General features: G+C 38.5%; 1 protein-coding gene across 3 annotated transcripts; it reads left to right on the forward strand.

Moving 5' to 3' along the window:
* The first annotated feature begins 104,084 nt into the window (after nucleotides 1–104,084).
* On the forward strand, nucleotides 104,085–231,573 carry RAPGEF2 (Rap guanine nucleotide exchange factor 2). 3 transcript variants are annotated; one of them, XM_041427894.1, is made up of 28 exons: nucleotides 104,085–104,168; nucleotides 107,706–107,762; nucleotides 122,446–122,529; nucleotides 142,285–142,360; nucleotides 144,518–144,685; nucleotides 185,469–185,600; nucleotides 194,140–194,317; nucleotides 196,014–196,150; nucleotides 196,702–196,860; nucleotides 198,451–198,603; nucleotides 198,977–199,141; nucleotides 202,128–202,235; nucleotides 202,328–202,531; nucleotides 202,641–202,749; nucleotides 204,962–205,208; nucleotides 209,640–209,797; nucleotides 213,606–213,846; nucleotides 214,097–214,480; nucleotides 216,042–216,253; nucleotides 216,334–216,457; nucleotides 217,072–217,095; nucleotides 218,118–218,341; nucleotides 219,181–219,360; nucleotides 221,117–221,269; nucleotides 223,307–223,532; nucleotides 225,147–225,706; nucleotides 228,265–228,570; nucleotides 229,699–231,573. In XM_041427894.1, the coding sequence occupies exons 1-28, from the start codon at nucleotides 104,131–104,133 to the stop codon at nucleotides 229,722–229,724; spliced, it is 4,833 nt and encodes a 1,610-aa protein (XP_041283828.1). In that variant the 5' UTR covers nucleotides 104,085–104,130; the 3' UTR covers nucleotides 229,725–231,573. The 3 variants fall into 3 exon arrangements, with proteins under 3 accessions (XP_041283828.1, XP_041283829.1, XP_041283830.1); XM_041427895.1 differs by having other exon boundaries at nucleotides 225,213–225,706; XM_041427896.1 differs by lacking the exon at nucleotides 185,469–185,600.
* Nucleotides 231,574–288,358: the final 56,785 nt, after the last annotated feature.

A 288,358-nucleotide genomic window follows, 5' to 3' on the forward strand; every position in this document is an offset into this window, starting at 1 on the left:
AGCATCTGATCTTCTGAGTCCTCAAATAATGACTTCATCATCAAACAGTCCTACTGGCCAAGCTGGGCTGGGGGCATGCACACACCTCCCTTTTCCCTTCCTGGCAATTGCTTTAAAGAGTCAGAGACACCGTGTCTGGCATTTAGACATATCTTTTGTGAAATTTAAAAAGAGAAAATGTGTGCTTGTTCTTATACACTGTGTACAATTACAATTCTGCCTGTAATGCTAGTTTAGCTAAAGTAGCTGCCACGTGGATGCTGCCAAGTAAATGTATTTTGCTTTTCTGAACACCTGCTTCTTTGCTGTTATGCATCTTTATTTTTTGCTTTAGATGCATGACTAATGTGGGAAAAAGTAACTCATGACAAGCAGCTGAGCAACACTTAAGGAGACATAGCAGGAGTCAGTAATCACCCAAGGGAAGCGCTAGTTTTCAGAAAAATAAAAGCAGAAGTGAAAGATCAAAGTATCTGAGTGAATTCCTTGTTTGAGGCAGTGGGAAGGTGTTACAGGCAAGCCTGTGGCTCATACAAGATTTTAACTTAGTGTTTCACAGAAACAGCTAGTTTTTACACATTGGCATGAAGGTATCTGTGATGATGCTGTGCTGTGGCAATGCAGCGTGTTTATGTCTGCCCATTTTAATATAGAGAACAGTGATAAAATGCAGTTTTTCATGGAATTAGGCATATGGGCTGAAATACTGCAGCCAGTGTTATGGCTTTAAACTGTGTGAAAGGATAGGGGCAGGAGGCAGTATAAAAATAAGCAAAAATGTAAAAATATGGGTCATAAATGCCATTTGACTCTGTACCACTGTCTGAGTTCCTGATTCAGTCTTGGTGCTGCTTGTTTTAACCCATGTGGTGGGAATCCAAAGATAAAAAGCAACCGTGATCAGACAAGATGTGACTGTCATTCTCTAAGGGGATAAATTGCCATGGCAATCCTGGCTGTTGCTGCTGGGAAGATGGCTGATTTTGGCCAGCTGCTGGGTAGCTGGAGATGGTGAATCCCCTTGGGGATAAGGTGCCTTTTGGATAATTAGACAAGCACACAAACTGTCTCAAAACAAAGGCCATTAAATTATTTCTTCCTGCTGCTTGAGATGAAGTAATGGCTCTTGAAAAAAGTGAATGCCTGAGAGGCACCACCAGTTTCTGAAGGATAGCAAATGTCAAATCCAGTTGAAGCCTCAATTTTTCCCCCATGTCAAGGGGAAGGAATGCAAGAGAAAGAGAAGGCTGGGTGCCGGCTATAGGAATAGTATTTATAGAATCCCAGAATAGTTTGGGTTGGAAGGGCCAGTAAAAGGTCTTGTAGTTCAACCCTTTCCTGCCATGGTCAGAGATATCTTCAGCTAGATCAGGTTGCTCAGAGCCTCGCCCAGCCAATAAACAGTATTTGATCTTTGTGCTCATGATGGGGATGGGGTTGGAGCACTCAGCTCTCACCCAGAGCAGGTGCTCCTGCCAGCGCAAGGAAGTGGCTGCAGCAGGTAAGGCAACAACTGGGCTGCCCCTTTCACTGAAGTCTGCTTAAAGCAGTGGTGAAATGGGAATCTGGGGCAGTGAGTTTCACCTTAGTTAAGGCAGTCTGCCGCTGATCCCTTGTGTTTGCTGGTGGAAATATGCCCTTACCCACCTGCTTGCAGTAGGGGTCAGATGAGAGCTGCTGCTGTGATGCCTTGAGAATCCATAGCCAGGTGTAAGGATGAGAAGGAGGAGCAGGACTCTCCTTTCCAGCACGGCCTCCCCATTTCAGCGTAGCTGTAACAGGAAAATTGCCCCTGAAGGGCTGGTGAAGTACCGGAGCTACAGCTGGCTGCAATACCAAAACGTGTGTTTTGTGGGACCACTGCCAATCGCGCTCCTTTTCCCCAGCTGCAGTTAGTGTAAAAGCTGGTTTCAGGTTGCTTGCCTAGCTCTAGATTGGCATCAAATAGCTCAGCTTTGCAAACCGTATTTGCTGTTCATGATGTGTTTATTGGACCCGATTGTTATTCTGCCAGAGACTAAGGTAACCTATGGAAATATATCCTAATTTCTCCCTTCCACACCACAGAAGCACCCTGTGAGGGTAGCTGTCATTATTTCTGACCTTAATACTATGCTAGGAAGAGGAGTAACTCCTGGAAAATGGCAGGATGTATTCGTTCTGTTTCCATTATTTTCACTCTGCTCCCTGGCCATTACAGATCATCGTCAGGGATGTGGGGCTGGCAGTGGCCGTCAGCAGGAGCAGGAACCACTTCATCCAAGTATCTCCCACAGCTGTGAAAGCTGCAGAAGGGCATTGTGTAGCTCTTGTTTCAGTCCAGAGTGGAGTCCCTGTTCTATGTGAATTATGAGCACAATTGTCAGTGCTCCGAGCACCGGCAAGGGAAGCTGCTGATAAATGAGGTGCAGTAGCAGCAGCTGCAAAATCGCTGTCCTGCTGGCTGGGGAAAGGCAAAGTCATCAGAGAATTAAGATGAACTGCTAAGCATATTTTGCACTCAGAAGGCAGTTCCATAGGAATTAAAAGGAAAACACTGCCATATAGAAGTTTTTCCAACTTCTGCTGGAGCTACAGCTGTTGCTCTTCAGACCTAGTATTCCTTCATGCAATGAACTGCCCCCACACAGCTTCTTCAAATAGGATCAAAAGGGTCAGCTGGAAAAATCTATAAAGAGGTGGAACAATTCAAAGAAGAATGCAGAGGCATAGAGCAATGACTGCTTGGAAATCAAGGTCAAATCGTGCCTTAATAGCTGAGTACACCCAGGAGTTCAGATGTCTTAAATCAGCCCCTAATGATCATGGCTGGGTAGAAGACAAGAAGCCTTTTTAAACTGCTGTCTTGTGCATGGAAATGTGGCTGTGTGCCACCAAAAGAGAGTAAGAAAATGCTGTCTTCCTCTTTCAAAGCTTTTTTTTTTTGCTCTCATGAGATTGAGATTTTACACTAGCCATCCTATAAAAAAGAAGTCAGTAGGGAACACTAAAGTAGTAGTAACCACTTGAGCTGTGCTGTGTTGGCACATTGGAGTGCCACTGGTACTTGGTCATCTTGTCAATGTAGAAAAAAATTTTATTAATGAGATCAACCTCAACTTTGTTTTTCAAACTTCTTCAGTGTGACTTGTTCTCAGTTATTTTGGTCACATTTCTGCAGTTGAAGACTTGTGACTGTTTATATCTTTTGCAGTGTATTATTTCAGTTATACGTGAAGTGTAGCAAATCTTTAGTTTCTGTGATTTACTTTGCAGCTAGCTTCCCTCACCCAAGGGAACTGGAAGCTACTAAAACCGTGCCTTTTAACCAGCAGAAGGAATAGAGCTGCCTTCTGTCTTTCGCTTCTGCTGGCATCCAATGCTTTCTGGTGCAGTAAAAATGCAATTTAAAATTACCTGTAGACCAGCTACACAGATGAACTTTGAAACACTACAGCTTTGAAATGAAAGCAGTTTATACCATAGGTCTTGGCACTGCCATCCTCAGAAATGGCACAAAGAACCTGGCAGAAGTCTGTTTTGCTGAGCAGCTGACTTCTTTCTGGTCAACATAAAGTAGACCTAAGTAGAGCTTTAAGACTAATTCTCTGTGCATTTCTCACTTGAGGTCATGAGCAGAACGTGAACCCTCAGGCTCTGAAATCAAGAGATGGATCTCTTCTAAACCAGCTCTTCTGAGGAGCCAGCCACAGCCTCTGTGCAGGTAGGATACGGTTTTCTCCCGTGAGTTGTGTCGTTGTCTGCAGGGCTGCAGCAGAGCTCTAAGCTTAGGCTTGGCCTTTCTGCCTCAGATCTAGTACCTGGCCTGCAGCATTTTCTTTTTCCCCCAGATAAATCCCCCTCTCTCTCATGGGCAGCAGTGCTCTCTGGGCGCAGGGAAAGGCAGACAAGTGCAGGCCAGCGGGTGGTGGCTGCCAGGGACACGTGAGCAGAGCAAAGATTTACTCCTTTAACTTGACAGGTCTAGGCTCTTTCACCATCTCTGTCTGCCCAGGGATTGTGAAAGCTCTTAGCACACTGCAAAATGCCTCAACCATAGTAATTTCTCTTCCCCAAAGGTATAATGAGGTGAAAAGCTGGCCCCTCAGCCAGTGGTTCAGTACAGCCTCCGTGAGGCTACAGGGCAGAGTACGTGGCTGATTCATTTCTCTTTCACAAGACTGCCCATGCTGTGGTACAAAACAGTGTTATTCCCAGGGGCTGGCTCGCTGAGGTTAAATATGTGCCTTCCTTTATCAAACTGTTTTCTGCAATTTCTGCACGTTTCACAAGGGGGTTGAGTTACTGGTGAGTAAAATTTACAACCAGAAACCTCAGGCCCTTTAGAAAACCAAAGAAGAGTTGGAAGGAATTACGTGTGTTTAAAAAATTATTTTTTAGGTGTTCTGACATGCAAGTGTAACCAATGATGATGACAATGACTCTTTGCAGCTGAAAAATATGATCATTCCAACAAAACAAGACAGCTTAACCTGCAGAAAAGCTTAACCTGCAGCCAGCAGTTTGGCTGTTCCATAAACTCCCTAGGCTAACAGGCTGTATTTGTGCTGTCTGTGACAAATGTGCTTGGTGCCACAGTGATGTCACAAGCCCGAGCCAATGGTGCTTATGGCTTCCAGCTGGGCTGCTGAGTGCTGGGAATGCCACAAGCCAAGCAGATCTTGGGTTTGGTGGAAGCAGCGTCCAAAATCTACCTCATTTCTAATGCCTCCTGTCCCAAATCCATTATTAGTCAGGGAGATGTTGACCTTGTCTGCTCAAGCACAGCAGCCTTCTGGTCATTTTTCTGAGCTGACTGCTGCAGTTGGCTCACCTCAGGTAGACTTTCTGTAGGGACTCAGATAATAGTTGGTGTTCACTATTGCAGTAGAGGTCTGTGTTACTGGAGAAGGTCTGATGTGACACTGGCTAGGAGGTAGGGGCCAAATTCTGGAAGAATTCTGATGAGAGGAGAAACCCCAGGGAGATGTTTAATCGCTGCAGATTGAGTGATACTAATAGTGAAGTTTTTTATCCTTTGTGTTAACAGTGACCTGTTGTGCTGTGCAAAGTGCGCTGATCAAGTTACTCTGTTGCCTGACTGGCCAGAATTCTCTCTTTGCTAACCCTACTCTGTCTATGCTGGTTTTTTTTCCCTCATGTTCATTTTGGCATATCTGATATTACATGGCCAGCTTTCCCAGGCAGGTACCTGGCCATGCTTGTCAAGTTTTTGGAAGGCCACAAACAGATTAGTTACCTCTTTCCATTTACCCTCTCAGAAGGGAAACTGCTGAGACAAGATCTTTCAGGAATGTAAATGACTCCCTTTGTCTATGCTACAAATGAAAAAACAGAGATAAATGTCACCCATGGGAGGCTCCCTTGGAGACTTTTCATGTCCAGCACTATCGCTTTGGTTCACGTATTCCAAGCCAACAATGTTTTCATACCTGAATTAGGAAATTATGGATTTAACTGATGAATGTATGCGTGTATTTTCAATAAATCCACATGTGTGTTAGAGGTTCATCTGCAGTGCAAGGTTTGGGGATCACAGGAGTGCTTCTTCCTGATCTGGAGACTGGACTGGAAGGCAGCAGAGGACTGACAGTAAAACCTCATTTTTCAGGCTGCTTGGTATGAAGAGGGCAGAGTGCCCCGTGACCTGGCTGTGACAGGGTATGCAGGGGAGCAGAGCTCAGCGTGGGTGTTTGCACGTACGAGTTTTCAAGAATTCTGGCTCTTCCCTTGGGGAGAATGCTCTTTGCTCACCTTTTTCACCTCAGAGGGAATAATTACCAGTGTTTGTGGGTTTTCTTTGTTTGAGGTACGTAACATGCAGACTATGGTGGCACATCCAGGCTGCAGTTTCAGAAAAATTTGCTTGAATTTAATGTTGATGAAAATCTAATGTTCCAACTTCGAGTCAATGCATCATGTGTCAGGCTTTCAGCAGCATTAAGTTGCCAATACCTATAATAAAATCCTTATCCATCTGGCTACCCTTAGCCATAAAAAAACAACAGAAAAATCTCAGCTACCATCCAACTCTAAACCTGTTTTCTTACTGAACCAATCTGGTTGTATCATATGCCATTTAAAAGCTCGTATCAGTAACAGAGGCATAATCACTGCTTTTGTTTGAATATTTTTCCACTTAGTGCTTTTCTCTCAAAATTTGTCTTGAGAGAGAGAGAGCATCTATTATGATTTTTTCCCAAGTTGCATGGATAATTGATGTTTAAGATGTTCATAAGCAAAAAAAAAAAAAAAAAAAAAAAAAAAAAAAAAAAAAAAAAAAAAAAAGCCTGTATGTAACTTATAGGACAAAGATTTTATATCCACACAGCAGTTGTTCTGTAAGGGGACCAGAGTTTCTAGGTTGTCAACTCTGTTGATTGTTTGCTCTCCTCTTGTACTTTTTCTACCACTTAAATCTGATTGTCTTTTAATGCTGCTACACTAGAGATTTTTTATTACATTGAAAACAAAATTAAATTAAAAATAAGGTTGAGAAAACAGCATTTAAAGGCAGAATATGAGGGGAATGAGACAAAATATTTTTCCTTGTTGGGTTTTGTAGCTGTTAGCTACACAGAAGAGGCCTGTTGAGGCTCCAAAGATGTCTTTTCATTGCCAAATTCTGAAACAAAGTGTGAGAGAGGACTGATTAGAAACCTCTTAAGTTCTCATTTCTACCTCTCCAGCTTCTGCCTTGCAGCCTTCTTCCCCATCCTCTGCTCCTGCTTTTGGTTTTGGGCTCTTCTACTCTCATCTTTTTCCATGATGGTCACTTTTTCTCACTCAGTATTGTTTTCACACCTTCTTATCCTTAGACCTGTTCTGTCTTTTGCCTGTTCAAAGGACGCGGAACACGTACAGAACTGGGGATATTCACTGAACTTGGGTGACACATTCTTCTAGATTGCTTCTGAGCGTGATGAACCACGTGTCCCAAGCTGTAGGGCTTGGTTGGGTGGAAACTCCAAAAGCACAACCACCTCATGATGGCACACTCAAGGAATTTCAGGTGTCCTTGATGGAGTTACTAGGTGTGACAGCTAGTAAAACCCTTTCCTTCTACTTGTTTTTTGTAATACAGAGAAGGAAGCATACTTTTTCATGCCTCAGTTTCTGAGATAAAAATGATCCATTAAAGGTGAATATTTAAAAAATGAGACTACCCATGCATCAAATTTAATGGAGGCGTTTCTTTGAAAAATATATACATTTTTTAAAAATAGTTCCTTAAGAAGTAATCATAATTACAGGTGCTTCTTAGTAGTAATATTGAAATACAGAAACCTGGTTTCTTTTAAATATCAAGCAGAACAAAAAACCCAGAAGAATTAATATCACAGGCAGTACTGTATCTCCCCATCTACCTGGACTGATGAGAATTCTTTTTTTTTTTTTTTTGCTTGGACAACATTTTAAAAAGACAAAAAATTCAGCCAATACAATCAGCAAAATTCTTCCCCTTCATTATCTAAGTGCCCAAGAGACAAATGGACGAAAATGTGTGTTCCTGTATTCAAGGGGAGGTAGCAGATTAAATGATGCAATAAATTTACCCCTGAGCTAAAAGCAAATTTTATTCTAGCACAGAAGTCACCCTTCAGATACACTGGAATCTTTACAGAGTACAGGCTAAAATGATGGGGAATAGCTCTTTAGAGCTATGGGCGAGATCATGCAGAACTGGTGTATAACTACGGTGATGTTCTTCTCTCTGTCACTAGACTGCAGTCATTCAGGTGGGGAGGAGAAACTCCCTGAAATGCTGGGGTGTGTTTAAGTATTTGAAGTTTAGTATGGACTAGCTGGCTTCCAACTAAATGCTGTGGAATGTTGTGCACAATTAGGTAAACTGGTAAAAGTCATAATTGCGATGATTATTCTTTTTCCCAGGGAGACTCCTAACAGTACATTTCCCATATGTTATCCACTCTATGGGACTGTATGTCTTATTTCACATGTGCCTCATTTTATATATTCAGTACTATGTATTTTTAATTTATAGCCAAATATTTCAGCATCTGAGAAGGTAGGTAAATACTGTTTGCCTCATTTTTGTAGCCAAGGCAGCTAGGGAATGGAGAAGTCAAAGGTTTGTTATATGATATATTGGCATTTAAGCAAATGACTAGCAGTCTCCTCAAAACTGAAAGCATGACCTTTTGTGAAATGGCATCCTTTTATTGAACAAATGTGTTTTTAATGTATTCTGTTATAGCTGCTTGCTGTTGTGATTATACAAAACTGAATTGCCTTTTGCAACAGTGAAAACTACAGTAAGAACAAAGGGACTGACCTGGTTTTGACTCTTTATTCTCTTCTGCAAATCTGCAAATGCATTTGTTGTAGCCTGTGCAAATCAGTTGCTGCAAATATATATTAAATTTCAACTTCTATGATTTTGCTATGGGGCAGCCTCTAAGTCATGAGTTGGTGACAGGAGAAATGAAACTTCAGCTGCAATGTTTTTAATGTTTTTTGGGGTTTTTTTTTAAGTAGAAAGCTTTAGTTAAGCCAAGTAAATCCCATTTAAGGGATTTACTACCATTTACTTGCAATTTTAACTCAAATGACAAACCTGCAGTTGCTGAGAACAGGTTATGTGGGTTCCTTGCGAAACTCCTTCATCAGAAAGACAACATCCTCTTTCCCTCAGCTGAAGGCTGAGAAAACAGCAGGTCAAATTTCTGCTTGTACCAAAGCCCAATTCTTGGTAGTCCTGCAGCAAGCACAGTGTCAGCAATTGTAATTCTTGACATTTCTAACTTGGAGGAGGGGACTGAGAAGGGTAGATGAAATCTGTCTACTTTAGACAAAAATGGAATGTATGTTCTTTGCTGAGAATGTATCTGCAGAGGGCACAGGCAAGAAGATAATTTTGGTAGTTCATTGCTTGAAACACAAATATTTTCTGTTCATGTCTTGAACAGAAAACCTTAAAGCTTTGAACGAGTGTGCAGCTGAGAGTGTGGAGATAGGAAAACTTAACTTCCTTGGCCACAACACTGTGTACAATGAGACATGACAGCTGTGAGCTGGAACTGCCACCTTCATCTCTGAAGGTGTCCTTGTTCTGAGCCATTTTGCTGCTGCTGTCTTGAATAGATAAAGCTGAGTACACAGGCAGAGCTCAGAAGAATATCCCCCTAACCTTATCAATAGCCTTGCTTACATCTGTGGAGAGAGAATTTGCTGAGAAAGTACATGGCCTCTTCATTACAAAGAACCGTGAGATGTTAATTATTGAGAAATTCATTATTCGTTTTTGTCTTAAAGAAAAATGCCAGGGAAAAAATGCATTCAAATTGGAAAGGGAAAGGCTGTCATTAGTAACTTCTGGATTAAGAATTTGGGATAGGCTATTCTATTAATACATATGGAGGGAAATAGGCAGCCAGATAGACTGAGCAAGTCTTTGACCTTGAGATCTACTTAGCACATGCTTGGGTTGGTGGTTCCTGGGTCTGTTTATGAGGATGTTTCTTCAGAACATGTCTGGCTTTGACAGATCCTTCCTCTTCCAGAATAACTCAACCCATCCAGGGAGTATCTCTGTTGTATGCAACTGTAAATGACCTCTGCATAGGGAGGTAACAGGGGTGCAGTTTGGCAGCTTTGTGTGTCTGATCCATGGTGATTCTGAAACTGAACCTCACTTGTTTTGTTGCCTTCTTATGTTTATGTCTAAATTAAACACTAGGGAGTGATGAAGGCGGGTGGTCTAGTGGTTAAATGTGTTCAAGTGTCAATGTAGAGCAAGGAACTTCTGTCTCCACCACATATATGGCCAAGGACAAATTATTTGAAATGTCTGTGTCTCAAGAGTTTTCCCAACCATAAGATCAGGATGAAATGCTTCTCTGGGTTACTGAATCACTTGAATGCTTCGATACCCAACAGAAAGAATAGAGAAAAATGTAAAAAGTATTTCCAAATTGATTCTAAAAATAAATAGCCCCTAATTATTCTCCCACTGGCTCTTCTCTTCTTTGTCAGAGCAGTTCTGGTTCTCAGTGGAAAGAGGAAGCCCTGCACATCACACAAGATACACAGAGTCGAACAAGAGTCAATCTCCACCTTTCTCTGACTACTCCAGTGAGCATTACAGTGTTAATGGTGAACAGCAGAGAAATGGCATATTTACTCATTCTGATTTCACTTGCTGTAATGGGAAATAATTCTCCTGAAGTCAATGGGATTGCAGCGGTGTAAGAGCTGTATGGATTTCTCTGCCCTCAGGCTAATGACAAAAATTGTTTATGGCCATACCATAGCAAACACATATAGGAAAGGCCTCAGAGCAGGGTAAAATTCTGTAAATGAAATAAAAGCAATGAATTTAGCAGATGAACATTTTAGAAGTAAGAGCCTGAGGAAGTCTTGCTGTTTGGCTGGTATACAGAGCTCTCTCCAATATTTTGCCTTTCCACCCCAGCACAGAGCTTCAGCTCTTCTAGAGTCAAGCTTCCCTCACCAGCCACTATCTGCTGGCCCAAAAGGTTCACAATAAAGCAGAAATGTTCAAAAAAAAGATAGATGCATAGGAGAGGTAGTTGGAAAAGGGCAGCTGTTGTCTTTCTGGCTGCTCCAAGTTCACCCTTAGTGTTGGAAAGCAGAACAAAAGGAAAAAGGATGAAGGAGGCTGAGGAATTGAGGGGACACAACCTGTTGCTGTAGCAGAGGGTAACACATTTGTATGGCAAACTCCAAGCATGAGGTCCAGCCATGGCCTGTGACATTCCCCTCCCTGCAGCCACAGCCCTGCGTGGTGACATCCCACCGTGCATCCTCGCTCTGATGCTGGCCCTGGTGCCACAGAGGCTGCAGGTCATAGAGCAGTGGGTAGAGAACCTAAAAGGAAGGGTGAATGGGAGGTAGGAGACCAAAGAGCAGTTCAGCAACACAGGAGTTCATATTAAGAATTAAATCGGGAAAATAGTGCTGCTTTTCGGCTTCAAGAAAGTGATATTGACTATTATTCCTTAAGAAAGAAAAAAGGCAATTAATCTGGCCCTGGGACAATGTCAAGGCAGTTATTCAGGGAAAGTGGGGTGGGACGGTGCAGAAGCCACAGGTCCCTGGGGGAAGCCGGGACAGTGCTGGTGTCAGGCAAGTGGTGAAGGACAGGGAGGGTAGAGGAGCAGAGACCAGTAAGGAGATCATGAAGAACTGTACGTGGCAGGTGCAGGACAAACCAGGAGATCAGGCCCAGACAGCAGGGATCCATGGAATGCAGGTCCTAATTGACCAGCCTGATCTTCTTCTGAGGCCAGGTAACCCATCTGGTGGATAAGGGGAAGGCTGTGGATGTAGTCTACCTGGACTTTGACACAGTTTTCACAGCATTTTACTGGAGAAACTGGCTGCTCACGGCTTGGATGGGTGCACTCTTCATTAGATGAGAAGCTGGATGTCCATCTGGATGGCTGGGCCCAGAAAGAGGTGGTGGATGGAGTTCCATCCAGCTGGCAATGGGTTACAGGTGGTGTTCCCCAGGCTCAGTACTGGGGCCAGCCCTGTGTAGTGTCTTTATTGATGACCTGGACAAGGCATTGAGAGCACCCTCAGTGAGTTCACAGATGACAACAAGTTGGGTAGGAGTGTTCATCTGCTGGAGGATGGGAATGCTCTGTAAAGGGATCGGGACAGGCTGGATTGATGGGCCAAGGCCAATTGTACGAGGTTCAACAAGGTGAAGGGCTGGGTCTTGCCCTTGGGTCACAACAACCCTGTGCAAGGCTACAGACTGGGGGAAGAGCAGCTGGAAATCTGCATGGCAAGAAAAGGACCTGTGGATGCTGGCTGACAGCAGCTGAACATGAGCCAGTGTGTGCCCAGGTGGCCAAGAAGGCCAATGGCATCCTGGCCTGGATCAGCACTGGTGTGGCCAGCAGGAGCAGGGCAGTGACTGTCCCCCTGTACTCAGCACTGGTGAGGCTGCACCTCAAATCCTGTGTTCAGTTGTGGGTCCCTCTGCTCCCAGGCAACAAGTGACAGGAGAAGAGGAAATGGCCTTGACTTGCACCAGGTGAGGTTTAGATTGGATATTAGGAAACATTTCTTCACAGAAAGGATTCTTAAACACTGGAACAGGCTGTCCAGGGAAATTATTGAGTCACCAAAATTGAGGTATTTAAAAGACATGTAGATGTGGCACTTGAGGACATGTTTTACTGCTGGGCTGGGCAGTGCTGGATTAATGGTTGCACTTGGTGATCTTAAATGTCTTTTCCAGCTTAAAAAATTCTATGATTCTTCAGTTCTGTCCCTACTTCAGAGCAATAGGATCTGCTTTGGGTCTGAAGGTAGGGGAGGCTCAAAAGAGAAAGGAAGGCAGAGTTCACACCTCCCTTTCTTTGCAGCTGTTTGATCTCTTTTCATCTTACAATAGAGGATTTGGGTACATTCTACATACAACTCACCTGATTAGCTGAAAGGGATTATATTAATGCAACTTGGAGTGTAGGAAGTCTTAAATCAGCTTTAATTTTAGAGGAGCATATTAACTGCAGTGCTTTTTATTTTTTTATTTTTAATGACTACAAGTCCTTGGAGAAGGTCAGAGCAGTCTTACTGCAACAGATGAAACTTTTGTGAGCTTTGTAAAGGAAACCTCCATTTGTGGGTTTCACACCCTTGTCATAAAAATCCCTTTTCACTTCTTAAGTCAAGCCCAGAGATATCCACCCAGTAAACTACAGCAGGAAACAGGTTATTCCTTGGGAGGAGCAGACAGGTTGCTCCAGGGAGTTGAGGCTGGAAGTTCCTCATTGGAAAGCTACCAGGAAAAGTACCAGTGCTGGGCTGGGAGAGGGTGACTGGGATGGGGGAAGCATTTTAAGGTATGCAGAGAATAAGCAGAGCAAGCCCAGGGAAGTGGTTGGACTTGGGGGATAGTCTTGTTGATGGATACTTAAACAGCTACATCACCAGTCCAAAATATCTCAGTTACTAAAGGCTGCCTACAACTTAGTTATTTTCTTTTTCTGACAAGGAAAATATTATGTCTTGTGGGAAGTCATGAGGATGACATACCCAAGAACATTGCATATTTGATCACTAATCATATAAAGTAAACATCTTCTAAATATTTCCAGCAACATGTGTCCTAGTTTAACTACTGGTTTATGTTGCATTCCTTTATGGAATAATATCCCATAAAGCAGAGTGAGTGTCACTGCCATCCATTACAGGAATTAAATTTGTGGGATTTTCCTGCTTATTGAAGCTGAATGCCCTTCATCCTTTAGAAAATGCTTTCTTCTCATTTTGTGCCATTGCATAATCCTGATTGTCCAAAAATTTCAGTGTTTGCCTATGATCTTACATACTTAATATTTGGCTTAGATAAAAAGGGAGCACAGTGAGATAGTGATTTCACTCACAATGAGGGGGAGAATGCAGGGAAAAAATTCCAAACCTTCATCAATTTAATAGGAACACAACCTTAATTTTTTGGGGGTAAAAAAATAAAACCCAGTACCAACATACAAAAAAACCTGACCACCCATCTTTGAGCCAGTAGAAGAGACTAGCCTCATAGTCCAAAGGAGAAAAAAAAAAAATCAATAAATGACTTAAAACTGTAAAGAACAAACAATAGCAAAGAAAAATGTGGACAGAACTCCCCCTATAGCTGAGGCCACTGAGACAAGGCACATTCATCCTGTACTAGGATATATAGATTATATGTGCTATAATAGGAGTTACGTATTAAGCAGGTATATGTGTTGACATTTTAGAGGAAAATATTTCGTTTTTACTGACAGGCACTGCCTTCTTGGTAGATTTGCCAAAAGACTTTTACAGCAGAATTTACAATGCATCGCAATTCTGAGCAGAAGTGTGGGTATATGTCACAACTGAAATAATTCCTTTCTGTCATTGAAGAGACAACTTTTTTTTTAGAATAAGAAAAACAAAGAGAAACCTTTGGTGTTACTAGACTAGTAGAATTTCAGCTGTTCTAAAAACTTCTGGATGTGAATTCTCTGTGAGGTTGAATTGCCCAGAAGATTTTTTTGAAACCATGAAATGCCAACATATATTGGTCTTTGAACTACCTCTGAAAAAGCCAAATTTTTCACTCCCAAGAAAGGGCGACCCCAAGAAATACAAGCACCTTACAGCTCTGTCAGTTCTACAAAGAAAGTGAGGTGTGTCAGATCCCAGTTTTCCTATAGGGATGTTTACCCCTCCTGTATCATGCCAGAAATGTCTCTGATCCAAGTTTGGATATACTCTAAGATGAGAGTAGCTGAAGTTGGGCAGAAGAAGAAAGGTTGTGAGGGTGAGAAAAACTCCATAATTTCATAATAAGGCAGAAGTTCCAACATAAGATGAGGCCAGTCTGTTTACTGAGTTCTTGCCAGCTCAGTCACCCCATGGCAGAAGTTTTTCTTGTCCATGCAAGTGGCAAATCCTCCCACTATTGATCTAAGAATTGGAAAAGGGTTGTTTAGCATTTCAGATCATCAGTGAGTATTTTGGCTCACTCACCAAGCAAGAGAGAAACAAGGAGAGGACAGCTGTATGAGGCTGTTTTCTTTATGGGGATTTTTACCCCTGGACGAGGTTGACCTGTTTGCTGATGGTCCTGTGTTGATTGTATTATCAGTGCAAATCCTCTCACTTCTCATCAACGTGGAAACCAGTAACCTAGCATTGCATTGCTAATATCACAATTTCTCTTTCCTGTGAAGACTGTTGGACTCAGGAGTGAGACAAAGGGTAATGGGCAGTGGGATTGAAACAGCAAATACAACGTTTTGTTTTATTTTAAAAAAGCTGAGATGTGGACTCTGCTGATCAGAGATAGCAAGACTCACCTAAAGATACAGAGTTAGTTTCCATAGCAATGAAACCTATGAGTTCTCAAAATAGTCGAGTCTCTATTAGGCTAGAAGCAGATAAAAATAATTTGCTTACATAAGGGCATGCCAGATCTCATGCAGCAAAGAGATCAATTTTAAAACATGGAGATAATGGGTCTCCATATGTACCTGAGTCTTTTATTTGCCTGGGAAAGAAACACTCTTGGTGTGAAAAAGAAAAGTGCCTTTATGTCCCTAGCTGACTCTTTTTCAACCTTGACCCCCTTGCCCAGGAGCTTTGCCTGCGCTTTCTGCTGGTGTGCTAACTTTAATGAAGGCTTTGGGTTTTCCCCTGGGACAGATGGGCTCCATTTCACCGAGAACAGGAGGCAGCACTGAGCACTGCTTCTTCCAGCAGACTCTCCTCTAGCTTGGCTGGGGGTGCTTAGGACCCTTCACCTCATGGTTTGGGTGAGATCACACACACTGCCAGAGAGGAAGGAGAGAGGAAGGAGCACACTCTGAAAATAGGTGAGCTTAATTAGGTAGGTACTTGCAGGAAATATCCTCATCCCTTCTTCCTGTCTCTCCAGCAGGGTCTAGATGGAGTTACAGAGATGTGACCAATCATGCACTGCATTTCCTAACCACAGACCCTGCAGCATTCCAGCTGGAATGACGTGCAGGGAATGAGAGGTCTGCCACCCCACCACGCCGAGCACTGGTGTGCTGTACCTACGAGGTGTGTCTGGCCACTCTGGTGCTGTCCCACCAATGCCACGCTGGTGTTAATTAGCCTAATGTAAGCTGGATGTAGTTCACTTGGAATGACATTTCGAGGGGAGGACTGCAAATTTAAAATGCTTCTATACCCTATTTTCTGTTGTTTTGCTGTAAAAAAGCATAGGAAGCCACCAGTAAACATACTTGAGCTGAGTCCTTTTGTAACCAGTGTTACTAAATCATATAATAGCCTGGGAAGCTGATCTCTGAGGACATCATGTTCCTTTAGAAAAATCTGAAATATGTTCCATGTACTCAGGAATTGCACCAAAGTATTTAACTTAGAAAGGCTTTTCACAAATTAGCACTGTTTCCAAGACTGAAGGGAATCAAGACTGAAAGGTATGTCAGGGAAAGCAAAAATCCAATGATGAAAAATAATCCCCTGAATATTTCAGCCAGTTTCTAAAAAAAAAAAAAAAAAAAAAAAAAAAGTGTTAATGACTCTCAGCATATTGGGAAGACCTAATTTAATTTTCTAATAGTGCAACCTTTAGTGAGACACTCCATTAACTAATTGAATGCATTTCATTTATTTGTTTCCAACTTGGGTGACTTTGTTTTCCTATCCACCTTCCTGTGGTGAAAAGCAAATAAAATATTCCCCAACAGCAAATTGCTGTTCCTTTGTTCATCCATCAATTTAAACTAGGATTACTTTCCAAGCATTTAATAAGGTGCATGTCTTATGAGTGCTTTGTAAAAATGACAGAGCTGCAACACTGCCTGGTGGTGCTGGCTGCCTTCCAGTGATGGACCAAAGACACCATGGAATCACATCCTTTATGGAAGGAATTTTTATGTTGTAACTTGTCACCAGGCTACAAGAGTCTCAGCAACACACTACCATAATAACCAAAATAAGCAGTAAGTTGGCAACGGCCTTCTGCTCCCAGCACATGAGGATGCATACCCATGTCACAGCTTAGAGAGCAATTACAGCTTTTGGAGACCAGCTGGCCCATCTGCTCCTGGTGTTGCTGCAGCACCAGCAAGGTGGAGTTCAGCTTGGAGGAGCTGCTCAGGCTTTTTCTTGGGCCTGTCTCTCCTGCCCAGCTGAGCTTCTGGCACCACCTCTGCAGTTCCAGGGTGTCCAGGGTGTACAAACAGGCAGTGAGGGAAAAAGAAACTGCATAATAACACTGTGAGAGCTCCTCGTGCTGTGGATCACTGAAGGGAATCACCGTCCTGAGCAGCAGCTCCTGTCTGCAGCATACAGAGGTGAGTGCAAAGGGGAGGGAGAAAGAGGCTGAGCAGAGCTGTGTCTGTGTGTCTGTCTGCATGGCCTTGCCCCCTCCTGCAGCACGTCTGAGGCAATGCAGAGATGTGGTCACATCTGCTGAGCAAAAACTGGACCTTTCCACAGTCCTGGGAGCAGCTGGGCATGCTTGGACACCTGCTGTGGCTGTGGAGGTAATTCAGTCATCACCTCCTGCTTCCCAGGAAAGTTCTAGGAAATCTGGGCCTTTCTCATGTTCTACTGGAGGTCACTGCCTTGCATACATTAACACACTGTATTTCCCAGTGGTTATTTTGGGGGGAGGTGAGAAGATGCAATGAAACTCCTTGGGCAGTCCTTCTTTATAAATGCCCCTAGTTCGTTTCACAGCTCTGTGTTTTACCTGGATTATGAATGCCTCAGCAGTCAAAGCTTCTGGTTTTGGTAGACCTCTTACACTCATGTACTGCTGGCATGGTGTAAGTTCTTTGCACATGCATGGTTTGGTGGAAGAGCTCTGCCATTCTCATAAGGTCTTTTTCTACTGCCACTCTCCAATTTCTGTAGTGCATTCCTAGCTGTAGATGATTATTAGTTTATAAACATGAGATTTCTTTCAAGATGTGTTAATCAAAATAACTGGCAAAATTAATTCTCATTGCAAAAGGAAATGGAGTTGTGTAAAAGAGTGCTCTCTCATCAAAAGGGATTAAATATTCTCTAGAGAGCTCTTCTAGCTGTTTAAAGTGTATTGTAGTTTAACTCTGGAATATTTCTATGGATTTATGACAAAATAGCAGCTCAATTCTTTATTCTCAGCAGTTTTCTGCAGCAGTGGGTGCCAGTGGTAGGATTTCATTAAATCTGTTGAACTTCAAAGTCAAGTATGCCAATAATTTGCTTATTCCTGGGATTGTCAGAGTAGCTCTTTGTAGGGCACTAATCAGAGCAAATGTTAAAAAATTAATGAGTGGTTACCATGGACTTTGGTACCAATGTGTTGCTTCATCTTCAGCAGCCTGTCAGAGCAGGCCAAAGAGAAACAGAAATGTGGTACAAGGTTAACCTTAAAACATCCATGACACCCTCAGATAGCACCAGGAAAGAAGACTAGGTCCGTTTCCACCTGGGAGATTCAGACAGAGATGTGGCTATGAAAGCAGAGAATGTGGAAAATGACAATCATTTGTTGCTTCTACATTGTGCAAGTGCTGCAGAGGCAGTGGGCTTGGCAGTGGATTACTCCTTTAAAATTTCCCAAAAAAAGTATCCAAAGAGGTAATAAAGTGTCAGTAAGAGAAATGCCTCCCTGCTGAGTTTTTAAGCAGAGGAAGGCTAGCTGAAAAAGTAAGGGATTATTTGAAATGCATCTAAAGGTCACAACTGGAAAACAGAAAAGGGATAAGATCCAAAGTCCATGACAGACTGTACCTCTGAGGTCATGGGACACAAATACAGCCAGGATAGCAAATATCACTGTAAATAAGTCAAGGTTTAATTTTCAGTAATAAGCTGCATTTTAAACTTAACTTGCTTGAGTGAGATAACCACATGTATTACATTTATCTTGGGGAGAGAAGCAGAGTGTAATGTATGTGTTTGTCAGCAACACTTCAAGTAGTCTTTATTTGAATTCCTGTCATGCTTATCTGCAGGCAGGACTTGGACCATATGCTGGTAAAAGAATAGCTACAAATAGCTGAATCAGAGGCTCCACAGAACAGGGTGACTTAATTGTTCTCCCTGAGTTCTCTGCTTTTCGTCTTACTTGCTCAGTGTAATTGTTCAGGTCCTGCGCAATCAAACAGCACATCAGACATAGATTAAGCAGTGACAATTGCTCAGGCAATTTCCTTTTCCTTCTCCCTCAGAACTCAAGTTGCTACTGATTTGCCCAAGCTGTACATAAAGCAGTATCTGGACAAAGCCTTCAAACTGACCCATGCCCTCCAGTTTGTCTGTCCATTCACAGCTGTCCTTCCCTTCATCCCCACTACTCCTCCTTCTCTACATTTTCTTTAGGATGGTACTAAAACAATTGTATGTGTCTGGTGGCTTATTTCAACTGCTGGAGAATTTAGACATGCACTTATAAAAAATAAGCATCTCTGTTCCCAGCTAAAATCTAAAACAGGATCCATTTGTGTATCACCGCAGCAAGTCTGAGCATCAGGGGTGCTTCTGCTGCAAGGGAAAATTGGATTTCTCTCCTGCAGGTGTCATAGCCCAATTAGAAACGTTGTGAGACAGCTGGGTAGACATTGATGCTTGGATTCAGGCACACAGATGGAGATGCTCATTCAAATGGAGAAGGCCTTGCCAACACTCCTGTGGCTGTCACAGAAACCCACAGCACAGAAGGGGACCCAGCGCCTTTTTCCTGTGCTGGGCACTGAAGGCTGGGTCCCCCACAGCTGCCCCCTGAGCTGGCTCAGCTGACAAAGCAAGGCAGCCTGCCCTGGGATGCTGTCAGTAGCAAGCAGTAGGGCTTATGGTTTTTGGTGGGTGGTTTTTTCTGGGCTTTTTTTTTAACAACTCTGATAAAGCATTTTGAGAGACAAGAGGAGCTTATAGCAGGATATATGTCTGCTTCTCAGATATGTCAGAGGAAATAAACCAAGGGTTTTTTTTGTGTTCTTTTTCTCTGTCAGACATGAACAGTTCACTGTACAACTCTAGTAAAAGGAACAACAGCAAATTACTCTTAAAATTTTCATTGGGTTTCATTCCACTGTGCCATTTGCACTAAAGGGAGATGATTTCTGATTGAGGGAGAGGGGTGGTTTAAGCTCCCAGGGCACTTCTGCCTATGCAGCTGAAAATACAGCTTCAGTGATCTTGCCTACCCACTCTGGGCCAGCTGTGTGAGTTCAGGCTCAAGTTCACAGAGTCAAGTGCCTCAAATCAGTTGAATCCATATTGCCTTCAGGGTTAAAAGCTCAAGTCCCTGACACCACCTACCTCACACTTGCCTTTCCTTGTCTGGACATGCAGCCTGACTATTTCTAGAAAATGCCATCCACACCCAGGGCTGGGGGCTTTGGGCTGAGCGTGAGGTCAAAGCTGACATGACAGAGCAATTAGATAATCAGCTTCTGGAATCAGTGGCTATTAAACATCTGCAGCCCAGACAGCATGGTGAGTGGCATGGAGCAGTGTTGAGGCTGAGGGTCTATTAGCTGAGCCAGCATCTCCTTCCTCCAAAGGCAGGCAGTATTTGGGAAAAGCAGATTATCATCTGCCTTCAACTCCTCTGCCCCTCACGGCCATCAGGTGTGACAGGGCAGGCAGGCTGTCCTCTGGGATTGGATTTGGACCATGGGTCACAGTGCAGAGCTTTCTGTGTCAGGACAGGGCTTATCTCTGTGAATGCATTTAGATTGTAATAATTTGAAAAAAGTTTAATCAAGTTGGCATTTTAAGGGGTTTTGGTTTTATGGCCCTAGCTGTCATGGAAACAAGCTCATTCAAGAAAGAATAAACTAGAGTAAAAGCCAGAAAACGAGGCAAAAGACCTGTTTTAATCAGTAACTTAAGGAACTCTGCTCCTTGGGTCCAGTGCTGGGTTTGTGAGGAGCCAGGCTGGGGAAGACAACTGCAGTTGCACAGAGCAGATTAACTCCACATGCACTGCTGACCAGTCTCACTGTGCAACCTGTTCAGGCTTAGCTATGCTCAGTCTGGACACCAAATTTTGTGTTGAAGTCTGTTATTGTTTTAAAATTAAAATAAAGTGTGACTTTTGCTACCATCTATCGTTTTCTTTGCTCTCAGTAAGCACTTGTGCAGCCCTACGAATGTGGATGGCACTTCACTGAGCAGGGAAATTGCTTCCCTGCAACAATGGCTCAGTGTGGGGGTGGTGGAGAGTGAGGGCAAGGGGTCCTTGTGGTGGGATTGCAAGGCAGGAAAGCTTTGGAGGTGGGAGTTCATAGCCCTTTTGCACTGCATTGATTTCCACTCTGGCTATTTCAGAATCGGGCTGGGTGATTCTGTTTTGTATTTTTTTTTTAGTTTACTGGAAAACAGCTCATGCTATTTATGAATTTGAGTTGAATGTTGCAGAACTTACAAATGGGAGAAAAGAAATGTGTTGTAAAAACAGTTTTAAAATGTCTTTTTTCTGTTTTTTTTTTTTCCTGTTTTGAAGGAAACATGAGTGGTTTTGGTTTTCCAGTCCTAGAAAAATATTTTTGGTTTAGTTTATGCAAAATATTTTCTCTCCTGTGTTTTCAAATTGACTGGCCAAATACAAATAACAGGTTCTTTGATCCTTGTTTGTGCAAAGAGACTGTCCTGTCTCTCTGTGTTTTAACAAAGGAAATTTCTTTGCATTTATTCAAACTGATTCTTGTCTGTCTTCTATCAGAAGAGCTACTGTATTCTTTGTTGTGTAAATTTCACCGCACTACAAAATAATATTTATGTCTCTACAAAGACATTATTTAAAGAATCATCTAGAGAAATGATACTCAAGAAACCAAAAGCATTTGTCTACAGAGAGAGTGCATTTGTTTGGTGCAATCAAGGAGACAAATAAGGGTTGCAAAGTGTCATCTCTATGGTGACAACATTAAGGCCCGTGTTCAGCATGCAGTCTGCTTTCACTTTCAAAAATTTGGGGGTGTTAACACTGGCAGAAGCCCTGTGAGCCAAGAATTACCACTTTGCACAATATGTTTGAAAGCATTATTCTAATAAGTGGGTGTCTAGGTGCCTTAAACACAACTTAGTTAGAATATCTCAACAGTGTATCTGTGTTGTAAATATAAGCACTGTGTTTTATCTTAAAATTCATTAAAGATCATATGGTAAATCATGAGCTAGAAATTTTATTTTCCTAATAAATTGTTCTAAAAGCTATTTAACTTCACTAAGCAGCTTAAATTGTTTTTATTTTAATTTCTGTTGGGAGCAATAGCTGCAGATCAAAAATGAGAGTAGTGAAATTTGTTGATGCTTAGATATTTAAGAGAGAGACCTGGAATCTATGTCTGGTATTGATTTTACATGAAGAAAATTGTTCAGATCCATTTTAGTACTGGGAAAAGCCCACTTGGAAGTACAAAGTAGGCCATAAAATCCATAGACTGTAAAAAAGAAAGACCATTGAATACTGAGGGTTCATTTATGAGTAGATAGCTGATAATGGAAAAATCTTTGTATTAGTATGCTAAATTGAACTTCTGTTGCTGCACAGGGGGCAGGGGGCAAGGCAGGAGGGCTTCTGGTCACCTATGCAGAGCTCAGCTTTTGCTGGCCTCTCTCAGGCCAGAGCTGCAGCATGTCAGGCACGTTTTATGCAGCAGCTTCTCCTATAATTGAGAGACACCTTACATCCCCCTCCTCTGCTACCGAAATCCAGGCTGTGTGCTGGCACCCGACAGTGCCCCGGGATGTACCTACTCACATTGGACAAGTCTTTCCCAAAAGACTGCTGCCTCCCAAGTAAGCACACACAGCTCTGCACAAGGGTACAAATTGCCCCTTAGTATTCTGTATTGCTGCTGTTTTGCTAAGAACAAAAAAGATTTGGGCACATGCCGTTAAATTCCAAGAAGCAATATCACAAGTGGAGTGTATATCACACACACACCTCCTCATGGAGGTTATTCACACATGCAAGACATACATGTGAGCACTTATTTGTGTCTTCCTAACTTGGACTCACACCAGATTCATTTCAGCAGGAAATATTTTTTGAGTAATGGCAGGAGATGTTGGTCAATACAGCATGGACAGTGTGCATCTTCCCTGTACAGAGTTTGCAGGGCAATTGTCAATGAAGATCCAGAGTTGACCTACAAAGGTGGTGTACAGCAGGAATGCAAAATGGATATACTGAGGGATCAAAGGAGGCTTCAGAGGGTCTGAAAGCTGCTGACTTTTGTTTCCCTGCATCACTTTAAGTCACAAAGGATCAACCCCTAGAAATTAATTATTTATCAGTTTTATGCCAGATATCAGTTCCTTTCAGAGAGGTCTGGTGCAGTAAGGTTTCTTATTTTCAGTGGGTAGTTAGCTCAGTCAATTAGCTCCATCAACTTATTGCACTTCTACCTGCAGCTCTTTCCTATACTGTGACCCAACATATTCCTTTGCTTGGGAGTAGTTGTGAGTAGGAGGAAGGCAAACAGGGAGAGTTTCTTCTCTTTCTCTTCTCTGTGTCCAGTGGAAGGATCAAATAGGAAAGTCTACCCCTCTTTCTTGCTTTTCTTCCCCCTGGAAAAGGTAGGGGGAGGAGACAATCTCTTGTGTGTTTGAAAAGAGAACCAGAACCAGATGCCCATGAGGACCAAAAAGGGCAGCTGTTTAGAGCTGATCACCCTGTGGCTGTGGTCTTTTCTATTTGAGAGGACTCCTGGTCAGCAACAAATTCAAATTATCCCTACAACTTTCCTTCAGAGGTCTTCAGGAAGCATGAAAAACCCCTTAAGCTCAAAAAGCTGAGTTTTGTATGAGCAGATATAAATCAAGGCAAATTTTATAACTGCAGAAAACTGAGGCTGAAACCAGACTCTGAAAGGTTTGTACACACACTTAACCCTGCTTACTTGGTCCATGGGGCATGAATCCTCACTTCCAAATTCACTCCTGCTCTTCCACCAACGTCCTGGGTTACAGCAAATGTTGTACAATGTCCTTTAGCTCCCCAAAATAATTTTTCTTTACTTCAGGAACCTGTGCATCTGCTGTTCCATTCATTTTTCTAATCCCAATTATACCACAGTTTTCCAGTTCCCGAGATGTCTTATTTCTTCTTGCTTTTCCTAGCAGTCTTGCTTTGTCCTTGGGAAGCCTCCTCCCTGCCAAGCAGGGTCATTTGCTCCCAAGAGAGACCAATTTCCCTTCCTCTCAATGTGTCCACTTAATGAATTATGTCTGTTTTCAACATGGTGTATAACAGGCAAAACCCATGAATAACTTATATACCTCCTCTATTTTTGGTGCTTTAAGAAGGGTATGCTTGGAAGGATATAGAGTGTTCAGTGTAGACATGCTGCTGCATGTTGTAAGAGCACCTTAACAACTGAAAAAGCTTGTTTAAGAAAAAGAAATTGTAGCATATTTTAGCCCTAAATAAATAAAAATTCTAGCCTATTCTGGGCTTGTAAAACTACTATGCTGTAAAGATTACAATGTTAAATATAGCCATATCAACACATGTGAATTTGCATGCATATGTCTAAGAAAAAATGTGGTGTATGTCATATCTGCATATATACATTTAAATTATTTCAGAAATCAAGCCGTAGGACTTTTTATTATAACCTATTGCAAATATGACTTCAGCTGTAACTAGATGTGTAAGAGGTTCAAAATAAAGACTAGGACAAGTAGAATGGGGAAAAATGTAGGGTGTTTAAAGCCTGTTATCTGCTTCTGCACCCCATGTTCTGCACAAGGCTGACTAACATGCAGGTTTGCATAATTACCAGGGTCTGTAAGCATCTGTGAGCACACAAACCCTGTGGGATTCTGGTCACACAGAGGCTGCAAACCTGATGCTTTGTGTGTCTCTGCAGTGTCTGGGAATCATCCAGGCGGGATCACTTCATGGCTCATATCACATTAGAGCTCACTTCCTCAAACAGCTCCTGCTGCACCTCTGTCTGCTCTAGTCGAGTGGGAAAATGCAGCCCACAGCCACTCAGCCCCTTGAAAGCAGACCTTGCATGATGCCATGTAGCTTGCTTCAGTTTCTAATCTGTCCTCTGTATTCTCTCTTCTTCCTTCCTTAGTCCATAATTAATCCTGGCCATAAGAATGATTCAGAATGAAGCTGCAAAGCAGAGCAAAACCTTTTTTCTGCCTTCTGAAACTCAGGTAATTTCATAGACAAAGTCTTTCTCACCTTCATCTGTGCCCCACTCTACAAATGCTTGCTGGGGAAGTCGCTGAGTTTCCTCACACACCACCCAATTTTGTCAGGGTAGTGATGTTTGTGAGGTGACACATACGAAGGATGGGGGCTGGGCACCACAAACAGTTGGCATTGCTGGTGCTGCCTGTCATTGGAGGTGCCTTTCCTGTGGAGGGAGTATGTTCAGGCTTCCTTGTTCTGTAATAATGTATAGCATCTGGGCCTAAAGGCAGAGAACTCAGAGAAACTCACTATTTAAGTTATTTTTGCTATTAGCCTGCTTTAGCAACAATGCTTTGTTTTCATTTATCTTACTTATAAAGCAACAATTTTATATAGCTGTTCCACTTTTCAAGGACATTGTACTTGTTACACCTTTTGTTAGAGTGCATCTCTAGCAGTGGGGGGGTCGCATAATCCTTTTTCCTGCTCTAAAAATCTGGCCATTGAAAAAGCTGTGTGCCATGAATAAAAGTTAGTTTCCTGGTAAAAAACACCTTTTTGTCATTTTTGATTGGGTGCCTACCTATTAAAATGGTGCTTTCAGTTTTATTTATATAAACATGTTCAGGAAATGAATATGTATTGGCCAAACTTATTAATTTAGAGTTGCTTTGGTTTACTAAGTTAGATTCCATTATTTTATTCTCATCCACAATTCAAGTGGCTTGAATTCAATTTAATTTATCTCAATGTCAATTTAAAATATAGAACACAGAGTCATTTTGAATAACAAAACCCTGCAATTTTAAAATACTTTTCATGTCATCCATAGATGCAGCTACAAGGAATTTCAGTGCAGAGTTATGAAGAGGTCTGGATTTCTGGAATGAGATGCTGCTCGGGCTGATCAGGTGCACAGCCAGAAGGCACAGTGTAGGAAAAGCAAAATGAAGCTGTACTCTCCATTGCTGGTAGGACATCTGGCTGGAAAACTCACAAATCCCACCCAGCCTGAGCATCTGAGTTCTCTTTGGTAGCAAAAGAGGAGGCTGGAGGGTAAGGCACAGAGCTGATCTCAGAGCATCACTCCTGCTCATGTTCACCAGCAGCCTCTGCAGCTCTGCTTCATGGCCAGTGGAGCACAGGCAACGATATCTTTGCAAGGAGCTCTGTGCTCATAAGGGTCTGGATCAACTAAATATAAATAAATAAAGGTCTTTTTTTAGCTTTTAGAGAGCTTAACCTGAGGGCTGCTGATTGTGAGCTGTGTCTCTGCACTGCACTGACAGGACGAGAGTCTTATGGGAACTCATAAATCACCAAAGTCTCTGTAGCATCAATTTACAGCCTGAGATTAGTATTGATATTTTTACTGCCAAAACTATGGGCTGTTAGAGCTTGACAGCACACAAAGGCAGATTTTTGCCTTAATGGTTATTACAAAGCACTTGGATAATAGCTTCAAAAGAGTTATCCCAAATTTAGTGTGACCAAGCTGTTGAGATCATGATTCTCTGAGAGGCACATTCTAGTTGCCATTCCCATCATCACTTCTACAACTGGGAATATATAATGATTCAGCCTTTGAATCTAATTTAGCCAGACAAACCCCACACAGGTTTCCAGCTGAGGAGGAAATATTTGTGACAAAAATGTAAAGTTCTAGAAATATTGCATCGTTATAGCAGAGCACAGATCTTTCTTTGGACAGCAACCAGAGTTCCTTATGCACTGCCCTAAAGCTTTGTCACACAGAGAGAATGTAAAGCGTAGTGTGGATTCAGGCCTCTGAAAAAGCCACAAGCCACATTTTTAGCTAAAAGGAAAAACATTAGAAGTGTGCTGAAAAAGTCTCCTACCGGAGCAGCAGCTGATGATGCCAGATGACTTCATTGCTGCAATAGATTTAAATCAATTCCCTGCTGGTTTACTGATATTTATACTATTGCTTTAGGTAGCAGAACTGTATTGATCCAGAGGCTGGGGAAAAAAAAATAAAAATCATACCCCAAACGATCGTAGTTTTCACAAAATTAAAAAAAAAGTGCAAAACAGGAGGGTGAGGTTTCACATGGAGCTGCTCTTGAATATGGGTGAAGCAAAACAGGAACAGATAGGAACTTTTCTTGTGAAGCATTTTAGAACCAGAATAGTTTCTAAGTTTCTCAGTTAATCATACTGGATAGTACTTGACTCCTATTCTTAGGCAAGGGCTTAATTTCCAAGCCATGTGTTTTTTCATGATGCATATTAACTGAAAATATATCACTGTGTGCATAGGCAATTAAGAAAAATATCACTCCAATACAGTTCAGAGTCAGACCAGCCTCTTAGTAAAGGTCAAAAATTTTGCTTTGACTGTGTTGCATTAACAGGGAAGGACACCTTTTAAAACTGGATTCAGTCCTATTCAGCATGGGGTTGAAATTTAAGTAGGGGTAGTCCATGCAATGCTTCCTTTAACACCATATCCATATTTCCAGCATCCTGTATTCAGCAGCTGAGCTCTGAAGAGCAGGTACTACCTGAGTGCACTTCTCTGAGTTAATAGCTGATGTACAGCATGGTCCCATGGCCTCTTCATTAAAGGGTCTTGCTAATGTATAGCATTTTTCAGTGTTATTTAGAGATTGTGGGGAAATCTTCCTAAAAATGTTTCATTAATGTAGTTTACAGCACAGCCTCAAAACAGTCACATTAGCACAAGTGCAGAGGCAGTGAACTGCGCCATAGGTGCAATAATAGAGAGCAGGAACTTCTAAAACCTACTTTGCTGCCAGAGAAAATACAGCTTGGATTTGTGTCCTGGTTTTTCGATCAGATTTATTATTTTCCAGCTCTGTAGTGTGAGCTGTCCTGTAACTGTACATTCACCTTTTCAGAGAAGAACCCATGCTAATTACATGTTATTTTTCTGTCTGGGCTTCAGAAAAAACAATGTATTTCAATAATTGGTAGAAATTGAATTGTAATTTAATAGAAAGCCATGCAGTCTCTCAGTGTGATTAACATTCCGTAAGGAATTCCCTCATGTTTGTCATACAGAAAGCAAAGTTTAGACTTTTGTTCTTCCTTGCAAAAGGAAGGGAAAGGGTAAACAAAGGAAATCAATTATAAATGTTCCATTAATAAGGATGAAGATGGAATATATCTGTCACTGGGAAAAACCCTGGCTTGATTCCCAAGGGACTGACTGCCTCTCAACAGTTTTGGCTTAGCAAAGGCGTTTGAGCGGGCTATTCTTGGTCAGATAAAGAGAGGCAGAGTTGGCAGCTCACACACTGTGCAGACTTGAAATCTCTGCAGTGTGCTCCCTAGCTGGGTCCAGATGCACTGATTCTCCAAGCACAGAGTAGGACATATTTGTTTGATTAAGATTTTGGAGAAAGCTGTGGGTATATTCCCAGAATGATGAATGGAAGAGATGATAGCAAGAATGACAATTATTTCAATGACACTGAGACTGGTTTTCCTTTTGTTTCACTGTTACTCCTGAAATATTAATTATAAACTAGGACATTAAATTGTATTTATACTATATGTAAATAAATAAACATATGAATCTAAGCAGTCTTATTCCCCAGTAAGCACATATGCTAGGAGGGCATATTTAAAAGCATGGAACCAAATCATTGCTAAATACAGAGCCACTGCTCAAATTTACAACACCCTTTAGGGAATCTCCTACTCCCTGAACAACAAAAATAGTCCATTTTACTGGCCAAACAGTAACTTCCAGATGGCATTAATGTGACCAGCTGAAACTGGTAGTAGGGATTGCTGCTGGTGGTGAATATAGTTGTGCATATTTTGTGTAAGTTTCAGAGAATAAAGGCCAAAATTGGCCTTGTCACCCTGAGCTGAACATCTTTTAACCTAAGTTAAACCATATAAATATATAGCAAATACCTTGGGTTGCACTTGGTATTTCTCTGATTAGCTCTTTTCAAATTAATTCCATGTGTGGATTTTTCTTTTTCTGTAGTTCCTGGTTCCAGTTTAACTGAAACATCCCAATTGCTTTCCAGGATAAAATGGCCACAGCTGGTGTTATCTAGCAATAGCTATTTCATGATGGCTTAATGAAAAGCATAAGCAGGCCCTAGACATTTGTTTACAAGAGAACCTATTAATTTCCACACAAGCTGAAGGTACTCTGTGATTTTGCAGGAAGAGTGAGCTGCTCAGAAAACAGAGCCCCAGGACTTGTGATTCTAAATCACTGATGAGAAGGTTTTATATTATGTTTTAAAATTGCTAAGTCAAGCCAGACGAAGTGCTATATATTAGTTTTTGAACAAAACATAAAGAAATAATGAGAAGCTGTTCTTTGACAGACTATAATTTCATTGCTCCAAACACAAATATGTCTCTCCACTCAGCAGGGACAGCATAGCATCAACAGTTCCTGCATCTCTCTGCTGTTTTTTTCCCTCTGTTTGTTTCCTATCTTTAGAGAAAAAGATACCTAGGGTATCCCAGCCTCCTGAATACCCCCCTGCAGTCACGGTGTCCAGCTGCTTGGTGTAGGAACCCACCCTCTGAGAGCTACCCTGAGGCCATCATCCAACAGGAGGCTGGATGGGGTGCCATGTGCCATTTCCTGCAACAGTGCCACTTCCAGCCCCTCCACCTGCCCACCTGGGGTGCCAAGGGCACTGAAACAGCTGCTTCTCAACCACCTGGTAAAATAGTTTTGGGGTTTTTTCCTAGTTTATTTTTAATACAGATCAGTTCACTGATCTCGTTTTCCACGTGGCCTCAGGGGGTGCTTTGGGAAGAGGCAGTTGTGCCAAAGCAAACAGTGTGAGATGAGAACGAGCGGCTGAAGGTCAGGAGTGCTGAGCTGGCATTGTCCCGAGGAGCACTGCAGCCAGAGCACTGCTCCCACCTGGCATGCAGGGAGCTGGATGCCTTTGGCTCCCCGGGGGCCCTGTGTGCAAACCAGGGGCTACAGCACTCAGCAGATGAAGGCTGCTGCAGAAGGATGATTTCATCTTACAATACAACCCTTCTGGAGGCTCTGACATCACAAATAATGCATCAGTTGTGGCACTTGGGTAGAACAGGGTAGCTCATACTCGTGTATAGTCATGGTTCTTCTTTAGCTCTTTTCTTTTTTACATATATGTTATGAAGACAGAAATAATGGGACCCTTAAAACACCAGAAGTGTTCTTGTAATACCCCAGTTAGATATCTTCAAAAGGTAATGAACTGCACTGTATCACCTGCACTGTACTTCAAGCACTATTTAACTCTGCTTTTTTTAGCTTATCAATATTTTCCTAAATTCCATTAAGAGTCTGAGGCTGGAAATGTGCGCAAGAAATAAAAACAAACTCTACCTTCCTGTCAGCTGCTAACAGTCTTTCAAGCAGTTAATCAGAATGCTCTGTGAGAATAACAGAAATGATATAGTGAATAAGTCCAGCTTGGTCAGGTTTATTACTTAGTTTACCATCTTTGCTTCCTTGAGAAGATGGTTTCTGAGGTTGTATGAGAAGGTCAAGCCCCTTTTGACCTCAGGGTTGTGAGCTGGATCAGGAGATCAGTAGAAATTCTAGGACACAGCTGTAGAGGTATGTGAGTGCATTATTTTTTAAAAAATTGGATCATGGAAAGAAAGTACTATATTTTGTTGAAATCAGAATGAAGAAACTTACAGATACTATTGCGTAAATAAATCCCATTTTATTTTTAAGGAATTATTTAAGGGATTTTAAAAAATAATCTTCTTATCTTTAAACCACTGGAAATGGAACAGTAAGCATAAACCTATCTGGATATTAAGAACTTTGAGCATAGATATTTGGTTCTTTATCTAAAGAGTCCTACGCTGCATATGAATAATATGCTAATTATGAACCGCTTGCTAACTTGTAAATCTGCAATAACACACTTGCTTCACTACATGCAACAGAACTCTATAAATAATCAGGTGAATTTTACTTTTCCTTGTACAAGGTATCAGTGTCACTAATAGCAAGCTGTGCATTCTTGATTAGCGATTATGTTGCCAAGATTAAGTTACTTCTGGTGCTTTAAAAATAACCTTGACTGTTCCTCTTGTCTCAGAATTGCCTGGCACAAATCTTTCACAGGAGTGATGCCCGTGTCACACAATACTGTAGTGACATTATTGGATTAAAGACAGTCAGCAAGAAGAGTCCAAAGCACTTCCGAAGATAAGTTTCTCAGGAAAAGTGCTTTCTACAGAAAACCTATGCCCCTAAGAGAGTGTAATCCACCATCTACTGAGAATAACAGCAGCCTTACCATGATATTAGATAGAAAGCAGGGTAGAAAAGCTCTTTGGCAGCAAAACCTCTTAGGACAGCATGGTAGCACAGTAGCTGGATTGAAATAAGGTTATCCAACTTGACATTTTTTTTCTGAAACTTGCTCAGTTTTTTTAATGGTATTAACAATGCTGCAGAAGAGTTGAGTAGGTAAACTGACAAGCTGTTTTCGTCTCTGGGTGCTATTTGCACAACTTTGCAATTTCACCACTGTGTGCTCCTTCTGACAAGGAGTGGGGACAGTACCATGTTGGCTTTTAGTGAGCAGACAGTTCAGCATAACCTCCAGATATTATAGCACTGAATATATTGGTGCTGTACCTATACCTTGAATATCTTGTGCAATTCTGATTCCCCACTCTTCTCGATCTCATTAAATGATCTGCTAAAAGGAGAAAAGATACAGAAGGGTGTTGGTGTGGATGTACTTATCTACCTGTGCTATTCTGTTAATCTTAAAAACTGAAAACTAATGGTAGAATCTAGAATCAAAGTCAATGTATTTGACTTAATTTCTCTTCAGGATGTTGACAGAAATGTCCTGTTCTCCCTCAGAAATGACTGAAAAGGGTGTGGTAGAGAACTCTGAAATAATGACCTTTCTGAAGATGAATAAGAAGCTGTAGCAACACTTCATAAGCCAAAACTTAGAATTAAATTCCTAGAAACATATTTAAATATCAAAGGGAATTATTTTTTTCACACAACTCATAGCTAAATCGAGTCACCTTTTGGCTCAAGGGAAATGCAAGGTAAAAACCTGTGAATGAGACTTAAGAGCAATTTTGGCAAGGATACTATATTATATTATATGAATTCTTAATCTGACCCCAAACTACTGATTTTTTGCTCCTGTGATTTGTACCTCAATAGTAGAAGCTTCAGCTGTGTATAGCTAGAAGAGCACATACTCATATTCTCAGTGCTACTGGAGCACATATACTGTATTACAACTCAATTTGTACTATCCAGATATTGGTTGTATTATTTTGGTATTTAAGAAAGTAATAGAATATTGACACACAATTTGTCCAATTCTTGTTTAATTATTACAAGTCATAAGTACACTGAAATGCATGAGTCTCTAAAGAAAATCATTATTAAGCATGAGTCTATACACAGACCATTACTATAATGTAAAAGCAGTTTCCAAAACACATACAAATTCTTTTAATGAAGATACATATTTCTGTTAGCCCATCAGTTATATTCTGGGTTCTGCTTGTTTACACTTGTACATTTGAAATTCAAATGGAGCTGTAGTAGGATAACACCTCTGAAGCTGCTTTTAACTAGAAGCCCTGAGAAATCCTTGCTGATGCCCAGCAGGAGGTTTTCATTCAGCCCCTGGAGCAGAACGTCATTTTCTCCTTGAATACTGCCAGAGCTTTTTCTTGAATATGGAGGTGCAGGGCACGCTTCTAAGTAATGAATGAGAACTGCTGGGCGAGGCATAAAAGCTTCCACATTGAAAAAACATCCAGTTCATGTTACTGTCCCTAGGTGTGCATGCCTTTATGTGCCTAGCACACAATAAATAATCCCTTGTGGTTGAAAAGTACCCAGATACTTGATACGAAAAATGCGAACATCAAAATTATGTTTTTTCTTTTTAGGCATCAGACTGTCATGAAACAAAGACTATGGTGCTATTTAACATATATTTCATGTCACTGCTTAATCTTCCTTTGCTGTGCTGCCTGTGCTTTAATCACCACTCTGTCCTTCTTACCCCACTGCACAGACGCCGGCAGTGCAGGTACACAATCACGCTGCCCCTGCCCTGTGTCCCTGTGTCCCTGGCACCTGCAGTCCTGCTCCAGGCTGAAGCAGCATCCCTGCTGTGCAGGGGGCTCTGGACCCCAGCACCATCCCCTACTCGCTGTGTGTGTCTCCGTGATGCTCTGTGGTGGCAGGGTGGCCGGTGTGGCCTCTCCTTGCCTGGGAGGGTCCAGCCCCTGCTGCACGGTGGCAGTGGGGTGTGTGTCCATCACCACAGAGCCTGCCTGCTCTTTCCCTGGTGCACTGTGACATATCAATCCCTTGCCTGTGCCAGTGTCCCTGGTGCTGACCTAGCCTGGTCCCCGCACTGTGGCAGGGTGGCAGCTCAGGGGAAGCAGCCCCTGCAGGTGTCCTTGGAGAGCTGGCTCCAGGTGAGGCCCACATCTGCTTCTCTGCATTTAATAAGTGTGCTGGAGACTGCCCACTGACAATTGAATTATTTGTCTTCAGGAAACTGGAGTTGTAGAGAGCCTGACTTCCTGGGTTTCAGCTGCTATTTGCTGCTTCAGGGGGTTTGTGTCTGAAAAGGTGGATCAGGGGCAGTACCTGTGGTTCTTCAGGGTCTTCCAGTGTATGAAACTGATCTGAGTGAGGACACTAGGGTCTTTTTCTAGAGTTGCTTTTTCTATGATTCACCGAGTAATTTTGTTGAGATTTGGTTTTCTGGGTGTTGGCAAAAGATATGGAACAAAGGAGCCCCAAACAAAGTCTGGCATGCCTGTCAGAGATGCCTTGATGTCTGCCAATCCTCCAGCTGCTGGTTCCATCTGTTGTCTCCTGATTTTTTTTCACATGTAACCACCTTAGGGCACAAGCCACTTCTGTGTGTGTGAATCTAGAGGGAGTGGTATGACACAATATAACTCCTCAATGCTTTGGCAATACTGCATATAATATTAAAAATGCTCAGCAAGAGATTTCCAGTATATTTCCAACCACATCTGAAATAAACTTCTAATTAATGAATAATCAAGAATATCAGTGTTCCTTACACTCTAGTTAAGCATATGTGGCAGCTCTGACTTTTGTACTGAAGCATCTTTATTGTCACTTTAATAGTTTTCTTTTCCCCAAAGATCCCTACAGGGCACTTCCAGAGTATTTGACTGGCAGTGCCTGCCTGTGCATGCCCACAGGCACACTCTGATCTTCTGAGTAAGAGCTGAGCTGGTGGACACTGGCTTTGAATCACCAAGGGTTACTTGTTCATCAACATTTTGCTGCTGTCCTCTCTTGACCGTTCGGCTTCTCCTCCCAGTGTGACTTGCCTCAGTCTCTCTTCCTCTTCCCAAATGGGAAGTCTCTCTTCCTCTTCCTCTCAAATGGGAGTCTGGTCTCCCATTTTCACTCCTCCTCCCTTTACTTTCCCACAAGCCCCATTTTTTGTCGGCTAGGAGCACACTCAGCCTCTGCCAGGCACATCCAGGGCCTGGTCACAGCCTCCTGTTGTCACCTGCAGTGCTGGGCTGGGCTGCCTTGCAGACACAGCCAGGCTCGAGGACTGGCTTCATTCTCAAGCCCTTGTGTTCATGAAAAAGTGTAGCCACTGAAAACAGTGCACTTGAAGAGGTGTTATACTTACACAAGTGATGCCATTCTTGTTAGGTGTGCTTATGTTGCTGCTATTTACACACAAGAAGGGGGGTAACCTTTATTTTTGTTTTTTAATTTTTAACTTTTTATTTTTGTTGTCTGAATTTATGCTGTGCAAACTTCTTCCACAGCTGATGGTGGTCCACAATTGTCAAAGTAAAGAATCATCCTTCTGCTTGGCATGCTTGTAATTTGTGTAGAAAAAGCCTAATAAATCACAGAAAGAGAGAAGATGAGAAAATACAGCTACTGTGTCATTGTACTGCAGATTAAATCACATGATTTCAAAAATTTCAGCAGCAGCAAGAACAGCAAAGTCAGTAAAACACATTGCAGAAGTACTTGCAGTTTTGAGGCAGCCACATGGTGGACATGAGGGCTTCCTCAGGCCTAACAAAAATCTGTCTGGTTGGAGAGGTCTGTTTCAGAGATGGATGGAGATATGAGGCAGCCCATGGTCTGCTTTTTCTATCTGTGTAGGCTTGGTTGCTCATTTTATTTTAAAAGAGCTTCAGAATGAACACCATATATCCCCCACATAGGTGAACAATTTTTTTTCAGTCCACAGTATGGCATCTCAATTTCAGCTGCAAAGACTTTGGCTCAGGATGCCAGGCCCTGTACTAGAGCAGCTGAGATGTGGACATGTGCTCCTCTGCCATTCCTGCTGTGGAGAGGGGAAGGTCAGGAAATCAAATGCTGGGATTAGTAACACAATACACCACAGTAGGAAAATTCACCAGGGCTCATCTGCTGGATCCTGAACACTTCTGAGAGCATATTTAAAGTCTTTTGCTTTGGTGTGAGTTTGGGGTTTTTTTTTTTTAATTGGTTTTGTTCCTTGGGATTTTTATTTCTCTTTTCAGTGGACTGAGCTCCTCTATGGATTTCACTCCAGGGAGCCGTGGAAGAGCTGGCCCGTTCTCCACGGGCTCATGGAGCAACCTGCAGGAAGACATAACAAAGACTAACAGAACTCTGAAGTAGATGACCTGTAGCCACGTTAATTATTGATCATATTAGCAGTTGATGAGTTGTGCTAAATTGATCTGTGGCAAGATAATGTGAATTAAAAGCTGCTTAAATATTTAGTTTTGGGTTCTTTCTAAATGGCAGGAATTTGAATTAAAGGCTGCACAGGAGTCATGACTGGAATCAACTTTTCAGTAAAGGCTAGCTGTCAGAATAAAAGGTACTATCTAAATGTAAATAATGATTTATTAGAGGAGGAATCTCTTGCAGGTAAACATTTTAATGGAGGACTAGAAATCTTTCCTCACAAAATTCTCTAAAGGTAGGATGATAGATTAAGATTTTCTTGTTATTAGTTTAATTCCCCCATATTTTACTTTAATTAAATGCTGCTGCATCTGATGTAGTGCACAAAGCATTGCAGGGAAAAAGAGAGACTAAAAGCCTGTAGGAAGTGAAGGAGGACTATTGGCTGAAACTCCATATGTTTGTTGCAGCACTGCAATGCTGTACAGCTGGAGCACAGCTTGAGTGAAATGAATCTGTAGATGACTGGTGAGAGGAAGTAAGGGGGCTAATTCTGACATTGGATACATATATATGTGTGTGTGTGTATATATCAGGCAAAAGAATTTGCTGATGCCTCTGCAGAGGGGCTTGTAACAGAAGGGAGCCTGTGTCCTGAGCTAAAGTGCCTTTGTCAGTGAGATAAGTCTCACTGAAGAAAAATCACTCCCACTGAAGAAGAGCTGCTCAGATCCCCTCAGCATGCTTGGATCCTACTGCATTGCCTCACAAACTATTTTGAAAGACTTTATGATGTCATTAATAGAGTTTTGAAGGCTGACATGCATTCTTGGTTGGTTTAGGTGCTGCAGTTCCAAATAAATCCTTTCCTGGCTTCTCCCAGCTTCTCTCCAAAGGAACATCCTTAATGTAAAGCAGCCTTGGTCCTTAAGTGGAAATGTGTTTTATCTCACCAGTTTAGTGCAAACAGCCTTGAGTTATCTTTAGCGAGAAGAGAAGGCTCCTACCTACTGTAGTTTCTTCCTTACAGTTTGTCTCACTTCATTCCTTCATGTACCAGAGAGCACTTTGGTATTCAGGGTTATTTGTCTTGTTTTTTCTCACCCTTCACAAAAGCTGTCCTCTGCTTAAAATGCACATTTTTCCCTTCGGAGCCATTTTCCTCTGTAGGCTCTCTGAGCTGGCCAGCTGCCAAACAGTAGGGTGAGCTGCATGAAAAAGCCTTGATCATTGACAGGCTGTCTTACAATTTCTTTCTTGTATTCAAGATGCAGATGGATGTTATTAGAAAGGTTTTTACTTCGAATGTGCGCGGCTTGTCCACATGGCTGAGATTAGTGCTCAATACTCATATAAAGCTTTTCATCCTCAAAAGGACTTTACAAGCTGCAGCCCTCAAAACACCCCCACAAGGTAGGTGCCCGAGTTTTGTTATGTGTGTTATAACAAGGAGGGACACGTGTTAGTAACTTGTTCAAAGATGTAGAGCACAGTGAGCATTATAAAGGAAGGAATTATTTACACTTTCCTAATGTTCTTCTGTGATGTGTTCCTATGAAAATAATAAGTTAAAAGACTTCACCATGGCAACATGCCTTTCCCCATGGAAGAAGCGATTATGACATCAAAAATTAAAACGTATCTCAGGTTATAGTACTACTAGATAAAAATGCAGCATTTCTAAAATTTATGAGGCCAAATATGCTACTGCACTAAGTTTCAATTAATACAGCAGAACTGGAGCCTGCAGGGATCGTCAAAGAGAGTCGAATTTGATAGAAGATTTGGAGCAATTGCCTCAAACCATACTTCAAAACAGAGGGAAATGATTATAGGAAGAATGATGAAAAATGTCTTCTCAATTGAAAGGACAGTGCAGGATTATTTTTTTCCTCTGCTTTGACTGCATGATTATAATTAAAACAGCTCCAGTAATCTGAACAGTCCCGGTATGAACTCCCTTCCACTGAAAGTTCTTGTAATATTGTACCTCATCTTAGTGAGGAGGGTGAAATAAGCTGTAGCAGTAAAAGATATCTTTATAATTATGCATTTGCACTGAGCTTCTACTGGCAAGACCAAGCTACATGCTCTACCTTGCACAGACAAGCCAGTGGAAGTTTCCAGCGTTGACCAGCACATGTAACCTGGCCAGGGCCCCTCTGGGATGCGGTTGCTAAACTAGGTGTGCAAGACCTCGAAGGCTGTCTGATAATCATCATTTAAGGTCTTTGTAACCTCACTGGGCCTTAGGGCCTGCATTGGTAGCTGGAAAAATTGGCTTGGAAAACAGCAGCCAGCTTGGTCCCATGAGGAATAGTTGAAAAGGCTGTGAAATGGTGAGGCTCTTCTGAATAAACCAGCCAGGGCTAGCTGGGGGACTCTGCAGGCACAAGGGTTTGCTCCACAGACACTCTTTGTGCTTTCTGGGTAAACAGACTGCAAATAGCATGTCTAGCCCAAGCCCTGAGGAGGGTAAAGCTTGATAGGCTAAAGCAAGTGTATCTTTTAATTCTGTTCTGTCTTCCCTATTTTTGATGCAGCTTTGTTTTCTTTCAAATTATTGGGGTTTTTTTCACATAGTGAATACTGGCATAGTTATGTCAATAGAATGAAGGACTCTGCAGCATCTCAGGAAAGATCTTGAGTGTAATTGAACTCTCTGGTGTGTCACGTAGGACTGTATGGTTGGTGCTGCCTACAGTAGGGTGAAGGATTGGAATGGTATAAACTAGTCATGCTTTTTTAACCCCAAAAACTTTCTTCTTTTCCCCCCCCCCCCCCCCCCCCCCGCAATTCCCCCCCCCCCCCCCAAATACTTTGACATTCCATCTTATCTCCCTCTTGTTTCCTTGAGAAAGATATCTGGCCCCACAAAGTACTCTGGAGAAAAGGGAAAAGCACGTAATTTTCTGGTTTTATGACTACTCCACAATGTTTCAGGTAAATTCAGGGAAATGATGGGCACATAAATTAGTGAGATTTTTCTTAAGGGAAATTACAAGTTGAACAAGTTATCACATTTTTATGGTTCCTACATCCTTAGCCTTTAATGCCAGCTACCTGATTTCACTTTATAATTGTGCAAGTGAGTGCATCTAGTCCAATTAAGTATTTTCAGTTGCTTTCAAAAGAGATGCAAATGCCTGCTAGAAGATGGAGATACCATATGATTTAACCTTAATCATTTGGGTTAAGGTTAAGAGATGCTTTCTCAGGGCCATGACTTACCTGTATAGTTTTGAGGAAAAGACATACATGTACTCATACTGTGAGATATTTTAGTGAATAGCAAAGCTATACATTGCTTTGGATAGCTTCAGTACTTTTATTTCTTTTTAAAATTTACCGAAACAGAGATTTGCAAGCACTGCAGAATGGGTTCAGGCCACTGTAGTCCAATTTTTCTCAAATGCCATCACATGTTCATCCACCTACAAATTCTTTTCTTATTTTCCACAAGATTAGCCTTGGAACCTTCAGGTTTGAGGTTCCCACAAAGTGGGAACTTAATTCCCACATGCACAGTTCTTTTAAGATGTAACCACAGTAGGAAAATACTTCCCCTAACTTCAGTATTGGTCTCCAAATTCAAATGAACTGAATAGCTGTAGCACTATTGATGGTTTTAATTTTTCTTTTTTCTTGAAAGGCCTCTCTTTGCACTTTGAAGGTCTGCTATATGTGGTTTTAGTCAATTGTATTTATATTGACCAGCAGTATCAACCTACTGTCTGGGTCAGAGATTTACATATAAGGTGAGAGGGACCCTCACTGGGAGTATATTAGTGATGAGTGTGGGTTAAGGATTACAGGTACTTCAGAAAGTCTATTTGAAAATAAACAAAGTATCCTTGTAAATACTTGACTTCTGCAGTATTGAGAATATTTTTGTAACACAAGGGACGGAGACAGATTAATTAAAATTTTCCTCTGTGCTTCAACTCCTCAGCTCCATAGCAAGAGGAATCTAAGCTCATACCTGAATGCAGTAGTAATGCCAAGGCTCGAGGCAACATTGTTAGCTACTCACATCAACGGAATGAAGTTATACAGCTCACTTCCACCTGAGAGAAGAACTATTGTAACAGTTCCTGCATCGCTAACGAGACACAGATGTCGCCATTGGGCAAACAGGGACAAGATTGTTTTGTGGTTCGTCATGCAGCTCTCCCTGGCACAGCTCAGTGCACCTTAGAGAGGTGTCTCTCTCTGGGGGCTTCAAGCAGTGCATTTTTTTTTAGCTGGAGACCATCCTCTGCTGCAGCAATGTGAGAACTCCCTAAGAGGATCCCTCCAGCAGGGATCAGAGACAGGGAGAGAGTGCTTAGCTGTTTTAAACAAGCAGAATTTTGTTGGTCTCACTAAAAGACAGGGGCTTTAATCAGATGAGGACCTGGGCTGTAAAACAAAGCTACACCGAGGCAGAAGAATGATCTGGAACTCTTCTCAGGAACTCTTCTCCCACCAAAGAATCTGCTTCCTCATGTGAATGCTGCTTGCGCACAAACAAGAGCATGTGGATGCCAATCTCCACCCTCCAGTTTATTTGCAGGAGGGTACTTGTGAAGTATTTCAAGACTTCCTTAATCCCAAAGACTAAATACACAGGGCTGTCTCCATTCCAGCTAGCTTGAGCTGAGGGAAGAGAGATAAAATTTAAATATGGATAGAAGGAGTGTGGTTACAGTGGCAGTACACAGGGCTCTTGTCATGCCAGCCAGGTGCCAGCATATGTCAGTAGTCTTGTAAATGACCAATTAAAAAAAAAAAAAAAGAAAAAAAAAAAGAAAAAAAAAGGAAAATTCTTGGCAAATAGCTTCCTCCAACAAAATCTTTGAGAGTTCTGTATTTTTCAACAGTTACATTTTCCAGAGAGTCATCTATTTGCCACGAAGCGTTAATCTCAACTACCTCTTTCTGTCCAATTACTTCCCACAAGTCAGTTTCTCTTCCTGACCTAGAAAACTTATTTACAAGATATACTTGGTTGGCTACAGATCTTCATCTGCAACTTCCCTCTGCTACTTGCTCTGCTAAGCACAGCAACAAAGACAGAGGCTTTATCTTCTTTTTAAATTTTTTTTCTAGGAAGGAAAAGCGAAACAGGCAGTGTGTTCCCATGTTCTTCCACCAGCGGCACAGGAAGGCAATGGTGCATGTTCCCAGCACAAATCAATTGTTGCAGGAGCAGGAAGATAGTGTTTGTCACAGCTAGCTGCTGAATGTTTAAGGAGTATTATGAGTATCTGTTACATAAATGAAACAAATAACAAAATTAACATAAAAACCCTGAGGGAAAGTGATAAGTTGTTGCTGTCTGTTTTAGATCCAAGAAACACAGAGAATACATTGTGTAAACTTCTACCTCAAGCTAGTAGTGCTTAAGAGTGCAGTACAGCTTTTTTTTTGTCTGGTCCTTCACGTCTCTGTTTTTGTGTTGCTGGAGGATTTCTTGCTCCAACTGAATTTTAGCCTTGAATTTATCATTATGCATTTGTACAGAAGCTGAAGGTTACAGTGGAAATAGGGATCTCTTTGTATTAAGTTTATTGCAAAAGGAAAGGAATACAAAGTCTTAATTTTCACTGCTGACATTAACAGAGACTGTAGAATCTATGAAACACCTTTGCTCATAATAGTGTTTTGAACCTGAAGTAATTTTTTTATGGTCTGTCTATTAAGAATATTCTTTGAGTGCATGTTCAGTGAGGAGCTGTGCACAAACAAGGTCAGGCATATTGTCATTAAATTGTCCAGAATGATCAAAATAATTTCACAATAAGCTTAGATCACCTTGGTAGCTTAACTCAGTGTCCATTACCTGGAATATGCTTTCTTTGGACAGAGTAAAACTGGATACTAAAACTCTGTTATTCCAGTTACTGGATGGTTTCTTCCTGGAAGAATAGATGGAACACAAACCAATGGAGTCTGGTATCACTAATTTGTAAGTAACAAAAATACCAACTTTTATAGAATCCACTGAACTTGAAGCTGATTCTATCTATTTAAATTGGTACCTAGTACTTGTCACATTATGATATAGGTGTGAATATGCTTGGCCAGGATATGTATGCACAGCAGAGAAACATTCACTTAAGTGCACACCCACACATCCCCATATGCTTTGAACAGATCTAAATGGTGACTGAAGGATGAAGAAGGCTGAGCCACATAAACATTATCCACAATGACTATTAATTTCAAGGCAAAGCAATAATTTATAAAGGCTGTTAGGAAGCAATGTAAATGCAAATGCTCTTCTAATAAGTGCTGGGAGTATTACGTTGGGACGTGTTTGTGATTCACCACAGTGTGTTCAGCAGGGAGGAGCGTGGATGATTTCTGTGGAAGATGGTGACAGGAGTAAAGAGGTGAAAACTGACAGGAATGTGGCGTTTGGGGACTCAGTCCAAGGAGCAGCTCTAGCATGGGCTGACTTAGCAGTGCAGTGCAGTAAGCAGTGCTTGGTGCTGGAGCGACGACGGGCAATAGCTGGAATAATTAATCAATAATTCATTATGGAAAAATGCTACCAGCTGTAAAATCAATTTGTAGAATAATGCCCTCCAGTAATGCCAGAAGTTATAAATATATTCATATTTTTTGAAATAGATAGTACAAGCTGGAGACAAATGCTTATATAATATATAATATATAATATAGCTGACTTTTTAAAAATGAAAAGGCTTCTTCTGATGGCAGCCAGTGAAAATTAGGCAACTAGTATAGAATCCTAGTACTGAAAATAGCATGCTTAGAGCAAAAGGTCTTAATAACAATGTTAACAACATTTTTTTCTCATATAAATATTTTATATCCTGGTGCAGGAATAAAGTTCCTATCTCCTATGTTTTTCATTTTCCTAGCAGAGCTTTACATATTTTATTTATCATTCTGCATGATCTATTAGGTAACTTTATCAGCAAGTGTTTTATGAAAAGCAGTATTGTTGGATAATAATGATCATCTGGCTACCTATCATTAATATGTATGAATTAAATTATTTTAAAGACTTGGCCAGCTTTGAATAAATAGTAATCCCATCTATATTTGACTTTTACACAATTTCTACTTTTGATACTTTGGCCCAATGATGTAATATTTGGGTTGTAGAAACTTCAAAAGATTGTTTTAAATACTGCCATTGTAGTTATTTCAGAAAGAGTAAGCTTGTATTTTCTTTTAGAAAATATATTGCCTTAAGCATAAAAAAATGAAATGTAAGTTTGGGGTTTAATTTGTTCAGTAATTTAAATTTCAAAGGCAATGAGTAAGATTGAAATATTTTTTCCTTCTTTGGGATGTCGTTTACTGAAATATATTATTAGAAATATATGTGACACCAAATATATAGATCATGAACCTGTTATGATGTACATTCAACAGCTGAAATTTATACTAATACAGTATATCCTGCCTATATTAGTTCATGGATGACTATTTGGAAAGGAGCGGATTGCGTTTTTTAACTCATACATAATTCAGAAAGTGTCATTATCTAAAACAACACTGGCTTCAGTCTCTCTGATACCTTTGCCACTGTGTAGCAGGTGCAATTTGAGACCCACACCGAGCACCTCTCCACGCTGGCAGCCTGTTCCAGAGCACACCGGGACCAAGCACTGACTTACTGCTGTGTGCTTTGTACCATCCCACCAAACCAACCTCTTCCACCACACATCCTGATAACGGCACAAGATACAATTTCACTGTTTTTCTCTGGTTCATTTTCTGTTAAAAAAAAAACAAAAAACCTCAAAATGCTGCTGCTACTGTTACTAGAAACAGAACTTTGCTGTGGTTCTTTATATCTCAGAATACCTAAGTTTAGTTGCTAGTTTTGTGTCTCTTTTCACAGAAGGGGAAGCTGGGGCAGATGTTGACCTGAGATCTGGAGCACACCTTCCCAGTGGGGGTGCCAGGATAGAAGACCTCCCAACACCACTTTTGCTCGTGAGGGATGAGGGGCAGACCCGTACCATGGTCACAAGCACAGAGGAAGTTTGTGTAGATGTTCCAGAGCTTCAGAAACACATGCTTGACCTTCAAGAGGTGCTGCTGATTTGTTCAGCGCTCACACAGTGTGCAGCACAGGCCTCCTGCTATGCCTCCTGGGTGCTGCTGCAGTGCAGCCACCTTTCCTTTTGGTTGGGCACCTTTATCTGTACAGCTAAAGGGAGCAGAATTCCTCTGCAAGATCATGTAAATACTTGGACAGTACATGCTGTTTCTCTAATATTAATCTAACTAGCTAAAACTGGTTTGCATACATCTGCAGCTACAACAGAAATTTAATGATAAATATTCCCAAATGTAGCTATGCAAATAGTGGCAAATTCTGAATAAATATGTGAAATGCATTATAGTTGTCAAAAATTCTTCCATTTTTCCTTCACGAAAAAAAACAAAGGATGACTTTTCCTTTATGGCACAGGCCAGGTTCTCATGGCACAGGCCAGGTTCTCTTTTGTAATGTTTAGAATTTCATACATCTTATGAGTATAAAAGGATCATAAAACCTGGAGTAAACATTCAAGGATTATTTTACTGTTGTCTGTGTTAGCCTTCTTTCTATCAGAGGTGTAGAGTGGTTGTGCCCATACATAAGTGATTACTGGATGACAAATATCTACAATAACAGAGGCTGTTATGTAAAAAATTAACAGACAAAACCACCCACATAAACAAACAAACAAACAAACTCATATACCCTTCATCATAGTGCAAAAGATACTAAAAACTGGAATTGCACATGGTAGTAGTCCCAGCTGCGTATAAATCTCAAAAGGTGAGAGTCATTCTTGTAAATGGTGCCACCCCTAAAGAGAGAGCATAGAGGCTAATCTTATTTGAAGGATGAGATCATCTCCTCTTGATGGTGGCCTTACTTGTAGCTAAAATAATTCATCTTTGACTTAAAATCCTACAAAATTGCCTTCTGCCCAGACCAAATAGGATAGCTACTGTTCTCAAGGTCAGCTCTGGAGGGGTTCACCAGGCCAACACCTCTGTTCCCCTATAACTGTCTACCTCCATGAATGGTTATGGAAGTATCTTTTTATCGTTGCCAAGAAGGTGCCAGGAAAGATCTGGGAAGGAGAGGGGCAGTTCTGAGGGCTGGAGTTTAACTGCATGAATCTGCTGCAGCTGCCATTGCCACCTCCAGGAGATAGATAGAAAAAAGTACCTACCCAAGAAATGGGAGAGAGAAGCATCCCTGGGCTTACAACCATACAGACTGTACATAACTTACTGAACTCCCACAAAGTGGCAACGTTTTATTTCTTACCAAGGCAAACTGGTGCATCCCAAGCAAAACAAGCATTTAACTGTGGGTGACTAACTACAGGTGTAATGAATTGAAAGCCACGTGGCTAAGCCAAGTATAAGCTTTTCAAAGCATATATTCTTAAAAATGAGGTTTAGCAAATGAACAAAATGCTCCCAGAACTGCTGAATTTGTTTTCTTAGCATTTTAGTAATTGTTTGACCTGACCATTTCAAATTATCTCTTAAAAGAAATGAACATATTCAGGAGAGGAGATACCCTGTATTTCTAACGCAAAATACTTCTATAAAATAACATAGCTATTACTTATAGCTATCCAAAATAGTATTATGCTGAGCTGTCATATTTTGTCTTGCAGCCTTTTCATACTGTTGAAATATCAACATTATATGTACTGCTTGTGTATAGTTAACTCTTGGTTTCCTGGTGTAAGATGGATAGGAAACATTTGTAATGTATTAACATGAACAGAAAAACACCCCCCCCCCCAAAAAAAAAAAAAAAAAACCAATCCCTAGTAAATTAGGGTAAGACTAGATAATACCTGAAGAGTATTATCTAGCCTGAAGAGTTACCAATTAACAAAATGAACGGCATATCCTGGTATATATGTGTATTTTAAATCATACTGATTTTTTGTTGAAGCTGGAAAACAGGAAGACAGTGAAACTAAGAGAAAATGTAAGTTGCAAAAACATTTGATGCCGTAAATTATGTTTTGTTGACTACTTGTAGTGAAAAATGGGGGTTTCTGGAGATAATTGCATGTTTTCTCTAGTAATAACTGTCCTTACTCTGAATCTTGATGATTATTTACTGATTTATTATTTTTTTTTTCTATTCATAAATAACTAGACTGATTTCAGCAAGAGAAAAAGCCCAGCATAAAGGACATGCTAGTATCCACCATGGAGGATATGAATAATCAGAAGTATTTGCGTTATACAAATATGTTGCTTACAGACACTAAAAAAGGTGTTAACACAACACATCCTTAAATATTGTTGAGATGTTCTTGAGTGTATTTGTGCATATTTCTCTATGTACAATTCTCTTCTTTCATTCATTCCCATTTATGACAATTCACGTAGTGTGTGATGGGCCTTCGACACAGATCTATAACCACTGAGATTTGTGACACTGATCAGAATACAATGAGAGCCCTGAAATCCCATTCTCTGAAGTGAAACATCCCTATGAATCACAGGTATTGTGTTACCAGACAGCGCAGCAAAAAATTAACCAGAGCAAAACACTCGACTTGGTGCTGTTACAGCTAATAGGTCTGAAATGAAAGATAATTGCATATTAAAATAGAGTGGGTAGCTCTGTTTTGATGTAGAGATATAAAGATGTCAGGCAAGCTAGGCTCCAGCAGCAGGGAATGGGTGCCCTGAAGTGATTGAGGAGTGAAGCCCAAGAGAGCATTCCTCACATTCCTGTGGCACTCCTCCTATACATATGCCCCAAAAAAAGGGAATTCCAGCACTCCGGATTGGTAAACTGAGCTTCAGAAAAGCTGGCACTATTCTATAGCTGCAGGCTTGATTAATTTGAAGGAATTATTATCATCTCTGGATGATGAACACGAGGCATATTTAAACTGTTATTTTTTAGGGCAAAGGACATGACATTTCCAATCTGTTACTACAAAAAAAAAAAAAAAAAAAAAAAAAATTAAAAATCTCCCATAAGGACTTCTAGTAAGCACCAATAAGCAAGATGTAGAGAATGTGGAGCACTCCCTAGTATTTTCCCATGATCTGCCCAGAATAATTGGTATTACTGCAAAAATATTTTGCTGACATATATGAGTGGGATTAGCCCAAAGAGCTATCTTTATTAATGAGCCATATCTAGAAATTGAGTAGGTTTAGTAGATTACTGTCTGAAGACACAGCATTTTTGAGAGCCACTTATGTCTAAAAAGTGTAGCATATTTTCTCCTGGGACTAGCAGTGTATGTTTTGTAAGGACAAGATGGTTATCCCTGGGAAATTTCACAAAAAAAATCAAATAAAGATGACACTACCTTACTTGGAATTGAAATGTGACTGCTAGTGACTGGGAATTAAACAGATTTATTAGTGTTGACATTATTTACATTGCGTGATCCGTATCAGCGAAGGGTACACATCACTTGTGAAAGCAAATACATTAATAGTATTACCCCGCCGCTGATGGCACGCTAATAATACTTCCATGCTCCGCGTTTGTCAGGCTGCTGCTGAGACGTGCTCGGTGTCGTGGTAAACAAAGAAAATCAGCCATGTTGTGAGACCCTTTATTCTTTAAAACTTAAGTTCACGTGAGAAGAATCCGCCGCTAGATAACCCCCAGCATAGTGATAAATTAACGATTTCACACCCCTCCCTTCCTCGTTTTTACCCCATATAGCAAAGACAGAGGGGACAGCCGGCTGATACGGATTACTTTGGAGAAGCGTGACAACAGGTGGCCTCCCCGAAGTCACTAGATTCGGCAGATCAAGTCTTTATCTTTTTTTTATTTTTTTTTTTTTTTGGCGTCCAGCTTGCCCATCACCAGTATCCGTGCACAGGGAGCACCACCGAAGCTGAGACGATGCGCGTCCCTCGGGACCATGGCGGCGGCCGCTCAGACTTCTTTTTTGGTGGTTAAAGCCGGCAAGGACGTGTTCCCAGGGGGAGGATGCTGAGGCACCGCCGCCGAGGGGACCCCGCCGGCCGCGACCCCCGCCGACCCGCCCTCCCTCCCGCCTGCGTCCCGCCTCGGCCCGCCCCCCGCCGCTCCGCCTCCCCGAGCCGGCAACTTCCCCGCCGCCGAGGCGGGCGCGGAGCCCCCCATCAGCCCGGATGGGAGGAGGAGGAAGAGGAGGGAGGAGGCGACGACGACGGTGGTGCCCGAGGGGATGCGGCGGAGCGGGCCGGCGGGAGGCGTAGAGCCGGCTCGAGAGGGAGAGCCGAGCCCTTGTCTCCGCCGCTGCCACCGGCGGGGCTCGGCCGCCGCCTGCAGCTCCGGGCGGCGGCGCTCGGCCCCGCTCCGGGGCAGCGCCGGCAGGGCTGACCCCCTCCCAGCCCCCGCCAAACTCCCCGGCGCTGAATTCCCGGTCGGCAGCTCCCGGGAAGGGAAGGCGCGCATTAACGCGACAACTTTCCTCCTACTCCCTGATTTTGGGGGAAGGAGAGGGAGAAGCGCCAGCTGGGTTTGTTTTGAAGGTTGCTTCCGGTAAAAAGAAAACGAACTTGGAGTATAATTTTTCCGTGGTGTGGTTTTTCTTTTTTCCCTTCTTTTCTTTTTCCTTTTTTTCCCTCCCCCTCTGTGTGTGTGTTTTGTTATTGCCCCGGAGTACGGGTGGCTCAGGATTTGAATTCAATCCCTACTTTTACATAGCTGGCTGGAGCTGGCAGCGCTGTTTCATAATGTAGGGGCTGAGGTCAGTGGTATTCTTGGTAAGTCCTTGCTCTCCAAAGTAGGGTGAAATCCTTACACAATGGCACCAGGCAGGAATTTTTTAGATACCTGCGCCGTGCTTCTGGAGCCCTCTTGATCAGAGGAGTGTGTGAGTCGAAGCTGTTAGTAAGCGTAGTTGCGCTTAGAGAGGCTGAGAAAGGTTAAGCTGGGGACTGGAGTGCACGCAGCAACATTTTGACTTAACATGACCTGAAAAACAACTAAACTGAATGAGTTCCTTCTGCTCCCGAACGGTTGCTGCAGTGGCTGCTGCTGCCAACTGTCTAAAGACTAATAAGCTTTACACTGATCCCCACATCAAGCCGCGGTTCAATAGCTAATGATACAAGGAGTTACTTTGCTTGGAGTTGTAATGCCATCTGTCCTATTTTCTAAAGGCTTGCCCTGCTCTCTGAGCAGTCCCTGTATTCGGGTTTTGGGGAAGAGATGCTGTTACTGATTGTTTTGGCAGGCGTCTGACTGGCTGGTGATGATTTTAAATTGGGGCAAAGAGGAAACCTTGACTTTTGCTCAGCACCCATAAGTCATTCCTCCTACTATAGATACGTCATTGTGGTAATGTTATTTTTATCCCCGTACTCATGGAATATGTGTGAGAAAATAAAACTTCTCATGGAAAAACATACTGACTGCATAGGCATCGTATGTGGCATGCCTTTTTGGCAGCTCTGTTTTTTTTTTTCTTTTATATAAAAAAGGGAGCTGCTTCTGGAACATGTTTTTGTGGTGCTAAACTTGTTTCTCTGTCCTTGTTTGACCTTTTCCAAGTGTCTGTTTGCCTTCACTGCTGGACCCAGCCCTTCAGTGTGTTGTGAAAGCTGAAGGAGGCTGAGTGCTCTCTCCTGGAGAAGACACTCTCTGCAAACTTGCAGCGAGGTCACTTGAACTGGTGGAGGTGTAGATTCCAGCTGGGGGGAGCCTGCCAGCAGTGTCCAGCCTCAGGACATGGTTATGGAAGCATGGTGGGGTGCTCAGGAGGAGAGATGCAGGCAGATGCTCAGAAACCACTAGGTCAGGCTGTGGGGCCACCAGGCTGGGCTTGGGGGATGATGCTTTCCCGTGGTACGATCTGTGCCATGTGAGCTCTTAAACTTTCTCGTGTCCTTGCTAGTTGGCCTTGCTGTCTAGAAGGGATAATAAGGAAACACAAAAAGGCAGAAAGTAAGAAATGACGCAGTAAAGAATGCAGCCTGAATGCAGGGACAAAGCCCAGTGAAGGGCACAGAGCAGAGAGCTAAATTGGGAACACCAGGGCTGCATTAGTGCTGTAAAACTTCCCGAATCAGCACGCTGGCAGCCTGCTGTGGCAATCACCACAGGAAAAGAAACCCACCCTTAAATCCATGAAACTGACACTGGTCCAAAATAATCCACAGACAAGACCAAGTATGTGGGAAATCTAATGTGTTGTTAGCACTGGAAATACTTGAAACTGGTGGTGCCCTCCTGTTGCTGCTGGGGAGACTGGGCTTGCAGCAGAAAACTTGGTTGGTGTTTTTGTAAATGGCCCGTGTTGAATTGTGTGTGTTAGTTTTCTACTGTTGGGTGTCTGTTCAGGAAGTTTGATTTTATTTTACAACAGTATTGGAATTGGAAAGAAATATGCTTATGCACATCATCTTTCATCATTACGTAAAAAGGAAAAAAAACATATAGGAGGGTACAAAGACCTTGTTCTTCCTTCTTCCCTTAAAGTAACTTATTGTCTCTTTACTTGTATTTTCCTGTCCTTGCTCTGCTATCTCTAAAAGATAGCTACTTAATTTTGGCTTTTGGGAAGTCAAGAGAGGGTTGAAAAGAGAAAATATATTTATCATATTCGTGTCAGTGCAGGAAATAGCAAGAGAAGTATGTTAGTAGCATATTTGCTTCTTACTTATGTTAACAAACTCCTTGGGGCTCAGCTTCTCTCAAATCATGAAGAGGTAAATATCTGTTTGGCATTACTATTCACCCTGGACTGTCAGGGTGTAAATTTGGCACCATGCCTTCACTGCAGGCTCAGAGGACAGGAGTGACAGAATGATAGCCAGTATGTACAACTTCGAGAAGTAGGTCTAATAAACATTGTTGGGGGAAGCAAACTTAACTCAGCATGAACTTTTGTAGTGCAATGATCTCTTGGTAATATTGGATTTGAACTGATTTTTTTTTTCTTTGAGGTAAACAGTGTATTCTGCAATTCTGCAATTTTAAATTCATTACTTTATATCTCTTTGGTATATCCTCCTTTACAGAGTGTTCCTGACTTTTGTGAATCTCAACTCAATATTCTGTTGGCTAAAGAAAATGAGAAATAAAAGAAAAGGATATACATGTGGCCTGTACTTTAACATGCCTGTTGTGTTACTCTTCTCTTTAATTGATGTATTAAACTATTCATTTTCTCTTTGAAGACATGAACTAGGAAGTTAATTTGACTACTTTGGGGAATCTAACTTTTAAATGTTCATAAATTGCAAATGGATTTATGCCCTTAAGCTGTGAGTAATAGCGATCTAGTTTTTTTTCTCTCCTAACGTCCTCTTGCATGGACTGTTACAGCTTTAAGTCTTTAGAAAACAAATTCTTTTTGGCATCATAGGCCATTTTAGAAAGCATGCGGTTTTATACTGGTGTAGCTTGGTTGAAAGAATAGCGCTGCTTTTGTTTTCAAACAAGAGAAGCTGAACCCTAATCTTTCTTTATCCTAAGAACTCATTTGCATGGCATGGTATGTGAATAGCTGGTTGCTTCAGAAACTCTGCATACTGTTCACTGTTTTCATGCCATGTGGTGATGTCTGCAGGAAGAAATTTTTTGAATGTGTGCCTTATATATGTTAGATGGCTAAGGTTTGCTTCTGGAAACTGCAGGTATGGTGCATGAGGGCAGTTCAGCACAGCAGTAGCGAAGAGCAGAGATGTAACAGCACCGCACCAGATCTTCAGGGTGGAGGGGAGAACTGTACAGTAGCTCTTAGTTTGATACTAATGCGTCATTTAATGTCAGAAGACATCTAAACAGGATGCTGTTGTAAAGCAGATACTCCCTTCTTGAACACTTGGGAGGAAAAATGGTTTAATTATAGGATGTACCTATGCTTTTTCCAAATAAACTTTCAGCTTGTTCCCTAGTTTTGTTATTTTTATACTTGTAACCAGTGATAGCATGATTGTGTGCAATCTTCAGATAAGCCAGAAATGAACATTTCCTTCTTGCTACAGTGATCTCATACAAAATAAATACAGGCTGTGTATTTTAATGGGATCAGAGGAACTAAGCATTTTATATGCGAGTCTAGCAAAAGAATATTTAGTCTTTAAATTCAGGCTGATCATGTGTCTGTATATCAAATACATTAGAAGACTAAAATGATATTTTTCAAAAGAGCTTATTTGGGATTTCTTTCCTTTGAAAAACAAAAATATTTTGGAGCTTGAGTTGTGCTTTCAGATTTTCTTCACTGTCAGTATGCTACTGTGTTGCCATCTTTTTGAGGTGAGCATTTACAAAGGAGGATAACCCCTGTTATCAGGCTGCTAACAGCAGTATAATGCTGAGAACTGATTGTTTTGCTAAACTCTCCTGCTGGCTTTTGGTAGCCCTGAGAAATGAAGGACTGTGGCAGCTGATGCTTGGTATTTGGCTGTATTGCATTGATGTAGTGGTGTTTCCATAATGCATCTCAGGGCTTTGTTATGTGGTTATTCAGGAGCAGCCTTACTTTGCAAGGTTGGACATTCTGTTTCTTTCTGGGGAGCCCATTTGGCCAACAAAATTAGATTCCTAACTGCTTCCCATGGTGGTGGTCAGGCTTTCTGCTGACTGCAGTGACTAATTCTGAAGTGGGGTCATGAGTCTGTTATGTTTTGTGTTAACATTGGGACCATCGTTAGTAATGCAGCTTAATAAAGAAAGGTTGTTGCTGGTTCTTGATCTGGGCTCCTTTCTTGCTCAGCAGTGAGCTTCAAGTAGAATTGACATCATAAAGTCAGCTGTAAGGGTAGTTGGTCTGAACTAAAAAAAACCAACAAACCTCTAGATGCTGTAGGGTTTTGGAAACTTGTTCAAAATAGCTAACATACCCTGAATGTGTCTGAAAAACTCTAGGTTAAGTGATATCTTGTGGTGGTTCTTGGGCTGTAGGTAGGGGAGGTGAATACAGATGAAACAAGTTACTATAGGCTTGTGTATGTAGAGACCTTTAACCACAGGGATTTTTCCTGCTGTGTTTCAGCACTTAACTGGCAGTATAAAAACCAAAGCAACTATTGGGAAAAAGTGAGACCTTTACCTGACAAAGCAAACAATGTATTTGTTTAGTAGACGTAATGTATTTTGGAAGTGTACATTTTTTTTCTCTTAATGTTTTTCTCAAGCTAGTATTACTATGCAGCATTATTTCATGCCCAACAAACTTGTATGAATATATCTTTTTATAGCTGATAAGTAAAGCTGAAAATCCTTGCATAGCTGAGATTTTCTTGTGAACTCTTTAATCTCAGTCTGTTGAAACAGCCCTGGAATGTTTGATTCTGAACTTGCAGTGTCAATTTTCATGTCATTTTCAAAACTAAGGCTGCAATGGGCTGTTTAGTATCCTGTTTGTTTTGAAAGAGTATGCTTATTTCCCAGTCTTTCTAATGGGGGTGTGTGTGTGTATATTTTCCCATAGCCATTCATACCTTCATGGCCAAGAGCTTTGAGAATGGCAAGAGTATTGACTTTTTAATTTCTTTTGCAGTAGTTCTCCCCTGTCATAGGGCTAGCACTTTGTGCATTAATAGATTTCTGTATCTTTTAGTGATACAAGTTTTGCCAACACTTGGAATGACCTCTATATGATCAGGAAGCCTTCAGCTATAGCATAGAAATAGCTGAGTGGAATCCTTATCCTAAACACTTGTGTGTTTTCTCATTGCATCAGAAGGGCGCAGCTCGGTGAGCTGCATGTATCCGAGCCGGTTTGAAACTGGGAAAGTGAGGGTTTAACTGCAGCGCCGATAAGCTCTGTGTAATTTCCTACTTGATTAATTATCTGTTTGGTAGAGTTTGCTTTTGATTTCTGCCCTGCAGTGGCTGAAGAAGTGTTTGCGCTGGGTTTGGGCTGAGTATCTTCCTGTGAGCATGTTTTTTTCAGCCTTTGTGAACGCAGTCTCTTTCCTGCGCTTAAAAACTGGGAGCCTTTCCGTGGCATTCTTGCCTAGGAAATGTACTGAAATGAGCAGTGCTGGGCCAAAAGCCCAGGAGTCTTCTACTCAGTCCAAGCTTGTTTTGTCCACTTGCTTCCTGAGGTGCTGTTCAGACATCAGAGTGTGTGTCTGTACCCTCTGTGATGCCCACCCATCCTCACCCCACCCCACTGGGGTGTAGCCAGTGGTGCTGCAGGAAAAGCTTTGGTGGAGGAGGATTATTGTAAAGCAAGACTGCTTGCTGTGGATAGGCTTGCTCTTCTGCCAAAACTAGTAACAAGCAAAATCATCTGCTGTGCTCCTGAGACCAAAAGGACTGAAAGCTCTTTCATGTCTTGGGTGTAAAAGTGTAGGTCAGCAAAAGTAAAGGACATACAAGCATTTTCCCAAGATTGTGTTTTTCTTTAGTAGGAGGTTGGAGTCTCCTGTGGGTTATCTGTTTATTCATGGAGAACCCAGGAGTACCTGAGGAAAAAAAAAAGAAAGAAGATGATTTAAGTGTAACCTCTAAAGATGATTCATTTATTTTACACTTATTACAATATCCCTTAGCTAAGGTGTTTTTGATAAGTTATTGTTTCTTGACATCCATTGTTTTAAAAAGCCTGTATGTGCAAAAGTTTTTCAAAGTCTATGCTTATGCAAATTGCAGAGTAGTAACTACTAGCAGCAGCTATTCATTGTGTTGAACTACTGATCTGATTTTAATATTTTTTTTCTCTAAATCAGAATGTTACTACTTAATCCGTTAGCATGTTTCAAGAATGACTATATACACTGAACAGTCATTGTAAGAACTTTGACTTCCTCATTGAGGGTTTTTTGTATCCTCATGAGAAAATATATTTTGGCTTGTGTTTTGGGAACTTTCCCACAGTAGGAGATCTAATTTTTGCGAGGTATTGTTTGGGAATTCAAAAGGAGCACTGGCAGAAAGATAGCTCTACAAAGATGCTTTGTGAAGGGCAGCTGAGCCTGCGCGCCTTGTTTGCTGCAGCCAGTGTTGCAGATTTAATTTGCTGGGTATATTTTGCGTGAAGGGGTGTATTTGAATAAGTCTCAAAATGGAAGTGGTGCTCTGCTTCCCTTTTTCTGAAGTTGGTGAAGTTGACCACTTGTCTTGAAAAGGGAGAGAGAGGAGCCCTACTGCAGTGCTTTTCTCGCAGCTTTGTTTGCAGTTAAAATTAGCTATTTGTTCTCTCTGGGTATCTCTGTTACGCCCATAGAGCTGTAGATGTGTTTCTTTGTGTGTGTCTGTCTTGTCTGACCTGTGTAAGAGTGATTAAATATTTGATTTAGAGCAGTTCTAAGGAATTCTAGTCAACAGTAAAGGTCAGCATGTATATGATTACCTGAGCAAAACACTGAAGGAATAAAAAACATTAAAATATTTAAATGCTTTTAGAGGGGGGAAAAAAAGGTCATGAGTTTGCTTTTCAGCACTGATAAAAATTAAAGGAATATTCTGATATTATTTCTGCCGACATGATTTTTCTATTTTTCTCTTATTTGTGTGTATTCGGATAAACATGAACAACACAATGAAACAGCATCTGGTTTCAGTGTAAATTACCTGGGAACGGGCATTAAGTTTCGTGGAAGACACATTTGTGGAGCATGCCTGTTGTTGACTGTCTTTAATGGGCTGTTTGTTTCTGTTTGCTTGCTTTTTGTATGTCTTAAAGTTAAAATAAACTTTGCTTAATAAAAATATTTATTATGTAGTAGTTTTGGGTTTCTAAAAGGGAGGGTGGTTCCTGTTACCTGTGGATTGTTTGCTTAGTAGTTTGTTGTTTTGTTTTTTAGTTTATGTTTGGAGTTCTGTATTGTTAGGGATACTGGTCTCCCATCTTTATTTTGCTTTTACTGTAGTTGGGAAAAAATATTGATATAGCCTATTCTATCTGAAATTAGTCATTCACACTTTTTGCCCTGTTATGCAAAAAATAACTCACAACTTAGACGGGTGAGAAAGAATGTTACACAAATGTGGTTTGTAAGTAGTTGATGTGGGAAAACAAGGCTGTACCACCAATATCTGCTTGAGGTTTGACTTGCTGAAACCAAAGGCTGACTCTTTTGTGGTACATTATATTTCTCTAGCAGCAAAGCTAGTTGTAGTGGGTTGATGCTGGCTGTATGCCAGGCACCCACCAAAGCTGCTCACTCACTTTGTTTTCCATGCTGATGTTCTCTGCTGCCTCATTGCTGCCCTTCCAACTGTTTGTGAGGCTACAAAAAACACAGGTTCAGTGATACAATCTTGTTAGCTGAACAGAAGAAAAGGACCTTGCCTTTGAGAGATTGTGTAGTAGGGTTTTTGAATTCTAAGATTTAAGTGACTCGGTCTGGTTTAGATCGTGGCTTCAAATGTTTGTGCTGGTGCAACTGAAGGTGTGAAGACCTATGATACAAGAGATTGAAAAGAAATGCTTATGGTTGTCTGTAGGAGCCTCTGAAATACCTTAACCTCTCCCAGAGGTTAAGGTATGGTGCTCCATTTTCAAACACTGTCTAGAAGTATAAAAAAAAGTAAACTAGATGTAATGCTATGACATTATTTATTCTTGATGAATTTCCTAAAATGAGAATTCTTTTTAACTTAAGGGGCACCTTTGCATTCACTGAATTTGGTGGGGAAGATGCTAAGGCCCAGGCTTCAGGGTTTTTTTGTATTGTTATACTGAATATTGTTGATATTTGGTTTGTTGTATAGTAGCTGAAAATTGGATGCTGGTGGGCTCTCTTCCTGGGGGCAAAAAAAAGAAGAGATACTTAATTTTATTGGCATGTAAGTTAAAAGACTTACATGTTTTTCCATTTGGTGTGTGAAATCTATTGGGACGTACCTAAAATATGTACCCTCCATTGTTTTTGTTTTGACTTTGAGGTAAGTACTTCATCTTGTCAGGAAACCATTCCCTTGCCCGCCCAGAACATTTCCTCAAAATACATGACCTTGCAGAAATCAGTTACACTGCATTATGTGAGTAGCCAGCACTCATTTGAATGGTTCTGCAGAGTTTTGCTGTTTGTTAGAAGACATGTCTGAATAGACATCATGCATAGTAGTAAATATTTAGATACATTTTGAACTGAGAGAGAGGCATGTCTGTGCAGTATTACAGACTTCTTTTGTCCCTTGCCAGTGGTGCTGTGGGTGTTCAAAGTGAATTCCCTCGCCAGTGCAGTAGGACAGACAGGCACTGCCAGAACACAGCATCCCATTGCTGACTCCTGCTTGGGTGCAATAGCTCAGGCAGTTTGTGAAGGTGCCATAGCTATAGTAACAAAAAAAGATGGACTTTGGTTTACATAGTTACATCAATATTTCAAAGTTGTGGCATTTTATTGTGTTCATGTATGATGGTGCTTTATGTTGAAGTAGCTTTGAACTTTAGCTATCAACTGCAAAATGAAGATGTAGTTGTTCTTATATCTGGATATCAACCCGAGGTCTTTACCTTTTGTGCCTCCAATTCCCCTTTGCATCCTGCTGCAGGGAAAGGGAGAGTGAGTAAGCACCCTGTGCTTTGGAATGTTTCCCTAAGAACACTAAATTGGGGAATACTATTCCTAAACCACAGCGGGAGTTCTCCCTGTGGAATTCTTCTTCAACTCAGTAGGAACCGCAGTCTCCAAAAAGAGTCAAAAACTGGAAGGAAAAAGCAGGTGCTGGATGCTGCTGAAGCAGAATCAAAGTTGTGTATTGTGCTTGGGCTTTTATCTCAGTTGCTAAATTCATAACAAGATGCTGAAAGCTGAAGTGATGTAGCTGATGATCATGACACATCTGTTGATTTCCTGTTGAGGGTGGAATAACCGGCGGTTTCACCAGTGAAGGCAGTAAGTGGCCCATCAATTGAAATTATATTATCTTAAGAAAACAATAAATGGGTGTGTAGTTCATAGATGATACTCTATCTGAGTATGAAACAAGAAGATAAGACTTTGCACTGGCTCATGATGTTCTGGTGGTGTCTCCCTCTAAACTCGATTAGTGCAGTAACGAAGTAGCTTGAATGTATTCTCTGCTGAGGAGCTGGTGAGCAGATGGTAAACACTCCCAGCGAGGCAGTTTTCACTCTGAGTTACAGGAAAGTAGTTGTGTGGGTCTCAGTCTGAGTTGCACTTTGTGTTCTCCGGTGATCCTGTGGTACACATGGCTGCATAGCGCATCCGATTTGTTGGGGGTCTTCAACGGATGTGTTACAAATTTGTACACAAAGCACAAAAGGTCAGGCCTCTGTGTGAGTGGCCTGCAGTGGTCTGATCTGAAGACTGAGGTATTTCACGTGTGCCGTGGATATGGAAACACAAGGGGCTCTGCCAGCTACATGCTGACCAGGAGCTGGCGCTTGGTGGAACGAGGGTAATTGAGTTTCTGTCCTTGCCATGGCTTCTCCCTCACTGCTGAAAGCTGCTAATTAGCGCCAATGCCTTGTTTTAATTCAACATGACTTCGCTGGAAGATGCCAACTCCTTGGTTGTAGGCCACTGAGCAACTGTCAGATGGCAGCACAATTCCAGTTCAGCTGTTAAAAATGGCTTGAGGTAACAGTGCCAAGGGAAGGGTGAGAGTTGTTTTAGCTCTGTTGTAGGTGGTTGCCAAGGTGGAAGAGAGGAGTATATTCCATATCTGCTGTATTTTAGACAGCCATTTATTTTAGTGCTATTAGCTTGTATTTTACCAGATGGAGTATTGATAGATAGCTGGTCTCCACTCGTCCTAAATCCTCTCTAAGAGTCTTGTTCATCTCTTTAATTTAAGATGATTTTTAGGGGAATATCACTTTCATAGTTGAAAAACTTCTAGACTACAGGATATTGCTGGAAAACGTGACTGATGCAATGCATGGCACAAAGGGGTGGAAATGCTCTCTTAGCTTTGAAAAATGGTTCTAAGAATCCAAAACAAAGAAAATTGAGTTTTGGGATTGGATACTTCATTTTGAAGTATGTTTCTGAATGACCAGGCAAATTATGAATCCTTCTCCCTTCTTGTAGTCATTCTTTGTATCTTGCCTTGTGCTATGGTTTAACCTCTGTTTTATTAATTTGATGTCCTGTAGTTTTTCCCTTTCTAAACCCCTGTTGTAGTGCTTTTTGAATTTTGTGCCTTAGTCATTACTTCAGGTATTTTTCTTACTAGGTGAGCACTTAGAACAGGGTGATTTGGCTAATAATTTATTTCACATTTATTTATTTCTGAGTGGGAAATAAACTTTCCTTTATTTATAGATTGCAATACAGTGTACCTTATACAGGTTATTTTTCACTTCTGAAACAAAATACACAAACACTTGGAGTCTGTCATCATCAAAATTGTCACATGTCAGATCTCTACCTTTACCAAGTTCGATAAGCCAACATTGTTGTTTAAGGTCTAATGTTCTTATGTGAATGAATAATTTATGTGAATTTAAAAGTGAAGAGAAAATAATGGCACTTTCTTACAATCCATCTTGGCTTTGATAGCAAACGAACATTTAGCCATGACGAAAGTAACTTGGTTTATAGTGACACAACCTACATAAATCCAGTTGGACTTGCTGTTGACATTGGCCCACGTTCCAGCAGGCGAGTTACCTTACATTTCTTTTGAACAAAGGAGGTCTGTCTAAAACAGGTGCTCTAATGGTTACCCTGGCCTTCATAAATAGCTTCTAGGTGAAGTATTACTTCTGTCAACCATGAGTAACTTCACAAGGCAACTTGGTTTACTGTATGAGGTTTCCATTTTATATGAAAAAAAAACCTCACAGCCACAGCTTCATGGTGTTTGGTGCCTCATAAGTCGCTGTTTATTTTTAGAGCGCGCTTATCACAATTTGTCAGCCAAATATTGGCCTGTCCCCTCTGGTATTAGATAGCTGCTGAAATGCCATTCTCAAGATAACTTTACTGTGGAACAACCAGGGTAGGTAATCTTAGTTTCTAAAAGAAATAATCTAAAACTTGCCAACTCTGCAGAACACATAAAATAGTAGAAGACGGGCTTATTAAGTTTTGCAACCATATCATAATGTGTTAAATTTAATGTGACAAAATGGTTTTGAGAGTCTGTGGTAAGTTGCCTGAGCGTGTTGAAAAGTCTGAATGTTACTTATGAATGCTAGTGAAAAATATTTCTAAATTGGTTGTAAAATGAGCCAGGAGATAATGAAGAAATAGCTGGGCCAGTCTCCAGGCTGGTAAGACATGGCTACTTGCACACTGTGCATTGCTCTAGGAAAAATTCATTTAAGGACAAAGGAAAGTTCTGCTTTAAACAAGTGACATTTGATATCTTACTTGATTTCTTTTCCTGTTTCTTCTATTTATAGATGTCTTCAGTTTGGGATTTATCTGAAAGCTAAGGTCAGGAAGTGCCTTCCTCCAAAAATGCTACTTGTTGTGGTTTTCTGGTATGTCCTGTCCCCTCTCCTTCCCAAAAGGAACTGTACAGAAAGTATTTTTCCACAATGAAACACAGATCTTCAGCTCTGCAGTATCATGCTGTGACTCTGGCATATGCTGGTTCACCTTCAAAACCGAAACTTTTTAAAATCATCTCTTGGTGTCCACAAGATTTACGTGACTGATTAAAACACAGAAGACAGTAACCACTTCAGTTTCAGTTATTTCTAATTTTAATAGAGCCTCCTATGTGGAGGCAGAGGAACATAGGCTGTATCCTACTTGGTAGGACTCATTTCCCATTTAGATTTTCACATCCTTCATGACTTTGTTTTACATAGGGGTACATTTATACATTTATGCTTCTACCAACCATGGAAGGTCTTGGAGGATCTAAATAAGAAAGGTTTCTCCCACCTTGGAGGTCATGCAAATAATAGGTGAATGATCATTAAACGTGTGCTTTTTTGTGAGTTCTGGTGTATGAAGGAGGTTCTCCCCACTTACAAACAAAAGGCTTAACCACTTAAACTAGTCCTCTGAGAGAGTACAGCAGTCCTGAGGGCAGCAAAGACGTGGGAGTGCAACGAAGGCTTTTGACTAAACTGTTCTTTTCATAGTCAGAGCCCAGTGTAAGGTTTTAAATTCAGGACTGATTTTTTACAAATAGCTTTATTTAGTCATTCAAGTTTGCACTGTTGTTTATGCAGCAGTACAATTGAATTTGTATGCTTGTGGTATGACCACTTAGCAAGCACGCACTGTAAAGTACATCGGAGGAATAAATAAGAAATTTAAAATTATGTTTGAAGACTTGATTAAAGTCTAACTGAACAAGGGTCATGCACCCAAGTCTTCTTGTGATGTTCCTCTTTTAAAATTTATTTAAACCTATGTTACTTACTGAAACCTCTGATGGCAAGTAACTGCTTTTTGACAGTATGTTATATAGTCTATAATGACTATTTTGTCATCTGACTTTGTTTTTATATTGTTTCGTACTTCCATATGCAGTAAACTATATTTAGAATTAGGACTGTCAGCAGTAGTTGAACGTTTTGTTTAACTTCATATTTGTCTGTCTGGCTTTTGTATAACTTTTCATAATGGGCCTGATTAGTATTTAGTACTTTGCATTTGCTTTAGGAGCCTTTGCAATGCGTTGTGGTGAGCAGGTTTCAGGAAAACCACCGGTGAGTTTAATTGTCACTGTTAAACTGTCTCATCCCAGTGTGCAGTGCCACTTGAAAGAGGCTTAAGAAGCCAGCTCTCTATGTCTGAGAGTTTCCCTAGGTGTTGAAATTCAAAGTACTGAACAGAATGTTGTAAATTTATTTGAAAAAGTAGTGTGGCATTTCTTAGGAAACAATCACAAAGAAAATATTTTCTGTATAGATACCGTTTTTAACCTTTCTGGTGCCCTGCTAACTGGGATATCTGTTTTTAATTCTGTATTTAACTAACAGAAGGGATAAAACCCCAAGTGTCATATGACTTCCAGTAATCAGAGGTTTTGTGAACTAGTGGACCTGTTCCTTTTTTTTGTCCAAAATATTCTATAGACTTGCAGACAGAGAGGGACTTCTTGTTTTTACAACTTTTGCTTTCAAGTAGTCACCATAACAATTAGGCTGCTTTCATGTTTTTCTTGTATTCCTAATGCTAACTGTTTAAAATAAGAGGGACCTACAGTTATGACAGAAAACCCATTTTACGTCTGCCTAATTTCTGTCTTGTCTTCCAGCTGTGAATTGTTGAGGGATGGCAAGCATCTTTTCAGGTGTTTTGGTGTCTGATGAAAGTTGGCCTTGAAACCACTGGGACATACTTGCATGTTAAAATGAGTGATTTTTTATTCAATTTAATGAGTGGATTTTATATCTTTAAAGTAAGGCAAGAGGCTACATGTTGTGTGCAGAAGATGATCCTTTTTGCAGCTGCTACTCTGTGTCTTAGTTTAGTATCTGCTGTCTAAAACATCAGAATGGACATTTGTCTTTCAAGATGGATGTGTGGGTTTGTATTTTTTTTTTCCCCAGAAGAAAATGACAAAATAGTGTCTGTAAGGAGTGAAAATTGACAAAGTAGTGCTGGTAGATGATCTATGACTGCCTCCAGTGACAGACAGACAGATGTGGTGGTCTGCAGGCAGCACCACGGTGTTCAGGAGCAGTTCCTTGGTATTGAGTCGTTTCAGCAAATTCCAGCTCTAAGGATAGCATGGCCCTGCAATGCCTGCATTGCAGCTTCTCTGGAAGGATAACCTGCTCAGAGTGCACTTACAAAACTTGGAGATGCTGCAATCATGAGTCATTTAGAAAATTTTAGTTAGGAGCCTGCTGTTCAGGGACAAACACATGCAGTAGCTTTTCAAATACATTCCAACTTAATTAATTTATAAATTCTTTACTTTAACAATATTAAAAGGAAATTATTCCTGGGAGATTAGTTTACCATTTTAATTAATCTTCTCAGGAGAAGATGATCTTCTGTGAATATCTTGCTAAATGTTTTTCCTGTAATTAAAAAGCTCGAAACTAACCAACCAACAAACAAACAAAAAAGGGAAAAGAAGAAAAAACACAAAAGGGATCTCTGTGTGTAAATTGGTGATATGTGAGACCACCTGCTAACCAGAAAATTGTCTTTTGATCTGAGACAGCTACAGAAAATAGTGAGAATATTCCAGTTAGGTGTGAGATAGTGACCTGATAAGAAGCCAGATACAGTAAAAATGTGGCACTAGTTAATAGAGCATCCCTCACACAGCGGGTCATCTTTTGTGTGTATCAGCTTGCATATTATACTACCATCACCCAATTCGGTTTCTTTGATGAACAGAAGGCTTTTTTTCCTTTCTCCAGCTGAGAATCTCCCAGCTATTATCAACTACAATTTTAAATCTTTTTTTCCCCCTCGTTTACTGTTCTCATTCTACTGTTTTATTCTCTCTGCTCTTCTCATTCTCTTCATAGTTGCAGGCATTCTCTGTGTGTAACTTTATTTCTGATTGGTTTGTGTTGCTAGGACTCAGTTTCTAGAATTGCAACATTATTCACTTTGGTAATGAACAATGCAAGAAAAATGCTTTAAGGGGTAAAAGGAATTCAGCCTGTCATTAGCACTAAAGCGTACTTGCTGCTTATGGACAGATTCCTTCTTCAGCCTAAAAGCTATATGGGATTTATACATCCTATGTAGTGTCGAAATCTGATGGCTGGTTTAGCAATTGCCCTGACATCTCTTAGTAGTCTGAAATTAAAAAAAAAAAAACAAGAACCCCTTCTTATTTTTTTCTTAGATTGTTACTTATGAGATTGCTGTTTAATCAATAGTTCGTAGTTTACATTTGCTTTTTATTAAAAAGTAAAGTTCCCTGTAACAACATGATTCTGAAATTACATACTTTAGAAATGGTTTCTTATTGTGTTTATGTTAAAAAAAATACTCTATTCAAACATCTGTTTGCACTTGGATAAAATAAAGAAAATGACCTTTCTGTCCTGTGGGGTGTGTGCGGTTTCTTTGGTTTTGTTTTATTTTGCGTTATGAATAAATGTGTGAGGGCAACTGGAACTAACACAGCTACACTGAAGTGGTATGGCTGGCAGCATGGAATGTTTGAAACAGCAGGAATATGCTCTATATGTTCAGGGTTTTTTGTTATTCTATCCTCACGATGCTGTCTTCAGTTAGTGTGAGTTATAGTAACTATTCATACGGATCTAACATTTCATAGTCATGCTCAGTTTGAACAAATAGAGGATTTTTTTTTTTTTTGTTTCCTTTAAGAAAGGAAACAAAACTTCTCCACTTTGTGTAGGAGGACTGTAAAATACCTTAAATGACTGTAAGAATGAGGTTGTATTTTCCAAATTGTTATTTCATATTTGGAATTGTGGGTAGCAGTTTGTCAGTCTTTCCCCATGTCTGTTAGAGATGGAATCTGGAAAATCAGTTGGCATGTAAATTATTCAAATGCCATATTCAAGCTTCAAAAGTACAGGTGGCATCTAGAATCGAGTATTATTCATTTTTAGTGGAACCCTGGAGGTATTTAGTTGGATTTCCAAATAGTTTTGAAAAATAAAGCTTCATCTCTTGGATTTTCTGTGAACTGCTGCTTGTTTGACAAAGTAGAGGTGGGAAAAATTGTGAATTTGGATACTAAGAAATGCTTTAATAGTCAGTGTAAACTTAGAGTAGAAGATAAAGATGTATTTTTTCATGTGTAAACAAATACTTTTATGTCAGGGTGCTTTGCTGTCTACTGCCATTAGAGCTGGGATGTCAAGCCAAGGACTTGAGTGCTCTCTTTTCCAGATAATTTGACTTCTTATAAATGAACTCTGTCATGGATTTTTGTGTCCAGCTCCCTTGAGCATCTCTGGCAATTACAATACTTTCAATGATAGCAACATAGAGAAAAAAATCTTTTGGTGTTTCTGCACTATGGCTTGTCTGTAATTGCTACCCTGTGGACAGCTGTAAGATGTTGCCTGTTTCAGAAGGCAGATTTTAAGGCTTTTTGGTGGTAGGCTGCTATTTGGAGGGACCTTATAGCCCTTTAAATTAGCTGATTGATTTAAAAATTAATTTTAAAATACCACAATGGCTTTATCTAACCCTCTCTGTCTGCCACCCATGTGCACTTACTTTGAGGAGAAACACACCCAGGAGAAAATTATTATCTGTGTCTTCCAGGTCCTGCAGTTTGACTTGGTAGGTGAAGGTGTAAGAATCACAGTCTTGGGTAGCTAATTCAATAACAACCTATGTTTATGTTGGTTCTTGGTTCTCCATGGTTAGTCTGTAAAAATAAACAAAATTGGGAGAACGAGATAAAAATTTTCACCAGTCAATCCCAATAGTGACTAAAAGTGATTATTAGTGAAACTATCTTTGCAATCAGGGAGAATTGAGCAGACTTTTGTTAGGGAACCTGTTACAGTTTCAGTTAACTCTGACCCTTTTTTCTAGCTAGAGAGAGGGAAAGTGTTTTGTTATAGTTATGCTGGTTGAGTCGAGGTGTGCATGTAGATGTGGTTGTTGCTGATGGATGTTTTTCTCTTGCCTAGATGAGGTGCTGTGCATCAACCTGAGCATCACTGTGCTGCTGTCTGTGGAAGGCTTTTATTGAAATAACCATCTGGAATTCTTCCCCCCCCTCAGAATGAACAGAATCGTAACTCTGTAGAATGCATTCTGCATACAATTAGTGTTTTTCCATGTTAATGTGGCCTTTTCTTCCTAAAGGTATATTCTCCATTATCCAAACCCAAGAAAGGTAATTTGGTATCAATATTTCATCCTATTTCTCTTAAGAGGAATTTAGTGTGGCTTATTTAGGGGGAAAAAGTGTTTGTATGCAAAATAAATGTAAATTCCAGCTTGTAAATATATGTTGAATTATATCATATGCCCAAATGCTAATATTTAACAATAATGTGGGCAGTAATTACTGTCTTGGACAACTTGGAAATATTTAGCTGCAGGCATTTTAAAATGTTAATAACCTTCAGTCCACCAGTCCAGACAGTTTCTGAATGCTGAGGAAGTTGTTAAATAATGAAGTGCGGTGATGTTCGCCAGAAGCAGCCTAACAGCCAACAGAGTAGGTACTACTGTGTGTGACATTTTCACATGTAGTAGATGAGTATTAACCACTTTACCAGAACAATGTCTTTTTAAGAGGTTGGTGGCTTTTAAAGGCTAAGCCCCAGATGAGAAGTACAGGAAAAGGAACGAAGTGGGAGAGGACAGGAGGTCAGAGTACGTGGTGCAGGTTTCCAGGTAGCTTCTTTCCCTGCCTCTGTTAACTGTGGCCTCCAGCACTTGGCACTTGATCTGTGGTTCTTTAGAAAGACATATTGTTTCATTTACTGTAGTGGCAGAAGAAACTAACTTACAGAGGGAGGTTATGTAGGGAGAAGGAAGTAGACTTAAATTTATAGCGATTCATCCCATGTTTTTGCTTAAATACAATTGAGATAAGTTTTAAGGTAACCTTATTAATTTTTATTTACAGAGGGAAGTATGTAAATATCATTTATTGCAAAAAATTGTGTGAAGAGCTTTTTCAGTATGACCAGGTTTTTAGCTTATTTCTACTTTTTTTCTTCTCTCCACTATTTGTTGTTTTCATTCAGATTCAGGTAGAAATATGCTTTAAATGTAATTGGACTTGAGCATCTCCACGATTTAAATTAACTGTACTGGCAAAGCTGTTAATGCACTGATTTAATAGGCTCTAATGTCATATTTAAACTGCCTACAGTAGATTGTGGGAGTTTCTCATGTCTGGACTGAGATGCTCAGAAGGAAGAGGAATGTCAGTGATGCTCTCCTGTACAATGGCACCAGTCTAGCTTGTGCTCTGATCAGTTTTCCCACCAGCAAAAATTCTTCTGATCATGTCATATCACCAAATACTCATTTTGTTCTGAGAAGAGACATAACTGTACTGGCAAAGCAGCTTTTACAAATGTCTCCACTTGTGTCAGTGAGGTTTGTCTGCTTTGCAGGCTGTTACTTTTATAGACCTGCCTGGAGAGAGAGTGTAGGTGTGATAATAACAGCTTTCATTTTAATAAAATGTAGTGAAGTGTTTGTAGTCTCCTTGATCTCTTTCTGTATGAGTATTACTTCACCAATTTATTAAGTGACTGTTAAGCTAATTAATGACTAATTAAATGACTGTTAGCTAATTAAGCTAATTTTTGGATGTCTTGTGTCAATAGGTATGTCTCATCTCACTATGCTGCTATTCATGTGGGAAACAATCCTGTAACTTTCCAATAGATTACAAAAACATGGTGCAACTCACTACAAAACCATATTTGGAGGACAAAAAGGGAACAGGAAGAATGCTAAGGTGGTAAATATTGCTGTATGAAACCATTAGGCAGGCTGACTTCAAAGTAAAGCTTGGAATAGTGACTGTATTTCAGGAGGATGAGCAGGAGCATGGATTGACTGCGCCTTTTGTGGTATTATTTCTGATTTTACTGCTTTGGCATGTCTTTCAAAAGCAAGTGCTGCTGTTGTAAGGGGATTGTATGGTTTGAGGAGGAGGATAAAATTTTCCTATGGGGAGACCACACATATTTTTAGTGAATTAAGAAAAGCAACCTTTCTATACATTTATGCTTGGCTACCAAACAGTGCTTGTGGAGAGAAAATGGGAGCCAGTTAATGTTTTTGTCCCACTTTCATTGAAAATGTAGGGCCTGCAAATACAGGTTTAAAGTATTTAAATACTTAAATTTCTTTGTTGCTTATGAGCTGGTTATGCCAATTTGAAATTGAAATTAACATTGCTAATGTCAATTAAAACAAGCAAGAGCTTCCAATTTCAATGAAATGTCCTTACATGGAATAATTACATTTTTAATTCTTTACTTAAAACCAGGCAAACCAAAAGAAAACAGAAGGAAATTATTGGTGCTGACATTGGATAGACTGCTAGCACTGCTTCAAAACATGACCAACATTAAAAATTAATACATTCAATAAAAATTGAAAGTATGAAGAAAATAAATAAGTTTTCAAGATGCCCGTTTTCTCCAATTTGTTCTTTTGCAGTAAAACTTATAGGCCCTCCTAGTTCTGTTCAGGAACATATTCTAAAACCTGACAAAGACTCAACCTTTGGTTGCTATTGGAAATGAAATGTATTTACTCCTTGTGATCTTAAGACAGCCAAGCATTTATTTGACTTTAAATGATCTTGAAGTGTTAGGAGTAGCATCTGTATTTGTGTTTGGGATGCTCTTGTTCTCTACAAGGCTGTATTGCATGCAAGGGATTGAAACAAAAATCATGGCATAATGATCTTGAATACATAAATCTCTTAAGTAAAGTTTTTTCCTAATTCTTGGTTCCAGACTGTACTCAAGACAGAAGGTTTTTTTTGGTAATCTGAAAACAGATCTTTTTCCATCATGGCTAAACAGTAATTTTAGAGACAATGCTACTTGTGTAAACTGTGGAGGTAAAAAATAGACTTCCAGTAGTCGTAAGAGCTTGTTTTTCATGGCTGTGTTGTTGCTCATAGGAAGGTTTGCAATTTGTTTAATTACAGCTTGCTCTGTAGACAGTGGAAAAAGTTACAACTTTTTTGTACCTGCTGGTTCTTTTTATATACTTTTGGAAGCTGACATGCCATATTTGACAGGAAAAATGTTTGTTTCTTTTCTACACCTGCAGTTAAGAAGCAACTTCTTCAAGCAGTCACTATCTAGATTTACCACATTTAAAAGTGAATCATTTTAGCACTTTTGACAGCATGCATTTAACAGCACGTGTTGAGCGTAGCAAAGAGGGAGCAGCAAGTAGATGGAGCGGTTCATCAGCAGCTGCCAAAACTGTACATTGGATTTAAGCCATAGCTATTAATCATTTCTTCTATGAAAAGGAAAAAAATGCATCAAAAGCCTTTAGGGCGTTGGGAGGGGAAATTCCTTCCCTCTGCTAAGCAGAGAAATATACTTTATTTAGTCATACAGCAGCTTCTTAAGTTGTCTGAACTAGTGGAGTTTGCTTCTGAGATGTTTCACTTTTATGAGTTTCATTTGTTGTGAATATACTAGCAAAAGCTTTTTCTAAAAATGCAGCTGAGACCATCAGAAGTAATTGATTGTCTTTTAAACAAAGCTGCAAAAATTTTATCCATTAAATTAGTTTTCTGTGTTTTCACAGAAGAGAAAGGGAGGACATGAACCAAAATTGCTTCTGTTGCTTCTTTGAGGTGTTGCAAGTTCACTTTCTCTCTGTTGCCATCAGAATTTTTTTTTTTTGAAGCCCCAAAAAACCCATGTAATGGTTTGGTTTGGAGGGGACCTTTAGAGGTCATCTAGTTCATCTGGGAAAATAGCAAGGCCATCTTCAGCTAGGTCAGGTTGGCCAACCTGACCGGGAATGTGTCCAAGAAAGGGGCATCTGCTACTCCTTTGGACAACCTGTGCCAGTCATTCACTGGCCCCATCATAGAAAAAAACCAAAATTATTCCTTCTATCTAGAACATAACTCTATAGTGTTTCTAAAGCAGGGTTTTTAGTCTTTCTAGGATTTTTTTGTATTTCTAAATTTTTGCAACACTTAAAACTACTCAGACAACATCCTGTGCTATCGCTGTCAGAGCATGAGATGTGCTGGGTTGAAAATAGAACTCTAGAAATGGGCGTGTTGGTGGAACCTGAAGAAAATGTTTTTCTTCAGATTTATATAAGCTACCCAGACCGCCTGACTTGCTCAGATTTAAAGGGATGTCTTGCAAAACCCCTGCAGTGAGTCATGAACATTTTTATCTCAGGAAAATTTGAATTTCCATTTCAGGAAGTGGAATATAAATAACCTTCAGTAAGAAGACCACAAATCCTTTGGATAATATAGCATTTTAACATTAGATAATAAATAGCTGGTATTTTGAAGGCTGAGAATTAGTCAGGTGCAAGTCAATGATATTTATAAAATTTTCAATATATATATTTTTTAATATGTTAAATGGTGTTCTAGATCATAGATACTAAAATAGTTGCAAAGCCTGGAATTGGATATGGGTATAGATATGGCCATAGAGTGTCTCTGGATATGGCTATAGAGAGTCTCTGTTTTTATTTCTTTTTTTAAAATTTTGAATTAGGGCTTTGGAACAGGGGTTTGAGTTATTAAAAAAAAAACCAAACCATAATAAATGGCTTAGTATGCACCAGTATTTGTTATTTACACTTGCACTGGTAAAAGCTGGACTTTCAGTCAGCACAGACTGAAAAGAAAGGTACATTTGAGTCCTGTAAGTAATGGCTGCCTTCCAGTAGTCAAAAATGTCACTTCTGTTGCATCATGATTTGCAGAAATGTCTATGCAGATCATGACTCCAGAAAAATTCCTCTGTACTGCATAGCTGTTAAATAACTTCCGTGAACTTAAATATTTACTTGAGTCCTGCGAGGGGTGGTATTATTTCACATGAAACAGACACCTGAAAATTTTTCTAGCAAATTTTGCAGGTAGAATACTAAATAGGCAGCAGGGAAATGAGAAGAAAGATGCCATTCATTCAGTGAGATGTAGTTTTGTTAGGTGGAGGAAAACAGAGGAAAACTTGCTGGTATGCTCAGGCTGAGGGGTGGGGTGTGTGGACCAGGTAAGAAGTTAGAAAATGGAATCTTTGAGGAGCTGTTGGTAAAGACAAACCAGCTCCTCAAAGATGAGGCATCTATTGGTGAATGATGCTACTCTTGCTTGTGAGATGAGTAGGAGTGCTGCAACCCAAACTTATTTGGCACTGCTGGCTTTAAAGGCCTTCTCAGCCTTCCTCTATGGATTCCTTGTTTTGCTCTAATAGTGACTGGGAAGAAATCTTGATGAAGCAGAATCCTCAATTAGTACTGAAGTGTGCAAGGAGGAATGTTGCTGGTATCTCTTTTGGTCCCAACCCTCCTCATGTTTTTCACATTCTCTTCAGCAATTAAGCTGTCAGGGATGGGAGCTGATTGACAGCTATGCTTTGCATATTGGACAAGTGAATGACAGAAGAAAAGCAGTCTTTGTGGCTTCGGGAGAGGCCTGGTTAGTGCTGGGTGGAATATATGCAATTTTATGCTGTCATTTAAAATGCAGGATTTAATTGCAAGAAGTAATGCCAGCTCATTCGTGTAGCAAATAGGAAGGAAGTAAACACTGTAAAATAAGTATGCAAATATATTCTTGTGCTCTGGGCTTATTAACTTGTTATAATATCTTTATGGTACTGCCTAGTAATGGCGAAGTTATCAATCCTAGAAATCTCTTTGAGATGGATTTTTTTGTGATGCTTCCATTGTCTCAACTCTTAAGGAAGCTAGACAGTGGTATTGTAGGAGAAGAATTAGTAGATGTTAATATTAGAGTGTAAGTAAGTAACAAGTTAACAAGTCTCAATGGCAGACAAAGAACTCTTAACCTGCAAAAGCTGAAGACTTAGCTCTGTCCTTATTGATACTGACCTGGTGAAAAAGGCCTTTCTTATGGCACCTTCCCTATGCTTAATAGTTTAGGAGGTAAGGTTTCTTACCTGAAATTTTTATAGTGCTGGAATATTTTCTTGTATGTGTTTCTTATTTCTGGCATTTTCCCAGGTGCAGCACCTCCTAAGCAGAACCATCCTGATAAATAGAACCCTTGAAATGCCAGTGTCTTTCTCCTCTGGGAAGGCTATGCTGCATCCTACAAGTGTATTTTTGATATTACAACCTTGATGCTCCTTATGTGCATGTTCAGAAATATTTTAAATACATTGAAGTGTATAAATTCCCTTGCAATTTCTCTGTAGAAAGCTTCAGGTTGACTTAAAACCTTTACTGGCTAATTAATTTGAAAAAATAGACAAGAATTTTGCTAAGTACTTGTAGTAAGGCTTCTTGAGCTGTGTGGTGTGATTATGCCGCTGTATTAAACACAAAATTGTTAGGAAAAAGGGTGTGTGCATTTTTTGTTGGATAATTAAATGAGGCATAAAAAGATAGCTCTCTTTGGTTCTGACCTTGTGAATGCATTTAGCTTGCAGTTCTGTTATTTTAGTCGAGATGTTGTGATGCTTGAACTTGGTGATAGGAGCTATATACCTTTCAGATGCTTTCCAACACTATAGTAGTTCTTGAATAGATAATAGATAATATATAAATTTTATATGTATTTGTTGGCATCTGCCATCTGACACCTTAACCTCTGAGCTTCTCTTTTTCCAGAACCTGTCCCTTAAGGAGTACTTTTTCCCCTCTGCTTCCGTAATCCGTTGTGGATGCTGTGGGCAATGACCTGCAAGGGTTTATCTTAGGTGTGTCAAGTCAGTAGTTTGATTTCATTGCCTTGTTTTATACAAAATGTTATAAAAATAAATACATGATTTTTACTGAGAGAGAAAGTGAGATATTTTATCCCAAATGAAATAATGTATGTAATGCAGGCTGTCCAAGAGAGCTTAAGAGTTCATTAAAGGTCAGTAGTCAGATATCTTCTTGGCTTTCGTTGTCATGAAAATATTTCCATGTTGCTGTGGCATGTCTAAAAATAATGACTACATCCCCATATTTTTGTGCAGTTCCAAATAAAAATGCATCCTGTTGATCATATAAAAAATATCCAATGGATATCTACTTAAAAAAAAAGTCAGTTTTGTTTTCCTGAAGATTTAAGGGAGGTTCGCCAAGCAGGAAGAGAGATGTTTGCAGATGGGAACTCTTCCATTTTTTAAAGTCCTATCTTTCAAGAAGAATGAGTCTCTTATTCTGTTTTTTAAGCCTCAGAATGCTATACAATCTAAATGCCAGATGGAGAATAATTCAATGGAAGACATTTTCTTATAGTGTTTTCTCTCTGAAAACAAATGAAAATGATGCATGGGTGTCCTATCATGGATCATATCAACCCATGTGTTGGGTTTCTGTGGGAGAAGTCCAATAGTTGAGGACTTCTGTGTGCTCAGACAAAATGCAGCTCATTGCAGGAGTATGGATGTTCTAGAAACTATAACTTACTTTAGGGTGTGTTTGTGTTCAGTCTTATGGCTTTATCTTTGCTCAAATTGTGTAACTTTTTCAAACAACAACAACATTGCTTTTCCCCCAAAAATATACAATCTGAATAATTACCAAAGAAGATGACTAAATTAATTACCAAAGAGGATTACCAAATAGCCATCACGATTGAGGAAGACTGGGGTGATACGAGTGCTGGCAAAAGATGTAAACCTGAAACTGGGAAGCTGACTGTAGGGTTGGGATGGGCACAGGTTTGTTATGAGGTATTAGGATGCCCCTGGAATCTCAGTGTTGGAAAATTGTTGGTTTGTGTTGTAGTGTAGTAAGGAAGGTGAAACAAACACTTGTAACAATACATTTCAGTGTATCAAATGTATCTTTTACACAATAAGAGTTTCTGGCAGGGCTGTTGGAAGAGCATGGATGAAGTAAAAACAATTTCTACAAAGTAAACAAAAAATGACCACTAATTCCCATCTTCCTTGAATGAGTTTCTGCCAGAGATAGTTCTGCTGGTCTGTAACCCTTCCTGAAGGCAGTCTTCAAGGGCTTGTCCAACTCCTACTCAGTCTCACTTTGAACTGTTTTGCTTCTCACCTTCTCGTTGTAACCCTTTACATGCTTTCACCCTTTAGCTTTTAAGGCTTGCTGTAACCTAGCTGATGGTCCTGGTAAGGTATCCCTAAACCTCCTCAGTCTGAGTTTGAAATTAAAGTGAGGATTGACTTTTCTGGATGCTTTTCTGTTGTATTTGCATAATTTAATGGAGGGAAGGAAAGGGAAAGATGGTTGTGATGACTTGTGAGTTTTCTGGCCTGGAATTTGGAAAACCCTAGAGAGGGGAGGGGTGGATGAAGAAGAGCTTATAGAATTAATGAAAAAGGGGAAAGGAAACAAATGGAATCAGAATGTTCAGAGACTGTATTTTTAATGAGATTCCTGCACAGAGAGAGTTTGCTGCAGAGGACGTGATAAAGCAGGCGACTCACCAGCTGCTTGGTGGCACGAGGTGGCCAGGGCTGTGCTGTAGAGGCAGCCGGTGTGCATGTGCTTGTGGAGGATGTGCCAGCTGATGCTGTGGGCAAGCTTTTTTGGCACTTGATTTCTCTGATTCAGTTTTACAGCACAGCTGCTGTGTGGGACCAGCTCCTGGGTGCAACTGTTGCTATATTTATGAAGCGCAAGTGCACAGGATTCATCTTTGGCTGTGGCAAGGAAGGTTACAGATAATAAATGGTAATTGGTAGTGAGAGAGGTGTCACTTCCCAAATCAGTTTAAGCTATGCTTTCCTTAAAAGCAATTGTAGTCTTTCGTTTGCTACAGCAAATGACAACTTTTACACAACAGAAAAAGATGGTGTACAGAAATTGTCCTAACACTGAATCAGTATGTTCAACTATGATCTCGTTCAGTTCCCTAAATAGATCTGTCCCTACATCTAAAGCAGCAGCTGGTGGAGCTGGGGAGTTGATACCACCAAACAGTAGCCTTCCAGAAAGTGCAACAGTGCAGGTTTCTCCCTTCCTGCACCTCTTAGAGCTTTTGCCTGTAGCAGGAGTTATTTTTAAATGAACTGAACAAAAACATTTTGGATTTTTCCAATTGTAGTGAAACCTGGGGAAAAAGAGGGGTAATATTTTTCTTTTAGAAGTACGAATTCCAGGTGATGGGACTTATCACTCAGTAGCTATGCAAAGGATAAGCACTATGTTCTTAATGTCAATATTTTTGGAGCTGGGCTCACTGTGCTTGCTATATAATGCTGAAAAATCAGTTTAATACAGGAAATCCTGTTTGGGTGCTGCTGGGACGATGGCAAAAGAATGTATATCAGAAACAAACATCTTCAACAGAACCAACAGCTGTTTTTGAGCCTCATTTGACAGATATTGATAGCTCTGTTAGGCTTTGGTTTTGGTTTTTTGGTTCTCTAGTTTAAAAAAGAATTTTCAAGCTATTAATATCTCTGCCAGGATCAGCTGGTGTCTGGACTTAGTGAATGAGTCTGAATTATATTCCTTCTACATTACTCACTTTGGATCTATGGACTGTGCTTATAACAAATCTGGGCTTTTATTAGCAGCTTAGTATTTAAAATATAGCTTTATCTATACTAGCTGTTCCAAGTTTGTAATTGTGTGCCTAGTCTCATTTGTGTGCACTGAACTTGGAATTTACAGATCCATCTCTCCTTCTTTCTTTCAAAGGAACTATTTATAGTTCAACAGAGCAAACATCTTAGCAATGTTTTTCAAACTGTATAACTGCTGTGGAGCACGAGAACTAGAGAGCTGAGGAAATAAAGTTGCTATTTTCCTAACTGTAATTGATTTTCCCCTTCACTCATTTCTTTTATGAATAAGAGGACCAAATTGAAAGCTTAATTGACAGCAAATATATTCAATAGAAAAAAAATTAAAGGATAAATTGGGGAAGTAGTTCTTTCATCTTCAAAGAAAACATTGAGGATTTTCATGTCTTGCTGACTGTGATGGGCTTATTGAGTGCTGAATGGTGCTGGAGTTACTTGTGAGGCAACCCTGCTTCTCTGTGATCTTAGGTGTTTATCAAAAGGGATACAAGTATATTAAGTTGGTTTTGGTTTTGTTGTGGTTGAACAAATGTTTCTAAGTAATAAACTCAGGTTTATGAACAAATTGATATTTCTTTGACTTGTTCAGAAAGTTGTTAGGTGGGCAGCTTATTTTTTTCTCAGTAATGGAGGCCTGCATTGATACTTCTCCTGATCCATTCCTCTCTCATCTTTTTAATGTAGCTTAATGCTTAATACACTGAAGATGCTCAGCTAGGAAACATGGGTTTAACACAACTGCAACCATTCTAAATTCTTCTGAGTCACTTCGAGTAGCCTAGAGCTGGTGGGAGGAGGAGGGAAAGTGGGAGAAACAATAGTTTGTACCACCCAAATTGAGCAATAATTTATTGCTGCATGGGGTTTCTGAGAAATCCAAAATTGTTGGTCTCCAGATGAAGCTTTAATTATACCCTTTGAAATGTTGCTTGCCCTTATTTATTTTTCTCAAATTCTGGTCAAGGTTTTTGTCCAGCTTTATTCCAGCTTTTGAACTCCTTTCACAGTGCAAGTGGCCTTTTGTATTAAATGTCTTACAGAATTGGTGTCAGTTCAGAGCTGCAGAAGGAGAGTAACATGTTTGGCACACAGAATGAATCTTGACACAGGCAGCTGATGAACAGTGGGGGGGGAAAAGGGCATTTTAAACTTAAAATAAGCTCATCAGAAGAATCTTGTAATAGAAATTATTAAGTGGAATTGGAAAAAACCCACTTCCACTAGGTTCAGTGTTGATTGCTTCACTACATGCAGTGAAGTTTTCACTTCTGTTTCAACTGTTTTAATTCAGTAGTCGCTGCAGTCTGTGCACCTCTGTTCTTGCTGACAACATGAGGTAGGCATGTTTATTATGGTGGGGTGTTTTGAAAGCTTTAATGGAAAGAAGAGTTCATTCACCTATTTGTAACTCATGGCATTCAGGGTGTGGGTGAAGGCTGAAAAAGGACTCTGTCTCAGAGGTATGCAAGAACTACAATTTCTGTTTCACCTCATGGAAGAAAATGATCTATGGTTAATCATGTCACCTTCCTCCTCCTTGTTATGGTGCCAAAAGGTAGGAAGGATAATAGGGGAGGATGTGTGCCAGAGCTGAGATGGCAAAGATAGATCCAAGGGAACTCAGCGTACTGGTTTGAGAATCCTGAAACCAATTACCGTGCCTGGGCCGGTACTAAAGAATGAGGAACTGGGGATACCTCTCTCCTTAGTAGTATTGACTTCATAATTGTCAAATTGACACCTGAGTGTAATCCCAAGTGTCTGTTACTAGCTCATCTACATGCCCTGTTTCTTAAGCTGAAAACAAGCACTTAGCTTGGGACAGACACGGGGCAGGGACTGGAGAGGGCGAGTGACACCACTGAGCAGCAGGCAGCATTACCCTCGGTGAGTTATACAAGCTTCCTACCTACTCTGTTAAACTGTGTTACTATTCCAAACGGCAAGGTATGCAGTATAAACCTTTACCTATTAAACTCCCCTGAGCAAGGCAGGGCACTATTCTGCCTGCTAATAGTACTAATAGCAGGAAATGAATGACTTAATTTCCCTCTATTTTGCTGACAAATTGCTCTTCTAAAGTGGGCAGGGAAGTTTAGTTGGAATGAAAAAAAAAGCCTTGCTAGTATTTCAGTCATAGTGGGTTTTGTGATTTTTCTTTTCCCTTTTTTTTTTTTTTTTAAACAAATCTTCCCAATACTACGAATAGTTGAATACACTGTGCTTACTGCTCTTTGACTTGGTAGAATGCTTGTGCTTGGTCACATGCTCTCTTTGTTCCTTTTTATTTTATGGCAGGAATAACCATAATCTTAAAAGCCAGCCATTCTAATTATTGAGGTAATAAATAGTTAAAGTAGCTGTAGCCCAATGATGCAAGCCATTGTATCATCCCCTACAGGTGTTTTCTCATGAAGAGCAGATGGCTGATACCTTACTGACTCCTCACGGACAGCAAATTAGGAGAAGGCAGATATATTTACTACTTCTAGAAAACAAATTTAACTCTATGCAATTTCATTCTTTTAAAGGTTTCTCCTTGTTTGTGTCCTTGACAGAAAGGTTTATGTAACCCTTATTAAAAGCAGAATGAAGAAAATATACAGAATTTTTATCTTGTTGTTCAAGTTACAAGCATTTAGCAATTATGTGGGTGAGCATGTATAAATTATAATGGTTTGTATATAGAATTTGTAGTATAAGTATTACCAAATCTAAGCAATCAAAAATCACATTATGGGCTTCAACTAATAAACTGGTTTATTAATAAAATGAGAAGAGTTTTTTTGTTTTTCTACATGATGCACTTGAGCCTTTTTTTAGGACTGAAATAGAAGAGGCCACTGGGTGACTGAATCCATCTTTTGCTGTGTCAGACTGCTGTGCAGCAGAGTATTTCCTAAACTCTTTGTATTCCTTTCCAAATTCCCATTGCAGTGGTGCTTGTGTTACTAGGTCAGCTTGGTCTTTTAATAGCCTTGTGTATATTCTAGTTAACTTTTTTTCTAGAGAGCTGCAATTGCCTGTGACCTCTTCTGTGTTTTACCATAGCCAGTGTTTTGGGAATACTCTTGCAGAACAGACTCTTTTCTGCAGCTCTCCTGGTTTTGAATTAATCTGAAGGAAATGACTAGATTGGATCTTGAGAGCAATTTGTAGAAAGGCTCAAGTGGTTTTGCTGTTATCATAGTGTTTACTTCTCTCATGGCTACATTATGGGCTCTCAAAACTGTCATGTTATCAAATAGCAAGCAAGTATTATTTTATTAGTTCATAAATGCTTTTTTATCATGTATGACTAGGTTTTTAAATGCTTTCATTTGTCATAGGCATAATTTGGAAAAAAGTTTAGTAATGAAAAGATTGCAGTGATACCTTTCTGTACTATTTTGCTGTATTCCCTTTTAACTAAATATTTGGATTTTGTGTTTCTTTCTAACTTGTTACGTTCTCCATATTTACAAGTGTTCTGTGTGGCACTACAGTGGTAGTGGTGTTCTATGTGGTGTTTGTCAGAACCATCTGTCTTTCTGGATCCTGTCTAAGAAAGCAACAAAACCCCTAACCAAACATAACTAAAAATGTCGGTTTGGGTATATTGTGGTTTTGGGTATATTGCAGCTGTGTGTTGTAATGACTTTTATTTTCTCTGTGACCTCTACATTTAGTCAAAATCCCAATATTCTTGTATACGATAATAATAGTTGACAAGACTGTTTCCTTATGTGCCATATTTCAGTGAAGCTTCTGCAGGGGCTCTGTGCTCTGTGTCTATGTGCCCATCACTTGAGACACCCAACTGGAAGCCCAAGCATGGATGAACTTGATCAGCTTGATCAGCCCCTCAGATTTAGAAGATCAGCCTTTGTCCTTTGTGTCTTTTGCATCTGGTTGTTTACACTTCTGTATCCATGGGGGTTTTTTGTGTTTTTTTTTTTCCTCCTAATGGCTGTTGTCTTACCTCTCATATCATCCAGTGTTGTGTTTTGTTCATGGCTATTAGTAAAGATATAAATAAGATGATATCTAATATCCCACTAAATGTTTTGGGACAGCCCTGTTGCACCCTCAGCAAATTTGAAGATGACAGTGAGCTGAGTGGTTGACACACCTGAAGGATGGGATGCCATCCAGAGGGACCTGGATCAGCTCAAGAATTGGGCCCATGGGAACACTGTGAGCTTTAACGTGACCAAGGTGTTGCACCTGGGTTGGGGAAATGCCCAATATCAACCCAGGCTGGGGATGAACAGGTCAGGAGCAGCCCTTCCCAGAAGGACTTGGGGATGCTGCTGGGTGTGAGGCTGGACATGACCCAGCCATGTGTACCTGCAACCCAGAAAGCCAAACATGTCCTGGGCTGCATCCAAAGCAGCAGGGGAGGGAGGGGATTCTGCCCCTCTGCTCTAGTCTGCTCTGGTGAGACCCCACCTGGAACCCTGCATCCAGCTCTGGGGTTCCCAGCACGGGAAGGATATGGAACTGTTGGAGCAAGTCCAGACTGACCAAGTTCATTAGAGGGATGGTGCACCTCTTCTATGAGGAAGGGCTGAGAAAATTGAGACTGTTCAGCTTGGAAAAGAGAACTTCAGGGTACCCTAATTGCTGCATTGCAGTACTTGAAGGGAGCCTACAAAAAAAAAAAAAAAAAAAAAAGGAGAGAGTACTTGCAAGAGCGTGTAGTGACAAGACAAGGGGGAATGACTTCAAACTGAGAGTAGGTTTAGATATTAGGAGAAAATACTGTGAGGGTGGTGAGGCACTGAAACAGGTTGCCAGAGAAGTTACAGGTGCCCCATTGCTGGAAGTGTTGGAACTAGATGTTAAGATCCCTTTCATCTGCAAACCACTCTATGATTCTATGATTCTTTCTTTACTGTCTACTAAGGTGCTTGAAGAAGCTTTGGATGTTTAGTTTGCTTTGCAATTTTCAGCTCCATTTGATTTATGATGATACTACTTTCTGTCACATCCAGGTGACAAACTGTGGCTGCTGTTATGGAGCTGCTTATGCAAAGAAAGAGAGGAGATGAGTTCTTGGGAGTGCGGGAAGGTAGTAAAGATACATTTTTCAAAAATATCTGTCAAGATTTGTCGTCATTCTTTTTAAGACACTGGTGTAGCCGAATGAGTTCTGAAACTGCATTGGTAATGTCTGAACACTGAAACATCTGCAAATGGATGTAAACACGTGCTGGCTGAAAGTAAAAAGATTTTGCCAAAATAGGGATATGAAAGCCATGTGTCTCATTTAGTATACTCCTTCCTTTCTTCTGAGGGGTAAATAAATGATCAAATTGGGTCTGTGTATGCCTTGGGTGTTTGTAAATCAAATTTTTGAGCAGGCTGCCTTGATTCTATCAGTGTTTTTTTCAAAACTGTTGTTACCTGGGACATACAGGGAAACTGTCTTATAGCAAATCCTGTAGGCTAAATATAGGTGATGCCAGATAAGAGAAGTGTAGACTTGTTCACACAAGTATTCAATTTTGTGTAAAATGACTTAGTAACTTTTTTTCCCAATTCATCTGGTAATTGTAAAAAGAACAATAATATAAGAGTGACTTGAATAGTAAGTTTTCATTTTCATCAATAACTATTCAGTGTGCAGCATGATAACTGTACACAAAATATAGAAATTGCAAAATTCTTATTCATTGACCACAAATCCAGTGAAAGGTTGTAGGGCTAGTAATCATCTGTGCAGTCTCTGCACCATTTCAGCATTCAAATCCCAAATACAAGTACAAAGTAAATTTGACTTTAAATGTTTGTGCTATTTGTGAGACAGTGAAGTAGTATGGGACTTTTTCTAAAGCAGAATCACTCAAAATATATAAATGCAAAAGGCTGCGTAAACATTTGTGTAGCAGGTCCATGGGGATTGGGAGCCGTGCAGAGGAGAGGAGGAAGGCACACTCCTTTAATTTGCTGGTACTGTGATACCTTTGGGAAATAAAAAAGTAGGGAGAACAGTGTAGTTCATGATCTTTCATAATCCTGTCTTTCCTGTGGCAGAAGTGCTCAGAGGGGTTGTACTGCTGTAGCTGTTCTTCCACGGAGTTTGTTTTGCTGGGAAGAAGGTGATATTTCCTTATGCAGTAAGGAAGGTGCTTCCTTTTACCCTCATGCCTTTGTGTTTGTGCTGCAGCTGACTTGCTCCAATTATGCTCTCTACTTTAAGTGGCTATTACAGCGCTGCTTTCTTTTGGCAGTAGCTCATACATAACAAAGCAACCTCAGTGCATACGATATATGGCTTTGCCCATTTTATCCTTATAGTGGTTGGAATAGGAAAAAAAACAAAACTAGAGGAGGAGGAGTGGCTTTGTACTGGAACACAAGAAATATCTACGTTAAAATCTGCCCAGAAGTCACCTGGCAGCTATAGATTTGGACAGCCTGAAATAGTTCTTTCTAATGAGGATGTTGCATGGCCTTGTTACAGCGAGCAGTCTTACAAAAGGACTTGTAGATACTCAGTTCAGTCACGTTGTGTATGGTACCTAATTCAGATTATGAATTTGGTGCTGCAATGCCTTCTCTGGTATTCAGTTAAAGTAGACCCACCATACTATTGCTGTGCTTTGAGCATATGCTAAAACAATAATTTTTTTTTTTCCTTTGGTCTAATATAACTTCTGTCAACTTGGTCTGAAACCAGAAATATACCTCTTTGTTATTTTATGGTGGAGGATGCTTCCACGGACGAGGAGTGTTGTAGTGTTCTTTGTTTACCATAGCATCTTTTTTAAATGGTGGAATGTGTGCAATGGGCAGTTGGGAAAACAAGAAAACAACATTATTTAAAAATGCACTTTTGAAACCTTGTCCAGGGTGTTTTCCAAAAATAAGAATACTTTTTTTCAGGAAAAAGATTAGTGGCTGGTAAGTATTATGTTAAGAAAACTTTCTGCTGTAAAGATTCTTAATACCTTGTTGTAAAAGTTAGTGTTTGACGACAAGCTGTCTAGCTGATGAGCTTGTATAGCTACTGTATGCTATTGATATATCTGCAAGCTATGAAAGTCATTGAAATCCTTTAATTGATACTCCTGCGTTATTTTTTAATAGGAATTGTAAAAATATACTCCTTTCTAAAAAATGATGTGAGAACTTAAATAATTCTGAGTTGTGTCATGTGCTTGTAGTTTGCCCTTAAAAGCCAGTGAGTGACTTAGACTGTTTTCAAATGGTATTTTTTTATGATAGTTCCAGATGTTTGTAGGTTGTGTGATTCAGCACTAAAAGGATTTTTCAAAGGGTTTTAGCCGTGACTAAAAGGGCAGTAGATCATCAGTAATCTGTGGCTGTGTGAATTGGTTCAGACTTCAATTTTGAGTCTAGGCTTGTTTGAGCTCTTGTCAGAGGCATGAGTATGTGTGCAGGCAGCACAACTTGCTGTTAGCAGCTTTTAATGCTTTTCTTTAATAAAAAAAAGCAAGTCAGTTATCTGAAGAATAGTGTAAAGCACTTGGTGAATACCGATGTCGCTTTGTTACTGTTGATGGAAGTCACATTTTTCTGCTAAACAGAGTCACTAATTAATGCTGGAGGCTTCTGGAACTATTGAATGTAAAAATAGGGGTTTCCTGCTAGCAAGCACAAAAGAGAAAGTTTCTTCCAACATAAAGCGTGTAAACTTTTGAGATTAAAATTGTGCTCAGAGCTGTTTTTTCTATATTTATAATGAATTCACTAAATTATGACCACATTCTGGGTCTGTTGGATTGTGCTTTTTACTCAGTCAGAACTGCTTACAGTTTTCATTCTGACTGCAACGCTTGTTTCTGCCTCAAGTGCTTCTGAAAATTCTTCTCCCTAATCCTATTTTTAGTTAATTTTTTTTTCTTGCTGCTCCCACTATATTTCTGAGGGCTTGCCTGCCTTTCAAATCCATGAAGAAAACCCAAACATTAATTCAAATTTTCCATAGTGGTATGAAGCTTAGTACAGAAAAACCACCAAAGGTTGTATACGGCTTGTGAGGAATATCTGTTTATCTGTCTTCCTCATATACATATAGGAAGATACATCATGTATATCTTAAATTGAGGCTGTGTGGGAAGGTGCAGTATTTTTCAGCTCAGGTGTCCCTGAATTTGGAGCCAGATTAGAATTTACCTGTGAGTGTGTGTTCTAGATGCATTTTGAAAGATGGAAACGTTTTTGTCTGAGGGGTGAGGTTTCTCTGTAGGTTTGGGGTGCACCCCTACTGTAGTAGCCTGGCTGGTAAGAGCTGCTGGGAAGAGGGAGCTAGAAGGCATCTTGGCAAGGTGTATGAGCTTTTTAAGGAGTGTTGCTCTTCTTCCAAAGCTGAACTGTCTTCTGTTACCAACAGCTTCAGGGTAACACACAGAGCAGCCGAATCCCAAAGGTGAGCACCATAGCCAGTGCAATACTGTTACCTTAATACACTTTTCTCAGGAAAAACTTAAATTATACTTTTGTAAACTAAAGGTACTGATGAAATGTCTGAGTATTTCTAATGCAATTTAATTTACGATAGTGCTAATTTGGATTAGGGGGCGGTACAGCTTAATGTAATTGGTGTCATCGCAAGGAAAAGGTACATCAGAGAGGAAATCTTTGGCAATGGATGCGTGAAGTTCTATTATCTGATGAGAGTAGGATGTGTTTCTTTCAGTTTTCCCTTTCTTACTTTGTGAATCTTCTACTACTCATGACCCTGGGATCCATCCTTCTCTTCTTGAGGTGCAGTTTCACAAACCGGTGTTGAAAGCATTTGGATTTTCTTGTGCTTCCCTACTCTTGTCTCCACTGTTCTTTTCATCACTCAAGAGTGAGCTTAAAGTCCTGGGTGCCTGTGGATTGGATTGAGGTGTGATGTATGTTAAACACATCCTAAACTCATGTTCCTAATAAAATGTTCCTAAACTGCCATCTCAGTTGATGAGTAATACAAGCTTTTATTCTATGCTTCTTCTGTCCTCCTTGAAAATCTGAGGTATGATTTAAATACAAGTCAGTATGTACAGATGGGCCATTAACTACAAAAATCTGAATGAAAGCTTAGATTTATGTTTTCCCACAGGTGTTTTTAAACTATCAGTGGATGTACAGTATGTGACAGTTCTGTAATCTCATAAATTATTATTAAAATGCAAAGTTGATTCCACTGTTCAGTGTTTTCTGTTGTTACAACTCATGTTTGTCTTATGTCAAGAACCTGGAAGAGATGAGACTTCTTCTATAAACTATTGCATTTCTCTTCTGTTCACCTTTTTGGGTTGGGTTTGTTTTTGGTTTGCCTTTTTTTTTTAAATTATTTTATTTTTAAATTTTTTTAAAATTTTTTTTGGGAGTGTGTGAGTTTTGTTGGTGGTTTTTTTTTTGTGGTTTGTTTTTTTTTTTTTTTTTTTTTTTTTTTTTTCTTGTTTTTGGTTTGCCTTTTTTTTTAAAATTATTTTATTTTTAAATTTTTTTTAAATTTTTTTTGTGTGTGTGCGTTTTGTTGGTGTTTTTTTTTTTTTTTTTTTTTTTTTTTTTTTTTTGTGATAGTGGTCCTGTCAATTCAAAGAAAGGAAAAAATACACCTTGACCCTTACTTCTAATCTTCTCATGTAACCGATGGACTGCTGAAACAATAGCAGTCACATCTGATACAAAAACATCTTATTTATAGGTGGAAGCAGCTGCATCCTCTGTCTTTGCCTGTGAGAAGACCTATTGTTTTCAAGTCTCCTGGTTAATGAGACTGTGGGAAAATGAAGGCCTACTGTAAAAGCACTATTAAATATAATTATTTAACATCAGAAGAAATGGAAGGTGTGGCTGGGGCAACTGGCTCTTGAGCTAGGTGTAAATGAAGAAGTTATCAGTGCTTACAGTTGTAGGATAGCCTTGTGTTTGCTCATGGATTCTTCTATCCTATTTAGCATTTGGCTCATTAAAAAACCAATTTCCACAGGCCTGCAATTTCTGATGACTGAGGCCTGAGCATTGAATAAGTTCAGTTTGTAGGGAAAATTCCCTGTCCTGTTACATTCCTTTGGCACCACTGAACCGTTCCTCCTTCCCCACTCCCCCGGGTGGGTTGTGTGCCATCAGCAGGTGCCTCTGTCCAATCCTCACCGGGTCATTGGGGCAGGCAGTTGGCAAGATGACAGTGGGGAGTGGGTGGCACTGTTTGCTGGTAGTTTTCAGCTGGGAAATGCTCCTCTGGGACCAGCTGGCTGACCTCTCAATCTGTAGCATGGAATTTGGGAGCTATTATAGATTCTTAAACTTTCTGTTGTCATCCTCATTTTCCCCTCTGTTGGGTGGCCTAGATGGAAGGAATGATTTCTGTCTTCATGGGGGAGCTCTCCCAGGCTGAGGAAAATGTCTGAGCTTTGTTACAGGTCCCTGGAAGTCTGGATGAGCAGCCAGGAGATCTTTTCTTGTCCCATTTCAGTCAGGTGTTGAGTGGTGTCAGCACAGCCTGTGAAGCACAGAATGCAGCTCAGTGCACTGTGTTCCCCTCGTGTTGCACGTGCTCTTAGGAGCTGTGAGGTGTTTCTCATCTAGTTCATGCTGTGCAAATTAAAAAAATATAAATTGGTAAATTTAACTATAGGATGATAGGAGCATTAGGAGTGAGCATTTATTTCTTTAGTGCAAACTCAAGTGACAACAGTGCTAGGTTGGTTGAAGGTCATTTTTGTGAAATAGTCTTTTTTTAAGAGCACATACCTTTGAAATCTGTGCAAGTGGAAGTCTCTCACTAAATAATTAAGTGTGGAAAGTTCAACCAACATACAGGAACTCTGGTGTCTTCTGTAGCATACATGCAGCTTACATCCAGTTTGTCTTTTGAAAGCCATCTGTCCCTGTGTAAGTGATAACATTTCTGAGCTCTTTCCTAAGATGACTGAATGTTTTTAAACAATCTACACAACAAAGACTCCAATAGCCCTTGAAATTTCTAGTTTGAAATGTCTTGTTCCAGGTTCTGGGTTATTGAATTTCACTTTACCACCTTTCATTGAACTGGGATTTGGAAGACTGATATGTGATGCTTGCTTGCAGGCAATCATCCAGTCTGGGTATCTCAGAGCCTTCTCTTGGTTCAGCTAACTTGATCAGCCTTTTTTTTAAATTTAATTTTATATTCATTTTATTTTTATATATGTATATATATTTTTAAGCTTAGTAAGTTTGTATTCTAGTGGGTTTTTTTCTTTCCTTATAAAGCAGTTATAAACATTTTAGGAATGGAATCCCATGTCTGAATTGTGGAATACATTGAATAGATAATTAAAAAAAAATTACTGGTTGCTTATGCTGTTTAGTATTGATGGTTATGCTGTTCCAACACAGAGGATTTTCTTTTTTATTATTATTATGGGGAGTGGGTGGGAGTTAGGTAAGGCCTTTTTTAAAATTTTTTTTTTTTTGCCTTTGGCATTCATTCTTCTACTTTAAATGTAACTAAAAACAAAGGACTTATTTCACTGGTCAGCTTGTTACTTCGCCTACATTGTAATGTGTTTAAAGTAATTTTGGCTCGATTTAATTAATCTAGAGAGTTTTGCTTGTTGAGTTAGACATTTGAAATGGGAGTAATCAAGGTAATATCTTTTTCTTCTGGAATGTATTTTTAGTTTTATAAGAAGTCATTATTAGGGAGATGTTTTGCAGTGTTTAGGTCTCTTGACCCTTATCTTGTTGAAAATCTAGCTTCAGTAATCTTAGTATTAGACTGCTTTGTTGCACAGATTCTTTGGTAAATAGATTAATCTCTGAGTCTTGTGACTATTAATCTTGCTCTGCTGCTTAGGTTTGTTGAGGGATTTCCAGTAATTAGGACATCTTTGTGCTTGGTCTCAAAACAGTTGCTGTTTTTTTCTGCTGTTGTAATGGTGAAGTAGGAAACAACCAGATGTATTATTTGGTTACTTTTCATGTTGCATAAAAAGCTTATAAATATCTAAGTGGTTTTTTCAAGATACTGACCTGAGGCAGAACCTTCTAAAACCATATTAACTGTGGGATTTGGTGTTGAAGTGTTCACGTAGGAGATATTAAAAGAAACAAAATATAGACTTCTTTTAAAAAGTGCAGGCACTGCACTGCATCTTTTGACACTCCACTGTGGTTGCTTGTAAACTGTGAGCTACGGCGAGGCTAAATCAAGAACTTTAATAATGTCAAAATGTATTTCTACAGTAATGTGATTCTTGTTGAATGGTGCCTAGGAGTTCAAACAATCACATGGTCTCTCCTTACTGAGAGCTTATACTTACCAAAAGGGCTTTTTTGATTTGCCTCTTCATGTCCTTTATTAATACAGTGTTCTGGAGAAAAGTGTTGACACCAGGGGCAGTAGAATACTTCTTGTTTGGAAATCTTGTGTATGTTTTGTTGCAAGGCTATTGCTTCCAATTATTGAATTTTCATCATTTTACAATTGCTTCAGACTACTTTAGGGTGCTTTTTGGTATCAACTGAATAGAGAATAGAGGAAAAGTTTTGTGTGCTGCTGCTTGGTCAGGATTATTGTGTTCATTGTGTAATGCTCCACCCGTAACCCTTTTCCCATATGTGTTGCCTGTTGTTGTTTTCAATAAAGTATGTACTCAACAACAAAGCACTTTCTGGGAGTGAAGTTGGATATACATGGGCCATCTCAGTGTTGTGAGGGAATTCTGAGTCTTTCTTCTGCTGGCTTGAGGTCAGAAATAAAACTTATTCTTGGTAATAGTCATATTAAGGATTCAAACAGCAGGCTGTTCAAGTGAATGAAATACTGTTAACCAGAAGGGCAATGAGAGCATTTTTTGTTCTTTTAATTTGCTTAAGAGAATGAGATTACAGCCAGAAAATTGTCTTGTCAGACAGCCAGATACTGACTTCCTGGTCTTCCATTGCCAACTGCTCCAGCTTCTCCCTGCCTGAGCCCTCTGCCAGCTCGCCGTGAGAGCTTGGGCTAGTCCTTTCCTTGTTTGTTGGGCAAAATGTTACCAATCAGAGATCTAAGCATTGCTTTTTTAATAAGCTCTGAGAATTTTGATAAGCTATGTTTACATCAAAACTAGCAAAGCTCCATTTTTCTTGAGGTCACCTTTTATTTGTAACATCCAAAAGTATATTCATAACTTGAAAGCAAGTAGGATGCTCTGATTTGCCATCATAGAACTCACTTTTAGTTACTGGACCGAGGAAAACTCTGTATTAAATATTAACTTTAATTTAGAAAGCCTGGAAAAGCTGATCTTTTGTTTCAGGTCATTTGTGTTGGTACGAAGTGTTTTACGGGTTTGAGTTTTATTAATATTTAAAGAGTTAGTCTGTGAGTTTAAGAATCTGTGTAAATATTTGTGTTTTCAAGTGTTTGATGTTCTCAACTTGTGCCTTCCTTGTGATTCTCATCCTCTAAGGTTGTGCTTCCAGTTTATTTGAATTTCTGCATTGTTTCCCTCTGTTGTAAATCTTTGATGCTCTCAGAAAAGTTTGAAACTAGCTAGTGGACTCATAAGTGACAAAAATTGAGCTATATACAGGATGTGTACAAAAATCTTCTTTTGTCGATCAAAAGAATAAATATGTTGTAATAAAAGATTCACTTCATTAATTTTTTTGATATGTACTTTTGAAAGACTGATTTGTTAGGAACTTCAGCTCCTACTATCTCATTTCTCTGAATTATATTCTATTTTGGACCAGGTTTGCAAGTTTCATCAGTTCCTGTAAGGCTTTTAGCATAGTACTCAATTTTTTTTCTTGACAGTATCTAAAGTTAAGCTTAAGCTCAGGTTTTCTTTGCTGATAAACCTTTATAATTCCAGTCAAATTTCTTCTGCAAAAGGTCGTCTTTTTTTTTTCCAAGACTTTGTAGTTATAAGAGAATGAAGAAGATAATTACAAAAAACTTCTGAAAAGTTTCTGAAATCAGATGTGCTGCAACTCCATTAGTGTATTACTGTGACTTGTGCTTATTTCTTTGGTTTCGTCTCGGGATCAGTGTTGAATGCAGTATTTGCTTCTCTTCCCCTGTCCCTTGGGAATTCTAAATCACAGCACAACTAAGACCAGTTGGCCTTAGTTAAATTCCCAGTTACCAAGTGAGACCAATCCAATGCCACAAGGTGATCAGCTACTGCCGAAGCTTCAAAAGGAGAAATGCTGAAGCATCTGTTGTACAACCCTGCTTCTGAGAAAGTCCTTTATTCCACTGTTTAAAACATGAAAATGACGTAGATAATTCCCCAAACACTTAATATCTTTGAAGTGACTCCAGAAAACTAATTCCAGAAAGCACAGAACAAGGGAAGCTGTAGGCTTCCTCACAGTGGCATTGTCCTGTCACCTCCCTGTGCCCTCACAGTTGTGACCATTCCCCCAAATGCCAAAGGAGCACCCTGCCCGACACCTCCAGCAGCCCCATGATACAGTAAAGCATATCATGTTGAGCCTGAGCTGATTGGAATTATCAGCTGGTTCCCTAAAGGGCACATGGGCTTTTCATATACTTCTGTGGCTAACTGTGCTCCCTGTGTGTGACTGTAACATTAACCTAGTAAATAGCTAACCTCAAATAGCCACCCTCTTACTTCTTACCCAGCTGGTACCTTCTGTAAGCTCACAGAACTTAACTGTAAGCAAGTTAATAATTTCAGAGAGTATGTGTTCTTGCATTAAATCTTGAGCTTAGAGTCTTGTCATGCGTCGTGGGAAAGAAAATCAAAATATCCTTGGAAGGAAATTGCTCTGTAATTTAAGGTTAGAAATCTATGACTTCTTCATATATTAAAGTGAAAATGTACTATTTCAATAACTAACCCCCTCCCCAAAAAACCCCCAAAACACAAACCAAGGCATTTGCTGTTCTTGACTTGTAACTCTTAAGTCTTAAAAACAAAACAAGAAAAAAAGAAGCAGAAAGAGAAGTGCAAGTCAATGGTAAAAAAAAGTGCAGACCTTGACCCCTGGGTTAGACAACTGTGCGGAGCAGCTAAATCATGACTGTAACTCTAGGGAATCTCCTCTGGCAAAACTTGCTGTTGAAACTGGAGGAACAACTGTGTCTGTCTGTCTGTGTCCTCTGGCAAAACTTGCTGTTGAAACTGGAGGAACAACTGTGTCTGTCTGTCAACTGTGGTCTTTCATCTGTACAGTACCCACCCGAGCAGAGCTGGCAGAAGACAGCACTTAGTACATGTGCTGTATCAGTGCATAACTGGCAGTCATCAGGCAGTCTCTGGGAGGTTGCAAAAAGGTCTTCCCAGTCCTTCAGGGCAGAATTTTAATTTAGCAGTGCATTTGTGAGTGCAGGTTCCCCCAGACTGCATGCAAGGCAGGTTTTGTGCCAGCACATGCACTAAATATAAGTGCGCAAATAATATTTGGCCAAAGTGGAGTCAAACTGCAGATAGCTTAAATTTGTTACTTGTGACAGAGATCCACAGCTGAATCTTGCCTTATTTTCAGTCCATTCATCTGTGGGATGATAAATATAAAGCATAAGCAGTGCAGTCTTGGTGCACTCAAAATACAGAAGTGAAGGAATCACAGAATATTTTGAGTTGGAAGGGACTCACAAGGATCATCGAGTCCAACTCTTAAGTGAATGGCCCATATGGGGATCAAACTCATAACCTTGGCATTATTAGCACCATGCTCTAACCAGCTGAGCTAACTGAAGCTGCAGGCTCCCCTCTTTGAGAACAGATAGAAAGTATTTACAAAATTTACAAGAAAATGATTGCATTGCTGGTTGTTTTCGTGGACACATCCAGCTTATGCGCTTGTTCTAGGAGCTCCTGGCGGCTCTTCGTACCTTCACAAGTGCCAAAAAGCTTTAGCTAAAAGTACAGCTGGAAACTCTGTAGAACTTTTACCAGATTTTGCAGGATTTGGCTTGCCATTAAATGTGTGGGGTCTTGGAGCTGCTGCTGGATTCATTCAGACTTTTTCTAGTATCTGAGACTGCCAAGAGAGGTGACAAGTTCTTTCCTCCCCTGGTAGATTCTTTAGGGCTGTTTTGCCTCTAGCAGCTGGTTTGAGACCTCTAATTCATTTCTGTGCTGACCATCAGCTAACTCTGTGTCTGCCTGTTAGGGCTAAATGCTGGTATTACTGAAACTACAGAAGGGAACGCACTAGAAATATAAAAAAAATAATTTCTTTGAATTAAGGATGAGGAAAAAGCAAATGGTAGATGTATTTGCCAGTCTACAGCAAGGGATAGTTTCACAAAGGAGCCAAAAACCTCATGTCTTTCTGAAAAAATCAAACTTTTGAAATGGGTAAAGAATGCTGGTGAGGGAGGTAAGGCAGAGGGTCTAATGTGACAAGGTAAAAACCTATTTTGTCTGAAGTTCTCATTTGTAGTGCATGGGTCTGGTACGTAGAAACAATGACTTTATAGTCTGAAAACACCTGTTTGTGTTGTGGATGAAAAGTTTGCAGTCTGACTACTGTTTCTTAAAGTAGATAATTTGTCTGACTGCTGACCATTTGCAGATTAAATAGATAAAATCTGACAGACAAGCCACTCCTTGATGTGTGACACTAGAAATAATAATCATGATCTGTGTTAACTGAGAGTGGTGTCTTCAAATGAAAAAGTTAACACTTACAGGCTTCCCTGTCAGTTTACAGATGCTGTTATGATTTTTCAAACAGAGGTCAGGTCCTGCAGCATGCTTTAGTTGAGAGGCAGCAGGCACACTGACAAAAACTTGTGATGATGTAGGGATGGTAATTGCTGAGTTTTATTTTTGGACTTGGGGGTAGTGAACAGGATGCAGAAAGCACCTTGGATTTCCAGAGAGCTAGTTTTGATCCAGTTCTGTTGCTCTTGAGCTGACTCCCTGTGGATCTGCCTTCTGCATCTCACTCTCCGGGGCTTCTGTGACATATTTCTCCAGAAGGGAAGTTCTGTCTAAACGTAGTGGAGGCTGTTGTGGGTATTGCCTGACTCCTGACTTAATGAGCCCTTCCAAGTGGGTTGGGGAGCAGAGAGCAGAAACAGTAATTAGCTCTATTGGTACCATCAGACAGCCATGGAGGCCAAAGCTAATAATAAACCTGCCTGGATCTGTTCTTCATGCTGAACATCACAGGTGTGGTGTCCTTGTGCCTCACCCTCCCACCCCTCTGCAGCCATTCACCTCAGTCACCATGGCCAGCCTTTGGAGGAGTCCTCTGCTGTTAGTCACTGTCACTAATCATCCCTCTTGCATCCCTCTAGCCTAAAGCTCAGAGTCACTGGTGAGCGTGGTGCGTCCACATATCCCAGCAGATGCTCCTGGAGTAAGGCTCCTGGCTACCACCTGGCTGCTGGGGGAGATGGCAGTGTTTCTGCATGGGTCTCCAATTTTTTTTTGTCATCCAGCATCACCATAGGCCGTTGTATCTTCAGGAAAGGTTCACTGCTGTTTGAAATCGCGTTTGTCACTCAAATGTTCTTGCAGCAAACTCGGGGAAAAAACGTGGAAAGGTGTTTGTTTCTTCCATGGTTTCTTCCATGTTTTAGGACATTCTAGGGCTGTGCAAGCAGCTAGTTAACTTTGGTCATATTTATTAGTACGGTCTTAGGAATGCTTAGATAGTGATGTGGTTCTCAAACCTGCTTGGAGTTGGGTTCCTAATTGGAAGGGCTTCTCCGCCACTGAATGTGGTATTCCGATGGCCAAGATTGCACCTATTGTCCATCTGAGTGCTTTTGGGAGGGGTGTGATATTTCACTGCCATGCCTTACCTGAGCTCTCTTTGGAGTTGTTTTTAATGTTAAGAGTGAGTCGTTAGACTCAGGAGATAAGCGGTAATCTCTTCTGAGGAATGTGCATACCTTTAATGTCTGATTTTGGAGACAACACATGATTTTAAGCTGCTGTGAAGGTATGCACTTGGTTTAAGAGCAAATGTCCTTTGCTCAGGAGTTGATAAGCAGTGTCTTGTTAAGATGTGGTAAATGGATGGCCGTCATATGCTCAGCCTAAATTAGTTTGCAAATCAACTGATAAGTTTTATATATCAGGAACTGGTTTAAAAGTTTATAAAAAATGATGCTCAATAACTAGGCCAAAATACTCTGTTATGAAACCAAGTGTGTGTGTTTTATTATACAAGAGGAATTCCGTGTTATATCTCTAACACGTGTTTAACTTGCACTGAGCAAAGCATGTGACATATGGTCCTACTCTGGAAAGACTTTGGAAAAACCTCTTTCCCTTTAATATGGGTTGGATTAAGATTCTGAGAGGCTGCCTGCTGTTGTTCCCGTGGACAGGGTTTTCATGTGTCGGTGTGTTTGGTTTCCCAATCCCGCAACACTTGCTGTTGGTCCTTTGGAGGCTGCACCACCTGCTAACTTGTAAATGTCCGTCTTTGTTGGGGCTTCTGGGGAGAGAAACGAGTGTAGCATATGGACGGGCGTTTTTGAACTTCGGTAAAAAAAGTAAAAATCATCTGTGACGTGACAGCCGCATATCTCACTAGCAGCTCGTAGAAATTAAACTCTAGTGCAGTAGATGATTTGTAGGCCAGCCTAGAGCACTCACTGCTGTTGTGATGCCTTGTGTTCTTAACTGGGAAGTCCCTGTCACAAAAAAAAATCTGGCAATATCTCTGTCTTTTTATGGTTATTGGTAGAGTTATTGAAAAACACATACAGAACCAGCCAAGTCAGGGAACAGAGTATGTGGCAGATCAGCTTAATTCACAGCTTTCAGCCTTTTCAGAATCTCCTCTGTGTGCGAGAGTGAAAATCATGTCTGTGTGACCAGCTCTGTAATCTGTGCTACAAATGCAGTGTTCAAGGCATGGAGCTGGCTATTTGACAAAGGCTATAGATGTTAAGTCTTGGTGTTGAGCTCAGTGATGCATGGAAGTGGATTGGGATCTGATAGATGCCTTCAGTAGGTGTGATGAGCTGAAAAGGATTTCAAAGAGTTGAGAGAGCTATCTAGATCTGGTAATGGGGGATATTTGAGAAGGGCGGTTCCAGGTTCTCTCCTATGGTTTAACAGTACAGCCAAACCAGCCGAATGATTTGCTCCCTCCAGAAGGGATTTTTTAGGGGCTGGCTGAATGTGTGATTTCTCTCGTATTTTTTAAACTTCTGTGCGGTTCCCGATGGTTTTCCCTTGTGGCTGCTGTGCCAGGTAAGACTGAACCAAGGCAGTGAAGTCCTTCCTTCCCTCTAAGGGCAGTGATGAGTTACTCCAGCTGCAGCTGCTGTGTCACTTCACTTTCACAGGCAGAGCAGACGGGCTGAGCCCAGCTCATCGCTTGCTTTTCCACTCAACCAGGGTGTCCCCAGTGCCCTGGCGCTGGTGCACTCTCGTGTGGGCTGTCTGTGGGTGCCTGCATGGCTTCTCTTTGTTGGACTTGGACCATTAAAGGGTCACAGCATAAGCCCGAGACAGAGGAGGCAGCTGTGCCAAGCGGGGTTTGCTCACTGAGGTGTCAGATGCTCTCCCAGTGCCCGAGAGAGCATCTTCATCTCATCCTGCCAGGGCTGACATTACTCTTCTGTGTAAAGGAGGCAAACAAACAGCTGAAGTACTTTCCACAGAATAAACATGGAGACTGAATTTATGAAAGTCCGACCCATTCAGCAGTGGAAGAGCACTAGCTTGTGTTTTCCATCTGGTTTCATGGTACTTGGATCTGCATTTACATTGCTTTTCCCTTGCGGGGACCTAAGAGGGGCTGTGCTCCACCACCACCATGATCCTACAGAAGGCTGACCTGTGTGGATGTTTGTCCATTTGAAGTGCAGATTCCTTAGGTGACTGGTGTTCTGCTCTAAGAGTGAAAACGTGTGCTGAAGTCAGATCAGAGCAGTGTCCCCAGTAAGCACATCTGAAATATGGAAATAGATTCAACCCCAAGTAATACTTAAAAAAACAAACCTGAAACTTACTTTCCTCTCAGAATTCTACCATTATAGGAAGAGTTAAAAAACCCCTCAAAAATGCCAAAAGATAATAATTTGGAGTTATTAAATGCAATCTCTGTTTCAGAAAATACCTGAGCTAAGAAATAAATTCAGGCTTGATGTATATTCTGTGAAAAGTACTTTAGAACTTCAGTTAGTTATTTGTCTCCTTTACACAGAGGAGTAATGCCAGCTCTGGAAGGATGTGACCACCAGTAGCTTTTTTGAGATGAATTTTTGGGTGAAGAATGATTTGACATGCAAATATGTACTTCAGTATGATCATTTGCCTGATAGCCTGGGAATAATTTTCATGTGACCTACTGTTGATGCTTCGAGTAAGATTTATATCTCTTGGAAGCAATGCTGTGAAATATGTTGCAAATGTATCTGCTAACAAAGAAAAATAACATGACTCTTGGCTATCTTGTGTGTGTAACTTCTGGGAAAATTTTATCTGTCTAAATGAATTTAAATGCTTTCTTTAAAAGCATTAATGTAAAGCATGTATATTGGGATATAAACTTTTGAAATTGTGGTGTAATATTTTCTCCCTCTTCCTTACGATTTTATTGTATCTGCTTTTTTTATTCTTTTAAATTCATAAATATGAAGAAACGGAGCAACATTATTTCCCATTAAAAAACCGCCAAACTCTCAAAAGCAAAAATAAATAGTGCAATTTTCCTTCAGCAAATACTCATTGCCTCTGTGGCTGGAAAGGAGAACTTTATTTTTGTTTTGTTTGTTTTGTGTTTTTGCTTTGGTTGGTTGTAAGCCAGCAAAATAAAACTATTGTAAGCCAGCCACAGAAAACAAGTCACTGTATTTTCTGTTGATTATAGTACTACTGAGATATTTTCGTAGTAAGTTCTGGCAGAGCACAGCTCTCCACGCGTGCGGGTTCCTTTTGTTTCTGGATGTGGGTTGTCATGGCAATGAGCAGGGAGCTGCAGCCTGGAGCTCCTGGTTGCTTAAGCCCAGCTCAGTGGCAAAGATCTGTGACAGCTAACCTCTAGAGGAGTGGTCAGGGTCTCCCCTGGCATCTTGGGCTTCTAGAAGACTCCAGTTTACAAAGTGGAGGTGGCCCTGATGCCCTGGGTAGTTCTGAAAGGAGTGCATTGCTGGCTGGGTTGGGATTGAATTGTGCCTGGGAACTGATTTTTCTTGAGGAAGGTGGAACTTGTGTTTCTGGGTAGTTTTGGGGTTTCTTTGGTTTTAGTTGGTAAGGGAGAAAATGCACAAACCAGAGGGTGGGGTGTGAAGACATTCAGCACTTGGGACAGTGCTGAAACCCCCATTTCATTGCTGGGCTGCTCCTTCCCAACAGCACAGGAAGGTTTGTTCCAAGGACTTGTTTTAAAACCGAGGTATAATGCAGTTATGTCTAAGAAGTTGGATGAGTGTGAGAAGTTGGATGAGTGTGAGCAGTTGGGGCTGTTACAGCTTCAGATGCAGCCAGGTGATCACAGGTGATTGTGCAGAGGTGGCTTACTGGGTTACCCCTTCATCAGCTCAGGCGTGTTTCTACCTTATCCTGGTGCTGAATTTACAGTTTGTTCACAAGGGAAAGCTTAAAGTATTCACAGGAGCAATTACCACATATCAGTTGATGAAAGGCACCTCTTCTCTGTCACTGTGACATTTTTGATCATGATTTGGAATACCTGCCCCATCTAACACATCTGGTCCGCCATGTGTTCATCCACCATGAATACCAGTATGCTACGAAGTGTACATTGTTGGGATTTATGATCACAACACTTTTAATGATGCATTTGAAGAAGGAATACTGTGTAGATGTGGCTATGATGTTGAAGTACCGGGACCTAGGCTTTACAGAAACTTAATTTTTTTCATAAAATAGATTGCCCTTGCTCACTATAAGGGAGTTTGTATGACGGCTTCATCTAGGTCAAGTTTGTAGTGATGTGCTTCCTTCATGGTAAGTTGTTTACCTGGCTTAGATATTCCTAGGTTGTGTGAACTATAGTCCTTGTTATAGTCCATGGATATTAACCTGCCTGCTTTGAAACCTGTAGATTAATTAAGCACTCTTAAAAAGCCCCCCAAACCCACCACTAAAAGTATCTGAGAACTGTCGTATTTTCCGTTCCTGATTTTTAAATTTTTTTTTTAATTGGAAGCTGCCAATCATTATAGGACTGTATATTTGAATAAACTTACATAAAATTGGTCTTTGCTACAAGTAGTTGTTTAAAAATAAGTACCACCATGTTTGGTAGCTGATCTACTTGTTAGTGCAAAATTAATTTTTGTTAATGGGATACTGGGTGTTATTTCATATAGCTAATGAAAAATATGGGATAAATAACCCTATCTCGAAACAATTTAAACTCTCCTTAGCATTAAAAACCTCATCTGCAACAAAAGATGTGAATATTTGTGCAGCGAATGTGAAAGTGCATTTAGCAGCCTTAATACAAACTTCCAACTACTGGTAATAAATATATATTTTTAATGATGAATAGCTGAAGTGCCTTTTATAATTATGGACTATGCTGTCAGTAGGAATGATCTTTTGTGGTGGAACTGCTTTTCTTGCATTTGGACATGCGATCAACCTTTGGATTTCTGACTACAGAACTTGGGCTTTTGTGTTAAGCATTTAATCGTCTGACTTCTGAGAGTCCGGAAGGCAGAAAAGAAATGCACTGCACTACCCTGTAATTTCCTACCCTCATTAGTTTGCTCATGGACTTCGATGGCGTGGCAGGCTTTAATTTCCCGTCTACCCTTCCCATGTTCATCCCCCCATCGTATAGGATGATTATAATAATGAATGTCTTAATTTTTTTTTTCTTTGCTTTATTCTGCTGAAAGCTTTATGACCAGCAGGGTATGTTGAATCAATTGGACTACTCTTGAGTGTTAAAATTCTGTTAGTGTGGGTGGGTCGTTGAACCTTCCAACTCATTTTCTTCTTTCAATGAGAAGAAAAAAATTCTAAAATGCAAAAATGAGCATGTAATGAAATTGTCTTTTGAGAGAAACTCTTTAGAAAGAAAATAATTCACAAAAGAAATAATGTATCTTTGAAAGACAGAAAAGCTGATTTCAGTACCCTGCTGAAACATCATATTTCTCTGCAGTTGTTTTACTGTGATCCTACGATGTTTTTCCAGCATCTGACACTGAAGCAGTAATCCAGTTAAGCCTTTGGAAAAGCCTGGTGTGTTGTTCTGTATTGGGACTACTCCCAGGAAAATGGGATTTTGCCTTTTTCTTTATGGGGTTTTGGAGTTGCTCCTGATTAGCTTCATGCTTTAGTTCCAGATTGAAATTGCCTGTTCCTCTTGTTTCTATTCCAGTTTAAAAATTCCACTCAGAACAAATATCCCCACCCTCCCCATGGTGGAGTTAAAAATAACAATTTTTGTGTGTCAACAGCTCCTAAGATCAATACAATAGCTCTTTTCCACTGCTTAGAGGAGGTGAAGGCTTGGGTTGGCTGGATGGCCTGTAAGCTCCCTTCTGGTGAGGGCTGGTTACTGTGGAGTGATGTTTTGTCAGGAATTAACCAGGATATAATGCACAGTAGTTGAGATAAATGCATACAGGTTAAGATGGTAAGATTTTCCAGAACTTTCAGGTAAATTTACAAAATGTATATTCTTCTTTAAAACATGGCCCATGGAATCTCATTCATGTATGAATGAAATGAGGGCCATTAAACATATGCAATTTCACTTAAATATTTAATTTCTTCTTGCATAGCTGCCAATTCAGCATCAATAAATTATTTCCAATAACTTAGGCTTTAGTTTATTTTAAGCCACAGATCTTTATGTACAATAGTAAGAATGGCTTGCAGAGAAATGTAGCTTACAGTAAAGTTAAAAAGAAAAATTTATCTAAAATTGGTAGTATAATAGGTTGGATACTGGCAGGCTTCCCATGTGGCAGTGCCTCCACCTAAGTTCGAAGGTCCTGATGTTAAAAGAATGTTAAAAATTTGCAGACAGATACTTCTTTTTAATCTCTTTATGGCTCAGTGATAAGTGTACATACCTGGGCATGATCCTGCACAGCAGTTATGAGTGTGTTCAGGTTTTTTTCCACTGCTGGCACACTGGAGGTGAAGATGAAATATTCATCTTTATGTGTGCATGGCAGTGATCTTGGTATCAACAATACGGGATTTTTCTGTCACACCGTGGGAGTCAGTCTTTGTGGCTTGCTCCTGTGTTTTGCAGGTCAGTATTTGCAAGATGTGAGCTCATCCTTAGGTGAGTGTTTAGTCTCCCTCAGGTTTTGCCTGCAGAGGGAGGTTTGGCTGGGGTAGCTCATGTGTTCCCCCAGTCCCTGCCCTGCCTGCCCACCTGGCTGTCTCTGGAGGCAGTGACTTGTGTCAGCTCCTGAGCTGCTCTGGGTGACAGCCTGGCATTTCAGTGTGAGCCAGATGTGAGCAAACCTACGTGGGAGTGGCCACAGCTCTTCTGTGCACATGGAAGATTTTGTGTAGGCCAGATGGGATTGATGTTGCTGCGGTCCAGTCTCTTTCTTTTGGTGATGCTGGCACTGCTTTGGCCTTAGTGTGCCAGAACAGGCAGCCAGATGGGCCAGTGCTAAATCAAGCAGTAGAGGGGAGAAAAAAAAAAAAAAAGGAATGTAAGTGCTTGGTTATAGCTACCTTAGTGGCTGAGAGTCGTATGATTTCAGGTGCTGGGTGTGTGGAGGAAAGGGAAAAAGAGAGGATCCTACAACTACAATGAAAGAGAGGCAGGACTTCAGCAACCTGGGTTTGGACTGTGGCTTTGTTGCTCAATAAGAAGAAAAAACTTGGCACTGCTGCTCTTGTTAGTACATCACAATTTGGGAAGGTCCCAGTCTGAGCTAAAATAACTGTTCAGTCAGCCATATAGAAATGCCTCTCTTCCTGCCAGCAGTCTTATGCTCTGTTGAAACCCATCAAAGACTAAGAGGTCCCATCTCCCCAGGCTGCAGGAGGGTTGCCTCCACGGCCTCGACTGGAGCTTATGAGTCTCATGCTGCCAAGAGAGCAGCTCAAAGTTGGGTCCCTGTGAGCAGGTGCTCACCCTGCGGCCAGAGAGGTGGCAGGAATCAGCATGGAGGCACCAGGTGGGACCTCCTGTCTTCACAGCAGTGAAACCTGGGCTTGGGGTGAGGTCTGGAGGGGCCACATGTGATGGGGAGCGAGTGCACCCCCTCCCTCTGGAGCCTGCTTCTCCTGGTGGTTGGCTGAGTGTGAACTAAAGAGGGGTTATTTTTAAGAGATCACCCTTTCAAAATACATTGTACTCTCAGCGTGCAGATCTTTTTGAGCCTCAGGTGAATATTAGGTGCTTTGAAAAGTTGCTTTTTTTTCTATCCTTCAAGACCATGAATCAAGAAGTTAGCTTGTTTTCTATTTTTCCTTTTGGTTTGAAAGAAACCAAACTATTTTAAGATGAAAGCTGCTCTCTGCTTGTTTGCCACATCACAGAAACGAGTGAATTCTTACTTGGAGCGCAATGAATTTCTCAGGATTTTGCTTAACTGTGGCAAGGATGAATAGTTGACTTTGGCCTGTAGTTTCACACCTTAATGCAAACCAGGACTGAAAGCAGTGTAAGCTTGCAATTTTTAGAGGGGTTTAAGTTTTTCAGTCCAAAATAGCAAATTTTCACATCTTTATCATCTTAATAAAGAAAAAATTGTCTTCATTAAGCTATTATGAATTTGGGGCCAACATTCTGGTTTGAGTTTCTCTGGTTTGTGTAGCTGGCAAATATGATTGAAGCACAAATCAAATGGATAGAAAGTCTGGGCATAAACATAGACAGATTTTTATTAGAGTGGAGAGCAAAGGTAAGGTTGCAGACCAATATGTTTCTGCAGATCTAATTGAAGTTGAGCTGTGTTAAAACTTGAGTGTCTCTGTTTTGTTTCAAAGTACAGTCAGAACTTTAAAGTGATCCATCTGACACCCCAGAAACAAGTAAAGAAATAACACTGAATTAAACAAATTTTGTGATGCTTCCCACACAGCAACCCAAGCATATGACTTTGGCTGCAGCACAGATTTAAGTGTAGATTAGATTTCAGTCTTTTAGGTTTCATTTAAATAAAAACATGCTTTAAAAGCTGCACTAATTTGTGCTTTTTGGATTTAATTTTTGGGTTTGGAGATGATTTTTCAAGCTGTTGCCACAACCTTTGTGTAGCAAGATCAGCTGAGGCTTTGCATGGCTTTTGCCTTTTTTTTTTTTTTTTTTTCCCTAAATTTTTTTTTTTTTTTAAAATTCTGCTGGCTAGCTAAAACTAGGAAACAGAAAGCTGGTAGTTCCTCTGCTCTTTTGGGTAAGTAGTCCTTCCTGTAGCAGAGTATTTAACCAGTAGTAGTGGAGATGATTAGCTTTGCTCCTCTCGGCGTGTTCAAACTCTTACGAAGTGATGTTGGAAACAATGAAGGGAGCAGCTGGAGAGAATGACGTTCTCTGAATCGGTTTCGGTGGCTCGGGCTGCCCTCCGGTGGTTATTTGGGAACACGCCTTGTGAGAGCAGCATCTGTGCTGGTGTCTACTTCTGCATAGCCTGGGCATCAGCTGGAGCCGGCTTTCAGGGACACTGCGAACTGGCAGAAATGTTTGTCTAAGTCACAGCGGGCTTGCACCGAGCTGCTGCTTTAAGGGTTTTGCTGAACTCGTTGGCATAAATCATGTAGGCATGCCGTGTCCTTTAAAAACGGAGTTCTTTTCATGAGAAATTCAGTTTAGCTTTTGTCAAGTGTCTTGAATATCAAAATCAAAAAGTTTCGTACCTTAAATGCCTAAGTTTGTGTGTGTGTGTGTTATTTTTGTGAAATGGTTTTATTTCAAGCACTTGGAATCTGCTTAGGATATTGCAATACTTGGCACAGATGTTTCCAAAGGACTCTTGCATTCTGTCAATTCACTTTGAATTAAGAAGTTGAAACAGCTATTTGTGTTTGAGAATGAGTATTTTTGCCAAGTAAGCACAGTTTTTCCTGAGATAAATGGAAAACTGATGTGGCCTAACAACAATAACTTGACATTCTGATTTTATTTAATTTAAATTGCCTTCCCCCTCTTTAATGCTGCAGGCTGACTGGAAGTGTGCAGAGCCTACTGACCACGTATGAAAATATATTTACTTTTTTGACTCTACTGTAGTTTTTTATACTTTGCAGTATTATGGAGAACTTGATTGAAAGGAGTGTTGCTGGATTTTTGTTACTTCAATTTCAATGCCAAACTTTTGATGCTAGAGGGAGCTGTTTCCTGCCAGACGCCTCTGGAAAGATACCGCTTAAAGAATAGGCAGCAGCTCGCTTTGGCACTTGTCAGAATATTCAGTGCGTGGCAGCTGAGATGTTAGAATGTTTTCTTGCTGCCCTTTTTAAATTTTTTTTTTTCCCAAACTGAAAAAAGTCCCTCAACTTAGTTCTATCAGAGATGAAGTATTTTTAGCCAGCAACTATGATGGAAGCACAAGTAAAGCCTTCATTAATTGTGTTTTTTTTTTCCTCACTTCTCCCTTTTATTAGAGTTCTTTAGATTTTTTAAAAAAATATCTTTTATCCTTTTTTATTTTTTTTTAGTCCGCGACCTCCACGATCTGCAGTTCCTCATCTGGGGACCTATGGGATGTTGTATTTGCAAATATTTGACAAGTGTGCTTGTTTTTTGAAAGGGAATTACTTACTTGAAAAAAAAAAAAAAGAGTTTACTGAACATACCTTATTGCTTGTGAGATTGGTCAGAATTTAAGGCTGGGCTGGATGAGGCTTTGAACCACCTTATCTAGTGAAAGGAGACCCTGCCCATGGCAGGGGTGTTGGAATTATGATATTATGATCTTTTAACTTCCCTTTTGACCCAAACTGTTCTATGGCTCTATGACTCCCTTCCCTGATTTAGTGCATTCCCCCTGCACTGAGTCACTTCAGCTGCATTCCACCTGTGTTCTTCACTCCTTTGCAACATCTGTAGGGTTGGTCACTAGGTTTGTGTCACCCGTCAGTCTTGAAAGCCACATGCCCATGGGTCCACTCCTGGGTCTGTAAGCTAGCATCCTTAATGGTTCTCTCTTTTCTGTGAGTACTTTACAGCAGATAGTCTCTGCCACTCCAGAGAAAGATGGTGGCAGAAAGTGACTCCCCTTTTTCCTCTGCTTGTTGTTAGAGAGCCTTGCTGGAAATAATTTAGAGCAGCACTTTCTGGCCAGGCTCTTTTCCATGTAAGATGCTGCTAGGAGCATCTGATCCTCAGTGGGCCCCTCGCAGCTTCCCATGGCAGCTGCTGGCTTGTGCCGTGGAGTGTCTGGATGAGCAGCAGCGGTGCCTGGCTGGCATCTCAGCCTGCCGCCAGCACAGGGCTCCCGGGAGCCCCTGCTCACCTCCAGCCTGGCTGGCCAGGGAGCAGGGCGCTGACTGCAGCACACATCTTTTCACACACTTCTGTTTGTAGGGAAAAAAAAGCAAAAAGGTGAGCACTGCTGTGTTTTCAGAGCCTTGTATGTACAGAGCCCTCCATCCCAATTACTTTTGTCTTTGATGTGCCCTCTGCTGTTCACAGGACCAAAGCCTCTAGAGGGCAAGGGAACAGAAGGGCCAAAACTGAAGTGAAATTGCAGCACTTTGGCTTGTGTGTTTCTTCTGCTTTTTCAAATGGAACATTTGCCTTTTCCGCTGTGAGAAAGACATTCTTTCTGTTACAGAGTGAGAGAAATCTATCTAGCCTGAGCCACTGAATGTAACTCCTGGTATCTTTTCTGATGTACCATGGTTTTAACAAGTACAGCATGTTTCTACACTTAATGTATTTAACGGGATTTTCTTTTTCTTTCTTAAATTCAAGTTCTCTCTGCGACGTCAATTCTGTGTCTTTGCCCAAAGAACAGAATTCTTTCATTGTGTCTGAAAAAGTATCTCTGTACTTTTTAGGCAATTTTAAGTTCACAGATATTTTGCAGTGATCAAATCTTCCATAAATTTCTAGCTTTGATATATTCCATTGCTTGAAAAACATCTTCTCACAGTAGAGAGAGTTGTGTTGGTGTTAGTTTATTCTAAACTTTGCCTCAGTTAGTGGTTGAGGACTGTTGCTCTGATTTTTAATGAATTATGGATCATACTTTGTCTCTCAACTAACAAGTTTCAAAATAAGAAAAAGGGTGATGAAACAGCATGAAATCCATGAGCCAAAGTTAAGTCACTCTAAGTAGAGGTTGTTGGCTTCACTGAAACTTTCTCTTAAATGTAGTAGCTATTTTAAGTATAACTTGAGCAAAGCCTCTAGCCTGGCATTAGTGTTTCCACATTTGCATTTTAGGATGTTTAAGTCTTGGATGTTATTTTTATGTCTTTGTTAATGTTTTGTTAGCTGGATATTGGAGGTCCACAATGGTTGAATATAAAACTTCACCATATTATTATTAGGATCATGTTTGGTTTTTCTTATTTTCTCATGTCAGTAATTTTCTGTTCATTCCAGCTTTTTTTTTCTCATTTTAGATTGTAGATTATCTTCTGTTTGAAGAGGATACAATTTTAGAAATATCTCTGTACAATGGAGTATTTTGTTAGACTCTGTTGTACTTTTTTTCTTTTCCCTTGAACATGAAAAAACCTGATTTCTTATGACCTTGCTTTACAAAGTAAATGAAAGTTTTGGGAATCTTGGCTTTGGAAAGCAGGACTGTGACGGTTGTAAAATACTTCACTGTAATTCTGGACTGGGCTTGTTTCCTGCACATAGAGTAATGGCAGCAAAAGCAGAAAGATTTCTGTATTTCATGTGGACATGCTATCATTCTTCCTCCTGTGAGGTTCCAGATTATAATCAAAGGTTTTCTTGTAGTTTGCCTTTAATCTCCTGGAAGTATCCCTACTATCCCTGTTAAAAGAGCTTTGGATGTTTTTAAAACCATTATTTTACCAGGTTGTATCAAACTGAGAATACTAAAAATGTTTTCCTTATTTTTGTAGGACTTGGAGATTGTGTATTCATATTTACATGGAATGGAAGCATTGTCTAATCTGAGAGAGCATCAGCTAAGGTATGATATTGTGTCATTAAAAACCATATATGTTAATGCACTAACAAGGCAAAGGAACAGTAATTTTGGTAACCTTATACTACTCTTGTGTACCCTACCTCAAACTGCCTATCACTGCCTTCTTTTCTTCCCTTCTTTATTTTTCTAACGCTTCCTCCTTGGATGTTTGCACAGCATATCTCTATTTGTTCCATCCTGTTTCTATCTGTTATGGATGCATTTGTTTTCTTTTCAAACTTTTGGACTAGAAATAAATGCTTTACATTTACATACAGAGTACAAGCCCATATATTGATGAAATCATTTATGTAATATAGTAGTCATGAGAGCAGAGTCTGTTTGTCAGCTTCTGTTTCAGTTTGTGCTTGCTTTTGTGTGGAAATTTTAGACTCATTATGTACAACACATGCAAATAATATTTAGTAAAGATATTTGATAAATGTCATCCACACTTTTTATTAAAATGCTTCATGAAGCAAGTTAATTCAAGTAAAATCTTTCCCGAGAGCTTCCTATTTTTTTTTTTTTAAAGACTTGTGTTTGTTTGATTTTTAAGTAATTGTTGCAGTTGTCCTCCCACAAGCATCTTACAGCAGAGGTTTCTAAGGGTATTTGGGAATCAGTGTGAGGCTGGCAGCTACAAAAGGAGGCCAGCACATCTCCTGTATGCCCTGTGGGGAGAGAGGGTGAATTACTGCTGTTTTATATCCTGAGCTTTGCCAACATTTGCCACATCTGAAGATGCTGAAGCAACTCTGAGTTGATTAATGCTGGTTTAAGTTCTAATTTCTGGCCTCTTGCTTCGTCATTCTGTGGGAGTCCACATTCACAAGCCAATATTCTGTAATTTTGAGAAAATAAAAGGCAGGGTTTTCTTTCTTTCAAAGTGCTCAAGACACATTTTGCAATGTGACTGTTAACTTCAAAGTCATCTCTGTAATTACTTTTGCTCTGGAAGAAGGTCATGGTTACATTGAGTTGAAGTATTTTGTGTTATGTTGTTATTTGCAATACTTCTAGCACGTGAAGTTTTGCATAGCTGGAGTTAAACTGATGTTAACTTGTTTACAAAGATCAAAGTGTGCACATATGGTTGTGTGGTATGTTGATGTGTGCTTCTTGGCTTCCTGTGCAGCATGAGGTTCTTGTTGAGGAATGTGTGGAACTCGCTCTCCCAGCATAGCGAATTCCTCAAAGAGAGCTTCTGTTTACAGTACCATACATGGAAAAGGCCGGGCTCCCAGCAGATGTTGGGCTGAAAGCTTTTATAGTATCCTTTAGGATACAACTCTTCTTGTGGCAGTGGAATGCCACAGAAACCTCTGAGATTCATTAAAACTGAATGTATTCAATGTAGCCCCTAGTAGTGAATAACTTACCATATGGCTTGCTGGTGATCTCATCTGTAATTTATTACATTTGTAATAAAGATCATGTTTGAGTGATTGAGCAAAAAACTGGACACCAGTATTGATCAGAACTAATTCAATTTTTCAAAGAGGAAGCAATCTAGTTTGTACAACTTGGTGACTAATTTCTAACTGTTCCACTGTAACACAAAAATTGAAACACTTGGCTACCTTCTGTAAGAGGCATTTTCTCCCCTTTTGCTGTCCTAATAATGGGACCAAAATGCTGTAAAACTCAGTGCCAGTGGTGAACTTAACGTGACTTTATCAAGAATGTGCTTCCTTCTATCCCAATTCAGAGAGGAACAAAACTTGCTTGTTAAAGTGATTCTGTTTCCTTTGACTCCTGCTCTTATGTGGCACATTGCCCAGCATCGTTCCAGACCAGTAGGGCACAGACTATCCTTGAGCAGTATTTAAATTTTTAAATCTGACTCCTAGCAATGGCTTCTCTTCTAGTATCCTCTCACCAGTGACTTCATGTCTGTGCTTCCCTTCCCTCTCAAAACAGGATCAGAGAGGAAAGATAAAAACCCAGGAGGCAGAAGCAGCCAGTAGCTTTCCAGTGTCTGTAAAAGATTTTAACAAGACCCAATTTTATGATGGAGAGAAGTGATGAAAAAAGTGATGAAAGAAGAGATGAAAAAAGATGGTTCTGTGGTTAAAAGTTTTTTGTTGTGCCAGGATGGAAAAAGATTGAAATTGATATGTAATACATAATGCTTAATTTCATACAATGGAGACTTTTTTTTTTCAGTGAGAAAAGTTCTCACAGATGGTCCAAAGTGTAGATCTAAAATACCAGGGTGTGGGAAAGGCTGTGACAGTAAAACTTGATTCTTAATTTTTATATCTTTCTGCAAACAGAATTAAGATCTCAATTTTCTATTAACAATTTATGAATAGTCACGATACCACTGTAAGCCTGCCAGTTCTGAACAGAAGGAGCATTATTTCTTAGTGGGCTGAAGTAATAAGTAAAATCCTGTGAGATGAATGCTAAGGTGACTTTTGTAGCAGTCTGTTGACTATTGAAATGAATTATCTAGGAAATGGCAATTGATTGTTATGTCAAACTCAGACCAACTCTTACAAGTCTCAAATAAACTTTTTGGAGACTTTTTGCCTGAGTAGCAATTCTTGAGTGCTTTTGCCTGCTTATGATATTATTGCTGGCAGCTGGTCATTGATACACCAAGATTCTGATGATGGATTATGTGAGGAAAGAGAATTTATTTCCAGAATTTAAATATAGTTCCTTATTTGAATTTTCTCATGAGCCTCTTAGGTAAATCTCTGTCTGACTGTCAAATAGCCTTGGGGTTTGCAGTCTGCTTCAGAGCTATGGAAAGGCCAGGGGAGGCAGTGGGATTTGTTTTGTTCCCACCCCCCCCAGTAATTCACAGGGCTATTTCCTTAAGGCAGTAGACAGAAATGGCATTGTGATTTTTCTACATCAAGTTAACATTGCATTTCCTAGTACGTGGTGAGTTCTATTATAGTTGCTCTCTATTATGCCACATTTGTCAGGCAGACGGTGAATACAAAAGCACTTTAATCCTTCCCTCTAGACAGAGGATTTTCCTGCAGGAAATTCTCTCCACTTTGAACCCTCTGGGATTTTAGCATTAAAATCTCATGGTAATTTTCAAGTTGCTGAATTTTAGCAAAATGAGAAGCATTGATTTACCAGGCAACACAATTTCTTGTTTTACCTATTGGGCCTAACTTGAAAAAGAGAGCAGTTTTTATATTATATCTCTGATTAGTGACGCACATAGTATATTTCCAACCATTTCTAAAATTCAGAATTGTTTTTATAAAGCTACTTTTATCACATCACTATGGAAAATGAGATAAATATAATTTTTCCTTATTTTTATAGATTTTTTTATGGGAACAGCTACATCTAGTGTCCTAAATCAAATCTGATCTTGGATGAACAAATAATTTAAATGCTTAGATTTTACAATTTGTTCTCTTGAGTTATGAGTCCTCTTGGATTTAAATTACTGGTTGATTTCTGTAAGTGCTGGAGTTACCTGTAGAAATGCTGAATAACTTTAGAAAGTGAAGTCTTTGTGACACTGATAGGAATCATAACTAAAATTGACTTCTTCTCTTTCAGACTGATGTGTGAAACTGTTAGATATGAAAGGCATGAAGCAAATGAAGTTCTGTACTAGTAAGTATTTCTGCTTCCTCTTGTATGATGTTGAAAGAATTAATTCATATTAAAGTGAGTTTTGAGGGCTGTTTAATGCCAAAATTCCTCGCCTAGCGTGCACAGTCTGTAAATGTAAATGATTCACTTCATTTCCATCATCAAACACCAGAGAAATTTGCTGGTGCCAGGGAGAGAGCTAACAGTGGCTCTTGCTTGGTGATGCATGTTGTATTAAATTTATATAAAATTAATATATGGATGTGGGATTGTCATTTAGTCTTACTTCAGTTTTGTGAAAGTAGTAGTGATCAGCTTTTCATGCCAGTGGTGCCAGATTGACAAATCTAATGTGGTTTATAATTAGCAGGGATGTGCTCTAGTGTCAACTCAGATTTACAGTAGAGAGCTCAGAATTGTAATTGCTTCATTTACGGAACCAATTTATTGAAACAAATTGTTTATCAGATTCTTACTTGCTGCCCCTAACCCAGACTCTAAATGCATATTTTTCTAAGTTGTCTGGCATTATTTGAACATGTAAGTATACAAAGAATACACTTCTATGCCTTCTTTTGTACTTGTGGAATTTCTCCTAGAGGGAGCATCAGGAGGAAGATGAGATTGAGTAAACTCAAATGGTGGACCTTGACCATTCAGCAAAGTTAAATCAAGGTCTAATGAAACCCAGTAATGTTGTATATGGGAAATACGCAAGGTCAAAATCTATAAGTGCATAGATAAAATCTATAATTGTGGATAGATAATTTTAATTAGACCAATACAATCTTTTTTTCATTTTACACTAATTTGCAAGGGACCATTGTGCTGGTGATTTGTCCTTTTCTAGGCAGTTGGTTCACGTCTCCTATGTAACAGAGTTTTTGTTTAGACCCAGTATTTTGGTCATTCTAAGCACTGACTTAAATTTTAACTATATGCTGAATGAATCCATACTGCTACCTAACCATATACTCAATGCAGGCAAAAATTACAGGAAACGTGTGCCTGAGAAAATACAATTCACAAACAGGAGACTGTGAAATCTGGGTTCACTGGAAGTGCATTTTGCGGTTCTTTTGCACTGATTTCCTTTGTCACTCCTTTCATGTGACTTCATCTTCACTGTGGTTGTTTGCCTGTCATTCCTATTTAGTTGCTTCTTGACATTCTTTCCCCATGATTTATTCAAAAGATTTAATGGGCAGTTTGGCAGTTTCTGGATATAGATGCTAATGCAAAATGTGCTTGCTCTAGCATTTCACATCTCTGATGTAATGTTTAATGGGCTAAACATGAAAGTTAAGAATTAATATTCTTTTTAAAGAAAAAGAAAAAATCCATATTTTGAAACTAAAAATATATGTTCTATTACTCTGAGCTGTATCTTTACATTCTTTTAATGAATATTTTGAGATCTACTTAGTAAGGAAATCCCATGAAACCTGCAGTCTAATTTCAGTGTTCTATTTTTAGGGTAATGAACTTGGAGGGATCCTTATTTTTGTTTCACAAATTCAGCCTATGTGTTGCAGATGTACTCTCCTGAAAAAACAGAATTTCAGTTTTGCTATGTACGTGTTTGGAAAAATTCTTTGAGTACTACAGGAGAGGAGCAAAGTGATAGCCAGGCTAGGATTGATCCACTCAGTTATGAGCTGTAGGAAATCAGCTTGGAACATGCAACCTGGTTACTTTTTACTGAACTTACCAGAGTTATCACTTGACGCTCTCATTTTTATCATGAAGGCTAAGGTATTAAAAGAGCATCAGATTTTAACATTTTAGATTGTTTTTTAACTTAAAACTTCTTCCCCCTGCCCCTGATGGTATATTTACATTGAAATCTGAACTTGGGTGCTATACCTATTAAAATAGCTGCAACTGTTGGAGCTGTTAATTGACCTGTGTGTTTGACCTCCCTGAGGCAAAACTTAATGTCTCGGGGCAGAAAAGCTAAATCTTTATCCCTAAATGCTAATGGGTAGACTAATGCAGTTGCTCTGTTTATTTGATCACAAATTTTGCATTGTGAAAACTGTGTGTCTGTCTGCTTTGTCAGTGGTATCTATAAAAAAGTAAATTTCTGTTGGGTGTATGCAATGCTGAAAATAATTATGTGCATTTCTTACAAGCACAACAGTTATTTTATTCTACATTAAAAAAACAAAAAATAAGTTGTTAATTTTCATAGTAGCTCTATAGATTTTTTTTCTATGACCAAAGGGATAAAAAGATGCACGATGCTTAAAATTGGCTCATCTCATCTGCATTTACTTTACTATCAGCAGGTGTACAGGGTAGTGACAAATTCTCAAAGCCTACGGCCATCTCACTGTTTAAATGGAAACTGGGTTATCAGGAGTGGCAGTTCAGCTTCAGTTATTCTTCATTTGCCAGTCATTCTACTCCTTTCATTTGATGGGAAGTTAATGACAAAAGGGCTTAAAACCCGCAAAGCAAGACTTCAGAACTGGGGCTTACTTGACGTGCATGTTTGTTTTGGGTTTTTTTTAACTTCTACCTTTATTCAAATCTACTTAGATATCCCATTAAAAAGATACTTATTTTGGTCACTTAATATATGTTTCATCAGTAGTCCAAAGGAAAAAATGTTCTGTTTTCATATCTGCATGATAGTAATTCTTGATGTCTCCAACAGTGAGCTTCCAATTAGCATTTTCTTTAGAAAACAAAGTTCTAGCAGACTTGTAGAGGGTGTTTATACCTGTTTAAAGTTCAACAAAATTTTTCAGATCAAAATTGAATTTTGTGCTATGATGACAGAGGATTCTTTGGCAACAAGTGCTTTGGATGTAAGCAAACGAGCATGTGTCTAATGAAACAAGCACCTCTTTTTCCTCCTCATTAGGCCTGTAGAGGGCCGTGTGTGTTTCTCAGCCATGCTGTTTGATATTTCTGCGTGTATGCATCAGTGGTGTTTGGGTTACTCTTTCTGTAAGGAAATCTTGTATATTTCTAAGCTTCCCTTATTTTCTTCACTAAGAATATTGCTTTGGCAGAAAATATGGTAAGGTTTGCTGACCTGCAGTCTAAAGGAGTTCAGTAACAAAACCTGATGTTTCTGAACTGCCAGGCTGTAGCACAACACAGTTTTGTGATTAAATTTCCTGTAGTTTGAGCAATTTAAGCTGGCACTAACTTAGTTACTGCTTGTATTGTTTTAAAAAATTTGAAGGAAACCCCAGTCCAGGTTATTGTGAAGTGTGTTTTTTTAAGAGATCCTTCAAATGAAGACCTGATAGGATATATTCTCTACCTCCCACATGTCCCTGCTGAGAAGATTTCATTTTTGATTAGAGTTCTTAACAGTTGACTGCTTAGTAACTGGTTGTGATGGTGGTGGTTCTTAAAAAAGGACAAGTGTTTAAAAAAGAGTAGTTATCTCTTGGACATCTTGAACTGAATTTTAGTGTTAACGTCTCTGGCTGGAAAAAGCTCTTGTCTCATGCCAAAATGTTTGTGTGCTTTTACGTAATTCAGTTTGCAGCCTTTAATAAAATTCAGCGTGGAGAAAGACAAGTAGAAGTTGTATATATAAAGAGATTGGAGGGAAAAAATGTTGCATGTAAAACGCAGTTATTACTACAGAGAATGTTCACAGCTGAAATGAGAAATAGCAAGCTGATTAGTTTCTAAGTTACTGACAGTGTAAGGCAGGTGTGAGACAAAAAACTGTACAACTACATTGTATCTTGATTTTTTCCTCATTCCCAATTTGTCATGCAGTCTGGAATGAAAAACATCTACTTGTATTAAGACTGTAGTGCTTGTATGGTGGTGGAATGGGGAGGGGAAAAGGGGATGAGAAGTGGAGAAGGCCGTAAAAAAGATAAAGATACGTAATTTCAGCTGATTGTTTTTTGAAATTTCCATGATTAGAACTAAATTCTCAAGTCTATTAGCAGTAATATCACCATGCAGCCTTAGCCAAGTTTTCTGAATTATATCACCATGGCAAATCTCAAGACCCAAACACGCTGGTGTTGGGCTAGTCATGCACCCTTCTCCAGAACTGGCTTGGCCCAGTCATCAAATCCTGAAACAAAGGAGCACAACTTGGTAGCTACTCAAACATTGATTGTTTTCTTAGATGAAAATGTTAGTGTTTTTCATGAGGTAGAGCAGAATGTCTCAAAAATGCTGCAGGGCAGTAGTTCTGTGCAAGGACAGGTGAGAAATAGATCTGTGAGTAGTCTTTCTAAGAGTAGGAATCCAAGAGTCACGCTTTTAAGTCCTACAATAAAAGCAACATTTATCAAATTCACGGTTCTTTCACGGTAACATATTGCCCTGAAGACTCTCAGGAGGACAGAAGCAGTGCATGTAAACCAACACAAATTTATGCCAAAGTTGCTGTACGTTTCTGCATAGCCTGACTTGAAGAGTGAGAAAAATGAGCTAAAACTATCTTCTTTAGTTATTCACACACACACACACACACACTGAGAGAATATATTCTGAGTTGGAAGGGTCTCACAAGGATTGTCATATCCATCTCTTAAGTGAATGGCCCAGACAGGGATCAAAACCACGACCTTAGCATCATTAGCACTCTGCTCTAGTGTCTCGGTTTGAAAAGACAGGTGTCTGCTAAGGAAGGCAGGAGCCTCCCCTGAACTGGAAACTGTGAACCACCTCCCTCCTAATTGTTATAAATTTGACATTAAGGGGGTTCTCAGGCAAAGATATGGGAGCAGGAATAACAGTTCTTTATTAGGGAAGAAAATAAAATAAACAAGGCAGTAATACAAAACAACACTGACAGAGTCGGAACATGACCTGACACCCTGTTGGTCAGGGGGCTGGTAGCAGTCCAATTGGAATTTTGGGTGCAGTCCTCCTGCAGTGGCAGGTGTGGTTTTGTTGAAGCAGTGATCCTTTAAAAGGGTTTAGTCTTCTTCTGAAGATGCAGTGGAAAAGGCAGCTGCTCCTCTGGAAATCCAGTGGAGAATGCTGTCCTTGTGTCCCCAAATCTCAGATTATATCCAGTTAGGAATGCTTGGCTCTGTCCCCTGGGTGGAGCATCTCACAATGGGATGCTGTAATTTTTATCAGTCATGCAGTGACACGCAGTGGCCCATTAACAGAAGATATCTGCTGGAGGGAGGATTGATTTGTGGAAGAGGTAAAGAAATCTGCCCAATTAACACAAGATAACTGCCATACCTCTAACAGATGGCAAATACACACATTACCTTGCAATCTAGGGCATCCACCCAACTGAAATAATCTCTGAGTCTCATGATTTTTAAACAGAAGAACACTGCTGTTCCCACCTTACTGAAATTTTGTTAAGATGGGGTGCTTTTATAGATGCAATGGATGTGGTCTACAGCTGTATATGTTTGTATCTTACAGATAACTTAAGAAAACTTAAGTCCTAAAAGACTACAGAAAGGAATTGCTAGGGAATCTCCCAAGTAAAAACTGATAAGGGGAACTGGCCTCAAGTTGTGCTGGGGAGGCTTAGATTGGATATCAAAAAAGATTTCTTTACAGAAATGGTTGTCAGGCATTGGCACAGTCTGCCCAGGGAAGTGGTTGAGTTACCATCCCTGGGGGTACTTAAAAGATGTAGCCATGGTGCTTGGGGACATGGCTTTTGTGGTGAGCACAGCAGTGGTGGGTTAGTGATTGGGCTTCATGATTGTAAAGATCTTTTCCAGCCTAAATGATTCTATGATCTCTGGGTCAGTATCGGAATTTTCAGGTAGATCTCTGCAGGCAATACATGTATTCATTCATGCTTCTTCTGCATCCATAGGTTTCTGTGGAAGTTCTGCAGCAGGGCTGGCCTCTTCTGATTTTTGTCATGAAAATATTCCTAAAGGTGTATTGTGCCTTCTGATATTTGGGCAGTTGCCAAGATATCATTGGGATACTGCCAGTTCTGCACTGCACTAAATCAGGAACCTGATTCATGTGTTGTGTTGTGGATACATTTTGTGTGGGGAATTTTTTAGGCAATGTCTATCATTAAAATAAACACATTCAAGGACTTGGCAGTTGTCTCTGTATAAACAGACACTGAATCAAGGCTTCTTAATAGTGTCAGTGATCAATGTTACAGTTTGTTGGCTTTGCACAGCCAGTTCCAAATTTGTGTTATTGTTTGACCTGATTTTGAGACTTCCTTGAATGATGACTGAAGTATTGTTTTTGCACCTTCTTTACTGTAAATGCTTCACTGAGAGCTGTCATATTTTTGTTGTAATTCTGAGAACTTCGAGGCACTCAAAGCTTTGGTTTTGGAGACACATTAGGAAGTTGTAAGATGTAAGAAGGATTTGTCTGTGTTGCCTTCAGAGTGTTTTGGGTGCAAGATCATTTTATTGTACTGCTTCTGTAATTGTTTTCTGGTGATTTAGGAGACTGTAATTTTTGTTTTGAATTTTTCTTCTGATATGAAGGGGTAATTCACTGTACAAGTTTAATATCAAAACTTCAATGACAATAGGTCAATTAGCTTGTGTGCATATATTTGTATAATGTATTTATTAATTGCATGTTTAATCCACTGTTTTAGATTGACAGGCATTACTGACACTCTGTAATAATCTCGAATTTGACCAAAATTCATGTTTTATTTCACTGATTTTATTTCAGAAGTGAAAAAAACGTATAAATAGCTTAAATGCTCTAAAGAAAAACATACTTCTGATTTTTTTTTTTTCATTAATACTGAGGAATTGTTTCCTGTAGTTCATTCTTCTGCATTTTCCATTGTTGCTACCAGGAGTCAAGACACCAGTTTTCATCGTGTCCATCTTGGACACAAGATGAAATATATATTATATAATAATATAAAATATAATCTTGGACATAGGTTGAAACATGCACACTGTTTAGTGAAAATCAGAAGTTCAAAATTCTGAGTTATCAGTTTTGTTACTGAATATATTTTAACTCTGTCTTTAATTTATTCTTATTTCTAATCTTCACTCTAAATATAACTTCAGTGTGTTCATATAAGAAGAGAAGTATTTGAAAATTGTGTGTGGCTGATGCATCAAGTACCAATGTCTTTTACTTTTGTGTTTGGAATATACCTCTTAATGTGATCAAGAGCATCTGAAATGCTCTTGCAGATGTCAGGTAACTGCTTAACTGGCTTAATGAGGAGGATTAGAGGCAGTGCTGACGGTGTTAGTAAGCAGTTTTCTGGTTACTCTGTGTTTGAACACTGCAGTGCTAGTAGGCAGGATCTTCAGGCAATGAGATGTCTACCTGAGAGAATTCTTCAACTTAGACGTGTTTGACATCCTGAGGTATCTCAAGGCTAATGTCTAATTCTGGAAATGATTATTCAGTTAAAACAATAAACTACCTATAGCATAGAGAGGATAACCAAAATGAGCAAAGAGAAACAGACAGATTAATCTGCTGGAACAAGATCCTATGGAGCATGAGCTTGCAGAGCAAAGTTCTTTGGGAATTCTTCCTGTGTAGTGCCTAAATGTCTTAAAGAGCTCCCAGTTCTGACATGTCAGATTTCCATTATTTCTGCATCTCTCAAGTGGAGACCTGGAAACATGAGCAATGTCTTTGGAATTACTCTGCTTACTTTCTGGAGTTTATTCTACTTTGAACAGCCTGAGTATGATTACATGAAAATGTAATAGTAGGTGCACCTCAGTTTGTAAGTTATCAAAACAATTACAAGTGTTATAGATTGTAGGATGATGGTATTATATCTAGTTTAAATCTAAGTATTGAATGAATCATCTAGTGGTTGGAATTTTAAAGAATTATTGTCTCCATAAATCAAACTAGCTTTTTCACAACCAAGAAATTGTTCTTGCTGAATTCATGACCTTTTTATGGCATAGCTTGAAAATAGCTCTGAATGGAAGGAAATTCTGGATGTTGAAGATGACTTAAGTTGGGGGTCCTTCCAGCATCTGGAGTTGCTGGAAGTCCAGTGGTGGAGGGACAATGACTCCTTTGTTGCTTAGGTCTCAGGATAGACACAAGAGTAAGAGGAATATTAAGCAGCAATTATATGGAAGTAATTTTCATGCTTGTTTCCACTGAGACCTGCATGCTACTTAGCTTTTTTCATATGCTGTTTTAAAGGCTGAGAAGCCAATGTCCAGAAGGTAGGCAGAAAAGGATTTTTGTTTAGCATGTACTTCTAAGTCCAGGTAGTGAATTTTGCACTGAAGCAATGTCTTATTGGCAGAATTAAAGCATGTTTGACAGCAGTCATCACAAAGACCTGCAAATTCTTGCCACTGTACATACTTGTGATGTTCATTATCTCAGTTGAACCTGAGTGAGTAAGCATGTGCTTAATATGATTGGTTATTCCACAGGTTTTAGTAGTGCTGTGTCTCATGTTGATGGAGAATGAGAATTAAATGGATTGCTGTTTTTAAAATCTAGCTATTTCTAAAGAAGTATTAAAGAAAAGTGATGCATCAGGACCTGTTAGGATAGAGGAAGACACTACAAATGGTGTAGCTATTTGAGATTTATTCAGCCTTTCAAGGGGTTGATTTATATATTTATTGTAGTTTAATATTTTGGAAGGTTTTTCAGCACCTTAAGTAATCAGGAAATCTGAAAGCTAAAATTGGAACACCTATGCTACTGTAGACAGATGCATTACAGAATTGATATGTGTGGTGGACATGTTTTCTTGTGAAGAATTTCTTTGATATGCCATTAATATATAATTCAGATGTATAGTTGCAAGCATGCAAGTGCTGCTGATTGCTTTATATAGAAATAAAATATTTTTAATTAGAAAATAAAGCTTTAGTTTTAAGTAGTGTATATGTAGCTACTTGCTGGTCTGGTAATAAGAAGCTGCCCCTTCTTGGGGCATAAATAGATCATAGCATGAATACAAGTGCTGGAGACTGTGAGAAAGCCTGCAAACTTCTTGGATTTTGTCAGTCTGGAGATTTATAAGCACTTCTTGATTTTTGAACTTTGAGTGCCTCTGAGGTCTCAGAGAAAACAGTCATATGCTAGAAAATGTGAAAGCCTCAGTCTGAAAATCCTGTCTAAACTCATCAGTGCTGACAACCCAATGATGTCATAGGCCATTGCATAATGACACAATTGAAGTTTCCAGACAGAACAGTTAGTGTCAGCTATGAAGTTTCTTTGCATAGTTCTGTCTTCAGTTTTTTGTGTGATTTTCAAAGCAGAAAGGTGTCCTGTCTGCCTGCAGGTTGTAGTTGTGTTAAAGGACTACGTCAAGGAAGCTGGATAGGGACACACAATGGGAAGGTATTGCAATCCAATTTATGACTTTCCATTTCTAGCTCCTGAATTCCTCTAAGTCAAGTTCTCTGGCATTCTGGGAAATTAGATATAGATTTCCCAGGAAATCCTCTGCTCTAGAAAGTGCTGTAATACAAAAGTCAGGATTTCAAGCACATTTATTCAAATTTTGCTCAGCTAAAGTACAGATTATAAATAAAACCTGCATATTGGTGGGTATTTTGTTATTGGCTTGTACCACTGCAATGTTGCTGCTGGAGACTGAATATTCTGAAAAATTATCAGTAGGTAGTTCTACCATAGTAGTTAAAAAAGAAGAACATTAGATCTTGGTGCTGGAGTCCTTTTGTTGTTGTTTCTGCAGAACACAAATCTTATTTTCAGGACAGAATGAGTGTATATTGATTTTGTTGTTCTTACTGCCCCTAATGAGTGACTTTGGGGTTGACTTCCTTCTGATTCTCTGCAGGATAAATTGCTTGTGTCATCTAACTTTCTTGGCAATAAATCTTGCTTTCTGTAACTAGGGAAAGTGGTTAACTTTGCTGCTTTTGCTAGGCTGTATAACTTTTAACAGTCATACATTTCATCCAGAAATACCCAGAACAGGAGCTGAGCTGAAGAAAGATCCCAAAACAAACAACTTTCCCTCTGTACATATGTTAATAGTTCCTGATTTCAATTATTTCCACTCCCACTGTGCATATGGCCCTGCAAGAGTGGAGGGAGGGTGCAGAAAGGAATTCAAAACTAGAAGGGAACTGCTGTTTGCCTGGGTTAGCAAGCTTTGCTTTCAGCCTGATGTGGATCACGGAATCATTAAGGTTGGAAAAGACCTCTAAGACCATTGAGTCCAACCATTAGCCCAGTACTGTGAGTTCTGCCACTAAATCCTATCCTCAAGCACATCTACACATTTAAAAATACTTCCAGGGATGGTAACTCAAGCATTTTCCTGGGCAGCCTGTTCCAGTGCTTGACCACCCGTTCAATATCCAATCCATACTTGCCCTGGGGCAACTTGAGGCTAACTCTTGTTTGTTGCTTGGGAGAAGAGGCCAACCCCCATCTGGCCACAGCCTCCCTTCAGGCAGTTGTAGAGAGTGATAAGGTCTCCCCTGAGCCTCCTTTTTTCCAGGCTAAACACTCCCAGCACTCTCAGCTGCTCCTCACAGGACTTTGCTCCAGACCCTTCACCAGCTCCATTGCTTTATGGAGCTTCCAGTCTCCTCATGTGTGGCAGCTGCTGCTTCAGTGGTTGTGGTGATGCTGGACAGCAGTGGCATCCTTGCTAAACTAGTGATAGGAAAGATCTTACCTCAGCAGATGTCTTTCCTTTTTACATCAGCCTGACTGACAGGTGCTGTGGACCTTCCCCTTGACTCTCCTAAGCTGAAAAAAACCCTGTGTCTCTTCTTGAAGGATGCCTTCGTGGAAAGCTCATCAGCATCAATCCTGCTTCAGCTAATTCCTGATGAAGTGCTTATGTGAACTTAATGCCCGCCTGCAAACCCAGTCAGGGAAGTGTCCTGTCTGCAATAAAGCTTTTTAAGAACAATTTACCATCGTCTCTTTGGCAGAAGAAATATCTTTAGGACAAATAAAGTTTCTAGATTATTCTGTGGGCTGCCAGGGGTAGGCGCTATTCTAGCAGTGAAGGAGAACTTTACAATTAGCTTATTCTCTAGAATTCAGTTTTAATGTTTAAAACAAAATGTGAATGCAAAGAAAACCTTTTGAATATGAGTCTTCTCTATTGGGTAAAATGTTATTTGCATGAGTCCTCAGGTGGCCTGAAGAAGTACTTTTGTAGTTCAGCATCTGCTTCTTCTATAGTTTCTTCTGTCTTTCATGACAAGCACAAAAGTCCTGAAGAATGCAAATGCATTGTTGATGAACAAACGTCAAGCACAGTACAGAAAACATGGAAGCTTGATTGAAAGCCACATGATGTTTGAATAGGATTGTGGAAAGCCCAGAATCCTTAAAATGAAAGAATTGCACGTGCTTCTTGTGACAGTATTGTCTAGCAAAAGCTGGCTGCCAAATGGCTTTGTTGAGGCTTAATTCTAATCAACTGGGAGTATAACAAGTGTTAAAAGTGCAGGAGTTAAATATATTTTCATATGAAAGGAATAGATCAGTGTTTCATTTGCTTTTTTTTTTTTTTCTGAGAGAAGCATGTGGGATCTGGAGAAAGAAATGTGTTTGCTATACATGTGGGATTTTTTCAGATGTTTTGCTCAAGACTATATGAAGACACTACTAGTTGTAAAAATGAAGAGAATTAATATCCTCTCTATGTTCTTTGCTCTTGAAGACTTGGAAATATTTATGATGTTTTGGCTGACAGTGAAAATTTTAGAAGAATACAGAGTGTGTTTCAGGGAAGGTACCTTGAATGCAGGCACCTTCTGTAGTAATATTCCACTATTGTGACACAGCAATATTGAAGGGGGTTTTTTATTTAGATAATTAAAGTGTTGAATTCAGTAGATATGCATGATTCAAATAGCTTAGAGCTTAGAAATTCTCAATGTAACTGTAAAAATAAAACCAGTTATTAAGTATACATAAAGCAAAGGGAAAACAAATTCAATTACATGGTATTCCTCAAGTTTGATTTATTTTTTTAATCAGTCCTTTTAGCTGTCAAATGAGCAGATACTTAATTTGATTATATACAGAGTGGATAAAGTATGATGTTCATGACAGATAAGTGAGAAGGACCAACAACTTTTAAAGAGCCAACTTGCAGAGAAAAAGAATAAACCTGTGAATTGGCAAAAAGAAGAGATAAAACTGAGTTGGACGATTAACTGAGTGAAGAGTCATGCTGTGTGTGATTAAATAAGAAATCAGACCACTGCAGTTGAATGCATAATCATTCTAGGTGTTTGTTAAATGATTCAAAGGTAGATTCAGAAGTAGCCTTAAGCATTTGCATATTGAATATACTGACTGGTGCTTGTGAAAGCCAGTAGCTGCTTTTCTCTTTGAAGTTAAAAGATCTCCAATGAGAAAAGATAACTGGAGCTCCTTACAAATAGGTGATTTGACAGAGGATTTCGAAAATTAATCAGGTCTTAAAACAAGAAAAACAGAAGCTTGGATGTTAGTAGATTTACAAAAGTTAAAATACTTTCTGTTGGCTTAATTTTTTTCTGTTTCAATTATTTTATCATTGGTAATGCCTTTCTTGAAGCATGAGATCTTCTAGATTACTTTTGCTTTAGAATTGTAAAATCTGTGACCCCAGGTTCTTTTCTGTCAGACTACACTTTTAATACTTGGTCAAACTGCCATATTTTAGGAAAAGGAAAAAAACCCATCCCCAAGACCACAAAACTTATTATGTGATAATATAATGTGCTGTAATCCACACAGAAAAATTATTACTCGCATTCTAGCACAGTTACTTCCCAGGTATTTGGGAAATCCCTTTATCTATATCCATTGCTGAAAATTTCTATTTCAAGAATTTCTAACTGTGATAATTAGTCCAGATTATTTGTATGTAGAATGACAGATATTAAAGAACAGAATAAAAAACCTAACAGACTTGCAGTTCAGCAGCAGCGCTGTTGTATGCCTGTCAGCATAGGATTTGTGGGGAAAGAAGGAATGTCTGAAGATGTGTAACTTTACTCAGGTGCATGTTCATGTTTTTAGGAATGATATTTTTGTTGGAAGTGCTGGCTTTTTTGTGTTTAACTGCTTTAACCTGGTTCTCTGCACTTATGCACAGTGTTGATTTTTCTAAACCAGCAAGTTTGAGCGTGATACAGGCCCATGTGAGAAGCAAGCAAGGCACATTTCAGAATAGGCAGCTTAGAACACTACAGCTATGTCAATCAAAATGCTGTTGTTTTAGCTGTGGGACTGTGTTATTGCTTTGCTCTCTATGGTCTATCAGTATAAAGAAGTATTCCTGAAATCTTGATTGTGAAGATGATGTAACTCCTGGTGTTTGTGGCTGACCAGCATCACTTCACTGGTCAGGACATTGGCTGCTCGAAAAGAAATACAATCTCCATCTTCTTGTTCAGTTCTGCTGTTCTTGGCCACAGATTGTGTCCCCTCAGTTCCCTCTGCTAATTTTCTATGTTCTTGTCCTTTCTCTCATGCTTATATTATACAGTGGAAAATGAAAATGGAATGTGTTTTTAGATTGGACGGTTTGCTCTCAGCTTTTTTAGGCTCGCACATTTGTTTTGAGGACCTCTGTGTAGGTACTTCTTAAATTGCAGTTCTTCAAATGAAAAATACACTGCTAATGTGTACATTGCCTACTAAAATTTAAGATTAGATTTTAATACTGTGCTGTCATCATTGTTAAAAGATGTGGGCTGTTCTTACTTGAAGTAGACCTAGTTGTTGCTAAAGACTTGAGACATATAATTTAAAAAATGAAGATGCTACAAATTCATTAAATAATCTGCATATCTTAGTGTCATTAGGAATGTAGTTTTCTGTAAGAATGCTCATGCAGTTCATAATGAGGAACTCCATTAGTCATGATTTCAATTAGTCAGTTTCTCTGGAAGAAGCAGGAGTGGTAGAAACTGAAGTACAGTGGAGAGATTCTCAGTACTGACTGTCAACATGGAATGAGACTTCTACTGCAGCTATTTCTAGTAGCCTTAACCTATTTTATTTTCCTGTCCAAACATTATTTGAACTCACTTTTCCAAAAATAGTCTAAGCATATGAAAAGGATTTTGTATTACTCAAGGAGCAACATCTGAATCTACAGTAGAATGAGCTGTGCCTGGATGACAAAGTCTTCCTCATCCAGTTCCTCTACAAATTGAAGAGAGGGGAAGATAAACTTTTTGCCCCTTCTGTTGGGAATTTATTCTGGTGCCCGGAAGAGATGTGGAAGGGGCAGTGCTTAGCAGCAGCAGATGATGATGACTGGCAAATCTGATGTAGGTTTGCCATCTACAAAGGTCTCTTACCTGATGCAGAAAGGAAAATTTCTGTCTTGAAAGGCTTGAGAAGAAGATGGGCTAGTATTGGGAAAGGATGCCTTTATTTATATAGATGGAAAGGTGCTACAGCTCTCTTCAGCAAGAACTGAAGAACTGTCATTCTTCTTCAATGCATTCAATGGAATACATGCAGTGTATTTACTGTAGCTTGGCTTCCTTTAATCACGTAGCTATATTTAATTTGAATTGGGCTGTTACCAAGTGAATAGACAGATGCTTTTAATAAAGTCAAGTAAATGAAATTGAGCATTCTAATAATGTATATGTTTACAGGTGTAAATTAGAATAGTTTCATGGAATTATTTTTTAAATAATTGAATTGTGTCTTCCTTCCGTAGTTTGGAGCATTTTTGCCTCTTTGATGTTCTTTGTAGTGCAAATTTGGTACTGTTGAGAGTAATTTAAATCAAGTGTTTTAAACTGTGTTGTCTTTTTTTTTATTATTATTCCAGCCCTGATGATATTGGTACCTGTTGGTATATCCTGCTGTCTGGTTCAGTCTTCATTAAAGAATCCATGTTTCTTCCAAGGAGCAGGTATGTCAGCTATGAATGTACTGCATTGTATATTTTAAACATAAATCATGAGATGTAGAGAATTTTTAGAACTAAAAGGCAATGTTTCTATTTAATGAATCACAGAAGAACAAATTTAAACACACATCTCCTGCCTTTATTAACTCTGGTAACTGTTTCATGCCCATAGCTAGAATTGAAAGTCCATCTTTGTGGACAGTGTATAACTGTCCGAAGTGTCATGCAGATGTTGTTGATTTAAAAAATAAAACCACTAAAAACCTGACAAATGGAGTGAAGTGCCGAGTAGTCTCTTCCAATGAATAATCATACTTCAAATTATAGATTTTGGATGTAGATGTTTTCCTTTACTTACTGTGCATAAATCTTTGGTGTATGTTTTAGTATATTCTTAGATCATGTTACTGCAGGTTTTGCTGTTTCTGTATAATGTCATGCAAATGGATTTTCAATGAAGAGCAGTTTCTTAGATGGATAAAAAAAAAAGTTTGGGTGTGAGGTACTCAACATTTATATTGCTCCAGTTAAAAAAAAAAAAAAAAAAAAAAATTTTCTTTTTTTGTCCCCTTGAAAAAAAAAAAAAATTACTTATTTTGAGCTATGGTAAAAAAATTCAAGTGATTGCAAGGATTTTAGACTAAAGTCTAAAGCTTGATAATTTTAATGGAAGCAGAGCAGAATTATTTAAAAATACTGGTTATATGCATATTCATTCAGACTACCATAAAAGGCTGCTTTGATGCATATGGCACGTAATAAAATTTGTAAAAGGCATAATCAAAGAATGACCCATCTCTGGATAGTATCATGATAAGGAAAGAACTGGAAATTTTTTTACAATTTTAAAAGGTGGGAAACCACTTCATGGCTAGTGTTGGTTGGCATATGAGACATTTGATCTTCAAATCTGCCTTCCAGTGGGAGAACAGTGCAAGTCTTGGGACTTCCATTGCATGATGGTGGCATGTTCTTGGTGAAACCAAGTGTCTTGTGTCTGTCAGGCACTGCTGATAAAAAGGCATATTAGATGTGCCATCGGATAGTTAATGCTGAAGGTGCAAAACTGATTATTGGAAAAAGCAGCACAACAAGGGATTATAGAAGCCCTTCTGGCAGAGCAGAAATTGTCCCGTATGTCATCCATGAGCAGGCAGTCCTAGGACATAAGCTGGCAGAAAGTGCTATCTTTAGATACCAGGAGAAGAGATATATAATATCTGAATTAATGAAGGGTGGCTGTGTATAGTCCATGGCAAGAATCTTCTGAAATACAGCAATGCTTGTGCCTCACTCACTTGGGCACTTGAAGAGAGGTGAGATTTAGTAAGACAAACAGTGAGCTTGAGACTCTTCCTGGTAGAAAGAACAGAAAATTACAGATCCTGTGGCTGTAAGCATTAAGCATTAAGTGCTGTTCATATGAAGAAATGTGTAAAATGACATCTGGGACAGTGAAATACCTTAGTGAATACAAGGCATGGAATCTGTGATACAAATAGGTTTTACAATTGTGGATGAAGTCAAGTAGCTCTCAAAGCTAGTGTCTTGGCAAGCAAAGGCAAGAGAGACAATTTGTTAATTGAAAAAGATAACTTAAGTCCATGAAAGCAAAATAAAAAAACTTTAATTATATGAGATAGAAAGCATTTTGGGAGAGTAAACCCAAAGTGTTTCTAGTGATGGGCTTTGTGCTGAGAAGCTGTAGTCATTGAATGGTAGGTGAGTGCCTTATTAAAATTTACTACAAGGTTAATCAGGGTTTTTTCTTTCTAAATGAGTAAGTTGAAATTGGGCTTTGGGCTCATCCATCAATAAGAAACTTGGCAAAAGTGAGAGGGCACTCAGGTGAAATTTCTGATCTGGAATATTGGTGGCTAATAAATGATTTATTGATTCATTTATTTAGTGAAAAAATGGCCTGAGAAGAAAATTAAGTTTTCCAGCTTTACTTGTGCTGCCAGTGAACTGCTGGGAGAGAAATAGCAAACTGCTCAGTTATACAAGCCAGGCAGAAGAGAATGATTGGCAGAAATGCTAAAGTAAGATTTTAGGGTGCTCAGAAAAAAGGGAGTGAGACCTACTGAAAAGGCTGCTGTCCAGAAAGAACTGATAAGGTGGTATTCTGGAATCTAAACAGTAGTGTCAGAAGTGGACAGAAGACAGTTACTGGACAGGTGTTTGCTGAAAATGACTGCATATAGAGGGAGTAAAAACTTCAAGGGCCTTTTTGAGCATTGCATAATTTGTGCATCTTGATGTCCTATTACTGCTGAAATGAACTGTCTATGGTTTGGCAAAAGGTGCACATCCTTGTGCATCACTGACATCAAGTGATAGGAAGAGAACCTAAACATTGCAAAGTAAGATCATCTAATTTTGATTTTGTTTGTCATTTGAGTAAACTAAATTTGCAATAGTAAATTAATATTTACACTATTTAATTTGGGCTTTTTTCAGGTTAATCCGTTTTATCTTTGCCCATCTAAAAAGCCACTAGGATATTATTTTGCAACATGTGTAGCTTGTGATTAAGAGAGCAGGATGGAGCCAAGAAGTCTGTGTAGGAGCAATCAAATATGTAGAAAGCAAGAAGTATGTTCCTTTCTCCAAATCCATTTGACTCAGAAAATTCTCATTTCCCTAACTTTCTTTTCCCAGAGGCAAATGTAATTCACCCCTAGGCATTTTACCATTCAAAACTCCTCATTTTTTCCCCCACTTTAAAGCTATCCTCTCTTTTTTTGTCAGCCTGCCCCATGCACCTGCAGTAAATCCCTTTGGACAGGTTCTCTGGGCTGCTGATCCTTGCTCAGACTGAGGACTTCTCCATGCCTGTCCTCCTGACCTCCTCTGGCTCACCTTCATTAAATAATGGCTGAGCAGTAGCTGACCAAATTTAAAATAAGACATATATTGTCATCCCAACAATTCCACCTCCACCCCAACCCCTGAATTTCAAGAGCATTTGGTTTTTTTTTGGATTTCACTCCTTCCAAATGAATGTCTTTGCATGCCAGAGCAAAAGTAGTATCTCAGAGTAATTTAGACAGGCGTAGTGGACAAATCTGCCTACAACTTTGCAGATTTGTTCTCAGTCCTGTGCAGAATTTGATGTTACTCTTAACTTTGTGGCAATTGGCATGTGAGTCTGTAGAGAACAGGAGAGAGAGCTGTCACTAGATTTGACCTGACACTTGCAAGTAAGTACCTTAGTGCATTTGACTGCCTATGCTCAGGATATTATTTGCATTTGGGTCCTCTATTAGCTGATTTGCTTGCATTCGTTTTAGATATAGCATCCTCAGACTGGTTGGTGAGTAACACTGGAAATGCTCTTTTGTTGTATATGTCATGTCAGGTAAACATACTGTATTTCTTTCTTCCAAATTGTTGTGTCCATGGCTTTCATTTCTATTGTTAAGATACCATTTAAAATTTTTTTATTAGAGAGACTAGGTTTGGCAGACAGTTAAAATATAGTTGGAGAAGGGTGTTTTAAAATATACCCCCTTCCCTCACACTGAAAATGTCTAAAAGCACAGGAAATGACCACCCCCTGCTTTTGCACTGCTTTGGCTTAGGAGCAGCACACCTCTCACTCTGCTCAGTGAGAGTCTCCCAAACCACACACCTCCCACTCCCCTCCCCTCTCTAGTGGGAGACGTAAAGGCAGAAATCATGACTTGGGATTAGAACAATTTACTGGAAGCAGCAATGAGATAAAAAAATGGACAGTAACAGCAGCAATACTACTAAAACCCGCTACTAAAAAACAGTACAGCAGCCCAAAATGAACCAGTCTTGTAGGGTGTGAGACATTGGGCAAATATCTCATACCCTACATACTGTTGAAATAGGTCGAAATGAGTATCAAAGCTGCCAGTTTTGGACAAAGTTTTATAATGCACTGGATGACTTGTAAAATCACTTGTAACTAGCTACTGGGCAAGTCTTTAATTTCAAATTTAAAAAAATAAGTTGTTAAAGATGGAATACTGGAATACATGAAGTCCTAAATCAAGTATTTAGCTTTGGAAATTTTAACATCTAAACTGTGTCTTTTTTTTTTTTTTTTTTTTTTTAAATAGCATGAGTTTAATTTTATTTCCCTGTTGTAATACAGTTTAGCTTGTATTTGTTCAGATTCCAAGCCTTCAGCTAGCAAATAGTGTTCATAAGATAAGGCTAGATTTTATTGTCTTTAATTTATTATTTTGGGAAAATATACAATCCATGATTTTAAAGAATAGTGTTCTGAACAATTAAAGCTGCCATTTATTTGGTGACATGAGGTAAAACTTTATCTTGTTCTCCAGTTTAATTTGTGAACTCATGGTGAAATTTGACAGTTTAATATTCCCTTCTACTCATTTCCCCCCATTTTTTCTATTAATATCTACAAACTTCTTCATTTACTTTAAATATCAGACATATATTATGTCAAACTAAACATTCTTTAATTCTTTCCTTCCACCCTGACCATCAAACTAGCACAAATTTACACTCAGTCCCCTCATCATTTCCCCGGAGCATCTGTACTCTGAAGCAGTTCACATGCTAGAATGAGGTTTATGTATGAACTCCAGAAAATAAATGAGCAGAAAATGCAATTCCCTGAGGGCTGTCCTGGCTCTCCTGTGTTTTCACTGACAGCAACTATGTGACAGTCCCTCAAAATGTCTTTTGGAATGGCTTTCAGCTTGGCCTGCTGCATGCTCTCACCACGTTTGGTCATTTGCTTGGAGTTCCTGTGTGGTTCTTATACCAGAACTTTGCTTCTAGTGAGGACTCCAATGGGTTCTTTCGTGTTCCTTAAATGGGAGCTGCAGTACCAAAAGATTTCCTGGATCTCCCACAGCTTGTGCCTGCTCTTGGCCTCCACGACCACAGGATGCCCTTAGCAGCAGCAAAATACAGAACTGCTGGGCAGTTTTTCTCAGTCTGTTGGCTCTGGTACTTGGGGATTTCTGCTTTTCTCCTAGAATGCTTCCCAGCCCTTCCGGGTAGCGTGTGCTGTGCTGCTCGGGCATCCCGCTGTGCTGATTTGCCACCCACAAACCAGGCTTTAGTTATGCACTGCTTGCTCATCTGGTGTTTCCTTCCTGCAGCCTCTTTTCCTTCCCTGCTGCTACATCCAACCAGTTGTCCCCTCACTGCCCCATATGGCAATGGAGAGCTGCTTTCCCTTTGGCAACTTCACAGATTTTACATACAGGAGCAATTATTAACCTTTTTCCTCTAATTAAAAGATTTAAGTTTTGAAGGTGAAAGGACATCTATTTTTCATGATTTTCAAAATTAAAAGGGATGTATGTGTTTAAATATTGATGGTTTAGCCCTCTGGTCTTTCCCATACTAAAACAACTTAAAAAATTGAATGGAATATCTAATCATAATGGAGAGTTATTGAACAAATTATGGACTTCTTTTGAATGTGTGTAAAGCAATAGCAAAACTCAGTTTCTGCAGAATGTTTTGTCCTCATCCAAGTATATTCTCATTAACTTATGAAAGTAACCTTTCAGGATAAAATTTGTTAGGGATTTTGGCAGACTTTTTTTATTTTGACAGGTAATGAATGTGAGTGTAATGGTGCTGGAGCAAAACCCTTGGCTATCTACAGGCATTTGTAGAGCTTCATGTATCTGAAACATACTTCCTAATTTTTGTGATGTCTGCATCATGCTGTTTTGTGTGGTTTACATATATGTAACTGATGGTGTATTTATATTCTGAATACCGAATTGCCTTTGATTGATCTTTTGAGTCAGTAAAATTATGTTGATAGCTTTAATCACAGTGACAAAATCCTTCTCTCAGTATGACTCATATATTTGTAACTTAGAGTTTATTAATAATGGCTATTAGTGGCTGACACCTATGAGATAACAGAATGAAACTGGGATTTTAACTGAGTGATCAGTATACACAAATATTTAAACCATGATAAAATCCCCTAAAAATGAATATTTTTCCCCTGAGCAGGAAACAGAATTTTAGAACAATGGACTTGTAGAGTTGTACTTTTCAGAAATGTTAGTTTAGTTGTTTAAGCTGCAGAGAGAGTTGATCAAGAGCTGTGTGGAGCTTATTTAGCTTTTTCCAGGTTCTGAGTTGCTTGTGGCTAAGGATTTACAGCATTGTGATGGAAACATCAAGACCATACACTGGACATTCATAGAGGAAAAATAACTTCCCAGGTTGTAGTTTCAGAGAACATCTGTTTAAGTCTAAGAAGTTACTTGGAAGTGCATGCTTTGGGTTTAGTTTGCCCTTGGACCTCTGTCTTGAATAGAAAACTTCACTGCTTTTGCTGCCGTGAACCTGTGATTTTCCTGTGACCTGTTTGTTGTGTTGGTGTGTCTGTATCAAGCTGGTGGTGTTCTGGAGCCGTGCTCATGATTCTCTCTAAGGGCTGGTGGGAAGGCACAGAGTCTAGGGTTGTTGTGGGCTGAGCCCCCTGCTGCCTTGTCCTCTGTCTGGTTTGAATGCCTTGGTTCAGCATTTCAGTCCCAGCAATTGAAACTGAGGGATGAAGGAGTGTGATCTTGGGGTTTAATCTAGGAAAGATTGAGATCATAAACTCAAGGAGGAAGTTGGAAGTAGTAGTGATGTCAGTCCATTTATGACTGTGTGGCTATCATGAATTACTAATAATGAATTTTAAATAGACATTGAGAAATAAACAAATTACCCAAAAGACTGTGTTTGTCCTTTTGGATGGAGATGTTTACTGTTACCTGCAAGCAGAAAATTAGGCTTATGTGTGATTACTTATTGAGACTCAAATTCCTAGAGAAAATATCTTGCTTACAAGAGGTAGCATTTCAATGGGAGTGCCTGATCTGGCCGTCTATCTTGAATTTGCTCATATCCTACTGGTATGATGGGCAGTGCTACCAGTGAAATCCAGCACTTGCTCGTGTGGGTCATTGCAGGCTTCCTTATGAGGCTCTGGAGGAGCTGGAGTTGCTGTGTGGCTCTGGCTGAGCCCGGCTCCCTGAGGGCTGGCTGCCAGGGAGAGCATGCAGGGAGGGTTTCAGGTGAGTCTGACTTCATCACTTCAGACACAGTCAGCTCTGGATGTAGCTGAATTAGCTGAGCCATAAATTGATGGGCCTTGTGATGTCACTGGCTATTTCAGCAAAATTTGTGATTCGGAGTACAGGATACATGTCACCCAAAAGTGTCCTTAGAGTTGGAAAAAAATGGTGTACATGTTACTTTGAATGTGAATACTGAAAATTATTTTTACAGCTAATTTATCCTTTATCCCATCCATCTTCTGTTCTGCTGAGTAATTGAAGAGTTTATTGAGGTCTGAAAATGATGTGACATTATCTGAGGTGTTGGGAAATAGAAGAGGAGACAGTTCCTAAATGATGAGATTGGCTGGTGTCTGGTGTTGTTCCTGTCATATTTCAGTGCTACTGGAATTTTGTTTTTGCAGAGCTGATAAAATGTTAAGGGACTTAATCTATTACACTGGCATCTTTTGAAAACAAAAATAGAAATTCAGCCTTGTGTGTCTGGTGCTACCAGGCTTTCTTCCAAGTTTGTAATGACAAGATAACAATGAAGCTGAAAGTGTCAAATGACCTGAATATGTTTTCACTGAGCCTGAGTTGTTTTGATTCCTCTTAAGGAGAGGGAGGCTTTCAGGGATGGAAGTGCTCATGGTAGGAGAAAAGCAAACTTCAGGAGCTCTGCCAAATGCAAACCTTGTACCAGTTTCTAGATGTATAAACCTAGAGCTGCAGACTTTTGTCTCTTTCAATGTGGAAAACCTGATGATGGGCTTGAGAAGGTCTGGATCACTTGCTGGTGCTCAGGGGCATGGAATTCCAGGGCATGGAATGTTCACAGCAATTTCATATGCTTTCCATGGGGGAGTGCAGAGCTTGCAGATTCAAGACATCCTTGGTTTGGTGTTTCATTGTTTCATGCTTGGTAATTGTAAGCTGAGTCGAGATGAAAATTCCTGCCACTTTTAAATGCCACTGTCAGTGCATTTAAAATAAGTAAAGAAGTTAGACTTTTCTTACATTGTGCTTTATTTACTTCAGTGGTGTTTATCTTCCCCATTGAAACTGCAGCTGTGTGAAAATACTTTAAAGTTAAGGGTACCATTGTAATGAAAAAATGGCACTTGTGATACAGAGCGTAGAAACAAATTACGCAACATTATAAATTCAGACCACTGCTTTTATGGAGAATTTTGCCTGGGAACCAATTTAGGTTATTTTTTGCATTTACTTTACAGATTAAATATAATGAAAAATTTTTAGTGAGATATTGCCAATGCCAATGAAAAACAAAATCTGAGGTAACACAGGCAGTAGATTTTATCTGTGTAAGTATGAATGTGTCTTAATAGCTCAAAGTAACTGAAAAGGACCATAAGGAAAAAATAAAAATAAGCAGAAGAGTTTAACAACCTAGATTCGTGAGGCATAATTTTTGAGCAGAAAGACAGGAGAGGAAAAGAGAGAATCCTTTAAGGCAGCTCATGGAGGCAACATAATATTTGATGACTCTGATACCAACTCTCAGATCCCATTTCTTTAAATCTTGGAAAGTTTGGGTTAAAATTTTGACTAATTTTTTAAAAAATATGCTGGAATAGTGGTGGGGGTTTTTTTGGCTTTTTTTTATTGTTATCTTCCCCCACCTGCCCATCTGGGTGCAAAAAAGATTAATTCAGCTGAAAACCCTCACTTTTTTCCTAATGACATTGTATTTTTGTTCAAAAATTTTGGTGCTGTTTAGTTCACTGCCTGGTTTCTAAAGTCTGTTGCTGTAAAAGCTGGCTGTGAAAGAGTATGGTTTCATTTCTGACTCTTCTTTTTAGCTTATTTTGCGTCTCATTGGCTAGAGGCATCTTTCTAATCCCAGCATTAGGGTCTCTAATGGAGCATGGCATAATTTGAAGTCATTGAGAGCAACATCTAAGCAATCTTGGAAACATTGTTCATCTTTGCTTTTACTGCTCTTCTGTACATTGTAATTATGTGATATATTTTATTTCAACAGTACTCACACTTTAAAATTTTCTTTCTAAAATTTCAGTTTTGATTTTAATATTAAAAAGCTGATTTCTGAAATTGTAATAAATTGCTTGCATGCAAATGGGGATATGGGAAAAAAATTGAGAACTCTTTGAGAAATTTTGTAGGATAAAATTCTCTGTGTAATAAAGTGAGCAGTTATTTAAAAGTTAAATGTGAGACCCATTACAGGGTATCCTGCTTGCATTGTTAATTATAGGTATCTGTCTGAAGAAAATGATTGCCTTTTCACAAGGGATATTCCAGCTGGTGAGATGTCCTATTATGTAATCTCTTCCTTCTGATTTAGGATTTCCTCTGATTCAATTTAATAGTACTTAAGGTTTTGAGTTCTAGTACAAACCTGCAAAACATCAAAGCCCCCTTCAGTTACTTGGGAAAACTGCATTATAGGATTCTTGCTGAGGTCAAAAGGAAGACCCTCTTTGCTTTATGTGCTTTCAGGATCTCTGGACAAGTTTTATAAGTGTAATGAACTGAAGTAATCTTGTCATTGCTCACCTCAAAATAACAACAAAAGGAACTGTGTGCAAAAATAGCATAAAGAATACCAAAATGAGAAGTTATACCCATGTGGAGAGAGGGGACAGAGGACACTGCCTTTCCTTTGCCTCATGTGAACCTCTCAGGATCTAAACTTTCATAAATTTAATTTTGTGAACGACCATCTAGATAAGCTGAAGTAATGATGTTTACTTATGTATCTGGAAGTCTGTAGAATAACTGAAAGGAATTAGAATTATTGTCTTGATTCTTAGTGTGATTCCACTACTGTAATTCTTCCATAAATGGTCTTTTTAACAAAATGTTGCTCTATATTGTAGAAGATTTGAAAATGTCTGAGAGTTTTCTTTCAGTTGATGCAAAATTTTCCAAATGTTTCTGAAAAACAAATCTAGGGATACAAGATGTGATATAACATTTTAAGTGAGGAATAATTTATTTTTCAAATTATAATATAAATAGCTAAAACAAAATTGTCACTACTACTCCACTGGTTTACTTTGTTTATCCATTCACAAATATAAAAATGTGTCTTGAATGCATCTGCTCTGTACACTAATTTATGGAAACTTGTTATTGAAGGAATGTGTTTAGCTTTCCATATGAATGAATTAGTTGTATTGAATGAGTTAAGCATATAAGTGTGTGTAGAAAGTGTCAATATATATGGTCTTGTTTTACTTCTAAAAACCTAGGTGACGTGTCAAGTTATTTTAGTCATTAAAAAAAAAAACACCCTGAAAATTTGTAATACCTTAATTATGAAAGTCTCTAGAGGGACTTAAAAATGCTTATTATGTGTTTTTCAATATAAAAAGTCTTAATTTAGAAACTAGCATCTAAAGTCTTTGTATGACATTGGAAAAATACTCCTCTGTTTTAATGAATTTCATGAATGTTAATAAGCCAAGCTGTGTTTAGACAAGGTCTTGCCTCTTAAGTAATGTTTTCCAACAACTTCTCATTCTTTGAGACCATTATGTAGATCTTGTGATGTCACAGCAATCTCCATGGCAACACAGACGTCATTAACATGAAGCATAAGCAAAGCTGTCTTTATTCAAACCATTTATTCCTTTATTTATTTATTTGAAAGAATAAGAGAAAAAGTAGGTTAGGAAAAAACCTTTCATCTCTGAATGTTTTCTGAGATAAAGTAATATGAGAACTTCTAATTTAAAACTAAAATAAGGGTAATTTTTCCCAAAGAAGGATCTATTCCCAGGTGTGCTGATGCAGTACCTGCCTCCGAGCTTTCTGTTCTAGATAGGTTGCAAAGCTGAACTGCTGCAACAAGCTAAATTTGTTGTTGCCTCTACCAGTAGGTTCCAGTTTTGTTGGTTTATATAATTGTATGTTTAGTCTGTTAACGTAGATCTTGAATTCAACAGAAAAATGCCATCAAAGTGTTTCTTTAGTGTGTTGTATATATAAAAAGAGTCGTAAAGGAACACTAAGTGGTATTCTCCTCTGAAGAGTATTCAGGATCACCTGCTGGTATAAAGACCCTGAGCATCTACCCTTTCTACAGTAAATTTGCAAAACAGTTTGTTATTCTTAAAAGCACTTTTTCAGACGGGATTTTAAACCATTTTTCAGCTTAATGTTTTAGTTTTGATGTTGCATTATGAAAAGTGAGAAGCAACAAATGTGAAACTTTATGCAATATTTCTACCTAAACTATTAAAACTTGCTACCATATTCACTCTTGTAACCACGTAAAATTTTAAAATTAACCTCACTTTTCAAAACAGTAGTCTGCTATAAAAGGAAAACTGTGTGAAGATCGTAAATCACATGTTTCAGGGTTGACTGAGAGGACTTTCTATGGAAACAAACCTCTAGAATCTAGCTAATTTCAAATTTTTCACTGTGTGTTTTCAGGAACTTCTTTTGAAGTGCTTTCAGTAGTCAGCTGTAAATTAGCAGATTAATGCAACCTCTGATCTGGGTTGCTTTTGCATAAGAATTAAATCCCTATGAGCATTACATAGATAAAGCACTATAGTCTGTCATCTGTAAGGATGCTAACTAAAAGTGTTCAAAATACTGAAGAAGTTCACTAAAGTTTCCAGCTGGAGTTTAACTTCTACACATTTTTAGAAGCAATTATTTAAAGCATTAATTTGCTATAAATGTGCTTATTCTGTAGTTTTCCTATGGTGTGATGAGAGAATGCTTTAATCAGGCATTCTCTCTGTCTGTTTGCTGGGTTCTTTGCATCCTCCTGCTGTAGCAGCAGGGTTATTGTCTTTGGCACCATGATTCCTTTTCCCCCACAGGCAGCAGTGGTTTGGGTCCCTAGTGAAGCAAGGAGCTGCAGTGATGTCTCAGGCTTCTTTCTCTTGTGAAACACTCCTCCCAGGTATTATTAAGTGGCGTGTACTTAGCTGTGATATCGCAAGTGAGTCCCTTCCCTGACACATGAGCTGTTGTATCTGAGACTGTAAACATCTAAGCTATCATATGACATTGGATAAGCCTAATCATCCTTATCCATGGTATGCAGTGAGCTCATGTCTCCAGGATTTGCAAGTAGTGACAGTTCTGCAAATGTCTCTTCAACTTGCCAGCAACTCAATTTTCCTTTCAACTGAAAAGCATTTCTATAAAGCAGCTACTTGCTTTTGCTGAAAAAAACCCCTATAAATAGAATAACATTGGAGGAGTTAATAAGTTAAAAGAAAAAAAAAACCCTAATCTAGTTATTATTTTGATACGCAGATGACCACTACATTTTTATTAAAAAGAAGAGTTATTACAAGTCAAAAGCAGCTTGGGCTTCCCTTGCATCTTTCCTTGCTTTTCCTAAAAGACAGGCACTAATTCAAATGAGAATCAAAGAGGTCAGCCTATATTATCAGATAATTTGGTGTTCTGTATAATGATGCCCTGTCTTTCAGCTGACAAACTCTTTCTTTCATAGTTTGCAGCGTGCAGCTCTGAGTGTGGGGAAACCTGCTGCTGCCTTCCCTCCCTGCTTGCCTCATCCCCAGCGGAGCGCTGTTCATGTTAGAGTGGCTCTGCATGCATGACGGGCTCTGGCTTTTTATCTGAGGGGTCAGAAAATGGTCATGCCAAATTTAGTTTTCCTCAGAGCACTTATGCCTTCCCCTGGGAATGGCTTGTGCATGTACACGAGCTTCTTAATTGTAACTTTTCTTTTCCTTGGCAAGGATGAGTTGGGTGCAAGTCTGGGTTTCAGAGCACACTGATGTGAAACCCAGCTAAACCTAGCTTGGCTAGAGGGGCTGATGCTTTTCATTCTGATCTGCACATACCAAAATGAAATATGATGGTTCTTAATGGAAAAGATGCATGAGGAGACACTTGACTGAATCCCTTATCATCTCTCTAAATGACAGATAGAAAATAGTCCCCATTTTGTTTCCCTTTTAGAAGTCTACTTACTACTGCTCTGTATTTTATCAAGGAATTCAGTGTGACTGGTTGGCTTTACAACTAAATCTAACTTACTAACATTTTGATGTTCTTGCTTGCTGAATGTTGATTATTACATCAAGATTTGGTTTTGGGATTTTTTTGGAGACCAGACATTCTCCTCATGTTTGTTTCTGTATCGTCAGATAATAATTGATGCAGTGATTGAAAGCAGGTCCTGCCATGACCTCCTCAGTTGTGGCACTGCTGTGAGGAAGTGGATGTGCAGGTGGGACATGCAGCACATGATGCATCCAGTGGGATGGGGACTCCTCTCTGCTCTGATTTTGAGAACTGGAGGATAGAGGAAGGATTGAAAATGAAGTGGATAGCACTTGAATATAGATGGTGATGATAATAATAGCATTTTCAGGGTGAGGGCTACCTAAGAGCAAATGAAGACACTTTGGCTTATATAACTTCAAATTCTAAATATGCTTCATGCAATACCTCCGTATTTCATCTTGCTAGTTTTCTCTGATTCTCCTAAATGTAGGTGTCAATTGAAGCAATGTAATTTTCACAAAAAGCACTTTGAAGTATTGGGTTTCTGTAACTTAAGATCCATTTTTATCATGAATATGTTAAAAGCTTGAGAAACTGAACTGAACCATGCATAGCCTTGTGCTTGTGGATTTATTCATATACAATCTTGCACAGATGAAGACTGGTTGCAGTGAAGGTGGGAGAAGGATAATGTTTACTTTAATCTCCATGTTTATTTAGATGTTCTGCATTGGCAAATACTGCACATCAGTGATCTTAAACCCATTATACCTCCCATTTGAAAACTTCAACAAAGAAAGTATTTGAATATCTTGATTTCTAAAATATTTCAATATTCATGCATTACATTTCTACTTTGTTTATATTGTAATTTTGTATCAAAAAAAAAAAAAAGCAAAATTTGTGTGGAACTAATTTCCTTGCTTACATATGCCTTATAATATTCTAAGAACTTGGGAAACAAGAAAATTTGTTACTTGTATTTTTCCTTTCATTACAACTTGTCTAAATAGAAAATTCTTTTTGATTCAGAGCAAGTGTCAATTACATAGATTTTTATTCTCAACCAGCAGCTTTGTTCAAAATATTGCAATTACATATACATAAACCTATAACAGTATTATTATTATTTGCAGAAGAATGTGCACCACAGAGGTGACCATACTTTGTGGAGCTATCTTTGTGAGATTTAGAAATAGTTTTACTAAAACCTTAAGCTAATGTAATGTAGGGAATATCAAAAGAAATAAAAGTCAAGATTACATTGTAGCAGAAACCCTAAATTTTTGTCTGTCCTTTTGCAAAATTGTCATTAGTGAAATTGAATTTTCTGTGTGAGTGATCTCTGATTTTTAAGAGGAGAAAAGAGCAGGGCTTAACACTGAAAACCCTTTTCTTGGTGCTGTGAGGTTTTCTTCAGATTCTGCATCACTTTTGATGAATGCATTTACATTCCAGTGCTGAGAAATAACTTTCCATTTGGGAGCTGGGTTGACGTGAAAACAGGAATGTGGAGGCCCAGGGTGAGGGTACAGGGCTGAATGCTGATAGAGAAACATTCCCTCTTCAGTAGCTGCTGCCTCTCCTGCGAGCTTTGAACAGAGCATCTGTGTGAGTGTGTGTGAGGATGTCTGGGGACCTGGGGAAATGGATGGGTCATGTCTGGAGAAAACTGCCTTGTCCTCCAATGTCATGATGATAAGAGAGAGAACAGAACAAGTCACCTCAATACCTGCAAGTTTTTGGCTGTCTCTGTGTGTAAGTGCTTATAAAAATGCATGTGTTGCTTGTGGCTTTAGATGTTTCATTTAATTGAAGTACTTTGTTGTTTTGTTTTATTACTAAATCTATTAAATTTGAAGAGGAATAAATGCAGATAGTGGTCCTAAATTATTCTGTTGTTGTTTGTTAGCCATAGGCACATGTAAACTACTGTAGTTTCATAATAGTGAAGAGTTTTTTTAATGAACACTGAGAATGTAAACTTGGGAAACATCAAAATCTTTAATTTAAAACTTGTCTTCTGTTAACAAGCATGAAACCTGAAAACTGACACCTCTGTTCTTTAGCCAGCTATGTATGTTTTCAGTATAGCAAGTTGTAAGCTGAGAAACGTGTGTAGTAAGATACATTTATGGATAGGGGAACTGTCATCTCTGATCAGTGTAAATTCAATTTAAGAATGCATTAAAATGCAAATGAAATTGTAAACTACTTACATGGGTTAAAATACCTGCTTTTAGTACATGGTGAGAAAGAAAGTGGTTTTTTAAATACTAATGACTTTTTTTTGAAATAACGCTTTTGAATAGTCAATTGGGAAATTATACTTTTGTCAGTTGTTTAAAGGAATAGTTAGGGAGTTTAAAGGTATAGTTAGGGAGAAATTTCTTAGGGAAAATACCTGGCTGTCCACTATACAGTGGATTCCTGTAAATAATATTTTTATATATATTTATGTAGTTGTTTGCGTTGGGGCTTTTTGTTTCTTTTGTTTTGTTCTGTTCTTTTTTTTGGGGAAGGGGTAGTTGGTGTTGTTGTTATTTTTTTTAAATTAAATTAGGTTTATATTCACATCATGCACTCATGATGTGAATGTAAACCTAATTTAATTTAGGTATCCCTATGTGAATACAAGTACTCTGATAGAAAAGGACTCCAGAAGTGAAATTATCTCTAGGACAGGTACTGAGGAGAGCATCTGTGAAGCTTAATACTTGGGGAATGTCAAGTCAGAGCTTGTGTGGTAGTAGGGAAGAAAAGTGTTGGAAAAGTTGCTGCAAAGCAAGGTTCTCTGGGGAATTTAGGTGAGGCAGCAATATCCTGACCAGGCAGCCCTTCTGGCTTTCTAAATTACTGTTATAACCTCTGTGTTCCATATTGACAGATACAATTGCAAGGATACCTTTAAACTGCCTTATCTTCCTTTGGTGAAATTCTCTTATGCACATCACCAATTTAGAGAAAATAGTTGCAAAGCGGTGATTCTTTCAGATTTAATGTTGCCTTAATAGTTGCAAACAAACTATATTTAAGAGTTGAAATTAATAAGGCTCAATAAGACAATTTTGATTTAAATGGAATGATATGATAGAACCACATGTGAAGTGTATATAATGTAAAATTCTCTACTGCATTTTAAAAACAAAAATGGGGTTTAAGCTTAAGTTCTCTATATGCACAGGCTTATCTCACCCTACAGCAAGGGAAGAAGTAAATTTGTCAAATCCCTGATCTATTGAAACGTGCTGATAAAGGCTCTCTGCATTGTGCTTTAGCTAGCAAGTACTTAGGTTGACTATTTTGTGAGAAATCTGGGTAGTCAAACTCACTTTTGATGGAAAGTCTGGCATCAGAATTTTGTAAAGAATATTCTTCAGTCAAAGTTACTGAAGTAGAGCTGATATTAAGAAGATAATCAATCAGCCCTTCCACTTTATTTGCGTGGTACTGTTTGTGTGTGATACCTAACATCCCACAAGCCAGTTTACATGCCTGCTCCTGGTCCCTTATGTGAAGTTCTTCTGCTGGTATTTCAGAGAGTGGCTTGGGTTGGAAAGGACCTGAAAGATAAGATAATTCTCAATCCCCTGCCATGGGCATAGATACCTTTCACTGGACCAGGTCGCTCAAGAGCCCCATCCAGCCTGGTCTTGAACAATTTGAGGGATAGCGCATCCACATGTTCTCTGGGCAACCTGTTCCAGTGCCTCACATTCTTGTAATAAAGAATTCTATACAAGGTTTTACATTTTGGACTTTTTTATCAGCTCAGTAAACAGACTGTATCACATGTTGGGTATTTGCTGCTTCTTGTTGCAGGCTAATGTTTCAAATGAACATGTTTTCAATTAAATTGAGTTTGTTTGATGCCTTCCTCTACTGAGTGGCAAGTTACTGCAGCTAAGGCATTTTGGAGAAGACTGCCACTGAACTACTTCTTTGTTCATCTTTTATTTTTGCTCCTGTGGGAAACTCTGGTAAATTAATTCAGATACAACTTACTGACTTTGATGTCAGTCTTATGAATTGAAACAGCAGGATTAGCAGTACCCTAAGATGCCAGTTATTTCTCAGAGCTGCACATCAAACAAAAAACCTGTGTTCAAGTGTGGTCCTGCAAGAGGTGGTGTGCACTGTTGTGATGGATGTTCTACCTCAGCTGGAGATGGACAATTCTGAAGTGCCCAGATGTAGTGGACAGTAACAAGAAAGTTCCCTAATTTTCACTGATTATGTGAATTCCTCACTGGTGATGAATTTTCACCAGTGTTTGGAAGTCAGGAGGTTTAGCTGGAGTGGCCATCTGAGAACTGCAATGCTTGAAAGGTCATTTAACTTCCTTGTGCCTTGATTTACTTGTCTTCTTTCTTACAGCACTTGACAAAGTTTAGAGAGTTTGTTTACAGCCTGAAGTGCCTTGTGATCTTTGGTCAAAGATAATATATACATGTGATGCACTGTCTGCTCTGATAAATTTCGTGCTGTCATAGGAGTCTGAATAGTCCAGGAATGGTGTAGTTATTTGCTGTGAAAACCAGTGTGTTATTTGGAGGCAGAAATCTAGAATTTTCTTTATAGTAACTGAATTCATGCATTCTGTCTTAGTATGTTGACTACTTGTTCTCTGGTGCTAAAAGGTGAAATCTAAACAAGTTATTCAGGAATAGAAAAGCACATCCAAAACACAGCTTTTTGTTTGTATTGTGTTTGCTAATGCTTGAAACTTTGGCATGTCAGCAGTGATTAGCAACAGACAGAAGTTTAAAGTTGATACTTACAGACAGCAATAGAGGAGGAAAAAAGGTGGAGTTGAAAAGTGTATATACATTTTTTGTTGAAATGAGTGCTTGCTCCGAGGCTACAAAAATGGGTTAGCAAAAATACAGCAATATGTGTTTTCTAAGTGGGAAGAGAATATTTCTGTGTGCTTCCAACTAGACTATCAAATAAGTTGACTTATTAATCACCATCTTTTGCATTTTCAGTTTTCAACCAATGAGTTGATTTACTTTCTCCTTTCTTTACTACTCATTTCTGTTTCTAAGGAAAAACTGTGGTATGAATCAGACTATTGGCCAAGAAAATAAGTTTTGACACTTGTAAAACAGTTTAATGATTCAGTATAATGACTTCATTTTCTGGTGTCTTTAAGAGTAGTTGAAATTGTATAAAATTCAAGATGGTATTGTAGAGTAAAGAACCCTGTGTTTTGTTGCTGGACTGTAGGATGAGGCATGTGTTTGCCTCCAGGAAAATAAGCATTTTGTTCAGAGACTTCTTTATTGAATATTTCTTTTCAAGAGGCCTAGTATTCTGGAAAATTTTTTCTATTGTAAAAGTCCCATGTACCATTAAATGCGATTATTATTTTGATGAATAAGCACAGCTGGCATTTCTTTTCAATATCTGACTGCCTTCTTTTTGAGCCTATAAATGTGCTGTTGTCAAGAGATTAGCCTTTGGGGTAGCAGTTAAATTGTTCATTTTTACTGATGGCCAGGCGGGACAGGAGCATAGATATGAACCGGCTAGATAGACTGCTCCGAATGATGTGTGAACTGCAGTTGGTGAGTTAGGAAATAAAGCTTAAAACAGTTGCCTTTCACAAACACTGAAGTTTCAGTGTGTTGCCACATGCCTGCATTGGTTAAAATTCAGATGTTGCAGTTTTGTTGAGTTTGGTTTGTTTTCCAAGGTGTTGCCCTGGGTACTTCGGACAGGAAGGTTTCGTTTCCCAAGTCTGTTGCGCAGTGCCAAGTGGAAGAAAGGAAAAGGCCAAATAGTTATATTGGCTCTCAGCTATTTTAGGGTGGATTGGTTACAGCAAACTTAGAGGAGTCCTGAAGTTGCAGGCATTTTGGTGTCTGTCCTGCCCTCCAGTCTGCGATGGGAAGGGTCTGGCATTGACCTGGCATTCATACCCAGAGGAAGAATTACACACCCCCGATACAAACTTTAGCTGGCTGCCTTTCTTCCACTCTGATGGTGTATGATTAAGGATCTAACTGTAGAAGTCCTGGATTTCTCTGAATCATGTACTGGTTCTCTGCTCTCCACCTTTACATCTGCACTTTGAGGATTCTTTGCAGTGAAGCCTGCAGGTGCACAAATACATCTAATATGGGCACTCCAAAAACCAAAACAAAAAACCTTTTACTTTTTTCTTACAGGGATCAAAATAGTATAATGTTTAATTATTCTACTATGATGAGAATGCCTCGTGAAAGGGCAGAACAACCTTTTGTCTTCATCTGTTTAATTTGGGAATACACTTTTCTTCCTTATTAATTCATTTTAAGTCGAAAAGAGCTCTAACTGAAGTTGATCAGTCTTTTAATTCTTTCTTTGGTGTGCCAGTTAGCTTTTGTTAAAGAAATGCAGATAGCTTAGGTAACTTAATACTGTAATGCCAGAAGATACTAGATCAAACTCTCTAATGCAGTTCAGAATCAACTGTGTCTCTTCAGTAGACAGCTCTTGATTGACCCTTGTTTGGGTCTAAATAGACTTATTTAGCAAATACTCTTAGGGAAATATGTGAATACAAAATACACAGCTCTCAGTGTCCTTGGCTCGCAGTTAATTGTCAAAGGACATATGCATGAAACTTGTACCGCGCACAGGTATGTATGTTTTTTCTCTGCTTTACAATAGCTGGCTAAGATTTAAAATGCTTATGAATTCTGTTATAGCTTTTATTTCTTTTCTAACTGAAATATTTTTTGGTTTTCAGTTTTGGCAAGCGTTCTGCCGGCAGCTTCCGACGTGGGTGTGAATGCATTGTTTTAGAGCCATCTGAAATGATTGTGGTAAGAACATTTTCAGTCAGTTGCTTTCAAATTTTACAGACCAGTTTTGGTAACACTTCAGCTTCCAATGAGACTTGCGATTTTCTGGTTTCCACATGATCTTTTAATAAATATAGGATGTCATACCTATAATTTTTATTGTTCTTACATTTACTTTTTCAGATTTCTTGTAAAACTAAAGTTTTCTTGTGCTGGCAGATTAGTTTGTGGTTTTTGGTTTTTTTTAAACAGCTTTATTATTATTATTATTGGTAAACATAGATGCATTAAAGTATTAAGCTCAGGTTAGTTGAAGTAATTAATGTTTGAGTTAAATTTAATCTCAACCGTCTCAGGTTTTTAAGAATAAATTTGAATGTTTTAAAATTCTGTCAACCTTCCTGGGTGAAGGTGAGGGTATTTTGTTGGCAGCATCTGCTGTAGTCCAGTGGCAGAACATTGTCTCTGAGGGTTCACAGGCTTAAAAGTTTTAGTTGGTACCTCAGGGCACATCATCTGACCAAATGCAGAATTGGTGGGCTACTTTTTTTTTCTCTGTCACAGAGATACAGATCAGTTCATAATACAGGCATGACAGTTATCTAAGCCATATAGATAGCTTAAATATAGACTGTGATACTGACCATTTTTCCCCTCAAAAGTAACAGTTTCTGTAAAACCTGTGGAACCTCGGGAAAATGTTTTATTACTTTAGGATTGTGCTTGTTTATTACCAGTTTGTGTAACTCACATCTGACCATTTGGAAAACAGTTTGTTGTTCCAGTTTTGTTTTCTAGAAGTACACAATTTCACTGGTTGTACCTGTGTAAATGTCTGCCTGTTCCACATGCATTTCTTTTTAAGTTATAAGGAAGAGTGGTATAAAGATAGGTATTGGGAAAGGAGATGACTAAACAACAAGAAATTTTTTGGCTGATGGATAATGTTAGGTCAGAGGCAAGTGTTTGCCAGAAAATGTAACCTCTACAGTTCTGGAAAGATGAAATTGAACACTTCACTCAGGCTCTCAAAGGAGTAATTGTATTTTGAATAAAAAGAATCCTATCCCCAGAGTTGTTTGGGCACACAAGAGGTGTAGCAGGGTGTGAGTGTGAAGGTGTCAGATGTGAAACAGATCCTCCCTGCAGAGGGGTAAACACTGCTTGCTCTTCTGGTGAGCCAGGGACTGTGCTCATGCATTTGAGTTAGTGCACTGAAAGCTGTGCTTTGTCACTCGGGGTGACTGATGTGTGACGCTTCTGACATGGATAAGCTGCAAATTCATAGGAGTATTTTGTCTTAACATTTCCTTGTTGAAAAATGTGCAGGGACCTTGTGAGGTGCCTCATCTCTCATCCTGAGGGATGGAATTGAATAGCAGAAATTAACTGAATCCCCCTATGTAGACAGTGCTGGAAGCTGTGATTCTTTTATTCATTTCCTTGTTAGTCTCAAATAACTCGAGTAAGGTTTCTATTAGTTAGGGTAAACACAGAAGAGATGTTGATTTTCAGCCAAATTACTGCAAAAAGATCATTCTCTTCTGGGAAAACCAGAATTATTAGTTCAAATATTTTCATGGCAGCATACTGTTGTATAGTAAAGTAGTCTTCAAACTCTGTAGACAGGGAAACTGAGAAGACTAATTTTATACTGGGATATACCTAGTAGGTATTTTTTATTCTCCCTGTTGTTGTTTTGAAGTGGTTTTTTTTTTTTAATGCACAAATCCAGTCTGTTAGAAATCCTTTTATGCCTTCAAAATATTTGAAATAATAAAGAAATAAAATAAAACCAGTCCTGCCTGAAGAGTGACGCTTTTGCCATGATTCTGAATAGATCTCAATAGGGAAACAGGCAAGTGTTCTTTTGTACCAGTTTTCTTTCTGGAATGTATTGATTGGTGAAATGTTTGTATTTCTGCAAGTGTAAGTAAGGGGTGAAGAAGGGAGAACTTTTCTTCTGTCATTTTTGACAAGTGATCATATTCTGTGATCCTTTTCATACTAATGTTCTTCTATTTCTTTTATAGTAGTGATTTCACACTTAGTGCTGAAAACCCAGCAAACTCAAATCTGGCTGCTGCTTTTTGAAAATAGGATTTCTTCTTTTTTCAAACAAGAGGGAACAGTTTTCTCTCTTGCGGGGAAAGAGACACTCTCTTGCATCTGTTGTAGGTTGATTACATGGAAGAAAATGAGGAATATTTCCAACGTCAAGCATCTCACAGGCAATCTCGAAGAAGATTTAGGAAAATCAACCAGAAAGGGGAGCGACAAACAATTATTGATACCGTTGACCCTTATCCTGTGGGGAAGCCACCTCTACCTAGAGGCTACCATACGGTAAGCTGTCTGTATTTATGTTTCACAGAAAGACATGAACAGGAAAACTACTAAAACACGGGGAGAATGGCTAAACTTGCTGGTATCTTTCAAGTGTGCTTCTGTGGGGAGGTTTCCCTTCAAGATCACTGTGAATGTGGCTCCATCAGTACGTGAACATGTGTGCAGCTTGCATCTTAGTTCAGAGGTGAAAGTACGTTTCTTATGACTGTGAATGTCATGTATTATTTTTTAATGTTCCAATCATTATGGGAAATAGTTAAGGAAATTCTGTTCTCATTTCCTTTTCTATTAAGTTACAGTAGAATTAGTTCAGTGTACTGTGTTAAAAGGTCAGTTAGTGAAGCACTCATTCACATATGTGATAACAGGTGTTGCCTGAAAAGGACTGTGCTGTGTTGCAGTATGCCAAATTGGGTTAAATCTGTCATTTCTTTTTGGAATCGAGAACTGAAATGTAAAATTGAAATTAACTTCTGATGGTATTTACCCTTTATACTTGGATTTTAGTGAGCTATATTGTTGGCCCATGAAGGAGGAAATAATTTAGTCATTTTACTTGATTGCTTTAGGGGTTGAGGGAGGGAGTCTATATGTTTCCAGACTTTCACTGGAGATGAAAATAAACTAATAGTTAAAATTTTTTCTATGAAATATTTTATATGGCTTTTAAACTGAGAAAAGCTCTATTAGATTAATATATTGGTTTTGTGTTGATTACAACTGTGAGCAAAATACGGAAAAAGCTGTTTGTCTTTGCCTCTCATTTATTTGTTTAAGCTCTAAATCTGGTAGAACCATAAAGGCATGGGCATAAATGACTTTGTGCATATTTAATCTCATTGAGTTCCATGGGCTGAATTTTGTACATTGTAAGCCGTATACATATAAATTTGCAGGATGAGAGTTCTGGTGATTTTAAAATGCCATAATTGGTACAATGCAGTTATTAGCTTTTTCAATTTTTCTTTCCTTACCCTTTATTCCTTGACTTGTTTGCCAGTTCACTGTATATTCAGTGTGTGTCTGTAAGTGTGTAGATGTTTGATTACATCTGTTAATTATACAGGCTTTTCCTCATGACTCGAATAATTACATTTTATGCCAACAATTTGGTTTTGTTTATACAACAGCTTTTAATGGTTCAATTTTCAGCACAGTTTTAATTGCCTCTAGATTTAAGGTGAATTGAGCCAGTTGACTTAGTTTGAAAATAAAACATTTTACTGGCCTGTATTTGGAAAAAAAAAAAAAGAAAAAGAGGGGTCGTACTTTGTAGGAATTACAGAAAGAATTACTTTTGTTCTTATTATTTAGATGTGTGTGTTGTGCTTAGCAAACAGTGGTAGTGTGATTTGTGCCCAATACTAGAAGGGCAATATTTAGATTACACAGTGCCGTTTGCATTCATAGGTCCTTGCCTGTTGTATAAATTTCACTTTAGGTGTGCCTGATGAGTTTTTGTAAGCTTAACTGGTACTAAAAGCAAAAGTCCATCCTGTGCTATTCTGTTGTACAAGTTCATAATGGTTTTGTGTATGTGCTGGGAAATCCATTGCAAGTGAGATTTCACATTAAGATGGAAGAGATTGCCAAATAAACTGTAAAATTTATAATAATTGCAGTAAAATGTTGCTTTTCCAAGTGTAATATAATGCTTATGTCTGGCTTTATTATTTTTATCAAGGCAAATAGAGTCAAATAAGCTCAAATGAATTTTAAAATGTATGAACTGCATTTAGTGACTCTTCATGCTGGTCCATTTCCTCCTATTTTTACAGTATTTGGTGATCTTATAGACATTATTCCCTCATTCACTTCCACTAGCAATGTTACTTCTATTGCTTTAACCATACATGTTACAGGCTGCATTGTCTTTTTGCCCTTCCTATTTTTTGTCCATTGACCTCATTTTATTGGTCTTAATTTCTTGAAAAATTGACTGAATAAAAGCAGAATTTTTTTGGAAACACATAGGAATTCAAGACATAGCACATATCTTGTGGACTTGTTGTGTATCATTCTTTGGTCAGCATCTGTCAGGTTGTCATCTTTGTTTCTACTTTTTACATTTTTTTAAAAAATTGAAGAATTAAATTCAATTAAATTGAAAAAGGATTAATATGATAGAATTTTTTTTCAAATTTGCTCTTCCATGTGCATGTGTACTAGTTTAGGTGTTACGTATATGAAACTTAAATAAAGCTGCTTTCATAGTATCCTCAAAATCTTCACAATGTGTAATTTTCTTACCCATAATCCATAGAGTTAGCATGTAGAATTATTATTTCCGTTGTTGATAAATAATTATGCTTTATTTGCAGTAGACTCTGAATGCTTTTCTTCAGAAGGTTCAAACAGTATTTTCTGAAGAAAGTTTTCTGTAGCATAAAAGCATAGAGCGAAATGCAGATGCATGGTGTGCTTTTCAAGAATTAAAAATGAAAAGCAGTGCTCTCAGTTGCAGCATGGCTTTCTGCAGTAGAGCCAACTTATATGGGATGGTGGACCCTCATTAACATGATTTTAACATTATCTTCATAGTGGTGGAATGTACTATGGCATGTCTGATAATGTTCATCTTTTCCTTTCCTCCTATATGGCATTCATTTCATTTTGGCTCACAGGAATGCACTAAACCTCAGGTATTGTAACTTACTGTGTATGGTCCACTAACAATTTACTTGCGGGTTTACAGTGTGATGCCATAATACTGATGCGACATTATGACTAAAATTGCCTTCTAGCCTTTGCTTTGATAGTTCAGCAATCTCACTGTGATCTAGAAATACCTGTGTGATGGTGAAATTTACTGACAGTGCGATGTCTCTTGCCCAGCTTGACTGACCTTCCTTGCTTTGGCATCCTGTGATGTTTAGGAAATTAGAACTATAAACAAAGGGTCTATATAAAATACTTAGTGTTTGGCAGACGCTTTACTCAAGTATCTCCTTCATGACTCAGAGGACTTAATCTTTGATTTTGACTTAAAAAATTGGCCCCCTGTCATTGTTTAGTACCTGTATGTCAGTAAAAGGGGGAAGTGGAGTGTGACAGGATGAGCAGTAATGAAACTAAAAAAGTCTTTGCTATGGTGTTTCTTGCTTGTCTTCCATTCTGATGGTTTCTACTGACTCAGTGTAAAAAGGCTGGATTTTCTTGGCAAAATATGTCTGAATGGCCATTATCTGAAACACAGCTTTGCCAAACTAGGGAGAAGAAAGTGCCCAAATAAGTCAAGTATTTTGGAATGGTACCAAACCAAACAAAATATGGAAGTTTTTCCTGATATCAGACCTCAAATGCACTCAAAGTGATCTGAAGATCCGAGTGGCATCTTTTGAACTTAAGTGGCATTTGCAGTTGCACTTGTCAATGCCAAAATAAATTCTCAGCATCCATCAGATACACTGTTTGATAAGAATGTGTATTATCAAATTGTTGAATGTCCTCACTTTTATGTTTGAGAAATCTCTTGTGATAGAGCTGAAAACAAATTGAAACTGTAATTTTTTTTAGGTTAGAAATTCTCCCTTTCTTCAAACATTGCTTTGGTCAATTCTCCTGGCATTTTTTTTTTTTTAATCAGGAAATGTGTTCATTTTAAAAAGTTCCTCCTGTGTCACATTGTTAAATTCATTTATCTAAAACTTAGGTCAAATTTCAATATATTTCTGGTATCATAGACCAGAAATATTCAGCCCATTTCTGGGCTGAAATGCTGTCTTCCTTCAAAATGTGTAGTACTTCTTTTAGGACCCCAGTTCCTTACCTTCAGATCAGTGCACCCCAGTTTTCCAGTGGCATGATCCTAAGTAACCTCTGGTCACTAAAACACTATGTTTAAAACTGATAATGTACTTCTCACATTATGGTAGGGATTTGAAAGACTTCGTAGTATTTTATAACTTACCCTAATGTTTGAAAGATCATTTGAAGTGAAATCTAACGCTGAGTATCGGTACTTAGGCTTGCTACTTTTAGAACAAGTGTTGGTGGTTTCTAGGGTAAGAAAAATAGAAACTTTGTTGCATATGGAAATGAAATGAATGTGTTTTACCACACAGATAAAATTACACCCTTTTTTTTACCACCTTTATAGTTTGGTAAAATTGATCACTTCTTTTTTGGGAAAAAAAAAACCAAAAAACCAAGGCTGATAAGTTTGAGCTGCTCTCAATTGAATCTAGCAAATGTTTGCTTGTGCTTCTCATGTGTCAGAAACATCTTTAAGTAAATTAGTGTTAATGCCCCCATACTTAATAGCAGAAATAGGATTTTAACTTCTGAATGTGGATTTTCTTTCTGTGTGTAGCTGTACTTAAGGTTACATTATATTTTTGGTGCAAAGATTTTGTTTAGAATGATTTGACTGAAACATCTGTGAACCCATTCTCCTGAGAATCTACATGGTTTTACTTCTGCTTTAGACTGTTGTTTGTTGTTTTGTTTTTTAAAAAAATACTTTAAAAGTGAGTAGTCACCTACAGAATGATTTTAATAAGGGATAGACTGTCTTGTAATATCTTACTGCCAGTAAACTTGTGGCTGCTTCAATGCATCTGTGAAGAATTAGTAGTGCTCGGTCTCAGTGCTGCTGAGCTGGCTATTCTGTATGTAATGTAGGGAATATTTGGCATAAATTGACACAAACTCATAAAGGAAAAATCACTTTGTCCAAAATAAGGAGCTGTTCTTTAGTGGCATAGAGATTACAAGCGGTGTAATTTGTAACTGCCTGGTTTGAGATAGTCTGTGTCTCTCTAGGCTTGGTTTGTAAACTGAGATGTAGGCTTTTACTAGTCTGTAGTGTAGTCTTTACTTTGCTAAAGGCAAAGTATCAACTCTTACTGGGGTGTATTTAATGAGATGCAGGTAGGCCTGTAAGAATTATACTGAAGCACCTGCTGATAGCCCTGAACAGAAAGATGGTGTGTGGTGTTTTACTCTGTGCAAATCTCTCTAGATTTGAATTAGTTAACAGGCTTATGAAATTTGCTGCTAGTGCATTGTCAGCCAGCTGCTGAAATCGCTGCAAAAGGGCTCTCTGCCTTTGGTAGCCTTCCTTATCCCATTCAGCTTGAGATTCACGTGGGGTGACAATCCCTTTATCCGGTGTTGGAAAGAAATGAGCGGTGGGCACCGAGCCATCGATAACCCCAGCTTCCACCCCGGTTACAGGCATGTAACAATTTTATCCTCACACACTGCTGTGGAGCACTGTCAGATGTGTTTAGGGCAGACAAGTATTCCTTCTGGATTTTATTTGAAGGAGTTGACTGAAAATGTGAATGAGAGGAGGGCTGGAGATTGTGCCATGTCTAATGTTGCTGAGTCAAATCTGATCTGCAGCCATGATTCCCTGAAAAAATAAGCGTGAGAGTTTTTTCTAGCTTTTTTTTTGTGTGTGTGTGTGCTATCTTTAGAAAAGGATAAGAGCCTAGTCACTTAGTAGCAAATTGTAGAAAAATTTCTTCCTGCCCCTATCTTCTTTTAAAACTAATAGTGCAAAGCACTGGCAAAGTAGCCTTTTTTTCCCTGAAAAGGTTTGGATTCCCATTGTCTGCCAAGAATCTAAAATACCTGGACTGAAAATTTATGTTCAGATTGTTTTGTTTTAGAAAACAAGTTTGCCTTTACCTTTCTTTTGTCTGCAAAATGACATAATAAAACTGTTGTACATAGTATTGCTACATTTAGGAAGGATTTTTAAAAAAAGCCTTTTTTTTTTTTTTTTCTTTCTGCCTGAATTTGATACAAAACCCTGGCTGTTTTCCTTTATTCAGTGTGTGGCTGCTGAAATGATTTGGAAGTTTATAAGATAACAAGCATTGTTTTCTGGTTGTTAACACAGTAGATGATAATCCAAGAAGTGAATTCAATTTTAGCCCTTTGTTACAGAAGTCCACTATAATTTGGGATGATCTTTAACGTTAAAACCCAGCTAAATAGCATTGCTTCTCTGCATGTTTGCTTATGTTGTAAAATACAAGTTGCTGCATGTCCTTCCATGGACCACACTCCATATGATCCTGATCATGAAATACCTCACATGTGCTTGTTTTTCAACAGTGTGGGCTTTGCAGTATTGTGATGCAGCTTGATAAACTGCATTCATATTAGTGCATTGTATTTTACATAGTAAATTGATGTCAGTGTCATAGCACACTTAGTTGTCTTGTGGAATTTCACTTCTTTTAAATTAGTTTGAATCAGTAGAAACAGTTGCTAGACACCTAGTCTACAATAAATCTGTTTAAAGGAACACTGTCAAATCTTTCAAACCTGTAAATAGCTGCAGCTTTTAATGCTCCTGATGATTTTTACAAATGCATAGAACTTCCATTCTCATACAAGACCACTTAATAAAACAAAACACAAACAGCAGACTCAGTCATGAGTATTCACATGAACAATAAGAAAAGCATGCTTTCAGGAAGAAAGAACCACATCTATAAAAATTATTTGATGGGACAATGGGCAAGAAAGTGGGATAGACACAATGAAAGCTTGACTTTGTGAAAAGGTGTAAAGGGTGTGTAGAGGTTGGGGGGAAAAACAATTTTTTAAGCATCCTTGACCTTAGAAATGTTGCAAGTATTTACAAAGAAAATCGTGCCCAGAGAAACAAGTGGGAACAAATGCACTAGGTTGTCAGAAATGTTTGGAGCACAGGATGTTCAAGGGTTTTGGCTTTAGAGACTCATATAAGTTATGGTACCTGGACTTATTTAAATAGATTCAGTTTTGGAACTTGCTGGTAACTGATTTTCCCCAGACAGAGGAAAAATGTGAAGGGGAAGGAAGCTGAGAAGGTTCTTCTTCGTGGCGTAGGCAAAATTAAAGCAAGAAGGTTGCTTTATTTATTTTTAAATAAAAGTTGAACTGAACTCTGTTCCTGGTTATGACACAAATTAATTTAAGTACTGTCAGCAGAAAAACATAATTATGTACACACCTAAATTTGCAGAGTATTGCTGATGAGAAGTGGCATGGTATGCAAAGTTTTAAACATGGTAGTATAAATAATGCATGCTTGTTTCCCCAAACATATTTTCTCTATTAATAACAAAGCAGCATAAAATAATTTATTTAATATTTCTAGTGTTCATGTTGAAAATAATATACAATATATTGATTGTTCCATTAATAAAAGAAAGGTGTTAGTTCTGAACACTGCCAAGTTCAAGTGTCCTTTTAACAGGAAGTATATTTAAGTTGATTTTCTTCATCTACAAAATCCAGTGTGTAATTTCAAAAGCAACTGCTTTTATTATTCCATGATGATGATATGCTCATGATTGCAGTTGAGCTTGGTGTGCATATTGTAATGGGAAGTAATACAAAATACTAAATAGATAGACATAGTCTGTATATTTGAACACATCCAGTAACATTAATTCCTGGAGAGTGTGACTGTGTTATACATGTTAGATGCATTTTGAAGTGCGACACTACAAAAATTGTGGAATAATTTTACCCGAAATGCAAAATGCTTGAGATGATTTGGGCAGCTCATGGTAACCATTTTTTTAATGGAAGTTGGATGTTTCTTCATGAGAGCATCCACTGGTAATGTTACAATGGGAATAACTAACTCCCGTCCCTGTGTTCTGTGTGTTCTAGCAAAACACCACCTTTTAGCCTCACAGCTTCCTTTCTTTATCCGTGCTGTAAGGGATTGTTACTGTTTCAAGTTATGTATTAACTTTTGTATTATTATTAATATATGAACAATGCTATAACTTGTATAGTATCCAAAGCAAAGTGAAATTGTTAGTTCATCATCCTTTTAGTAATTACTACTGGCAAGCTAATGCAAAATTAATGACATGCAGTGTGTTATTTACTCAACTTGCAGCTTCTGTCAGAGGTTGTCTATTTTTATAAATTACATCATCCTTACTGCAGAATTCTTATATCCATTGGGATTTACTGTTCTTCCATTCCCTTTGGAAGGGCTCACATTGATGTCATAACTGGATTTGTAATTGTGATTAGAAGTGGAAGCTTAGAGAAGCATTGAAGCCATGCAGTACTTTCTGCATCTAAAGTGTCAGTAATATTTCTGAGGTTTTTTTCCACATATTAATGACACTGGGTCCTGTTTACAACTTGTAGAGTTGACAATGACCACACATATAGAAAACTTGGGTTAATAACAGCCTAGATTTTCTAAAGTAGCATGATTTCATTGCTGATATTGACTTGTGATGTGCTCTTTTATACTATATAAAAGATTGTGTTTCTGAGATGTAGGGTATAAAACTAAACGTGATCATTTTATGTCATCAAAGCATAAAGTTGTTCATGCAGCAGAAAAATGGATTTTTCATGTCTCTTTTCTAAATTTGTCATTGCACAATGTAACTAAATACAAATGTTGCATTTTAACCAACTGGACTTGATGATCCTTGTGAGTCCCTTCCAACTCAGCAGATTCTGTGATTAGAACTGGGGAAAATTAAAAAAGCAAATATATACATACATAAAAGGATATCCTCATTATAATGGGGTTGTTCAGTTAGAAACACTGTTTGTATATAAAGTACATATGGGGAAATGGGATCTGTCATATTATATTTGTAGAATGCCAATACAGATCCTTTCAATGCTGGCATTTCTGTACAGACCGGTATGATGTGTGATAATCGTAGTGCAGTTATTTGCCCACTAAAGGATGGAAAGAAGTTGTCACTTCATTTTTTCCCCCAAGCATCTGAATCGCTGTTATGTGACCTGAGCTTGACATAGTGACTTAAAGATAAAATTATTAGTATTATTAGGTGTTTCTGAGTGCTTTTAATAAAGCCTTGTATTTAACTTGATTAGTTTCAAATTATCATTTTGCTGAGTGAATTTCAAAGCTCTAAAAAAATTAACAAATTTAATAGTTAAAATACCCTAAGCAGCTGAGAAAGTATAGAATTGAAACATGGGGAAAATGTAATGATCCAAGTTCCAAGAAGGCAAATGGCATTCTGGTCTGGATCAGCAGTGATTGTCACCTTGTACTCAGAACTGGTAAGGCCATTCCTGGAATTCTCTGCTAAATTTTGGGTCTCTCACTACAAAAAGGACATTGAGGTGCTGGAGCATGTCTAATGTGTGATGGGTAAAGCATTTTCAACTTTATTGGGTAGATGTGTGTATCACAGGGCCCAGGCTAATCCTGCTGAGTGTAAATGCCATTATCCATGCTTGTGTCCTTCACTGAGTAACAGTTCATTTCAGGAGAGCTAACAAGTCCAAAGTAAAGCAAGGTAGTTACCTTGAATTTACCACAAGGTTTGTGTGTGAATTCTTTCCCTGTCCTTCACCACCCTATTGTGTAGACATACTTTTTATCCACTTTCAAAATTTCTTGTATTTGCACTTTTCTGATGGAAAAATTTTTAAACGTTTTCTTTTTTTTTTTTTTTTTCCTTAAAAAAAACCCCTTTTTTTAATGTAAGGTCTAGTTAAAGTGTTAGTATTCTGTTGTATGTGTAATGGGTATTGGGAGCTGGGCTTTAGGTTTGAGTGGTTAGCCTTAATTGTATTTGAATTTTCAGACAGTAAAGTTTTAACATGCAGCTGGAACAGCTAACAGGTGTTATGTGTATTGTTGATGTGCTTGGCAGAAAACCTACACATATTGTGTTCTCACACTTTTTCATTATGCGTGTATATATATATACATTATATATATGTCCTATAATATAAAATATTTTACTTCTAAATTATGTATTACTCTTGAACACTAATTTGGTGAATGTAAAGGCCTGCAGCTAACTGGTTTTAAAGTTTTCAAATGATCTGTGGTGCACAAAAGACCACTTCAAAAGGAAGAATTCTGACATCAGTCTTGGAATACGAAACAGTGTAGAACCAAATTACAAGGTAAATTCAGTTGGTAGGTGTAGTTCTACCTATTTTTATTTAACACTTCTGTATCTAGGTAGCTGATCTTGTAATTGCAAGGGAAAAAATGTAGTGTTACATTTGCTTAATGGGACATCCATCAAGTGATGGTAGTTGGCTTCCTGATTTATTTGATTAGGGAAGAGGAAAGGGAAAGGGCATTTCTTTGACTTTTATATTGTTTTCTTTATTTGAAGGATATGGTATCATGGTTTGACTTCTTTCCTATATAAAACCTATTTGGCTCATTTTGCTTGATAATTATTTTTAAAGTAAAGGACATGTGAAATTGCATGGGGGTTGTTAGTGGTAAGAGACCTGTATAAATTATTTCTGTACAGTTGCTAGAGGCAGGGCACAAAGCTCTCAAGATATATTAGTGCATGGTGCATTACACAAGAGAGGATATGCAAGGGCACAAGGAGAGAGTTCTCCCAAAAGAAAATGATCATACACTAGTAAACTCTTCGGTGTTGATTTTAATTGGGAACCCCTGGAGTAGGCTCTTCAGAGAGTCTCCTGGCATGAGACTATGACTGGAGACAATAACGAGTTATTTCCTTCCAACAGACAGCTGAAGTGAGTGAAAATTCTCTCTAACAGCAGCCAGCTCTTTCAAAGTTAAACTTCCTCAAAACACCAGAGAAAAGTAATAAGCTACTCTGGGAGATGTCCAAGTCCACATTAAAAAAGATGAACAGGCAGTCTGGTGGTTTTCTGCCGGTCCTGTCTACATCTGCACCTTGAGCAGAATTTCAGATTCTCCTTTAAAACTTCTAAGTAAGAAACTGTTAGAATCAGACACATACAGAATCACAGAATTGTAAAGTTGGAAGAGACCTTCAAGATTATCGAGTCCAACCCATGCATTAACACCTTAATTAAACCATGGCACCAAGTGCCACATCCAGGTTTTTTTTAAACACATCCAGGTATGGCAACTCCACCATCTTCCCAGGCAGAAAATTCCAGTACTTTTTCACTCTTTCTGTAAAAATTTTTTTCCTCATATCCAACCTATATTTCCCTTGGCTAGGTTGAGACTTTGTCCTCTTGTTCTGTCAGCTGCTGCCTGGAAAAAGAGACGAACCCTCACCTGACTGCACCCACCTTTCTGGGAGTTGTAGAGTGATAAGGTCACCCCTGAGTCTCCTTTTCTCCAGGCTAAACAAGCCCAGCTCCCACAGTTGTTCCTCACAGGGCTTGTGTTCCAAGCCCCTCACCAGCCTTGTCGCCCCCAGAAAAGCATATTGTATTAGCTTAGAACAAAACTACTGCCCCTTCACTACTGCTGAAGTCACCCAATGAATAAATAAACAACAACAACCAACAGAAAACCAGCTGGCATTTACAGGAGACTGAAAATTCTGGGGTTTGTTTGTTTTTAATCCATTAATATTTCATATTGAGACATTAAATAATTGTTCCCCTGCCTTGGTTGGTCTCAGATACATTCAATTCTGTGCAACAACAATCATCCTTGCAATGCAAATATGTCAGAATATTTAGAATATTGCAAATATTTCAGAACAGGTTTCAATGAGACTACTAATGACCTTAACAATATATCATGTGGACAGTTCATTGGCCTCAGAAAAAATCTGAGTTTTATTTTTGCATTTTAACAGTGAAGCAGTAGGATACACATGAAAGAGTTATGCTGTCATCCACCTTCTTTGAAGTTTTCCTACATTGTTCTACAACAGAGAATGTGAAATTTTAGGGTTGCCTCTCATAAGTGAAGGACTTGTGTCCCTGGATTCCTGCTGTGAAATTGGTATGGACATGGCGATATGTGGGAGTTTTTGTGGATTTTTTGTTAGTTTGTTTTTCCTCCAAGAGAGTGGGCCGATTTGTATCTCAGTAGTGAACCTTATCCCCAGCAGGTGTGGATGTCAAAGTGCTGTTTAGATCTGGTAAAGAGAACTTGCTGCTCCTGTATGCTTGACATCATGACTCTTGACCTTAAAAGTGTGTCTGCTGTTTTGCTTTCATGCTTTTCTCCCCAGTTTAAGAACAGAAAGCACATTCTCACCTTCTCTGATGTAATTAATATGCCATTGTTAAATCTAGTCATTACACCAACGTGAGAAAATTTTGTAAATGTTGGGAAAAACTTCCATTTATCCTGACATAATGCATTTTTTCCACTACTGAAGTACTGAAACAGTTAAAGAAATGAAACTAATCTGTGACCATTCTTCCAACTGAAGTAATTAAGATTGCAAAGCTTATGCCTAATTTTTAACTATTAATAATGATAATGTATAGTTTTAAAGCCATGCATTCAACTTTAGGCTTGTGTAAGAATGAGCTCTTTGTTTTGTGTAAAAATCACAGGTAAATCAGTTAAACATCACATAAAGTGACTTAACAAACATACATATATATGTATGTAATATGTGATTTTGACAGCTATTCTGGAAATAGGACATCTTGTCACATTTTGGATGAGTGACCATCCATGGGTTTTCCTCATATTTCTTCTAACATGGTTGGCAAACGTAAGAGGATTTGATGGCAAGTTTAGATGAATGCTAAATTATGAATGATTTAGATGAATTTTAGCTGAATACTATAACTTGCTCCCATTTTAAGATGGACAGCACGCAAATAAAAACTTTGCTGTGCTGTGCACAGAAGGTGACAAATGGGTCTGCTGTCAGAGGGAAGATTGGCAGTCTGTGGAACATCCACCCAGCTGCACGACTGCTCTGGGCTTGTCATTATTTTAAAGATCTGGATTATAGATTCATCTGCAGCAACAGTTCAACAGAAGGGCATTTGTTCAAATGGTCTGTAACATTAATAAATGTGTTATCAAAACAGCACACACCAGTCCATTTTAAGTCCTGCTTTGGTGTCACCACTTGTGCAGTGGACATTGTTACAGTGGTGGCAGTGCCACAGCCTTAGGAATTAAAAAAAATAACGTGGTGAATACGGTTAATTTATCTGTGTGTTTTGGCCAAAGTGGTATTTTAGTACCTTGGACAACATGTTTGGTAATGTTCTTGTATTCAACAGTTTTATTTAAAGTTCTCAAAGTTCTTGAGAAAATACTAATAGGGATTAGGTATGCCTAGACTGTCCCATGTCTGCTTTATGCTGATAAATAGGAGCTCGTTTGCATGAAATCAGGTCATATGGCCAGAGATTTAAATTGTTGGCAATAAATTTGTCTGAATACTTTAGAATAAGACTTATGTATTGCATGGGACATTTAAGTGTGTCATAGCATTTTGAGTGAATTCTTGTTCTGGGTTTTTAGTGATTTCAGTTGGTGTTTTTAAATCTGATGGGAGCAACAGATTGTTATGTAGTAATCTCTCTGGCAAGGTTAGTGGGAAGCAGAGAATACCAGCATTATAAAATTCAGAAGTATGCTCCTGGGAGCTTTAGCAATTTTGTGTCCAATAGCCCTGAGCTTAAATTTAAGTTTTAAACTTCTTTCCAAGTGAGGAGGATAAGAGAAAAAGATAGGTCTGCCTTATTTTCCTTAAAATCATGTACTCCATTCTTGCATTCTTCAGTTTAGCTGTCTCTTATTCCACCTACACAGCTGTGTAATATCTGTGTAATTGGCCCTTCACTGTGAATTTTTTTTCTAGCTTCTGGAGTCATGCAGTGGCAGTAAATTCGGTGACCTTAGAGTGTTCTTTTTGTTTTTGACTAGGTATTTGAACATGAAGGAAATGATACTTCACATTGTGTTTAAAGGGAAGGGGAAAATGTGCTGATAATTTCTGATTTTGAGGTACTTCAGGAAAAAAAAATGGTCTCTGTGTATGTAATCTGTATAAAGATTTAAGTACTTCTGTAAATAGTTCTGAGTTCAGGTAAATGCTTGAAATTGAGGAATTGAGGTAATCTGTTGTTGCAGCATTTGTCATTAACCTAAGAAGGTTTAATACTCCAGGCATTGTTGGCACTGCTTAGGAGAATGATATCCTTGTGAGATGATCTAGAATGTAAAATAGTTGAGAGACATTACAGTCAGATGATACATGCTGCTGAGATCTCTACCAATTTCTACCTAGAATTCAGTTTTGCTTGTGAATCCCTAATCCTATGGAGTAGTTCTAGGATGTCCATACATTTGTAGTTGTTTTTGAAATGGCTTTTTAATGTTCTTTTCTGTGGCTCCCCACTGCTCTCCCCAAATTTTTAAGTCTAAGCAAGGAGTTCTTACATGGGTTTCGAAAAACCCATGAACAGAAAGTTGCAGGTTGATTTTATGTGATGTATTTAGACTTGTTTGTGATAGAAACTTTCCACAATACATTGTTCTTGTGTTTTACACTGATTTAAATTCCAATAATTTTTCACTGTAACCTATAACAATTCACTGGACTTCTACTTTAATAATTTTTTTTTAAAAATAGATTATATGAGAGTATTTTCTGAACTGAAAAGGGACAGTATGTACAGTCACACCATACCTGGAAATGGTGACAGTTGAGGAGGAAGGAGTAGGGAAATGGAATTGACTATTTATTCTTAAAACTATTTTGACTCACAAATTGTCTGTGAGTGGTGTTGTCTTCACCTAATTTCATAAATGTCACTTTTCACATTTTGAGGCTTATTTTTCTGTTTTGGAAACCACAAAAATTTTGTCAGTCTGATGCATGTAAACATCCATTAAACTTCATTAGTTAATAAAAATTTTTGCATTCATGGACAAAGTACTGGCTTAATTTACTAACAGATGAATAGAGGTGTATAATGGTGAACAGCATAAGTAGTGTTTCATGGCAATGTTATATGCAAGTTTTGTGTTTCACTATTATTGTGATGGGTTTAATCATGTTTCCGTGTTACTCGTGAAAGCTTATGGCACAGAAACCTATGCTGGATTTTAGCTGGAAATATCAGGTGATGCAGAGAGGATGCATGTTGATAGTTGTGTGTGTGACAGTTCAGAAAGTAGTGTACTGCCTTCCTGCAGTGGGGAGATGTTTCTGTTTTGGCAGAACTTCAATTTTTTTCTTGACATGAGCATAAAATACTCAAATTCTGCTCATGGTGTTAACCACAAGGCCACGCAATCAGACTGGAGAGGGTTTTAATTGCTTTGTCAACAAGTAATATTTTTAAATTTTGTACTAGAGAGGGTTTGCCTAAGCTTCCTACTTCTGCTACTTCTAATCAACACCTCTTCAGAAAATTGACTGTGCTTAGCATTAAACTTTTTTACAAGTCTTAAGCATAATTTAATGTTTTAAAATCATCTGTTGCACTGGCACATGACAAAGACTTAGAAAATTCTAAACTAATTGTTGTAATTGAACAATTTAAAGAATAACTTATCTTTTAGCATATAATAAAGACCAAGGACATAAGTGTCATGAAACTCCCATACATGTAAATACATTCAATTAAAAAGGTGTTGTATATGAAACTGTGTCCATCGAAAAATTGTGCAAAAACTAGACTGGATTATTTCAGGATCTTCTCCATCGTTACTATAATTCATTTCTACTAATTTTTATAGCCTCATTTGCTAGCAATCATTGCCAGGAGTGAAGGAAATCAATGTGTAACAAACTAAGCTCATTATCAGTGTACATGTTAATTTGAAGGAAGGCAGCTGCAGATTGTATGACATAACATTCCTAGTATCCAATTTTTTTTCCTGTGTCTTTTGCCTCTGAAACAACTGTTAAGTCTTCTCTGCAGCATGATTGTAGCAATACAGCGTGAGGAAGGGTGTAGTGTAAATGGGAGTGACTGGGGACATTTCAGAGTTTAAGATACAATTACATTCTGAGATGAGAATTATAAATGCCATATTTATGTCAATCTTTTTCACAGGCAATATACCTGTGTGTTTTTAGTAGAATTTGTGTATTCAGTGCACAAGGAGGAACCGCATTTCCATTCAGAAAGATTTGAAATGGTGTGTTAAAGGTGTCTGGACATGTACCTCTCACACCCTGTGGGTGGATGTCTCTGGCCTGTGAAAGGGCGAAGCTGCTGAAAATCTGAGCGAGCTCATCAAGTGCACTGTTTGTAAATACGTGATAAAAATGTTTACAGCTCTGCAGCAGCTCTCTTTTGGGTGGGGGGGAGGCGGGGGGAAGGGAGGTGATGTCTCTGCTTTAGCATTATCTTCTTGAAAAGTCGTGTTCAGTTCAGGATTTGGCGGGGAGAACGCGGGTCCTCATTCCCACCCTGACTTCAGTGATATTCTTAGGAGCCAGCAGCGAACGGATCCCTCCCCTCTGGGGATGCCTTGATCTCCCGAGGCTGATACCAGACACAGGCAGGAGCTTGCTGTTTTATCTGCATTGTCCATCTCTACCTTAATGAGTGAAACAGTTAAGTATCAGAGGGGGCGAGCCTCTAGGAATGTGTCTTCCATTTGACTTGAATATTTCGGTGGATAAAGGGAGAGGGAGGGAGAGGAGAGAGAGGGTGAGAGAGAGAAATCCACTTACATCACTCGAACTGCATTGAGTGTGTGCCTGTGTGCAGGTTAAGAGACAGACTTCAGTGTCTTTGCTTTCTGCAGGAAGCAGCAATGCCGTTTGTATCCTAAGAGGAATTTTTTATTTAGAAAAGGAAGCATTCTTTCTACCCAGGAAATGGCTTTCCTTGTGCGTTGCTATGCCAACTGCCTGCAGCCATGGTCTTCCAAAGTAAGCACAATAACGTAATTATATTGGCGTATTGCATTCAGACTCATGATTCTCTGGGTTTTTGTGTGTGTAACTGTTGTATTTTTGTTGCTGACTCTTTGGGCGGTAGAAGTGCTTGTCTCGATTGTGAGGAACAGGCATCATAAAATTAAATGCCCATCAATGTCATGCTGCTGAGATTAATTGTGCAAACTTGGTTAGCTGAGTGGAACAGAGATCACTGGTCACTACTCTGTCAGCATCATTAGCAGCCAGGGGAGGAGGTCCCTATTCGTGTGCGCTGCCCTGATTTTGGGGGAGTGCAGGGTAGTGGTGGTGGGAGGGGGGAGGCTGCATTTGTGAGTGTGTGATTGCAAATGAAACAGGAGTATTAACAATGCTTGGCTGAGTGCTGGAGGCTGGTTCCTGCACCCTGACCAATATAATACTGTATTAAGCCTTTTTGAGGGAGTCTCTGTGCAGTCAGCCATTTTAGCTTTTTTTTTTTTGTCCTTTTTTTTTTCCCCTCCCTCCCTTTCCCATTCCTCAGGCTCAGGGAATGGTTTTGTTCCCTTGAATGGATGCTGGATATGTAGGGTTTCATCAGGCTCTGTACGTCCTGACACGCTTCGACTTTCAGTGTTGCAAAAATGGAGACGAACGCCGTCATTCGGATTGCTGCTCTGCACTACAAGTGCGAGGGGGGTTTTGAGCTTACCAGTAGTGACACTTTTAGCTCCAGCTTGGTTTCATCCCCTCCGCCTCTTTTTAATTTAATGCTGTAGAGGGTGACTTGCCATCCATAAGAAATTGGTACATGATGTGTAAATTCAGTTCAGCTTATGTTTCTTCATTATGAAACCACTTGCAATCCCAGCTAACCATGGAGTTATGGGCCAGCAGGAGAAGCACTCAGTAAGTATTGCAAATTCTGTTTGTTCTGTCAATAACCTGTCACGGGCAAACTGCATGGAGATTGAAGCTGCTTGTCGTCCTGCTCACTGCCTTTCCTGCTTGTGGATTTAATAGCGGCTTTGGAGGGAAAGCTGTACCTGAGGTGGCATTAATGTCGGTGGCTGTATTTGAAATTGTTTTTAGCTTAAAAAAGGCAACTCTGTAGGTTCTTTTTGAATGTTAAAAATTTACTGAAAAAAATGCTGACATGCTTTGGTTGGGCAGGAAGCTTTGAGCATTCAGTTAAAATCATTATGCATTTGTTAAAACTTTAAAGCAATATATAAGCTGTATAACAAGTGAAATAATTGTAGGTGATGATAAGAATAGATTTATTCTGTCTAGTGTGTGGTACTAGTGTAGTTTTGCCTTGTAGCATGGCGTTGAACATCTGTGACACAGTTATGCTGAAATGCAGAAACTGTTAGTAAAACATGGAATGAACAAAAGGCATAAGTACTGATGCTTTCTAATTGATCCCATGAGTCAGCTACACCTTTGTCATGCTTTAATCCCATAGGCTGCCTGTGTTTATTGTTTGGGGAAAATGCATTCATAAGCAGAAGAGCAAACATTATTTAACAAGGCCTCAGGTGTCAGGAATTAGGAATTTAGGTTTTGCATGACAAAAAGGTTCTGTAAGTTCTATAAAAATGTACAGAACCTTATTGCTCTGTTAAAATGTTTAAACCTTTGTGCTAGATTTTATATGATTCAATATAGTTTTCAATCTTAAAATTTGTTTCTTGAGAAGATGTTTATGAATATGTGTTCTGTGACTACCGTGTCTTAGAATGTACATGGCAATGTGAACAGTATGTTCACCATATGCAGTTAAAGAATCATAAATAGTGGGGAGAAGTGATAGTAGGAACTTTTTGAAGGAAGGATATTTTTTTGCAAGAATTCAGTGTTGATTGTGTAGAAATACAGAAAGTAACTTAGAAATGTTTTAGAATGTGTCCAGTGAATTTTTCTTACTCCTGTAGCAATATATCACAGTTTCTTATTGTAGACTGTTTTGTTCCTTTCTCTTGTTAATTACATTCTAAGTATAAGGGAAGTCATGTAACCAAACCATTTGGTGTTCATGAAATATTTAGAACTTAATCTAAAAAAAAAAAAAACAAGGAAAACCCACCTTCTTTCCTCCTGAAACTCAAGCACTGAAGAAACTGAAATAGAATAGGATAGTTTGAATTTGCAAATAGGAATAAAATAAGAAAGCTGAATATGTATTGCATATGTTTTCCTGTTCTTTTGCCTCTCCAAAGAATGTAAATGAAAAGTTCTATATTTACTCTGGCAGCACAAGTTTAACTGATATTAAATAAGTGCTTATAGATAAAGAAAAAAATAAACTAGCTTTTTAGAACTCTACATTACAAACTCTGTCCTATTCTAGTTGTATAACTTTGAGGTATTTAAATCACAGAGATTAATGTCACTCTCCAAGATGGAGACTGGACTACAATGTAGGAATAGTAAAAGGAAAAAGATCAAGGTATTACTTTACAAATGTCCCCATATATGCAAGAGAAAGAAATCATACTGCCTGACATGCAGTTGCAGATTTTGCCTGAAAAAAACACATAGTTTAAAGACTATATAGAACTTTAAGGACACAAACTAGCTCAGCAAAAACCACTGCTTTAACAATGAAACTTTTCATGCCTGTTCACCAGGTAGACATTATTTTCCTTGGAAGGTAAAACTGAAAGATGTAAATTTTTCATAGAAAGGGAAGGGAGGTTTGGAGTTCCAAGGCATAAGACTTTATCTTACTTTGCCTAGGAGGAAAAACTTCTTGAATTAATAATTTCTGGTAATGAGTTATTTTCATGTTAGTATGTTCCCAGAATTCTAAATATTTTATTGATATCTGACTTGAACTTATTTCAAGGAGAGAGGCTTAATTGCTTCTGTGACATCCCCACCCAGAGTCTCACAGCTTGATTTGCTGGAACTGAATGCAAAATTCAGTTCCAATCTGGAACTGACTGCAAAAATCTCCTGTGCAAGGTTTCACAAGTTTCTGTGAATTAATTTTACTTAATGCTGTTAAATCTTAATTTCACACTAGTTTAGTTAGGGAATGAGGGATATGGTTTAAATCTATTGTTCTGTAGAAGTGGTATGCAAACAGACCATTGTGTTAATCATGGTGAAAATGGAGAGAGGAAGAGTAAAAAATGCCCTTGTGTTTTCTAGATTTTTTTTAATATAAGAAATAAAGTCAGCAGCATCAATCAAGTCTTACATGCCTCATATTTCATAAATTGGAGGAGTTTGAAGCAGTGCTACAAGCATATATCTGCAAGTGATGTTCCTTGATACACAACTACTGTCATCTGTTTAACAGGGAGTAAAATTATGCTCTGGGTGAAAGATGGCAGAGAAATGAAGGCAGGGTTGTTGCAAAAATACTTTTGCTTAGTTCTTGTATTTGCTGTGCTTTACCAGATTTGTGTAATTAAAGTAATTTTAAAATAGTTTGGGTTGGAAGAGTCCTAAAAGACCATCTTTTTCCAACCCCTCTGGCATGGACAGTGACACTTTCTACTAGACCAGGTTGCTCAAAGCCCCATCCAGCCTGGCCTTGAACACTTCCAGGGATGGGGCATCTTCAGTAGGTTCATTATGTTTGTCCTTGCTGGGTATAGGAGTCCTCTCAACCAGCTTTGTAGGGCTTTCATTTTAATTTTCTTAATCTTAAATTTTAGGAAGATGAATGGTGTTGCAAAAAATATTGTTTTGTGGATGTTCAAACAATCTCTTGAAAAGCTTCATGCATTTCATCTTCCACCTGGTTTATTAGGTGGAAAAAATTACAAGAAGGTCTAGTGCATGAAGGTTCCCACTGTAGGCTTGGGCGTTGTAAGGTGTTAGCTTTTAATCTCATTTCTCTTTTTCCTTTGTATCTGTTGTTTGTAGGAACTTTACTCAAGGTCAACTAAAAAAAAACAAAATTAAAAAATTAACTTGTAAAAATGATGATATGTAAAAATGATTGAGATGCATAGTTCTTATATGACTGTGTAATGATTAACAACTCATGAATTGCACAATACATTGGAGTGACTTATGGGCAACCTGTAAGAAAGTATATTTTTACTTCAGGTGTAATTGAAATAAAGTCTGCTAAAAAAGGACAAGTGTTGGTGCTGGCACAGTGACACTTCTTTAGTGATCATGGGTGTTGCAGTCTTTGTGCTCAACCTGTCTTGAATTACTCTAAAAAATTATTGGAAGCAATAAGTCAAATTTTTGGGTTGTTCTTGCCATATTTTAATTCAGAAAGATTTGTGGCCATGTGCTAGGGGTCCCTTCCCTCCCAGGAAAGAGAAGGAAATGAGTGACATTTTGAGGAAAAGTTTTGAATGGGGATTGTTCAAATATGGTTATTTTAGTTTGATGTGTAGTAAAGGTGCCTGTTGGCAGGCTTTCCTAAGAAATCTAGAACTATACCAGAAATAATTTCTGTTACTGGAAGAGGTCATCAGTATTTTTCCTTAACACATATAATAAATGTAGCGTGATATAGTTGTTTGTCCTTTGAGTGAGCATCACACAGCACTAAGTTGTGGAAAAGAGGTGTGGTGTTGTGATCAGATGACTACAGTTGCTAAGCTTTTGCTTGTTTCTTTATGTGTCTCTGAAAAAAAAAAAATAGATGTATGAAAAAGCTCTGTCTAGGTAGTAGTGACCTGTTAGCTGCTGGAGCTGCTCATGGTTATGATTTTGTTCATCTTGATGAATTATATTGCTTTGGGACTTGGTACAGATTATCATCTTTTGTTGTTAGGCACCTATTTTTTTAGTACTCATTGAAACCAGATTTCTGGTTTGGCTTCTTCTGATTATTCCTTTCCTTTTAATTTGTATATTTTTAAAAAAAAATTCCTCTCTGGAGGCCAATAAAGGGGTTGTGAATTACTCATGTGATTAGAAATAGTGTTTCACCTCTTTATAAGTGCATTATGATAGAGTCTTTAATTGCACGACCGTGTATCTTCTGCAAGATTTATCTCAAGGTGGATAGCTTTGTAATGAGCAGCTGTTTGGTGTTTTGGGCTAGCTTCATTGCTCAAAAGGCCAGGTTGTGTTTATGGTGTACTATTCAAGTCTTACTCAGAAGAGAAAAGCATAAATATTATTCTCTTCTGTGGGTTTTCAAGATGCTTGTAACTACAGTGCTCAGGCAAATAATTAAGGTATTGCGGGGGCAGCATTATCTTCATTTTTCAGTAAGGTCTTTGGCAAAACATAAGGGCAGAATTTTGAGAGCTTAAGATGGTCATTCCACGGCACAGGAAGGTCTAAATAAGCATTCAAAGGATGGATTTCATTGCTTGAGTTTTCTGTATTGGCCCAGTGCAGGCACTCACAGCCTAATGATCATACGAAAGGTTGATTTTAAGTGACTTGCCTGGCATCCTTCCAGAGATCTGTGGTAGACTCTCGCTAAATTCCTGTTCTGCAGGACAGCATTTAACTGCAGATTTCCCCAAAAGCTTATAAATGGCAAAATTTGGGTCATTTCAGAGGAATGACTGTGAATGCATTTAGTGACCTGTAGAGATGGCAATGAGAGCATCCTTGGCACATAGAAGATGTCCTGCTATCCTTCTGTTATGGTTTCAATGCCTGGGATTGCACAGTATATTTCAAAGTGAGGGGAGAAGAGGAAAAAAACCCAACAAACCCTCAAAACCATACCAGAAAGGCTGCCATCTGAAGGTAATGAAGTAGCTAAATTTTTTCCAGGTTGACGTGGGTAGTTGATGTTGCAGATTGCACAGTAGGGCATTTTTTAGCAAGTTTATGAAGTAAGGGAGTTTCAGGCCTCACAACATATTCAGTATTACGGCTCTGGTTTATATTCTAAAGTGGCCAAATGTAGTGGTGCTGTTGGAGTCTTTGCAGAGTGATGTTTTTGAAGCTGCATACTGGAATGTGGCATTTATAGTCACAATGCAGATGTGAACTTGAAAAGGAAAGTCAGCTTCTTCCAAAATGCTATTTTGAGACTGAGAGACTAAAGCTATTTATTATTACTGAGTTGTTGGCACTCCTGCCTCATCATGAGATGTGCTGAAAATCTAGCTGAAGTTGAGAGCTGCTGGTACCCAACAATTATAAAAAAAACAAAAGCTATCCATGCAACCAAAAATCCCAAACATCAAAAGAAGTAAAAAATCCTAAATCCCTTAATATAGTGTTGACTTGCTCCTTATTCTATGAGTTAATAAAGGCATAGGAAGAAGAGAAACTCTAAAAAGCAGAGATATGGGGTTGTGTTAAGTAGCCTAAGTTAAAAATAAGTTAAATATGGAATTCACAATATGCACAATGAGTAGCATGAAGTTCATTGTAACTAGAAGCAAGCACTAAGAAAACTAAGGAAATCCTGTGCCTCAATATCTCAAGTTCATTATTCCACCTGCAAAATAATTGCAGTCCCTTGCTGAATACTGGCTCAAGGGTTTTAATCAGTGATACTAAATGTTGGTACTTCATTTCCAAGTGATGTAAATTCAACAGTTTAGCGAACAAAACAGCAAAAATATTCCAGTGAGAGGAAATAAGTTAGATTTTTTGGGAAATTTAATTTTTAATTATCTAAGGCAGAGGATCTCAGTGATATGTAAAGAAACATGTAGCTTATAAGAGGATTAGAAAATGCTGTGAGTTGTGCTGCTTTTTTCTGCAGTCGTGATTGCTGCTGGTACTACTCCAGCAGCAAAAGCAAGGGGAGATGTCTCATATTTTGTATTCCACTGCTAACATGACCTGAAGCTTATCTGCAAAATACTTCTGTGCTTGATAACTTTATAGGTTGTCTGCAAAATCAAGAGATAGCAGGAATGATTTAAGAATATGAGCATTAGGAACTATGATTTCTAGATTCTAAACTAGAATTGCATAAATGTTTAGGCTATGTTCAGACCATCAGCACTCTGGATCATGATGTTGGTGCTGGAAACTCTGAAGTATAATTTTTTTAAGCTTATTTGAAGCTTGTTTTTCTTCAATTGTCTTGCATATTTTTTATTCCTTGCTGTATTCTAGGCTTTGAATTGCTACAAATTAGCCCTTAACAACATCCTTGATGCTTGAAAAACTGAGCTAATTTTACTAATCCCTCGTTGAATACACAGTGGTGTGATTTTTGCTTGACTGAAATAAAGACAAGATTTTCAGGATTTTAGGGTTATTTTATTGAAATCTGATTTTTATTTTTAATACTTTAATGCAACAGCAGATATATGACCAGACAACTAATTCTTTAATGTACTACTACTGACAGATTCTTGGTAGCTTTTACTAAAATTTGAAATTAATAGAAGTAATACTACTAGAAGAAGGGAAAAAAACCCTGCTTCACAGGGTATTTCAGGACTTCTGCAAGTGAGTGTAATACTGAAACAGTGTTTCCAGTGTTTGAGATATATGGTTAATATTAAGGATTTGAGAAACATGAAATATGAATGTCTTGAGATTTACCCTTGACTAAAGAATCTTGTACCCACCACACTTCATTGCCAATATTGTATTTAAGAATGTGGTAGCTGTAGAGCAAGAGAAGTGTGGCATGACTCCAGCAGTTCTGCAGAGTTTTTAGGATTCTATCTTCTGCATGCTTAATCCATCAGTCTGTTACAGAAATGTCACTGGCACTCGCATGGTATCCCAGAATTGGATAGTTGGTGGTTATTCCAATTTTGTCAGCTTGCCAGTAGTCTTTTTGCTGTTCATTTAGAGATGGTGATGATTCAGCTGAGAACCAGGAGAAGAATAAACTGTGCTGAAGGGGTCTCTGCTCAGTGGGTTACTTGTGAAAGCTGATCCTGTGCCCAGAAGCTAAAATTTATTGGAATATTTATCATTCCTTCCAATCCCCCTGCTCTGTATGAGAATACTAGAAGGACAGATGAAGGACAAGAGATTGCATTGCTGTTATGTGGGTGGTGTTGAAGGTAAATAGCTTTACATTATAATAGTACCTGACACAAGCAGTGCTGCTGCTTGGTCCCTAATAAGTCTGAAGGTGTAGGGATGGAGATCAGCTATTGCCTAAATTTATTTGATTTTATTTGTCACTCAGGAAAGATGAGGGTTCACGACATTTGGTGAAATAACTGGAACATGGGAAGTTCTCTGTGTATGTTGTTAGTAATTTACTCTTGTGCTGCTGGGCTTGGTTACTAGACTGCAAGATTCTATTAATTCCATTAGTAAGAATGTTGGTCCTTTGGGCAAAAGACTATATTTGTCTTTTTGGGTTGCTCTCACTGCAAATATGAAGCCTGCTGCCATGAACCAGTTGGTTCATGGTGTTCAGCTAACCTGTCATTCTATACTTGGCCTAAACCTTAAGCTGCTCAAAAAGCTAAAAATAAGGCCCTAGGTCCTTTTGCAATCACTGGTCTCCATTGCAGATGTTGGAACACAAAATCCTGGCATGTTTAGTTCCCTTTTCATGAAAAGTGAAAGAGGATTTTCCTAAATCAGAAGTAGCTTGCTAAATCTCACAGCTTGGACTGAGTAGTTTTCTAGCATTTCCCAAGTCCTGAGTTATAGGCAGTCAAGTTGGTGTCACCAGTAATATGATATTCCTTCCAAAGCCTGTCCAGAACACCTTAAAAAGGCATAAAATAATTTGATCTGCTACAATTTCAATAATTCCTGTCCTTCGTGGTGTATGGAGTGTGACTACTTTTCCTTTAATTCAAATGGGTTTTCTGATTTTTCCTTACATGTCTTCTGAATTTGTTTAGTGACTTCTGTAAACAGCAGAAAGCTCTGAACCATTTGACAAAATGTCAAAAAGATTTTGCTTTGAATGTGAAAACAGTTGTGACTCTCTACACTCAAATGTATGCATACCTCCATGGCACTTCCAGCTCTTAGATGCAGTTGGAGATGACAATTGTCCTTTGGACTGGGAATATGCAAACTGGTTTAACACCAGCCTTCTCTTTCAGTTCCAGCTTCTCAACATGGATCAAGAGCCAGTTGCTTTTCAAAATACAGGAAAAGCAGGCTTGTGAGTTAGAATGTGGAAAAGAGCAAAATATTACATTATATGTGCATTTAGGATCTGTTAATAAGCTAACAAACACCATAAAATGTAGCTCCATGTAGCCCTTGTAGCTTTCTACCTATAGATTCTTCATTTCAACTGTCCCAGGCTTGGCTGGTGATCATATGCCAGCATTTGGTGACAGTAATGCATCCTCTTGCTAGCTGCAGTTACCTGATCTTCAGAGACATAGGGCAGCCAGGAGCCATGCTGCAAAGCCAGACAGCAACCCGATGGTCAAATTCCTCAGCCTGGGATTTCTTTCCCTCAGTCTATAAATGCTGCCTCATTTTATCTGGCTGCAGCCTGTCACTGGCTTGCAAGCACAGGTGCTGTGTGCTGGGTTGTTTGGACAAACACGCCAGGTAGGATTCATTAGTTTATAGCTTGACTCAAACTGTGACCTTGCAAGTCGGAAGAATTGGTTTAAAGCTTTCTTCTTTTGTCCCCCCTCTGTAGAATGATTTCATAGAAATGACGTTGTTCTATTTTGTGGGTCTCCCTTTGTGTGTGTAGTCATGTTGGCTTGTTTTATTGTTAAAAATAGGCTCGTACTGTTCCGTGCTGCTGTTCTTCCTGCAGAGCCAGAAGAATGGGAGCTGGGCTCTGCTCCTAGGCCTCCATCCATGGCATTGTTTCCTAAATGCCTATCTGCTGCTGTGTGCCTGCCAGCCTGCCAAATGTTCTAAGGGTTGCATGAATGTCAGGAAGGTCTAATGCAGGATGATTTGAAAGAGCATGGGGAAGCCTGAAAAAGAGAACATGGATACACAAAGGGGCCGTACATTTGCTACTGGTAGTGGGGTTGTTGGCTTGAAAATGGGTGATGAAGGACATTGTACCTGAATGTGTCTGGTCATGGTTGGAAAAGAAAAAATCATTTTAGATTTTGTGAATTTAAACTGAATTTTGGGAATTACTTCTTAGTTAGCTATATCCTAGGTTTGCTGAACCATCAGCTCTGTTCTCATTTTAGTCCAAGTATGTTCTTTGTGCTCTTCATTTGTTCAGGAGTTTTTTGGTGGGTTTTTTGTTTCTTTGTTGGTTTGATTGTTTTTTGTTGTTTATTTGTTGGTTTGTTTGTGCGTTTTTTTGTTTGGTTTTGCGTTGCTTTTGTTTCACTGCTTTTGGGGTTTTTTTGGTGGGTTTTTTTCACATGTAAGGTTTTGGGTTTTTTTGCCTTACATGTAAGGAGCTAAGTAAAGGCTCTTCAAAACAAGCACTCTTTGCCTGTGCTGTTTCACCAATCAAGGTACAGCTTGACCTCTAAATCTTAATGTATTTCTGATAACAAACTAGGAAGAAGAGGAACCTGGGTTCTCCAACTTTTTGGCAGGCAGTAGCTCTTTTCTCTGCTAGGTTGCTCAGGAAAGAGTCAGGTGTTAGATTTGGATGTGTCTCATTCACCTTTTCAGTCTTGACCTGCTGAAAGTCCTGCTTGACCAGTGGATTTTCAGCTGGGTTTTTTGACCTTTGAATAAGTAGCTGACTATAGAGGGATTTTTTCTTTCTGTTGAAATATACATAAATAATGTAGAATATTCTTTTTTTCTGTTGTCCTCACTTTTAAGGAACCAGGAGGAAAAGGAAAATGCATGAATTTATGTATTTTGGTGCCTTAGTAAAATGTACTACTTAAATAATTAACTCTGTGTCTGGAAATGGTTGTTCACTGGATTTTTTTTTTTTTAAAGCAGCAGAGAAGACTCATATTTTATTTTAAAACTGAAGTTGTTTGCAGCTGTAAGAGCAGACTGAAAACCAAACTAAAATGAGAACAGTGTTAGTTTCTTTTAATAACTGTGGAAGCCTGTATTTAAGTGTACCTCTCCTTGCCTGTTGATGTATGACTTCTGCAAATATTTTCTATGTTCTGACTCTGGAAATTCCTGTCCTATTCAGTCTTGCTCATTTGAAAATCAGTAGGTTCTCAACAGTTGATAATATTGTTGTTGGAGATTGTTTGGGTTTTTTCTTTTGGTTAGTTGGGTTTGTTTTTTTTTTTTTTTAATATTGTTGTTGGAGATTTTTTGGGTTTTTTCTTTTGGTTAGTTGTTTTTTTTTTTGTTGTTGTTTTTTTTTTTTTTTTTTGTGTTGTTTGTTGTTTTTTGTTGTTTGGTTTGGCTTTTTTTTTATTAATTTTGTTCTTAGGGTGGTGTTTTTTATTCTTGTGAGAAGATGAGAGACTTCTTGCATTTCAGGGCAAAGGATTTTTAGAAATTTCCATTTAGCAGATATTTTCAAGGTCCCTGAAAAATACAGCTGCTTTTCCTAAATAAATGATTACTCAAGTGGAGTTTCCCAAACAGTGGCGTGCATGTCAGCAGTAGGATATAGAAAATCTAGTTATCTACTTATTTCCTGTTGAAGGAAGACGTTGTTTAGGCAGCTAAATGTCACTCCTACACCTGCAACTTCCATTAGTATTGTACATTAGTATTCCTTCTGTGATGATGGTACCCAGGGAAAACTAAACTTAGGAATTCCTGAGTTAGAGTAGCATGGTTATTTTTAGAGTTTTTTTTTTTTAAAGTGGAGGTTCAGTGTTCCAACTGGGGTTTTATTCAGTTAAGCACCCAGAGATAACATGCTTAGTGTAGTAATGACTACAACGTCTACCACTTTTAAGAAAGTAACTTTCTAAGTCTCAAACAGCTACTACCATTTTAGTGCTGTTGTAAATGAGCAGTTGGTTTGGCTCTCAAATTACCTGGTCATTGCAAGGTGACCTAATGCAGTAGTTCAGGTAAATGCACACACCTTGACCATGTAAATGCACACACTACTCCAGTGTTTAACTTCTGGTAGATGGAAGAAAAAAGATGAATGTCACCGGACTGTGTTTGTAGAATAGGCTGCAGTTACTGGTCTTGGTATTTCAATCTGGTTTCTGTACTGCTTATTTTTCTGCAGCTTGGCAATCTGTGATGTAAAAATCTCTTCCTGAATAAACACCACTGAAACATTTCATGGTGTCAGTAGAATATGTAAGTTTTAACATGGTTGTGTTTTTAGGACGCAGGGCCATAAGGGATGATTTAAACTCTGTGTGCACACCTGCACAGACACAAATAGATGAATTTCTGGAAGTCACACATGAATGTCAGCATTTTAAGCAGAATAACATGCTGCTTCAATTGACAATGTCTGCTTACTCTAAAGCTGCCTTGATTATAACGGGCTCCACATGGGGACCTTGTTGTTTTGCTTATCTTATAATGTACTTGTGGATGTTTGTGAAAATTAGACAATTAAAAAAAAAGCTAAGGTGGGAGGCTAATGAAATTTAGTGTTAGATATGACAGTTTTGAGTAAATGTCACTTGGACAACAAAGAAAAGCTCTGCTGGTTGTTTCAAAATTTATTGGAGATATTATTACTATAGGAGATGCTTCTGTGCTGATATATGGAAATAATTTTAAATGGCTTTGCACAGTTGCTGCTGCACTGTGCTCCAGAATGTAGGGAGCACTGTAGCACTTCCTAAAGACTCCTTGATGAAAAAAAGAAAAATGATCCTTTAGTCTTTCCCTTCCTATGATCACAGTGAGCACACAATTGGGAGTTTTCTGGCCAAAGTAGTTAATAGTTGAGTTGTTCATAGAAGTTGGAATCTTGCTCTGTGTGACAGAATACAAACTATGGAGGTATTAGGAATGCATGATGGCACGATGGCACATACAGTTTTAAAAACCTGTGTCAGAGTAAAATATTTTCATTAATTTTCTTTGACTACCATTTGGGGAAAAGTGTAAAGTAGAGTAGCAAACAAAGCTTGGAGTGTTACAGCAACATTCACTGCTGTTGTGTTGCCATGGCATGAGAACATTTGCACTTGCAAAACTCATAAAATAAGTAATAAAGCTATTAGACTAGTAGTCATGTTAATATAGCATTAAAAAATACAGTTATGGTAAAACCATAGTATTTGAAGATTTTTGCAACATCAGTCATGTATAAAGGGAAATGCTTGTCATTAAAAAACATTTTATCTTGTAACTGTAATGTTTCTTCATTAGCCAGAAAATTAGGAAGATTACCTACACAATCTGTAATGCAAATATGAAACCTTTTTACTTTTTGCATTGGTCTAAGAAGTATTATCTACAGACTTCTAAGATTTTTTTAAGCAATCTTTCTTTTGAAATTCACCTTTGAAAATAACATCATCCCCATTTTCAATCAAAATTAATTACTTTATAGTTGTACAACTTAAAAAAAATTGTAACATTGTTTTAAATGCTTAATATTGTGCAATTAGCAAGCTATGACTAGTGATTGTGGCAATATACATTTTTATTTATATTAAAAATGCTACAATCAGAATATTTGGAAAAACAAGCTTTAGCAAGGACTTTGTGTCATTTGTAATATTGCAATTCTTTGTGTTCTTTTTTTTGTTTGAGGTGAAGCAGAAGTGTGCAACTTCATTGTCAGTCAAGGAAAATAGTGGAAACTTCCATCCACTTTTCTCCTGAACTATTCCTTGATGCTCTAAAACAAAGATAATCCTTTACTTAAAACTCCAAGGGTGGCATTGACATGGCTGCAGCCGTCAGACTTCAAAAAAATTTCCATTTAATTGCTTGTGAATAGTCATGTCTCTGTTTAAATTTTCATCAAATTTCCTTCAATTAATATGGTATTTTAAGGAGTCAGGGCTCAGTTTTTGTATCTATGCACAGAAGCTCCCTAAATATTTGTATCTTTAAAAAAAATTTTCTTTGGAAGTTGCACAGTACTTAGGTGTTTACTAAGAAGCTAGCAATAAGAGCTTTTAAATTTTTTTTGTGTTAGTCATGTTGGATTTTGTATTTTTTCTTCCTTTGTTGGTTTGTCTGCTTCTGAACACTAAGTACATCAAACAATGGGCTCACTTCAGATTTTTCTGCTTGGATGAGTGACATGGATCTGGAAAGAATTTTCTGGGTCACTGCCATTACACACTTGTGCAGCACACTCATAACTTTGTCTCACTTCAGTTTGAAAGCCTTCTCTACCACAGCTCCTGTGGAGTCTAGCTTGGAGAATCTTGCTTGGAAGATAGCAGCCTTCTTTCAGCTTCCTGCTTATTAGGCTTTACACCTGCATTGCCTTTTACTGAAAACATTTTTCTTTCCTACTTTCTATTTCTGCATAGTGATCTTCCAGTGTGGGCTGAAAAAGCTGTGCTCTTCCTGCACTTTACCAAGTATTAGTTTTTCTTCTCATAATCCTGATAGTTTTTTTCTGACTCTATGTATGTGTATGGCTTTAAGCCATCTTTATTTAAAACACACAGCTGGGAATGTGTGCAAAATTTCCAAATAAGGTCTCTGCTGGGGTCGTGGAGAAGAGCCCAGAACTGTATTTCTGGAGGATGCATGCTGTGATCATATTGGGTTCTCCTTCTGCTGCATCACCTGAACAATTCAGTCACCTTCTGATCAGCTGATACATGGAAACTTTTTCACAGTCATTTCTGACAGGGATTTTCCCAGGCTGTTGGTTTTTTGTTTTTTGTTTTTTGTTTTTTTTTTTTAATGTGTGATTTCACATCTCTTCCTACTGCTCATCTCTTGTTATCAACAGTGTCTTTTTGCACAACGATGCCAACAGTTTTTTTCCTCCACTTGGGAAGCGGGAAATTCTAAGATATTTCGATATATCATCTTTCATATCTCATCTTTAAGAAAATAACTGAAGTAGCTCTTAATTTACTTTTCTTTACTCTAGAATCAGTTAACATATATTTTGAAGTTAGCTCAGTGCAGTAAAATTCAGTGATGTAGTTCCATATTGAAGTGCAGTAGTTCAGATTGAATGGCTTCAGTTCAAAACTGAGTGATCATTTCATGAATGTTTAAAAAGCTTCACTAAGCTTTGTTAGAGTGGCTAGAATGCTGTAATTGTCAAGTAATTTGTGATCAGGTATAAAAAACCCCACCACCAATGTATGGTGTGGTGTAAGAACAGCCTATTGATGGGGAGGCTTCAACACTTGGAACTGTAGGCATTTCATAGGTCTTTGCTTTAACCATTTAAGATGTGCCCAGGATATATGTTTCCACCTTTGGGCTAAACTCTTTTCTGTTGTGGTTTTCAATTCTGAGCAGTGCTTTAAAGCTGAAAATAAAATCTGGGTTGGGGTGCTATCATTTTTACCCCTGCTGGTGTAATTTCTTTTTAGCATCCTCCATGTCCACTTGTGAGACTGCTCTGTAAGTAATCCAAAATGAGTCTGTATATGAGATATACATGAGCATTCTATTATTTATTCAAAATATTCTGCAGGATTTAAAGCATCTTCCTTGGAAATGTTTGATTTAACATTTCCTGTAAACATATGTGCCCACATAAAGTGTTCTTGAACTTTTTTTGCTTTTATTTCCCCAGGCTTCAATCTTTTGTCTGGTTTCCTGTGGAAACAAAGTTTGTGACCAGGTTCTCTGTTCCTTCCTCTCCCACAGCTACTTGTAATAGGCCAAAGAGTTCAAAATTTAACCTTACAAGCCTCCAAAAGCCCTGAAAGTGGGCCATTTAGTTTCCAACCCAGCAGTAGTTCTCAGTGTATTAAGCACCCAAACAGCCACAAAAGGAAGTATTTAGAAATACTTACTGTGGGAAAAACACCAACTGGAACATGCGTTTTCTTAGTATAAAAATCAGTTATTCCCAAGAGAGATCTCTGCAAAGCCAAGCTTTATTATTTTCTCGTCCATGTACGTTAAATAATGGGGAGTCTTTACAGAAGTTCAGTGATTGAACTCAGTTTTCCACTCTCTTTCCCTAGAGATATTTCAGAAGTCAATTGAAATGCCTCAGAACAGTCTTTCCTTCAACTTAAAAAGCAGTCTTCAGTGAGTGCCTGTCCCTGCTTGTTGGTTTTCATTATGTAGATTTCCACAAGATGAATTCCCTTCCCAGTTTTATTCAGTGTTATTGGGAAGCTGTTAGTTTGTGGGAGGCTGTGGCTGTGCAGGCTCTGTCAGGACTCTTAAATGCAAGTTCTTGGTGGGACAGCAGGGTGCTACCAAGAGTGATAGGCTGTGCCCCTATGGAATAGGGACTCTTAAAATATAGGGACATATGCAGACATAATACACTGAAACAGAGATTCTGCTACTCATGGTACTTCAAAGTGACTGAGAATAGGATTGGACCTAAATCTGATCACTTCATGAAATAAAGCAATCAAAATAATGTTAAATACCAGGCACTTAACAAAAAAACCCCCCAAAACCAAACAAGCCAAAAGCCCTTAAAAACCAATAAAAAGGGAAATTTTGAAATTTGAAAATCCTACTTAACTCCCTACTGAAAGATTTCACTTCCATTGCACTGTATGGAACAAAAACTGTGAGACCACGTAGAAACATGTGGTTAAGGATGTCAAAGAGTTCTTGGTACTGAAATGTGTATGCACAGTCAAAACAGTTGCAGAACAGTCTTTTTAGCTTGATGTCTGTGGCAGAACAGCTATAACTTTAAAACCATAGTTTAAAAGTACTGAATTATCCTTTGTTGACCAGTGAAGAAGCTACACCTTAACTGGATATTTTTTGAGACAGGCTTCTGGGCTGTTGCCAATAAGTTGACATTTGTGTTTCCTGAAGGAATAGTGTTTATGCCAGGTTTTCTGAAGAAGGCACTTTTGAATATGAAATGCTGCACTGTGTCTTTGGTTCAAATACTTCCAAAAGAAAGAACAAATGCTAACACATTCAGACATACGACAGAGAAGATAGTTAAATTAAATAAGAATGGATGTGTTTCTGTGATGTATTTCTTACTTTTCCTTTAAAAAGAGTTGCTTCTCAGAGGGTGTTCTTCATTCCCCAGACACCCATTTAAGTTTTACCACCCCTGTCTCTGTGCAGAAGTCAATAATCCTTCAAGCAAAGGATTCGATGCATGAAGTGCTCATAGGATTAGCTGCTGAGAGCTATGAGATGTGCAGTAAGTGGCAGTCAGTGTGTGTTTTGTAAGGGAAGCAGAATGAAGTTCCTGCGCATTCACTATCTCTCACTCTCTCCCTGAGACCAGCAGCTCCCATTGCAATAGCTTGAACCTCTGAGTAGTTTTTTTGGGAGGCTAGCTACAACAAAATATCAGTGGAGGAAAGAATTAAGAACTTGGGAAAGGTCCTTATTATACTTTTTCCTTCTTTTTGTTTTTGGTTTGGTTTGTTTTTTTATTAAAGGTGATCTCTTGTGGGCTTTGTATACTAAGCCCACAATGTATAAACAACTGCTTAACAACAGTAGTACTTACCTGCAATATTTTCAGAACACAGGTTGTGTCCTGTGCTGGATTCAAGATGAAGAACAGTCTTAAGATTAGGTCTCTATGAAGTTTCACAGTTTCACACAAGGATGTCTATTTGAGGAAACTCTGGACTTTGAAAATACATGAGGTATTGTTGTGTAAAGTGAATGATTATACAGAAGACATAATTCAAGTCAGAAGGTTTTATTTAAGTCTTGCAGAAGTTTTCGTAGAAAATATATAGAGGCTTCTCAATCCTTTCCACCCCTAGGTGCAAGGAAATCCTGCTTCCCTGGGAATTGCATTCTAATTTTAATTATATATAGTTTACGCTTTTAGTTTAAATTTAACTCTGCATGGACATGTCAGCCTGCATCAGGTCTGTAGACAGAATCGATAGAAATTACCTTATTATTCTGTAATTACTTACATTTACTGCTGTGTTTAAAATCACTCAACCATAAAAATGTTTTCCTTGATGTCTCTCTTGGTTAGTGAAAGAATTATGTTGAAATAGCATGTTGATGAATGCCCAGCATTAGTACAAATATTTCTTCCGTATCTTATTGAATACCATAAATGCGGGCATAGCTTTAAAATACAAAATATAACAGATGTACAAACATTTAATATAAAAAATGTTTCTATAAAATATTGAAATTAAGTGTTAATAATTTTATAGGATACTGAAGAATGTTGCCTTTGTGATCTACACTTTCGTAGTGCAATAAAAATTTCAGGATTTCTCTCTTGGGTGGGGAAAAATAATGAGGAAGACTAAGGCACAGTATTGCTTTTATTTGCCTGCTGTTGTTCTCTCTTCCTGAAGAAAACCCAGAATCCCAAAATCAGTTCATTGTAGTTTACTTACTTAGGTTTGTGGGACTAAGTATGTCATCTGTAAAAGGAATAAAAAACTTTTAAAAATTTTATTTATTTTTGTGGCTTTTATTGTATAGTAGCTTTTATTATTTTGTTAGTAAAGAGCTGCTGTAGAATAAGTGTTCAGGTGCAGGTGTTTGGAGGTTGAAGAATCAGTGCATTTTTGTGTTTCTTTAATTTCAGAAAGTGGAAATAGAGGCTATAAAGGTGATAGTTTGTGTTGTTTTATGTCTGCTTGCTCAGTCTGTCTCAATGGCACTTATTTACATATAAAATTATTCATTGGGAATTGCATAACAACGTTACACCTTTGCTCTCTTTAATCCCATCTCTTTTGCAAATGTACTTCAGTTCACTTTGCAGGCTTTATAAATCTTTCATAAAGTGCTGAGCAGCCTTCAGTAGAAGACTTTGTTTGTATGCTTTGTTTACCTTTAAACGAGTGGTATATTGAAGCTTTCTAACTAGATTTTGTCTGGTAATGTAAAATGACATTCTTATGTTTGTCTTTCACGTTGTTGCATTTGTACTTGTTCTCACATATAACTGCATTTAAAAAAATAAAATTACAAATGGGAAAAAAAACCAAAACAAAAACTCAAAAAAAAAAAAGGGGAATATTGTTTAAAGAAAGAAAGTGTTTTGGTGTAATTTATTTTTTGGCTATTCTCATTCATTCTAATGCTGTATCCAAGGATTTTCATTTCTTGTCCAGTAAATATTTTCAAAATTTATTTAATATATTTTTTTAAAATACTATATTTGTAGCTAAGTCCAGCAATTCCTTGAGTAGAAGAAGCCTTTTGTTATAATGAAAGGCATGCTGTAGGGTAGGGAAAAATAATGATGTTCTTAAAATAGGAGGAACATATTCAGAGCAAAGTAATTGTTAGTTTTCCATGCATAACATAGTGACTCACTTTGAGGGTGGAAGTAATAAAATGATGCTTTTCAGATGGGAAGATGTGATAGGATTTATGGTATTGTACAGTTCTAAGTGGATATATATCTTTGCCCTTAAGACAGTTTCACATAATTGTGTAAGTTTTCTTTTGGTTTAGAGTTTCAAGAAGTAAAAATTGGGCGTTCCCAGATGTATTGTTTTAACTCTGGTTTCTATCCACGTGTGCAATTGGTATAAATGTATGTACTTATGTAGGTATATTTGCATAATAAGAGCTACATTATAAATATAAAATACTGTTTTCACCCCTGTCAGATTAAGACTAGGGCTTAGATCATAACTATTTTATCAGGTCATGTTTTCTACTAGAAACTTTTGTCCCTGTTACATGTGATTAGAGCTATGCATATATCGCCTTAATGTTTGTCACTTACAAAGGTTGTGTTTGAGACTAGATTATCAGGACAGTTTCTGACCTTTTTAGTGATTATAAATTATTTAAACTAGTGTACATATACTGTGTTTTGAAACTATATTTACTTAAGAAAAGTCATGCATTAGTTTTTCTAAATTACCCTGCTGTGTTTTTGCTCTGTGTGCCAGTTCCTTCTGATGGTGTGACTAAAACTGTTCAGTAATGAAGTTAAGAAATATTGTAGGTATTGGCTTCAGCAAAGCTGTATTTAAGTGTGGTGCTTGTTATGTAAAATATACCAGCTGCTTTTGATCCTTATTACTTTGAATGACTTCTTAAACCTAGCCGTCATTTAATGAAAATGTAAAGCAAGATGAAAGTGAGAATTCAGTTCTGACACCATTTGTGGTGGTGTCAGTTGGTGACAGGTGATGTTTCTGAGGCAGGGGTGGGTCCTTAGGCATTCTCATCCTGCTTATGGTCTGGTGGATTTAGCATGTGCTAGATCTAGCCATGTAAATGTAATAAGAAAACTTTTATTTTTACTCTTATACTAAATAGTAAAGTCAGTACTAAACCGTAGAATGGAACAATAGCTTAATACAAGCACAGAGTGCTTAATAATTTAATAATAAAGTGATACTCAGTAGCACAGCAAACATACCTATTGTCATGAAGACACTCCTCTCTGCCTGGAGATGGTTCCTAGAAAATTTTTTCACTGAGTTATAATAGCATGGTTTCATGATGTTCTCTAATCCTGTCCCACTGCAAGTAAGAAATTGGAGGTAAATATACTGGTTTGGGGTAGACTGCTTTTTGCTGGTTGTTGAATGTTGCATTTTGTCCTTGTTCTGCTTACCTGAAAAAAATTCACCAAACGTTGTGCTCCAAGAGTAAAGTGTTTGGCTGGTATTGGGTTTGTGTGGCTGGATTTTGATAGTGTGGGGCCACAGGGTTGGCTCCTGTGAGAAGCTGCCAGGAGCTCCCCCCATGTCTGATGGAGCCAAACCCAGCTGGTGCCAAGACAGACCTGCCACTGGCCAAGGCTGAATTCACCAGTGATAGTGGTGGCACCTCTGGGATAACATAGAAAGGTGGGGAGAACAAAAAACTGTGCAATTGCAGCCACAGAAGAGAGGAGTGAGAATGTGACAGGAACAGCCCTGCAGACACCAAGGTCAGAGCAGAAGGAGGGGCAGGAGGTGCTCCGGGAGCCCCAGCAGAGATTTGCTCAGCCTGTGGTGCAGATCATGGTGATGCAGCTGTACCTCTGCAGCCTGTGTTGATCCAAAGGAAAGTAGAATTCCACCTGCAGCCTTTGGAGGACACCCACACCAGAGCAGGTGGATGCTTGTGGAAAGTCCACACTGGAGCAGGCTCCTGATGGAATTTTTGACCCTGTGGAGAGAGGAGCCCACACTGGAGCAGGTTTACTGGCAGAACTTGTGACCCCAGAGGGGGCCCACACCAGAGCAATTTGTGAAGAGCTGCATCCCATGGGAAGGGGCTCACTTTGGAGGTGATAATGGAGAACTGCCTCCTTTGGAAGGAGAAGAGTGTGAGAGTCCTCCACCCAAGGAGGGAGGAGCAGTAGAAGAAGAACGTGAGATGAACTGACCACAGCCCCCATTCCTTGCCCCTCCACAGTACTGCAAGGGAAGAGGTAGAGAATTTGTGAGTGAAGCTGAACCTAGGAAGAAAGGAAGTGTGGGAGGAAGTAATTAAGATTTGGGTTTATTCTCATTATCCTATTGATAACAAATTCAGTTCATTTGTCCCCAAATTGGGTCTGTTTTGCCCATGACAGTGAGCTATCTCTCTTTGTCCTTGACCTTGAACCTGTCATTGTATTTGCTTTCTCCTGTCCAGCTGAGGAAAGTGACAGAGTGGCTTTGGTGGCATCTGGTGTCAAGCCCACCACACTTCCATATAAGTCTTAAGCAGATGTGGGTTTGCATTGTTATCAGTACTTTACCTTTTTTTCCATTGTGCACAATGCAAATATGAAGTATTTTAAACAGCAGTACATGATTAAAATAGAAATGCATGTATTTCTCACACACATTTTTCACTGAGTTTATGGTTTAAATGTTTCAGCTTATTTAATTTTTGTATTTTATTGTTTTCTTCATGCAGTCTCTCACCTTAACTTTGGGGGTAGGGCAGTTGAAGTGGATGCCGCTTTCGGGCATGTTGCACAGAGATGTAGTGTTGTACAAAGATATGAGCATGTGCTTTCTGCTTGTAAATAGTCCTGTTTGATTAGGATCAAAGTGACTAGTTAGGTTGCCTAAAGAAAAATGCCTGCTTCTGATCTTCTGTCACCACTTGGCAAGTCCAGCTCATGCAGCATGGCTTTAACTTGAGGAGTTACTCTGAAACCAGTAATCACCAAGCATTCAGCTGATTATCTAGAGCCAGAGAGATTCAGAAGGCTTGCTTTTATTTGCAGTGCATTCCATCAGTTATTGTGGAATCCTCTGCCTCTTCCTTTTGCCTTATGTGCAGTAGTGACACATAAATCCTTGCTGCTCATTTAAAACACTGAGTGTAACATAGCTCAATTTAGCTTACTAACTGGATTTTCTTTGATGAAACGTTCTTTAAAATTTTTAATGCATTGATAAAAAATAAATGCTGCTGTTAATGACATGGAGATATTTGCAGGGCACTATAAAATTGAACATGTTTGGCTGGTGCCATACTGTGCTCATATACAGTTTCCTATGGAGTTAATATTTATTTAGGATTGCAATAGTTAATGCTTTATAAAAGGTAAAACCCTCAAAATATATCTGTGTAAGTTATCACGAAATGTGAGAATCTTAGACAATTTGTGCTTGTATCTTAAAATAATGTGTAGAATTTCTACTTTGAAATAAACGTGGGTTGCTTCAATTGTGAGAGACTGTACTTTGAGAAGTAGTCAGCAACACATTGCAAAAACTGTGGCAATTCATTTTCCTTGCATTCTACCTATGGAATAAGTAGTTACTTGCAGAATGGCTCAAAAAGGATAAAAAAAATTGTATAGTGGCCTGAATATCAGTATATATGGTTCCATTATCTGATAATTCAAACTTACAGATTGAAAAGTAAAGCAGCAAAGACAACAGATGCTATAATGCAGTCCCTAATGCTGTATTTTCTCCTTCTGATACTTCATTAACAGTAGTGAGCATAACTAGATTTTTCTGGAGGCAGCATTCATGGCTGTGTGTATTAGAGTATTGCTTTTTTTAATTGCCTTTTCTTTGTTGATGAAGATCAAATCTAGCTCTGGGCTTACTGTAGCTTTTTAGGATTATTAGTATTTGGTTGCTGGTTTTAGCTGCTCTTTCCAGTAAGATACTAGGAAAGATTTATTTAAAATGCAGCCATTTTTGCTGTCACTGATGCAGACATTCTGTGATAATGAAGAAATCCTTTTCAGATGTGTTAGAATAGGAAAAACCAATCAGTCAAAATGAGACTGTTTGCAGTTGTCTGTAATTTCACAGCAAATATTAAAGCAAAGGTTCTTTCAGGGCATGTTCCATAAAAAGAACTAAACAAGGCAAACAGCACTAAAATCATTCCGTATCTTTAGCTGTATGGAACTAATAGTTTTTTCTAGCATGTTCTCTTGTGACTTTTTTTCCCTAACCTTTTATGCTGATTGGCTTATTCTCTCTTAATGCTGAATGAGATCTTATTTCCATTTCCATCCAGGGAGAACAAGCACCAAGGTAGCATACATAATTCACATGGATAATAATGGACACATGGCATGTGACATTTTTCATACAAACACAACTCCTTAGAGATGGGAGTATCTGCCTTGTCTGAGTTGAAACAAAATTCATGAACAAAGATTTTTGGTTTTAATTATTGAAGAATTTATTGCACACCAAAATTGATACATTAACATACTTTTATTAACTAGCTGTGGGATGCAGGCTTCTTGGGGAGAAGAGTAATTTGCCCCTGGAATAGCATTTAAATATTTCTTCAGACAGCAAATATTTTACTTTGTCAATGTTTGCTTTCTGCAATCTGGAAATGTTCACAGTTCTTAAAGATTTTCATGGGAGCTGTGGGCATAAAGCAAGAGTAGAAATATGTATCACAAATTTTGGTGAATGATTGTTAAATGATCAAATATACTGTCTCAATTCATTCTTCAGCACTGCATGTGAGCAAACTAATTTCAATATTATAGCTCTTTGTAATTGTGTCAGTCTTACCACATTTCCTATTTGCTGTCATATTATTTGGCTCAAAGTATAATGGATAGCTCACTGACTCGGATTTTCCTTGTCTCTAATGTACTTTGTCAACTTGAGAAACAAGAGTTTACCAAATCCAGAGCAGTGCTGGTTGATTTTTCAAAGAATTTATGTGACTTTACTCCCTTGTTAATTCCCATTCTGCAGGAAACCAGTGATTTTGGAAGTAGCACAATATTCATGTGCATTTTAATTCTGTCCAAACCCCACAGCAAGCTACTGAAGGGTTTTGGCATATTGCTTCACTAATGTTTGTCCTCAGATACATGTTTTTCTTGACTCTCTTATATTTGCAACAATTTGGTGGTATTTTGCTGACCTCTGCATGAGTTAAAAAAGCTGCATAACTCAAAATTTGTATGCTGCATTCTCAAGCCCCAGTGGTTTTCTTAAATTGTTGGTACTGGCAGAGAGTAAAGTGTGACATATATGATTTGAATTAATTTTGCTGTGTATCTCCCTCAAATTGTAATGATGCTTTTTCTGCTCCACCTATAGCTTCCTGCAGATTTCACAAAGCTGCACCTTACTGACAGTCTCCACCCACAGGTGACCCACGTTTCATCTAGTCACTCAGGATGTAGCATCACTAGTGATTCAGGAAGCAGCAGCCTTTCTGATATCTACCAGGTAAGACTGGAAGGGATGCTGATGGGAGGTGCAATTGCCAGCAGTTTTGCATTTAATAGCTGAATGCCCTTGCTATTGCCTCTTGCCAGTTTTTATCTGAAGAAGTGCTCAATAGACTTCAAAAACCTACTTTTTGCTGGAATTGTAATGATTTCAGGCTTCATTGTGTTGGGTTCATAATGTAGAGCCTACTCAGTGGTGGGAAGAAACAAATATGGAGTGAGCATCCTGTGCTGGAGGGGCATTTTTCTGTTTCCCCACCCTGTAGAAATGTGATGCCAACCTCACAGCAGTGCTTCCTCTCCTGGCCATCCTCAGAAAGTTGGGGAGGTTGAACTGGTGATGCTTTTTAAAGTTGTACTTCTGAGATGGCTTCGTCTTGTAAAGCTCTGTGCTGATCATTGGGCACAGTTTGAGTTTAGAGAAACTCTGAAATTGATCCAGAGTTTAAATCTAAATTGGAAAAATGTATAAAGTGAAATAAAATGAGGAATTATGCATTTCTCACTTGATTTTTATGGTTCTTGCAGTGTCGGAGGAGGAACTGTCCTGATAGGGAAGTGTACCAATTTGTTACTTTGAAAGGAAGGAATCAAATCCAATTAAAATATATTTCTATCAAAATAATCATAAAGTAGTGAGACCACTTCAACATGAAGTACTGTTAACTAGAAGAGCTGTAATGGTTTTTTTGAGATGCTTCTAAAATTGCAAATGTAGTCATTTAAACAAGAGGAAAAGCATATCTAAAAATACATAAAAGTTCAGCTGTGGTCATAGCTGAAGAATATAGTCTCTTTCAGGTGAATAAGCTTATAGGCTTCTTTTTTGTGAAAGAAGATAGGCTAAAAAAAGATCACAGTTCAATTTAGACAGTAATTACAATAATGCAAAGGTTTATTTTTGCAAAACTATCAAATTAGCTGAACACTTGAGGCATAGCATATGTCAATCAAGTAGGTTTGTCAGAATTTCTTCTGAAGACGGGATTACTTTGAGAAATGATTTAGGTTTATATTGTGAGAGTGAAGAAGATGGAAAATCAGTTTTGTTTTTCACGTCTTTTATAGATTTTCATTCCTTTCATTACAAAGATTTCCACTCTAACAGAGAAATAACAAATGCCTCTAGAGACACAGCTGTAGGTGGCAGGTAGTTACAGTCATACAGTTATTCTTGAGATAAGTTGGAAGTAAATTTTTTGCAGACTTTACGCAAGACATTCATAACTGTGAAAAAGATAATTGAATTTCTGTACAATTAAAAAAAAAACCAAAACAACCAAACAGCATAAAAGAGCTGAAGAAACCTCAGAAAAATACTTCTCTATGTAGTTGCCAACCTGGTCTATGACTCCTACTGGTTTCATTGGCAGTGTTGGAATCAACGTAATGGTTGGTGTCTGGAGAGAGTTAATGGTATACTGAAGTATTTATACAGACAAAATTTACTCTTTAAGTATCCTTTTAAACTGAATTTACAAACATAATGCATAATCCATTCTTAAAAATATTATCTAGTTTCTTAAATTAATCTGCAATTAATACCACATTTAAAGGTGACTTGGCACAGATTTATCAACAACTGTGTAATTGCACAATGTCAAAGTATGGCTAATAACCTATGTCCATATCTACATTCAGAAATATGACCATGTACTGTAGAATGCAACCTCATCTTTTTGTCTTAATACATATACTTGAAGGAATGTTTATTAATGAAATGGTAAATTCAGGTGTGGAAACTGATAAGATTCGTAAATTCTTGAATTTAATTTAATGGTGCCAAGTACTGTTTGCCTTGATTTCTCAAATTCTGGTAAATCATAAATTTCTGGCCTCAGTTGCAGTCATAAAATAATGTAATACAGCAATGTTAGGCTAGGTTAAAGTACTGCCAAAAAAAACCCCAAACCAAAATAAAATGGCTGTAATTTGACTCCTCTAGGGCCGAGTTAAGGATTAAAGAGAAATATTTTTTTAAACCAAGAGAGTGAATCAGTCATTCTCTCTCAATTGTTTGTGTTGTAATTCTCTCCCAAGTGAGTCTCCCAAGTTCAAAAACAGTAAACCATATCCATGTCAGCAACTTGTTTTTTTTTTTTTTGGCTTCAATTTGGTAAGTCTTAGGTGAAGCTCATGATCATTGTTCCTTTGATTCTTATTTTCTGTATATAATGGCATTTTTCTGTTCAGTGGGGTGGACTTCTGTTCATTATGGCTAAGTAGAAAGCAATGATTTAGAAAGATCATAATCTTGTATTGCAGTTGATAGAAAAAAAAAAGGTTTTAAAAATTAAACTGTTATTTAGATCATTACTGTTGAAATCCGAGGTAATATGTCATGTTTTGCATCCCGTAAGTATTAGTTCTGTAGCCTTAAGAGCAGCTGCTTCCAGTGAAAATATGTTCATGGCCTTTTAAGATTTTTTAAATAAATCATGAAGCTGAATCTTCAGATGCTTTCAGCATTGAACTGAGAATACTTCCTTTTAAATATTAATATGGTATCTAAATTTGTTTGTCAAACGTTGCACATGAAAGAACTTCTTTTAGGATAAGAAATACTTACCAAAATAAAATCAACCTTTGTGTTTACCCCACCCAAGTTTCAAAAACATATCAGGTGCCAGTTAGTAAGGTCCTTAAATACTGTTGTTTTTATTTTAGGAAATAAGTTCAAGTGACAAACTCTGTAGGGTGACTTGAGAGGAAGGGGATGCTGAATGTCAGTAGATCATGTGTTGCCTTGTATTTGCCAATAAAAATTCCTTGCTTCTGTCTTTTTTTGACTTGGCAAAGCAAGTCATTCACTGCTGCATCTCATGTGTGGCTGCTTGCTCTTGATTCCTAGGCTTAGTTAATGATTCTTAAATGAACAAATATGCCTGTTCCTATGTGCTCCTAAATGTTTCCTATACCTGCTAAATATATTACCAGATTAATGGGGGAGTGAGGAGATCTAAGCTAATGAACGTGTAGTATTCCCCCTCCCTGTTTTGGGAAGCATTGTTGTGTTGGCTCAGCTCTTTGCCAGCCTTTCTTTGCCTTATCCTGTCCTCAGACTGGTGGCTTCCTGCCATGCTTACGTGCCCTCAGTGCCTGCCCAGATACCACTGTCGGTACAGGAAACCAGGAACATCCTTTCTGAGACCCTCCCAGGATGTGTCTATTGCTTGGAAATTTTCAAGATGTCAGCTTTGTTTTCTCATGATTCTGATATGGCAGCTCCTAGAAGAAAGGTCTACCCGTCAGCAGCTCCTATCCTGAGTGAGACCAGTCTTTTGTCTCTCAAACCAGAGTCCATGCAGTCTGCCCTTTAGTCACTGTATGCAAAATAAAGACATTTTGCCTTAAGGTAAAGCCAGTCTTTTTGACTGTATCAGCTGCTGAAGTGCAGGGCTCTGGCTGATGCCAGAGTGGCTGGAACAGCTCAGGTAAATTGTCCTGTGGACTGCCACCCCTGCTTTTTCAACAAAGCCTTATGCAGTTCCTTATCACTCCTGTAAATTCAGGGTCTCCTAATCTGCTCTGTGACTTCCAAGTCCATGTTCTGTATGCCTGTGGTCCTGGCAGATGTTGCTCCGTTCTGAGAAGGAGGCAATCATTGGCAGTAAGGGGGGACCTTATTGTTCCTGGTGGGTTGTCTGCATTGCTACGCATTTCCATCTTCAGTGAGGAAAACTGCTCAGGCTGACTTCTGTGGCACGTGGGCTGCTGTGTTGTAGATTTTGGGGTAGATAATGAAAGAACAGATATGGAGAGCACTGTGAAAAGCTTGGACTGAAGGAGTTTTAAGGTATTGCATGGACATTTGCACTTGTGTCAATGTAGTATGAAAAAATAATGTTACGACGTTAGATTGTGTGTGATTTCTGTACATGTAATAATTGTAGTTGGTTGTAGTATGACTATTTAATAGACAAATACATATTATAGTTGCATGGATTGAATTTCATCTTAATTTATTGATATTGTAAACTTTTGCTCAGTCATCTGAAAGCTAATTTAAAATAAAGCCTCAGACATTATTTCTGTCTCTGTGGAGACACTGAATCCATTGTGTCTATATGACATGAGGGAATATTTCAAGCTAATGTGACTTCTGCAAGCCATTTAATGAGTCAGGTAGAGCCACTGTGCTTTGTATCAATATCAGCTTAAAAATTAGAAAGTAAAAGTGAGTAGTTTTGGTAATAGACATTCTTATTTTAATTTTTTAGTTCATTTTTTAGCCCTTAAACGACAGAACGACAGTGGTTGAAAAGTAGTGTAGAGATGGTGTTTTTGAGCTGAGAATGGCTTCTTTCTTTGTTACCTTTGTGGAATTGAAGGACTACACCAGGCAATGAACATATTTCTGGTTTGTGCAAGGAGTTTCTTCTGTTCATGCCTTTTTTTTTTGTTTTGTTTTGTTTTGTTTGTTTGTTTTGGTATTTCTTTTTGTACCTTTTTTTTCTCTTGCGTGTTTGGAGATTTTGGATTGTTGATTTTAGGTGGTAGCAATAGTTACAAGGGGAATTTAATGTTCACAGTGATAGAATGTTTCCTTAAACAAGCAATTAGAATAAAATTTTTAGAAAAGTAAAGGTTAAAATAGTCTGTTTGAAATACTAAGAAATCTGTCTGGTTACTTTTACAGGTTTTCTAGTTTTTTCTCTTTATGTTACCATCAGTTGGAAGTTTTTCTCAAACCAGTATAGAAAGAAAACCATGAAGGCCACTTAAAACAGAGCCAGTCATATAAGCAGCTCTCCAAGTCTTCCCACTTTGTTTCCCTTAGTAAGGGTGGGGTGTGTGTGACAAAGCAGTTGTTTCCCTGGAGTGAGGGCTACTTGGTTGCAATGAGATTGTCCTTAACCTCTTCTAATCGGTTTTCTCAAGAAACTCAAAAATTCAGTGGAGGAGGAGGAAGACAGGCAGTAAATGAAGTCATCTTCTTCAGCTGCTCGTGTAGTCCATCACCTCTCTCGTTATCTCATTGTCATGGTGCATCTAAAAAATCAAAGACCAGGAGAGCTGGGATTAACTGGTTTCCTCTCCTGCCAATCTGAAGTGACCAGAAGGGTCCACCACTCCCCAGTCTGACCTAGGGAGAATGAATGCTATTCTTCTTTTCTTAATCCTCCCCTTCTTCCTCATGTCAATCAAGAAACTAAAGGCTAACCAAGAACTTAGACAAGGCTTCTTTAAGTTTACATCTTTACCCTGGTTATTTGGCAGTATTTGCTTAATTAGCTGTTATCACTCAAATCTGGAAGTGTGTTTGGATTTCAAGATCCTCTGCAGCTGAAGCAACTAGTTTTTTATTGGTGCAGTATTAACCTTTATAGCCACTGCTTCAAATTGGTTAGATTCTCCTTATGTGTCAAATATGAAATACTACTGCAACTCAGGCTTGAAAACGTCTGTCTTAGTCTCTTAACTGTCATGTCGGTGATGTGACAAATAAAATATTAGGATGTCACTATTATGAGATTGCTTTGAAGCTTGAAAAATTTTCTCCACAGAAAATGGAAAGATGACATGAGAAGTTTGCTATCGCAGTTGGTATTCAGACTGTGGAGAGACATTGTTTTGTACTTCAGGCTGCAACCAACATTTTTCTTGCATACAATCTTTTCAGATTTATTTAAGTGAAACTAATGTCTCTTACTGCCTAAGAACCGAAGTACAACACACACCCAAGAATGGCAATTCTGAGGTGTATTTCATCCTTGATTACATGCCCTGAGAAGATGTAAGCCTCATGATTGACTGTAGTACAAATTCTATTGGATATTCATCTTGTATTTGGGTTTTTGGTGGCTGTGGCTCATATGGAATCCCCTACGCCCAGAGGAGCACATGGGGGTTTCCCCTTTAATCTTAGACAGATGCAAGGCTATTGCTTAGTAACCAAGGGTTCCTGTGCTGACATGATTGGTTTTTCCTCACACAGAAGGGGATACAAAAGCACTCAGAATAGTTGGGTCATGAAGTTTAATGTCTCAGCAAGAGGACCTTGAATACTTGACATCATACATGCTGCTACTAAACCTAAAAAAGCTATTTGCGATGTATAAACACAAGGACCCTAAAGGTTTTGTTAGTTTTCTGGTTTGGTTTTTTTTTTGGTTGTTTTGTTTGTGGGTTTGGGATGGAGGAGTTGGGTTTGTTTGGTTTTTTGTCATGCAGAAAGGCTACATTTGTCTTTCTTTGCTATCTTTTGCATGATCATAGAAATTTTGGAAAGTTGATTGAAAACATGTATTTTTTTTTTTTTCTGAAGGTGTTTTTAAAGGTGTCCTAAATTAACAAACTTTCTTATTACTTTATGGATTATTGCATTCAATGATGAGCTTCTTTGTTGCAATGGTTTGGGTTTTTTGATAGGAAATTAGAAGTAGTTGCCTTCCATGCACCAATAACCTCAGTTGTCAAAAAAAAAAAAGAAACAGTGAATGTAAATTGTGATCATCTTTGGCAAATCTTGTATCCTTTAGTAGTATTTGTAAAGTGTTTCCTGAGTCCAATGTTAGATTTAATTCAGTGTGATAATTTGTTTTAAATAGCATCGACTCTTCTTGATAATAGAGCTTCAAGAGTTTTCCAGTTCTGTTTAATTTAAGACAGTAAAATAACATATCTTTTAATAATCAGATGTTTTACAATAGGTGGAAGTTTCTTGTCTATGTTAGCATTGTGTGACTAAATTGAGTTCTGCATTAATTTTGCTAACGTGCTTTTGAGAGAGCTTAATCTGGGTAGGTAGGAGGGGCACTTGTTAGTGATGGGAAGGTTTGCAAAATGGACTGTGAATCAGTCCCACTGTCACTGGAATTGTCACTGCTGGAGACTTCAGATACTGACAGATTGGTGTCATAAGCTGTGTGTCTACTGACTCATCACCACTAATTTTTCCACCAGTCACTTTTGATGAAGGCTATTTTGAAAGAGTAGTTATAGCAGCTGTTTCAAATGTATCACAGGGAATGTGCATGTTAAACACAGTAAGACTCTCATAAAAATACTGCTATCTTTGCTATGTTTTGGGATTTGTTTCTATGCCAGTAACATCTTTCCTTATCCTGGTTAAAAAATGAGCATCATTTTTTCTTGCCAAGTCAAAACCAAAAAAGCCACTAAAATCCAAAATGAACAACAACAATGAAAAAAAACCCAACCCAAAACCACAAAGTAAGAATAATTCAAATTTTACATAGATGCTGTTATCATGCTTTTTTATATTAACAAGGCCCAGTTACAGAGGTTGTGTTGTGCTGTAGGACAGAGGCATTTAAGACTCTCACTAGCTGCCCCTGATCCATCTCCAGCCATATGCTGCTGTTCATGAGGTGGCTGTGTATAGTGGCATTAAAGTGACAGATGTCAGCCACAGATAGGGAGGCAGGAATAGGGGAGATGATTCTACAAAATTACCAATGCAATTTCTCTTACCTTCCCTGTGCTTAGAGAGTGACCTAGTTTTGTGGGTTGTCTTTTTCACCAGTCTGAGATAGATTGATGAAACAAGCTTCAGTAGGTGTGTTCGTCCCGTGTAGTATTTTTAAAGTAGATGTGAAAGCATTGTGTGCTCCCAGAGTGTCAGAAACAAACCATCCCTTTAAGGCCTGTGAAACTGGGATTTCTCAAGCCATGGCTTAAAACTTGCTCATTAGGAGCTTGCATTTCTTTAAAAATTGTCATAGCTAAGCCTTGGCAGCTGCCATGGTATTAAATCAGGTTCTGAGAAAAAGCAGCTGTATAAGCCATGACAGACAAATGTTTGTGGGATTTATTAAAGTGTTCAGTCTTCAAACTTGATCATTAAAATATATTTACCTTTAGGTGCTGTACTAATGACCTCAAGCTATATCTGAACTACATTTTCATTCATTTTAATACAATTCAGGGGAGGTGAAGTTTGACAGATATTCTGGGTAGTCCATCTATTGTGTTTAAGCAATGACTTTGCGTTTTTTCTGCATCTGTAATTTCTTAGGCAGTTTGTCAGCAAATGAAAGCCATATTTAACCATGTTCAACTGGAATTGTAAAAGAAAAATACAATCCTAGGTGACTGAGAGACAGAAAAATTCCTGTAGCATTTTGATGCTGTTCTCATTTCCCCAAACTGTCTGTTTAAAATTATGTTGTTTTCCTTTCTGAAAATGTAAATTTGGGGTGAGCACAGAAATTGTCAAATGAGAACTGTTTATTGAAAAAAATTATATTCAGCTAACAGTCCAAGACATTGTTGCTTGAAATGTAATAGCCTTCAATCCCCCCAAGACCCACAGATTAAGTAATATCTGTTGAATCCTTTGTTTGTGTGACTGATTAAAACAAATGTTAAAAGTCTTATTTAAACACAGTGGGTTTGGATTGATAAATTGTTAATTGTTTTTAAAAGATATATAAGAAAAAAAGCAATATAAAATATTGAATAAATTTGGGTCATGTGCTAGATGATAGAATTCATCTCTGTACATTTAACCAGAAAACTGCAGCAGTAAAGAACATATTTGAATGTTTTTTAATTGTTTATGCACTAATTAGGCTACAGAAAGTGAGGCTGGTGATATGGATCTCAGTGGATTGCCAGAGACAGCAGTGGATTCTGAGGATGATGATGATGAAGAAGACATTGAAAGGGCATCAGATCCTTTGATGAGTAGGGATATTGTAAGAGACTGCTTGGAAAAAGACCCAATAGACAGGACAGATGATGACATTGGTAAGTATTGCAATGTAGTAAAATATTGTCAAACATGTTCTCTTCTTCACATCCAAAAACTTAATTTTTGAGCTTGCTGTTTTGTTTTAATCATTGGCCTTTGTAGTTGGTAAGTTTAGTGTTTATTATTATTGGTTTTTATATAAGTGTATATATAATGTGAACAAGTAAGGAAAACACATAATGTGGGTGAAACTATTACTTGCTGGTCCTTTTGATCTCAAGCTTCAGCTTCTAATGGATATCAGAACAGGTTTATGAAGGAGATGTCATTGAAATCTGGAAAACAGACAGAACCTTGGCAAAGGTGACATTAATGTCAGCACTGCTTCTCACAGTATATTTTTAATTGTCACTTGTGACATTGTGACTTGACATTTGCTGCAAACATTGCAGCCTTTAAAACCTTAACATAAATGTGCATCTAATCAAACTAATTTGCTATGTTAACATACAAGTAAACACATTGAAAGCAAAACAGAACTAGAACCCAAATTTTAATCTAATCTGTTTCACTGGGGGAGATATTTTTCTTTTATTGAAGTATGACTAAATGATGATTAAGGTTGATTATCAGATGATTAAGGGACTAGAGCATCTCTTATGCAAGGAAGGTCTAAGTGAGCTTGGGGCTGTTCAGCCTGGAGGAGGCTCAGGGGATCTCATTAATGTATAGAAATACCCTGGGTTGAGGGTGTAAAGATGATGGAGCCAGAGTCTTCTCAGTAGTGCCCAGTGAGAGGACAAAGGGCACAAACTAAAACACAGGAGGCTCCATTAGAACACTAGGAAATGCTTTTTTTTTTCTACTATGACTGAGCACTGCGAGAGGTTGTCCAGAGAGGTGTTAGTATTCCTCCTTGAAGATATTCAGAAGATGTTTGGATGTGTTCTTGGGAAACTGATGGTAGATGGCTCTGCTTGAGCAGGCAGGTTTGACCAGGTGACTTCTGGAGGTCCCTTTTAACCACAATATTTCTGTGATTCAGAGTAAATTAAAAATTAGAGAAAAGATGGGGTCCTATTGAACTCTTTCAATAGACATTTTAGATCAATCTGGATGCAGAAATATTTTTAGGGCACATAATCACTTGGCAGGACTGCTAAAATTAAGTTCTGTAGTTATGAACAGCATAAAAAATGAAAATACAGGAAGCTCACTGTTGAGTACAAGTGCAACTCAAGTGCATGTAGAAGACAGAGCAGCAGTAGTCATCTTTAAGACAGTAATCCTGTCTGGTCCATCTGAGACGACCTTTGTGAAACCACCTGACAATGATCAAGTACAATTTACTGTTAAGCCTAGACTAGGAGGTGTTGGCTTTACCAAACAACTTGCTCAGTTTTGTGAAATTTGTCTTGCCGTGTTTTATATTGTTCTAGTCACAATGAAATTATTGCCCTGACTGGAGTATTAAAAATATTATTGGTTGTATTCAGAGCTCTTGGTTACATTACAATCCTTCCGTTATGCTGACTTTTACTTTGCAGGGTTTCTATTGATGATATGACCAGCCAGTCTGTGTCTACAAAATACCCAGTAATTAAAACAGGCCACTGTACATGATTTATTAGTATACAGAAACGATTGTGCAGCAGTTTAGCTTAAGCAGCCTCAGGCATCTTGCTGAAGAACTGTCTTTACTGTGCTTTGTTGTTTTGACATGCACGACTCAGTGGGCTTTTTCTTCTTCAGAACAACTACTGGAATTCATGCATCAATTGCCTGCTTTTGCCAACATGACAATGTCAGTGAGGAGAGAACTCTGTGCTGTAATGGTGTTTGCTGTTGTGGAGAGAGCAGGAACTATTGTACTAAACGATGGGGAAGAGGTCAGTAGAAGTTGCTTTTGACTCTCCTATTATACCAAACATCCCAGATTCCACACAGTTAAGGTCCTCTTTTTTTTCTGTAAAAAAAAAAAAAAAAAAGAGAGAAAAAAAAAAAAGAGAAAAAAAAAGCAACATTCAGGTAAATCAGAACTCTTTTTGTTCTGGATTTTCTGAAAACTTTTGTTTAGGCATTCATACATTTCTTAAGCAGTAAAAACAGAAAACATTCTCTGTACTGTATGAAATGCTTCCTGCCTATTTGAACTCATCTGGGGACTTTATTTCTGTATTCAAGCGCTGTTTTAAAACTTCCTCTATTTTTTTTTTCACAGTCTTAAATTACCTCTTAATACTAAAGATGAACTTAAGATCCCAGTTTTCTTGAGCTGGAAATAGCTGTACATTTAAGGAAAATGAGCTTGTAAAATTTTTAATAGGTACTAGAAAATAACTTGTGCTTTAGAACAATTGTGAGAGTTGTATTTATATAGTATGATATTAAAATATTAAGTGATTTGGTCTTCATGTATCCTGCAATGTTTGATTTGTAGCTGGATTCCTGGTCAGTCATTTTGAATGGCTCTGTGGAGGTGACATACCCTGATGGAAGAACAGAGATATTGTGCATGGGGAATAGTTTTGGTGTTTCCCCCACCATGGAAAAGGAATATATGAAAGGAGTGATGAGAACCAAAGTGGATGACTGCCAGGTAGAGTGTCTATGGTACATGCAAATTCACACCCACACAGGTGAAGTGCAACTCAATAATTAGACCCAGTTATATTTTAAACTGAATATATGTAAAATATCCAGTGGGTAACCCTGGACAGTAGTTGGGCAATATGGCTCCTGCATACCCAAAGTCTGGGAAATTGAGTTATCTTTATTTGGGTAAAGTATCATTTTGCATGAAGGTGTTTCTCTACATGCTTTTTCCAGAAGGTGAGGGCCACCAGCCATACATCCATTGCTTCCAGTGTTCCTTAGTAGGATCTCAAGGTCCATTAGCCATGACAGGCTCCTTCCCTTCTGCATCTAATAGCCATTCTTCCTTACTCAACTCAGTTACTGAATATCAGAGTAATACAAACTTTATCTCCTGTGGTTTGAGTGAAAGATCTAGTTTTGGCTAATCTGACCTTTCAAAGGAAAAGCCTTGATGTTTACTGTAATACAAGCAGTCAGATGTAAAGAATGCTTTTCATGGCATAAAACTACGGGCTGAATCTGATTATGTGGTTGCTATTTGCTTATTCCCATCCAGAAAATTATAGCAGAGCCATGAGTGAATTAAGCATTTTGCTTGGTCCTGATGGCTAATTAGCTTCCAGTAATGACCTTTGAAAGGAGTGAAAATATGGGTTAATAGAGTCACCTGGTTTAGCTTGCCCATCTAACTCCCAAAATGTGCATAAATGGTTTCTTGTTAGGGTAATGTTTTCAGCAAATCCAAACTGTGGGACTTCTGTTTCAGCTACTACTAGCTGCTGGAAAAATGAAATGTTGTGTAAATGAATTTAAAGAGAAAATACTGTCTCTGATTCTTATGCCCTTGTCCTAAGTATGTACGTGAGGATTTAACAACTTTTCAACCATAAGAAACACTGTTCCTCTCAGTTAAATACCCCAAATTCATATAATAAGGCAGTTTAATCTTGTTCCCCAAAGAGACAAGTGTATAACAATTTGTGTACAATGTAGTCTTTTTCCAATTTGTTAGGGTTGGTCTTAATTAAATTTGTACGGTGTAGGTATTAGGAACATTCCAAAGATATTTATTCTTGGCTGAACTGATGATTGTAGAAAATGATTTTGCTGCTGTATGCTTTAAGCCAAGAAGTAATTTCTTTCTTCGTGCCTGCACTAATTAATTGAATAAATGTTATTTTTCTACTAATTGACTTCAATAAAATAGCTATAAAAAAAGATTATTTACCAAAACAAGAGGCACAAAAAATAAAAGCTGGGTTTTTACGTAACTCTTCTAAACACCACAAAAGAGCTGGGCTTCATCTGCAGCAGTGGGCAGGTCAAAGCAGCTGAATGGAAATGGCTGGGAATACTAAATCATATTGCTCTGATGGATCTTGGTCTCCTCTAACTGCAGGGTTGTAGTGGCAGCATGTGCCTGTCTGTTCATCTGCTTGCTACAGCTGAACTGTTGGAAAGACAAAAACTGTTGGAAAGGCTCACTGCAAGCTGAGGAGCTACTTTATCTTGTCTGTTGATTGAGTACTTGCACCTTAAGTCTAAATGCTCTTCTGAAGATGTAACCTTTTAACACTGGTGTGCTTTCCAGTTTGTTTGCATAGCCCAGCAAGACTATTGCCGCATCCTCAACCAAGTGGAAAAGAACATGCAGAAGGTAGAAGAGGAAGGGGAGATTGTGATGGTGAAGGAGCACAGGGAGCTTGACCGCACTGGAACGAGAAAAGGCCACATTGTCATCAAGGTAAATGGAAAAGAGAGAGTCTCTTGAAAAAATCTGTGTTCTGTAAACCTCTTAACTTGGCAAGTTAGGTCCAGGATCAGCTGAGATATATATTGTAGAAGTAAATATTTGAAAATGGACTGTTAATATTTCTAGATTTTTAAAAATAATTATGCATGCTGATAGGTGGTTTCTGTAGAGATTAATTACATAATTTTTTTTTTTTTTACATTTCTTAACACAGTGGTCAAGCTGTTATGTTTGCTTAGCACATCAGTTAGTGGATGGCAGTATTTCTGGTGTGATGAGTCTTCAGTATGTTACAAGAAAACAAATTTGCATGTGTTGAAAATGTGTTAATAACTATGATTTTTAAATTTTTTGCTTTCAATAGGGGACAGCTGAAAGGTTAACAATGCATTTGGTGGAAGAGCACTCTGTGGTAGACCCAACATTTATAGAAGACTTCCTGTTGACGTATAGGACCTTTCTTTCCAGCCCAATGGAAGTGGGCAAGAAGTTGTTGGAGTGGTTCAATGACCCCAGCCTCAGGGATAAGGTGAAAATCTCCTGAATCATGTATTGTTACCATTTGCGTTAAAATATAAGCAATAAGAATAAAATATGCTTTAGAGAGAATGACTAAATTGCATAAGATAACAAATAGCTGGTGACATATTTTAATGGCTGAATATATGGCTAAAACTAAGAACATTTTTTTCCTTATTTTATTTAAATATTGCTGTGTTCGTGCAAGGTAAATTTCCCATGCTTTACCTTGCTGTGTTTTTACAACTTAGTTGCTTGCAGGTATACAGGAAGCTTTTTTTCCAATTGTGAGTATTTTTATTTAATGTAATTCAGTAGAATTTTATTGTGTCTCCAAGTTTGAGCATATAATAAGTTTTGTGTTTTCTGTACATATTGTTAGTTAATTCAGTGTGGCAAACGTGATTTTTTTAAAAAAGGAGAATAGAATATTCATGCATTGTTAAGAACCTGTTGTGCTTTATGTAGCATTAAAAAAAAAGTCACCAAGCCCAACCCAAACACAAGAAAGCAATCAGAAATATTCCCTAAACAAAATTTCCATGATGGAAGAATAAGGTACATACGGTTTTGGCACACTGTCCATTGAGGCTTTATCATCCTTCAAACTGTATTTCTTTATTTCCTCTTGTATGCAACTTCCTCTTAATTTAAAAAATTCTAAAAATTTCCAGATATTTGTAAATTTAAAACCATGGGAATTATATTAGTACAGTGAAAGTGAAATTTGGTTTTCAGCTTTTATTTAAATCTGGTATTTCTTCCAGAAATGTGTAGCTGTGCCTTGAAGGAAGGATCTTATATATGACAGAGGGTAGGCTTTGCAGCTAATACTGTTCAGAGCTATAATATTGGAGTTCACCTTTACAGTTATGTTGCTTGTCCTACAATGGACAATCTCCTCAACCTCTAAAAGCGTGAGCCAGCGCAGTTGCTTGTATCACTCTGAGCACAGAACAGCTCTTTGTTCTGCTGCCTCATAACCAGCCTTTTCTGACCTCCTGCAGCACTGACAGAAAGGCAAGAGGCAGAGAACAGCTTGGGACAAGTGGAGATAAACAAGTAGGGAACAAGGAATCTGGAAGATTTTGGCTGTTTTGTACTGGGTGCTGATAGGCAGTAAAGGGAGTGAAAGGGGTGAGTAAAACTTCCTGGGGATGATGAGTACTCAGAAGCATTCAGAGTGGGACACTGGACATCCAGCCCTAGCAATGATTTTGCCCTGCAGCAAGTTACTTGATTTTACAGCTTTAATCCTCTTTTAATGCTGTTCCTAATTTGTGACACAAGTAATGGCATTCCTCTGGAAGTCAGCATTCAACTCCTCCCAGCTCAGTGTCCTCTGAGTGTAGATGAGTTAAGTCCCAACTTTAAAAGTTTGGACAGGTTACTGCAGTGAACCTGTCACTGCAGTAGTTTAAAATACATTGCGTGGTACAGCTTGCAACTTCCCAGACAATTTTAATAATCTGCAATTACCCTAAATTTAAGCAGACATTGTCTGGATCTTCCAGTGTCATCCGCAGTAATGAAAAATATCAAAACTGTTTAACAGGAATGAAGTTCATCTTCAATTTCAAAGGTGCAGAAATCTCAAGTATTTTCCTGTGGCTGGGAGCTGCAGCATGTAGAGCTGGCTAGTTGCCTTCAGTTAGGATCTGAACATGAGGAATTCTGAAGTGCTTGGTTGGTTTGGTCATTAGTTTCAGCAGTTCTTCTGAATTAATTTCCTTTCTGGGGTAAAAGAAAGACTACTTAGAAATTTTGGGAGTGGCAGGGATTGGTTTTGCATGCCTGGTGTCAGACCTTTAGGATGTGGGGCTGCAGAGGTTTGGATTTTGTGCAGACACGAAGAATGGGTGGGGGTTAGGACTAATTAAAATTAGTATGAGACTTTTAAACTGTATGAGACTTTGTTCTTAAGCGTTTGGTTTTGAAATGTTTAGAGATTTATCCCTACTGATTTGCTTTCCCAGCATAAAAGAAGAAATGCAGCTGTATTTTTAGATGTAGCATTGAGTGGCACAAGTGTTTTGGATTCAGCAACTTTTTAAAAATAGCAAGAATCAATACTAATTCAAGACACCAAAACACTTGTTTTGTCAGGATAACTGCTGCTGATATTCCAGGTCAAATCACATACTAAAAGAGACAACATTATAGTGAAAGCATATCGTTTTAAAAAATGCAGCTCTTATTTTGTGTCTTTACCTTCATTAGTATTAATTAATGGTATTTCTTCAGATTTTTTCCTAAGAAACTGTGAAATACCAGCTAAGATTATTCTCAGCTCTATCATCATAATTGCTTGGGGGGAGTAGCCAGTGGAGGGAAAAAAAGGAGGAGTAAATGGAAAGATTGGCTCTAAGGAAAGGAATTGCTGGTTTTGCTGTTAAAACCTCTTTCCTACTTCTTGCAATATCTTGCTTTTCCTGCCTCTCTAAACATACAGGAGATCTTTTACAGAGCTAAATGCCAAATGAAGTTAATGGTGGCACATCTAAAGATGTAGGAGATTCAAGAGCCAATATTAGGCTGTAATGTAAGCTTTGTGATCCTGTGCTTGGAGAACTAAGCAGATTTGGAAATGTACATGAACAGGAAATTGTTATAAGTCAGAAATGCATCTACCTTGTTGCCTTCTACCTGTGTGCACTATTCCTTACTTAATAAAATTTGATACAGCCAGTGTTTTCTGACTTGCAGCATTCATTATGAAATACAGCATACAATTTCTTATACAAGTGAAAGCAATGTTGATAATTAATTTTTTCTTTTCTCCTGATATATAATTGCATATTAGTGAAGTTTGATATATGTGTGTGTGTGTGTAAATATATATATATATATATATATAAAAATATGTATGTATATGTATTATTTAAGTTTCCAGTGAAAATCTACAGGGCCTTTAATGACCAGTGTTGTTAAAGAACTTGGCATAGTGTTGTTCTGAGTATTCCAGTAATATATTTATAATATTGATGAATTTTCAGGTTACACGGGTAGTATTGTTGTGGGTGAACAATCACTTCAATGATTTTGAAGGAGATCCTGCTATGACTCGATTTCTGGAAGAATTTGAGAACAATTTGGAGAGGGAGGTAAGAGTGAGGGTTTTTTTCTGACTACTTGGGATAACAGGGAATAGCCAGGCTGTTGTTTTTATATAACTTACTATGCTTTTCTCTTGTAGAAAATGGGTGGACATTTGAGGCTGTTAAATATTGCTTGTGCTGCTAAAGCTAAACGAAGATTGATAACATTAACAAAGCCATCTCGAGAAGCCCCTTTGCCTTTTATCTTGCTGGGAGGGTCAGAAAAGGGGTTTGGAATCTTTGTTGACAGTGTAGATTTTGGTAGCAAAGCTACAGAAGCAGGCTTGAAACGTGGAGACCAGGTATGTAATTTTAAAATGTTTCCCTCCATTACCCCTCCCCTGTGTTTTTTTTTTTTTTTTTCCTTTCTCTTCACTGCATGAAAATTTTTCAAACTTGTTTGAATTTTAGATATTGGAAGTGAATGGTCAAAACTTTGAAAACATTCAGTTGACAAAAGCCATGGAAATCCTTAGAAATAACACTCATCTGTCTATCACTGTGAAAACCAATTTATTTGGTAAGTTTGTCTGCATTGTTCATTCTAGTTTTGATAGAGATCTAAATTATTTTTTTAATAGCTTAAAATAGTTTTGTTTGAAACTCTTTTGTCCTGGAGAGAGCAGAAAAAGGGAACACAAAGGTCGTAAAATACCTTGGTATAATAATTGCATAGACATTGCAAAGAAAAATTTATGAGTAGGGATTTACATGAAGCGGCTTCCCTCTCACAAGTGTATGTTTCTGGATTAAGAGGAACTATTGTGACCATGTAGCTCAAACTTTAAAAACCTGCTTGTATATATAATGTTTAGTTCTCTCTTAGGAAAGAAGCCTCTTCAGGCATTTCAGCTGATCAGTGGTCTTATTCTGTCTGCTGAATTTACTCATAGTTTTTCAGCCCACTCTAAGTGTAACAAGCTCAAGGCTATTACAGCCTTTCCTGCCAGCTAGGTGAAAAGATTCTTGCTACCTTCTGTATTTGTTTTCTACATATTTCCCTCTAACAAGTACTAAAGTACACATGGAAGAGTCTTCAAGCAGCTCAGGACCTCAATTAGCATCATAAGTAATTAATAGCTTGGGGGTTTGGTTTGATTTTTTACCACTGGGTACTTGGATTATTTATAGAATTTAGTGATGTGTTCCTTGAGTATCTCTTTCAGGATCAGGTTCTTCATCACAAGTAAGTAGGGCAGAATATTACCACAGCACATCACTGCACTAACTGAAGATTTAGTTTGCCTGCGTTATCTCCAGAAGTCATTGGTCAAAGAGTCTTAAAAGTCATTGGTCAAATCTGTTTCCTTGGGACATTTTTTTTCTGCTTTGCAGTAAAGATTCTTTCAGTTGTTTCTAATAATTAGAGACATTTCTTAATTTATCTGGACATGCTTTTTTAGCCGAATATTCTTGTCTCTCTATGCGTAAGATCTGTAACTATCCTCCTCACACTGGGTGTTTGAATCTCAGGTGTTACTTTACTCTGTTAAAGATTAAACCTGATTTCTGCCTTTCTTCAGAAGTGTTTTTCTAATTTTTCTATCTTGTGGCTCCAGAGCAAATACTGAAATCAGATTACAGTACAGTCCCAGAGCAGTTACTTTGTGTGTATTGCATGCAGGATTTCTTCAGAAATCCCAAAATAAGAGTTTCCTTTATTGAACAACATCTTATCTGTAGCTAATTTCTCTCTCCAGCCTCTAAGTCCTATTCAGCACTACAGTTTATACAAGCTGGGTTTACTGGGTTTACTCTCCTCCATTTTTGTGTCTTACTTCAAGCTTTTGCAGTCTCTTGGTAATTTGTTGTACCTCTAGAGAATATTGAGAGAATATTGAGGACAAAATTAATAAATAACAGTAAAACATAGCCCCTAATACTCATCCTTAGTTAGTTGTCCTTGTTCTTATGTTTTTCTACAGTTCCTTAGTTTTAATTATCGCTTTCCATTTATTATTGTAAATCATCTTTTTTTTCCCCCATTTTTGTATGGAGAGTTCCTCTAACACTCAGAATACATGACTTGCTCTCCAGTTCAGTTTTGATTTTTTTTTAAATATTTTGGCTTTTTTTTGAGGCTCAAAGTTGCAGTAGAAGAACTAATTTACAAATTTGTCAGATATTTCTGCCTCAGAGCTGACATTTTGCTAGGGAGCTGAGGGAGAATGAGTGTTTTTTTGGTATTTCTGACAGATGGGTACAACAGCCCTGTCTAACATCCAGGGTGTCTCAGTAGTCTCCTGCTTTATTTTCCTTATAACTTTGTTGCTGTTTCCCTTCTAATTTTTTGATGCTGTTGCTAATAATTTCTTGTCCACCTGAAAGCTTTTGTTGCTGCCTTTCTGCTTAAAACTTCCTTCTCATTTTTATTTTTCTATCTCACTTTTGTCTAATGTGCTCTTCTGCTATTCTGCAGAAGCCTTTGTCCTTAGACTAAAAAGTCAAATTCCTTCTGTGGATACCATCCTTGTAACCATGTGGGCACCTGTGTATTTCCTTTCTAGGCTGGGCCAATTAACTGGTTTTCTGATTCATGCTACAGAAAATGAATGTCATTTTTAAAAGCAAACATGTTTTTGAAGTCTTACACCTAAATTAATTTAATGCTGGAATTGACAGAATATTCTAATATTTTTTTTTTCATTATTAATATTGAACTGTTCTGGTGCACAGCGCTTTCTTTTACATTTTTGTCCTTTTTCTTACCTCCCTTTTTCTGTCTTGTGCAGTTTTTAAAGAACTCTTAACAAGGTTGTCAGAGGAAAAAAGAAATGGTGCTCCCCACCTGCCTAAGATCGGTGATATTAAAAAGGCAAGTCGTTACTCCATCCCTGACCTTGCTGTTGATGTGGAGCAGGTAATAGGATTAGAAAAAGTAAATAAGAAAAGTAAAGCCAACACAGTTGGGGGAAGAAATAAGTTAAAGAAGATACTTGACAAGACTCGAATCAGCATTCTGCCTCAGAAACCATACAAGTGAGTTTATTTCCTCCTAAATATTTCCTCTGCATTAAATGATAAGAATTCTGAATGAACTCATAGTTTGTGATTATACCTTTTTATTTATTAATACAAATCATCTTTGTATCTGAAAAAATACCAGAAAAAACATCCATTCTGAATATTTGAACAAACATAGACTGCTAACAGTGCAGCTCCTGACATCAATTTAGATGTATTTTTTTTCTTATAGATAAAGTAATGACACAAATACTTCTTTATGTCATTTCCCTTTTTCTTTTAAGAGGTTTGTTAACTGAAATTATTTCGGAATAATTGTGCAGGCAGGTTACTTGCAAAGGGGTGGTATGAGCTATGATTTCAAGGTATCCACCTTCCAGTGGTCTATAACAATTTTTATGTGCTGCTGTAAGGATAGTGAGGTTAAAATTTTAACAAATTTTAACTTGGGTTCTTTGGTGGAATTGTGTGGGTTTTTTTATTGTGGGTTGTTTTTTGATTTGTCTTTTTTTTTAATGAAAGCTAAATATGCTACCTGATTGCTTTTGTTCTATGAACACATTTTAGAAATAGAGTTCTGAAAATTGCTGGCAAAAGTAGAAGAGTGAATTTTATATGATATTATGGGAATCTGGTTCTTGGCCAAGGCAAATGGTATTGATGGGGGAAAATTAATTGTAGAGGGTAGTTGTGCGATCAGTCTTTTCTCTTGCATTTTTCTTTCCTGTGTCCCACTAACGAAGAATCTATTCCATATAAATGTTAAAAAAAAGACGCTTGTCTTTTTTCAGCCCTGCTGAAAATGCACGGCTTTTTTCCTGCCATTACTTAAAAAAAATTTCCTTACCTGATGTTAGATATTGCCTACTAAATGAAAACTATTCTGAAAATTATATATAGAATCTTAGTAATAGAATTATTAAATTAATATAAACTATTATACACGAATAATGGATGTTTCTTCAATTGATGGCAGTACCTTTCAATAGAGGAGAATCTGTAAATCCTCTTTTTGTGTTGTTTGTCTTTAGCATGTTTTCCTTTATTTAACTGGTCTTGCATGTTTGTTTCTCTGATGAGCTGTGCATACTTAGGTCTGTTTTTCTGCATTGGTCACTATGGTTCATAGTACTTGCATAAAATTTTCATGTTGATTTTTATTTTTTTTTTTAAATCCTTTATTTTCTTTCATATTTACACCTTTTCTGTGCAGGGACCTCTTTGGGTAAGATTCAGAAAAACTTGACCTATTTTGTTTTCTTTTTGCTAGCACTGCTTTATGTGTTATATATAGCAGTTTGTCTGCAAAGCCTGTTGGCATTCACTTTTTTTTGTCTGCACAGTTTCTGCATAGAAATCTGTGGCTATAGAGTTTAGTGTTTGTGCCTTTCTTCCCCCTATTGTGTAAAAGCATCAATCTCATTCTTCCTTTTAATTACTGGTGTTGCATATATTACGGGACTTCACCTAGTTTCACGTTTTTGCATATAAGAAAGTCAAGAGGGGTGAGAAAGCTGATTTACTCTTTAGTTAAAGTAGGCATTTAAAGACTTCATGACTCAGCTGGCTTAAGAGGTGAAACTGTCCACTGTTTTTTGAGTATGAAGACTGCAGAAGGCTCCAGTGCCTTGAGGATGTACCCAGACAAAACCAATCTTTAAACTAGAATGAGGTCGCTCTTAGAGGGAGCTTGTCTGCTTCAGGAGACATTAAATCAGTATCAAAGATGAATCAGTTTGAGCAGGAGGTAATGCCTTCCTTCAGTCTTGCTCTAGTTCAATAAGGTTAAATAACTTCCCAAATGGAGCAAACAGCACCTACAGGGAAATCTTCTCCTCACTGTCTGTGAGACATCTCTTGGGTTCCAGGTACAATCTCCCCTGGAGCTCTTTGTTTACTTTTCTGACACAGAGTGATTTTGTGCTCTGTAGGCTCAATTGGTCCAAAAAGGGATTAAACACAATCCCCACCTCGCTCTCTAGTAAAGTTCTGCCTGGTCCATAGTGCAGCAGCCCCTGTCTCTCTCCTCTCTGCAGCCCTGCAGTGGGGTGCACAGGATTTTGTGTTCTGAAGGAAGAAGCATTCAGATACGTCTGTCATTTCATTATCCCTTCCACCCTCTTTGTCATTCAGCAGGAAAGTTATTTCTTAGTTAATATGCTGTCTCCCTGCACAGCAGATGCATACCGAAAGCAATAGAAATGCTGTTTCCTTAAAACCACAACCTTCTTTCATTGGCATAATAAAATATTTTACCTAACAGTGTACTCTCTTCATGGGACCTGGATTTTTTTAGTGTTGCTCTTTTTATCTGATATTTCTAGAGTTCATGACTTGTTTGCATATGTTAGAACTCAGATTCTAATTTAAGATTTAAAAGTAGAGTAAGACTGAGTGTCAAGTAAGGGATTTCCAATTATATGAAGACTTAAACTCCAGCACAATTTAAGACAGTTTTTTTGCTTTTAAACCTAACATTTCAGAGTTGATCCACTTTACTGAAGCTGCCTCAGTCATGACGCACAGGACAGGTATAAGATTATATAAAACTGGCAAACTGAAAAAGGAATGCATAATGCAAGTGAAGCTATTAATATAAGATTCACACTGTCTTAATTTGATTTGAATTTAGAGAAAATACTGTTGTTGGCAGTATTTATGAAATCTGGTATATAGTTGTTTAGAGCCACCAGAAAACATTTTGAGGTACTAGGGCTGCAGGGTTTTGTTTACTTTCTTTTTTAAAAATGTGGAGTGGCTCCTGCTTGAAGGACCTGATATTGATTGCTGGCAATTCTTTTGGTCGCAGTGAAAGACTTATTTGCTTGTGGCTTAGCATGAAGGTGCTGTGTGCTGAGCAGGTCATCACTGTTTGTCACAGTATTTTGTGCTTGATGTGGAAGTACAAAAATACAAATGTTCAGATTCACCTTAACTTCTGATTAAAGAGAGAATCCTATATCTGTTTGCAGTGGACTTGAGTGTTTCTGTCACTCTCATGGCTTGAGGTTTACAATTCACAGAAGTGTGTTGGTAATACAGAGTTTGCTTGTTTTTTAGAAGCAAAACAGTGAGAAAACCCAAACACAACACAGAGCAATACCATACATTACCTTCTCAAAGGCCGTTGTGTCTGTATCATTAAAAAATGTGTCTTTAGTGCTCAGATACTGTTCTAGCTTTCCAGACTACTGTTCAATTCATAGCACTTAAAGAAGTGGTACAAGAGTGCACGGTGTAGAGTTATTCATCACTAAGCACAAGAGGATATTGGTGCTGCAACAGCTATCAGGGTAATTATCTAGCTTTTATTACTTCTGTTTAGGAACACTAGACAAAGGCTTAAGTGCCCAACATTAGGGTACAAGTGGTCATTTGTGTTGCACCATTTAATTTACTAGACTGACTTAGTTGTAACGTTTGCAAGGAAGTCTAAATTCTGGTTTATGCTTTATTTAAATGTGTAGATACAGATTTAGACATGCTTGGCTTTTAGAAAGGCCTTGCCTATACTTGCTACATTTTTAATGCTTTTCACTTTCTATAATGACTGTAATTCAACATTTTATACCCTCTGAGTATTTTATTAAGGGTTTTGATCTGTATATTTAGAGAAAAGTTCAATGGCTGTCTCCAGCTCTATATCTTGTGGCTGGTGTTCTGCTTTACATTGTGAACTCAAAAGCAATAAGGAAATCAGTGCTTACTATAACACGATGATAGCTCTGTCTCTGATCCATCTAGCAGTACTGATCTCCTGTGGGACCCTGCCTTACACAATTTAATGGATAAATCCCTTCACCTTTATCACAGAACACTTTATTTACAGCTGCCAGGTACTTTGGAGAGGATACTTATAGCACCCAAGTGTGGCTGTTTAGCTTAGCCTTACCTGGTATCACTTCAGTCACATTGAGTGGAGAGACACTCAGAGAAGTGATACAGGGTGGGGAAAACCAAATGATCTCCAATTGTCCTCTCTCATCTGTCTGTTGAAAGATTTTATATAATATGATTACAATACATCACAAATATAGTTGCAGATCCTGTCTGTGATGGAGTAAAAAATCTGAAGTCCAGGTCTGAAAACAGCACTGAGGGGACAGCAGTATTACTCAAAGTTTGGGTGATGGGCTGGTGCAAGACTGATGAGGTGTGTACCACCTTTTGAATGAACATATTGGCCAGAATCATTAAAAGATGAGCCTAGCAACTCCTCAGAACTTAATGATGTGGATCTTCTGGCAGTATGAGCAGGCAAATCGAGTCACTCTGAGTGGACTGTTCACAAAGCAAGACCTATTGTCTGGAGAACTTCTAAATAGCAATTGCTGTATCAACAATTGAAAGTATGAAAACGTAGCAACAGAGAAATCACTGAATCCCTCTAGTATAGCCAATCTCTGAATGTCTGTAAGTCCTGATTTTATTTCTTTCTGGATGCAGTGACATTGGAATAGGCCAGTCTCAGGATGACAGCATTGTGGGACTGAGGCAAACAAAGCACATTCCTCCTGCTTTACCTGTCAGTGGAACCCTGTCATCCAGTAATCCTGACCTGCTGCAGTCTCATCACCGCATCTTAGACTTTAATACTACTCCAGGTAAGGATCCTTTTTTTATTGTAGTTCTTGACCTTTTAATTTCCTCTCACAGTTCAGGGTTTTTTTGTGTGGATTTGTAGAGTCTGAAGAGGCTTGTGAGTTTTTATTAACTGTTTGCTGTCATACACAAATTCTTGCATGAGGATTTATTACATTTGCTACAATATATTTTACCCACATATAATAGATGCCTGTTTTTCATGTATACTGTATACAGAGTGCTTTTTACTGATTGAATGTTCTTGGTCAGTAAAAACCTGTTTTGCTTGGTATTTTATAATTTACCTCAATGGATCATTGTTTTCAAGACTGCAATATTTTCAAATGGCATAGCAGATCATTACCTTATAGTAAAGGAAAAGGATGTTGGGCTGGGACACAAGACATGTATTTCAGTATTCTTCTGAACAGACTTATGTAATTTGTACTACATTTGTAAGGGACAGAGTTTTAAAGTTTCTTGTTAGTCACCCTGCCCTACAGCTGTATGCCAAAATCTTTGAATATAAAATCCCTTTCTGAAATAGATAAAAATGAACACATTTAGAGAGGATCAAAGCACAGGGGTGAATGAGGGAGAAATAGGGGGAGAAACTTGAGAGCCTTATCTTAGAAAAATGGTTTAGCTGGAGCTCCTGGTAGGGTTGGGATTTGGGCTCTTATCTGGCTGCAGGAGGATTCTTAGTGGAAAACCTTTCCTGAGTTAAGTATTCAAGTCTTTGCTGTTAAAATATAGCTTCTGGAGCAGGATCTAGTGATGGTAGCTCAGCAGACACTTGATTATTTTAGCCTAATGTTTAGAGAATTACTCAAATGTAGAACTGAAAATTCAGTGCCCTCCTAAGACTGAGGGATTTCAAACATTACCTAAAGGATTAGCTAAAGGGATGCTTCTTAAATATCAGCCTACACCCTGGCCAAGTTGATGCAATCATTATGCTTGAAACTGTGATACTGAACATTGTTTTGTCCAAGTGTCTTAGGGCTGGAGGAGATTGCAAGGAGGTGGTTTGTGATTTTTGCCCCAGTGCCTAAGATTGATCCTGAGAGACTTGGAAAGTGAATAGTTTTTTGTATTTTCTCCAATGACTAGTGTCCAACACCTTGAAGCTATTCTTTATCAGTAAGAGCATAGCTTTTCATCAGGACTTTTTCTATAAATGGTGAAAATTCCTTTCTCTAGCTTGCCACTTACCTAGACCAAACAGATCTAGGTAATTAAAGTGGTGATGCTAAGTGCAGCAAGTGGACAACTTCCAGAGCTGTGGGCATTGCTGACTCAAGCACCTGGAACAAACCTCCATGAGAAGGAAAGCCATTGCAGGCTTAAAGACCTTTCAATTACAGGTGGAGTTCAGAGAAGCTTAATAAATGAATAAGGTTCAACTGTTTGCATTTTGCATTGAGGAAAGGAGATCAATATGATGTAGTGCCATTGCTACAACGTTTTAACAGTTTTTCCGTGTCTTTGTAGAAAATGTGTTTCTTCCTCATTAAAAAAACCCAAAACATTGTTTTCATTTTGTTTGTTTTTGCCTGAATGTCCACACACTGAATATTTTTAAAGTAATTCTAAGGCAATTTTTTTTTTCCTGAGTGGAAAGGAACGGGCTTGAAATGAAAAGCATATACCTTAAGGACTTTAGAGATGGTTGCATTGTATATAGAAGAGTTGAATTATATCTCTATATATTTCAAGACTTGAAAAAATTAAAGCCTGCAGTTTTAATTCCTTTTACTACCTTGGTCTAAATTAAAGATGGAAATGGAGGCAGCTTGCAAGAAATTGAATGCACTGGAGGAGAAAGAGAAATGGGTAGAACAGCTGTCCTTTGAGGATTTGAGAAATATCCCTCAGGATAAAAAATAAAACAACTTGCTCCTTTTAGAAGAGTAGTCTTTGAGGAGAAAGTGTGAACAGCTTGAAATCTGCAAGGAGTCATTTTAGTTTCTCTTCTGATTGGATCAGGCTGTCTCAAATATACTTTTAAAGATTTATTTTTAAATGTTCAATAGCACTTTGATTTCTCTTTTCTTGTGCTGCCTTTGCTATTTGATTGGAAGTCAAAATAATAGAGTAATGATGAACTGCCAGTCACTGGTATTTTTTCTTTCCCCTCACAGTCTTTCTAAGGGAATAGATTCCTATCATACGGCATTGCATTCTTCAGCCTGCCACTCCAGTTTCCCTTTTTGAAAACCAGTGAAGGGGGGTGATTACAATTCTCTTCAAGTGTTTTATTTAAAAATTAGTGGGCTGAATTACTTGCTACCATTGCTATAGCTGCAATCATTTCACTTGCTGGCAGACGTCTGTGTTCTGTGTAGAGCTTTCCCTCACAGCTCTGATAGGTAGGCAGCCTGAGAAATTGGGTGCTAAAATGCAGTGCAAAGATGGGACTCCTCTACTTGCTGTCCTCTGCGTTTCTTCATATTGATTTCACTGACCCAGCAGAGCAGGTTATTTTCTTGTTGCACAAAACACTTTATTTCTAGGGACTGTTAAACAGTTTCTCACCTTGGTACTTGTTTACAGTAGCTTCTCAACTTCACAGCATTTCTTTGGCAAATATTTCTGTAACAGCAAGAGGCAGCAAGATCTAGAGAAGGGTCTGGTTTTTAATAACATCTCCAAAACCTGTGTCTTTGGCATCTGCCTTCCTCCAGATGTCAAAAAATGTAGAAAATATTTCAGAAAATATTCTGCTCTGTATCCTTCTTCAACTAATTAATGAAGGAAGATGGGTCAGTGTAGAGTTGGTGATAAAAGGCAAAATTGGCTTGCTTGTTGTGAAGTATTTGTGAATTTGACTCAAATGCTTAGGAAGGGCTAAAAGCTGGCCTGTAATGATATCCTTTATGTGTAACTGATAATGTAATCAGACAGTGTTAGTGTGTTCTAGTATTAGTGCTTCTCAAGCTGCAAAAAACTACTCTGAGCTTCAAAGTTATGGGCTTAGTTGCATGAAATTTGTACAATCATATATTTAAGCCTAAAAAGCCTTTGTGGCATGTAAATAAACTCATATCAGAGAGATTCATCTTAATGATTTCCAAATTATTATTTTGGAAACATGCAAGAGCAGTGGGGAGGTGTTCAGTTCTATTCTTTTGTCACAAGATTTCTGCTGCTGAATAGATCTTTCTGTAGCAACTTGAATACATGTTATGCACATTCAGGTCTTGTCAAAAAAACCTCTATTTGTACCAAAGTGAATGTTTTCATTTGGCAGGTTTTTTTTCACTATTTTATTATGATAGTCATTTCAGAAGCCTTCATTTAGAAGGCTTTTTATTATTATATATTTTCTTGCTTGTATCTTCCCTAATCTAAAAAAATTAATTATTTTTAAGAAGAAACTTATTAAAGAAAAATGAGTAGATGCCATGCCTCACAAAACTAGAAAAGCTTATTTCTAACAGAGGGAATAAATTAAATTATTTGAAATACATATCAGTTAAAAATACCTGAGGTTAAAACTTCCAGTGATGGATATCTGGATCAATGGGTTTGGATTTCAATATATTTATGCTTATTAGGTTGTCTGTCCAAATTTTGAAAATATTAACATATTTTTGTGGCTTGCTCCATTTATAGACTAACTAGCTTCTTTTTCTGGATGTTAATAGAACTAGTTTTTACTGAAGATATTCTTTATCAGTAAGAATCTGGCTTTTCATCAGGACTTTTACTGAAGTGAAAACTGGTAACACTAATGATTAAACTCAAATACTCGTTCTTACACCATTGAGTTTTTATTTTTCTTTGCTTACTAAATTGTATGACTTGCTTGTAATTTTTTTCCAGACTTACCAGACCAAGTTCTGCGGGTTTTCAAGGCAGACCAGCAAAGTCGCTACATAATGATCAGCAAGGACACAACAGCAAAGGAAGTGGTCATCCAGGCCATCAGGGAATTTGCTCTGACTGCAACCCCTGATGCCTATTCACTGTGCGAGGTCTCTGTCACACCTGAGGGTGTCATCAAGCAGAGGAGGCTCCCTGATCAGCTATCCAAGCTTGCTGACAGGATACAGCTGAGTGGCAGGTAAGATGGAGACTGAGCTAAAGCTGATGATGCCAGTTTATGAAGTCAAAATCTTGTTAAAGGAGTTCTACTTAATTATTTAATGTTCTGTTTCTTCACAACACATTGCTGGTTATGCAATGTGTCATTAATACCTAGGCCTGGTGAAGTTCATTTTATTCTCAGATTCCAATTGGATCTTCAAAGATAACCCTCAGCACTAATTGGGTATATTATATCTAATGTCTTTTTCTGAATTTTGTTTTTACAGGTATTACCTGAAGAACAACATGGAAACAGAAACTCTTTGTTCAGATGAAGATGCCCAAGAGTTACTAAGGGAAAGCCAAATTTCCCTACTACAGCTCAGTACTGTTGAGGTGGCTACCCAACTCTCCATGAGAAACTTTGAGCTGTTCCGTAATATCGAACCCACAGAATACATAGATGACTTATTTAAACTCAAATCAAAAACAGGTTGCACTAATCTAAAAAGGTTTGAAGAGGTGATAAATCAAGAAACCTTCTGGGTGGCTTCTGAGATTCTAAGAGAAACCAACCAGCTGAAAAGGATGAAGATCATTAAGCATTTCATTAAGATAGCACTACACTGCAGAGAATGCAAGAACTTCAACTCGATGTTTGCCATCATTAGGTAATGCCCACTAATAATTTTACTTCTAAGTAAAAAACAAAGTCTTACTTATGCTGGTCTTTAAAAAAAAAAGTACTTTAAATAGAGTAAACCAGTTTAATACTGCTAACATCAACACTTGGCAGTCTGCTAAGGAGGGCATTTTCGGCAATTTGAAATGTTTGCTGAAATATTATTTGAAATGCTACTGTTACGTACTTACTGGTCAAGACAGTGCTGGCAAGGTGAACATGGCTCTAGAGAAAAAGATCAAAAGAAACAACAGGTATATACAGGAAAACCACACAATTGTTGCAAATGAATGGACTAATTTCCCCAAAGCAGCTCATTTTTGTCTGTACTGCCCAGTATCTTAAATTCTTTCAGCCATAATATATTACATTTATTTTTCCTTTGTATCAGCAGTTTCTTTCACAGAACTTTGAAAATAATCGATAGCAAACTGTGATGCCCTAATATAGTCTGTAAATAAAGATCTTGTAATAAGAATTTTAAAATGTACTGAAAACCTCAGAAACCTTTTTGTAGTTTTGGAATGAGAAGGAAGAGAGAAAACTGTAATGTCTATGTTTATACTTTTTCTTTAGAACCCAAACAAAAACAAACAATCCCCCTACATTGTCTTTCATGAAAAAGCTCAAGTAAGCTGAGGTAAACTGACAGTGTTATCACTGTCTTTGACACAAGCTCTTGTCATCATTTTGACATTCAGTCAACAGATTGAATGTGACACTTTTACTGTGAGTAGGAAAAAAATGAGTAGGTTTGAATACTATTCAGCAAATGAGGCAAGTTCCAAAGTCAGGGATCTGTGCTGATGATCAGTCAGCATCTCTGAGACATCAAAATATTGAGATTTTGTTCAGCTATTTCAGCCAATCTCAAGGAGAAATAAAAGCAGGAAAAAAGCAGGTTTTTTCTGCTAGGAAAAACTTGAGTGAAGGAAAGACTGTAGGTATCAGACTTTCCCACCAGGTAGAAATTAACAGCAAAACAGTCAATGTCATTGCAGTGGAAAAAGGGGGTTTGCACCTGCTACAGCTTGAGAATAACCTCAGGTATAGAGAGTGTTAAAAAATTTCATCCTGAAAGAACAAAGTCAGATGGGTTATTGCAGAAAGAAGGTGGGTCAGTGTGCTGTCACTACCTGAACATCATCATGTAGTTGGAAGATATATTTTTTCTGCCAGTTTGTTAATCTGGAAGTAAGTAGTCATCCTGAGGTACTTAGATTATGATAGTCTTATCAAGCTCAGACACTGTTTTTAAGTAACAAATACATATCCTCTTTAAGGTTTAATTACTCATCCAAGTGCAATTTTTTTTCTGTTTATGGTTGCATCATAAGATATCTCCAGTTTTTATAGCTTTTATAAAAATGATCTTCTGTAATACATGCTGGCAAAAAGTTTTTAAATTTCTGTTATTTTATTGACACTGTTGTGCTAATGTGTTTTGGCTGTGTGGTATTTCTACCATACAAAATTTAACATGGTCTTTTCTAGGATTTTTTGTTTCTTTCTCTTGTTCTTCAACTTCTTTGCACTTCTTTTGTTTCAAGTGGCCTGAATTTGGCACCAGTTGCAAGGCTCCGAACTACTTGGGAAAAGCTTCCAAGCAAGTATGAAAAACTGTTTCAAGATCTACAGGACTTGTTTGATCCATCTAGGAATATGGCAAAATATCGTAATGTCCTTAACAGCCAAAACCTACAGCCCCCTATTATCCCCCTGTTTCCTGTCATCAAAAAAGACCTCACATTCCTTCATGAAGGTAAAGGCAGAAGTATATCACCTTTTACTAGCTAAGGAAAAGTAACTTTCCTGCCTAATCACTGATGGTGTTGGTTGCAGGAAATGATTCTAAAGTGGAGGGCCTGGTGAATTTTGAGAAGCTGCGGATGATTGCGAAGGAGATACGCCATGTCGGTCGCATGGCGTCTGTGAACATGGATCCTGCTCTGATGTTTAGAACAAGGTAAGTGTGTCGTACCAGCCAGAGCTTTCCCCAGCTGAGAGAAGGCTGGGTGGCAGCAAGAGGGACTTTTATCTGCCACTTCTATTGGAGCAGTATGAATTTTTTGTGTTAGCAATTGGCCAGCATGATGTGGTGATCTAAAACTGGAGGAAACATTACGTTTTGTGGTTACTGATACATTGTGAAATGTTTCTTACTATTCTGTAGCTGATGGTCACGTCATAAAAATGAGATTCTATCTGTGGGAGGGAGAGAAACTCTCTTGAAAACATATCTATTAGTCTAGTTGAAATATTGACGGGTGTCAGCCTTATAATTTTGATTTAGTAGAAGTGGTAATGTATCTGAAGCAGTGTCAGCTACTTGTGTTAGAAAACATGGAGTGAATGCTCTTTGGCTTCATGTTTGACAAGCTTATTGCATACTCTTTTTTCTTAATTTGAGCTAGAAGAGTTTGTAATATCTGATTGTATGCCCAAGTCAGGGCTCTTTTTAATGTTTGTGGGCTTCCAGAACTGCTTGTCTCAAGGTCTGGTCTTTTTCTTTCTGAGCTTGTGATCTTTCTCTGTCTCTTCTTAAACCCATGCTTTATTCTTCCTGGCTCTCACTTGCAGGAAGAAGAAATGGAGGAGTTTGGGGTAAGTGGTTGGAGACAACACAACAGACATTCATCCTTCCTTTACCATTTGCATTTTTTCCTACTTGCTGTCTTTAATTTTCTGGTGCTTTGACATTTTTTTCTTTTGTAACCCTTTTCTACTGACAATACATTTGATTTGATATTAAAACACAGAAGCTGTAAATTATTTTTAAGTGGTCATAGGTAGAAGTGGAGTGTTCTTTCCCATCTCTAGTTTAAATTGATGAAGGAAGAGACTTTTGGTCAAAATGAAATTACAAAATGACAAGGTTGCAACAGCTGAAAATGGCTGTTAATTTCCTTATACCTATTAAACAATTATCACAATTCGAATTCAAAAGTTAAAATTTACAGTATCTGCTTGACTAACTTACTTTCATATTACAATTAGCCATCATTTTTACCTTAACAATTCAGGACCAATGCATTGAGTTCATGTAGATATACATACATTGAAATGTGCATGACATGTATTTCATCATGAATTAGCTGATCATTTTGTTTTGTTAAACAGTTTTGCAAGTTATGAAGAAGTTCTTTTCTGTAAAACTGAGTTGTACATTTTGTATTCAGTCTGATTTAAAACACAGAGTGCTTTCAAAATACCTCCTTCATATGTATTTGAATTTGAACCTCAATTATAGTCTTCTGCCAGCACTGCCTTACTGCATGAGCTTTTCCTAATGCTCCAGTCCTCTCAGTAGATGGCTTATGTGAGATTTGAATGCTACCTTGAATGCTTTTCTAGATGTGTGAAGTGTTATTGCCTAGTTGGAGCAAAATAGGTTAAAATATCTGTGCCATTAAAATGGTGCCCCTAACCAAGTGAAAAAGATTTCCTGTCCTTCATTTTTCTATCTGTTATAGCTGTTTGACTTACTGGAATGAGGCATGTAAGCTTTGACCATAGACTGACATTCATGCAATCTCTTGCACGTTTCATGTTTGTTGGGTGGCACCATGTTGGACTAAGTCATACCTTTGCTGTCTTTCTTTCCCCTCCTGCCCCCCTCACTCCAGGTCTCTCAGCCAGGGCAGTGCCAACGCAGCCGTGCTGGATGTTGCACAAGCAGGGGGGCATAAAAAGCGGGTCCGTCGCAGCTCCTTTCTTAATGCTAAAAAGCTCTATGAAGATGCTCAGATGGCACGGAAAGTGAAGCAATATCTTTCAAACTTGGATCTGGAAATGGATGAAGAGAGCCTGCAGACACTCTCTCTGCAGTGTGAGCCAGCCACGAACACATGTGAGCATTGTCATTTGTTGTGGATTTCAGAAAACTGTTCAATATAACTCTGTTTCTATTCCAGTGAACCAATTGGGAACAGTAACTAGACACTGAAGTAGAAAATGATTAATCTAGTAATTTTCAAGTACTAAACATCTGTGAATCCTAAGGAAATAATCTTGTGGATTAACAGGATAGAGACATAGTATTTATACAGGTGATAAGGGTTTAAGATAATGTCTCAATGAAGTGCACAATGGCTTTTTAGATTTGTCTGTACAGAGGGTGTAGAGGAGCCAAAAGTTCTTCTATATTTCTGATATACTGAGGTTATTAGTGTGAATAGCAATATGGCTATTCTAAGGGAGTAGGGGATTTTCTTATGTCCATGTGTTTCAGAGATGCCTGGAGGGCTGTACCTGGGGCAGCAGAGGGGAAACTTATCCTGGATATCCATTTCATTTTAATTTTAAGAAATGTTGTATCTTGTGCCCTTCCCTTGCTGCAGGGTAGCAAAAAAAAGTAATTATGTCTTGGTTCTGAATCAGTTGTAGTCCTTATGATAGCCCAGTATAACTTCTGGTCATGTTTTTTGTAACAGTGGTCATACATCAGAGCTTTATTTTGAGAAAGAAAACATTCATTGATAATTGATAATGTACATCTTTTAAATGGAGTTACATCTCCCTCTCCTTTCCTCTTCATCTTTTCTGTCTAAAGTTATCATGCTGTATTAATTGGACAAGTATTTGAGCACCTTTTAATTGTTCATCAGAGGGCTTTGTAGTGCTCAGACTAAAACACCACTGTGTCCTTGGCTAATAGTCATTCAATGTTTTGTCCCCTTTCTTGCAAAGTGCCGAAGAACACGGGAGACAAGCGATCTGGGAAATCTGAAACGTCACCAGTGGCTCCCCGGGCAGGCATCCAGCAGAAAGTGCAGCAGCAGCATAAAGTAAACCAAGCACTGCAGGTCCCAGCCGTGTCTCTTTATCCCTCTCGCAAGAAGGTGCCAGTCAAAGACCTCCCACCATTCGGTAGGTGGAACAAGGGAGAATTTGGTTTAATTTTCTGAAGTTTGTTTGTCTACGTCAGGAAGACATTTTTAATCAAATAAGGTTCAGACTTCCATTTCTGGTAGTATGATATGGAGGTTATACCTGTCCATGCAGTGTCTAGGCATTGTTCTCTTCTCTAGAAATGGAAAGAAAGAAATCTAGGGAAAGAATCCTGTCAATTTAATCAGTGTAAGTATTTACCTATTACTAGCAGCTAGGAAGAATAAATGTTTCTCACTGTTTGCCTTGGGAACTTGCCTTAACTTTTCTAGAGGAACTGGGGACTTGGAGTTCTTGAGATGCCTCAGAAGTTTTGGTGTCACTTCACAAGTTAGATTTTTAAGGTGAAATCGAGGCCTGCTCAAACTGGCAGTCCTGTTGGAAATGTGGGTCTGAACTTTCACACTGACAAGTGTCCCTTTGGCTTCTACTCCCTTCTGCTTTTTTATTGTTGTTACACAGTTATTGCTACCTCCACATTCTACAGAAAGGCACCAGACTATAGGAACTTCTCCTACCCTGATTCCCAAATCTGTGTCCCAACATGTGTACAAAACATATATGCACTATTAATGAACTCTTTAAATTACAAGTATGGTAATACTGTTCCCATAATCCCTAAGAAGTATGTGTAGCATAACGGGCCCTTCCTTTTTCATGATAGTTATTGCACAAGAGCTTAATTCTGATTTCACTCTTTATTGGTTTTCTTCATGCACTGCTTAGGCTGCAACAAAGCAGTAGAAGCAGCAAAATGAGCAAGAAACAATTCAATATTCATCTAGATCTTGTTGATTTTACCATTAAATTTTAATCTTAAAATACTTTGAAACTTTGTAGACTGCAAATTTTTTGCTCATAGTGGCAAAGTTTCTGAAAACTGACTAGGTTGTGATGATCAGGCAGCTGTGAATTATTGATAGCAGGATTGTGATCCAACACATCAAAGATAAAAGTTCACGAATGCTTGAAAATAACCTCTACCACCAACATTGGCAAAACTGTCAGAGAAACTCTGTCTTCACTTATAAGGCTGTCCCAGGGTGGATCTTTGAGGGGAGAGGAAGAGAAAGATGAATAAATGTGGTCTGGGAAAAGCAACTCCTGATGCCCTAGATCTTTACATCACACATCATCTTCAGGATGTTTTTACTCTGTAGTTTCCCAAAATAAGCTGGTGCAGAGATAGTTCTCAAAAATGAAAGAGAGAAAGGCAGCTGCAGGATGGCCTTGTTTCATAAGCCTAATCCTTATTAATTTTCTTTCCAGCTTCCTTTGACCTTCTAGGCTACTCTGAATAGAAAAGAAACAGGAGAGCAGTTTGAATTCTTACTATATACATCTCCACTAACCAGTGAGATGGGTGTGTGTCTGTATTTAAGCTAATTTTAGTTCAAGTTTCTCAGTAACCATTCCTATGCATATCCTCAATTATATGTTGAGGCAGTATTCTGCAACATCAAATCTTAATGTTTTCTCTGGCAAAGTATTTATCTTAAATGGCCAGAATGAAAGACCATCTATACTAATATGCAGAAATAAAGCACTCTATTTTAAATGGGAATGCATTTTAACATTTTGCTTCATTTGAGCTGGTGTCAGGAACTAAGAAATATACAGGGAAAAAATGTAGCTTTTTCTTCCTGTGCAGTGTCTGCTCTAGAAATGCATTGTGAAACGTAATGATGTACTTATACTGGACTTTAAACCTCTCTACTTTAATTCTTACCTAAAGGCATTAACTCCCCACAAGCTTTAAAGAAAATCCTTTCATTATCAGAAGAAGGAAGTTTGGAGCGTCACAAGAAACAATCTGAAGACGCTGTCTCAAGTGCATCTTCACAGCTGTCTTCTCCTCCTACTTCACCACAGAGCTCTCCAAGGAAAGGTAGTAGATGTTCAATATTTCTTGTTCTGTTTCTTGAAGCTCATGGACTTGGGAAGATTCTGAGAGAGAATTTGGACACTCAATTCTGCTGCTCCTATTTTTGTCACATATGGTCAGCAAGAGGGCAGAAAATGTAGTGCAGAGTGGGGTATGTGAAAGGTAGCTGTAAACCTGGTTTCAAGGGTACCTGAAAGCCCTCTGGTGATCAAAAGTCAGAAAAGATAGCCTGTAATGATACAGGATTTGATGCAGCAGGTCACTCTGACTGCAGCTGCTCCTGACAAAAAATATTCCTATGATCAGCATTTCCCTGCCTTCAGTGGAAGGATGTACAGGTTGAAACTTAAGATCTTTGTACAGCATTGACCACACTGGTCTATCAGAGGAATTATTTGCTGTGTCATGCACCTGAATGGGATGTGACCTACATATGACAGAAAGGCTTAAGGTATTTGGAATTCAAATCAGAATATTTAATATTGTAATTTATATTTTGTACTACAGAATATTTTAAAAGCAGCCTGATTATTTAAACCATGTGTATGGATTTTTGAGGAATGGTATTATCCATTGGAGCTTTCTTGACCAAGATATTTTTAAGTAATTTCAGGGTTATTTTTTAAAGTGAATTTAGGACTTTGAAGGGATTTTTAAAAAAACCTATTTTCTTGTTTGTTTTCATAGTAGTTGTAGTTCTGGCTATGAATTGACAAAATACAGGAGGCATTGTCCTGTAATTTAAACATACTTCCACACTTTGGAAATATGATAGGCTAGATGTATTGCATGTAACTTCTAAGTAGTTCTCTTTTCAAGATAGCATAAAAGTTAAGTTTAACAGTTGCATAATAGAGCATTATGGTAAAATATACATTGGGACTGAAGTGATTTCTATTGAAGTGTTACTTACCAAAGTCAGATGGAGGAAGATAATATGTAGAGGATATATCATCTTGAGTCCTTGTAATCTGTCATCATTATTTCTCCCAAATACTACATTAGCAAAGAGGGAATTTATATAAATATGGTCAGGCCTATGCATTTTTTGAAAAAGGAATTGGAATTCTGTACTTGACTCATAGTGTGAACAGCACTTTATTTTTTCAAAAAGCAAATAATAAACATGATTTAAAAAAACATCCTTAGTTTGATGGTTACATGAAGCTAATGATATGTTCTTTCAGATAAAAATTACAGCATTATTTCCCAGCATTAGTTCTTAGCAAATGAATTGGGGTAGATCAGTTGAAGTAATTCTGCCACTTAGGATTAGAGTGAAAGCAAAATATCAAAACTGGTGACTTGTGGATGTGTTTAATGATCTTAACTTAGTTGGCAAAAACATTCAGCACAATTTGTTTAATACTGAAAGAAAAGCTGAATTTGCTTCTATGCTACGACTTGCAGATTTTATCTCAGGCCATGTCAGTGCTACCTACCTCCAAATTTCACCATAACTCCAATAATATGAATTTGGAAGTAATTAGTGAGCCAAGCATCTCAAAGAAAACTTGAAAAGCTGCCCCTCTCTCAGCTAAGATATGTAATAAGTCAGCCCAGACATCAGGCTTCATGTATCTCTTCATCTCTGAAGTGTAGCTTTGCAGAATACAAAGACTGTATGAGACTGTCTCTGGGATTATTTTAAGCAGTAATCTCAACCAGACCATCTCTTTCCTTCTAGTCTTGGAGACAGTGTTTATTCACAGGCAGATTTTGAGACATAATATTTCATAATGTGAAGGTACAAGTGTGATGATGAATTTGAAAAGAATTTAGGAGAGGAGAGCAGAGAAGAGGGAGGAGAACAGTTGGTTTGTAAATGAGTAGTACATGTTCCCACAATCCTCTATCTCAGATTAAGATACCAAAGACAGTGTCACACAGTTTTGCTATGTATCTTTATCTTTTGCAGTGCTGTGTAAATGTAATGGTAGCTTTGTTTTATTGCCAGTTTTATTGCAGTATTGCCCGTGGCCTGACAAGAAGTGAGCAGGCATCATGGAGAGTCTGATTAATGCTGTGTTCCCTTTGCAGGCTACACTTTGGCTCCAAGCAGCACTGTGGATAACTTCTCCGACTCTGGTCACAGTGAAATTTCTTCTAGATCTAGTATTGTCAGCAATTCTTCTTTTGACTCTATGCCAGTCCCCCTGCATGATGAGAGGAGACAGAGGCATTCTGTCAGCATTGTGGAGACAAATCTTGGTGTGGGAAGGATTGATAGAAGAATCATGATTGAACCAGATCAATACAGCTTAGGGTAAGAATTTTATTTGTGCTTACTTACATTATACTTCCATATAGTGTGTATGTGGTGTGTGTATTTGTCCATGTAACTTTCCCTCTCTGCTCTTTTTTCTTCTCTGCTCTTAAAAAACTACTACTTCAGTGCTTCATTTTGTGGTAATGCTCCATTCCTGCCAAGAAAAGGTTTTGTACTCCTGAGTGAGTGATGAGGTCTGAGCAGCAAGACTTCACTTCAGTAGATCATACCATCTGAGCATTTCAGTGGTGCCATAGGTTATCCACTTTGTGGCAGACTGGTACCCTAGCCTGCTTTCTCCATGGGAAATTAACTGAATTAGATGAGATATTCAAACAATTATTCAGAGATAAACTGAGAACAGAAATAGCTAGCAATTTTCCAGTCTGCTTCATGGAAAAGTGCATATCTAACTCCAAAATATTTTACTCCAAATATCTCTTCTAGTCAACAATAATTGGAAGATAAAATTCACATTGCGCTGCTGGTTTTCTAGTAATTTTCTAGGTAATTAACTTCTGTAATGGTGGGGAAGCTAGTGCTGTGAGGAGTTCTCTAAATCTCTAGCAGTGACCTTGGTGTGAAAATAATTGGAGCTCTGGCTCCTGTTTAGTCTCCACTTACTTTTTTTTTTTTTTTTTTTTTAGCTGTTATTTGGATGCTTCAGTCCTCTCAATGGTTTCTGGGGTTTTAATCCTGCAGGGTCTTTGAATGGCAGACCTGTTCCAAAACTGCTATACTTCAGCTTTGGGAAATCTCAGGCTATGCAAACTCTTTATTCAGATGTCTTAAATATTTGGAAGAAGAGGGTTCTAGTCTGCATATGAAGGTGCCCTGGAAGAACAAGTCCCAGGAGCCTGGATATCTGCTAAGCAAAAGTGACACTTTGTTGATTTTATCTGCTGCTGTGTAAGGAATCATGTCAGGCTCACTTAATCATTGAAAGGCTACAGAAAACATACTTGCTCTATGAAGTAGCATGTGTTTCCAAAAATAAGGCTAAAATACATTTCCATTTGCAGGAAATGTTGAAAAGTTAGCTCTCACGGTTTTCTAAGCACAAAAAAAAAATCTGAGATCTAAACCTGAATATCAGCCAGCTCCTGCTAAATTCTGTTTCTAGCTTTTGAAAGCTAGCTTTTTTCTACCATTTGCTCAGCATGGCTGGAAAAGCAGTAGAATAACCCTGTCTGTTTCCCTGTATGTGTCTGTGTGGTTTGCCTGTCTTAAAAGGCTCTTGTGAAGTTAAGATTTTACCTTTTGAAATTACACTGCTGAAGTGTAAGACTTCACCAAATTATCTGTCCAGTTTTGTTTGTTTGTTTGTGTTTGGTTTTGTTTTATTGAGAATGTACTTGAAAGAAAAGTGTTATATTCTTAAAAGTGAATTAGCCATTCATGCAAACAATAAGTACTATCAAGTGCATCAAAATCTTCCACCATAGAATCATTGAATGGTTTGGGTGGAAAGTGACCTTTAAAATGTCATGAAGGTTACCTAGTCAAACCCATATCGTGTTTTGTTTTTCTTTGGTTGTTTCTTTGTGCATCCTGTTCATGATTTCCAATTCCAACACTGGATTTTTTGTCCCCTCATCAATGTGTATCCAGCTCATACGCACCGCTGTCAGAGACCAGAGGCCTGTATGCTGGAGCAACTGTACTTTCTTCTCCTAGTACAGAAGAGCTGTCACAGGACCAGGGGGACAGAGCTTCGCTCGACGCAGCTGACAGTGGCCGTGGGAGCTGGACTTCTTGTTCGAGTGGCTCTCATGATAACATCCAGACAATTCAGCACCAGAGGAGCTGGGAGACTCTGCCTTTCGGACACGCTCATTTTGATAGTTCAGGCGATGGGGCGGGACTGTGGGCCTCAGGCGGCCATATGGACCAGCTGATGTTCCCTGACCACGGCACAAAGTATGGCAGGCAAAGTCAAGGTAGGGAGGGCCTTGACCAAGCACAGTCCAGAGCAAGCTGGGCATCTTCCACAGGATACTGGGGAGAGGACTCCGAGGGTGATACAGGTACCATAAAGCGGAGGGGTGGGAAGGATGTTTCGATTGAAGCTGACACCAGTAGCATAACATCTGTACCAGCAGAGGAGACAAAGCCAGCTCCCGTCCCTGCCCACGCAGCAGCAGCATCAAGTAGTACAAAGGGGCTTGTTGGTAAGTTAAGTTTTGTTTGTTGTGAAGTGTTTTAATTCATTTGCTTAAGTTTTCTCATGTTGTTCTGCATTTCTTTTGTCTGTTTTTATTTTCTTTTCTTTTTTTAATTTTTAAAGCAAAACTGAACATTTTGCAGTCTCTCTTAAATTTTTCCCTTTAACTAAGCCTTTATCACTAGGGAAAATATCATTTATTGTTGATTCTCAGTTCTGGCAGTGCCTTTGTGTTTCAAGAGAGCCTGCCATACATCAAAAAACTAGCTCAACTGCTGGGCAGTATTTTGAAAGGTTGATGTATTTAGATGTCAGTTCTGAAATTTGAATTTCTCATCACAGTAAGGCTCCATAAGGCTATATTTAGAAGTCTTAGTAAATGTGGCCTGAATTTTATAGAAGTGTTTTACTTTATACCTCTGTATGACTTGTCTGATAATTGTGAATATTTCTTACATCTGAAAATGGGATCCCTTTGTGCTTAAATACCAACTGAAATGTTTTTTTACTCTGCTGAAACTGAAGAGGTTTTAAAGAAGTTAGAGCTGAAATATATTTCTGTGCATTCAATAATGGAAAAATCAGATAATGTATAAATTAGTATGAAGGTGTCTTTGGCAGAGCTTAACATTTTTATTATATTGTTCCTTCTATGCATCCTAATCTGTGGGCCATCCAGTACCTCTGAATTTTTGCCTCTTTTCTTCCTTTCATTCCCCCTTACTTTGCCTTTTGTCAGGTTAACATGAAGAACTATCTAAAAGCCATTTTTTGCTGACATAGCTGAATGTCTGCCAGATTGAGGTCATGCTGAGACCACTGTGATAAACAGCTTTTCCATTTTCTGCCCGAGTATATTGCTTAGCAGTGGCCTTTTGCCTCAAAGCTTGGGTGCAGGTCTAAATCCCTGGGCTATCAAGAGGAAGAAGGTGTATGGATTCATGCCAATCTCCAATTTTACTCTTTGGTACCCTTGGTTTCCTCCAGAATGTGTAACAGGTGTGCTTCCAAACTTGCCTCTCAAGGCAGTGCTTGCCACTACATTTTTAGAGATTTGAAAGAACATGAAAGACACCTGAAAATTCAAACCAACACAATTCCATGTCCTTCACTACTATCTGTCCTGCAAATGTAACTCTGTGTATCTGACAGAACCCTGGTTTAGATGGTTCTTTTGCACTTTACAGACATTGATTTATTGTAGTATTTCAGTAGAATTTTTCTACAGTAGAATTTTTCTATAGAACTTCTGATTTTCAGAAATCTTTGAATAAAGTTTCTCAGAAACTTCTTCATGCTGCTTTGTTCAGTTAAACAGTTTGTCCAAGAAAAATACTTAGACTCTATTGGAAAATGGTTAGTTTTGTTGTAATACCAAGGATTTATTTTTAGTCTATAAAAACTTGCATCCAAGTAGCATCAGTCCATTTTAAGCTGTACTGCCCTTTCAGTCAAATCATCCTGCCTAATGCAGGGTGGTGTTGTCATCAGCACTTAGGCAAGAATATACAGTGTATGACAAGCTGTGCAAAGTAAATTGTCTGTGTCAGTGTTTTTTCCTGCTGTATTTGTAAGGTTTGTCATTAAAGTGGTCATATGTTAAAGGGCTGGGCCCACAATAAGTGTTCAGTATCAAAGTCCCAGCTGACTTCTCTAAGTACTTAACTCTGAAACAGAGACTCTTGCCTATCTGTTGTGTGTCCCTGCAGATGCTTAGGACTCTTAACTGATTTTTTTTTCCCTTAAAGTTCTCTCTGAGAGGGCTTCTCAGTATGCCCTGAATTAAGCCTAAGTTCAGGTAAACAGTTACGTCTCAGTGAGATCCACAGGCTAGGTGATGGTCCTTCCATCTCCTAGATAAAATCATATTCAGTCATTGTTCTTATGGGAATACTTTCAATTCTGATTTTGCAGAGAATACAGAAAAATACAGGGGCTGCAGGCAGCAGTGCATGCAAACAGTATAATGATGAAGCCCACTTCTCTTCCTGACCTCTTGGAGTTGTACCTTATTCCTCATTAAGTAGTGAGATTTATAGGAAGAAAATAATGTATCAGATATATTTCTTGTTTCCTCTCCAAGATGCTAAAAAGAAGAGATGAGCTCTTGGATGCAAGTTTTTAAAGACTAAAAACTTCATTCATCTTCAGAATCAAGTTGATCATGCATGTGAGAGATAACAAAATTCCTGATGTTTACTATTTCTGTGGACTCCTGAGTCTTCCGTCTTGCTTTGATCACTGTACATTTTATTGTATACAATCGATGGAACAGCTTCAATTGGGAAGTTTGAACAAATTCCCCATGAAATTTTGTGATTTTTGTTAGACTAATGCTTCACTGCTGGAAGAATAGATATCCTGTGTGTGTTGTATATTCTGTACTTTCTTGACTGATTTATTTTTCACAAGCTCTTTGTCTAGCATATGATAGTTAGCCTTTCTCATTCAGAGTTTCTCTTCCTGGGCTGTTGAGTTGATACTTATTTAGCTTTTAACTGTCTATTTTCCTTTGAGCATGTTCCTCATCCTGTCTCTACTGATCACCTGTCGTTTTTCCTGCAGCAAGAAAAGAGGGTCGATATCGGGAACCACCTCCAACTCCTCCCGGTTATGTAGGAATACCTATTGCTGAGTTTGCAGAAGGTGGCTCCCATCCAACCAGGAAGCCTCCAGACTACAACATAGCACTTCAGAGGTCTAGAATGGTGGCACGGACATGTGAGACTCATGGGACAGCAACTCCACAGCAGCAGTCGCACGGCCACTCAACTGGCAGGCCCGTGAACAAACCTCAGTGGCATAAACCAAATGAGTCAGACCCACGTCTTTCTCACTATCCATCTCAAGGGTTTTCCACAGAGGAAGATGGTAAATTTCTAGTTTTAGAGTGTGCTGCATGCAAAATGGGTCGATGCTGTCACAGACACAGAGCAAATTACACAAATCTTGCCATAATTTGAACTCCATTTCAAAAAGGGCTATTTGTTAAATTTTTGGAAGGGAAGGAATTCAGCTCATCCTAAATGTAATTTAAAATTTGGAATCTAGGTCTACTTGAATCTCGAACAACCAAACAGTTGGCATAGGCAGCTTCTCTGGAGGTGCCTATTTTCACCTTGTACAGCCCTTCCTGACAAGATTTTCCACATTAACCATGTATTTAACGATCAAAAAAGTATCCTGGTCTACAGAATACTTGCCCATCCACCCCATAAAGCACTGTTACTCAGGTTTATTTGGATAGTTGCTCACATTCCACCTGAAGCTCTTTATGCTGTGAGCACCAAGTCTTCCACTCTGTTTCACATGATGAGCCCACTGCTGTCTCACTACCTTGCTGATCCTACAGATGTGTCTACATCTTTATGCTTTAGCTCAACTGTGATCTTTTTCCATGGAGAGCAAGTGTAGCTGAATTGCAGCTTTAGGTCCTCAAAATTTCGGCAGGGTGGTGCCAGTATCACTCACTTGAATGCTTTGTTTTGCTAAATGATAGACTAAAATTCCCCTTCTCCCTCTAACCACGTAGTTACTAAGGTTTTAGGTGCAGGATGAACTTCGCAGTTGAACGTGATGGGAAAAAATGAAGTCTACCTTAACTGAATTGCCTCAAACTCTGAGAGTTACCATGACAGAGAATTTTAATTGTTTCTACTAACGATGACTAAATTGAAGATATATTTAGGGAAAAGTCAGATGCCTTTCTGAAGCTATTAGATATCTAGGATTATCGGTTGTGCTCCTCGGGATGAATAACTGCATCTAGCTCAGTTAAAGCAATTGTCCTTTTTTCTTCAAGATGAAAATTCCAAAGGAATATGTCTCATGAGACCTGAAATGTACTAAAATTTAGATTGTTTTAAAGTATATATACTTATACAATGAAACGGAGAACACAATACACACAGTTGTTGTATGCACAGCTTGTTTCATTCAGTAGCAGTCTTGTTCTTTATGAACTAAACTCTGTTTTCCCTTATCCTGTTATATTTGCAGAAGATGAACAAGTCTCTGCTGTCTAAGACTTGGGCTTTTCTGGATCCAGAGTGAGCCACCTTAAAGGAGAGCACAAGAAGACGTCCCTAGAATAGGAGCCTTGGAACTATGATTAAAGGATGGTGGACCTATTTGCCTCCTTCCCTGCCTTAAAGCAGCATGGGGCTTCTTCCTCTGCCCCTCCCCCTTCTGTCCCCTCTCCCCTTGCATGTGAAATACTGTGAAGAAATCGCCCTGGCACTTTTCAAACTGTGTTGCTTGAAATGCACAGTGCAGCAATCTCCAAGCTACCACTGTCGCTGTCTGCCACATCACACAGTATCATTCCAAATTCCAAGATCATCACATCAGGATGATTAACTCTGGCTGCACTTCCCAATGCCTGGAAGGGTTTTTTTAAATCTTCCCTTTAGATTTTAATCACAATCCTAGCACTTAGTCTCATTGGGATAATGAGATAAGTTAGTTGTCAAATTACAGTTTGGCCTTTAACCTACAAAGAGAAAATTGCTTTGAGATCCTTCAAGGAGGCAGTGCTTATTTGCTTGTTTACAATGCCATTGTTACAATTTTGTATGTTTGTGTTTGGGAGATCAAATAGTGCATCTGAATAGTAATTACAGTATTATTTCACACCTGTAAGTAGGGTTGCCAGCCTGAGCTCCTGGAAGAATATTGCTATCACATGGCTGAGCAGGGCAGAAGGGAAGGCAGAGGTTGCAGGATGCAGCCTTTCCTTGACTACCTGGCTTTGCTCTTAATGTGCCCCACCCTGGAATCTTCACAAGTTTGTAAATGTTAGTGTTAACAGCATCCTCATCTGGGTCTGGTGTAAATGCAGAAACACAGTGCTCACAACTGGTCAGTGATCAAGAGGACACGGTGTGTCTCATACCTGTGCTTTGTGGAATACAGGATGGCATGCTAAAAAAAGTGTCCCATTCTAATAAGACAGATGGCAACCCCACTGTTAAGTTATATGCTTTTTATTTTTAAACTGTATGGTAGTTATATTAAAATAAAAGTTAACTGGATAACACTGCAGTGAAGGCAAGTTGGGATGGCACAGCTCGTGTCAGCTGTTAACACTGATCTAATAACCTCCATCTATTGACTTCGACGTTAGGGGATAATTGAGCCTTTAAGTGAAAAAAATAAAAATAACACAGTTAGATTTGCCAGCCTTTGCAATGCAGAAATAGTCACAACTGTTAATGGCTTCATGGAACACTGCATGTGTAGAGAAGGCCAATGTGTAGCAACCACCTGCTCACAGCTGCTATTAACCCTATAATGACTGAAATGACCCTCCCCTCTATTTTTGTGTTGTTTTTGCACAGACTCCGGAGAAGTGAAGGCTGCCAATCCGAGTAGTACTCAAATGTGAGGAACTGCTGGTCTTGGATTTTTTTTTTTCCATTGAACTCAGCTGATCATATTGATCAGTAGATAAACGTAAATAGCTTCAACTTTTAAAGATCAAATTGCAGTGTTTTTTCACTGTATCAAACAAATGTCAGTGCTTTATTTAATTCTCTCTCCAGTAATCATAGCTTTTGTCTATTTGCTTATATATAACATTGTCAATTATGCATTTGTAATTTTACATGTAATATGCATTATTTGCCAGTTTTATTCTCAAGGCTATGGACCTCATGTGCATATAGAAATACAAAATCCTAGCTCTATCACAAGTTGCACAAATGTTATATAAGCATTAAGTAATTGTAGACCATAGGACTGCTAATCTCAGTTCGCTCTGTGATGTCAAGTGCAGAATGTACAATTAACTGGTGATTTCCTCATACTTTTGATACTACTTGTACCTGTATGTCTTTTAGAAAGACATTGGTGGAGTCTGTATCCTTTTGTATTTTTAATACAATAATTGTACATATTGGTTATATTTTTGTTGAAAATGGTAGAAATGTACTATGTTTATGCTTCTACATCCAGTTTGTATGAAGCTGGAAAATAAATAAATATAACATTAATGAAGTCCATATTGATTCTTATGCATTTTACATGTTCCACATACTTGAACGAATTTATGAAAAAAATTTTACTTCTCTGTGTATTAATATTAAAGGGACATTGCCAAGTGATGTGGGCAAACCACTGGTGTGGAGTTTTTCTTGATATACAGTTGTGCTGCAGATAATTTTTGAAAACTTTGGTGTGTGTACTGCTGAATGAGAATGACTGATTCTGTGAGCAGATCCTGAGCAGAAACATTTGAGATGCCAAGAAAGGTATGGACTTAGGTGTATGTAAAATGTAAAGAGTTTTAAAGGTAAGATTATGTTGATTTTATATTGTGAATAGTGTAAAAGTAAGGAATATCTGTTTTAACATTTGGGTAGGGAGAAGTATTGAGTTTTTACCAAACAAGATGTGTTAAATAATAAATATCACCAAATAGCATCCCCAGTAATAAAAAAATGATGTTAATTCAATGTTAAATCTGTAGATTTTATTTTTTTTCCAGAGGCTAGATTGTTTATTTCCAATGGTATGCAGAAGACTGGTTTAAAATGGTACTGCTAAAGCCATAAACAGCTGTATCCCATCAAGCTTTGAAATGCCTGGCAGGTGGCATTTCCAAGTCTAAAATTAGTTCAATGCAAAGAGAAGCAACAAAATGCTGTCTAGATATAAGTCTTACTGACATAACTTTAGGAGTGATCCACACTGAGAGTTATAAGAAAGCTAAAAATCACTGAAAATATACAACTTGTAAACATTGGTTTTTTATTGCTGTAATCTCTAGCACTGTAAGGAAAGAAATTATGGATATTTAGATTTGTGTGGTGTAGTGGAACTACTCTCTGTGAATCTTGGGCTAATACTTGTTGGGTACATTTCAACAAGCTAAAGATTAAATTTGTTTTTACATTAGTAGAATGAGCAAGCATTTTTACATATTTTACCTGCAAGATTGTCCTCCAGTAGTACTAAAGGCACAGTGATAAGGAAATAATTCCTCTTACCAACTTTGAGGTGTTTGCACACTTGTCAATTTTTTTCTCTATGCTTGATATATCATTGAATAAGTCAGTGCTCCCTATCCTCCTCTTTAGGGCTCCTTACTGTTATTAGTATTTTTAGAATATATTCTGTAGAGAAATCCTCAACATAGCATCCGATATAGATAGCTTAATTCATTACGGACTGAGTGATAAAAAACACATCACACAGCAACTCATTCAATAGAAGTAAAGGCCTTGGTGTGACATCTGAACATCTGAAACAGGTTTCATATTGGTAGTATGTGTAATATGAATTTTGTACTTACTGAGTGGATGCAGCAAGATGCAGACAAGGAAATTGCCGGCATTTAATGTTACATTCACCAAAATGGAACTGAAATCTAATGATTTTTTGGTGTGTTTGAAGAAATAGCATTCAATTATCTGTGTTCTTTTATGACTTTTTTTTACTGAAATTTATTGAGGCAGAGGCTACTTGTTTATGCAGTATATTGCACATTGAAGTTAGCACAAATCTGTAAAAGCTGAAGTATTGAGGGTACTGCTTTAATGGATTAATCTTGGTCATTTGGAGAAGCATGCATATTTTACATCTGTAAATCTGTGACTCAAATATTTGGTCAAACTAACGTGAGGAACAGGTTTTGTTTTAAAAAAAAAGCAAAACCAAAAGCCTTCTATTTTCTTCAAGACTAGTAGAAAATGCAATAAATTTCCAGGCTGTCTCATATGGATTGTTGCATAGTTGAAACAAAATCAACTCTAGAGAATTTAAGTAATGATTTAATTGCAAGTATTAATATTTATGTATTCCTTGCTATGGAATGAAACATTAAAAATACTTCTGTGAGTTAAGCCTGTGTAGCAGCAACAGCCTCTCTAACATAAATTAATAACACAGATCCATTGAAGAAAATATGAACATTGTTAAAATTACTCTGAAAATTGACCCCCTCAGGAGACAGCAGCCATGTGAGATGATTAATATAATTTTGGTTCCCTATTTCTAGATTGTCCTTTGAGTAAGCTTTACAGTCTTGTCTCTAAAAATTGCATGGTTTGAGAGAAGGCTGGGAGTGAAAGTAGGTTTATTGCTGATGTAAGGTGGAATCTGTTACTTTCTGGTTTTCACTGAAAATGTGATAAATGAAAATTTAGAGTTTTTACTAGAATATGAAATCCTTTAAAGTTCTCTCTTGCTTATATGTGGTGAGTATGTAGGAATTAGTTTAAGATATTCAACTACTAGTAGCTATCAACAGCATAATCTTAAACTGTTTGCATTTGATTTTCCTGGGATTAAATTTATACAGTGACACTCTACACGCCTACACACAGACTGCAGTCTCTGTAGAAAAATGAGTCTTGGCTCTCTGTGTCAAAACTCAAGTTTGTGTTAAGTAGAAGTGCTGGCTTCACCTTAAGTGTAGACTCATAGCTCTCTCAGCTTTTTATTCAGTGGCTTGACATGCTCAGTCTTCTCTTTCAGTTTGGAGAATTAATTGGGATTTTCTTTCTTTCTTTGGTTGATCCTTAAAGGCCTAGTTAGGCCTAGTTTTGGCCTAGGTAGTCTAATGTCTGAAAGGAGGATTATTTTCTTTGCAGCACTGTTGCCTTTGCTGACAATGAAATCCTTTCTGTAGGTATATAAAAACATTATATATAAAACCTCATTTTATATATGTGTATGTGTAGGAAAAAACCCTATGTATACTATTGTAGCATCCACTTTTTTAGCTAGGATATCTGCACTGGAAAAGAAGCCAGTGCAGCATTATTTAAAGTAATTTTTTTCAGTGAAACTTACACCGGAGTAGTGATGTTTAAAATGCTTTCTTAGTAACTACCAAACTGTTTTGACATGCAGTTGTTATCTTCTGATAGAGTGCCAGGAAAATTTTGCCACTTGTGCCAGGGTCAGTAGGTGTGGCAGAGATAAATCACCTAGGTGCTGTCTTCAGTATGTTTTTATAAGGCTTTTCTCATAACTAGAGAAATATGAGCAGTTTTTAACTAGTTTTATTGAGTTTTGTGTAACAAGTAAGATGCTCTGAACTGTGGCTTTTTAAGAGAAGGTAGGCTGTGAAACCCAGGATGGCTTTTCTGCCTTGGTGTCTTTCGTCAGAGTCCAAGTAAAACACAGGAAATTGCAGTGATAAAAAGCAACCTTCCACATGGAGGCCCTACTTCCAACATCAGCATAGAACTGGATTTGTTCTGGTTTGACAGTCCTGGGAACCCTCATATGGCCTTGATACACGTTTTGCTCTTAAGGAGAAATAGTGCTGTTGCTGTATTTCTTACTTGGGAGACCGGTCCACTCCTCTGGTTGTCAAAAGATATTGAGCCTCCGTATGCTGGTTTATATGTGAATGTGATTTTTGCATTAAACATTCTTCAGGCTGAGCAGTCTCTTCCCTTCTCCTTTCTTGTATCTATACCTTACAGTGGCCTTATGTTCTTCCTATCTCTCCTGCCAGAATAAGTCAAACTTAAGTGGGACAGGTAGAGTGAAAACTTTTGTATGCACTCTGCATCTTGTGCAGTTTGTTAGAGGAGTTTTGTTGTGTTTATTTGATTGTTTCTGGTTTTTTCTTTTAATGTAGATGTCTAAAAATGTTGCATAAAATGAAGCATGATCTGCATATTGATCTGAATTTTATTCTAGTTTTGTCACTGTGATTATCACATCGTCACATTCTCCTCTTAAAATATTCTGATAATTTGTCAGTCTCTTCCAACACTACTCTCAGCCATTTGTGCTACGATGATTATTGTTCATTATTAAGTTAATAATCTGCAGTAGTCCCTCTCCAAACTGATACTTCCATGTTTACAGCACATAGTTTATTCCCTCCCGTGCAGGTAGGTGGTTTATTTTACTCAATATTGCCTCTACCTTGCATTTTACTCCTTTCTGTATTTTTTCCAGGATCTATAAACAATCTTCTATTCTGAGATTAGGTCAGACCGATATCTTATTTGTCCCCACCACATTTCTCATATGTTTGTAATGCTTTGGTCCCCTGTTGTAGCTCCTCATGTGACAGCTTCACCAGGTCTTGTCGTTCACTTTGAGGTATCAAATCCTAGCTCTTTCAAAACTAGTAGCTATAGTACATAGCTATAGATGGATTATTCCTGGGCTCTCTTCTTTCTTGGCCATATAGTGGCACTGCGGACTCCTTTTGGTTTCGAGGTATTTATTCAATTGAAGAATCTTTGGCTTTTTGTGTCAATGAAAAGGTCTAATTCAGATTGACTTCTGTTCATTTTGATTTTTCTTCTCCATCCTCCAATACACTAATTTGTCAGTCTTTGTTTCCTTTGCTTATTTTGGTTTGTGTTAGAGGATAGGTTTTCCTGGTTAGTCAAAAAATTTATTTTGGTTTTATTTCTTACCCTTGCTGATGACACATTCTGGACAGCCTTTGTGTCTTGGGTAACCTTTAAAATAAGTGAATATTTCACTGTAAGTAACGTCAGCGGAGAACTTGGCTGAAGAGTTTTATTCAGATTCTGGTGCTGTGCTTTGAGAAAGTCTGGGCCTTCTTAGCAGAGGAGAAAAAGAAAACCTGTGAAATGTAACTTCCAAGGAAACCTGGGGTCCTGTTTCCTGTAGCTCCCTGAGAGGAGGTAGTAGCCAGCTGAATGTTTAGACTGAACAGCCCTGAAACTGGTAGAAGTCTTTCTGTCATTAAGGCCGAGCATGACAGTTTCAAAAGAATGTTGAATTTTGTTTTATGTTCGATTAATGTTGGCAAAATCACCAAGCTTCCTGAGATTTTGCATGCTATGCCTTAGTCCATGTGAAGTTCATTTGGCAAGTCAGTCATTGTATTTATGAAAAGCTCATAGCAGAGACTTTACCGAAATTCATGTTCGTATGACTTATGTATTTATTGCTTTTGAATATGATCCAACAAGCCATTCATGTTTTAAGTGCTTTGTTGACTGTGAAAGAGTGCACTTTGCTGCTTCTCCTCTTCCCAGCACATACGTGCTTTTCCTCTTTCTCATGCCTCCCTTGTTGTTCTTTAGATGCATAATTCTTCCTCCCTGTTAACCTCTTCCTGTTGCTTATATTAGCAGCTTTCTCACACAGCCTCTCTTTGCTCCTTTGTAGAACACAGCACCACCCATTTCCTTCCTCCCAAAGTGTGTTTTGTGTGCAGTCCTCAGAAACAATGGAAGGAGGCAGCACTTTAGTGCTCAGAAAGCTTGAAAGGAGTGTACCCAGACAGGACAAATTCAGACTCCCGTTCTTTGTCTGCATCTATATAGCCCTTTTTTCAATTGCTGCCTGAAAGCTGGATTGTTCATGTTTCTGTGTAGTGCCCATAATACATTCATAGCATAACGCTTACTTTGTTATGATCTGATGAATACAAAGTTTTTGGGTTTTTTATGTGCAGAAGCCTTTGTTGGATAGAAATGGAGTGTGGCTCAAGACAAGTGAAGGGAGTTGGGGAAGAGGGGAACTGAGGGAGCAGCTGTGGTTCTGGCCAGACTTCTCAAATGCCAACAGTAATCTTACAAGGCAGAAGGGTATGTTGTATAATTGAAAGGGTCCACTTAGTCTAACTATTATTTTTTGTAAATCACATTTTTGCTGCTTTTCATGTTTAACCAGTATGCATTCTCTATAAAAACATGCTTCTTTACAAAATACTGTTGAAGATGTGTACAGGACTGAACTACCTCCATGTTGTGTATTACACGCTCACCAGGGCAATGGGCACAGTACCAAGCCTGCCAGAGTTCAAGAAGTGTTTGGGCAATGCTCTCAGGCACATGGTGTGCCTCTGAGGGCTGTCCTGTGCAGGGTCAGGAGTTGAACTTTGATGATCATAGTGGTTCCATTGCAGCTGAGAATATTCCGTGATTACAACATTTCTTTGGTTGGGATGTCTCCATCCTGGCACTTGCTCTTGAAACAGTTGGCTTTCCAGAGTGGTGTGCATAGGCATTCTATTTTGGTGTAGCTTTGTGTTTTGCTCTTTAAATACTTTTTATGAAAACTGGCATGCCACACATTTAATGTCTTTGAAATCTCATGGGTCTTCGGTAATTCACTGAAGATTGTGTCCAGTTCTTGGTTGCTTATACTGTAGAGCTACCTCAGTTAAGGAGTCCATTGGATACATCCTGTTTCCTTCAATGTGGCATGTAAGTGGGCTGTAACACTGCCATTTCAGCTAGAATGCAGCAGTTTGCAAATTCTGATAGTTTCTGAGTAGCTGGAGTAATGTTTTTAGGCAGTTAGTATCACACTTTTCCAGTAAGGGATTGGACTAAGGCTTGCAGAGGTCAGTAAGTGTCCTGTAGGTACTATTGCCAATTTTAATCACACTTTTCCAGATATTTCTGGCAGGTATTTCAAGGTTATGGTTATACCTTCCTTCATGTTATCTTTGCACTAGGGACATAAAAATGTTGTCAGTTGTGGGCAAAGCTCCCTTAAGGGCCTATTTGAATATCTGGTGGAGTTGCTGTGCACAAATAATAATTTTAAATGTCAGTCCACTTGCAGAGGGCAAGTTACTCTATTCAGTCAAGTGATACTGTCTATAACTATCACTAAGAGTATGAGGTGATTAAGTGTTTGTTTAAATCACCTGGATCTGATGCAGATATTATTTTGTTGTCATTGCAACTACTAGTCTTTGATTTAAGTTTCTAATTTCAGCCTTTGTTTTGCAGGATGTGTTTTTGATTTGAATGCAATGAATTCTCCCTGAAGTAAGTGTGGCACACTGCATCTTTTTAAATCTTTGCTGACCTCTTAAGCTGCTGGGATGTCACACTGCATTGTTTGCTCTTAGTACTTTTCTTGGTTTGTTTTTTATTCACCTAAGTGTTGTTTGAATTTTTAATTTAAGGCTTAGGGTCGTTGAGGTTTCTGAATTTGTGTTTTAACTGAAATCAGGAATTCAGTGATGTTTATGTAGCATCAGCAGTGTCAGCCTTTATTCCTTTCATACTTGTAAGCTTGTCCTTGGTTTCATTGTTGTCCTGATGATTGTGTCCTCATAATTTTAATAGCTTTGGCTGAATTTTTGCTTTCAAATTCTGCATACTGCTAAAGAAATCTTTGCAGCTGAATGTATTTGCTGCCTCCTGATGTGCTGATACTATTCCTCTTTGCATCTCCTGCTAGTCTGAGTGTCACAAACAATTTCTTCTCCTTGTGTTGAAGTGCACTAATGCTGTATGCATAAGCTGCCCTTGACGCTTAAGATGAACTTTTCTTAGGCATAGTTTCATTTGCAGCAGTAGGTTTCTTTGGACAACAAGGAGACATTTAATCTTGAGGATGCATCTCAGTATCAGACAGATAGCTATGAAAAAAAATGTTGATCCTGTCCTAGCTTGTACTGTTAGAATTCTTAATTCTTCTCATGGCAGCCAGTACTGCAATGTTAACTTGCTGTTTATTTTCTTAAACCAATCTTTCATACTGTGTACTGGTTGTCCTGATAGGATGTTCCTAAAGAAATAATTTTTGTGGCTGGGATATGGAGTAGCCCAGATTTGCAACTGTTTCTGCGGCAGATACTTGATAGGCCTTCCTTAGTTCAATTGGCAAAGACAAAGTAAGAAGTGCATAATTATCTAGGGTATGTAGTTGGCATTCTCAACACTTTATACTGTGAAGTGAATAAACTTGCTTATTTCTAAACAGTGGAAAACCAATAATGCTGTGGTTTTTTTAAACAAGGTTTCTAAAAGCAAAAGTTACAGTCCTTTTTATTAGGATAATCTACCTTTAATTCTCTGCTTGTGCTCCCTGATATTGTAACTATATTATCCAGTGTTTTAGTTCTAACCTGTTTGATTATGATGTAGACCTGTATCATATGGCTCTAGTGAGCCATCCCAATGGTTTATGATTTGCTACATAATCTTATCACAGCAGAAATCCCAATTCAGTTCATTCTGGTGCCTGGGGCTCTGAGCTGAGAGGGTCCTGCCCAAACTTATGATAGTTGCCATTTGTTGTGGGTCACGCCAAGAAGGCATTATGGTTGAAGCGGGAGATTCTTCATATTTCTGATGCTCTGAAAGTGTGCATAAGTAAAAGGCACACATAAATAAATGGGAAAAATGCAAATTGCTGACCTGCTGACAGTGGTCATGTCCCCCCTTCATCCAAGTGAGCGGCTTGACAGTAGTTCAAGCTCCTGTGGCATGCTGGGCTGAAGGCTCCCTTGTGGGCTGTCCTACTTCCCGTGCCTTGTTGGATCCCTGCCTGCCTTGTGTCCTTGTGGAGACAAGGGCATAAAGCTGACTTAGCTAGTGATCAGTGGTGTTCTTTTGATTATTCACCTAGGATAGTCAAGTAAATTGCTGTTGCTGCTGTTTGGAGTTTCAGGGTTGTAGGTTAATGTTTTATACATTATTTTACTGCTTTTCTTCTGTCTTCAGCTATATATCTTGCAGTCTTTGTCAATTTATCCTATACCAATATTTGTTTCATATATAATCTTCCACTGCACTGTACCAGCACAATCTGTCCTTCATTTCAGTCCCTCGACACTGTTTACCTTCATTTACTACATCCAATTTGTATGCTTAATTTAGACTGGAGACCCTGTGAGAAAGGCAGTATGCATTTATAAAATAATATCAGCACATAACTCTTGGCTTTTTTCATTCTCAAGTATGCTCTGCATTACCAAAGTTACCAAAAAAAAAAAAAAAAGGCCCAGTTCTCTGCAGATTTCTTAAATTATAGATGCACACTTAAATAGTTTAAAATACACTGCTTGCTCTGTGAAGGTCACCTTTTTTCTGAAATATTATTTTATAAATGAAATGTGCTGGGATTTTAGAAACATGGAATTGGCCAGATGTACTCAATCAATACCTTTCACAAAACTGCTAAAAATATGTACCTACAGAATACTGCATGTTGATGACATAGCATTTATTCTTATTAGAATAAATTGGATTTTTCAAAGATGAGAGTTCAGTTAAAGTTATTGACCTCTTCATAAATATTTAAGAAAGAAAAATATTGATAAATTGACTAAGACTGATATTGGTATAATGGTCTGGAGAATTTGAACAGATGTGATGCTTACATCAATCCTCAAGTTTTGCCCAGCACAGAAAAAGAAAAAAAGAAAAAAAAAAAAAAAAGAAAAAAAAAAAGAACTTAGCACTTCCAGCTTTTTGTTAGAAAATGGTGTATTTCATTGCAAGGAGAAAAATGTACAAGGAAGAGCATTGTTCCAAACCACAGAACAGACATCATGCTAATCTGACCTTCACTCAGTAATCTTTAGGTATACTCACATTCTGGCCAAAAAACAAGCATGCAGAACATGTGTAATAGACACAAATAAAGTCTTAAAAGCAGTTGGTTTTGCAAGACAGGATGAGAACAATTTTTTCCCTAGCCATTAGTGCTAGAAACGGCAGTCAGTTGAAATTAGATTTTTTTAGCTTACATGTCTCATTTCTTGTCATAAATGAGTGATAAATTTAATTCAAACTAATACAAAGAACAAAATACAATTCAGAAAATAAAGCATAAAAATAATATGAGAAAACAACTACTTAAAATTATGTCATAAGAATTAAGACCCAAAGAAAACAGTTCTGGGATCTTGTTCTTTAAAATCAAATGATCTGTATTCATAAAGATAACTTATGTTTTTAAGTTGACAGGATGATTCTGCCTGCTCATGATTACTTTGAGCTGCTTTTGGGTCTCCCTTTCATCTAAGATGCGGTAAGCCATAAGCCATCTACACATATTTACAGATGAGTAGGGGGCTGGGGCAAAGAAGGCTTGAGGCAAGCACAGTATGTTTGGCATGTTTATGGTCTCCTTTGGCTGCAATGTACAGTGCAGGTGTTGCCAAGGTCTATTCCCCTGGGATCCAGGTTAAGGACATCACCAGGAACATTCCCAGCCTTGGACTGTCTATTATTGCTGTCATGTGTGGGTGGTGATGGAGCTGCAATGTCTAGTCCAAGGGCAATCAAAAGAGATTTCAGGGCCTCAGCATGCTTGGTAATGGAATCTGGAGCACGGGTGCTTCTTTCCTCTATCTTTCCAGTTTCAGGCTACATGGGATGAAACAGATGAGGCCATACCATTAAAACATGGCTCCATGACTGGTGCTACTAACAGTTTTTGGATTTTTTGATAATGGGATGGCCTACACAGCACCAGACATCCTGGTGTCAGATGGGATTCACATTTCTCAAAGGGGTAGAGTGGTCTTTCCTCATGTGCTAGTGAGGCTCAGTGACAGAGCTTTAAGCTAGACTTGAAGGGAGAGGAGTGTAATAGCAGGACTGCATGTGACAAGGTGTGGGATGGCACACCAAGGTTAGAAGGACAGGGTGCTGGTGGGAGCCCTCAGCCTGTTGCTCTGAGATCTGCTGGCTACACTGAAGCACTTGAAGCTCTACAAACATGAGCCATGTATAGGTGGTCAGCCAGAAAACGATGATCAAAGAAAGCATCCTCCCCAAGATAAGCAAAGCTGGCAAATGGGTGACAAGAGACAAGGAGAAGGCTGATCTACTCAACAAGATCATGGAACAGATGCTCCTACAAGCTGTGTTAAGGCACATAGAGGACAGGAAGGTGATTTGGGACAGCCACCATGACTTCACAAAGGGCAAGTCCTGCCTGACCCACCTAGTGGCCAGATCAAATGATTCTGTTCCTCTACTCCACTCTAGAGCAGTCCTGGCTACAATTTTGGAGCCCTCAGCACAGGAAATACACGGACATATTGGAACAGGTCCAGAGGAGGGCCACAAAAATAATAAGAAGGATGGAACACCTCTGCTATGAAGGAAGACTGAGGGAATTTGCTTTATTAAACCTGGAGAAGACTCCAGTGTGACCTTGCTGTGGCCTTTCAGGGCTGAAACTTTAACAGGACTCGTAGTGGTAGGAGTGAAGGAGTGTGGAAGATGAGACAGCTACAGAAGCTGAGCTGGGTAGTGTTGCTGACCTCTTGGCCCTGGTACAGTGGAAGCTGTGGGAGAGTTAAACTCAAGGCAAGAGCAAAAGTGAAGATATCATGTCTGGTCACTCTGATGAAAGAAGATGGAACAAGGACATTGCTGGCACAAAGAATGCAACAGACACTTGATAACCAAAAAGACTGTGTTGCTATGTTAACAGGGGCAAAGGAGTCTGAGTAGAAAATTTTGTGTGGAACTTAGACAACTATAAATATGGGTGATTAGTGTAATAAACTGGCTTTGCTTGTACAGCATGGTCCATGTCTCTCAATCCCAACAAAGAAGTAATGATTTTAGACTAAAAAAGGATAGACTCAGATTAGATATAAGGAAGAAATCTCTTACAATGAGGATAGTAGAACACTGGAACTTATAAGACCTGCCCAGAGAGGTGGTAGATGCCCCATTTGTGGAAACATTCAAGGTCAGGTTGAACAGAGCTCTGAGCAACATGATCTGGTTGAAAATATCCCTGCTCACTACAGGAAGGTTGGACTAGAAAATCTTTAAAGGTCCCTTTGAACCCAAACTGACCAATAATAATCTACATGTTGACAAAATATCAGGTCCTTACCTGTACCCAAAATATCTGCTACCTTCTTAAGACACCTAGAGAACATCTGGGGAATAATATGGATGAGATTGGGATAAATAAAAAGGCATTGGGATATTGTGTTTAAAAAAGTGACAGAGAGAAATAGGGAAATCAAGGCTGTACTCATATTCCTGATACCAGTTTGTGCCCAAGTATTGCAACGTGCTCCAAAAGGAGCATTACATGTGAATACTACTGATAGATGGTATAATTACATATAGTCAGAGAAAAATCAGAAATTAGGGAAGGAAAAGACAGGATGAAGAGGAAGGCAGCTGAAGGACTGTAATTGCTGGAACTCCAGCAATGAGAACTTGCTCTGAGGGTGTGCCTGGGTGCCTGCAGCTGATGGGCAGCAATGCTTCCCATGTCTGTTTTGTCTTTTCTGCAATATTTGCAACTTAAGTGCTGGACACCTTGCATATATGGGATGAGCTGTTCCAGGGAGAGGTAAGGTAACCTAAAAATGCTTTATGAGCATTCTGTATACATGCATTATGTATTATTCCTCTTTATGTATGAGGAAAGGCTGAGGGATGAGTGTCAGCATGTGCTGGAGACCTCCTGTGCTGGCTCTGCAGAACTGCTTCTTCTGGGAAGGCCTGAAAAGCTTATTTGGGTTTCTCCATTAGCTATAGTGCTGCATGTCTCTGCCTAAGAAATTCTGAGATGATTACTTGTGCAGGAGGTTTTTTGCCTGAAGATACTGCTGCAAAATCCTTCAATTTTGAAGTTACAGTTTTGTAAAGAAAATTAAAAAGAGAATCTTCTCTTAAGGTAGGAACAAGACTAAAAAAAAATCGCTGAATTTTAGAAAATTTTATGGTGTCCACACATGGTAGCCACTTGTGTATTAAAGAGCTATGTTTACTACAGAGTAAACTTCATATATGCTGAAATTGCAGGAAGGTTTTTTGTGTCTCTTCTCTTTTTTTGGCCTCTGTGAGGCTGCCCTGAATTCCTGGCAATGGTTAGCATGTCCAAGGAGAATGGAAGAGTTGAGAATGTGATGTTCTAACCTGTCTAATCCTACTTAAACTATTACAAGTAACAAGGCTTCAATGTCTTCATTATTCCATTTCGAGTAGTGTGCCTTCAAGCCCAAGTTCTAGGAGCACATGTGTCCTGTTTACATTTGGAGATTGTTACTCCAAAGATGTGAGGTGAGTGAATGAAACCGTTCTTTTCAGGACTTCCAGGAACCTCTGTGTATGTGTCCAAACCCTATTGCATCAAAAATGTACTTTTATCACAGAAAAACATCGTCACTAGCCAATAAGTACTATCTAGTAATTGAGATCTCTTTTCTGGAATGAAATATTTGTCTCTGTAAAATTATTTCAATTATATTAACTTTCCATTATAAGTTCATGGATGCCACTTTTGATTGTTTGAATGTTAAAAATTTTTGGTTACAGTAGGTGTCAATGTCAGGTGCTGTTACTGCACCAGTATCAAGAGACAACATAAAAATGAGACAGCAACTGCAGAGTGAGAAAGAAAATACCTGATTAACTTTTTTTCTTTTTAATTCTTGTTTCCTGCATGGATTTTCTGATATTTCAAGCCAAATAAGCTTTTCCATGCAATTTCCTATACCTCAACAGAATACTGACTATAATCCCAGGTGTGCTGTCCATTTGTCCATTTCAAAGGGATGAGAGTTGTATATGAGTACAATATAGTGCAGGAAATTTTGTTTATTCAGGAATGGACATTAATATCTTAAACACATCATTAAAATCATCAAAATGTATGGATTTTCTTCAGAAAGTACTAAATCCTTGGGGAGCAGTTACCTTCTGCAAAATGGGCCATTAAGAATCATGTTTCAAGCTGCTTTATTATAATATCAGTACTGGGAAGCAAAAATCTGGGCACTGGAGTTTTTTGGAAAAAACATGCACCAAATGCTGTGAGCCTTGTTTAGAAAAACAACATCATGCAAGCTGACAGCAGGTGGCTCTTTTCAACTGGAACTATCAGCAACAAGTGTGTGACTGAATTTTCTTGGCACTCAGCAGGCCATCTTGGATGGAGACTGGTGTGCAGACACTTGGCAAACAGGCCAATTATTCCCACTAGCTTTGCTTCCAAGCTGATGCTCCACTTGACTACTTGGTCATTACCTTTAGACGAAAAAAACCTAAATCTGCAAATATATTTTAGTAGTGGAAGACACATAGAAACAGTGACGTATTAGGAGTTGCCAATAGTAAGACAAAAAATCTTCGCTCTGGAAGGTAGAAAGAGCTATGGTTAAACACACAAATTCAAAATCTGTCAGAAAACTAGAATAGCTCTAAAGATTTCAAAATCCAGGTAAATGCTGCTTTTGAAAAGCCTAAAGAAGAAATAAACTCAGTTCATAAGAGATTGAAACAAAAATTCTCCTTGTCAAATAATGTAAACTGTTTTCATTTTTACTTATTGCTGAACACAGATCTGCCTTTAAGCTACTTGACATTTGGAATGGTTTTCTGTGTCTCTGCTTGCCAACTCCTTGTGCATGATGTTTAGCTGTGCCTGTACATGTTCTTGCCTGCTAAAAGCATGTAACATTTGCAAGGCATAGCCTGTGTAAGTTTTCACAGGATCACAGAATGGCTGAGGTTGGATGGGACTTCTGGAGGTCATCTGGTTAAACTCATCTGTTCAAGCATGATCACCATGTCCAGATGGCTTTTGAGTGTCTCCAAGGAGGGAGACTACATCTCTCTGTGCAACCTCTGCTGGTGCTGCACAGTAAAAAAGTATTTCTTTGTGTTTAGAGGATCTCTTTTTTCCAGTTTGTGTCCATTGTCTCTGGTCTTCTCACTGGGCATCACTGAAAAGAGTCTGTCTGTGTCATCCTTACACCCTCCCTCCAGATGTATGTGCACCTATATGTGATCCACCTTGAAACTTCCCTTCTCTGGGCCAAGCATAGAATAATAGAAAAAACAGCCACTCTCAACCCTTCCTAATAGGAAAAATGTCCCATTCCCTTAATTATTGTAGTCATATATTGTATCCATCACTGGAGTTTCTCTAATATGTTCATGTCTGTCTTGCACTGGGGATGCCAGAAGTCCAGCCATTACCTCACAAATGCTGAGAAGGGTGGAAGAACCAACTCCCTCAATCCGCTGGCAACACTCTTAATGCAGTCCAGGAATCCACTGTCCTTCTTTGCTACAAATGCACATTGCTGGTTCATGGTCAGCTTGGTCCACGGGGAACCCCAGGTCCTTTTCCTTTTCCTCAAAGCTTCTTCCCCATTTAGTAGCCATCAACATACATTTGTGCATAGAATTGTTCCTCCCCAGACCCAGGACTTTGCACTTACTCTTATTGAACTTCATGAGGTTCCTGGCAGCCCATTTCTCCAGACTGTCCAAGTCCCTCTGGATGGCAGCACAACTCTCCATCATATCATCCACTCCTCCCAGTTCAGTGCCACCAGCAAATCTGCTGAGGGTACACTCTGGCCCATCATCCAAACCATTATTGAAAATGCTGTACACGATTTTTGACCTAAAGATATACTGCTTATTACGGCTCTTCAGCTAGATTTCAATCAATTTCCATCCCCTGGGCCAGGATGTTGAGCCAGTTTTCAGTCCATCTCATTGCTTGTTCAGCTTCTCTATGGCAGTCGTATGTGAGACAATGTCAAAAACTTTATTGTTGTCCAGGTAAATAATATCTGCTGCTCTCCTTCCATTTATCTGACCAGTCATTTTATTGTAGAAGTTTATCTCCTTGGTGTCAAGCATTACTTCCCCTGAGTGATGTTGACAACCTCTTTAACATGCTTGTCTTTCATATGCCTGGAAATGGTTTCTGGGAATTGTTACGCCATCATGTTGCCAGGGACTGAGGTGAGGCTAACTGGACTGTAATTCCTGGAGTCCTTGTTCTTGGAGACAGGAGGGAGATTTACTTTTCATCAGTCCTTGAGTATTTCTCCCAATTGCCATGATCAAAGATGATCAAAGTGGCCTTGTGATGAGTAGGCCTATCTGCTCTCTCAGCATTTTAAGGTTGTCATGGACTTGTAGGACATCAGGACCCATAGACTTGTGTAAATCCAGGTTGCCCCAAGTATTTCTTGACTTCATCACCTCCTATCAAGGATACAGCTTCTTTGCTACAGATTTTCCCTGTGATCTCCGGCAACAGGGGGTCCCAAAGGCCAGACTTGCTAGAATAGGCTGAGGTAAAGGCAGCATTTGGTACATCAGCCTTTTCCAATGTCCTCTGTCACCAGGGACTCTGCTTCATTCAGCAGTGGGCCCACATTTGCATATAAGTGCATGCGTGATAAAAATCCTAAAAATATTAATGGGCAATATTTTTGGAGAATTCACCTTTTAAATAATTTACTGTATTACCATAATGGCCTTGCTAGAAGCATTGTGTACTAGCAGAACTCTCTTCTGTTACTGTATTAACATAAGGGCCTTTTAATAAGTGAAACCATCTCTTCTGTTTCACAATCTGTTACATTATAATCATGCCTTACATACTGTTATTGCTGTTGGGGATAGATCCAGCTGGCACTTATTATTTCAACAGATTCATTGTATAATATGAAACTCCATGTACTTGTATCAGTTGACTATAACCTCTTTTAGGTATAGAAAAAATATAGTCTATTTTAGTGGGAAGATTAAAAAAAAAAGTTTTGAGAAAATTAGGTGAGCTTTTTAGGTTTCATTTTTTTTTCTTCCTTATTGGTATTTCTAGGATTTATTCAGGATTTTTTTTTTTCTGTTGAATAACATCAGCCAAATTTCAAGTGCCTTCAGTAGATTATATGTCTCTGTGTGCACAGCTTGCAAAGTATACTTGGAAGCTGAGAATGTTTGCAGCTGCAAAACTGTCACATGCAGGTTTTAAAAATGATGCATGTGACAGTAGTTACGTTTCAAAGTAATATTTATTAGCAGATTCATTCATGAGACTGACAAAAAGCTTCTGCCTTCAAACAATATACTTCTTACAGTCATCATCTTAATGTTGGAGAGCCTAATAATAAGTTTTGAATCCTAAAATATGAGGATATAAATGAATGGAAATTGAGCTATTTTAAGAAGAAATTACTTCTCAGATGACAAATTTCACACATCCAAAATAGGACGTAAACCAGTGCATCCTTTGTGCAGATTTATTAGACATTTTAATGAAAAATATTTGAGTCTGAATTTCTTTTTATTAGCAAAATTAGCTTTTTCTGATTTTCCTTTCTGTGTGTCCCTTCCTACCCCCCAATGTGCAGCTTCCCAGAGTTACTTAAATCAATCTAAGCCCCATCTTGGGAAAGCTGTTCTCACTTTGTTTTAGCACAGACATTTGATATGCCAGATACAGAAACTGATATGACTAGAATCAACTTCAGGGAAAAAATGTAGCTGGATCAGTTTTCCAGAGCTAGGGGTAACACAGCAGAAGAAAAAGCAGTATGTGGCCAGGGAGGGTGTGGTGCAGAGCAAAATGATCCCATTTTAGCAATTGCAGCCTTCACTCACGCTATCATTCCTTATCTCTCCATGTTCGGTTATCTTTGCATGGGGACTGGCTGACTCACTGATCTATGGAAATACACAGCACAGCACTTGACTGGTCCTGCCACCTCGTGCAGCTTTCTGCCCTGTCCCCAGGCCCAGGCAGGCAGTGCAGCCAGGTGTGCAGAGGAGTGTAGGGTTCTGACTGCGTTGCAGAGTCTGCTTGCTTCCCAGTTTTGTAAAATGTTGGGTCAGATGATGCCATACTCGCACTGCAGCCAAGCTGTTTGTTACAGTAGTTTTTCCTGGTAATGATGTGACACTGCAAGTGGATCTTCAAAGAAGAAAGAGAGAGGGGAAAACTGGTGCTGGATTGAACATGAAGTTTACTTTCTCCATTTAGACATTAGATGCAAATGCAGGTGATATATGCTAATATTAGTCTAGCTACTTTCCTTGTATTTCACCTGTGCTCTTTCTTGTCTTTTACTTAGGCTGCCTGTGTGTACCTATGACAACATAATTGTACTCTCTGTATGTATCTAGCAAGTGAGCCCAGTGAATTTTTGATTCCATCTATGGTGTTTTTTTCTCGTCATAAACTGAAGTTATGTTGTTAATGCAAAGGCAAAAGGCTCATCTTGCTTTCAGCAGAGAGGAACTCCTGATTACACCTACGTAAGAATCAAAAGAGGGTGAGAAAATGGTTCATAAAAGTGACTCTTAACTCATTAAAATAAGATAAAATTCTGACATAAATTGTGTAATGAAAATAATGCTAAATTTAATAAACTCCCTTAACCCACTCCCAATAAACCACCCCAAACCCATCACCACAAAAAAAAACCCAAAAAACCAATAAAAACCCCAAAGAAAGAAACAAACAAAAACCAAACAAAAATTCAGTTCTCAGTTTCAGGTAGCTGATTTCAAATTGGTTAGCATCAGTTTACTTTCTCAGAAGTTAAGAGCTAAACTTTTGTATCCAAGGAGGTAGATGAATGCAGTCAATCATAACACTTAATATCATATCAAAACTCCAAGGCTTTGTCAATAAAGTGTTATGAGGAACTGCAAGGATATATATTCTAAGGAAATGGGTGTCTGTGAAGAACATGGAGACTATCTTTAGTGAAAACCCTCAAATGCGAAAGAGGACAACTGCCATTCAAACTCATTCACCACTCTATGACAGAATTTGTAAACTTCTTGGTACTGCAAAAAGTTAACTCAGGTGAAATTACATTTATTGCCAAACTGGGCAAATTAACCTAATATGTCAATGCTATTTATCTTACAAAACAGTTTCCAGAGAGGGCCCATCAGGGGTCTGCAGCTGACACTTGATTTTGACCATAACTTAGAAGGTCTGCTCAGGGGCAGGGTTAACCAATAATGTTGTGCTGGTACCTGGCAACAGGTTGACAGAGTCCTTGTGGTGCCTGGCTGAAAGGGAATATTTCTTGGGATAATTTTAAAAGCAATATGTTCTTTATGAGGTCACACCTTTTTGTGTGGTTGTGTGTGTGTTGTAGAAGATATTATTGACACCTGTGTCAGCAGGTTGAATACCACTGAAATAGTTCTTGGTGTCCACAGAGAACTCCAGCAACAACTGCCACCTGTGCACCTGCAACTCCCAGGCTGAGGATCTGTGGGGTTTTTTTTCTGTGTTGTTGGATCTAAAAAGATTCAGCTGAATGATGTTTTTGCAGCCATGCAAGAGTGAGGTAGATGATTACGAGACTTAACAGAGTGGCTGTTGAACTAGGAGAGATGAAGAAGCATTTAACACTTTTGAGCTGTGTTTGTCTACAGTTTAAATTTATTCTCCTTCTGTAGGGCCTTTGAGCTTTCAGAAGGTAAAGTAACAATTGGGTTTTTTTTTTTTTTTTGGTCTCTGTGTATGTACATACGGGTTTATGAGTTCTGAGTTTGATCTTAATTAACGCATCACTTTTAATGCTTCAATTCCATTAATTCTATTTTAATGCTGTAATTCCATTCAGCCCTAAAATGCTCAGGATTTCTCTCTTTACATATGTAAATGTATATATATTCTAAGCAGAATGAATCTTGTTAGATTTTTTTACTGCAACACAGAAGAACCCAACACACAAGGTAAATTTTAAGACCAGTTAATATAGTGTTAACAATTCTTCTTGGAAAATTAAGCTTAGTAGTGTTTGTAAAATAAACATAGATCTAGAATCAGGTCTGAAAATAATTTTATTTGGAAACAGTTCTGGCTCATTGTTTTCTATTGGTTTGGATTATCGCAAGGTGGGGGAGAGTGGGAGAGGATGACATCAAATTTGAAGCACCCGTTGTAGGAATGTGATGAAGATTTATAGAGCCGGTTTATTTCTGTTTCGGTTTCTCCAAGACTTTGGGAATTTTTCTCCCTGCGGCCGCGCCTGCCGCGTTGCGCTGCGTGCCGCGGTGAGCGGGCGCCTCGCAGCGGTGACTCGCGGGAACTGCAGAGCGGCTCCTCCCCAAGGGCCGGGGACACGCGGGAAGGTCTCAGGCAGAGGACGCTGCAACCCAAGGGGAGTTTAAGGATATGCATCTAAGCAGTGCGCTGTTCTGTCCGTTACCACTTCTGCAATCTAAATATCACCTCTTTCTGTAAGCCTTCAAACGTACAGTCCGTAGGTAAATTACATTAAAAGACTTACAGCTGCCAACTGCTCCACAAAACATGGAGCACATATGGTACACTGGTTAGTACCTTCCCTGTTTTTGTACTGAATTTAAACAAACAAACAACAACAAAAACAAACCAAACCAGAACCTTTAGTTTTGAACCATTTGTCGTTTATATTATCTAAAAGTTTCATTTTGAACTGTCGGTCGTTTATATTATCTAATTGGGCAATATAATATTGCAGGCTCACAGGCCTTCATCCTACACAGAGCTGCTTTCTTTCTATGTACTCTGCAGTTTTAGAGCAAAATACTGATATAGCTAAACTCCAAATAGGGAGCCAGGGAGATGAGGTGAATAAGTGTTAACATTAATTTTTATCAAGTAATTATCTGTGTCTGCTCTTCATTCAGACTGTTGATTCAAGTCCCTGTTTTCTTTGATGTAAGGCTAGGGGACTTTTAGATACCTACATTCAGGATCTCTGTCTGGAAAGGCTCTCACTCTTGGAGCTAAGTTCAGTTGTGCCTGCATCAGTATTTATTGAAGGTGCCACAGGGAATCCCATCTGGTCTCTGAAAGGCTGTGGAACTGTGAAAGGTGTCTGGCATTGCAGTGAGCATGTGTATACTATACTTGTACATGAGCTAGGGGCAACTGAACTGAGTCCTAAAATATTTTCCACCCAAAATAACTACTGCAAATACCAGCTGTTCTGTGACATGAACCTGTTTCTTTCTTTTTCTAGCCTTTTCTTAAAGCCTTCATACCAGTCAAGAAACATTTGCTGATTCTTTGTTATGTCTGATATTCTAAATCAAGTTTTGATTCTAGAATAACAAAATATTGAATGCTACAGTAGCTAAGCTTTGTTGCTATGATATTGCCACGCTACAATTTCCATTGTTTCCACAAGCTTTACCACTTAAATGTGTCCAAAGTGACCTAGAAACTTCTGATAACTGAGCTGTATAACTGATTTGAACAGTCCAGGCCTTGCTGTGTTGGAAGGAATGACTGCAAGTATCCTGTGCAGACAGAGACTGAGTTGATCACCTATGCAGACTATCAATATAGGAATATATAACCCTGAATTATGCAAACATAACGTTCTGTTGGAAAATGTATTTACAAAGAAAATGGTGTAAATATCCTTACACTGCCATGAATCAGCATTGAGTGCAAGTGATTTAATTTAAATTTCCCTTTTGTAAAAGGGTCTCTGGTGTGAAACAGCTACATGTTTTTTACCTAGTATTTATTGTGTGGCAGCACTCAGAAGATCCAACTCAGAATTGACTCCTTTGTAGCTTGAATGGTTATAAAAATACACACATAAAAAGACAATGCCTGGCTGAAAAGGAATCTAATATTAAGGTCTGGATTTAATCAAGTCACTGGTCAGAAGCATGAATGCATCTGAGTGAGAGGTAGTTTGATGTTCAGGGGTTGAGCTGATGTCAGTGTGCCAGTGCATATTGGTGTGTTCTTTTTAGATAAATCTGCTGACTATTCCCACCTACTGTACTTTGCTTTGCATCGCGGAGCAGTCTCAAAGTGAGTGAAATGGATTCCTCTTGGGTGAAACACTGGCAGAAGTGCTCCAGGAACCATTCAGTGTTCTCCAGACACAGATGAGCGTTCTGTGTGTGAGGAAAAGTCTGAAATGAATAAACAGACAAATCCTAACCATTTCTGGTGTGGATATCAGGTCCAGAGAACCAAGTAGTTTTCACTGAAAAATTTCCTCCTATTTTTCCACAGTGCCTCCTGTTAGTCTACAGTGTCATGCTGCCACATGCTGTCATGCTTCATTGGTAAGTTGTGACTTCAAAAAAGGTTGTCCGGACTGATAGAGAATTACAGCAGTGCTTGGCAAGATGTGAATTTACCTGAAACTACTTTTGGGTAAGTAGCCTGAAACTTGAAGTTAGAGTGAAGAAGCAGGGAGGTTTAGTGAGTGGGAGAGGGGACCCCTTTCAAATACTGCTTTCTAATTCACCTAAGCCTTCCTGTCCCAAATGAAGCATTGTCATAGATTCCAAGTAGTGTATACAAGTGGACAGAACTTTTCCCTCAGGAACTCATGTCAGATAAAAGAAACTTAAAATAATTAAAAAATTAAAAATTTAAAAGAAACTTTAATTAAAATAGAGCCCACAAGAAAGAGAAATATGTCTTTATCCTAAGCTAGAGCAATTTATTTTCAAGAATGTATCTTCGGTTAATCACCCTCTGGTCTTTCCACAAACAAATTAGGCATTGATTTTTGAGGGAAAGATCATGTGTATATGTTCCTCATTAAATTACTGATGTTTCAATCCTAAATGTTTTTTTACTGGATTCAAGCAGAATTATTTGTACATGAATCCATGACACAATAACACTGTATTAATAGTATCTTCTGTGTTACCAGCAATGATGTCATTAGTGTAATAGGATATTGTAGTTAGGACTGAAGGCATACATCTACTATGAGTTTAGTTATCCTATGAAAAATGAACATCTGAGAGATCTTACACTCCTTTTATTAATCTTGTATCAAAAATGACTAATATTATAAGAGTCTTTGTTGTCTTGCATTGTAAATTTTCTGCTCATGAGACAATTGGTGAAAGGAAGATGACTATTCTTTTTTGTTCCTTCTTGGTTAATAGTCTTTAATGACATAAAATAACAATATTAAAGGCACTTGTCTCTACAGTGTGGTAAAGTTTTCTGCACTGTTTCAGTGTAGTATATAATACTTCCACAGATGCCTAAAATGGAGGATCACCATGCTGCAATTCTAGAAGAACAAGAACTAAAGCTTACAAGAGTTGTTGCTGTTGGATTCTGTTATAATAGGGAAAAATGAGATCAGGTATTAGAAATCTGTATTTGCTCTGAAATCTAACTCTCAGACCTCAGAGATGATGCAGTAGCAGTACTTGGTTGGTATGTGGGTAGGCAAGTGAATGATTCTTCACTGTACCCAAATGCTGCTGCTACTCTGTGGTCTCTGGATCTACATGGAACACAGAGTTATTCTCAAACTTTTTGTGCTTGCTAAATCAGGGGAGACCAGCCATGTTCACTTGGGCTCTCCCGCCAAATATGAAAATATGGTGATGGTAGGGACTGTTCCCTCTCTGTCACCAGTAAGGCTGGACTGTGGAGGAGTTTCTACTTTACAGATGTGTCCATAAGGAATTCTTTCAAGTATCCAGTTGCATCACCTTGAGGTGATTCTTGTTTCACCATTAAGTTCCACAATTCCTCTCCTCTTCAGTATCCTTAGAGCTGAAGTGAAGGGTGTCTCACCACTACCAGTCGTTGAGAAATAAATTCACCAGCTAGCAACATTGGTCTCTGCCTTCACTGAGCAGAAAAAGGCTAATTTGATGGGTGATTTATGGTGTCTGCTGAATTGCACAAGGAAATACCTTCTTTCTCTTGACTCCAGAAAGTCCATAAATCAGCTAAATTAAGTGCTTTTTAGATAACAGGAACTATTTTCTGTTCATGCTGACAATGCTGCATTCAAGTCATTTATTTCAGATAATTAATTTTGTATTTTCGTATAGATATTTTTCTTTCTTTATTTCCAATAGCTCCCTCCCCTACATGAAAAAGTTGTTTCTCTAGTCTCACCAGAGAAAGCTGATCTCCACTGACTGAGCACTGAGTGACACTGGAACATGAAAGGAATAAACATGCAAACTCCTAACATGGGACAATGTGGCAACAAGCACTTCTACTTGGTTGAGATTCACTAAAATCTGGCGGGGGACCAGAACAATGAGCTGTAAATAGTTGTGGACAATGTTTTTACTGTTACAGGACATGAAATTTAAGGGGAACATGAGCCCTAGAGAAAACAGGTGGTTGCAAGAAGTTAACAAAAGGCCACTGGAAAGTTCAGAGCTACATTAGCTACCTACAAATCTGGCAAGACAACCTGGCATTGGAAAATCTAATTGAGAAAACAGAATTATATTAGGGTCTAGGTAATTATGGCATTGCAAAAATTCTTAAGACTTTCACACAAGCCAAAAATACAGGTTAAATTGAACAAGATACCTCATGTTTGCAGCTAAAGGAAAAAAAAAATGTTACCAGCAATAAGGTATGCAGAGAATTTTTTTTCTTGCACTGAAGAGAAAAAAGACCAGAAATAAGTCACTTGTTGTGATATTGTTTTTATTTCCTTGCGATAAACTCACCAGCTACTCTTACAATTAAATAACTTATCATGCTTAGTAAATTTTTTTGCCATATATTTCCTATTTTCCAGATGCTGCTATCTTTGACAACAGGACAGAGTTTTCTGAAAATGAATGCAGTAAATTGCTGGAAAAGTGAAGGCTTAGACATGAAGTTGCTAGAGCAAATCATCTCCAGTATAACACAGGGTGTCCTCGTTCCAGCTACGGTAGAGTTAATTTCTGCTCAGTAGCTGTTACAGTGCTTTGGATTCGTAATGAGAATGGTGTTGATAACACACTGGTGTTTTGGTTTTTTCCTAAGTCCAGTTTGTGCTAAGTCAAGGACATTTCTTCTCTGTCTCATGCTCTGAATGCAAAAAACAAACTGGGAGGGAGCATAGCTGGAACTCGAACTGACCAAAGGAATATTCCACATCATCATGCCTGGTATATGAACATGAGGAAATTTTGCCCTGAAAGCCAGGACCAGGGTTTGGTTTCAGGAAGGGAGGTCTGACATTGGTCAGCAGGTGCTGAACAATTGCATTGTACATCAGTTGGTGTTTTTTCCCCCTTTTTATTATCATTGTCATTAATACTTAGCATTATTATTGTATTCTTCTTTATTTTCAATTATTCATTTATTCCTATCTCAACATACAAGTTTTACTTCTAGTCTCCTTCTGATTCCACTGGGATGAGGGGGGAAGAAAGGAGGAGTTGAGTGAGTGGTTGTGTGGTGTTTCATCTCCAGCTGGGCTTAAAACCGTGACACAGGCTATTGGGAAATTATATCAGAATAATTAAGGTCATGCTAGCTAGAAGAAACAAGAAAACCACTCTGATCCACATTTAATATTGGTAAATTGCAGAGTAATGTTAATGAAGCGTAAGTTATGTACTAATAATTTGGTTGCCACTTAGAAACATGTCTGTTGGGACATGGAGGCATATGAAGACCGAGATAAGGAAATCATCCCCAAGCACCCCTACCTAACAAAGCTTGTCTTGATTTAGTGTGCAGGGAGTTCTCCCTATTTCATGAAAATAATGATGGGAATGAATCTGTGCAATGAAGCACTGTGCAATTACCAAGACAGTTGTAGAGAAGCAAATTTCTATAATTATTTAAGTTTTCATCCTGTGGAAATACGCAGTGCATTTACTGACCCTCACAGAAAGAGATTAAGAACAAAAGGTTATGAGTCTTCTGTTTGTCTGAGAAAGGAACAGTTACTGTGGAGGCTGTCTTATCTACAGCCAGACTGGATGTGGAATAATAATACCTGCTCTAAGTAAACTGCTGTCTACCTGACACTGCAAATATACTTGCCTGATTTCTGGAAGTTTTGCTCCCACATGACCTGCATTGCTTAGTCTGGCAGAGAGCTGTGAGGGTGTTATTGCATCGCTTTTGGTGCCAGGGCTGGTTTAGGGGTGCATGCACTGCTAGCTTTTGTGCAGTGTAGACATGTCCCATGTATAACTGCCGGGAAAGAAAGGAATGAGAAATAACCTTCTAAGTCCTGTGACTTTGACATCCAAAATAGCTACATGCTTTTTTGAAATAAGCAATGTTTATTGAACTTGAGATAGCAGGGAGCAAAGTGGGTCAGATTTGGGCATTTTGCCTGAAAGGGCACCACCTTTGGGCAGTATTGCAGAGATGATTAAAGCCAGTTCCATTACTGAACCACAAAATGCTGCAGCCAAGGTCTCAGGGAGCTGTCCCTGCTGTGACAGCCAAGCCTGCTGTACATTTGTTGTTTGTTCACTCCTCTTGGATACTTCAAGAACTCACTTGTAAGGATTGTGGAATGAAGGATCACATTGCTATAGCTATGATGTAGTTCCAGACCAGTGACACCTGTCAGCACTGCTACCTTGTAGATTTCTAGATGCATTTAGCCTCACAATTTATTGTTCTTCTAATGCTGTCTTGGAATACATCCATCCATTTGTATATTCTTCTGTATATGGACATACAATTATCTCAACCTTATTCATTTATTTGACTCTACATTTCTGTGCATATTTTTAAAAGAATGTGTAGTGGTATTGAAATGTGAGAGAGCATGATAAACCCCCAAATGTTGCCTGCAATAGGTCTGTGTCTGGTATGAAATAACTTTCTCTACAGTTGGAAGAAATTACTTTCTGTACACATAGTTTTGGGGCAGAGCCACAGCTGCAATTTGAAGGTATTTTATTTTTAGCTGATTCTAGATACATTTCTAGATTGTATTGGAGAAAGGTCAATAGAGCCACTGTGCAATTTCAAAGAGAGATTATTTTTAAAATGCATTTTGGAGGAGACATTGAAACAAATATTTGCAATGCAGCTTGGTAATTCTAAACACCACTGTGTTGCTCAATAAAATGTTCAGTTGTGTAAGGGTTCTGTAACAGAGAACTTGCTTGTGTGCTATTGAAGGTGGTTTACAGAGCAAACAATAGCTAGTGGCAGTGTACAGTACTGCACACTAAATCAGTGAGGGGTTCCTTTGACTTCAGGTTTGCTCAGGTTCACAAAAGAATCTCTTCAGTCTCAGCAGTTGCCTGTGAGATATTAGCCTCCTAATGCATTCTCATTTCTTTATTCTAGGACCTGTAGGTGACTTGCTGATAGAGGACGTAATTGATTAAAATAACTGCCTTTTATTTTTTTTTTTAATTTTTACTTTTAAAATTTTTATTTTTTCCTGTAATGCATTGTAGGTGTAAATGACTGAGCTGGTGTCCTCACTGAAAAACTTTAAACAATTTCAGTCTGGTTTATGAGGAAATACAGTTGGTTCCACATAGTGCATCCTGTTCCTTTATCTAATATTTTGTTATAATGGAAAAGCACACTATTACTGATGAAAATAGTTGTTTGGTACTGAAAACTTGTAGCACTTTTTAACAGTATAAAGTTAAACTCAAGTTATCTTGGGCAGTACCAAATTTGGTACTGATGTCCCCAAAAGTCCTCACTTAAAAAGTGGTAGTGTGAAATGTGGGGAAAACCCCTAAACCTTGCAAGATATAAGATATGTGATTTGGAAAGAAAAGCTCCATACTTTTGGCCTAGGAAATTCATGAAGAAAATATTCCTAATCCCACCTCAAAGACATTTCAAAAATATCCTTGAATGTGTCTCTGTCTTGCTTGTGTGCTCATATGCAAAAATGGCCACAAAGAATGGTTAAAAGAGTTTAATAATTATTTTATCTTGACATAATATTTGAAATTATTCTCTTCTCTACCGGTGGAGTTCCTCCTCATTCCTTCAGCCCTCTTTCTCAACCAGTGTGTGGTTTTTCACCACCCCAGCTATGTCTGTCGGAGACTCTCAGGATGCAAACACTCCAACTCCCTCCCTTGCACTCTGCAGATGGGATCGAGACGGGTGCGGCTGCACAGCCACATCCTGACACCGGCTTGCTGTAGGGTGTGACTGGCTGGTGTTGGGAGAGGCAGCGACGACCAGACCAGACTGAAGCAGGGTCTGGCACTCCGACCTGCACAATGACGAAGACAAGAAAGTAATCCAAGGAACTTTGAATTGCTGAGGTTTTTCCAGGAGAGTGGCTACCCACAAATTACCTTACAGTGGCGCCTGTTCACTGGCTTGTGGTGAAAGAGGGCGGCTGATGCCACCACCTCACCCACGTGAGATAGGTCCGGGGCACTGACGTGTAGGAACAGATTCACCCGGGGACACATCTGCCCAAGGAGGGCAGAGGGGCAGCGAGGAGCTGGGTGATGCCAAGTGCTGCGCAAACACCCGAGGGACAAGGGCGCTGCCACGGCCCGCCAGGACCGTGCGGGGACTGCCCGGGCCGGGCACGGGGCTTGGCCGGCGGCGGGGCAGGCGCAGGCCGCTGCCACCCTGCCCTTCCTCCCGCCCCTGCCTTCGCCTGCCGCCGTCCAGGGTTCCTGCAGCAGGGCAGGCTCGGTGTGCTCGGACGGCCGGGCGCTGCAGGCTCCGCGGGGCCGCGGCTAGGTGGCGATGTGCCCCCAGGAACGGCGCCTCAGCGCAGCCTCCCCCGCCACCCTCCGAGGCCTCCGGCGTGACAGCCCCGCTGGTCGTGCGGTGCTGCTGGGCGGCTTCTGCGTCAAAGCATGGACGCAGATAGATAAAAAATATATACGGTTATATATTTATGATTATTTAAACTGCTCACATTAAATGACAGGAGGTTTAGAGTAGATTTATAGGAGGAAGTTCTCTGCGGTGAGGGTGGTGAGGCACTGAACAGCTTGCCCAGATAAGCTGTGCATGTCCCATCCCCTGGAGGTGTTCAAGGCCAGTTTGGATGGGGCTCTGAGCAACCTGGTCTAATAAAGGATGTCCCTGCCCATGGCGAGGGGATTGGAAGCAGATGATCACTAAGGTTCCCTCTAGGTCCAACCCAAATCTCCCTATGGTTCTGTGAAACCCTGTTTTGTTATATACCTAATTGATGTGGTGAGTGGAACAGAACCCAAATCCCTGCTCTGCCGTAAGTTAACACTCGGGCTGTATTATGGGTGTGGGTGCCTCTGGAGCCTCTGCCAGGCCCCCCCATCCAGCCCCAGCCCCTCTGTGCCACTCATCAGGGTGGTTGGGAGCCAGCAGGAAAGGGCTTGTGGACTAACTTTAATTTAAAACTTAAAGCGTCTACTGGCAGGGATAGGCTACTGCTTTAGAGGCTGGTGAGTATTCCTGGCTTTTGTGTGGAGTATTTTATTTTATTTTATTTTATTTTATTTTATTTTATTTTATTTTATTTTATTTTATTTTATGAAATAATTTCATTTAATAATGAAAATGCTGCAAGATGTAAACCAAAGATCTCTCCATATCTGCCTGAAACCTTTGCATGTTAACAAGTGTTTTACCTTCTAAATGCCTTTCAGTCTGGCTCTCCTCCTCTTTGTAAAAAAACCTTATGTTAACTTGGCTGAACTGGAATTACCCTGTGCTAATTGATGTGCTGGAGGTAGCTTTTCTTCAAGAAAGAGACAGAGTTCTGGGTTGAGAAAGCTTTGCTCTGTATAAACAAGTGGCATTTGTTATAGATGGTAACATGTGTTCCAACATTTTGTTCTGAGCAAGATATGCCAAGGATACATCCAGTATTTTTTTTTTTTATGCTAGTAATTGGGATTGGAAAGGAAAATTCTTTTCATCTATCTGACCCTGATTATTTACTCAGAAATGACAATTATTTTAAAGAGAATTAATTAGGAGCCAGTCACAGAACTCTAGTTCAGTGCAGCCGGATGACAATGACTGATTGAAAAGCAGTAATTATTACAGGTTTGAGGAGAGAGCTGAAATGATCCATATGGTTAGTCTGATTAAATTGATCCAAAAATCACCAGAAGTAGTGCTAATTCTCTGCTTCTACTGGGTGCAGCAGTGCATTAATACCTGTAGTATCAGGGGACAGGTGCTAGTGAATCAGCTTGAGATGACAGACTTATATCATAGCCATCCTGCTGTAAGCCAGCTCAGTAGACTTTTGAAGCACAGAGGCCCTGATGGTGAAAAGCTGAGAGGTTAAAACACTGACACTGAATGAAATGGACTCCCTCTGCCAGTCTGTGGCTAAGTGGTTATTGGCTCATAAACCATAAAGGGAGAAAAAAACCTAAAAAATAATCTGAGAAGAAGGAGAACAAGAAGAGACCCATTCAGAGTTGAATCTCTCTGGAAAATAATCAGGACACAGTTTAAGTAGTGTTTTGTTTTCTATCTTATCTGCAAGCATTATATTACAACAAACCAAGATTGTTTGGTATTGCTCTTATGTGTGACTCGTTTTGGAGCACTTCATGTACTCTGGCAGTGCTACCTTTACAAGGTAGCACTGTTCGTAGTACCTTCTTCTCTATGATAAAAAGAAACATGTGACAGAAATATTTAAAGGAGTCAGGAAAAAGAAAAAAAAAGTGTTTATGCAAAAATGGACTTGTGACTTCTAAATCTGGTAATACTGAGGTTAAAAAGATGTTTTTTTCCAAAAAATTGGGTTACTCATAGGGAAGAGCTGTAGTAGTATTAGAGAATGCACCCGTCAAGAATCTATGAGGTTGCAGTGAAGTAGTGGTGTAGCATGTAAAGTCTATGAGTTTATACATAATCGTTTTGTGGAAATGGACATCAAAATACTTGACTGCCTGCTAAAGAAGTACGTAGGTTAAACCTGTGATCCCTTCTTAACTCTGCTAAATTACATGATGGGGACAGTGAAGTGTGATTTATTATCTGTGACATTTGTTCAAATAGAAATTGAAAACAAAGAATGGCTCCATAATTAAAAAAAAAACAAACCACAAATGTCTGGGTGAGCAAGGAATTGCAGGTATAGATTGAGGTGAGGAAAGCAAATCAAACCAAACCTTGGTATTTTTTAGGATCTTGGTTGCTACCCTTAATGCACAAAAATGAGGCTAGAAGTACCTGCAATAGAAAAGAAAGGCTATGAATGGCAGGAGTGTCTTGAGATGTGGCCATTGCATTGAGTGAGGTTGTCATTCCAGACAGTCTCATGTTCAAAAGTAGCAGTTTCTTCTGCTTCCAGAAGGAAAGAAATACAGGAGATAAGAATTAGCTGGGGTGACCAAGGAATAAGCAACAGACAGAGCAGTCTTAATTTGTTGAATTACTTACCTTGGTATCACCTGATAAGTGTGAAGCCCTTATGACAGGGAGATCACAAGAATGAAATGATCCACAAAGACACCTTAACATTCTTTTTAAGCTGACATACATATATGTATATTTCTGACATTAAGAGAAATACCTGGCATATACTGGTAGTTATTTCTTGTTACATTTGCATGAGGAGGTAAGACAAAGCCAGCTGTCCCCCCAGGAGTTTCTGGAACAGGCTGCTGATTGTTGTGTGCCTAAGTGTGTTGAACAGAGCTGTGTTAGAAGTCTGACACCAAATGTAGCAGATCTCTCCTTAAATTAGATTTCTAAATTCTACAGTGTGCACAAGACAGACACGTGTGATTGATATAGGTGTCATACCAGTCTGTCCTTTATCACGAGCACTAAATTCCAAAATAGTAATGCCTTTTTATAAAAGTTTAATGTGAATTTGGTGAGACTGACCAGTAAATGGCAATATACTTCTATTTCAAACAATTATATTGGATAGCCTTTCTTCAAATATGCTATGTCATTCTTGTCCTCTATACTCATTGCTTTAGAGCTTAGAAAATCAGCAATTGCTCTATGCTGTTAATCCCATCCATTTGTTTCTCTATATACTTTACACTATAAATATTAAAAAAGTGTTATTACCTGAAAAGTCAAAGTGAACAGATCTTGGTTGACAGGCTGTAATGACTTAAATTATCTTCTTGTCCATAGCACTATCCTTGAAATGAAAGCAGTTAAAAAGGCATAATTTTGCCTAACTACTGTACAAATATTTTAGAAAATAAGATCTTTACCCCCAAAAATATCTGTTAAATATATACTGACCTGGCAAAGACACTAAATCAAATGGAAGAGATAGGGAAGGCTGTTAAGAGGAAGGATTAAGTTATTCATCTCTGAATGGCGTTTCCATTACTGTGAAACTACTTGGAATAAAATGGGCAAATAGCTTTGTCTGAAGAAAAAATAGCTGCTGTGTGGTGGTAGCATTTGCTGAGGTTATTATGAGATGACTTTGATTCAAAAGAAGGGTGAAGAAGAGTTGGAAAGGAATTTTAATCAGTGCTAGCAGCAAAAAAGACAGGAGAGAATGTAACTGATTCATGTAGAGGAGCATACCCTGGGCAACAGGCACTTACATAGCCAGGCAGGCTGAGTTAATTTCCTCGAGCGTTGCTTTTCTCTTCCTCTTTCCGGCCAGGCTGTGCATAGAGCAGTTAATGTTTGCCTGGTGCCATGTACAGCCTTTCCAAACCTCCTTCTCTACTGATCAGTGAGGCTGGCAGTGCACTGTGCTTCCTGAACTGAGCATGGGCAAAAGAGGAAAGAGTTCAGAGAAGAGGAAAGGAGGGCTGTCAGAGGCCAGACCACTTCTTTGGATCAGATTGCATTATCACTGATGACCTAAGCATGGAGCTTGGATTTGCATGGCATGGTTTGAAGATTGCAGTGGGTGTTATGGGTAGTGAGAGAACTGAACACCAGTAAAGGGAACACGACTGGAGTTATATCAGGGATAATACAGTGGTTGGTGCTACCTTCATTTCTTTTCCTTGAGGCACTGTAAAAAAAACGAGTTTGGGTTCAATTACCACGATGACTTCTATATAGAAATGAAGCATGCTGTGGTTCTGGAAAAACCTGGAAGCTTCTCAGCCCAAAAAGTTGTATCCTTCTATACTCTGCTGTTGCAAGGCAGACCAATGTCCTGTGGAGAACAAGAGAGGGATTACTTTGAAATGCCAGATTGCTTCTCAGAAACCCCACTGTTGATCTCATTGCTTTTATCACTATTCAGGAAAACTATGAGGGCTTGTTTTTGGTTTACTTGGTGTTTCCTGTTGGTTTCCTGTTCCTTCTTTCCCCTTCTGTTCCTTTCATGGAAATGTCTTTGATTTCCGTTTCCTGACTTTTGACTCCCTCCTGTACTTTTACCTTATTCAAGTGCATATAATGCCAAACAGGTTGGGGGTAGAAATATATTAATTTTTCACTGGGAAGCAAGTATTCTAGGAAAGAAATCAGCACAGTTGTTGCAGGATGTCATAGAATTAGATTTGAGACAGAGGAACAATTTCTGTCTTCCCCTTTCCCTCCTGCCACTGACTTAAAGCTTAGAAAATTGCTCAGTCTAATAGTACCAAAAAGTTCACCTCTGTAGTAGTTCAAGTAATGTTTATTACTTCTCTGTACTGTGTAAGAACACTTCAAAGCCATGATGTTCTGATACATTCAGAGACACTGCTGTCTTGACTCAAAGATATTTATATTTTTTAAAGAATAAACAGTGTAAATTGAGTCTGTCAAGTAAAGAAGTCAGCAAATTTTGCTGTCTCTGTGAGCAGAGTGGGAGAGCCAGGTCCCAGCATATGACAGAGGTGGGGTAGAAGGGTGATAGATAGTTGGTTGCTTGCTGCGTGAATTGGAGAGGACGGAGAGGGATGGTGAACATCAGAGAGAATATATGATATATTCAGCCTAGAAAGAAACAGGAAAAAATTAATAAACCTAGGTCATAGTCCAGATGTGCATGTTTGCCATCATAGCGCATCCACATTACTCCATTCTACAATTTAGGGACAGCTTGTGGTAAGCACTTATTGCTGCCTTGGGACTTGGATCCAGAATACTCTGGTGGCTTACCATTATGCCTGCTATTATAAGTTGTGGAACTTTTAGAATGTTTTACCTTAAAAAAAAAAAATTGCTATCTTTCAATGATAATTGGCTTTATCAGCTGTACAGCCTCTTTTACAAAGTTCAAAATAGTTTCTTAACATCTTGTGATTTTATACATCTTAGTAAACAGAAGCAAAATTTAAAGCAGCATGCAATAAAATGGTAAAATGAATGCAGTAATTTATATCCTCATTAGTAGATTCTGTGTGCTACCATGAACCACTGCTGTTGAACAGTACATTTCATCTATAAATATAAACATGCAGTTGTTCAAGTTGTCCAAAACTAGCCCACCAGGGAAGCAAATGTACTTTCATTCCCATGGCTCTGCTATACCAATAGTCCCTTGAAGTCAGTTTCCAGTGTAGTTCAGTATAATTTCTTGCATGTGCATCTCTTGCATTCGAAGTACTCTTTTTGCGCAGGGAATATTCTGCCAACTGCAACACTATCTTTACTAATGCTTATCTAAACTGTAATCCAAACACTGTACCAGAACAGAGTCTTGCACTGTGTTTCAGTATTGTCTTTAGCATCCACTTCAAGTATCGTTAAGGTACTTCAACCAGGAAAACGTATATTGGATCACATTTTGACCCTATAGAGAATAAATGTAAAATATATACGATGGCCAGAAACACCATGTGAATAGTCATACTGTTGGGAAGCAACAGAGCACCTCTTTATTTATTTATTACTGTGCCAACTTTATGATAGGTCTTCAAAACAGGCATCTCTGTGTAGTGTGAGGAGGGTGAAAGGTGTAATTGTAGTTTATATAGCCTCGTTCACCTTCTGATGGGACAGATAACAGTTGTGTGTTTTATATTTGTGGACTTGGTTTGAGACCTAGTAGGTATAATTATTTTTATTAATACATTAAATTATAAAATGTATTTTAATTTATTAAATGTATTTATATTAATTTTTATTATTTATTAAATTTTAATGATTATAAGTGAAATTATTTCAAAGATGCCAACTTCACCATCTGCAGAAGCAGCAAACTTCTGTCATCACAGTGCTAAAAGGCAAGTTGTCAAGAATTTAAGCATCTATCTGCACTGCAGGCAAAACTGTGACTGGAAGCAGAGAATGTCAAAATCATGTTCAGTTTCTCCAGGACCATGTTGTCATTGTTCTTTTAACAGACCTTCTGTTCCCCATCTTTGTTGCTCTCCAGTGGTTCTTCCACAGTGTGCACATGCTTGATCAAGTAAGATCAAGCTATTGTATAGTTTCCTAGCATCACAGCACTGTGAATTTCATTTCTGTTACTGATAAAAAATTAATCACTCCAAATTTCTCTTTAAATATATTTGTGTTCCATCTTGTTGCTGTGCAAGTCCACCTTAACTAGCTGTTACTAGAGATGGGTTCTCATTAAAACTTGAAAATCTCTCCTTTTCCTTCCTATTCTTGTCTGCTTTGGAGATTCTTTATACATTGAACTGATATATCTATAAAATGTTTGCTCTCATTTTCATGAAAAATGAAATCCAGGACTCCAGTATTTTCAAGTTTTCAATATACATTACATCTGCATACATGCTGCAATGCCTTTTCAGCTCCTGTGTTCCTGCTGATCTGTAATCAGTTTGCTCTGACTTTTTTTTTCCTGTTTTGTGACACCTTAACAGAATATTAGATTATAGTGGTGAAATGTTATACATAATATGAAAACAGGTAAAACCTAGAGCTTTGCATAGCCAATATGCTTATACTTTTAAACCCAAACCTGATTTCTTTTCAGAAGGCTGCTTCAATGATTGAAACATTTTGGGCCCTTCCATAAAAAATTCAAATAACTTTTTTAAAAGCAGACTTTTCAAAATATTCACACCTTTATGAATCAGGCATTGTGCACTTTAGAGCAGTATATGAATAAATTAGATTCTTGCTAGAAATTATTTAGTGAATTGGACTGGGAGGCACTGAATCAGCATTTAAAAATCTGAAGTCAGTATCATGTTCCCTATGTCAGGCCTTGAGTTTGCTCTCTTCTGTCTTTTATCTATTCCAGGTTAAAATCTCCAGAACCTCTAAAGCTCAAACATACAGAATAATTTTAGTGAGATGGGGGCTCTCAGGACTGGAACTAGAGCAGAGCCTGAATGAATCCTGCATTTGCTATTTTACCTTTTTCACAGGTTTTCCTCTGGTAATAAATCGGTCTTTGAACTGTGGAAAAAGCAAGGGCATAAAAACACATGTATATGTGAAAAAAAAAGACAATGACAATTTTACAGTTAGGGGTTTGTTTGAAAGCTGTCATTTCCAGGTTTAGATACCCAAAAGATTCCCTTCTACCTACCATTTATTCAAAATAATCTTTGGAAATTTTCTCCACTTAGATTTATGTTGTATGGAGTCCTCTTGCACACCCTACAAATATTGTCATTTCCAGTGTAGGTTTTACCCATTTACAGACATTCTGTGACAGCTGTTATAGGTTCCCAGAGGTTAATTCTTGGATTTGTTTCTACTTTTGCTTTGCTGTCACTAACCATTTATACTACTTGTCTTTGATTTTTTCCAGAGAGTGGAATGTGTTGATTACCTTCATATGGTCAGAAAAACCTGACAGATCATTGTAAGGAGTATGCAATGTAACACTCCCTTAAACACATATATATGTTTATGTACATATAATATACATATTTAAATGCATGGCTAGCTTTTAAAACTAGGCAATCTTAACCCAAGTGATACACATTTATGGTAAGGAAACCTGACAAAAAAGCTGGCGAAAATGTACAGGGGAAAAGACATACCTGAAGTAAAAGCTGAACTTATTTAACATTATTGGCTAAGAGAAGAAATATTGTATTAGCCTCTATGGAACATGAGCCTTCTGAAAAGAAACAAGGATTTCAAAAACTGCAGTGGATGGCAGAAATTCCAAGTTGCAGGCAAGAGTAAAGCAGAGCACAGATAGAGATTGGGTGAAAGCAGGCCTCTGTACATTTGGTGTCATTCAGAAGGACCTCAACAGGCTGGAGGCCTGGGCAGAGAAGAACCAACTGAAATTCAGCAAAGGCAAATGCAGGGTCTTGCCCCTGGGGAGGAATAACCTGTCCCTGCACCAGGACAGGGTGGGGGTGACCTGCTGAAAGCAGCTCTGCAGAGAAGGGTCTGAGGGTTCTGGTGGACAGCAAGCTCTCCATGAGCCAGCCCTTGTGGCCAAGAGACCAATGGTGTCCTGCGGAGCATTAGGAGGAACATTCAGCCAGGCAAGGGAGGTGATCCTGCCCCTCTGCTCAGCTCTGGTGAGGCCACATCTGGAGTGCTGTGTCCAATTCTGGGCTCCTCAGGACAAAGGAGAGATGGAGTGGGTCCTGCGAAGGATGACAAAGGTGATGAAGGGACTGGAGCATCTCTCTCATGAGGAAAGGCTGAGGCAGCTGGGCCTGTTCAGCCATGAAATGAGATGGGACCTCCTCGGTCAGAGGATGGACCAGGCTCTTCTCAGTGGTGCTGAGCAATAGGACAAGAGGCAACAGGCAGAAACTGATGGCCAGGAAATTCCACCTGAATACAAAGAAGAACTTTTTTACTGTGCAGATGACGGAGCACTTGAACATGTTGCCAAGAGAGCATGTGAAGTCTCCCTTACTGGAGACGGTCAAGGACCATCTGGACACAATCCTGTGCCAAGTGCTCTGGGATGACCCTGCTTGAGCAAGGAGGTTAGACCAGATGACACACTGTGGTCCCTTCCAACCTTAGCCATTCTGGGATTCAGGCTTTTACATGTTCCTTTTGCAGAAATGGCATCACTCTTGGAAAGAGATCCTGTAATTCTTAAATGATTCAAAGAATAAAGCTAGCAGTTTGGGATCAAGATAGCCATTTTTTTTGGTTCAGTGAGTGAAATGAGGGGGGAAAAAAACGTAGGAAAGGTACTGTCTCATAACAGCTTAAAAGCAAAATCTGTGGGTTTTTGCCTTTTTTCACATTTTTTCAAAATGTGAAAAAAGGCAAAAACCCACCGAATAATTTGCTTTTTCTTAGAAAATGATTCTTCTTTTTCCTGTTAAATGTAACCAACTTTGAAAGGGAAAACATACCCATTTTTTCGAAGGCAATCCAAATTTTTAAAAGATACTAAGTATTTCTTGACTATAGAGATATAGCAAGCTTGACTTGAATTCACAAGGACAAAAAGTTGAAACTTCTCTCAGTTTTGTTACAGAAATGCAGGATTGTCAAGTTTCAATGGCTGCTTTTCAAGGCATTAAGAACATACCAGATGTCAGTTAAAGAAGCTGGAAGAAATGAAAGCATCTGGAAAAGACTATTTTAATACTACCTATTTGGCCTGCCTACTGCTGCCATGGAAGATCTCCTGTTGCTTCAGTGACCTCCACTTGGATGGCTGTGTGTGCTTGTGTTGAAATGCCCACTAAAATCAAGGGAGAGTCTGCAGAGGCCCGTAAGTTTGCAAGTGTAGAATTTACTGCTCCATTATTGACTAAAGCACCCCTGTAAAGTATGTGTGGCTGAAAAATACATTGGTCTCTGAAAGCACCAATAGGTCTCAATTCGTGCTTTCACCTTATTAAGGAAGCAATGTAATCCAGAATGAGAGACAGCAGAAAAAGAATTATAATGGAAAATTAAAATGTTGCTTCCTCTTAGTGTGAGTTAGCCCTTTTTAGAACTTCAGGTTTACTCTTAATTTGTGATACAGCTTTTTTTCTGCATTAAACAAATGAGATGCAAAATCATTAATTGATATGGGGATAAAAATGATTGATGACCCTCAGTATGTACAAGATGACTGAAAGGATGAATTTTAATGCTGTAAAAGGAATACCAGAGTGTTTATTCTTCTGATGGGTGGGGTGATGCTTTCACTCAGCAGCAAAAAGAGTGTGACCTAATGCTTTACCCTGATGGGATGAGAAGGCTATGCATCTAAGTGGGGGTCTGTACAGAATGGCTGTCTGCAGCCGTAACTGTTAATTGGTTCCAATACTGCTTCAGCAATCACAGCCACGTTTTGTGTGACCTCACTGGTGTGGCATGTGGGCAATTATCTTTGGGATAATGAGCCCCTTCATCCATAGCAAAACAACAACATCTCCACTTGGCTTGCAAAAGCTCAGAGACAGTCTGCTTCTCATCAGGGTGCTTGCCATCCCCTTTGTATCACATCTTATCTCAAACTTAACCTTTCACATTGTACATTAATTGTTTTTAGATTAAAAATTAATGAATCAATTTTAACAGCATTGAGGGAGGTGTGGGAGGGTGTGGGGTTGTGTTAATAAGCCCAAAGTATCCAAAAGGTAATTTAGATCTTGAATATTTCTGTCTGAGTTCTGAAATGAAAGAGAAACAACACTCCAGATCACTAGTTACAAATGATTGTAATCTTTTTCATCTATGAAGAACTGTAATTAGTAGAAAGTATGGTGCTTCCTCCTCAACAGTGAAAATAAGATCTACTAACTATTCATGTAATGTACAAAAATTATAGAAACAGCCACAAAAAGACTACCATTTAAAAATATTTTTGTATTCCACACCATGCTGTATAGAAAAACCTTTAAAACATTTGACCCTTTGAGAGGTTTTTCTCTTAGTTCATTTTTAAAGGGTAATGTGAAGATTTGCTTGATTCCATTGAAATTATTGAACATGTTGTGGCTAAATTTCTGTAAAGCTGCTCTTTCATGTTTATTGATGAGTTGTGAGGCTTTTCCTTTGCTTAGAAGAGTACTTGTAAAGACATGTTGTGCTTTCAGAAGGTGTGGCAATCAGTGCAGGAACATGACATGAATTGCTAATGTTTTGGGTTGTTTTGTTTCAACAAAGCAGAAAGAGTAAATACTTATTGAACCTTGAATTCTGTCCCCATCCCCTAAGTTTTGCAGACTTTATGTGCTTATACCTTTTCTCTCCCACTTGCTCATTGCAGTTAGGCTTCTGCAGACTTTGATTAAACTAAGGAGAGCTGTGGTTAAATTTTCTTCATGGTCTAAGGCAAGGGTGCTGCTTCCAGCTGAGAGTAGCTAATGTGTTTCCTTGAAATGGAAGCTAGAAAGTTACTCAATGCCTAATAAAAAGAGGGAATATCAAAATGTATTCTGTTGTTCTTTTTTTTAATATAAGCTAATGCTAATAACTCATCATCATGTTGTTTGACCTACAGAACACATCTTTGATAGCTCTGAAAATATCTTCCTTGTTTTTATTGACATAGTTATCTTAAATTAGCTTTTATGTTCATTCAGCTGTAACTGTCTACTCATGGTTTACCATGTCTTTAAACTGTATCATAGCTCTTGTTTTTCTTCCCTTTGTATCAAACAAGTAATCAAGTATTATTAATTAATTTGCATTGTAACCTACAGACTTTTCATTATCACCCTAAAAAGGCGAGAAGCTAAGAGACTAACTTGTATGAGATATTTGCTTAAGAAAGTGAGAAAGACATTTCTTTGTTTTTATATATAAAATATATAAAATTCTAAGTTGCCCTGATCATCCTTCTTCATGGCTTAAAACTTACTTCTAATTTCACCTAGTCAACTTTTATGAGTGCAGTATTTGAAAAATCTGATATGGAGTTTGAATTACACAAGGCAAGGTATTTAATGTCAAAAGTTACCTCTGTTCGTAACAATTCAATCTTTTCACTTGCTGGCATGGTGTGTTATGAGGGATGACAGCAATGTTTTGAGAAAGGCATATATCATGCTGGACACTCCGTACCTCATGAGCTAATACTGACGCCACCTGATGGCTTTCTCTCAGATCATGTTGCCTGTTTTTTTGGATACCTTGGTGAATGCAGCTTCTGTTACTGTGCCTAAATAGCCATTTCCCCAAATTAATCATCATCTACACTGTTCCTCTATTGATCCATTCCTATATTCAGTTTGCTCTTTCAAGTGCTGCCACTGCTTTGACGGGAGAAAAATAAAAAACCTCTACTGTTTCTTGCAGCCACTCTTCCTTTTTGGTGCGTAAGCAATTTAGTGTACAGGCTCTTTTGCCATTAAAGTTCCTATTATGAATCTTTATGAGACATCACAAATGTGCAGAGTGCAAGTACAAGAGCACAACAGTTAGATCAGCAAAGGTTAATGAAGACAGCCTATTAGTATCCTATATGCGGTGTTTGTTGCTGAGTGCATTGTGGCAATGCTTGGAGGCTTTGCTCTCAAGGGAGCCCCAGTACAGTAAGGCAGGGAACTCACCATATGTGGACAGAGAAATGGAGAATGCTTGTAAGTTCACAGACAAGGCTGAAAAAAGAGTTGTAATTAGATGCTAAATAATAATAAAAAAATTAAACAGCTTGCAAATACTATTCAAAAGTGTTGCATTCTCTTTACTTTGCTAAGGTGGATATGGGAATGGGAAAGTTGCTAAGCACATGGTACAGGCTGAAGTACTTCTCCTTTTGTGTTTATCAGGGGCTGTGAGAAAACAAATGGGAGATAGATTAGGGAGCATAGTGTAGCTTACAGATCAAGATATTCTGGTCTCGGTTGGATACAGGCCATGGGATAAGCGACTACACACACGAGACTGGGAAAGTACAGCGTATTAAGATTTTTGAAACCATGTAGTTTTGTAAGGCTGCTACGTAATGCAAATAATAGGCTGTAACTAGTGGAAAAATTCTTACTTAAGGATGTGACTGCTTAGAGCTGTAACTGCTTGGAGCTGCAACAGTATATGAGCTGATCTGTGACGAACAATAATTGACTTCAATGATTCCAATAGCCTGTTCTTCTATGCTCGGACTTCATATGCTCTGGCTTCAATAAACTGCTTCAGCTCTGGCTTCTGCTCGGGCTTTGGCATTTTTGCTTGGGTTATTTTCGCACCCCTTCTTTTCTTTGGAGTCCCGTCTCTCACTCACTCGGTAATGGGCTCCTCTTTGCAGCCAGGCCAAATGGAAGAGTTTGGGTGTTGGCAAAATCATTTGAAGGTCATTGAGGCCCAGGATCTAGCTGCTTTGTGTACCAGTCTACTAGAACTTGCTAGAGAACACAGCACTTCAGCTGAAGTTGCTCAAATCATTCTGTTCATTGCAGATGAGCACAACCTGCTTTTGATTCTAGAGGGTGTTTTGGTACTGGAGGTATTTCTGAGGCGTGAGCTAAAGAGAAGTTGCTTGCTTTATAGCAAATGATATCTGTATGCCAGGGACATGTCTGTCAAGTCTCTTTTTGGAGCTGACTGGCAACCAGTGCTATTTTAAATAAATCTTTTGCTTCTCTGAGTGTTCACAAATGCAGGGTTAGTATTAGCATTTGATAACAGCGCCAGCTCAGGAGCTCCAACCTCACAATTCAAACACTAAAATTATGAAGTGTAATTATTAAATTTGTTAAATTTGCATTGTTATTGAAACTTAAAGACTTCTATTTTCCAGATTTCTCTGTATTTTGACAAGAAGGGCTTGAAACTCACTGCTGAAAACCCCAAAGGAAAATCAGTTTCTTCTGTAGCTGATCCACTTCAGCTGGAGAGTAATAAAAATGCCAAATGGAGTATGACCTGTTGACTCTGAAGAACCAGAACTTTCTGAAGGAGAGAGGGTTTTGAGGAAAATATTTTTTATTATGGTGCCAATATTCTGGAATCAGGTGATATCCTTCTCTTATTAGAGTTATCTTCTGCCAAAACATGTAAAATGGACAGTTTATGCCACATGGATTAAACATGGGGCATTACCAAGTGCTGTTGCAGGATGACGGACAAAAAATGAGACGGCAGAGCTAAAAGGCTTAGTTTGAGAAATGTGTTAAATGTAGCAAGAAGTCCTGTGATTTGTACTATCTCTTCCTATGATATAGCATGACAGTGATTTTAAATGCCTGTGGCTGTGCATGCTTTAATATGAGATCAGTGTTGCACTCTTGTTCCATTTCCTAGTTATATCAGGATATGCTTAGAGTATGGTAGAAACAAGTAAGTCTTTCCTGTGAATGACCTTAAGCTTAGAGAGTTCTGACACTTCAGAAGTAGCAAACACATTTATAAAGAAACTACTCAAGCCAATGGCTTGTGAAGAATGTTAACATTAGTTAATGTCATCTGTAAAGCAACAATTAGATGAAGATGGAGAAAATAAGAAATGGTGTTGCATAACTTTATTAGATATTATTTGTCTATGACTAAGAGTTTAATCAGTATATTGAGTTTCCTGAAAAGTTATCTTTATTTAAATTTCAAGAAAGTGAACCTTTCCTGAATATTGTAAAATACATGAAATAATTTTCTGCTTAAAAAGTCACATGCAACTTCATAGCTTAACAGGCTGGAAAGTTGCTCTCTCTTGAGGCATGTTGCAGTATGTGTGGAATAAATATGATGGTTTAGTTTTTCAGATTAGTTCCTTCTCTATCCACTTTGATTCTCAGTGTCAGAGAAGGTTGAATAGTTTTTCACCACTCCTTTTCCTTCAAGTGGGTATCTGCAATTCTTTGGTTTTTATGACATATCAACACGTAGAAATTTAAGAACTCAACCTTCCCTACCTTGACTACTGAGTAACTCCTGTCCAGCTGATGCACTTCAAACCACAGGAGTTTTTGACTATGTGGAGTGCTGATCCTTGCTGAACATTCTGCTAGTTAGGTCTGATGACATTTGCAGCATAGTAAAGCTCCAGCAAAACCTGCCAAGTTTTACATATAATTTGCTTGTTTGTGGAGACAAGACAGGCTTGTAGCAATGTAACATGCTGCTGAATGTTTCTTTTATGCCCTCAGATTCTCCAGTCAGGAATTTCAAATTAATACTTGAAAAACTACTATAACTTACCCATGTAGTTCCTAGAAATTTAACAGGGTTTAATATAAAATAAAGCATGTATGCAGGAGCATGAGTTATGACACTTACAGGAACCATAATTTTGTATTTCCTGACTTTTGAGTGTTAAAGAGGGGATTAAATTCCTAATTGTACTAGCATTAATATAGTTTAGTGCAACAAATACCTTTCCTGGCACACATTTTTCTTCCAGACCCAACCACCAATTGCACCAGGGGGTTTTGGGGGGAAATAAAAAATCTCTTAGTATATACTTAGGATCAATTGATTCTTGGTCTACCTGAGTTAACAAAGCCAGGTGATACTATAGATAAAATGACCCTGAGTATTCTGCTTAGTTCACACAGCAGGAACAAAGGAGAAGGTAAGAGTATTAATCATTTGTGGGTGCTTGTTACACAGTGGGGAATGCAGAAACATCTAAAAAAAAGTCATGCTTGTAGGCCTAAAAATTTGAGAAGAAAAAGAGTTTAAAGAAAGCACTACTGCTTCTACTTTACATGGAGCTGATTTCACAGTGCTGTAATAACAATTTAGAAGTTAATGGAGACCTGAAAACAAGGGATTCTTTCAAAATTAACATGGTTTACTGTCTGTGAACAGATTATTGGCAATTCTGAACAGTAACTGTCAGCAGAAAACTGTGTCGTTCTGAAAGGCTTTATCTGAAATATATTAAAAATTAAGATACATGATGAGATGATGGTTGGCCTGGAATAGAATACTCTGGGAGAGTCTGGAGTTTTGACCTTTATACTGATGAACATTTTCTTGAGTTAAATTTAAAAAAAGAAAAGAAAAGTTTGAAACCATGGTAGTGGAGAACAATATCTTGGGCCTTCATGAAACCTTTAACTGTCTACAAATCATTGGTGTAGGTGTATAATAAACCTGACCAGTTTCTTTTCTGAAATACTGGCAGAGATGGCTGTGGAGTTCCCCATTCAAATTATCATCCTGGAAGTAAACCAAAAGATTGTAAATGTATTCAGCCTTAATAATTCTATGGGCATTAAAATTTTTGCTGTTTTTTTTTTTTTTTCCTGTTTTGTACAGCATCCTACCAATTACAAGGTAGAAAGACTACATTTTGTCCTGTAAATATTTATATTTGGGCATCTTGATTACCGGTAGTCACAGTGGTTAGAGACAAAAATTCTAGGCTGAAGTGAGAAATTGTGTCCCTAATTCAGAATATTTTTTTAGTATGGAGAGAGAATTGTAGCTAAAGAAAGATAATGCACTACAGAGTACTCTGTGGTAGTATTTTGTATGTTGAGTACTACGTTCAGTAAACCAGTAACCATTTATTTTGTTAAGTCCATTTCACGTTATAGCATCTTCTTAATTTTACTGCTTCTAGCACTAGTGCTTAGTGGGCTGATGCAGAAATGACAAAATGCTTATCATTCTGGCAGTTGATAATCACATTTGTTAGGAACCATGATTATACAGCTAAGGCACACAATTATGCAAGAGATAATATCTTCATTCTGTGGTCTTTCCTTTTATTGTGGACTTATTCTTGCTATTCCAGTTGTTAACATTAAGGTATATTTTCCACTTTAATTTTATAAGTTTTGTTCTAGTAAATTAGCATGTTTTACCTAGGTTCGTTGCATTCCACCTGTATAGATAAAGTGTGTTTCATAGAATCAGAAAATGTGGTGGGTTGGGTTTGGAAGGGACCTTGAAGAGGTCCCTTCAGCAGACTGAGGGAATGAAGAGGATGTGGAAGAGGAGTGGTTAGAGGGTAGCACTGCATACCAATTCACACAGAACTGGGTCCTGTTGAACAGCCTGTTATGCAGATTATATGTTGTAGGTAAAAGGTGAAGGCTTGCTATACATATGTAGTTGCTTTGTTTATATTAGGTGATTAACTGTGGCAGCAGCTGTCTTGCCACAGAGAGCAACACATAACTTTCCCAGGCCTTTCTGGGAAAGGCTGTGAAAAGGTCAGAGAAAAGAATGAGAAACAATTCATATCTTGCTGAACCTGTTATTGTGAACATGTGGAATGTGTTATGGAGATTTGTTTACCAAAGGGTGGTTTGTTAATTAGCCAATAGTGATGGTGTTCGGATTGGAGGACCAATTAGATCCAGGTGTGTTGTAACTGTCAACAAAAAGCAATGGGTTTCTTAATAATTGATATAATTTAATAAAGAGATTGATCAGCCTTCTGTGAATCATGGAGCCAATGCTAATAATTACCCAGCTGGGGGCCTATTGCGGTGACAATTACTATAGTTATTTTTGAATAAACCTGTGGTAACAGCAAAGGTAGTTTAATCAGCCACAGCTTAAATGATTCTGTTGATAGAAGTAGGTGAGCAGGGGACTGAACAGGGCTTGGTGATACTGGTTGGTTACTTGCTCTGTAGAGGCCTCTATTTTGCTCCATGGAAGATTCATATATTAGGGCAAGTATTGCTTTCAGAAAATCAAATTTGTAATCAGATTTATGTCACCAGATGTCTTCACTGAAGGGTGTAAGCAAATATGTCCTTTTATTGAGATTTCGCTGTGTTTGCAACTGTGTATCTTTGTGCATTTTTTGTTTGTTTTGTCTGGGGAAACGGGTGATTTGTCAAACGCAGCTGGCGTTGATATTACTAGTTACAGCTTATATCTCTTTACATTAAGAAAATAGCAGAAATAACATGGATTGCTGTGAATTCCAAATATGCTTTATGGGAAAAAAATGTAATTTCTCTAATTTTAGGTTTATGGAGCTGTAAAACTATGTAGGTGCTAAGATCATCTGTGATTGTTGCTGACAAAGTTTATTATGCTCTATATTTGATGGTACAATATGCTGTTACATTTTCCCTTCATGCATGTGCCTCGGCCTGCATAGTATGCCAAATTATATACGAATTTTGAACAATCTGAGGAACTTTGGGGATGAAGCTTGCTAGTAGTAGTTTTGAATTACATTGCATGGAGTTTTACACATAATTCTGAAGTGTGCCAAAATGTTGTTACATGCTGAATTTGTGCAGGGCCTAATTGACTAGAGAGTTTAGTAGTGGGTAGTTTTGTGCTTCAGCGGAAACATTACAGATACGGTGTCTTGTAATGTGTAAACTGTTCTGAGGGCTAAAGAGCAACTGTTCCTTCTGTTGGGACGATTATTTCCTGGGATAGCTGCAGTTATGAAGGGATTGATACACTGTGCTGTATCAGCCTAGATTGGTGAGCAGCTGCCTTATGTCCTCTTCTACTTTGACAAGAATTGTGACATGCAGTCTTGCAGCATAGTCAAGTCGCCCAATATCTAAGCTGCTCTGTATCGTACTAATGGGAATTTCACTTTGCTAAACTGCGGAAATACTTATGGCAACATTATCTGGCTTTTATAATGTTATTATGGGTTTTTGAAATTGTCAATACCCTGGGGCAAAAAAGAAAAGGAGTTCCATGCTGTTAGTATACTCTGTGCAGTTTGGGACTTCTCACCAATGGATTTTCATTTGGGCAACACTTTCAGGGCATGCGGTGTTACTCTTGGGGATGGTCATGTGCAGGGCCAGGAGTTGGGCTTGATGATCCTTGTAAGTCCATTCCAATTTGATATATTCTGTGATTTTGTGTTCTTTTTTAGGGTGCACATGGTCCTAGGCAGCCATATAGTCCATCCCTGACAATGGATTTTTGAAGCTGTTTGCTTGCCAGCAGAAGCAGGATATGGAATTATATGCAGAGCCACTGTTTGAAGAAATGGCAATTCCAGTTCTCCATTGTTCCTGTGGAAACAGGGGAGAATATATGCCAGCATAGAGGCATCCTCAGTAAGTAGACATATTCATGTTGCCTATTTCCATGCTGAAGAAGCTGAGTCAATCCAGGTAGTTGATTTGCTTACTTGGGTCTTACCTGAGTTTGTGAGAAGAGCAGAGTGGCCGATACAAGTTTTTCAAAAAATAAGATATGATCTCCACTGCAAGGAGAAGTTCAAGATATGAAAAGGGGCATTCATGTACTCTGTGCCTTTACTGAGCTTTTTGCATTGGAGTAGTGATTTGACACAGCTGCCTCAGGAGGTTTTGATTTCAGCTTAGCATTAAAATAAAATTGATCAGGGTACTGATTATGATGACAAACACCATTCATCATTTATGTGAAAAACGCCATTTTGAACTAGGAATTCTTACTTTATGCTTTGCTATGTGGCTGCAAATTTACATCCTTCCTGGGATTTTGTGAAGTTAAATGACACTAAAAATTGCAAAACATAGTTTTATTTTTTTCTCTAGTCAAAGGTGATGGCAAATTTTTTCTCTACAGATTTCCTTGCCCTGGGTAGAAATTCTCTTATTCCCTAAGCAAATATTCTTCTCTATAGATGGCGAGTTTAAGGAGAGAGTCACTAAGAAGCAGATAGAACTTCCCTGAGGCAACTAACATCTGCTTATAATTTGATCATAAGGAAGAAAGCTGAACTTGATTATAGTCCTAGAGAAATATAACCTAGTTATTCAGAAATATCTGCTTCTTGTAATAGTTTTAGGTTAATGGGCTTTTAAAGCTCTTCAAAAAAGCCTATCACAGGTCTAATATATTTTTGGTAATCAGAGGAATTTAAAGAAAAAAAACAAAAGGCATTTAAAAGCTGCTTTCAGTTGCACTTTAATGTAATTTTCATATAGACTTGAAATTGTTCTATTTAATATTGTTTTAAGTTAGGATCAATTTAAGAACATTATTTCAATACATGTAGTAATGTATGAAAACATGAAAGCTAATCTTCCTCTTTCCACCTCCAACAGTTACTAGAGACATTTCTGTAAAAATTGTGGTTACCTAATATAAGTATTTTGAGCTAGGTGAGTGCCTACAGCAGCAAAATGACTCGAGAGGTAAATCTCCGTTTAAATAAACTCACTGAAATAGGTGAGAAGTAATAAACTAGAATTTCAACAACAAAAGTATGTGTAGGAATTTAATATGGAAATGAGAAACAGATAATGTCATAACATTATTGTCCATTTCTTTATAACAAGGTTTTGCTTCTATTTCTGATATTACTTATATTTTAGACTCAGTGTTTTGAGAACAGCTGAAGCATAAGTATCCAATTAAAATTGATTTTGTGATATAGAATACTTATTTCCTTTAAAAAATAGCTACCTGGATTTTCATGCCATGTGCTTTTTAGTTTAGTCTGATTTTTCCTTCATTTTAAACAAAGTTTTACATCTTAATAAAGGTGAATGCCAGCAATGAGATGAGTGTTCTAAGAACCTGAGAATGGCTTAGGTTGGAAAAGATTTTTAGGGTCATGGAGTTCAACTTAACCTACCAATGGGTTTCACACAACTGTGGAGTCTGGACTAATTGACAATGAACTGAAGATTATATTTATTCTGAACTTAGAAGTAAGAAGCACACTAAATGCTTTTTGACTATTGTAGAGATGGTTTGTAACTCAAATCTAATTGCTTGCAGGCATTTATTAATTGCTGAAAATGTGAGGTAGTGGAAAAGACTTGAAAATGTGGAGAGAATTTGGCCAGTAATTCTTGCAAGGAGAAAAAGAGGATTAGATTTGGAGAAATCTGAATCTTTAATTTTATCATTTTTTAAGGTATGGCTTCGTCCCTTTTCATCAATATGTAGCTATTCAGAAAATGAAAAAAAAAAGATTGTAAAAATACAGAGTAGTGAAATAGAAATTTCTCTTAAGCCTTCCCCTTTGATTAATTATCATAATACAGCAATCTTCTGAAGGTGAGGAAAATAAAAGAATATATTTTTTATTTAATTAGTATAGCTAATAATCAAGGAATGAAGTTAAAGGAAAAGACAGGAAAGGAAATATGAAATGAAATGAACTGAAATGGAAAAAAAGAAAATTCTGGCATGAAATGGCAGCAGTGGAATGGAATGAAACAAAGTGTAGAGAAAAGGATGGAAACAGGGTGAAATGATACTCAGTGAAATACTGACATTTCATTTCTTTTTATGAAATTTGTTTCATGAAGGAAAATAGAATGAGGAAGCAAGTAGAGAAATTAAAAGACAGAAGAGGAAAGATAATGAAATAAAATTAAAAAGAAAATACTTAGGAGAAGTTAAATCACTGGAATGGAATTGAATGAAATGAAGTGCCACAAAACTAACCAAAATTTAATGAAATGATACTAATTGAAATCTTGAGATTTCATTTCCTTTCATGTAACAAAGAATTTTCCTCATGGTGAGTTGCCAGCTCCTCACTTTTTAGTCTGTGCCACCTATGGCAATAAGGACCTCTGCCATTAGGGATAACATTGAGAGAGTAGAATAGACTAAACCTCCAGGAGCAATGGGGCTGAAAATGGCATGGAAAGGTGATCCCAGAAAGACCCCGACACTGTTGTGCATAAATCTAAGGTGCCCAGTGCGTGCCTAGTGCAAGGTACGGAGGGAACAATGCTGGGGCAGTGCAGCACTCCCCTTGTTACTCTTTTTGTAGTTGCAGTGTCCCTGGATCTCTGAACTTTGTGGTTTTCTAAACCCTAACCCTGAGTGTAACCCTAACCCTAGGTGGAGCTCTAAAAACAGAGCATTCAGGCTGGTGCCAAGCAGAAAGATGTGGAGGTAGCAAGGTTAAGACAGTGCTGTGCTCCTCTTGGCATACCTTATTGTGGTTGCAGTGTCCCTGGAGCTCTGGGCTTTGTGGTTTTCTGAACCCTAACCCTAGGCGGAGCAGTGAGTGGATCATTCATCCGAGGCTGGTGCCAAGCAGAAATATGAAGAGGGAGCAATGTTGGGGCAGTGCCATGTTCACGTTGGCGTGCTTTTTGCAATTGCAGTGTCACTGCAGCACCGGGCTTGTGGTTTTCTGAGCCCTAAGCCTAATGCTAACCCTAGGTGGAGCTCTAAAACCAGCATTGGGCCGATGCTGGTGCCACGCAGCAACATGAGGTGTGAGCAATGTTGGGACCGTGCCGAGAAGAAATTTCTTTCATGAAACCAAATGAAATATTGAAAACATAAGAGAAAATTTCACAATGACTCTGGAAGGGAGAGATAAAAGAAAATGCAGTTAAGAAAAAAAGTTGAAATGGAGTGACTACAACCAAATGGATTGCAATTAAACGAGGTGCATTGAACAAAGTGAAACAAACTGACTTGGGTGGACTTCTAATGAAATGAAATTCTATGGAAATAAATAAAGAAAAATTCTGAAATGAAAAGATTGTGATGAAATGTCATGAGATGACATAAGTACTCTCCTTTGCATGCCTTTTGTAGTTGCCTTGTCCCAGGATGTCTAGGCTTGTTGGTTTTCTGAAGCCTATGCCTGAGCACAAACCTAGCCCTAAGCAGAGCAGTAAATGCTACCTTTTGCTGAGGTGCCAAGCATATGAGTAGTGCCAAGGAATGTTGGGAGAGTGCTGTGCTCTCCTTGGCTTGGCTTTTGCAGGGGCAGTGTCCCTGGAGCTCTGGGCTTTGTGGTTTGCTGAAGTGTGCTATTTGGTTATGAGTAAAATTAACTTCACAAGATGGAATGTTGCAGGGTAGGAACTTATAATAGATGTTAAACACAGATAAACAGCAACATTTTTAGTTCAAGATCTCATTTTTTTTTTTAAAGGTTTTAAACCTGGATGTAGCTCTGAAATTTAAAATTTAATTCATTTGTCTCTGTTGTTTTAAGACAGTACATCTTCACTGAAGTAGCCAGAATGTCTCCCTGAGCTTGGAAAACTTTCCTGAATGTCTACAGTACTGGGCATTTACCCCACAGGGAAGTTAATTTGAACATTTGAAAATGGCCACAATCACTTTAGATATGTTAATTAGAATTTATATTTGAAGTCTCTTAAATTTAGACATGCTGATAAAAAATCTTTTCAACTAGATTATTTTCCTGGTTAAGTCATCTTTTATGATCCCTTGGTAAAAAATCCATGACAGAGGAAGAAATAAAATTCCCAAAGAATAAAAATAAATGTTGAGTACTCCCTTTACCTTAAGTACACCTCTCTGCTTAGCAGTTTTTTTAATGTTAATATTAAATGCCCAAAGGAAATAGCAGAAGCGGCTCTTTTCCAGTGCTTAAGGAAATGCCAACGTAGGTTCAAGGAAAGTTGATTTTGAATAGGTCAGTCTGTGTGAGATGATTGTTTTATGCTGTTAAATAAAATTTGGAGTTCTGTATATCTAACAAATGTATTTGGAATGCTGATCAAAGCTCCTTTGTCTAAATTAGAGAAATTGCATCAGTCATCATATGCAAAATTGTCTTGTAATGGCGCAAGGAAAATGGAACTATCTCAAAGTGGAAAATTCATTTAGCAGAAATAGATGGAGGTGAAAGTAAGGTGGAGTAGTGATATTTCTCCCAGAGACATGCTCTAGAAGAGGATTTGCTCACTATTTGCAATAACTGCATGAAGATAAAAAAAACCCAACAAAGTAAAAGATTGACTATAAAAAACAATTCTCAGAAACATTTTCTTCTGATTAAATGTGTGCAACTTTCAGATTCTTCACATCGAGGGAAAAAAAGTAACAAAACAATTGTTTGATGTGTACAGGAATAGAAAGAAACAGTAGGTCCTGGGTCTTTGGGAATCTGCTGGATTTGCTGACACGGGGGAGGAGAATGTGCATAATTCCAAAGGGATTTTGTGGCACACGTTTACTTTTTGATGAAGGCTGGTAATGAAAAAGAAAGGAGAACTGGAACAGGAAGGGATGGAAGATATTGACCAAACTCTGTGGGATGTCACTTCAGCTGAAACAGAAGTAATCACTTCATCTGTGCAAAAGGCAACAAATATTTTTAGGATCAGTGTACTATTAAAGTTGGAGTCTAGTCAGATTCAACATTGGGTTTTGAATTATCACACGATATGCAGTGGAATGAAGGTAAGGAAAGAAAATTTTACTTGATGACTGTTGTTATTTGGTTGTCATATTCAATGACATGGGAATTGAAAATATACTACTAAGGGGTTTTTTTGCTTGTTTGTTTGCATGTTTGTGGTTTTTGTTTGTTGTCTGTTTTGTGTTCCTGTGGCTCCTTCTTCTCACAAACATAGATAATGTCATCTTTATGTTTGGTGTTAATTCAAATAATAGAGGGACAGAAAGTAAGGCATAACACTTACCTGGATGTTTGTAGGCTCCAGGACATTATTTGCAGGTGTCTATAATACTAAGTGGTGTCTTTTACATGATCTCTTGCCTTATTTCTATCTTATAGTTGTAGTACAGCATTTGTGGAGAGTGAGTTGCGTATTCTTTCAAAGCAAAACCAACCAAACAAAAAGTCCAGCACAGAATCAGATTAACCCCCACTGGTCTGAAAATGTAATTGGATTAGGTAAATGTTCAGTAATGGTCTTTAAATGTTTGCACACTCTCAGGAATATTTGCAAAAGTGGAAGTGAAAATTATTGTTTCTGTAAGAGTTCTGTGGTCAAGGGTCAAGGATCAGTGAAGAGTTACAGAAAATGAAGAATTGAAGTAATACTATAATACAAGTGGAATATCCAGAAAAAATTTCTCTCTGAATGTGAACGAGGTATGTTGTCATTTAAATTTTACTTCAGTCAACTGTCAATTTTGTATCAAGATTGGCATTATAAAGAGTACAAAACCAGGGGCATCACAGCTGGAAGTAATGGGGGACACCAGAACTAATATTTCAGGGAAAGGAAAACATATTGCCCCAAGGGCAGTATTACTCAGTGTTGGAAAGAAGTCCGTTCTCCTGAATATCCCCAAAGTGTAAAAAGTTTGTAACATGGAGCTGATATCACCGGTTTAAACTCACATTATTTTATGAAAATTAAGAACAAAAATCAGAGCTGTAGTATGTATTCAACCGAGACTTTTCTGATGGTGCTTTTGTGTGAGTGTGTGGCTGCATACTTAGTGATCAAAGAAGCAGAGTACATCTTTACAGGAATAATCTGGTGAAAATGTGATATGGTTTATGCATGCATTACTTACTAGTTACTCTACTACCAGTGGGATAACACGTGTATAACATTAGGACTCAGAAATTACTGTCTGGGGAACCACTTGCTCTTTCGGCCATATTAGAAGTTGGGTATCTTTCTAAGTTATCCTGAATATTGATGAGCATCTAAATGGGTACATTTTTATTTACTGGGAACAAAAGGAATGCTGAGTTGCAAATACACCTAGGCTCCAGAGACTTTCAACTGAGCTATAAAAAGAGAACTTTGAAATTTACAGTCAGAAAGAAAACACGGACTCCTCAAAATATTAAGTTGTTTAAGAATTAGGTGTCTCATCAGTCTTTTGTAATTTGAACTAATTGAAACATCTTCTGGTCAGTAATCACAGTGAAAACCAGGCCTTGTGAGTAACAATAAGAATTCTACCAACAGCATCAGGGGAGCCAGGATTTGCATATTCATTTCTGAATGTGTGTGCATTAAGTGCATGAATAGCTAGAGTGAAACACTCTGTCTATATCCATAAATCCGCATTTCATATTTCTACGTACCAAATAGGTATAAAATAGTGTATACTATACTCTAGAGCCTATACCCTTGAATATGAAAAAATTGGGTTCTAAATATGTCTTTTGACAAATATACAGATTGCCTGAGAAAATCCTTAGATGCAAAAATTTACTGCTGGCTATATGCATTATGCCTGCATATCAATTGCAATGGCATAGTAAAGTTTATTATGGATTTTCAGATGTGTACTGTGATATCAAGTTTAAAAAGTGCTTGAGGAATATAAACTACCAATCAAAATTGTAAGGAAGAAGAAGTACACTGTGCCTTATGCATTAGAAGAATGTTTCTAAGAGCATTACACCTGATGGAGTTATAAACTAATTGCATAACGTATATATTTTACAATGTATATAATACAACACCATTTTTGGGATCAAAAAGTTTTGAATAGCCGACTGGAAATTTCTCAGTTTCATTTTAAGGTCATGATTTTGAAGAGGACACAGATGACTGAATTTTTTTCTGGTAGCAGCAGACTCAAAAGGTCATTCATATTTTTAAATTATAGAATTTTTTGTGTGTTCCCTTTTTGTTCACTTTCAATCTACATTTATGTAATTTAGCTTTATTGTCATGACAGTTTGCAAAAAGTGAGTGTCAAAGTAATGTGCTTGACAAAGTAAAATGGCTTTTAAATTTATATAAATAAAGTGATGTCACCAGCAGTGTTTGCACATTCATCTGCTTGGGAAACAGGTCTAGTGGTGGTATTAATTTGTTCCTATGCAGACTGAATGAAGTGCACAGTAATTTGTGATGTCTTTAAAATTGCATTGAGAATAAGGAATTTCTCAGAAAATGTTAACAACTGGGTCACTGTTTTAGGTTCTTTGCAAAGATACTGTCATTTGGTACAAAATCATTGGAAGGCTCAAAACTTTGTCCTTTATAGTCTATATTAGTCTATCTCTAATCTATTTCTCCACATTCTTTCTTTTAACATATGTTGTATCTAGATTAATGCATTATGTTGTATCTAGATTAATTCCTCCTGTCTTAGGAATCAAAATATTTAAGGCTCCTTGGCTTGCAAATTAGCTTTGTTTGGTGTTTGTTTGTTTAAAATCTCTGTCAAACTAGGTGTCAAAATTGTGGAAGAATTGTAGCCTAAAAGATCCTAGCAGCACATATGTATCCTCAGCTTGAGCATATGGTTTAGAGCATAACTATGTAGTGCCTATGTCACTTTAGAAGACAGTGAATCCCAGGAGAAATCCTGTTGTCCTTTGATGGGATGAGCTTGTTGATCAAAGGTTTACACACACCTAAAATGGAATTGATCTTTGCACATACTTTGTCAGCAAAAACAATGTGTGCACCCCACTTGCTATTCATTCTGCTGTCAGCTGTATTTTATCTTTTACTGATTTAAGTACTTTAAAGCTCATATTTCAAACCAGGTTATTAAATGATAGAGGTCTCAGACTTCTTCAGTGTGTTTTCCTCTAATTAGAGATATTTTAGAAAAAAATAGCTCCAGTATTTCATCCAATTTTTGGTTTGCTAGTAAGAACCCTGTTTTATATTGTAGACAGAATGATGTAGATAGATCTCAGGTTACCAGGTCAGGAGAAAGTGTATGTCCTTCTTTAGCCAGGGACGTGCTAAATACATGCTGAATTTTTGCATCACTTTATAATTGAAATGGTAAAAGAGTGTTTTCTTCAATGATTTTCTTCAATGATTTTCTTCAATGGAATTTTGGTTCCCACAGTGCCTTGCAAACCAGCTTGCAAAATCATGAAATGCCAGAATTATGCATTAGTATCCATAGCCTCTGTCCTTGTGCTTATTTGGGATTGATAAAACTCCTTTTTTATAGTACAGTATAGTAAAACATCAGTATTAAGCACTTCCATTCAGTCTGATAAGCAGCAGTAATTTAAATTTAATTAAGTCTAAAGTGACTTAACTAAAAACATTACAGGCAGCTGAAAAGCATGTAAACAAACTGTATTTTCTTCCTTGATTTGGATAGTTTTTTTCTCCTTCAGTAGTTTTTTTTTTTTTCTGTGATGTATTTAAAATAAGTATTTCTGGTACTCAAATAACAGAGCGTTTCATTAGACCCACATTTCTTGCATAGAAGGAAGTGACAACCACAAGAAAACTAAGATATAGCACATTGTTTAAAGGGACATGCAAGCCTTTTCTTTCTGGGTGTTGTATATTCTTTCCCCAAGTATATATTTCTTCTACCCTTGTATGTACAGGGGGACCAACTCTGTCCTCGGGGGCATCATACACAGCATCACCAGCTGGGCAAGGGAGGGGATTGTCCCTCTCTGCTCTGAGTTGGGGTTGCCTCACCTTGAGTGCTGAGGGCAGTTTGGGGTGACACAATTTAAGAAAGATATTAAATTATTAGAGAGTGTTCAAAGGAGGGCAACAAAGATAGTGAAGGGTCTGGAGGAGAAGCCGTGTGAGGAATGGCTGAGGTCACTTGGCCTGTTCAACCTGGAGAAGAGGAGACTGAGGGGAGACCTCATTTTTGTCTTCAACATTCTCATGAGGGGATGCCCCTCATGAAGGGGGCAAGTACCAATCTTGTCACTCTTGTGACTAGAGACAAGACTCAAGGAAATGGCATGAAGCTGTGTTGGGGGACATTTAGACTGGATATCAGGAAAATGTTTTTCACGCAGAAGGTGCTGGGCTCTGAAACAGGCTCCCTAGGGAAGTGGTCAGAACACCAAGCCTCTCTGAGTTAAGAAGCGTTTGGATAACGCTCTCAGGCGCATGGAGTAAATCTTGGGATATCCTGTGCAGGGCCAGGAGTTGAACTTGATGATCCTGATGGGTCCTTTGCAATTCAGCATATTTCATGATTCTATATGTATATATACAGGTGAAAATTCACTGTATCCTCTTTGAGGGGTATCAATACTTACCAACAGTATTTATTACATAGGACTTTTATTTTGTGGTGAATTACAGACATATTCAAACATAAGGAAATTCAATAGGATATTAAAATAAAAAGAAGCTAAGTTTATTATGACTTATTTCCAGATTTCTTATGTAATACCTATCTCCAAATAAATAATACTGGTTTCTGTAACACCCAAAACCCTTTTTGTGAAGTTCAGCTATTTTGTAAAGCTGTGAAGCATGTTGTCCTGAGACAATGT

The sequence above is a fragment of the Onychostruthus taczanowskii genome, unplaced genomic scaffold (assembly GCF_017590055.1).
Source record: "Onychostruthus taczanowskii isolate IOZ18803 unplaced genomic scaffold, ASM1759005v1 scaffold12, whole genome shotgun sequence".
Taxonomy (NCBI): domain Eukaryota; kingdom Metazoa; phylum Chordata; class Aves; order Passeriformes; family Passeridae; genus Onychostruthus; species Onychostruthus taczanowskii.

Coding starts and splice junctions, on each gene's coding strand:
- RAPGEF2 (XM_041427894.1), top strand. CDS start 104,131: ATGGAAGCATTGTCTAATCTGAGAGAGCATCAGCTAAG. Junction 107,763..122,445: donor GCAAATGAAGTTCTGTACTA/GTAAGTATTTCT, acceptor TTATTATTCCAG/CCCTGATGATATTGGTACCT. Junction 221,270..223,306: donor ACAGAGCTCTCCAAGGAAAG/GTAGTAGATGTT, acceptor TTCCCTTTGCAG/GCTACACTTTGGCTCCAAGC.